The sequence below is a fragment of the Diadema antillarum genome, unplaced genomic scaffold (assembly GCF_040938485.1).
Source record: "Diadema antillarum isolate AM-2024a unplaced genomic scaffold, OU_Dant_1.0 seq00000810_RagTag, whole genome shotgun sequence".
Lineage (NCBI taxonomy): Eukaryota > Metazoa > Echinodermata > Echinoidea > Diadematoida > Diadematidae > Diadema > Diadema antillarum.
In genome coordinates this window covers 336,990-573,861 of record NW_027271690.1, presented here as the reverse complement: position 1 = coordinate 573,861, position 236,872 = coordinate 336,990, and the positions used below count along the sequence as shown (strand labels likewise).

The window sequence follows — 236,872 nt, the reverse complement described above, 5'->3', positions numbered from 1 at the left end:
AATTTGAGAAATCAATTCAAAATTCTACCATTTTTTGTTGATATTGCTTCTTCCGTCATTTCATTTGAATTTAGATTTTACAGAATATTCTTCATTTACCTCCTTTGTTTCTAGCCTTTATTGATATCTTGGGCTTCAAAGATCATTATAGAGATCATAGGTTAATTTTTACAACTTAATCCATGTTATTTGCTGTGTTAGATATGTCCTTTGTTCTTACTGTTACATTGAAGAGCATTTACGCATGAATGACAACTTGGTCATTTCTGCAATTTTTACTTTTGTGCTTTGGAAGAGAAAAACAAAGGTGTTCACTCATGCGAAAAGTTTCCCTTTTTATTGACTTACTAAGTTGATAGCCAATTAGATTAACTTTCGTTAATACGTTAACATTTCGCCAAAAATTCTATGAGAAATATAAACTTGAAAAAGTGTTTACTTTCTTTTTTTGTTGAGTGTATTTCATGCAATCATTGTTGCAAAATATTGAGTTCAAAGTTGTTGAGTTTGTAACATGTAACCATATATTAAGATAATGCTAACGACAGTCACTGTGGCGATGACAAAAACACCAATAATGACAATGTAGATACAGGGTAATAATAACTTCAAGTGAGTAATCCTAATACAAAAATCTTAAGTAGAAGCTATTAGGCAACAACAAAATTATCATGGCATGTTTTCTGGGCTCACCGAGGTATTCGGCTCATGACTTTGCTCTTTGGCAATGTTTAGAAGAACATCGCTCTTATACTAAAAGGTTCCACAGAAAGTTCATCTTCTCATAACTTTAAAAAGTAATGAATGACATTCACTCAAGCTTCATGACATACTCCATTTACCATCCTATAGTTTGAAATGAGGATTGATACCCTTGTTCATTCTTTTTGCACCACGCAGTACAATTATTACACCTTTTTAAAAGAAATAGAAGAAGAAAGAAAGATAACTTCGCCTCATCAATCATGGAAATTCATGATATTGCAAGTATACCCAAATGCTAAGTTAAGGTAAAATCTTAAACAACTTACCTCAACTGCAAAAACTTCGTCCACTCTTTTCTGGAACAAATCCTCGAAAGATATTCAGCCAGATCGACACGAAGTCATCCGGACTCCCAGGGAGGCTAATTGCGAGTGCGATGAATTAGAAGAACTTCACCTCATCGCAAAAGTTTGCCGAGGGTTTGTGTGTCATTAGCATAACCTTCCAAGGTCAGCCGCGCGGTCTGTACCCACAACCCGACCAAACTACGCACAATGGAGTTAAACTTGAACCCACTGCGCATGACTAGATTGGAAAATGGGCTGGTGGGCTGACTAAAGAAAACAACATTTTACATATTACGGAAATACCCAAAACAAAAACAGCTTGCTGCCGACGGAACTCTGCTTTGTTGCCACGGCTTCTACGTCTATAAAATAAGACATTAACGAAATAAGATTGTAAGGCAACGTGTTGTTAACATTTCGCTGGTTGTTACTGTTTCTTACGAGAAAAATAATTATTGAAAACTAGCTTACTCTCTTTTGTAAGCCCTCGCCCCCACACCCACCACAAACATTTCGACAATGTTTCATCGGAAATTGCAAGGATACATACAGCTCCAGCGGTATTTCATGTTCACGTCCTGTCTGACATAATAGCAGTACGAAACATACGTGTGGAACATGCGGAATTGATACCTTCTCTATACCTCGTTTGATTAAAAGCGTTTGGCCTTCGTTAAAATAGATGAGGTAAAATGATCGATTGCCTTCGTTTAGCACGGTGATTTTTTGTTTTTGTTTCAAACAATATTTTATTTCGATTCCATCATCCATCGTTGATTACAATTCAACATTTAGTTGTGTTGCTTGCTGCGTGACATTTCAAACGTATATCATAATACACTGTATTACAAAATAATTCTTAGGACTGTCATTGTGTCAATTTCTGATTATTCTACTATATTATTAGTGGAAAAGTGAGCAAAGAAAATGGGATTCCATCGGGATTCGAACCCGAGACCTCCGGATTGCTAGACCGGTGCTCTACCGACTGAGCTATAGAAAGCCCTAGTACAGTGTTCGTCCCAGAAACCCTTAATTCTCAATGCTCGAATGGTCAGAAGCTATAGCAGTGTGTTTGTGTGTAACACACACGCACACACTTGAACCTGGCATAAACCCGACCACCACGGGTTTATGCCAGGTTCAAGTGTGTGCGTGTGTGTTACACACAAACACACTGCTATAGCTTCTGACCATTCGAGCATTGAGAATTAAGGGTTTCTGGGACGAATACTGTACTAGGGCTTTCTATAGCTCAGTCGGTAGAGCACCGGTCTAGCAATCCGGAGGTCTCGGGTTCGAATCCCGATGGAATCCCATTTTCTTTGCTCACTTTTCCACTAATAATTTATATTCTTTCTGGTCAGTTTATTCTGTCTTTATTTATTCTACTATATAACACACAGTAACTGCTTCACAAATATAATCATCCCGCAATAATTGTAAGATCAATTTTTAATAATGCTTAATGGGTCAGCAAAACCAATATGTATGTACAATACACATTACAAAATATACCCATTGACTGCGTCCGTATACTCGTCACAGCAGTAATTATTAGATAATGAAATCAAATATTGTTAAGGGGTCAAACAAAAGGCCTGCATACCTATGTATCAGGGGTCAACAAAAAGCCTGCATACCTATGTACACACATACATACAAAAGCTCTACAAATCTACATGATCAATGTCTGTACATAATCCATACCTATAAAACATTACCCCTTCATCGCTCACCCGTATAACCTCATTAACACTTCCCCCTCTATAGATCATACCGGTTATGCGGATATTGCGTGAGACGCAACGATCTAATGTTTGTTCTGCAGCCTTCCAATTTTTTCAAAATAAAGACTAGGAAATATGACGACTTTTGGGATAAGAGATCGGACAGATCATTCCAAGAAAAGGACCCCTTTCCAAGCCTTCCTCCACAAAGTGAGCTTGTAAGGACTCTATAGGAGTAGAATATATGGACCCAATAGGTCGACCGCGTTCAAGATCATTGATATTTCGCACTAATATAGTAACGAGCTGTCCAGTCCGTGTATATATATCCATTAAATGCGTGGAAGTTGCGGTGCTCAGGCCAAGGTTGGAATTAATAAATCTGAATAGATTGCTAAGTTTCAATCCAAATGATGCTGTTGTCAAGAACTATCTTTGTTGTGAGGGTTATATGCATTCAGTAAATAGGTCTATTAGGCGTCGTGCGCCTATGCATTACGCAAGAATGCAAGTGCCAATGAGAAGACAAGATTCAGTTCCTCGCCCTTCTCGGGCACTTTCGGGTGCCGAAAAGGCGAGATCGTGTGAGATCGGAGATCTCTTCTTTTCAACTTCTCGGGTCCTAGTAGGCGAGGAGGCGGGTCGTGAGATCTCGCCTTCTCGACATTTTGGCCTCGAGAAAGCGAAAAAGAGAGATGTGAGATTTCGTCTTCTCTTACTCGAGAATCCGAGAAGACGAAATCTTACGACCCGCCTCGATCGTGATGGCAGATGTGTTCTTCTCGACTCTAAGACCAGAAAAGTTGAGAAGACTTCAGTCGAGAATTTTGTTAATTACTTGCATATATTATCATGTTATGCTGGTATATTCACTTTTGAGCTGTCATGTGCGTACTCCGCATCCTTGCTGTAAAATAATAGCTGCTCAGCTGCAGAGAGCCTGCTTTTTACCGTGGATAGATAAAAACACAAAAACGAACAAACAAACAAATGAGATCTCACCTTCCCGGGCCCAAAAAGGTGAGGATTTTTTTTTTCATCTTCTCGATGGCACTTATGAGCTTCCGTACTCGTCACACTATATTGTGGTTTCCCAGTCATTCCTGCTCACTGTATAATGAATGATGTGGACACCTACTCGACTCATCAATGTCATTTCCTGCCCGATTTTTACGATATTCTGTGAGTTGACTCATAGACAGGTATTCTCTCATTTTTTATGGGTGACATTACTCTGCTCCTTCCTACCTTCACTCGGTGTATCCTGCTATCTCTGTATCTATGAATTTTACTTCCCATCTATCTACAGTTTTATTTCATTTCATTTCATTTCATTTATTAGGTTTCCACACAAATCATACAGTGTTGTGTTTACTACATCCGTCAATGACAATGTAAAGTGACACACAAATTATAAGTTATAAGTTCAGTATAATCGCATTTACATTAAAATTACACTTCTTTACCAGTTATCAAACCATTTACTTACATACTGTCTTTATGTTGATATTTCCCCTTTATCTGTGGGTACACCAATATACTTGGATGTTTTTTTTTTTAATCTATTATGTGTTGCAATAAATCCATATTTTATTTGCCTAAACCAATCCACGCATCTGTGTATCTTTTCATCTATGTCTGTCCGTATATCTATTCATTCATTCAAGATGTTTTCATTTAATTATCTATAAGTTAACACAAACAACTACTGCAATAAACAAACAAAGCACCCCCTAATATACACATTTGATTAACTTCCTGTATCGCATGCACTTTGCGGTGTATAAGCAATTCTCGCAGGACTTATAAAAGCTGCGCTCGCAGGACTTATAAAAGCGCCATAAATGATCAACCAAGTCAACCGCTCCCATGATGCCCAACGCCCAGTTTAACTCGGACAGCAGTGATTTTGATATCATGATAACCATCCGAGGTATCCCCCCCCCCCCCCGCTAATATACATTGGCACAATTCTCCCGCAGAAATTGCAAACTGTGTATGATTTTCGTATTATGGCCAGTGTTCCTTGAACGGAAGGGCAGGAAAAGGGCCGAAGGGATAATCATAATCACTATGTCGCTTTGACTCCTTCAAGATGTTTTTTTTTTTTTTTTTTTTTTGGGGGGGGGGGGGAGGGGATTATATAATGATCCTAGCTGGGCGTTAACATCTTAAGCAGCCGCATGCAAATTCATGACGGCGTGGTTTGTTTGTTTCAATTGAAGTTATTGTATTTCATCAATCTTTTTCAGAGTTGACCCTCGCTGTCTTGAATGTAGGTCTATATTAAAGGCATCATACAGTGAAACACTTGTCTTCTCTCTGTGTGTGTTGTAGCTTGACATGAGTGTTCATGCAATGAATAATGACAACAAGCCTAGTTCGGGAGCACAGTGTTTTAGTCGATTGATGAATCACACCGTTAGCAACTTGAATATTGTTTGATTTTGCCTGAAATTGTATTTTCTCTACGTCCAAATAATAAATGTTTATAATGATGGTGTACTGTATATTTATCTATTATGGTTTGAGTGATCCATGTATTACAAGCCTTGCTTTTTAGTGGACCAATCTATTTCCATACCTACTTTTTTGTTATCCTTCAAAGCATGCAGAGGTGTTCTTAGTTATTCTACTTATATCATATCTTATTATAGGCTTTGCGATTCACATTATGTTATGTATTTCTTTTTTCCTTGATTGAAATTAATCAAGCAATGTGATTGCTTTACGCATGCTTTATATTATGAAATAAAAAACTGAATTGTACTGAATTGAATTGAATTGAATTGAATTGAATTGAACTGAGTTAGTCTACTGACAAACACCACATAATTACGAGTTCACAGAAATGAAAAAAAAATCGTAACACCAAGGAAGTATTATATCTTCTTGACCACAGATTTCTTCTTTGAGCTATCGAAATCTTTGGTGCATTGGAATCCGAAACGTGACTTAAAAAAAGAAACCACACACACACACACACACACACACAAAACAAAACAAAACAAAACAAAACAATCCTCGTGCATATGGACCTGAGAGCAAAATCAGACAGCTTGAAAAAGAGGGGCATGACCTGTCTCGAAGTGCCTGAAACATTGCTAAAGTTTGGGCTACTTCCAGAAACAAGAGCAACGATCGACGAAAAATGATCGTTGATCGTTCAATCATATGCAAATTAACCAACATTAACTTAACGCTTTGATTGAGCAAAAGTGACTCCAATCATGATGTATTCTTCTGTTCTATTCATTCAGGCAAACAGACCAGAGACCATGCAAGATCATGATGATTTTTCTCTCTATAAACAAGAAGGTCCTATACCATGCTAATCTCTTCCTTCCTTTGATTAAATCATGAAATTGAAAAAAAAATCACCTTTCAGAGATTTTAATGCTCCATCTTTTCATGTGATTCTTATCATTCAAGTTATTTCATAAGGTAGAATACAAACCTCTCTATTTGAGCCCGGTTTGGGGCAACAGAATGTGCAAAATACAAAGGAATAAAAAAAGGAAAAGAAAAGGTAGGACGATACAGTTGTAAATGTTGAATTCCTTGCAGTTAAGTTGAGGCAAAATCTGTCTGTGAGAAATTTACAAAATGATGTGCCAGTATTAAAACTATTCAGAGGTTATGCATAGTCTACATGAAGGAGAAGCAAAAGAAGAATAACCAGATGAAAGAGATGGAAGAGGAGAGGAAAGATCAGAAGAAGAAAAAAAAAAGGAAAAGAAGAAAAAAGAAGAAGAAGAAGAGGAGGAGGAGGAAGAGGAGGAGTCAAGGTTCAATTATTTGTTGCCATGGTTGCCGAAGACCTTCCCTTTTTCTGTGGCCTGGGAAGACCACGAATCTAGCTGATAATTATGACTTTGAACACTCATCACTGCCAGCAAACGCCGGGCATTAAACCGCGGATTAGAAGCATCGCGGGTGAGTCAGTGAATCTACTGGAGGCATAATACCCTGGGGACATGATTTGTTCCTGACCATCTAGCTGTATTCCGACAGTAAAAAATGCCTCTTGAGAAATAAGAATCGGACAAAGAGAAATCGAGCAGACTTGACCGTGTCCCCGTCTCCTGATAAGCCAAGTGGACAATAAGCCAGACGAGTGTATAGTCACGCACGTCCGAATGCTACACAGAAAAGACAGGCGGTATTCCGATAGGTATGGGCATGAAGCTATTGCTCCATGGTATGGAGACAAAACTCAGAACAGAGAGGAAAAAGAGGAATATTTAAAGAGATAGTATGATAATAATTGGCTGAGATGAGAATTCAGCTTTTAACTTTTTGCAAGATACTTAAAAACCACTTTATGAAATGTTAGGGCATACAAGTTTGAGAGGAATTCAAAGTTTATTTGATGAGAATCGGTTTTGAAATGGCTGAGATATCTAAAAACAAAGTGAAAAAGGTAAAGGGTGGGTCCCACCTTTTCTTAATAGAATAGCCTTGGATTGATTTTCATCAAATAAACGTTGAATTCCTCTTAGAATTATAATTATGTTTGTTTGTCATATTTCATAAGAGGTTTCTCATTATAAAAAAAAAAGTCATTATCAAAAAAAAAAAACACTGGAAACCTGAAGCCTCATCTAAACCGAAACTATACCATCCGTTTAAAGGTGATATAAAGATACGGAGAAGAGGAATAGGACAATAATTCTATGCAAGAGAAAGTGGTAAGCACGAGGTAGGGAGGACTGGAAGAACAAAAACTTTGGAGTAAATGAAAGAAATATAATACAAGACGAAAAAAATATGATGATACAGTAGAAGACATCACTGAAATCCATTTGTCAAAGAATATCATCTATAAAGCATTTCTCTTTTACAAAATGAAGATGTGTATGTTGTTTACTTCGGGAGTATCTTTGTCTTCTTTTTTTAAAATAATTTTCCACCTGTCGCTTCCACTAAGTGGCGATTCTCCATTAACATTGATGTCAATACATAACTCACTCAAATCAATGATTACTCAAAGTGAGTAACATGATAAATGTTGACTAAACCTCTAACCCCCTTTCGATTTAAATAGAATGATTACTTAAAGTTATTAGAGACATTAAATCAGGAGATAAATGTGCGGGAACTAGAAGGAGAAAAAATGAAAGAAAAAGAACACGAGAAAAAAATACGAAATGTTTTCATCCATATGTCACAATTTCAAGGCTGGGAAGATTAACATACCAGCATTCCTGTCTAACCACATCTTAACCCCTAAAACAGTCATTTAAAAAGATCCATGACAAAGACAGGAACAACAACAGCGAAAGAGGGCAAAGTTCGTCATGAATGGTGAATGTAGAAGGACCGACTCATCCTTACTCCCCTACTTACTCGCGTTTCCTGCCCGACAAATAACTGTCAGAACCAATATCTTATCCTGCCTATGATGCTTCGGAGCTCAACTTCAGCCCGAGATAAGTTCTACAACTATGGTTCCCCCTGGCGAACGGAAATGGTAAGGCGACCAATTTCACACCGGTGGAGACATCAGTTTGTTTCGTCAGTTAATCGTCTCAACTTCTCAAACGACTGAAGAACCTTGTATGATCAAGGAAATAGTGTTTTTTTTTTCTGAGACCACCTTTCTTTCCGAACGCCAAATTTCGTCTAAAACTCTGCCATCGCAAGCGACGAAACGTTTGGACACAATGTTGATGGCGTGTTTAAAAGATGGTCTTGAGATGGTTAACCAAAAAAAAAAAAAAAAAAAGGCATCATAAAGCAGGACGTGGTCTCAAAGTTCTGGCATAGAAGAGTTACAAAGTTCATTTGCTCAACTTATGACAGATGCGAAACTTCACGCTAAATATAGAGATAAAAGTATAAAAGTACAACTTAGAAAAAACAACAACAACACGTGATAATATTGAATTGGTGATCTCGAGTTCTTATGTGTGTTATAAGAGCTGTATTGCCGTAAATCATCTTCAGCAAAATCATTGCAATTCTGGGAAATGGAATAGAACTATTTCGTGGTATCACAAAGAGTCATGTAGGAGGCGTACCTGGCATCTACAGGGGTAAAAGACATTTACATGGGAACTTAAACTTTTGTGGTGTTTTGGTAATTGTAATTGAAACTAGTTGATCTTCATGTTATTCAATAATTACCTTATGTTCAAGTAACTATATTTTCGATTCGCTAGAGTTGTCCTGTACGCCAAATAGGACAAGGAACATTTCAAAAGACACAGTATACAGTGGACTCCTGTTATAACGAAGTCCTCATGACCCGCAGTTTCCTGTCGTTATAATTATGGAAATTTCATTCTAACCGAACAAATAAACAATGAGTGGACAATGTTGCGGACTAAATTTGGACTTCGTTGTAACAGGAATTTTGTTATAATCGTGTTCATTATAACGGGACTGCACTGAACAAGAAGAAGTAGAAGGCAAAGAAGAAGAAGATGATGATAATGAAGAAGAAGAAGAAGAAATAAAGAAAGAAAGAAAAAGAGGAAGAAAAGAGAACCCCTTGAATTACTCGACTTTTATGATGTGACTCTCCGTTTTTCTTTCTGGCATTCTTTCGTTTGGCTCGTATATCACACATGTTTGCAATTCAATCATGTCAATCCCTGTCAGCTCCATTTTCAAAAAAGAAAAAGAAAAACAGAATGGCACTGAGTGCGAAAATTGACTGTTCCGGTATCAGGAACCCCCGAAATAGCAGTGGATTATATGCATCATTCAAGCACACGATGCTTCTCCGGCCATTAACATTGGTCTGCAACTAAAAAAAAATGTCAACTAAAACTGCTTCGTCAACATCTCTGCCCACGGCTAAATAGCCGTCATCGTTCTTAACCTTGGGATGGCGACTCAATTCTATCATAATTATCATTACTGTTAATATGATTATATATATCATTGCTGTAATTCTGAGTGACTCCAGCTTACATCAAGGCCTGGACCGGCGTGAGTGGTGCATGAATTCAAACACACTTTAATTAATTTAAACGCAGAAAGTAGATTATTAAAGGGGACATTCCCACGATTTTCATAATTTCACATCATAATTATTGTACATAAATCGACAGCTCCATGTATAGATTTTTTTAGTTTATTGTGGTCCTTGAGCATAGAAACAATACTCTAAAAATTTTTAAACAAACTATACTGAACAGTGTTGATGACATAGAGCCTCACATATTGCAAAAATGTAGCAGTGTAATTCCATTACAATACCACTTGCTTAAAAAGTTCACCTGTGTAGAATGTATGCATCCCATCTTCTTTTGTTCTGCTTCCTTGAGCCCAACTTATGCATACACATCGAAGCTGCTATGTCATCATCCTTGTTCATTGCAATTTGTTGTAAATTTTGAAAACATTCTCATTCCTCAACCCAGTCACTGCAAATTCAGAAACTCTGCACTCAATTTAACTAATTTATAGTTGTTCAAAATTTAATGTAAAGGTCTGAAAATCAGCCGGAGGTCTCCTTTAAGCATTGTATCATGGGCTGGAAAAACCGGTTTCCACTACTTGTCTTTTCATCGATTTCATTACTTCATGCAGGACGCCATCGAAACATCAAGTCCAGCAGATTCCTGCAAGTTATCAGAAATTATTGGAATGACCCTGACCTACAGAATGTCACCTGTTGATGCTACTCGACGGTCCCTGAGGGCGGTTCGGGATCATCATCGCTGTCTGGAGGATTGGGTAGCAACTGCCACAGCGATGGTCTAAATGCCACATCAGGTGTCATCTGCCGTGTCTAACCAGGTGACATCCACACCCAAAACTGGGAAAAATCAAGGGGTTCACTTCCTACCCCTTTCTTTTTCCCCTTTTCACCAACCACTCCTTTATTGTTGACTAATGTAATTGTCCTTCAGAACCTTGAAGTATTTCCCCTTCTGTTTCGGCTCTGAAAGGTGTTGGTCGAACACAGATTTGGTAAAACGGCTGGTAGGTATACATCACGACGTTCAATGATAATTTCTCTAGTGGCTGGTAGAGATAGTGTTTAGACGAAACTTTTTTTTTGGGTCGTTACTAACTTCGAATAAGGGGAGAAGGAAGAGAGTGGGGAGAGACAGTGAGAGGCGAAGAAAGAAACACAACACGTAAGGTACATTATAAAACTAAAGTGAAAAAAAGAACCAAACAACTATGGAAACATTCCCATATCTTGATTTCTGTTGAAGTCAGTTCGGGCATGATGCTGGCGAATTGAAATTTTGTGCAATTAAAGTACGGATATTTGAGAAGCATATGACTCAAAAGCTACCATAAATCTTCGAAATCGGAAGAAGAAGAAGAAGAAGGAATATAAAGCAGCTTTGTGATAGTGAGAGAGACCCTGTCATTTTGCGGTTGGTCGATACCATACGTGACATCTGGCCGTATTGTGATGTCTCATTAGTCTGATGTAAGTGTGTGTCATTGGCCGTGACTTTTACGACATTGCTAGTCGATTTGACCTTACGTGACCGGAATTTGTGAATTTGTGAATCATGCACTTTCAAATTTGAAATGCAAATGAATAGATGAATCAAAACGACTTTGGAGTCTGGCGGACACCATTAAATGAAGAAAAAGACAAACTGAAGAAAATTCACAGCTGACCCTTCACCCCTCTGCTTAATATTTCCTTGCTTTCATGATGCTTTGTCCGTCTTGGACTACTTAACAAAACAATGTCGGAATTTTGGAGCTAGGGTATATTGTTCCAAGTTCATTGTGTCACTGCCAGCAACCGGGGATAGCCTGGTGGTAGTGTCGCTGCCCGGAAAGCAGTAGATGACAGGCTCGAGTCCCATGGTTCCTTTCTTCCGACATGTTTGTTGAATTATAAATCAGCGCTTGCAATCTTACAAATTTCGTTTGTTAGGTGGAGACAAATTGCAGAAAATTCACAGCTGAATCTTCACCCCTCTGCTTAACAATTCCTTGCTACCATCAAATGTAGTCGAAAATATGGCATTGTACAACCGCCGGCAGAGGCAACGTAATTTTGAGCCATATGGCATGTACGAAGGTATGAAAAAAAAATCTTTGTCCCACATGCGCCATTAAGATCGGCCCCTAAAATCTACCACTGGAAATATCATCACGGGTCGTGGAGACCAAATGAAGAGGTTGCAAGAACATAACAAAGGAGACTTTCGTTACAGAGTCAGTTGTGGAAAACACGAGCCCCTTGCCAGCAAGGAAGATCTCAATGACCAATCCATCATCCATCATGAAGGAACTCGGAAAACTCCTGGAAACGGGATAACCCCCCCCCCCCCCGTCATCAAAGCAGATGCAAAGGAATGAACTGTACCTCAGGAAATACGTGATGCCAACATCACCACGCTCTACAAGACCAATTCAAAGGCGATTGCAGTGAATGTAGTCCGATGTAACTACTATTGTGAATATCCCCCCCCCCCCCCCAAAGCATTTCGGGAAGACATTCATCCGCGTCTTTCTGAACAGATTGTAGTCACTTGCAGAACGGGTCTACCTAGTAGCGCAGTACGGCTTTGGAACAAAGAGATGAACGATTCGCGGTAGCCTACATGTATATTCAACAAAAGGCAGCTGCAAGTTGTAAGTGCAGCTAGCGGAGATTCCCACTGTACAGCGCCTTCATAGACCTGACCGAAGAGGTCTACTTGGTCAGCAGGACAAATCTGTTCACAATCCTGCAAGGAATCGGACGTCCCCTCCCCCACCCCAACAATGAGGCTCCTGAGGATGATCACATTCTTTCATGGTGCATGTGAAATGAGCCATTCAGTTCGGTGGATCCTCCTCGGACTCCTTCCACATCAGACGCAGAGTCAAATAGGGTTGTGTCGGTCCTGGTCCTGAGAGCTTCACTTTTCGGTATATTGTTCCTTCCTGTTGCTGGGCTACGCTTTCGAACAATCCGAACAGGGTGCCTGCCTCCACGACAGGAGTATATACTTACGGCTTCCTTCTCAACCTTGGATTCTACCTGCAAAGACGAAGATGCGAAAGTCCTCATTTGAGAAATGCTGTGAGTTGACGCGCCGCTCTGTGCACATGGTGCACGCCGAAGCTGGTCTTCAAGCTCTCAGCTGTTTCGCTCAACCCTACAATAAAGAGCTTTGCTTCGTGATCAGTGTAAAAAGAATTACGTCCTGGGCCAGGATGTAAGCTCGGCCCCCTGCATCTCTATCGGTAACTGCAACCCTTGACGTGGTGGAAGACTTCATATAGCTTGGTTACACCATCCCCAGCAGTCTCATCCTGGACACTGAGCTGATCTCATGGATCGGCAAGGCATCAGCAGCAGTGGCCCACCTGTCACAGAGAGCGTGGGGAAAACACATGCAGCAGACAATCAAGACAAAGACCAAAGTGTGCCAAGTGCGAGCTATATGGAAGCAAGACCTGGACTCCATACTCCCGTCAAGAATGCAGGCTCAATACCTGCTACCTATGCTGTCTCAGAAGGATTCTTGGCATTTTATGGCACCATGTAATCAACAAGGACGTCCGAATACGGACAGACACTCTCAGCATATTTGTCTTGCTTACAAAGAGACGCTTGCGCTGCTTGGCCACATTACCTGCATGCAAGATGGCCGGATCTTACCTAATGACATTTTGAACGGTGAGCTTGCCACTGGCTCCATACCAACAGAAAAGCCCAAAACCCGCGGAGAGATGTGTGTTAAATGGTTCCTCAAGGCGGGTGGCATTGCATCAGGGGGCTTTGAAGCGGTAGCAACAGACCTCAGTGCCTCAGCTTGCAACTTACCGTCGAATCAAGACATCAGAGCAGGCAGAGGAGAGAGGAACAGTGGGAAGAAAAAGAAGCACTAAGACTACGGAGACCATGGTCAGCGCCTTCGGACGGCACTGGGCGTCTTCGTTGGCATCAAGACCTGCCGTTCGACGATCTGGCTCCACAGTCACAGTAGACGCCGCAGTTCCACCACAGACTGACTTCCATGGCGCAATCTTCTTTGTCCCCGTGACAGAGTGATGCCAGCAACAACAACAATATGTGTAGCAGCAGCTAGCAGCAGCAGCAGCAGCATGAGTTTCATTTTGAAGAGACCATGATATTTGTAACAACTTTGTTGTTAGGAATTTACTTAGACCTATAAAATCCTAATCCTCCTATCAACATATTTCCCTCCTCAATCAACAAACAAACAAACAGACAACAAACACACGTACACACAATAACATGAATAAGGAAATCACAATTGGAACTTGCAAAGAAGAACAAGGGAAATTGTATTTTTTTTTTTGCTCTAGAGGCGTCAACTTCGAAATTAAACAATCGAAAGCATTATCACTTTGTTTTAATCAATTTTTCTCACACGTCCAAATGTAACGCCCCCTGCAAATTCATAATCATCATTCGACTTCTTAACCTTTAACCCAGACATTTTAAGTTGCTGTGGTTTTTACACTCTTAATAATCAATCTATGGCGAATGTACAACCTCTCTCTCTCTCTCCCCCTCTCTCTCTCTCTTTCTCTCTCTCTCTCTCCCTCTTCCTGAGGCTCCACTATCTATTCGTCTCCCTGACATCTAATCAACCATCCTTTTACCTTCATTCTATCTTTATATCTTTCAACCAAGCTTTGAAATCTTCCCTGTGTATGACTTTCCCTTTATCTATTTTCGCATCTTTTCTTTTTCCCAGTCTCTGTATCAAGCAATCTCTCCAAGCGATTCCTTTGCTAAGTTTGGTGCAGCTATAATAGCCCCTCGATCTTTATCGCAAGAAACTTGCAGCGTGACGCACGTGGGTGAGTAACGACCATTGGTATAGGAGAGCCTTGTTGAATTTGTGACTAAATCTCGACAGGCGCAACCTGAAGGATGCTTCCTATGCCGCATTGCCACTGGTGTCATACGTGACAGGGCCTTTAAGAATACAGTGTGAGCAGGGAGGTGGGAAGAGACCTCTTCCCAACTCCCTGGTGTGAGGAACCCTTTGAACCTCGGCAAGAATCTCAGGCCGTACAGGAGGTTTTGGATGAGAAATGTGGAAAGAAAAAGGCAAAGGATTTAAACTGATACCCCTTTTACGCTTCATAAGGGATGGGTATAGTTTTGATTGAGATGGAGATTCAAGCTTTAACTTTTTGCGAGATAATTAGAAACTACTTATATGAAATATTAAAGAGCATAGAATTATAAGTGGAATTCAAAGTTTCCTTGATGAAAATCACTTTTGAAATGGCTGAGATATCCAAAAACAAAGCAAAAAACAAAAAACAAAAACAAAATGGTCCCAATAAGCGCTGGGTCCACCTTTTAGAAAGACCTTTTTGTTTTTGGATATCTCAGCCATTTCAAAGTAATCTAGAACTAAGGTGGAGTTTTATAGATGACAGCAACGAACGTAAGATTTGCTAGAAAGTGGTGCCAACTTTATATTGGATTTGGTGTATCAGCCGTAGGTGAATGTTGGTACATTAATCTTTTGAGTGTGAGAACTAGAGCTATGTAAATATAATATGACTACCAACGTTTATCTAAAGTCTGCTAGTGTATATTCCTGACACCTCACCATGTCGTCTGTGAATAATGATAATAATAACAACAACAACAACAACAAAAATGACAAAATTTCCTTAAAGGAGAAATTTCTCCACATATACATATGGATAGAGTGAGTGCAAAAATATCAGTAAAACATATCAGCGAAGTTTGAGAAAAATCGGACAATCCATTCAAATTATTTTTATGACGTCACTGTATAAGAACGGTATACTAAAGAAAATATAAAGAGACTTCGACAAAACTTCATTTCTTATGAAAAGTACACATTCCTTTGATGTGTTACTGACATATTTTGAAGGCAATATCATTCTCTCTGCTTTCTAAATGAGGCAAGTCAATCATTCTCTTTCGTTTTAAATACATGTAACAGAAAATTTGAATTTTGCTAAATTTTCCTTCTGTTTTCGTTATATTGTTGTTTTGTCGTGATGTCACGAACTGCCGTAGTCTTCTCATCCAGGGCTGGCGGCACCGAAACTTTACAAATTCTTGACATATGAACAAATTATCCGATTTTCCTACAAACTTTACTGATGTGCTCTACTATTACTGCATTTACTCAATCCACGTTACATATTTTGGGAAACTTCCGATTTGATATCTTAACGGGTGCATGGACTTTCTTCTTTGACACTTTCCTATGTATTATATATTGTATATATCATGTTCCTATATATTATCGATTCCAGACTGAACTTGGTCCAAGAGGCCGAAGAACGTGTACTTCAAGCAAGAGAAACAAAACATAACAACAACAACCACAAAAAAATCGTACGAGGGGATGGTTTGATCACACTGGCGTGTTCGTAACAGTGGCGTGACTTTGAACTCGGTTGACACAGAGTTTGCTTATTCATCGAACGCTTGTTCCTTCGCATCGGCAGGAAGAAAAAAACAATTTTGAGGGGAAACAGAAACGCAAGTGACAACAGCAACAACGGCAATTATCATGATTTCTGAGCGGTTTGTTGAAGAGCGGAGCAGCTGGCTTTGATAGACAGGAGATAAATGGAAGACATGAACATTGTCACGTGACCGCTTTGTTTAAAACAAAAACTATATCAGTTGACATTTTTTGTTGTTGTTAAGTAAAAGTTCATGGGCGAAGATATTGTGGTATTGTGGTCTTATCTGGGCACGACGTTAATTCGTTAAAGGGGAATTCCGGACAAGTCAGAAATTAGTCTGAAAACAAGGAGCACAACGGTGAAAATTTGATCAGAATTGGATAAAAAAGAAGGAAGTTATGAGATTGTGAAGTTTCACCAATTTTCACAATATATTTCTTGAAAAGTCAACGTTATATGCAAATGAGTGAGTTGATGATGTCATCGCCTCACAACTTGTCATACAGTTTGTACACAAAAACTTGAAATTCCCAGCTTTTTTTTTTCGAATGCAAATATGTGTCAGTCTCAAATCTTATATACATTTGACTTATCATCGTTTTAATAGTTAGTCATCCAGGAATAACATGTTTTACACAGTACAACTGTAATAGAACGGTTTTGCAGAAATTAGCGAAACTTCATAATGTCATATAGCTTTCCTAATTTCTATTCGATTTGACCAAACTTTACTCTTTCTTATTAGACTAACTCATAACTTGCCTGACATTCAGTTTTGAAATATCTAGTCTATTCTATCTGAAAGTAACCCTATGCGCGACGTTAAGTCTGTGAGAGTGGATAACAAAGAGATTGTAAAATACATCCTGTATTAAATAAGATATTGTTTCTCTGAAAACAAAGACTAGACTGATGTGTGTATCCCTACGCTGAGATGGAATTAAAGGAGAGATAGTGTATTCATAGCTAAATGTTGACTTTCATAACGTAGTCCTAGACAGATTGTGTCCATCACAGAAAATGGAAACACGTACACGCATGCGCACACGTATTAAATTACGACTGTACCAATTACTCCACCGTTAACGTCTGCCCATTATGAGTATCTTTCTTGCAGAAAACTTGACACAGTATAGATAAAGGTAAAGACTTAAATAGACCCACCTTTACTTCAAAAAAAAAAAGGTTTCAAAATATGTATTATAGTATCTGGACTGAAGATGCAGAGGTACATTTTTGATACATTCACCAAACGGTATTACTCAGGACGTTATCTCAATCGAGATGGCTGCACACGATGGAAGTGACTTCAGAACCAATGATTGCATTCGTCACAGGACAAACAAAAACACCAGCAGGCACGAATACTTTTGTCACTGTTCGTTAGAAGAGGAAACAGCCACATGAATGAATGCACTCTTCACACAGCATTGGATCAACGTCTGCACACGTTAATTTACACCCAGACACATACATTATATACACAAGGATACAAAAGAAACCCAGATTCTACAACTCTCTCCTGTTTTTAAACCATATTTTTCCCGCTCCAGCTGTGTGTCTCCAACTTTATATTTATTTTGAATATTATTCATTTCATATTCAAGCTTGCGGAATCACATTCTCTAGCTTGCTATTGATTCCAAGAGGAAGAGTCTTATGCTATAAGGAGATGCTTAGGATTGGAGTGTCTGAAGGAATGCAAACATTCGTCTGGGAGAATCGACTCAAGATGTATCAACAGAAATAGAATGTATTTGCAAGGGATTAATTAATTTTCTTTGTTATTAAGTAGAAGAAAATGTACCATTTTATCCTTTTTTTAAATTGTTGTGCAAGACGTATTTGTGTTGTTCTGTTCGTCTTTTTTTTTTTCTTTACTTCTTCCATTATATTTTTTCGGGGGGGGGGGGTGAATGCTTATGACTAGACGATACCTTTCAAAGATGTCCATAACACCTGCTATCTATAGGGTAGGTGTCACACAACAGCATGCGGTATTGATCACATGTCATATTCGTTTAGTAGATTGTCCATGATGGTTCCCTTGACACCCCGGGTGAAAGTGTTCCATGGAGCGGCGCTTACTATGCCTTCTTATTTCGCTTTGTGTATGTTTAGTAGTCCACTACTCATTGCTGAGTCATTACGATGAAGACAAATTTTAGAACATACGAAAACAAAGCACTTCATTATTAGATTTTATTTGAATGGATTTTGAAGTATTTTACATCTATGTCCTCACTCTCTTTCCGTCTTTTGTTATTCCCTTTCTTTACGTTTTTCTTATGATAAAACGAATATTTCTTTATACGTTTTGTTCGTTATAAGTGACAAAACACCATAAGTTATATCAAACCATCCGAGGTGAATATTTTTCTGTAATTGTAATGTTTGCTATTTTCATGTTGAACTCCGTGTATACAAATTTTTCGTTGAGAAAGGGCGGCGAGACGCTCGAAAATTTGTGTGAAGAAATAAACCTTTGGTGAATACAGCATGAACTTTGTTGCAGTTTTGTTACTTATCTTTTTATCTTGCCAACACGTGGACTACCTTATCAACATATATATATATATATATATATATATATATATATATATACATATATCAATATATGAAGAGCTTGCTTCCAAAGGACCTAAATCCATTGAAAAATGATGGATTTAGTGCCTTTTGGAAGCAGGAATACACACACACACACACACACACACACACACACACACATATATATATATATATATATATATATATATACACTGTATATATATATATGTAGAGAGAGAGAGAGAGAGATACATAATATTTGTTTGTATATCCCACGAAAGTAAATGTATACTTCTTTCACACACATCTGCAACCTGATGTTCCCGTAATTGATATCACACTGAGTCTTCATTCTTTACTTACAGTTTGCCATGTCATTACATTATGATAAAACAAATCAAAGATGATTAATATAGTACTATCAGAGCTTACGATGCATTAAATAGTCTTATTCATATTGTCTCGTTGGCAAACATCGTCCGTTGTTCTGTTTCGAGTTTTTCGACGGAAAATCTCTTTCTGATGATTAAACATAGACTTACAGTCTATTTCAATTGTCATTTTTGCTGATTCTAATGATATCACCCTATAACTTTATTTCACAACTCTGCATTGCTGAAATGGAATTACACTTGTGGTTGCAATAAAGGACATTTGTCAAACGAGTATCGAACTGTAATATTGTCGATGCAATTGATATACTCTCTAGGGATTCACCGAATGAAGAGATAGGCAAGCCTTCTCCAAAATACATCAAGAAAAAAAAAAACAATCCGTAAGAGTAATAAAAGTAAAAGTACATGTAAACATGGTAAAAGTCGAAAGTGACGATCCTTGAAGAGGAGGAGGAGGAGAATAATAATAATAATAATAATAATAATAATAATAATAATTGATATGATTTATATAGCGCCAAATCCACTCTGCAGAGTGCTCTAGGCGCGGAAGGAAGAGAAAGTGAAGGAGATAAAGGACATACAAATATCAAGTACATGTAATGAGTAGTCAAATTGAGGCTTTAAACAAGTGAGTTTTTAGACTGCTTTTAAAGGAGTCTGATGAAGAACAATTTTTTACGGCTGAAGGTAAGAGAAGAAGAAGAAGAAGAAGAAGAAGAAGACAATAATGAATACAAATGATTATGTAGGCATATATAACCATGTTTTGATACATAGATATTACGCTATATATATACATACTGTCACAGTGATATTAAATATCGTCGTACGGTATCTACATTACAGTTAACAGAAACCCTTTACTCGACCTGTGTTCATCATGACCGTTGATGGCAGCATTGAAGAATCACTGGGCAGTGCCATTAATCTTTAACCAGCATGTGCAAAAAGAAAGACTTGACCCGATCCTACAGCCGACAGTTACTTTGGCAGCACATACACAAGTGGCACTTAGACAATGAAGAATGTTAAAATATTTCCAAGACAGTAGTCATTCCTGTCTCTTGGAGTATATATTGAACACTTCACGAACCGAATGTAATACCTAAAAGTGTAGTTGGGGGTTTCGCTTATCAAATTTAACATTCAAGGTACGATTTGCAGCATCCGAGAGTTTGGGACAGAAATGCAGTATTAAAGTAATATCGTGGGAACCCTGACCTGGTCCATGCACCGCCAAGACTGCTCCCCTCGAACATAAGCGACGTTTAAATCAACCTTTCCACCTCCTTCAAGTTCAAATTTAAATTTTGGCACTTCGAGAAAGACAGATTCACCATGTTTTCACATTTATCGAGGTGTTTCTTCGTCAGCAGATAAAAGCAAGTGCTTCTAACTGGAGACGTTTGAATGTATTAAATGTACATGCATTTTATGGCATGTTAGAGATGAGACTAGATGTTATTATCTTGTTCTTTTTCTTCTTCTTTTTTCGTCGTTGTCAGACAAACCTTAAACGTACCCGAAGTCGTGACGTGAGGCGTCTGTAAAATAGTAACAGTTCATATTTAAAATTTGAATACGACGCTTATGTCACTTGGTAGATATCAGTGGTGATGTTAAGGCCAAGGTTTTAACAATGTTTAAGATGATTATTGTATTAGAAAAAGTCAGCACAAAAATAACTCCGGTAAACCATATTTACGATTGTTTCGGCACACGTTAGCGAAACATGCATGTACGTACATTGATCAAGGAATCAATTCGCATGGAACCCAACAGTACCCAAGCACAATCACACTTTGAGACAAACAAGGTTTTACACCCTTTAGGCCAAAGGTACGATAATGCAAAGTTTCTTTGATCTTAAGATTTGTGGACGTTTTCCGTTACAAAAACATTTGCCCAAGATTACATTACGTTACATTTTTTTCGCCCATACGGTATTAATGGCAAGTAATCCTTGGTTAACAGTTTGTTTTCGTTTTGTTTTGTTTTGTTGTGTTTTTTCGTCTTTGATGAAATTCATCTCATTCACCCTCTCTAGATTAGATGACCCGGAAATATTCATGTGGTATAAAAAGAGGAAGATGCAAATAGCTTTAAAGAAGGAAACCGGAAATAGCGATCCTTTCCAATGTACTTTATCTACACGGCATCTTCGTCAGAAACAATTTTCTCATCTTTCTCCTCCTTTTCGTTGTCATGGGGATGACAGCGCTCGTACAACTTGTAGATGGCCGTGATGCCGAATCCCATGAAGATGCTGAGCGGACCGAACAGGGCGGGAAAGGTTAGCATGCGGATGAAAAGAGGCGTGCCCTTGAAAGCAAATGAGATGATGGCGTAGCAGAGTCCGACGTTCTGGACGCCGGTCTCGAAGCCGACAGTGCGGCACTGCGAGTGGCTCTGGCGGCACAGGAGGCTGAGGAGGTAGCCGGCAGCGAAGCCGCACCACGAGAGGGCCATCGCGCCGATCCAGATGGTCCAGTGGGAGCTGTAGAGGCGCGGGTTCATCACGCTGATGATCGCGATGCTGCAGATAATGCCGATGAACCCCACCAGACTGCACGGCTGTCGGGAATCAGAGCAGTGGGAGTACAGTAAAATAACTAGCTTTGATTTTTATTTTGATTTGACTCGATTTTATTTTTCCACATCTCAAACACAAATAACATGATACAATCGATTGAACATAAGACTAGACATAGCGTCGTAATTAAAAAGAAGACAAGAGAAGACAATTTTACGAACATGAAATGTGGGGGACCCACTAAAAGGCAGAGCTTATAATGTATAGGTCCCTTGGTGAAAATGTTGGTCTTGTTAAACAAGTCTTGTTAGCTGTGATGAGAAATGACGTCGTGTTAACTGACTTACCATTCTTCAAGTGGTCGAAAACTATTTTTTCTTTGTACATACCTTTTCCTTCTTTCATTCTGTAGTTAAATATCATTATGTACAATCTCCTTCGGTCTGTTTATTTTATTCATTTGCAATAAGTGTCAATTTGAAGGGTTTAATTATAATGCTTTTTGTTCGTTCGTTTGTTTGTTTGTTTGTTTGTTTCCTTATTGAAAAAAACTTCCTTTATTCTCCATATTATGCGTCCTTCCTTTTTCAACGAACTTTCTGTATCTGTCCCATTAGTTTGCAATATGACGACATTGAGAATGAAATAAAACAACATGAAAGGGCATTTTGGATGTAGTTTGAACAGGCAAGAATAATAAGGTAAAATATTCAATAGCTCAGCACAGAATGTACATGAAACATGGCGTCAGGAGCATGATGTCGGGGGTTTGATATTTAGCATCGTGTCATAAACTAGTTCGGTGTTAGCTTATGTGTACAATGGTACAATTTACCTTTCTTTTTTTTCTCAGTTGGTTAGGCACTTCACCCGTTTTTAAAGCGACAAAATGCATAACCTTGCCCAACGTAGCATGGAATTCATTAATACTGTTTAAACAAAGAATGATCGAGCCTGCGTAGACCAGGTGACTAGAATGGTCCGTCAATTAATTCTTGGGGGAGCACTCATTGTATTATTTTGCATTAAATGTTTAACATCCCGGTACTCTTTCTATTAATATTGCCAAATGCAGAATTGCCGTACCATCTATAAGAATACCAGGCACAGTCATTATGATCATGTGATATAATGAAGTTAAAATCCAACATGCCCTTTTGGTACAAATAACCTTCTATCTGCTCATGCGCAAAGTGGAACTCCGAACTGGTTTATTGTTGGACCCTAAGTGTAGGCCTGCCATCCTTATGGATCTCGTATGATTGAACCTTGCATCTATTTGTATCCATTAATTCTTTACTTTCATTCATTAAATCATTCGCATATTCATTTATCCATTAATATTATGCATTCATATCGAGACTTGTCTCGCAATCGCCTATAAGTTCTAATGACTGATTACCGCAAAGTATGTAAGTGAAAATCTTTGTTGCTGGTATCAAAATGTATACGCCTTTCAGATTAATGTACTCGTCCTTGTGTGTATCATTATAATTATAAAAGTTCATGTCCAGCTATTTCCTGCCCCCCCCCCCCTCTCTCTCTTTCTCTCTTTGGCAACCCCTCTTCTTCTCCGTATGTTTGTCTGTCTGTATCTACCATGTCTTTGTCAATGTCCTTGACATCTATAATTCTTTTTTTTTTTAAGATACGTGCTGTCATGTCTCCCTCTCGTGTCTAGATATCTTTCTATTCATTTTCCTCTTAAAATCATATTCTGCAAACCTACCCTGTCAGCACTATCGTTTCACATTTCAAACTATAGGTATTATAACCACAGCTAAGGCACTGTCAAAGTTCGACGTCAACTCAGCGTTTGGTACGTTCACTCATTTCACTCCACGTATCTCCATCTGCACACGACCTTTGGCTGTTTGGCAGGACATGCAGAGGGAATGATGATTTTATGTTTTGTTACTAAAGCCACAAGAAATGCTCCGGAAATCGACGATCAGTTAGATCCTTTTAGAATCTACATTTTATTTTCAACTAAAGTTGAATGGGGGGGGGGGGGGGGAGGTGATCGCACGGATAGTGACTTTGTCTAAACTTACAACGTCTTGAAGTAACCTCCCTGCATGGTGATTCTTTTTATTTCTTTCTCTTTTTACCGTTTTGATTCAAAAAGTCAGTTTATCTCATAAATTTTGATTTTGGTTTATTGTTCATTACCAAAGATCACGCGATGGGTGGGAGAGACTATAGCAAGACAACAAAATGACAGAAGGCAAAACAGGAAGGAAAAATAAAGAGCGAGAAAATGTGCTGGTATTAGCTCTTGCTGGTAGTGAAGACACGCTTTAGACATATCGACAATCAACGATGTTGAGAGTGACGGCGATATCAAGCGTATAGGCTGAATCTTTTACAGTGTGCATGTGCTCAACATGATGGTCCGCGTTATTGACTTGAATAAGAATTATGAGTACACCAGTATTACAGCAACACTTGTATATAGTTCTTAAGACAGTGCTAAATACCGCGCCCAAAACAGTGTTACAAAAATGGTATAGTAGTGGTGCCCGACAGTGCCTGATGGTTGCACGCACACGACCAAGAATAAACTCCAGTTAGGCCTCGGTATATATAGGTGATATATCATTAAACAGTGCAGAAAAAGGAAATCAAAAAAAAAAAAGAGAAAATACGAAGAGAAGAAGGGGAAAAAAACCCCAATGAATAACAACATCATATTCAACAACAACAGCAGCAACAACAACAACAACAACGACGGCGACGACGACAACAACAACAACAAAACAAGAGCAAGAAGAAAGAAGTGAGAGGAGGAAGATGACAAGGACATTATAGTATTTCATAATTCGAAGCATTCAATACATAGTGCTAGAATGAAGAGTAGCATTTCTTGAAAGTTGTCACCACAATCTGGCACTTTATCTGCAAGTGCTTGTTCGTTCTTCGGTTTCTACATAGAAAGAATTGTCTATGAGTTACGCTAGGAATTTCGACAGCATAGAAAGCGTGGTTCACAAAAGGGACAGCTATTACCAATGATTAAGGAGAGAAGATGTTATTTTTCGCAATCGGAATATGGTTTTGTGGGTTCAGCTCCTTCAGACCATGCAGTTTGTGAGAAATTATGCAGATTTGCACTTAGGACTTGAAGTGGAATGCCACCCTAGATCTTATGTAACGTTTGACAGTAAGTGATAGTGTAACACGAGTCACTATAAACTTATACAAGTCAGACAAGGTGATTAGTTAGCAATGATTCTTGAAGGGAAACGTAGCTACATTGAAGCATCAACCAAAAACATCCTTTTCCTAATTGATAATGCCATTTCGAATGGCATTGTAAAATTTTCGGACTGTCGTCTCTTTAAGCTGTATTTTTTAAATTCATGACAGCCTTCTGCATTTCTATCCCACCTCTAAATTCTACCATGATTAAGTCAGATCACCATTTATTTATCCTTCCTGGATAGCTCAAAACTAACGTGTATTTTCATTTTGTTATCAGACTATTGTACTATATTGTATTATAATAGTTATTTACATGTACCGATTATATGTCTTGTTGTTTTGTGCTTTTTTAAATTTGAAAAAAAAAACTATTTTATTTGTGATAAGTTCAATGCAGAAAACTCTAAATAAATCTGACTTTGAATTTGGATTTAAATGATTTGTTGGGGGAGTCGTGAAGCAACCCCGCCGTCGCCTCATTGATTTTGCAGAGAGTGGTTATCACGCATATCTCATTTCGTGAATAAAATATGTGAAAACTTAAAATTCCCTGTCTGTAGCATTTTCATGTAGGAGTTTAATCAGGTTTCTACCATTCTGTTTAATATTGTACCGTGATCATCAAACTGAAAATTGAACATGGAATGACATCTACATTTCATGGTGGCATCAATGCGTTAGAAAGTGACAACGTCTGAAGGGGCCTTGTCCGAATAAATCTACTTATCGTCATTGCAATGTTAAAAACATGAACATGAACAAAATGATTGCACATCAACGAACTAAGCAATGAACATTACAATTATAACAAGGCGTGCATTGTTATCATAATACGGGGAACGTTTTACCCCTATCGATGTGCCATGATAATGTACTTTACAAGCGAGAGGGGGGGGGGGGCTGTCATTCAAAGCGTATTAGTCGCCAGCTTGGACAACACATTAGGCCTATGCTCTGTTCGGAGCACACCAGTAATTATCACAAAATCTCTGCGTCATCTTTACCTTGATGATGACCATGGCCCAGCGCTCCTTCAGTCGTCGAAGAACCATCCCGATGCCGACGGGGACGACGATCAGCACGAGGGAGATGAAGATGTCGAGGTAAGGGATGGGTGTTCCAGCGGCCGTCCACCGGCGCGAGTAGATGAGCAGGTTAAGCGGCATCATCCCAATGGCGAGAAGAGTGGACAGCGTTGTCATGGTAATACTAAAAGTAGTAAAAGGTAGAGTTAACAAGAACGGAGATGTAAACTTTGTTGTGCGTTGAATTCCTAGGTGAAATTGACTTGTATTATACAGTCATGTAAGTATAACTATGTTATGTTTTTTATTAAAAGTTATAGCGATTATTTACGTGATTTATATAAATTATCAAAATGATACTGATAGGCTTAACAACGATAACAACACATTACTTTTGCAGTATGTTAAATATGCCGCTTACAAGTCGCAAATTAAGATTACGTATGAATAGCAATCATATAATGTGTAGGTGCCCCCTAGAAATAGATAAGCTACTTATTGCCTATATTCTGAGAATTTGTTGGGGATCAGGATGAAAATATTTGTACAATTAGTTTGGCCGAGATGGACTCGGTTTAGTGTTTAATATTCAAATTCATAATGCAATTGATGTCGTTACTGCTTTTTTTTTTTGGGGGGGGGGGAGATTAGAAGGAAACTTGGATTTGGATTGAAAAATTCACGTCGTAAATTGTCCAGGACAGTCAAAGCCTTTGAAATGTTTGCGATAAAATTTAAATTTTCAACGTCATTTTAATTTACCTTTACTTCGTCTTGGTTGAGTATCAGAATCAAGATCCAGTATTCGTAGGTATACTGCCATGTTCAGAACACAACGCAGCAATGCAAGGAAACTTTCATTCATTTTCCCTAAGAAAAATGGCAAAGTGTTTTGCTTGCTCGATACTAGATCCTTCGAAAAAAAAAACTGTTCGGGACGGGAATTTGAATATGTCCATTAGCAACCTGCCATATCAAATTAAGTTGAATTGAATTAAACTTTACTGAAATGTATTTACTTGAACTAACCCTTTTGATTTATAGATTTGTATTGATCTGGGTTGATTTATGATTCTTTCTACTTGGAGCTGGATTTACTTGAATTGTTCCAGCCTTCGAATAAGATCTGGATTGAACAGAGCTGATTTCAAATGAATTATTTTACCCTCCAGCCGACCTGTGGAATAAAAATCAAACTGAATTGATTTTACTTGATTTTTTTGCTGCCCTCCTTGATGGAACTGAAATGATTTGAATCAAATTCGTGCTTAACCCTTGTTTGCTAACTTTAGCCGCCTGACCTGAGGCACACGTCTCCGTTCGTCCAGAAGGTGTAGAGGTTGGACAGACTGCCCCCAGGGCTACAGGCAAGGATGAGACAGCCCAGAGCGATCGGGCCATCGAGGTTAGTTACCCTGGCGTAGCCGTAGGCGAGGAGGGGTAGGATGACAAATTGTGAGATGAACCCGACAACTACCCCGACGGGACGGCGGAGCTAGGCGACAGGGTTATTGATGAAGTGTAAGTCTCAGTCACATATACATATACCTTATTTTAAGTTCACGCAAGAAATTGAATACGTTAACTAAATTATTGTACATGGAAAACCATTCTGCAATATTTGTAAATACATTTCGAATAACAGCAGTATACTATTATGAATGGTGATCTCTATTTAATAAATTTGTTTGCAATAGACGGGACAACAGTGATTCTGAGATGGAAAAGCTATATGATAGACATTCAAAATCTTTTTCAGCTTCAAGTTTAATGTTCTTTGGCTTTACCTTCTTATGTGTGTAAATCACGGATTGTCTCTTTTGTTGTTAAAAAAAAATCCACACCAATGTATTGTTTCATCTGAAAAGCAAGCAAATAACCAGTAAATATAGACTAATAAGTTAATGTTTGATATTTCAGAACTATATCTGAAGTACTTGGATAGATGAGCTACATTTGTCGATTTTGGCGGCGTAATAACATCAAGAGCTTTTTGATCAAACAAGAAATAATTGGAAGGAATATGTATAATAATAATAATATAAAAAAAACCCGCTGGATGTGAGTCAGAATATGATCAGTAGATATCTTAAAGTTCATAAACCTACCACAATCTTGAAGTCCTTCAGCACGACCGACGCTCCCATGGCAATCAGCACGATGAAGAAGGTGATGCCGAGAACGACCTGGTTGGCCAGCTTCAGTCGCTGTACGTACGCCGATGGTTTCGGCGGGCCTCTGGCCGCCTCTGTGGTGGCGTTCATGAAGTCCGTCACCATATCCATGTATGGCGAAGGTTCGTATTCCGTAGTTTCCATTGTGTATTGTCTCTTACCTCTCCTCCCTAGAAAGGAAATTCAGAGGATGTTAGTCATGCCGTGACTGTCGGCCTTTATATCGTTTCAAAATCATCCTTGTAACGTTATACGTAGAAATATGACTTCCGCTTTCGATTTGACAAGGGTATTTCACTTTCTTTCTTTTCTTTCTTTTTAGATAATTATCATTGATATTCATAATAAGCATGTGATAATAGTGTTGAACTTTGCCCCGATGAGTTAAGAAAATAATCATACCAAATTGTGACACATGATATCTGGCTAATAAGTAGCACATATCATAGTACACTCTGTTGAAATTAGCAAAACAGATGGTATTTTTTTTAATGAGGGGACAGTCCCACAGATGCGAGCAGTCAGAATAATATGTCAAGGTGTGTATATAATTTCTTTGCGTCTCTAATGCTAGAATTTTAAGAGTCTGTACTTATCGTGACAATGAGCGAGTATGAAGGACGTAAGAGAGTGCTACATGTATCAATCAATCAATCAATCAATCAATCAATCAACCAACCAACCAATTAACAATTGATCAATCAATCAATCAATCAATCAACCAATTAATCAACAATCAATCAATCAATCAATCAATCAATCAATCAATCAATCAATCAATCAATCAATAGTATATCTATATTATTCTTTTACCGTCCAAATGTTTCACAGACTAATATACCACGTCATGTCCGGACGAAATCCTATACAATGTAGAAAAACGCGGGGAAACCCAAGCTGGTCGCGCTACCTAGAAGCTGAACCGTTAAGCAGACTGTCAACACGCCAACCGCAAGCAGGATTGACCCACAATTCAACCAAACAAGCATCCACAAATGATGATAATGAAGATAATACGAGTAAGAATGATAAAAAAATACATGATGAAAACAAAAGTTACGGAAGAGAAAGGGAAGGAATAATCAACGGAAGAAATAATAATGAAAAGAAGAGTGATTACAACCAGAGCAAGGGAAAGGAGGGTCATCAAGGAAAGATAGAACATGAATCATGAATTGTATGAAGAATAGAAGCCATTTACATCAACATTTTATATGTTTTTTGTAAGTATAAAACCTTATCTTTCAGGGTCGATAACATGGAAAACAATTGAAATGTGGTAATGAATAGAAAATCAGCACTAAGAACAAACATCATACGGATAGGTAAAACTGATAATCAATTAAGGATAGAATGATGATTTGAAAGAAATAGAGAGGTAATCTTCTAAATAAATGTATAAACATAATCATAAATGGATGTGAAGATTCGATCTTCACAGTTAAGTCACGTTGACGTTACTTACGCCGACGGGAAAGGCAAGACGGCTATAGAAGCCAGTACGTGTATCAGACAGAGCAATCGCCGTTACTTTTATTATTCAATCGAGTTTGCCAACGAAGAGTTGCATGGAAGAATTCGGCGCCGGCCAGCCAGGGAGAGAGAGGGGCATCGAGTGCGGCGAAACAAACTGATGGCCAAGCTCAACAATGAGGAAATTCGTTAGGATGTGATATGCTTCCGATTGCCACTGAATTTGACCGGGACGTAACAGTATGCGAAAAATCGATGAAATCATGCACCAGCTAGCCTATATGGAGAGCTCCAAACCCGGTGGTGGGTATAGACAAATAATGCCTGTTTTTTTCAGCACCCTATACCTACCCTTATTTTGACCCTGAGTAGATCATTAAAACAGTCTTTCTAATGCGTTCCCTGTATGTAGTTACTTTCATTTTTAACCCGCATAATACCCAGCAGTATAATTCGTGCAGCAAGCACACATAACCTTCATGGCACTCAGAATAACCTCTATAGATACCATAAATCGAGACATTCCTAAATCTGACTTATAGATAAGGGTATAAACGGTTTCACTTGCATCATAGATATTTCGATTAAAGCAGTAAAGTAAAAGCGTGAACGTTTCATCGGAGCAGGCAACTCCCTTTTGCTTTCTTTCTTTCTTTCTTATTTGATTTTAAAGATATCAGACATGCCTTCCTTCTTCAATCAAAGGTCATTATCTGGCCATGTGACTTTGCTTTGATCGCAACCCATGCAGATGAACGATGATACTTCCATAAAACACTTAATAGATTTTTTGGGGTAATAATTTATTCATTTACATCAGCGCTTCTCAATCTTTGTTCTAATCCTAGGCCCCTTTGGCTCTCACGAAGTTTTTAGAGGCCCAGTTACGTTTGCAGATCGAATACGAATCTTTTCTTATTTCCATCATGGGAAGACTTGAAGACTGAGAGATCTTCGCGGCCCACTGATTGAGAAGCACTAATAATTTCACATGATCTTATATAGTTTATATGCTTATTTACTGCTATCTGCCTTGTATATATTTTAGTAGGCCTAAATACAACTTTGCAACATCATGACGGATAATGTTGGGTGCGATAGGACAAAGTAGATAAGATATAATGACATTTCAACCATTTAGGGTATGGTACAAACGAAAATCAGGCCTGAATATTATTTAGTGCCCAGCAGGAGTTCGACAGCGTGATTCTAGGTAAAAGGCCCTATTTTCTTTTTTTTTTCAATATTGTCCCTATAACTCGCAATGTGTCATGCAAGGTTGTCGTTTCTGCTGTTGTAATCGATATCGAAATAGATGGAAGATGTCAGGGTAATGATGATTGTAGACGATTAATTGAAGTCAGGGAAACTATAATAAAACATGTATCTGCGGTTTGTTTTCACATAACCTTGAATGTCTGAACCTTGTAATTGTCTACAGCGAGTGATGTACAATCAGGAGTAAATTCCGTAGTTTTTCCCACCTGTATTTCTGGATGTTTGTTTGTTGTAATTGTTTTAAAACACATCATGTAGGGACTTTTTACTATGACGTACCTTCAAAGCACTTGAACTCTGTTCAGTGCAGACTGCAATGTGATATCATGACGTGCTTATTGTATTAACTAAAGTAATAGCAGATGTGATGAATTGTATCATTAAAAAAATATATATCATCACAAAAATATATTTCTCGGATGTTATACTCCCTTGAAGAAACATTATACGATATCTTAAACACATCATCATGTGACTCTGTATCATATTACGAACAATGAATTTTATATGATAATATAGTATATTACGTTTTTATTCGTTTTTGACTGCATGGGTCAATGTTTTAATGGGACCAAGAAAAGGGGTAATTTGAAAAACAAAATATATTACTTTCTTCAGAAAATCGCCTGAATTTCTGTCATAGTTGAGTAGAATGCATTCATAAATCTTCCTTCTGATGTGTGTAAGTATGATTACCGCCAGCAACCCGCATGCAACACAATCAAAGCAGCACTGGATCTAGTCCGAATTGAAATGGCAAAGGTGTGCTATAGCTATACACAAACAATGACATAGGGTCTAGGCCGTGTTCCCTCCATCTAATACGACAGAACGGCATCATAGTACGATATTTGTCATCATGTAATAAGACACCATGTTTATTCATGCGTATCAACACATTCAACAGATGGTGACTCTTATTTTTTTTTCATCTGTGAAGAAAATAATTTGTAAGCCATGCTTACAATGACTCTTGTGAAAGCAAGAAAAGCGAAACAAGTACGACAAAACTTGGGTTGTTTTTTTTTTTTGGATTTGGAAATTCTGTTTCTGGATTCACGGGGACATCTGTACATTTCCTACCGGACAAGTTATATCTTAACCATTGCGATGCGATGTCCCTTGCTCTGTATGTTTTTTAGTTGATGTACAAAATGCACAAGACACGTTTGAATGTAATAAGAAAGTTATACAATCTCAAACATTTGCAAGTTATCCAGAATGAGCATTTGATAATAACTTACAAAAAAAAAACACACATCATGTCAAGTTATCAAATTATAACTTGCTGTTAAGAATATACAGTAATTGTTGTTTACATTGGGTAAATTTCAACAAATTTCTGGTGAGGGTCAAAAGAGGTTTGTGAGCTCATAACTGCACAAACTCTTCATCTATAGTTTGCTCATTTTGTACTGCTTTGTTCTGTAAACACAAACAGAACCTCAAAACCCTATACACAACTTACTTTAATCTCAAGTTTAATGAGACTTCCGAGACTGTTCCAAGAGGAATGAAAATAACCTCGCACTCTGATATATGATGACAAATCATAAGACAGTAATGAAATTCTACATTCAGATATTTTATTTTTCTTGGCGAAACTTTAACAATGGTTGCATTCGCGTAGGGTGAGGCATGATTATGAGAAGCTACGTCTCTCACATTGGTATACGATACATCTAAGCATATCAAGAAAAAAAAATCAATCATTTAAGGCTCTATGATCTCCTAAAACTTGTGGTATCAACATTTCAAAATCGTTGCTGCTCGAAAGATATTATTTCTATCTATTGAATTCATGTAAAAATGGGACTTCCTGAAAGAAGTTTTGTTACAACTTTTGTTACAACTTTCGTTTGGTGAAAATTGAATTAAATTTGGGGGAAAAAAAGATTTGTGCGTAAGCCCGTCTTGAACTGACGTGACCTATGATCTTCTCCTCGTAATCATGTAGAAAAAATGATATGATTAATCTAACATGACTATGAATCTCCATAACGTCATGATATTTAGTCTGATGTTGAAGAAAACTTCACTGTTCTATTTATTTGACTGTATTCTACTCGTCAAACGTGGAGTGAAGTTTCGTTTTAACCCCCTTTGAAGCACGATTGGTAGGGGAGGGGGAGGAGAGGTTCACTTTTTACCCCATAAGGCTTTCCAGACTGGAAGGAAGGCTAGAGAGACACGTGATATTCAGCCATCATAGGAAGCGGGAGTGACACTCCACAGGTATGGAGAGCGTGTTACCTGATCGAAATGTGATATACCAGACGAAGGGACACAAGTTTTTTTTTTGCCTTGTTTTGTTTCTTAATATGAACTGTATTATCGGTAGATTAATCTCACTTGTGGATGGCCTGACTAGGGTCTAAATTAATGAAATCCTTCCGCTCCAGAGGGAGGGGGGGGGGGGATTTATTTCACATTTAATTCTAAACTCGGTCATTTTATTTCGAGATGTTTGAGTGGCTTTTTAGTACCGCCTCGTTCTGAGCTTGTTCAACAATCCCTTCCTTAAGAATACAACCCCCACTCAAAAAAAAAAAAAAAATGCTTGAAGAGGGGGAGGAAAGGTTTTATTTTGTCGCTTTATTCGAGATAGCAATCACCAGGCCAGTCGTTCACCTGCAGAACTTTGGCGACATCCTTCCAATCTCGACAGCACGATTCGAAATAAATTCGTCACGGGCGTCTAGTGTTCCTCCTGTCGCTTCCGCGGTCGGATGCTACTGAGAGCTGTGACGTCACATTCCGGCAGTTTCTAGGTTTCCTGGGAAGGATGATGAAGATAAGCTCAATAACTCCACCCTAGACATTAAGAATGCAAGCAAAAATAAAAAAAAAAAACAAATCTTCCTAATATTGCTCCTAATCAACAATCAGGTGAGATGTCTTATTAAAAGAGGAAGATTTCAAATACACATTCAATTCAAATTCAGATCAAATCGTATTTCCAATGTAACAATTTCTTTCCAATCCCAGAATTACAACAAATCAGCTTCATACAAATAGCTCTTTGCAAACATACATCTTAAAGCGAAAAAGAAAAAAAAATGTAAGTGCATAAACCTATACAAACTATTGGTGCAAAATTGTATTATTGAAAAGGGAGGCCCGTGTGAAAGACAAGCTTGTAGAGATGTAGGTCATTCAAGAGGAGGTACAAAAGAAAAGAAAAAGAAGTAAAGTAATGTGTGCACATAGAAGCACACACACACTCACACACATACACACACATACACGAGCACAAGCGTACAAACAATCGAGGAAACAGAAGAGGAGGAGGAGGAGGAGATAAAAGGACGAAGAGGAGGAGGAGGAGGAAGAAGAGGAGGAGGAGGAGGAGGAGAAGGAGGAGGAAGAAGAGGAAAAGCATAAGCAACTAGAATATTGAATATAACATTTATTTATGTGTTCAAGTTCAGTTCATTTTCAGCTTCAGTTTGTTTTGTGTCCACTTGTACAAATATTAGAAAACCACGTAATAGATCAAAGACCAAGTTAGTCTGATATGTCAAAACAGTGATAACTTGATCTACTCGTAACATATCTATATGATACATGAAAAATAATAACATATAAGGCCTACGTGAATTATGATTATTATTTGTATATTTTGAGGCACCAGTGGAGGAAACCGTCATCAATGAGCAGTTTGCTTGACTGGGATGATGGCCTCCGCGTATTTTTCCTTTCCTGTGGATATATCCAAAAGAAAGGAAATTCGTCAGCTTGAAAGCTGTTTGAGAGATATTAAGAAACGATTTTCAATGAGGAAGTTGAATTTAGGTAAATATGAGGGTTGTGAATATTAAGTCTAGTTTTAAGGGTGTGTCTCTGACATACCCGAAATTGGCGTAGCTTGTTATCCAGTTCCATTTCTTTTTTTCTTTTTTTTTTTCGCAGAGTGTATAAATACGATTGTACATGTTGAATGCCTCTTTCTTGTACTGGTCACATAGACATGAATATGAATATATTGTTATCTCTGGCGGGTTATGTATATTTTCAACGACACGCATATTAAATTTCACATAATATTATTTCTTTCTACATTCTGTTGAAAAAATTGAAAATAAAGTTTGAATTGAATTTGAATTTGAATTAATTCTTCTTTAGTTGTTGAGAGTAGATTTTACGTGACCCTGTCATGCCAATCTCCCCTTTTTTCTTTTAGTCGGAAATGATTATGCTTTCACAATATTTTTCTGATGTGATAAAAACCTACAATGGCATTAAAACGCTTTATCCTTTTAATGCATATTATATATATATATATATATATATATATATATATATATATATATATATATGTGTGTGTGTGTGTGTGTGTGTGTGTGTGTGTGTGCGTGTGTGCGTGTGTGTTGTGTGAATGTCAATGTCAATGTCAAAGACTTATCTGTTTGTAGTATGTGCTTAAAAAGTGCTTCATCATTTCCTGCTGCCGTGCATTCAGGAGATTTTTGTTTGGCATGAATTGAAGTTCATGGGCAACATGCAAAGAGACTGCACGGTGCAATACGCATCGACATAATTAACATCACATTCATTGTAATCATTATTAACACATTTAGTGAAGTGCCACCTTGTGGTCATGATAGATTTAACAAATGAATACAGTAGAATTGCTGTTATTGATTTACAAAATTTCATGTGTGTGTTTTTTTTAAACAATGATATTAGATATTTTGCTTTCTCAGTCACATCATTATGGTTTTCGAGGTACTGCCCATAGTTGGTTTTCTAGTTACTTAAAAGATCGTTATCAATGTACTAAATATAATTCTGTTGTCTCACAGCTCAGTAAAGTTCAGTGTGGCGTTCCTCAGGGTTCAATACTTGGCCCCTTCTTTATATATTATATATAAATGATATAGACATCGTTTCTGATAAGCTTTCTTTTATATTATACGCCGACGATACAAATATTTTTTCATGTGGCAAAAACTTGGATGTCCAGTGTAATGAAGTTAATAGTGAACTTAAAAATGTATGTGTTTGGTTTCAAGCTAATAGGTAATCTTTGAATGGCAAAAAAATGTAATTATATTCTTTTTAATAATAGGAAAAAGATGATGGTAGAAATGTTAATATTTACTTAAACAATGATGCAATCCCTAAAGTTGATAAAACAAAGTTTTTAGGTGTATTCATTGATTCTCTCGGGGCCTGGTGACGAGTTATTTTAGTAACCTGTACATTATAATGGCACTTCAATACTTTGAATCCACTTTGCATACACTAGTTGTTGCTGTGTCGGACAGGCCTCGTGCGAGCTTTCAGGTAGCCAGGAACAACTTTTGTTAAAAAATGACATGCATAAGACTTGAATATATCGAATCGGTAAAGGGGTCTATTCACGATCCAGTTGGAGACAGTGCATTTCATTCTTTGTCTTGTTTACATCTGTGCAGAGGTTTCACATTTCTAGCACTTATAATATGTAACGTTTAACTTTGATATATGCAACTTTTGTTCGGCTGTAGCTCGTCACTTTCATACTTACTCTAGCCCCTCTGTTAGACTGTAATATTTCTCTTTGAGGAATATCTCATCTTAATATTGCCATGGGAACTATTAAATTGTGTTTTTGTTGTTTCTTGTGTTTGTGATGTAATGTATTTTTGTTAGGCAGCTCACCACAAGTTCTGCTTTTTTGAGGTTCTGCCTTCCTTGTACAACCGTATGTATGTGATTTACAACATGAAAAAGATGTAAAATAAATGTTTTACAAACTTGAACTTGAACTTGATATAATCACATTACGAAGACAAAATTACAGTATCAGTATAAGAAAGGGTAATGATACCACCTCACAGGTGTCCTATCCATCTGTATTAAAATTTTCTCCAAAAATCTTTTTAAGGTTAAGAATTTGTCACTGCTCACTCTGTGATCAAAACATTTTAGTAGATATTTTCAATACTTTTATTTGCTCATTCCTTCATCTATCTATTCATTCACTCATTTATTTTTATAAGCCGATATCCAGAAATGTTAGTCCACAAACCGTGGTCTCGTCAAAATTTGCCTCCGAAACGTAAAATTTAACGCAAATATTGAGGTAAAACGCAAATTTTGATATTCCATAACTGCAATACCTAAAGTATGATTTCAATCTAACGTCCATGATTTTGTTTGTTAAATTTTACCCTGTATACGAAGGTTAACTTAATCATGGAGCATACCATTTCACTTTAATTCTGCAGCTATATACCGTGACTACATGATGAACTACTTTTCAGGTAAACTTCCCATCCTTGCGGGCTGCCATCCGGTATGCGATGTTTCCCTGTATGTCTATACTCGTGTCAGAAAGAAATAGCAACAAGAAATTCCGCTTTGTATTTTGTTGACTGTGTTTATCGTAGGGACTTTCACTTTTGGTTTAATAGGTAAACGGTTAACTGGAACGATGTAGAATCCAAGAGAAGAGCGTTATGGAGACTTGTATTATAGGATTATAATACACGAAATTCTTTTCCCTAAAACAATGCTCAACACCAGACTCTGTTCAAATGATTTATTCTAGGGTTATAATCTATGACGGGCTGATCATAACCTTCTGCATATTCTAAAATTGATCATCTAAACATGAAGGGAAGAGGAATGAAAGAAAACTGTATTAATTGTTTTTTTGTTTTCAGTATCTTTGTGAATGCCTGAGCCAGGCAATATGAACAATTCCAATTCCGTTCTAATAACTGATTTTACCGTTTATATGTATGTATGTATGTATGTATAGATAGATAGATAGATAGATAGATAGATAGATAGATAGATAAATAGAAAGATAGATAGATAGATAGATAGATAGATAAATAGATAGAGATAGGTAGATAGATAGATAGATAGATGGATAGATAGAGATAGGTAGATAGATAGATAGATGGATAGATAGATAGATAGATAGATAGATAGATAGATAGATAGAGATATATAAACTCTGCTCCGTCATAAACTTTACAGAAAAGTGCCCGATATGAATTACAAGTATATAGGATAAGATAGCAAGAGAGGAGGTATTCTGGTAGTACTTGAGTGTACTGGGTCACTTTTCGTTGTTTTGGGAACGCAACGGGGAATTAAAACTATATATTGCAACAGCAGTGACAAAGATATCATCATATTTGTTATAAAAGCAGCTTTTGACTGCTTTGAAACTTTTACTTAAGTTTTTCATGCACACTTTCATATAGTTCGTGTGGAAAATGAAGAACCAACTTGAGGCAGATGTAAAAGGGATCTAAAATACTCTTACTTCATTTTATGTTTCCAACTTTGGATTTAAATCGGAAATGCCGTGTTTCTGTCAGGAATTAGACAATTCAAGGGTCAAAATGAGCTGTCCTGAGATAATTTCATATGTTTTTGTCTTCATCTTGCCCATTTACAACGATTAATCATACCCAAAAGTCGTCAGCAACTTACTATACTTATGATTGTACTGTAAACGAGTTGTGATGACCGCTAATGTTATCTGCCGCCCTCTGTCGTATAAGACCATACATCGCCTCAGCGTTTTATCATGACACCACTTCTTATCTCTGATACTCCGTCTCCGGCGAACCCCGGGGACGTCTACAAAGATTCCTATCCTTTCCTCCATTCCGCCTTTTTGCTGAATTTTATCTTTTAATCACCATTACGAGGCATTTTTCAGCATTGCATTCGTTCGACAATTATCAGAATTTGCCTTGTCTGAATTCAATGTGAAAAAGACAAAAATAATGACAGCTGATTAATATGCGAAACAACTGTGTGTGTACCTGCTCTACAAAGCTACAGACATGATGTACAAAGTTTGTTAGATGGCGGAAGGAACAGAAAAAAAAAAGAGAGACTGAAACAAGCTTTTTTAGATTAAAGAAATTAGGATATGACTGTCTCTCTTTAAGGGTTGAAGCAAACCGCCAATCGTGTGTAATTACATTTCTTTATAATGCATCTTTGACGTTTCTTGTATATAAAGAGTTTGAATGGAAAAACAGATAAACGCTATTTTTCATTTTTGTAAGACCATCACCAAACAGAGAAATATTTAGTCTTTTCAATGATAATGCATTTGTTACACAAGAAAAAGATAACTTTAAAATTACCATCTATTATGTTCATTTTTTCCTTGTTTTTCAGCAGCTTTTTGTTTAAAAAATATCAAATTGATAGAAATGGATATATGTCTATGCATTTGAACATAAGATTTTCATATACATGTACTGAATTATACATTTGTTGCATCCGCAATCAAAATGAGAAATAAAAAAAATACCAAAAAAAAATTGACGATTGATAATAGACAATGATTAGACCCAATTGTGAAGGCTAAGAATTGAAGAGCGGTTACAAAAATATCTTTGCTTACCAGTGCTCCGTGTTCTATCCATTAATCAAAAATGAAAAATAAGATAGAGGCGAGGAGATTCGACTTTAAGCCTGAAATGCTGAAGTGTAGTAGTTCTCTTTGTCTTTCAGTGTTGTTTCAGTCACAATCTTGAGTGTAATGCTCTTGCTAGAGTCACACACGGCCGGATTTCGTACCGGGTCCATAAGGAATTAAATCCGTATCGAGCCGGTTCGAGCCGTAGAGACCCGCATTGACCCGCATCGTAACGCGTGTCAATTCCTGATGGATTCCGGGGGGCTACGATACGGCGGTGAAAATTTTTTGGTCATGTTCAAAATTTTCTCACGGATTTCAATTCCGTATTGATATCCGAATTGACCCGGTTCGAACCGCATTGACTCCCATCGACCCGCTGCAACCCGCAGCGTAAAAACGTATGGACCCTTGCCGTATACCGCATTGCCTTCATGCAACGGATGATGACAAGGTTTACATCCGGGTCGGTACAGGTCGAAGCGGGTTGACACGGGTTGATAGGGGTCGAAAAGGATTCAGTTAAGGATTTTAAAGCGGATTTTAATACGGTTCGATACGGGTCAATACGGGTTAATACGGTTAATACGAAATCCGGCCGTGTGTGACTGTATAAATTGCCCTCCTTTCCGGGACTAATCCGGCTCATTTTCACCCGGATCAAATCCGTTTTGTGACCCGGCCGTGTGTGACTCTAGCATTAGTAATGTGTTCACATATTGTACTGCATATGACGTAATAGACTGCTTATATATGTATATTAGGAAAAAAAAAAAGATTGTACACAAAAATCAATGTTAAGATTTTACTCCCTTTGGTCCAATGTCCAAACATAAGCCTTCCGCCAAGAGGTTGTCCATTATATAAACTCTTGACAACACACACACACGCATGCACGCACACACAAACACACATACACACACACACACACACATATAATATTAATAGTGAACCATCTTCTGTGGGTTAACATCATTATCAAAGTCAGTGGACACCATTTCTGCCCTATCTTTAAACTTTCTCCCGCAAATAAAAAAAAACGCGGTCTCACCCGCCCTCTCAAGGAGTGGTCGCAAGGTACTGTAACTAAAGGGACAGGGAAGAACAAGGAAAAAAAAGGAAAGCCCCTCCCCCCAAAAAAAAAACAAAAACAAAAACAAAAACAAAACAAAAAACAAAACAAAACGAAACAAAACAACCCCCCCCCCAAAAAAAAAAAAAAAAAAACGCGAAGTTTCTTTTGTGTGTCTATATTTGTGTACGTGTACTACGTAAAACACAGAAGACACACACACACACACACACACACACACACACACACACGCACACACACACACACACACACACCTTTTTTTTTCAATAGTACAATGTAATCATTCATTACCGTTCAAGCAATACAAAGTATACTGCTGCATGCGCGAGCGGAATCTCTCTCGGAGAGATATGTAATAAAATAACATTATTTGGACACAAGTAACAAACTAAATTAACAGACACACACAAACACACACACACACACACATGTCAAAGAAGGAATACAAAAGGCATGACACAGGATAATAAGAGGAAGATGGAGAGTGACAATCTGACAGAAAAAGTGAGAGAGAGAAATAAATAGACAGAGGAGGACAGAGAGTTAAAGGGCTGGTGAAGTTATGGTTGAGATGGGGAATTCATATTTTAACTTTTTGCAATAATTAGAAACCCGAGATGTGAATTTTTTTTCAATTTGTCTCACTATAAGAAATGAAATTTGCCCGGAAAGCATTAGATGACAGGCTCGAGTCCCGTGGTTCCTTTTACCGACATGTTTGTTAAATTACAGATCAGCAGATGGGATCTTACAAATTTAATTTGTTAGAGGGAGACAAATTGAAAAAAATTCACACCTCAACCTTCACCCCTTGACTTAAACATTCCCTTGCTTTAATTAGAAACCTCTAATGGATATGAAAGAGCATACAATTCAGTTTTATTTTATGAAAAACGGTTTTAAAATGGTCGGACATAAAAAAACCCCCAAACATAACAAATAAAGCAAAACAAAGTGGTCCTAATAAAATGGGACTCACAATTTATTAGGACCTCTTTGATTTTGGATATCTAAGCCATTTCAAAACCATTTTACATCAAGTAAAGTTTCAATTCCTCTTAGAATCGTATGCTTATTAATATTTCATGTAAATGGCTTCTAATCATCTCGCAAAAAGTTAAAACCTGAACCCCCATCTCAACCACAACTATATCATTCCTTTAACATGAGAGAGAGGGAGATAGAAAGAGAGAGAAAGAGAGGGAAGGTGAGAGATAATGCGTTACGAAGAGATTGAGAGTGACGAAGAATATAAGAAAATATTCCGCGCGAGAGGTGTCAGCGGAATAAAATAGAGAGTGACATGTGACACATACAAACATCTCTAAAATCGCTCTCATCGTTTGATCACGCTCACAGAACAACACGAGAAAGAAATTTCTTTACGGAACTTTGAAAGGCGAAAAGAAATTCGTGTGTCGCCCGGGAAAAGAATGGCAAAATCCTCGTGAGGACTGAATCTTTGTGGAAGGCGAAAGAAAAGCATCGTGAAATAAGATTGGGGAAGCGTGGCGAGGAAATCGGGAGAGAATAGCCAGAGAGACACATAGGATGAAAGAGAAAAGGAGCTAGAGATGCCTCGCGCCAGCGATTACAATAATAATATTAATAACTATGGGCAGAATAATGATAGAACGTGTTAGTGGAGACGGCGGAGTGATAAACGCGCCATTCAAATGACGCTCACGATTTACCGCCTGCCGACATTCAAACTTACGCACGCATCACACTTCACGGCGAAATCTGCGATTGTTCACTTTCAACGACACATGAAAAATATCACTGACGGCTCGGCAATCTATAAAGAAAGAAAAAAAAAGATTGAATAAAAAAAAATAATAAAAGCATCAGCCTACAATATTCGTAAAGTTAGGTATAGTCATTTCCCAGGTGATATTTACGTGGTTTTCTCCCTCATTCACATCAAATTTTCATTGCTGATAGTTATACTCATAGTAAACACAGTGGGGACAATTTTTCTTCTTTCTACCATCAGACTTTTAATCGAATGATTGTCAGAACGCTCTCTTTCACAATACATAAGATCGTGTTTGGAGCAGGATCGTGGCATGACAACTGGACATTATAGGACATAACATAATCAGGCAGAGAACATTATGATAAATGTAACTTTACGACATCACTTGGCAGCAAGAATTTCGTGCTTGATTACGATACACATGCTAAGATACGTGTGATGATAGTGTGGATCTATTCGTATATACTACGGATGCTAGTTCATCAGCCATTCATCTGGCGATGAAAACGTCACCTCTTCTCTTTGTTTTTGCTCTCTTCCCACCTCATCTGGGAAACAACTAAGCAGTGTAATGTCACATGATTGTGTCATCCCACATGAATGGAGCATTTTTGTGGCATACTTTTTTGGGGCGAGGGGGTGGAGATGGGTCTATTTGTCCAAAATACTGACAAAATAGCTGCACGGAGAAGTGTGGATAATGTGCGAAGGTATCAACCACATTTCAGATTTCATCTTCTTAGGGTAACGTACAATTCGCATTTCATCACCATGTCAGAGACGGGCTTTAAGTTCCGGAACCAAAAATTTAAGTGCGTGTATAAAAACAACCAATAACAACTACATTTACTGAGTTGTTCTATGTTAAAAAACAACAACAACAAACAAACCACAAAACAAAAACAAAAAAAAAAAAACCTTTGAAATATGCGTCTATATGTTTTCACGGTCAACTTGGTCACAATGAATCAATGGCAAGCAGACTGCCTGGAATAATGGAAATGTCAAAATGACAAAACCGGATAAACTGATGCCTCCTTGTATTTTTTTTTTTACAAGCATAGTATTTTCTAACATTTTCATGAAAATAGAATGATGTAGTTTGTGGCTTGACATTGTTATAAAACCCAGGATGTGGTATGGATCCCCATCTCCATGATCTAACACTATTGGTAATCAGTTTCTCACTGATTAATGACGAAATCTCTTTTCAAAATTTCATCTAATAATGTCATACGATGTACTGAGGTGTGAATTTTCTTCAATTTGTCTCCCTCTACAAGTGAAATTTGTAAGATCGCAAGTGCTGATCTATATTACAAACATGTGGGGAAAAAAGGAACCACGGGACTCGAACCTGTCATACCTGTTCTGATGATTAAGCTGTTGCCATTTTATAAATTTTCTTCAACTGTTTTGTACAGTTACGTAGTCTCACATACGATGGCAAATGGGGAAAGTAAGTTGGTGATATGATGACGTACAATATTCAAACTGTTTACGAATGTCTTGACTTTCTCTTAAAACTTTGAACTACGGCAAAATGTACACAAATATATACACAAAGGCATCAAGAAATAAATTTGTACATCTATATTAAAATCGATAAGGAAAGGCAACATTACACTGATGAAATAATCTTCTATATCTCAATATATTCTCCAGGTAGCCGAGTTGATGAAGTACATCCTAATAGACATCATTTTTTTTTTATTTTTGGAATGCTGTAAAAGAATACTATGATGCATAAAAATGACCGACCAAGCCACCTCGCAATGCTGTAAAAGGAGAACCTGACTTTGCCTCAATAGCGCCACACTAAATCGAGCAAACCTGCTCTTTCATTCACATTTCCCAATGAGCGCAGAGTCATCACCAAATCAAGGTGCACAATGCATCCCAAAGATCAGAAGACATGCTCCGCCCCTTCTATTATTCTTCCATCTCATTGGTCACATGGATAACTTAATTTTCCATGGGGTGGCAGTTGGTCATAAAGGGAGGGGGCAAGTGCTATTTACATAAACGACTGAAAATAAAACTGGGAGGTAATTACTCATGAAATGAAAAGAAATGCATATAAATACTGTCCTAAAAATATTTGTTCCTCCTAGAATACGAATACTACTTCACATGATGTACACATCTATAACATACAAAATACTGACCGTACATTCTACAAGGATGGGGAAAATAAAGGTGATGGAACAAAATTTTCTACACGACTTGTTCTTCACAATTCCACTAAAATTGGAAAATTGTATAAAAGCTTTGATAGTTTTATTTTTCCCCTCAAAGGTGCCATTGAAAGGTTATGTCACATGTAAACTGTATTCATAAATCTCTGAATTGATATTGTCAACAATGGCAAAATTCCACATAATAATCGAGAAGACAGGGAGAACACAAATCTCTCAGATTGCAAACAAAACTCAGGGACACAAACCTCATTCAAAGTGAGCTACACCTTTTCTTACTTATCAAAGTAGGCCTACATGGGTTTGGCAATGGCAAGGAGGTTGGAAAATTTATCTGTATCAATGAGGAGATAACTTTTTGCTGTCAAGCACATGAGATACAATAGATGGTGCTAAAGGAGAACAGATTTCTTTTTCTCTTCTACAACTATAATGACGCAACTACACAATCTGCTACAGCAAGGCAAAGTAAATGCTATCTATTAATACCCTAGAAATCTGGAATGTTTAAGCAATCTAAAAACCTTGAGTTGTCCAATAGTAAGAACACAATATGAGTATTTCAAGTCATTTAGTTTCGTCTGAATTTGTACAAAGCACATCATGTAGAAACCTTGTTTTAAGCAAAGCACAAAAAGTTGGTTTTCTCTTTTTTTTGTATACATTTTCTCTAGTGTGTTGCTAAAATTGCTAAATCTCTACTAGATATGTACAGAATTTTATGGCAAAAACAGTAAGAGCAACCACAAATATGACGAAGCACAAAAAATGACAAGTCATCGACAAGGCATATGAAAATGAAAAATAAATATGAGCAAATGCGACATAAAAATATCATTATCATCAGTAACGGTACATTAAATAAGTATATTCTCACACAAAACATTCTTCCTCAACTTATATTACACATTATCTTGAATATTCAGTTTTTTTTCTTTACTGTGGAATAGTTAGCATGTGACCCTTCTTAAAATTCTGCATCCCTCAATATGTCCTATTCATGCCACACTTTGGAAATAAGTTTTATTTTGTTACCTCAATCAAGAGCATGAAACACAAGATCTCGGTATCATGATGAATTGAATATGTGAGGAAAGCCTTATCTATTTCTATGTATTCCCCAAATCAGGGATAGGATACATACAGAATGATTCATACATCCATGGAATTCACAAACAATTTTGTTTTGTCCAATAAATGTAAGCATGAATTCATTATGAATACAACTATACTCCTGTCTTCCTATGAGGATGTTTCAAACATTTGGTATCACAATTCAAATACCATCTGAGCAAATATATATTTTTCTACACAGGGTAACAAATTCCATTGGTGGAAAAATCTCCACAACAACAATTTCATTAGATGGTAAGTGGATACCATGGAAACAGCAACATGCTTTTGCAAAAGAAAAACATCCTGTGGTAGTGTTCCAACTGTGTATGCAAAAGAACAATTCCCAATTACATCAGGCAATCTACCTTAATGTGTTTCTGTCACTTCCAAGGAGAATTTCCTTTCATTCTCCTTCAGTGATACCACAACAACAAGAATGGCAAGAAGTAGAACGACAGGCTTCAAAACCACTCTCTACAACGCCTCCAAAGACAACCACACCCATTAAGTTAAAAGTTGGGCATCCCAAGAAAATAACTTGTACATCTCCTCTTCACACTTTTATCTGTGTTTTGAATTCACATACTTGTCCATTGGCATATAATGAATAGATCTGCTGCTAGTTTCAAATTACAAGGCACTTTTTGAGCTAATCTACACAAGAGCACTTCTGAATACAACATTTTTCATTACTTTAATTCTCCAGCTTGTACCAGTTGTCAAAGCGTTCGGCGACAGTGACAACTTTGAAATATGTCTGAATTCTTCAACCATGGCTGACCAAGGAAACAAAATGTGGTGAATACACATTGAAAGTTATTTAAAACAAGTATGCTCACATCAGGTGGGTATTTGGACAAATTTCTGAATTTGGCACGAAGTTCATTTCAGTCATTTATAATCATAATCTCATTTGAATACACTGTATTTAATCTGGCCCAAACATGCTGGCCATGCAAATGTTCACTTAATAAATAGTAAAAAGACAAATACGTATATACGATTTATCATCACAAACATTGTTAAAATATTACGCTACACACATATTATTTATATATTACACATAAAATTGAAGGAAATCTCCACTGTCTTGATTAATGATTGATGATTGACAGAATGTGTACAATATCTCAGCCAGAATATAAGATAATCTTTTTCAATCTGGTACAGATTTCTTTTAGAGATTGCCACTTGCAACATTAGTACAGGGTGATCAGTTTCAATATACAATGTTTCCTTTTCCGATTCGGTATTTCATGAGCTTGTTCAGCCTACCAAGGTTGTCTCATGTTGAGTATTGCTTTTGAAATTTCAGTGTTTCATTCAGCCCAAAATGAAAAGAAAATTTTTCACATATTTTGAACATGTTTCCCCTGAAGATCAACAATAATAAAGCAAATTGATGCCTGTAATAATGAACAGACACAATCACCACCAGTCTTGGTGATGTGACTGATCCGTTTAATGGCAGTAGATAGAAAAAAGGGCATCAGTGAACGAAAACATGCACATATCACATCTGTGGTGATTAAAAAATATACTGAAACAACATATGAGCAAGGGATTGAAGAAAATATGGAGAATGAAGTAACCCTGAACTCAAGACTAAATAAAGAGTAAAATGTGTTTCACCTTTTTTGTCTCGTAATAGATATTCTACATATCTAATATGTGACTGCCCCCATATAAATTGCATGACTAATGCCTTTAAAAGTTAATCCTTATATGCTCAGAATAAAGAAAGAGTAAAATATCGCAGAGTTATGGCATGCAGATATGGATTGGCTTTGTGATGTAGCTGTTCCTTCTCAAACAACTGTAGTTGTGTGCTGTGTTGTTCTCATCAGAGGCTGACCTTTTGATAACACACTCTTGTTGTGGTCTTCCTCCGAGAGGGTCATCATGATGGAGTATGCCTGGAGTTTTGGGTGACGTCCATTGAGTCGGGTGTGGTCGGCATCCCCAGGGTCCTCGTCCCCTCCCAAGCTGTCGGGATGGGCGGTGGAAGAGGCATCGTCATCCTTATCATCCTCTTCCTGGTACTCCGAGACAGACATGGCATCCTCCGACTGCATGTCTCCCTCAGAGTCCGGGGTGTCCAGTAGGCTGCCAGCATCCTGGTAGTGGTCCATCTCCATGATAGACTTTGGCACCTCGGTCAGTTTCTCTGTCTCTACCTCCATGAGGTTGGCCTCCTTGGAGAGAGGGAGCTTCAGCTTGAAATTCATCCCCCCTGCCAGAGCCTCCTCCATTCGTGCCCCATCATCACGACTGGCATCCTTATCCATCTCGTTGGCCATTTCCTCTTTCTCCCCATCCTCCTTCATCCGATCGATGGACATCCGCTCTTCCTCCCTCAGAAGCAGATCCCGCCTGGCTTGCATCTCAGCACCTCCGATGAAGTTCTTTATCTCTGCGAAGTAAGCCTCATCTTTTTCGCTGAGGTCGTCGGACCAATCATCCATCTTCTTCAGTGGCAATGGTTTTTCAACTCCGTTGACTTTCTCTGGGGTCTCTGCATCCCCGGAGTAGTCTTCGTTCTCATGCTTCTTCAGGTGGCGGTCGAGGTTGGTTTGCTGTCCAAAACAGCGGTCACACAGTGGGCACTTGAAGGGCTTCTCCTTGTTGTGGATGTTGCGTACATGGCGTTGCAGATTGGATGATATACTGAAGGACCTGTCACAGTACTTGCAGGAGTAAGGCTGCTCCCCTGTGTGTGTTCTCAGATGCCTGGTGAGGTTGGCAGAGCGTGGGAAGAGCTTCCCACAAAACTTGCACGTGTAACGGTCTTTGCTTCGAATCACCATCTTGTCGGAAGGACTCGAGCCAGAATACATCATAGTGCTGTTAAGGGCATAGGCCTGTTGCCCAGGAAGGCCACGGAACTTCATCAGACTCTTGTTGGCAGCATAGAAATCCATTTTGGGTAGAGGTGGAAAGTGAGGTAGAGGGACTGGAACAGGTATCTTATCTCCATTCTCCATACGCTGGTACTTGTCTGCAGGAGGACCACTTCCAGGATGTACCCTGTACATGGGATCCATCGTCACAGGTATCCCTCCTGGATAGGAAAAGGCCATGCTGACTGGAATCTCTCCTGTCTTGCCAAGCAAGGTGGTAGGTATGCCAAAGATGTGTGGTCTCTTTGTTTGTATGTCTTCTTTGCTGATTGGATCACTCACTTTCTTGGGTCTAGGTAGACTCAAGTCTAGGGGTTGATCATCTTCTTTTCTTCGTTCTTCCCTCTCTTGCAGTTTCTGTGACACATCAAAGGGGTTTTCCACTTTCTTCACAGGGCTTTCAACACCTTTAAATGTTGGTGGTGACTGACTATTGCCAAGTCTCACCAGTGGGTCAATCTTGAGCAGTCCATACCCAGCTGAATTGCTGCTGAAATATCTGTCTGCAATGGAGGCAATGGCTTTGATGGGTTCATTGCTTCCATTCCGAACACTGTACATCCCGAGGGGTCTGGGAGACACTCTCCCACTCCTTCTAAAGGTGTCTTCATCTGGTTTTTCTTTCTTTATGTGATCTGAAAACTTCCTCGCTTTGCTGACTTCCATGTCAGCTTCGCTTTCAACATCGCTATATGAGCTGCAGTCAAGTTCACTTCCACTTGGTGTGCTGACAGACGCCTCACTCCCTTCACTGTCTTCCCTCTCAACCTTGATGCGCCTGGACGATTCTTTGCCTTCAGCACCACTACCGACTCCAAGGGTATAGTGCTTAAGCCATTCCTCTGTTGATATTGCCTTGCCATTCTTGTTGGACCCATCTGCTGATGATGAAAGAGCTGCAGGATTCAGATTACCAGCTAAAAGGGAGGGGTGAGCTGCCAGTGGTGGGTACCCCAAGGGGTAGGGACCTCTGATGACACCGTTGGAACTTCCGGAACCAGGTAGGAGGTTGTTCTGCATCATGGCCTGTTGAGACAACTGTAGGTTGGCATTCCACATCTGGGCCAGTCCAGCTTGATAGAGAGAGCTACTAGCAGGCATACCAAGGAGGGGTGCATTACCACGTAGCAGCACTCCAGAATTGGGGACATTGTGGGGGGCATTGACTGGGGTGTTGAGCTGGCTGTTGAATACTTGGGCATTATGGCAAAATCGGCGGTGTTTGTTCAGGGAAGTCACTGTCGAGAACGTCTGACCACATGTTGCACATTTGAGCTGCGTCCTGCAGTTGGCATGCATGCGCTTGTGCCGGCACAAGTTGGAGAACTGCGTGTAGGACTTGAGGCAGACTTCGCAAGTGAATGGCTTGATGCTACTGTGGATATGGGTGTGCTGCTTCAGGCCACTCGACGTTGCGAAGGTCTTCCCACACTCGGGGCAGGGGTGACTGCGGGCGCCTTCGTGCTGTGAGCGAATATGGCGATGGAGGTTGCTGGGGTCTGAGAAGCACTTGCCGCAGTTCTCGCAGGGGTACATTCTGTCACCGTAGTGCAGTGTCTGGTGCTTGATCAGGTCGGACTTCCAGTGGAATGTACGACTGCACTCATTACAGCTGAACTCCTCACTCTTGCTGTACTCACTACCTAGATCTTTGTTTTGTTCATCAGACTCTGCAGCCCCTGGATTACTCTGAGTATCGTCACTTCCAGCCCTGTTATCCATGATGGGATTTGTCCCTTGAACTGCGAAGGAAGAAGAATTTCATACAGAACATTTGAGTAATTTCATCCACTAAAAATTTGTGTTTTAGTTTGGAAAGACAATTATCAAATTCTTCCATTACAAATGTCATAAGATCCTCTGATATGCATGGTATGAATAAAGGGAAGCAAAGGGGGCTCTTAATTTCTAACCAGCATTTAACTCATATTCAAGCAGAGCAAACATTTGTTTGATTTTTTGTCTGCGAGGCATGTATGCAGGGCAAGGAAATGAGAAGGTGCAGCACGTGTCCTGGGTCTACAAGAAAATATGGACCCCACTGCTCGGCCTTTCTTTGTTTTACGGAAAACGCGCCGTCAAGATTTTCTGCTGCAAACGTGATAAACTGGGGGGCTTGGTCCGCTGTGTCAACACATTGTGTAAGCCTTGACACCTCCTCTCAGTCAAGGAGCTCATATCTGTTTGCTCTGAGGAGTGTGTTTGTTCTAGAAATACAATATTTGGATGGTAGGCAGATGATCCGCGTTCTGTGCAGACAGGGAACAGGAAACGCAGATCTGCCGATGGAACCGAGGGAGGACCTTCTAAAATAGGCATGATTGTCATCATTTTATTCATCCGTATTCACGTATGAAATCATGAATGGACTAAGACTTGGTGACAATGAAATAGAAAGATATACTTGTAAAAATATCAATAGATGCAGGCTGTCATTGCTATTCCTGTTTTACAATATTGGTGGTCGTCTTAAACAAGATATGGCACTTAAAAATGACTGTGTTAACTTTATAACTTCAGTGTGTATTCCGAGAAAAGATCTATATGATTCAATCAAGACAGAACTGGTCTGAAACATATGTCAGAACCTGGACTCACCTTTGAACTCTTGGTTGAGCGTGGAGAAAATGGCGTTGACATTGTTGCAAGCATACTTCTGGTGTCTTCTCAGGGCAACTTTGGACCGGAACGAATTGTGACATTCTTCACAATCATACTGCTTCTCTTCTGGACATTGAGAAAAACAAGCAATAAATTGAAATGATGTCAGAAGGCCTGTATCTTCTACAGATTTGAACCTGCAGGAACAAACCTGTTAATCGCTCAATTCTACGCTTCAACTGTTAAACTTTCACCAGGTATTGCAGTATAGCTCTTGTTTCAATAAGAAATGCAACATGTGAGCAGCTACTTTAAAGCAAGATATTTTCTTGGCACGAAATTTTCGCCAAGTGGAGCCGATGGCCTTTTTAGCAGGATGACATTTTTGCGAATTGCCCCTGGCATTCAGTACATGTAATGTAGACAAGAACTTTCACATGTATTTGAATTTTGTGGAATCTTAGCTCTTGCAAAATTTGTGAAATTAAAATGCGTATGAACATTTCGTTTTTTTAAGCATATGGTACGTCAAAATTCATATAAATATGAGAGAACTGTAATACCTCCTTCATTCATGGTGATAAGGTTGTCTCACAAGCCACAAGAGAAAGCCCTTTGAACTTTGGATAGAGATTTTTTGTTTGTTTGTTTGTTTTTTCCTTAGGGTTAAAAAAAAATCACAGGTCAGAGCTTCATGCTTGAACATTAAAGCCCATGTTTGTTTATCACATGATATATGCTCAAGAGCAAATTTTGTTGTGCAAAGTACTCGTGGCTAGTCAAACACATTTGAAAACAGTATCAATATATCCACTACTTATTATTTAAGGGTTTGTAACAAATATAGCACAGCTTCCACTGGCAGAAATTTTCTCTGCCCAGACCATGTTTTTGTTGTTTTTCCTATGTCTTTATTTGAGTTCCTTCAAATGATGCTTAACCTAAACCGTACCCCAATCACTGAGAAACACACACATCCACATACACTTTCTATACCAAAACACACACTTTAGCTAACACTCCCCAGCCTCACCCATAATGCACTGATGTTTGTTTTCCAAACTATTCTACAGCAATAGTTTTGTTTTATTTTTGCTTGTTTCGTTTTGTTTTGGCATGGTTTCATTTCATTTCTGTATTTTTTAATCTCCAAGTACAGTGACAAAACAATACAAATTGATACAAAGTATGCAAAAAAGTAAACCATACAAATCAATATAGGAATTGTCACTCTTTAACCACACTGTCTCTGATAACACATGAATACAGCAACATTACAATGCATATCGTAATTGTGCATGTATGAGGGAGAAATCAATATCACTGACAGTCACCATAGGCAGATCCTTTGACATGGATGAGGCCCTATCATATACATTTACATTACTATACCATCAAACCTACAAATATATGGTTACCAGTTTTACCATATGTTTTCCTACAGAAAAGTGACAAAATGGTTGAATGACAATTTCTTGCCTAGGTGGGTACGTAAGACTGTATGTGTGTCTTTTAAAACTTACCAACAATCTGTATGGGGTTTCCATCTTGGTCTGGAAAAGCTGCATCCTTCAGAACCAGCAGCTCCTCGCCCGCCCCGATGTTATGGATGGCTTTGTAAAACACCTGGATAATACATGTAACCAAGTGAAACAAGTAGATATATAAACATATATTCATTCATTCATTCATTTGTTCTTTCATTCATTATTTTTCCTAAGTTTCCCATAGAAAAATATAGATATAACTTTTTACAGAAAATAAGTGCATACATTAACATCAAAAGTACAATAACCAAAATTTATAAAGCTTGCAGATCATTTTGAGTATATCAAAATGCTGGAAACAGGGAGATTCCAACACTACATATTATGATACATAATCATATTTAAAAAAAATTGATACCATATGCCTCAGATTATTGATCTGCATCATCAGACACTTGGGAATGGGATAAATGTTCACTAGAAAACCACTTGACTTGTCAATTCTAAGTTTGTATTATGCAGGGGTCAGACTGAACATAGCGATATACTCCTTTTAACCTTATAGCTAATATTCAACTGCCTTGTAGAAACGTAACAGTTTCCAATGTGACTAAGGCTGAGACTACTACCGAAATGTTTGCTGATGTATAAATTGTTTCAAGTTCGTCAATTGGAAGGCTGTCACATATTTGTGTGCAGACATGTGTAATCAATAAATTTGGATAGATGATTGTAAGACGAACATGAATTTCATATACAAATCAGGGGCCTACATTGTATCTAACTAAGAATAATACACCAAAAATATGAGTGTTAACACAAGGAAATTATAAAATTCAGGATGTATTCATACACAAACACTCAAAACATAGGCCTATCATATATGACAGAGATTTATCGAAAGATAAAGAGGGCCAGAGATAGAAACATCTGTAGAAATAAAACAAGTTGCAAAAATATATGAGTCCTTATAGGCCTAAATATAATATCTTGTTATTCTATCATTTCCCCTTTAATACAAAATTGTATATGCTCCATATCACACTATGAATATGCACAAGTATTTCATGAAAAAAAAAATGGGACTGTAAACTCTACGAAAGACTTATAATTCTGGATGAGTAATAATATTGTAGACATCACTTTCCTCTTCTACTTTTTTTTTCACTGCCATGCATTAGAGGAAGTCTTCTCATTCATTTCTTGCATGCTTGATTTTTATGAGCATTAAATTGATTTGATTAGAGAAGACATGAGGAGAATGGGCTTTATGTGATGAGCCTTATAGATGCCTCATAATACTGGCTGCATACAGAGCAATCAAGTGCTCACTTTGCACAATCCATTATTTCTTCTGAGGGGTTTGAACAATGAAGAATCTATTCTATTCTCAAAATGAATTATCTCCAGGGGGGAAGAGAGAATGGCAAATCCATTTATTGGTATCAACCATCCTGCCGCGCAATAAAATGCATTTCAGGCACAAATCAAATTCTTGGCTTGCACAAGTCAAACGTCACGATTACGACACCACTCATTCTCATGATGTCTGAAAGAGAGAGCTTGTAATATCATTAGATTGTATCATTGGATTTATAGCTTTTATGGTCTTCGCAACAAACAGCTGTTGTATTGAAGGGCACTGTTGCACTGTAATAGGACAGAGCTTTGTCTTCCCCTCCCCTGCCACAACTGAATTGATCACAGAGAAGTAGACGATTCTACAATTGGATGTCGCAACCAAATCCAACATAACAACACTTGATATATCAAAACCTTCACACACTGATTTTATTTCGTCCAAAATGCCTTAAAGGACAAGTCCACCTTCATATACATAAGAATTGAGAGAATGCAGCAATATTAGTAGAACACATCAGTGAAAGTTTGAGGAAAATTGGACAATCCGTTCAAAAGTTACGAATACACATGTTTAAGTATCTGCACAGTCACTGCTGGAAGAGAAGACTACTACAGTGTATGATGGCACATATGTACAACTATACAAGGAAAATAAAAATAGAATTTCACAAAACTTTACTTTTTGAATAAAGCGCACATTTCTTCGACTTGCTACTGACGTATGTTAAGGGTAATATTATTCCCCCTGCCTTCTGAAAGAGAGAAGTCGAGTGTTCTTTTGTTATGCGAGAAAAATGGAAATATGTTGCATTTTCTTTATTCTTTCTTTATATCGTTGTACTCATGTGACATCACAAGCTATAGTAGTCTTTTTATCCAGCCGTGACTGAGCAGAAACTTCAAAAATTCATAACTTTTTAACGGATTGTCCGATTTTGCTCAAACTCTCACTGATGTGTTCTACTGATATTGCTGCATTCACTCAACCCACATGTCTATGAAGGTGAACTTGTCCTTTAAAAGTGACCTGCAAACTAGCATTGTACTATCCACTTGCAATTCATACACATCAACAGGTTATCTCAACTTGAATTTGTGCATCAAATTTTCATTAGTAGTGTGGTACTTTCATATCAAACACCTGCACATGTATTCTTTAATTTTTTTTCCCTCAGAAAGCATCACAAATGTACAATGTATATTAAAACTACTCCTACACAGAACACAGCTTTTTAAGAGTGAGACTATTGAAAGGTCCTTTGCTCACAAAGAAAGAAATAGGCATCATCTAAACAGATAAAAATGAATGTTCTGTAACTACACAAATGAAGGAGAAAAACAACAGATGGAATATGAAAGCCTACAAATAAAAAGATTATACATACATGTGTATATGTGGGGGATTTTTGTTGTCTGTATACGTGTGTCTCGTGTGTGTGTGTGTGTGTGTGTGTGTGTGTGTGTGTGTGTGTGTGCATTCATATACAAAGAGTGTGAAGACTAATGAATTAACCCGTTGAAGATGGACTGATCTTGCTACAACACACATTTCCCATACACTCCTGCCCGAGTATACTCGGTACTCACCTTGCCATCAACTTGAACTGGTACCATGTTCTGGTTCTCCAGCTTGGGGGCGCTGCGCACGTACTTCATCCAGTTTCCTGACCCCGGCTCACTGGCATCGATCCAGCACTTGACCTTCCCAAACTCATCAACAATCTGAAAACAAACAGAAGAGAACAAAAAGGAAAAAATTAGTCAATGGTATCATCAAAAATAAACTTCCATAATCAGGACAACCTCACTTTGAACAGGGCAGCAGCCACCTGAAAAAAAACCCAACAACAACAATACAATACAAAACACAAAACAAAACAAAACAAAACAAAAAACAAAGCCCTACCTATAAGACAAGTCAGAATAACAACACAGAACTATATGCCAATGGTTGATGCCATGATAGAAATACTTTCAATGTGTGTTTATTCACTTGTATGAAGTTCTCTTTGACCAGAGAAGAAAACTGATATATCTATAATCAATGCAGAAGATTTTTTCATTGACTTGTCAGAAATAAGTGTTATAAAAGGGTGTAATAGGAGAAAATATGCAGCATTGAAAAAGGAGTCAGTTGCCTCATGAGTATCTCAAAAGCACAGTACAGAGCTGGAGAAATTATGACATTTAGCCACAAATTATTCCCCAAATTGGCATCCAGTGACCAAACGACGACAAAGAGGTATGACAAAACAGAAACGGCTCTCTAGAATCTGTGTTAATATTTGTGTTATCTCATTGAGCAAAAATATTTGCGCTAAATATTTTCTTGGTCTGGCAACACATCCTCCCACCTTTCTCCCTCCTGTCCCCTGATCAGACCAGATAAGCCCTAGGTCTCCCCCTGACTGGCGATAACTTCCTCCCCTGGGTCCCCTGTTCGACATGCCCCACCCTCCCTCGGGTCTCGTAAGATGCTTTCCTGTCATAGCAGTCCCATGGGTGAACTTGATGGTGGGGCATGGGGGGGGGGGAAGAAGTGAGGGGGTTATCATTACCCTTCAACAGACCTCACTTGACTTAAGTTCTAAATTGATCGAAGAAAAGATCATGGCACCATTAAAAGTTTTCTTTAATCATAAAATAAGTTCCCCCATCCAGACTTCTCATACTGAAACAAAGCAACAATACACAAAGAAATAATTCTAATATCAAGTGCTCTCAATCTTAGATGTGGCTATCTCCCCCCCCCCCCCCCCCTCTCTCTCTCTCTACCAAAAAACTCATGTTTGTAAGTGGAATAATTCAATTAATATCTCCACTTGTTCTACCTATACATGCATAATACATTGAAGTATGACATGACTTAGCTGTGGTGGTTTAATCTCATAAAAGATGCAACATTTTGTAACAGTTACAAATCATACATAACTTGCGTGCATTGCTCTTTATAGGCATACTTGTTGACATTCACAATTGTTATCTTTGTCAACTCCTATATAAAAGCATACATGAAGACATGTTTTTCTCATCCCTACATTGTTAACAATTTAGTGAAACACAATCTTCCAATATTATGACACTGACACATGATACTAGAGTTGCATTACATGCAATTTCCTTCTCTTTTTGAATATTAATCAGAGAGAAAACCTCCCCCGGTGTAACATCGTGAGGCAAATCTTACGGTGTTTGATCTTGCAATAACTCCTTTGTATGCCTACAGAATAGCACGATGCGTATAGCAGCACCAAAAAAAAAAAAAAAAAAAAAAAAAAAAAACAGAAAAAGAAAAAGAGAGAGAAAGAAAAAATATTGGCAAAACATGTGAAAGGACTGCCCCAATTAAATGGCTCTGTTTCACCCGTTGCTGCTCTTGCCCGTATCACGTCCCGCTATGTCAGTTTATTACATTTAATCGTAAGAACATGGGGCAGGATCGCCGTCAAGTGATATCAGCAATTGTCACGGTACTTTGCGAGTGGGGAGGAGAGAAAAAAAAAAGCGCGCTAGGAAATATCTGCAGGGAATTAAGCCCAGTTTGCACACTTGGCGTATAAAGTGTCGCTCTGTGTGTTCAAGGCGTGAAGCACTCTTCCCAATTTGAGTCTATGGGCACGTCTGCTTTTGTTGCTTAAACACACCAACTCTTCCATACGCAAACTCAGTGATAGTTTACCAATTGCATCTCTCCCCTCACCCCCACGCCACCAGGTAAGTTTTTTTTTCTCTCCCCCACATGGCACAAGCCAGAAGAAAAACAAAAGAGACCAAAAAAAAAAAAAAAGGAAGGTAAAAAGGCTAACATACATTCAGTAATGTCAATTCTGAAATTGATCATTATTAAACTTGTTCTCCTGAAATGAAAAGCTGAGGTGAACAACATTACTTCTGTGGTGAAGTATCATCAAGTTTCCTCCAACTTAAGACAGGTTCTCTGTCTTGACGCTTCTACACATGAAATAGTGTGAGTTTCGAAAAATATGTTTTTTAATTACCTCATTTGACACTTTGATATCAAATAATGAAATAATTGACTTTATTTACCTCTTCATCACATACAATAAAGAATAATCTTATCAACCTTTATAGCTACATTCTCATTTTCTTTTTGAAAGTGTGTGTGAGTGTGTGTGTGTGTACCAAACATTTGTTGTTTAACTGGTGTTCTGGAGCCTTTTTATTCTGTTCTACATAGCATATCTAGAAAGAATTTTCATTAACAAAGAATTTGGAATTTCATATCATATTTTGGACATACTAACCGAAGTAACACTTTAGACATACTTTCTCATACTGTCATACTACCACGATTTACTATGAGATTGGATAACACAACAGGAAAGGTAAGAAATGGCAAGTAATCAACTTGTAGGACCATCCAAGTTAACATTCTTGACTATTGTATTTCTATTTCTGGGAATGAGATATCATGATAGTTTTTAGCCATGATCAAATGCCTGCTAGCTGGATTGTCAATATTTGTGTGATAAGCGTGAGTTCGGGTGTCATCAGCAACATCTGCCGTCCCATTCACGCAAGTCAAGATGGTGCAATATTCTGCGGCGACAATCATGCGCCACGGTGGCGAGCGTTTACTTAGAGCGCTCGCGACAGCCCATTAGTTGCTCGATGCCAGGACCGTTGTAGCAGGGGAAGAGAGAGAAGGAGGGTAGGGGGAAAGGAGACAGCCCCTTCGTGGTCAGTTTGCCCCTAGCAGATGCCCTCCGTTGGAGCAGCGTCAAGTGTAGAGCAAATACCCAGAAAGAGAGGGGGGGGGGGCAGAAAAAAGAGAGAGAGGGGCAGAGACAGAGAAAGGGACGATTATAAAATTGCAAATACACTTGGCCCAGTAACATTTTTATTGCTCATCACAGCTGCACAATACGTATTGAGCACTCCGCTTCTCTCATAACACGGCGAGGGGAGACAGGGAGAAAAAAAAAATGCTAAAACACACACACACTCGCTTAACAAAATGTTCACAGAGAAATTAAAGCAAACAAGTGGTCCAAAGAGAGATGGTACAGGCTTGGCATTTGTGGAGAGAAGAGAGATGAGGAATGAGAGGGGATAGGAGAGGAAAATGCAGAACGAAGAGTAAATTTCGAAAGGTTAAGAAAACATTTATTCAAAAGATATGACAATGATCCTGTTATCACAATATCCACAAGTTTTGTTCACAGAAAATTGGCAAACGTCTCTTTTGCAGATTATCAACAGATCGAGAAATCAGCAGAGCTGCACACTTGAAATGTGTATGCATATTTGAACTATGAAACGCAACATGGCAAGAGCATTTACAAAAATTAGTGGACCAAGCTGGAATTTCTAACAGACACGATTGACATACCATTGATGCGACGCACGAAGAAGTTCTTTAGAAGAAGTCACCACGTATTCTGCGATGTTACTTCACGATTCTTGGAACATCAGAGGATGATGTAGTCATTAATAGGGGAGAACAGCCTTATTCAACCAAGCAAACACCAGCTAATAACCTTTTTTAAACCTTTAGTGAGTCTGCTGGAAGGACAAAAAAAAAATTTACACACCTCTACTGACACTCGGCCACAATGCGAATGACCCCGAGCGAGTGGAACCTAACACCGAAATGAAATCATATTTTTCACACAGACTGATATGCACATGCCTCAAGTCCAGAACCATAGTAAAACTGCCCCCCAAAATCTCCTGTCTGTAATTATAATTACTTCCTGCTCTGCCTTCCCTTGCTGAGGACGAAAAAAAAATTGCACTAGCCTGCCATACTTTTTTTTCACCCTTTTCTTTGGCTGCTGCTTTAGCCGTGTCCAGCTGATCACTGGTGACCTGGCTCCCTCTCCCCCCCTCTCTCTCCATACCCCTCCTTCTTTCTTTATTTCTCCATCTTTCTCTCTATTTCCCAAAGCTTTTCTCTGTCATTTCTCTCTTTTTTTCAGCTCTTTCTCTGCGGACCAACCACCAATCACTCTGACTGGCCGAGCAGCCAATGAAACGCCAGCGTGTGACCACAAAAATGCCTCCGATGCACACTGGGTCCATTCTCCGTACAATCAGATGTAACAAAAAGCACAAAAAAGTTCCAAGTAACAAGTTATCATATGTTTGTGATTACCTCTGCAGACCTTATGTAAATCATCACTGTTCACTGTTCGTATCACCATATGATATTTTCAAGCTACTTTATACGTCATTCCCCATGTTTCACACTGTGGAATGAAGGAATAACATTTTGAGTTCCTGTGATTGAACTATGTCAAACTCTTACCATGACCTAGCTAACTGGCTTTTATAGATTCCAAAACAAAAATGTTTCCCCCATTCACTGACTGTCATTGTTCACTATCTATCACATACTGGTCACAAACAATGTTTTTTTTTTTCTGACCAGGACTTTTCTCGGTCTTAATCCAAGGTTCCTCATTATTAATCTAGAAATGTGATGATGGTCCAAAACCAGCAATGGAAGGCTCGAATCCAAGACATCGTCAACATATCACAACATCACAATCGGGTAATCAAAATCTTTTGTCAGATATCTGAGGTTTACACCTATTAAATCTATTTCATACAGAAGGAAATGAAAAAACTGAATTGATAGTAACAGCTATCAGAAAAAGAAAAGGTTGATGCCATCACTTGATGTCATAAGTGGTTGTTGTGATTGATTTGCTCTACCAAGATATCATGAAAAGTTAAACTGTTCAAAAGATAGCGAGCCTCATTATACTGCAATATTACAGCCCACGTTGAATTGTCAGGACAAGGAGATAATTATAAGTTATTCATTTTGATGTAATTCACTTCCATGGCCTCACAAGGATGGATCGATTAAACTAGATAAAAAACAGGAATAACAGAATAAAAAGAGGTGTATTAAATGGTTTATCTGGGGCACTGGTTATTGACGACACAAAGGGAGCATATCAGTTTCCTAGAGCATTAGAAAGAGTTCACTCTAGCAGCAGTTTTCTCTTTTGTGTTTTCTCCTTATTTTTTCTTCATTGCCTTTGGTGGTCTCTGTCAAAGGATTAGCACCTGTATTGTCAGAGAAGATTAGGGCTAATTTACCCATCTTTTGATGAGTGTGGAAAAGGTGGGGGGAAGAAGGGTTAGGGAAGGTCAAAACAGCGGTGTAAGTTCAACTCAGGTCAAATATTGACCAAAAACGCTGCACTTTCTTCAGAATCATCACACTGAGAGTCATTGTGTGTCAGTAGTTTGATTAATCTGTTTTAGATAGGAGATGTAGTTTACTTCCATTATCAAATCATCTTACAGTATAGTCAATCATATGCATTGATGCCACAAACTAATCATTTAACAAGTTCAGTTACACTTTGTCAAAGACCATGCGCATTTCACGCAGAAACCACAGCGCACACGTGATAATTATTGAATAGGCAAAAGAGAGAGAAGTGTACATCGGGAAGGCAAGCACAGTGTAATATCGTTCAAATATAGTTGGTTTAGATATGAGCCTTTATCAAACCTCAAGTCTCACAAAGGAGAACAATTCTATTTGGCCAATCGAGACACATTTATATCAACTCATCAAATGTAATTATAATATCATATTTCAGCCCATTGTTTTCAAAGGTTTAATAGAGTGCCTTCCCTATTCATGACATACATTATGTCTAGAATATTCTAACTGTATACTCCTTTATATTCCTAGTGCAAATAATGATACTTTAAGGAAAACTTATCTCCAGTCTTACTCTTTATGATTCTTTTTTTTTTTAATTCTACCTGATTCCAATGAATTTGTAACTGGTCAGTTTGTTAGATGTTCTTTCATGACAAGCAATGTAAACATGGTTTGGAGTTTCTTATTAAACAAGTTAACCCGTTCTATACTGAATTCTGAAATCCCCATAGACTTAATACACAAGTCACCAGGTTCCCGTAGGAAAAGGGTTAAGGACGAGCTGATTTTGCTAAAACACACATTTCACATAGACACCTGTCGAAGCATACTTTGGACTAGTCTCCAATGGGTTAATTTTGATTTCAGGAGACATAAAAAGCAAGGTGGTGATTTGTTTCACCAAGAGAAAGACAAAATGATGGAAAGATGAAAAATGAAAACCTTTTAAGAGCATGCACTTAATCTAATAATCTAATGTCTGGATTGATGATAGTAGATGTGCAATAAGGTAAAGTGAGGAGTCATGTTGCACTAGTGCAAAATTCTTTGCCTAAGACCTAATCTAGTATATTTGAATTGAGACATATTTGGTGATACTGATATGGATCTCAAAAACCACAACCATATATAAAGATATCTTATCAAGATATATATTTATGAGACAGAGAAATATATATCATAAATATACAGCAAGGAAATACATGATTATTCATCTCCTTTTTTTCTCTCTCTCTCTTTCACACACATACATACACACAATTTTCCTTGCCTCTTTCCTGATGGTTGCAAGAGAGGTTTGTGGTGGAATTTGAAGGAAAGTAAGGGGTTCCTGAAACAAAAGGCGTACAACCGTGAGGTTGCAAGATTTTGGTATCCCAAGGGTCGAAGGAGCGTAGAAAGAACATCCCCCTCTTGCCTCAGAACTCCTACCTCTTTCCTTCTCTCTTAATCTCGGTCCCCTTGCACACCGAAAATTTAATGGATGATTTGATTGCCTAAGAATACCTAACCTCTAATCCAGTACTATATTACTTTTCTTCCTGCATTTCATTTCTATTTTCCACAATCTCTCTTTAAAAAAAAAAATTCTACTATGTGTGCATTGTCGTTACATGATATGGTGGTGTGTCATCACATTACCTGTATAAAGTCAGGGATCATAAAAGGAAGAACATGCACATAAAGTTGACTTTTGCAATAGAACCTGGATACAGTTTTCTAACTTTGAGTTAGTTTTTTATTTTTTTTATTTTATGCATCAAAGTAGACCAATTATATAGGGCCTATCCACTTAACGCTCAGCATCTGGAAAATTCATACCTGCCAAAAACAGAAATATCATTTTTCCCAACATTATACGGCTTTTGTGGTGACATATCATAAATACACAAGCAAGAATAGAAATAAATCTAATCATAAATTCACTGAGATCTAAAGAGAAAACCATCACTGCATTCTGAATCTTTCTGTAGACATCTAACTAAGTTACTTTTATAACAAGAAAAATGACAGCATGCAGTGATTTGTTTGATTATGTGTCATGCCTCTATTGCAAATTATCTATCTCCATATTTTACAATTTTCTACTTGGCACCAATACAAATCTATGCAATGTTGCGGGCTTATCAAATGTTGTCAATTCTATTCCCAGATCTTTCCTGCAACCGGCAGAAAGAACAAGGGAGCCGCCGTTTGAGAGATCTGCGGCAAAAAGCAATTAATTCCAATGCTGTGAACGCTTCCGGGAACAAATAAGAGCTAAAACGCTTCATCAAACAGAAAAGGAAACAAAGCATATGAGGCGATACTCAAGTGGTGTCACATAAATCAAACACCACCATGAGCCGCTGCTTAAATAGTTTCTTTTCATAATTTAAAGGTTAGATGTTAAGTGGGTATATCTCCTCAGCCTCTGATTCATTTAATCCAAATTTGCACAGCCAATATCAACAGAGCGAAGAAGATATTTTTCTAGGTTAGGCATGTCTGTGTCTACAATCACTGCCAGATATGATAAATTATCCCAATGCAAGCCATGAACAATCAACACAGACAATGTTTGACAGGGAAAAAAAATATGACAAAAATTAATCAACATTCCTCAGATTGGAGTCAAGATTCTGTGGGTTGGTTAAATAATAGGTCTCCTCAAGATCAAAAGCAATTTTGGTCCATCAACACACAGTTGTTTGAAGAAGTCCTAACTTCAGATTCAGAGTAAATATTGAGCACGGATTATTCACAGAAATGCCCTTGGATGAGGTTTAATCCCTTTTTTTGACGATACAAACAAAAAAATTCCGTTTACAGAAGCTAGCATAGTTGACATCACGGGTATACAAGTACAAGTTACTGAACACACACGGATGTATCAAACCATCTGCCGAAGATTTTCAAATTCGAAAAATATTTGCCTTCCCCTAAATTCCAATCTCCCATGAACTATAGATGTGCATACATCAACCAGAAGATTAATACACATCACACATTGCAGATATATCATAGCCAGTATCTGAGCAGACTCAAAATAAATGTACTTTTAAATTGGTGTCTGTCATCTTAGGTCAAGTGCTTTATTTACTAATTTTTTGGTCTTTTTTTTCTCATCCAGCTATGTCTGTCATGAAAAAAGAGAGAAAAAGATATTGCAATCTATTATGCAATTGTACCTTATACACAGAGTAACTTTCTGTGCTAATCTCCAAACTAATATTGTGCCTCATATCTTCATAAAAAATCTGCACTTGCATTCAACTCCTCATTCCAATTCAGAAATCTGCATCATTAATGACATTTTTTTCAGAACATGTCAATGTGTTCATCCCCTTATTCCCAGGGTGCTTTCTAATCAGATTTAAATACATTGTATCTATTGCAGAAAACTATGCCCCACTCAGTGTCTTGTTGTATCTCACATATCTGTTTCTTTTGGTTTATTTTTGTGTCTTTGCATTAAAGCAATAAAACTGTACAATAACCAATGAATGTTGGGTAACAACTGTAACAAAAAGCACATTGATTATCCAGCACTTTGCTGCCATCCCCTGTAAATCATACGATGAAGGCTTCTTTTCACAGATAGCAAAATAAAGAGCACAACATGTACATCACAGACCCATAGCATTGGTAAAAACACAAACATACGGACAGACAAACGGGCTAATCACATCTGCAATCAGGACTTTCATTAAAAAGTGATGGACACCAAGGAAAAAAGATATCTGAACAAGAGAATGATTACTTTCCTTGTTACAAGGCAATATTTTCAAGCAAGAGGTGCCCTACATTGTATCTTTTGTGATTTTTATTCTACACATGTGTTTTACACAGTCCTCACACAGTGAGAGCTTAGTTATTTTTGAATGACAACAAATATGTCATTCAGTTTTGTTTTGACTGCTTTTTTTTCTGCCAATCAATGATCATATCAGAGTGTCATCCGTCAAACTTTGCTGAATTTTTCTACTTACTGTTGCAGGAAATGCAAAAAAGGAAGGTGCATGGTCGTGATACATGCCGTATGACAAGCTGTCTAGCAAGTTTATAGAATCACTTCGGCTCCACCACCAAGTTTTGAGCTCCGCTTCACGAGAAAGAGGCAGTGCATCTACTGGCACAGATGTCTGACCTATTCCTAAGTAGAATATATATGCAAATTCAAATTTCTACTTCCGCGCGGATGTGGGAGGGATTCTCGTGCAGAGGAAGAAATGAGCAGAAGCAAAAAAATGAGGGCACCACAGAGTATCGACGACATCCCACATGCATTCTGCTTGGTGTGAATCACTGAAACAATTAGTGCATCCAGTCGCGTAACTCTCACTTTACACCCAGTGGCAATTGATTTTTTGTTTCATGTTTGACTGCCTGGATTCGCTCTCGTTTTCCCTTCATCATCCATGGATGATTTTAGGTGTGAGATTGGGATGGTTCCCAACACGGGAGCGTTATTTTTAATTACAGAAAGACAAGCTTATACTAGACCTTTTTCCCCTTCCCGCTTGGTACTCCTTTTGCAACAGCTGACACCAACCTGTAGCTAACAAGCTTTTTCCCTTCTAGTTTTTCGCTCTTAGAGACATACGAGTATTTTAAAATGGTGGTGAGCACATAGCTTTTGTCACAAACTGGAATATAGGAGTAAAGACTCAGAGGTTTTGATACAAATACAGAGTATTCTGTGGATGATTTTTATAATTGTATCAAGAAACATCATGTTTCTATACATATTGACCTACAAATTTGCCAATGTTAAGCATCCAAATAATTCTCAGTGAATGAGCTGGGAGGAAATCTGGTGTGTACTTTCTTTTTGCCAATAGCGAACGAAGCTGTTGGCTATCTGTACCGTTGGACATTTTTCCCCTCTAAACATAATTTAGTATTTTGTCAATATGTATGTATATCTCTATTTGTTAATTTTCGCTTTGCACATTCTAATGTATATATGCTTATGATGTAATTCCTGATTTATTCTGTGTTATGTTTTGTTGGAAGGAAAATGAGAATGAAAATGAATGAATTGAATTGAACTGAATTGATTGCAAATATTCTTACATCAGTATAAAAGAAAAGAAAAAAGAAAGAAAAGAAATGAGTTTCTCGACAGACAGCTGCACTGGTTAATAGAATAAAAAGATATTCTACAACTCAAGATCTTGCTCTTAGGTGCTTGGAGGTAGCATAAACATACGTATATTACTTTTTACTGCTTGATTTCAGAGACATGACTGAGGTATTCAAGTATTTGGAATTGGCATGAATTCTATTGGGTAGATAAAACTACAATCAATCACGATGTGATCCAAATTTAAAACGGTGGAAATATCTCTAAATTTTCATCATTCAAGCTCGAGTAGTTCTGGCCAGCACAAATCTTCTCATAACAGTAGAAGCAGAACAATAATGTATTTTGTAACTGGGAAATTAAATTTGAGGTTACTACAACCTAATTCTGTTTTGAAAATGCAAAATGATAAAGAAAATTGAGCAGTTATCAATCCATATCCTACAAACCTTTGACAATTATCCAGCATGTTTGTTTTTTGTATTGCATTGTATTGTATTGTATAGTATTGTATTGCATTGTATTGTTTTATTTCAGTCACTGTTGTTTCCTGTTGTCTATAATTAATGTATTGTTAATCCTATAGTCCTCTGAATTTAGTTCTATTCTAAGGTACATTTTGACATGTTTTATTCGAAACTGTGATTGTAAACTGCATTGTAAAGGAAATCTCCCATTTCAAGCCCCAGGCTTTTGCATGATTTCCTCCTTTGACTCACACATCTCTGTAGATATTTTTAATGTGATTTTATGAAATGAATAAAATTGAATTGATTGAAATTAAAAATTGTTATGAACATGGTTTTTGGTTGAGATGCCCCCCCCCCCAAAAAAAAAAAAATGAATAAATAAAAATTAAATATAGACATCTCTGTCAGATCAGGGAGAGATATGATAGGTGGGATGTACAGAAAAAGAGAAAGGAATAAAAAAAAAACCTACGAGACTGACTGGCAGACAGACAGACAGAGAGATACACTTCCATGCTAATGATAGCAGGGGAGGAGACACAGACATTGATCTGCGACCACCCCTCCCCGCCACCGCTCCGCGCCATCTGTGTGCCTCGGCTAAGTGCCGGTGACATGTGCGGGGCAAAACGGCTCTTTTACCGCCCCCCGATCAATAGGGCAGTCATATCGACGACGATGATGATGGAATCGGTTTTGCCGCCTCCGGGTGATAGCACTTGTCGCGAGTGGTGTTGATGGGTTGTGATACCCCGGATCAATCGAAGCCACTCGGGGTTCACAAGCTCACAGGCTTTGCACGTACTCTACACATCCACTGAACTTGAGGGGTGGGGGGAAATTGGAGGGGATAGCAAAATGGATTAATGATAATTGAGTGCTTATTATTTTCAACGAGGGGGGTTGGATGACATTTTCATCTCAGATAAGCATGGCTAAGGGAAGATAGACAGACTAAGAAACTGATGAGGACATTGAGAAAGAGTTGTTCTATGTAAAACTGTAAGCAAACATCATGCAATTATCTGACTTATGACTACCTATTGATCTCACTGAATTTCTACAGATAGCATTAGCTCAGTTGATTACACTGTGACATAATGATCTCTTTAATGAATTTGCTTATCAAATATCTTCTAGTTCTTTTTAAAAAAATCATGCCGTAATCTTCTATATCTCCTAAAAATTGAATGACTAAGGACAAGTACTGGAGGAAAAACCCTAAGGAATTGTTGAAGAAATTATTGAAAGCAAATTTTCATCACAATTCTGACACATCTGTGGAGGTAATTAAAACCCACTCAAGAAAACAAAAGCATAATATGATGTTAGCAACAAAATAGAATAACCAGAAATTCTGTCTGTTCATCTCACTTTTAGTTCTTCTCTCTCTCTCTTTCTCTCCCCTCCTATCTTCATATGTCAAAGTGGCTTATTGCAGACTTTGACATATTTGGATTTATGAAAAAAAAAATCACAGCTCAGTATAACTTTAACCTGTCTTCTATCAAAGAAAAATAAATTTTCCCAATGAAAATCAAAAAACAATCAAATATTAGCCATCAAACATGCATAAACAGGTTTTCAATCTTCCAGTTTACTTGACAAGTAAGTGATGGAAAGTAAAAGATATGATATACTTTTTCCCCTCCAGAAGAGGATGGTAACACCGCATCATGACATTTGCATTTTCTCTTCTTTTTTTTTCTGTGTTTGATAGAATTGTTTATGCAACTGCACTTCAGACTCATAAGATATTCTGTAAAATCCATAGATAATGCAACAAAACACATGTAACAAGCATTAAAAAAAAATGCCTCAGTCATTTTCTTTTTTCATTTTACCATGGGGGAAAAATAATAACACATCAATCACCAGGATGAATGGTACCATGCAGAACTACCGACTGTAAAACCCAGCTTCCGTCTTCTCTGATGTGATCTTACTGAATCTTATAAGTCAAATGGAGAGAGGATTTCTAAATTAATAATACAAAAAATTGGAGGGTGTTTTTTCTTATAAGATCAGCAGCTTTCAACCTACTTTTGTATCACTCTGGACTTATTTCCAGTTTTGTAGCTGCGCAGGCAGCCACTCGAAGGCAGAATCGGAGTAACACAGTGCATGCTTTCGGGCAAACACTAGCCTGTGAATGAATGGCGTGATGTATTATTCACAGATTTAAAGATGTCTGGAAAAATGATCTACCAGATTGTGGTCAGCCTGCCACCGCTTCATCTTTTCTCTCCCAGCATCTCAAGGAGGATTTCTTTCTTTCCTCTTCTTTTTTATATCTCTCTCTTTCTCTTTTCTCTCTTTTTTTTTCGTTCTCGTCTTCCATTCATTGGGTTGCCTGTCCTTTTTCAGGAGATAGATCTATGAAAACGGTACACGCATGAAATATGTATCGCCGGGTTTCCAATCGGATCAATACGTATTAACCAAGGCGTCATAATGGGAGCGTACAAAGGGAAGCAGTGCTAGGGAAGGAGAATTATAGCACTGACAAACAGTGCGTCGACACTTGTACTTTTTTCTTTTCTAATTAAGCGAAAAGTGCAGTGAGAATCATATCAATTTTTACGTCCATGTGTTCCTCACTTACATATCCCATCATGCGCTTCTGGTTTATATTCACCTTTTTTTTTCTTTTCTTTTTGTTTTGCTGCAGCCTTATTCTAATGCATTGCACTCCAAAAGAATGTGCAAATATCAATTAAAGGGTTCGGATACAGACGCAAAAAGATACATAAAGTTCACAATCATTGATTCAATAGACTTGACTTTAATTCTCAATATCACTGATATTTCATTCTAATTCGAGTTGATTTGAAAGAGAGCACAAAGTCATAATCTATGATATGATACTATCATTTGTAATAATGAATCAGCACAAGCACATAAACGTGAAATATATTTTGTACAACTTTCTCAATTTTTGCCAGAAATATGTGTATGGTGCAAGCAACTGCGGGTTATTGGTGGTATGACTAATTTAACAAAAAATCTGTTGGACTGTTTGTTGGTTTTAATTTTTGTTGTTGTTGTTGTTGATGGAAATAAGCACAGAACACTATGAATTAGCTTGAAATAATTTACGATGTAATTCAATGCAATTCAATGCTAACATCACTAAATTTCAAGAAGCTCAGAGAAAGTTCTACATTTCCATTCCTAACTCTCCACATCACTACTTTCCATGACAATATCTAATTTGATCAGTGATTTTTAGATCACTTCATCTACTACAGTGCTTTGTCCCAACATGGGCTGTCCCAACATGGGCTGACCCACCTTAAACAAAATTTTCATCAGTTATCAATAATTTTGAGATGCTAACACTGAGGTGTTTTTTTTTTCATTCATAAGAGGACTGGACATGAGACTAGTCACTCATCGAGCCATCGCATATTTACACTATCTGTCTGAAACGTCTGCTTTTCTCATGCTTATTTCTTTGATGTACATTGATGACATTACTCATTCAATAACCTACGAGGAGGGAGAAAATGACCCATAAAACTGATGCACTTGATGCCTGTGCAAACAGCTTTCTGACAATATTCACTCCACAGCAACTCGGGCAGTGGTCTCTCAAAAGAGACGCCGTAAAGCCATCTGTGACATCAGAAATTACTTCATTATCTTATGAGATCCCCCCTTTCATATGTCTCTGCATCTGTCTCCCCTATTCTCCATATACCATAATATTCCTGTCTCTCTGTGTATTTCTAGAAACATATCTTTCACAGCTATATCATATCTTTCAGTATATCTATCTCTCTCTTTCTATTGTTATCATACAAGTATATGGTAACAAAACAAACTCCAACTACAGATATGACTCAGTGAAGACATGAAATATGACAAATCTGATAAGCTAAAAAAAAAAAGACAATTACAAAGGTACTCCCTTTTTTGTGTGATGATTACTGAGCGACTCTCTTAACTTCAAACATAATATGATAAGAAATCATGGCAAAAGAATGCTAGAATGAAAGCAAAAATTTAGCATATCATTCGATATCAGTTCATATAGCAGGGGTCTTGGGCAAGAGACTACCTTGAACATCATTGTCCCAGAGGATGTGATGAGCATGTCATCATATTACAGAACAAATGGAGGGAGTCGGCAATCATTGATCGGTCAAACAAGAGGCTGATGATTTTTTTTTTTAATATGACACTAAAATTGGGGTGGGGGGGCGGATGAGGGAGTCGATAATTGTTGAAATGGAAAGAGTAATTGCAGCAATGGAGAGGAAGGGTGAACACAAGGAAATAAAAACTTTGGGATAGTCAATGGTCTTTGATAATGGAAACAGTGATGACGGTCATGCTCTTAGTAGTGATGCACTGGTAAGTGATTGCATATGAAGCGGTTGCCGTAGCAACAAGATAATGCCAGGTTGATAATGCAATGTAGTTGATGGAGATTAAACAAACTTTCTGGCAGAGAGGCACCTGGCATAAATGCAGCGCTGTCAGTAACAACAGCTTAAACAATGAGGCATGGGGACTGAGGGAGGAATATTTGAGTGATTATGAAATTATGAATCTCCAGAAGAAAGCATGGGTCCATGGAGATAATGAACATTCTCCTCAGGGAGAATAAAATTAATTATGTGTTTTTCTTTGCTGTGATAATAAAAGTGATTATCAAGATGGTAACATTCAAAATCATCATACTATTGATGGTTGTTCCATATCACACAAAAAAGTGAAACAAACTTGGAATCCTTTCAATTTATATCCTAATGTTTGATATCATTCTAGCAATCAGAAAATTATCTTTTTCACTTGTCATCCATTTAAGAGTCAGGCATAATATTCATATTTGAGAAGGCAGAAGTACAATATGCACTCTTCAGATGCAAGCAAGCACAACCACAAGAAGGAAAAAAAATCTTCCTGAGACTCTCTCACCGACCTCTTAGAAAGCAAGATATTACTTCCATAACAGTGTATTTCATATAATTAGAACAGGATCTGCAAATACATTTTCACAGTCAACGTTTATTTAGCCCTATTTCACCTCAAAAAGGGTTTGCGATGGGTGACTTGGGCAATGCCCCAGTACCTAACTTTGGCAAAGAAAAAAAAATGCACATGCACCCCTTCTTCGACATCCAGCCAAAATGAAGTGTGCCATAAATGGGCAAACACTCATATACACACAAAAAAGGGAGGAAAAAGACCAGTTACGAACACAAAGGGGCATTTTTGTGGCTATAGTGTTTGCAAACTAATTTCCCCCATCCACTCTGTACCCCTCCAATACACACACCTACATTTCATTCTAACCAGTCGTTACAAAGGCAAAATATTCCTTTATGTGACTGAGAACTCATCTAGAACTAATTGGCTTGCAAAAAGCTTTCTCAGATTTTTTTTCCAAAGTTGTTATTCTTTCAATTCATTTCCTCTATATGTTTAGACAAGAAATATAATCCTCTTTATGCCATCCATTTATGCTTCTGCTTCTTGCGGCTGTTTCAAACCAAATCTAAACAGGAAGTGGGGAGATACAGGAGAAAAGAAAAAGAAAGAAAGAAAAAAAAAAGATACTTTAGCCACACTTGCGTGAATCGCAACAATTGATTAATTTGTCCCTTTCATTGTAACATCTGTTGTGACTTGTATCAAAGCTTGATATTCATAAGCAGCCATATGCGGTGAGGTGTTAATTGCGCATGAGATGGGAGTATTCTGTGGTCTCTCCCTACCACTGGCTATTACACTGTACACAGATTTCCACAGTATTTTGGAAACACTGGCTTTGAGAGGGTTAAGAGAGTAAGGGGACCTGATGTCCCTACACCTGCATCAAATGCTCAAGTTCTTAGTTTGCAGGGAAGGGATAGTCTAATCCCAGGAAGAAAATATTACAACTTTCAAGCATTTCCAGCGATACCAGTGTTAACTACCATGAGACAGGATAGGAGGACCAAGGTTCAACTCAACAGCACATCCTATCTGACCATCTTCTTACAAGTTCTCAAGAAAACAATTCTGATTGCTGCAAACAAAGCTGGGATGGTGGCAGGGAGTTGGTGTGGAAAGGGAGAGGGCAATAGGCCGAGAAGGTCTACTGGTCCCTATCCCCAAAGATGCTTGGTTCCCCCCCCCCCCCCATCTCTGTTGCCATGGCGATCTCTCCAGAGACCACGCCTTGCCATTGTTATACGCTAACAATTGGCGAGGGAAGAGTGAAAATATTGCCAAGGATATTGGACAAAAGTGCATATGCACTTCTCAGGGAACTGACAGTGGCTTTATTTGAGGTCTAGTGGGCCGTAAGTAACGGGATTCCTTTTCGGCTCGCATCAAGTTCTCATCTTACATCAGAGGGAAAGCATCATCTGGGGGAAGAAAATATTATGTGATGGTAAAAAAGAAAAGATGAAGGAGAAGAAAAAAAGATTGGAGGAAAATAGAAAGCAACTCCTTTTGATAACAGGAGAAAAATATCAGAGGTGGACAGCTGAAAAGAAACTTGGGGTGAATGACGCTCCGCAACAAAAAAGATTCGCAATCCTGCACGCAAAGGGATGTTTGGATTAGATGCTGATGTTGAATAGCCCGAGTGTCGGATGAATACGTTTCATCTATCCATTATGTCGCGAAAATTCCTTGTACGAGGCGTGAATGACCCGACGACAAAGGCAAGAGGGTCTCTTTAATTATAAATAAATTTGGCTCAATGGCCATGTAAAACATCGCCCAGAGCTACAATTATCCGCGCATTCACTGCAGGAGTACCATCGTTCTTTTAATTCACACTTCTTGAGAAAAGAGATGAAAGCAGTCAGGCACAACTGACAAGCCCATAAAAAACATATGGATAGTTTGCAAGGCGATACCCTGCCTCGAGATAATCGATAGACAAGCCTCAGATGTGGAGGTTATTAATTTGTGGATGAGACAATATTTGATGGGAGTAAATGGGAAGACGGGTGGGCAACTATACTGTTGGGCAGCTTACTGCAGAAGTGCTCACATGTGCCATCATTTCAAGCAGAGTAACGTAGAGCATTGATATTCTGTTTCTGTCACTTTTGAGGTAGGCACCACTCTAGTAGAGCTACACGAACCTCATTCTAAGGTTTCTATTTTTTTTTTTTTTCATGGGGCATCTCAGTAAGTAAGCTAGGCACCTAGGCAGATTCGGATAAACAAAAATGTATTACTGTGACAAGTTAGAATGAACTTGGAGCATCAAGAATGACTATTTTTGCGCTAGGCGGATCAGCTAAGCGTTCTATTGGCTGCTGCAAGTCCTGACACACCACTGAAAAAGGCTTTCCAATATCTCTTGACACGTCGCATAAAAGCTCTACTCACCGTGCATGATGACATATCAATAGCCATTCTGACGGTGCGTTCGTCTGTGCTGCGAAAAAATCGCTACCGAAAGGAGAGGGGGGAAACGCAGGGAGAAAGTCAAAAGGAAAGAAGGAGAGAAAAGCGCGGGTGCGCCAGGCACTGGCTCTGAGGAACAGACAAATGGGATTCCACCCTGGATGATAAGGGAGAGACGGGGAGACAGCGGGAGAGGAAAAGTACGCATTACCTTGCTCATGAAAGGAGTTTGTCGGTTGAAACGTGTGGGCTGCGACAAAAGGTTGCACACAGCGAGCTCCCTCCTGTACGCTGGACCCCTGAGGGGAGGAACAAGCCTACAGCCTAGACCAGACCTCATGCAATATTTTCCCTTGCCTTTTCATCTCTTTCTTCAAGTCATTAAGAAAAGGAGGGAGACGCAACAAAACATCTAAGAGTTTTAGAGTAGCGAATGACAGGCTGTCACCTTGCTTGCCCACCGAGGCATACACTAAACCGAGATGGCGAATCTCATGAGCACGTCTTCAGCGGCCATGATCATGTAAAAAAGGCCTTAACCCCGCACCAAAATGCTCCTTTAAAGCCAGCACGGACAAAAAAAAAAAAAAAATCACTCTTTCTTCTTCAAATCAAATTTTGCCAGCTTGCATCTCTCTTTCCATCTGAAGTAAACAGAATGGAATGAAATGCATGAACACACATCTGAGATTCATTGTTTAAGTGTCACGGTGAAACCCACTAAGGAGACACCCGCTTCAGTCGTACCGAGATGTATGAAGACTTGCCTAAATAGATGAGTGGTCTGTCTAATATGATTTGAAAACAAAATCACAGATCAACATTATTTTACTTCCAGTTCACTTGAAAATGTAATGGAATTCAGGATTATATTGGATTTACCCATCTCCAAGGTTAAGCCCACACCAGCCAGTAGGGTTATACATCCATGAACAATCGCAGAAGAGGTGTGGACTCCTTTTGAACTGTGGCTATACATATACATCTTCGGAGTTATTATTTATGGGGTTTTTTTTTTTACATATACAGAGTCCTATGGACTTGCTGAACAACGATGAATAACTGTGGAATATGATATGAATCATCTTATAAGTCAACCTAGCGTAATTATACTTTCTCATACCTTTTAGTTTGAACAAATAATTAACTATTTCTGTATTTCTGTAGAGCATTTCCATGTAGAATTGAGCTTTTTTTTTTCAAATGTATTTGCTCCCTACCAAGCACAGAGAGATTACACAACCTTAACTTTAAGACATTTTTGATAAGAGAATACAGAAAGCATAGCAGACATATAATGCAGGCTTACATGTAAAATATTCAGGTGTGAGTTTCTTACATTTGTCTCCCTCTGCAAATTAAATTGTTAAGATTGTTTTTTCCGACATATTTGTTAATTTACAGATAAGCAGTTGCGATCTGAACAATTTAATTTGTAGAGGGAGACAAATTGAAGAAACTCACACCTGAACCTTCACCCCTCTGAATAATATCTTTCTTTCAGGTAAAATACTACAACATAATTGCCAGACCAGACCTAGCTAATGTGAAAAGGGTGTGGTTCACCTGTTACACAAAAACACCACAGTCGGATCGCAGAAATATTGTATCATCAACTCTGGAAAACCTGCAAGATGTTTCAGCGCAAAAAATTATCTTAATGACACTAATGTGTTTACCCAGGAAGATACAGAGTCACAACCGAAAAGTTCCCGATGATCCGACTTCGCACCATGTTATCTGATAATCATCACGGAACCGTGTATGCCATTAATCTTCCTCCCCTCCGCCAACACTTTGACGACAGATAAGGAAGAATGTACAACTCATTGTCGATGAATTCTCCTGATTAAGAGTCTCATTAAGGAGTGCATTCAGGGTGACAGGTGCGAGAAATGAGTTAAATTCATTCAGCAAGACGTGACAACACACACGGAGTAGCCTTCTGGTTTCAAGGCCTGAATACGTTGCACGAATCATATCTCTTCGAGCAACAACAGCAGATGATTGTACATGAAAACTCTCATTCGACATCTTCAGAGTGAGAATATGAGCTTTATATCTTCATCGCTTTATTCATTTCTAGTTTCTATCGAAAAGTGTGCACTGTTTTCCGGATATATGATTATCCTTACATATTTTGCAGTATATTTCATGATTTGCATTTTTTTAAAACCCGTTTAAGGACAGGCTGATTTTGCTGCAACACGCATTTCTCATAGACACTTGCCCAAGTATACTCGGAACTCGTTCTCAACGGGTTAAATTGCTCTATAACATGAATTAACAAATAGGGTGCCTACATACTTTGTTTAATGTATTATTTTTTGTGGATGGAAATAAATTGAATTGAATGTGTGAGCTTATACTTGAGATACTGCAAAGCAAAACCTACCTAACATGAGAAGGGTGTGGTTCACCTGTTACACAAAAACATCAATGGTTGGCTGAATATTGGCTGAAAATGATACAAATTAAAATATCACTCTTGTGATGTATAATGTCAATAAATGATTCAGTCATAGCTTAACACTGCTTTCAGTTGAGCAACAGAAGGATATAACTACCAAATCCTTTGCCAACTGCCAACGCCTGTTTAGTTCCTAACCCACGGTAATTACTGCCAGAGTAAGAAAGTTCACACAGATTAACAAAACAAATTTCAAAGATTTCCCTTCTAAAACTTTAACAAATGAAATGGTAATGTTCGAACTTCAACTGTTCTCATGAATCTGACTGAGTTATGACAAACATCTTCAAAAAATATGATACTATTTCCTGCTTTTCTGACACCAAGGTAAAGCACGTTGGTAAATTCTACTGTCTCATACTTCAATTATCTTTATGACAATTGACAATGCCCTGAAGAGGATTTAATTTTTCCAAACTATTTGGAGAAAAAACCACTATCAATCACAGCAAATTTTTGAATGCTACACAAAGCTTTTAATTATAATCATATTTTCAAATTTGTTAAATTTCTGAGATTACCTCTTTGCTTGGAACACTAATAAACTTCCCCCAACATGTTGGTATCTCGCTTGAGTGCTTCCCAAACCTAGACTAATATTACACGTCTAGATCTTGTTCTTCTTTCCTTTTTTTTTTTTTTTTTTTTTGGTGTGTGGGGGAGGTGAGATGATCTAAGATGGAGGAGGAACTCCATTGAATCTCCATCATGGTGGGACTCTTTCTCACATGCCCATGAGGTAAAAGTTTGAGGAGAGCGGCAGATCCACAACCCCCCATTTCCTCACCCAAATTGACAGATTCTTTAGGGTCCACCTTTGTTATTTTCCCTTCCCTACTTCTCAAAGGCTTCTTACTATTTGCCCTCCTCTCTTTTGAAAGAAAGAAGAAGAAAAAAAGACATGAAATTCTACTACTCCTTTACACCCCAGAACAGTTCTGTTCCACTAACAAATGCCTGATGTTCAGGGAGTGCAGAGTGTTGAGGCTTAATCCCATTTTACAGGACTCTGAAGAGGTGCCAGACAGTCTCTCCATTTTTTTGGAGGGGATGGATTAGTGAGACCGCATCTCTCAAAAAGTACTGATAGATGCCGGGTTCATTGGCACACATCACCTGACGTGATTGAAAATGAAGTGCAAAGGAAATGACAAAGAGAAAGTTTTCTCTCCTCTCTCCTCATTTTTTTTCTTCCCCTCCTCTTTCTGTTTGGAGGGATCAAAAGAGCATGGCTTGTTTGCAAGATGTTTTCATTCCTTGCATCTGGTAGTCCTTCGACGACCGACCAAACAGTAGCCAATTTTGTGGCAGCGGATTGGATTACTGAGGCCGAGGGGATGAGTTCTTCAGTTCCCTGAGGATTGTATTTCAAACTTGTCTTCTTCCCTTGATGGTTCAATTCATCACCCCTTCGATCGTCTTCTGATGGGACATTTATCGCAGAACAACACACCCCCAAAAATATATCAAAAGGGCCACGCTCAAATTCCTAGCTCCTTCACGATTCCAGACAACCAAGACGAAGGTTAGAAAAAAAAAGAGGAACTGTGAGAGATGGAGAAAAAAAAATAAGAGGTGCAAAAATATAAATCAAGTCTATAGAATCATCAGGCTGAACTGAATGACGATTTCTTTGGAACTTTTCCCTCTGGCAATGTGGAAATCACCTTTGGAAAAATCCTTGGAGACAGGCAGGTGAAATCAGACCCCCTATCACCAGCAAACCTCGATCCCCTCGCTAGTTTGCAAGAGGCGTGGTCATCTTCTCTCAGAATGCAGACCTTGTCCAAGCAACTGTCATACGAGGTACAGGACACCATTACTACTTGCCAGATACTTTGAGGTACTCATTATAAACTGGACAACCAATCTGAAGATCACTGTAGAGCTCTATTCCTGGTTCCAGATTCACCTTCACTTCCATCCAGATGCTCGAAAACTTCAGGGGAAGCCTGCGCGTCAAGACTACAGATGAAGTGCGCATGTCAAACGCTTCGGTGCCATCCCGCTACCATCAAAATTATTTTAGCCAAGGTGCGTCTTATCACGGGCATACACTGTGGCTTACTCGTCTCTCAAGTCGTCCCATCCATATCATTTCTCCCCTCTCTCTCACTCTTTGCCTCTGTTTGTTTATTAAATGTTCTGAACTTCACTGAGCATTTATCTGAGCCACGTGACTAAGGGGATGATGTAAAACTGCCTTCAGCAGTGGGGACATCTGATTGACAAGGTGTCGAAACAATATCTAAACCTGGGGGGAAAAATATGACAGAACACACTAGAAGGCGAGCAAAAGAAAGGTGGCTCAATGGAATGTCTTCTGACAATCTTTGCCACCCCACCCCCACAACCTCATGACAAGAAATCCAATTCAAATCCTACACCTTGTCTTGCTGGAAGAGCCCAAGATTTAATGCATACTTGTCTCAGGTAGCAAGCCAACGACAGAGTCTCTACACTGCATCACAGAGTCTGACTAATTTTATACAAAATCAACCATGCACACACCAATATGAGTTATTGCACAGGAGCAAGAGAGATAGAGAGTGAGAGAGAGAGAGAAAGAGAGGGAGAAGAAGAAGAGAGACAAATGGAGAGAGAAAGAGAGAAGGGAGGAGGAGGAGAAGAAGAGATCATTTCCATTCACGCGTATCATTCTGGCATATTGCAGTGTGTTCTTTTCCTTTTCTCTCGGGCAGATAGAAGCCAATAACTGTTTAAAGAACATATATCTACGAATCACCGGCTTAACCAGGTGAAAATTATGGCTACTCAAGACAGCAGTGGGCTGAAAAAAATTTCCACGCATCAAAAAAAAAAACCCAGCTGTTAATTTATTCATGATGTTTTGCACTTGAATATGGCAGGCGGCTGGTCGACAGCTTCACGTCATCTCTGGAGAGGCGCTCTTTGTGGTTTTTTTGGGCACAGCCAACCAAAATATGATGACTTTGTCACTTGCTACTCCACGATGTCATGTGACAGTTATCTCTCTTTTTATGATCGAGTTTTTCATGCATCTCATGTCATTTTCAAACATTTCTGCTCGGTTTCTTTCTTCTTCATTTTGTTTGTGTGTCTTAACACAAACAGTACTCCAACATCAACTTGCCAGATAAGACTAAACTAAGATCTGCAAGAGAGAGAGAGAAACATGACAAACAACTTCACTTGATTTCACAAGATGTCACAAAAATACCACTTGATTATAGTACACTGACAATACTGCCATGATAGATTCCTTGGCACAGCCGTGTGCACGCCTTTGTTTTGAAAAAGGGTCCTGTCACAAATCTGTCACAAAGCGGTTTCCATAAACTTTGATATTTGATAATGAAAAGTACAAGTGTTAATTGAAAACTAACTCATGAAGTATATCTAAGACTTTCATGCATGTCTCTAGCACTGCACATTCTTTTTTGAAATGTTACATACTGTAAAAGTGGTTTCTTTCGCATACAGATACTTTCGCGGTTTCCATCGGTGCCGACTTTTTCGCGTGTGTTTAAATTCGCGGTCGGCAAAATCTGTGAATTCAGAGTCGGCAAAAACTGTTTTATTTTGCACATGAAAACCCAAACTATAATCCAATTATTCTTTTATTCATTAAATAGAAATTAAAATTAAATGCAGGTTTACCTGAAATCCCGTCTCTCGAGTACTTTATAACATGCTTGTACCTACACTGCGCGGTATCGCTGTGTGTGTGTTGACCATCAATACACTCAATGCGCGGAACCTTCGCATGTGCATGTGCACAATAGCGTTGTAACAAGCGGTGAGTTCAAAACATTTCCTTGCGTGGTTAATTTTGCGCGACTTTTCAAAACATTTTCGCGTGATGTTAAATTCGCAGTTCAACCTCAAAGCGCAAAAAGCGCGAAAATAAAACCACCGCGAAAGAAAACACTTTTACAGTATTTTGGCTTCTTTACCTTTTCTACTTACTTCAAACTTTAGAAAATTATAAGTATTTCTATCTTAGTATTTTTAAAGGTCCTGTTTACCTTTGGGAGGAGTGATTTAAAAATTTTTCAAGATATCACATTTGATGCATATGCGTAGGTCTGTTGTATCACAAAGCATCCTACCATATCAAATTTTTGCAATAAAGCCTAAAATATATGGAGATATCAGTATTTTTCTCAATAAACCATAACTGTAGACGGCTTAGTCTGGAAACATTTTTATTATTTACTATTGTTCACATTTTGTATATCTAACAATACCTATCATCGATTATACGGATTTAAATTTTTACAGTGGTAGTATCTATTCCTCACTCACATTTTAGAACTATTTCAAAGCTCTAATGCTGAGTTTTTGTTTCATCTGCAAATGGTAAATTATGCCATTAATAGTTCCTGAAAACCCCCACTTTTTCTGTCTGAATGTGGCTTTTTGGTTTCCATCCATAAGTTATATGAAAATGTGCTTGAAAATCATACTGAAAAAGAAAAATGAAATGATTAATATCCATGCAACAGGAAAATATCTCAATTAAGAAAAATCCAGTAAGGGATTTTGGGTCTATCTGTCACCTACAAGTAGATTGGATAAAGAAGTGATACATTTAACTTGGCTGATATCAAATGCCATTTTTACATTAGATTCACTGGACACGACAAGACATGCAATAAGAGAACTGGAACATCAAAACTTGTATCACAGGATGTCTTCAAGTTCTCAGCCATTTCCGTCGGGATGATGTTTGACAGATATTGTAACGGGGAAGACATCCGTGGAATCATAAACAACGCATTGCTGCAGGCACTTCCCAATGAGAGTCGGCATTCAAAAATTCTGCCCGTCATCAATGTCATCAATAGAGGGGGTGGGGGTGCGCCTCATGTAAGGTGGCTGGAGATTGGTTCCAGTAACCACCGCTTGTCTTCATACCTTTTTGTTATCCAGTATCTTTTTGGAAGAGTTTTTTTGTTTTTATTGTCTTGCATCTTATCTTACACAGCTTATCATAACTGGACATTCAAAAAATCATTCCACGCTTCTCCAGGTGTAAACTTACCAGTGGTGGTATGTTAATGCATATGAATAGTTATATATGAACATAACCATGTTAACATTTTATTTTGTTTTATATCGGTTTGTGGCTTAATTCATTATTTGCTGTCTTGTGTAATTTCTGAGGGTCCCATATCGTACAAGCTTTGCTTCTTAGTAGGACCCTCTATTTCCATCCCCGTCCTTAGTTAATTTGTATTACGCATATGTATAAATAAAAAAAAAATACAATTGTGTTTTCTTCATCTGTTACTCATTTTCATATGCACTTTGTTAAATCACATTCTGCAATTATTACAAATATCCTCTGCATATTCATTGTATATAATTTCTCTGTTTGTTTGATGGAAATAAAAATAAATTTGAATCTTGATTCTTGAATCCTGAACAGTAAAATGTCCCAGAAATATAATGTATTTATTTCATGGAATTATACTTTATAAAAACACATGAAGGAGCTCTGATAGTGAAATGACGTAAAGTTATCAAGTAGTCATCAAAAGAATTGGTCAACTGTGATTTCTGCAATCAAACACAAGTTGTGAGCCTGCATGTACTAGCTCCATCTTCTCTTAGGTAGTTGATCTGAGCTGAGATTCATCATAAATGAAACATAATAATATTACACTAGATAATGAGAGGAAGATCATAACCATAATTTTGCTTCACCATAACCCCACTTTATCTTGAATTATCAATATTGTAAACTTACAGCAGCTACACTTCCCCCCTGAATATTCTTTTGTATTGCATCTCAGTGATGATTATTCTCCGAGGATTATTCAGATGTCTAGGATTTTTTTATTACTTTCCTATATCAATCTATAGAAGATGCAAGGACAGGAAATGTTTCGTCTTTTTTTTTTTTTTTTTTTGCTTTTACAGCGTTTTGAGAAAGTGTAAATTTCAAAAGCAGCTTTTACACAAGTTAAAGATAATATAAAGTTTTGGTACCTCAAAAGTTTCCCTGAGTTTCCTTGTCTTAGTTTGTGTTTCAGGTTAAAGTACCTTTCATATAACTAACACTGTGAGACTCACTCGGCCCAAAGGGCTCTCATGTCTTAGTAATCATGCAATAATGGTTTCGTACAATACGTGTATATTGATTGTCGGGTACCGCGTCGAGTCAAACTAACGGCTCGTTCGAATTTTTCAGAGCCCGCTCTGCTCTGGTACGAAACCATTATTGCATGATTACGAAGACATTACAGCACTTTGGGGCGAGTAAGTCTCACAGTGTTAGTTATATGAAAGGTACTTTAACCTGAAACACAAACTAAGACAAGGAAACTCAGGAACTTTTGAGGTACCAAAACTTTATATTATCTTTAACCACAAAGCTCTTGAGTATTTTGGACAAAATTAATCCACCATGTACAGTGTCCATAAGATGGACTTGTCACTCATTTCTGGAATTACATCTGTATACTGCAAATTTAAAAAGGACAGTTTCAGAAAGTTACACGGCTAATGTACATCACAGATGGTGGAGAATATCTTATAGTGCATATTTAACTTGAACTGCCAAATCTGCCAAGAATGATCCAATTTTTCCAGAGGGCAATCAATAACTATTTGCTTATTTTAAAAAAAAATGATTGGGATGGTGGGGAAAAATAAAATCTCTCTCTCTCTCTCTAAAAAAAAACTTACATCAACAACAACCAAAAAAAAACCCCAGATCATCATGTCTAAAGATCACGTCTAAAGATCATCATGTCTAAAGATCAGAAAATTCTATCCCTCCGTAACTATTCTGGATTTAGTACACCATACCTTTTGATTATGTACATTAATAGAGTTATATCCACATGTAGATAGATAGAAAGGCAGACAAATAACGGGAAATACAGCCAATAATATAGATATTTCATAAGTGATGTTCCATTTATGACAGACTTGAGTGTTATGTGCACCATGTCACAGCAACGTGACCTTCAGAATTCTTTTTGTCAATTTTTGATGCCATATTACACACGGAGAGAAAATTGATCATTCTTTCCATAATCATCTTCATATTTCATTATTAAATCTGTAGATTCGTTTCTGTCATTGGTGTTTGACTTTAAAAAATACATTAAAAAGTCTCTCCCTGGAATAAGTTCGCTCTTTCTGAAGTGCAGAGCCTCTCCAGAGCTGTCATCAAAGTCGACATATTTATTCTGTTAAACACTCTTCACTATTCATTACTTTCTTCTCCCCCCCCCCTTTTTTTTTTTGCCTCACACACAATTCAAGATTGACAATATGAAGTACTGATTATATAGTGGAGGTAATACAGAGAGATAAAACACATGTTAGGAGTTGAAGGGGTTTGGTTGTTGCTGGATTTTTTTTCCAACAACTCCTCGGCAATGATGTCTTAATACTCAACAGACATCTCAAACAAAGAAATCATACATGACAACACCAAGAGTTAAAGCAGGAGGAGGGAAAAGGGTAGGGGAAAAAAATGGAAGAAAAGAAGTGCTAAAATGGGCAAGATGTCATATCCTGACTTCATTCAAGCACATCACCATCCAGAGACTTTTTACGTGCCAATTGCTTTCGCTGATACACTTGAGGTCTCCCCCCTTTATGAATTAAACAAACACGTCTGTCGTGATGTGTGAAGACCCACTGACAGACGAGAGAGGAGACTGCCACTCTTACGCATCGACCTGACAGGTTTTCTTCTGGCTGCGTGGCTCCAGTCTCACTTGATGTCAGGTATAATGGCAATATCATCCCTCATCGTCGTCGTAGCGACACTTTCACCGAATCAAACACACACAGATACTTGATTAGACCATAAGGATTAATCATGGAAAACAATAAAGAAAACAAGAAAGAAACTATGTTCAAGGAGAGGGCATCGGGAGTCAGCAGCTGAAGATGGATAGAAGTTAGATGAGAGCCAAGAAGTACTATCAAATGACACCATTCTCTTCCCAACAATAGACAAGCACAATGGCTTTTTCATGAAAATCCCAACAGATGGGTTATTGCTTCTTAAAGCGATGGGCAAATCGGGGCGAATAGTATAGCTTGCCTTTTGTGCCAAAAGTGTCTGTCAAGTGGGGTAATGAAGATAATTGAGAAAGCAGTGCTTGCTCAGTGAGGACCACACTCACACTAGAAAAAAAAAAGCATTAAAAAAACATACTGCGTCAAATAGAAATCAGCTAAATAACATTTGCTTGGCCTAAAAAGCAAACAGTAAATACACTATTATAAAGACAACAATACATGGTAGTCGGCACCAAAGAAAAAAAATACGAAAGGGGAACTAAGGGTTATGCCATGTTAAGTTTTTCCCTCTGATTGTTACTTCACAAAAAAAAGTTTTTCCTTCATCACTGTCTGTTTTCCCCATTCTGCTCTCTATTACTTCTTCAGTTACTGACACTTTTAGAATATTACCTTATCTTTTCTTTTTTTGCCACTGTGTATACTGTCATATCATTATATTCGTCACCTTCTAGAAATGGCCTATATCTGAGTCAACAGGTTGGGGTGGAGTCAGATATTTCTCCCAGGAAAAGTGTTCAAACCATGATAAATTATTTCTCGGCTTCATACAACAACACTCCACAGATGAAGAGAGACAAATAAAGACAAAAAGCAACAACTATGGAATGAAATTCTAAACAAGCCTTCTAGTCTCTATTGGCAAATAAAATCCTCTTTGTTTATTTCAAGTCCTTTTGAATTTTTATCACGCCTACAAATTCGATAATATCCAAAAAGAACATTTCGTTGCATGGTGACTGAACAAACTCACCTGACAAAATAGCCACAATAACAACCTGTTACCTAGCAAAAATCTTTAGAGACAGTGCGTATCCTCGACATCAGAGCATCAGATGACGTCAGCGAGGTATCATCGCGGCAGGGCCACCGTCAGCCAAGCACGAGGTCACATGACCTACATTTCATTCACTGAGTGTCATATGCACCTCATCTGTCAGAGGTATTGCGTGGCCGCAGAGGAATGAGTGGGAGGAGGAGAAGAAGGAGGAGGGGATGGAGGAGGAGGACAGTGGAGGAGGAGTTCAGAGATGGGGAGAATTACGGAGCTGGAGAAAATAACACATGCAGGACCTTTTGCCTTGACTTTGGCGGTTCATTGACATTCCTGCCTTGCACAGCCACATGTGAAGAGTTTCTTACTGATGTTCTTGTACTTCGCAATATGGTCTTGTATCTCACAAGATGTTCTTGCAAGCTGCTCTTGTACCTCACATCCTGAGCCATCCTCAGCAGTACATGATAATATGCTAATGGTATTTCTTCTCTGCACATAAATGTTCCTTGTTACCATGGCTACCAATCTCTTTCTCTGTTATATGACCTTTTCTACTTCCAAATTTTTTGCTCTGCCTTTTGCATAAACTAAATTTTAGTAATTATTTTTGTGCCATTCTCTCCCTCTTGCTCTCTCTCTCTCCCTCTTTACCTATCTCTCTTAATTTCTCTTTCTTTGGACAACTTTCTTATGGAGTTTAATAGCATGGGAATTGCCAAAGGAAGTTTTTAGTTTGAATTGAATTGAATTGCATTGAACTGAATTGAATTGGATTGAATTGAAATGAAATTAATTGGATTGAAATGAATTGAAATGAATTGGACTGAATTGAATTGAAAAGAATAGAATAGAATAGAATTGGATTGAATTGAATTGGAATGAATTGGATTGAATTGAATTGGATTGGATTGAATTAGACTGAATTGAATTGAATTGGATTGAATTGAAATGAATTGGACTAAATTGAATTATATTGGATTAAATTGAACTGAACTGGATTGAATTGGGTTGCAATGAATTGAATTGAATTGAAATGAATTGGACTGAATTGAATTGAACTGAATAGAATTAAATTGAATTGGATTGAATTGAATTAAAATGAATTGGACTGAATTAAATTGAACTGAAATGAATAGAATTGAATTGAATTGAAATACTTACTTTCTATTTTATTGGTGGGACAAAACTTCTTGTGTGCATATTTTTTATATTTCTGTTTCTTTGTCCAGAGTTGCAAGACAGCAGGTTCCCCAAAACCAAACAGGTCTTTAAAGGACAAGTTCACCTTCATAAACATAAGGATTGAGAAAATGCAACAATATTAGTAGAACACATCAGTGAAAGTTTGAGGAAAATTTGACAATCGATGCAAAAGTTATGAATTTTTTAAATTTTTGTGTTGGAACCGCTGGATGAGGAGACTACTACAGCGTGTGAGTCATATGCGTACAACAGTATAAAGAACATGTAAAAGAAAATTCAACATATTTTCACTTTTTTCACATAATAAAAGAGCACTTGACTTGACTCTTTCTAAAGGCAGGGGGAATAATATTACCCATAGCATTTGTCGGTAACGAGTCAGGGGAATGTGTACTTTTTTCAAAAGATGGAATTTTGTGAAATTCTCTTTATATTTTCCTTATATTGTTGTACGCATGTGACATCTAAGTTATTCATACACTGCAGTAGTCTTCTCATCCAGCGGGTACTGCACAAAAACTTCAAAAATTCATAACTTTTGAACGGATTGTCTGATTTTCCTCAAACTTTCAATGATGTGTTCTACTAATATTGCTACATTTTCTCAATCCTTATGTTTATGAAGGTGAACTTGTCCTTTAAGAGTAAAGAAGTCATTTTCTCCCTAAAGTCGCCATGGAGGTGCAATCATATATCACCGGAATGACTCAGCTGCCTGTACTACTATTCAAAGTCAGAGTTAAACAAATTTTCACATAATTGTTTACTTAAAGAGACTGTGAGCAGGGTTGTTCCTTTAACATTTTGAAGACTAGTTCCGGGTATACTTGGGCAGGTGTCTATGGAAAATGCGTGTTATAGCAAAATCAGTCCATCCTCAACATGTTAAAGAGAGAATGCACACACTCCAAAGATGTTTGACTCCAATACATTTCTACACAAATTTTCAAAAAGTCAACCATATTGTTATTGATCATAGACAATTAATTGATAAGTTATGATTATGGCCATTAAATATTAATTTCCACAGTCTTTGTGATTATTTCTGTTTGTCATTTTAATATACCATGTTAGTAAGCAGACTGAGTGTACGTATCTCTACTTGTATCTCAAAGAGTACCAGCTAACTTGTTCTAGAATTTTCCTCTTACACCAATGAAAACAGAAAAATTGCCTCAGCATCCCTTGGGGAGGAAGCACTAAATATGGATTGTTTGTTGTACACATCTAAGAATATCGATCAAAAAGCTTACTTCAACGTTTGCTTGGTTTATGCAGTTTCACAAGGGAATATTGCCTGAAAAGAAATTGTGCATACGGAAATACCATCATATCAACCCCATAACATTTGTACTCTGGTTCCTTTATCCATACGCACACACACACACACACACACACACAAAGGATTACTTAAAGGGACTGTACAGTACTGGTTGAGGTAGGGATTCATGTTTTGAACATTCCTAAGTGAGATAATGAAAAGCCTCGTATGAAATATGAAAGAGCATGTAATTTTAAGAAGGATTCAACATTTATTTGATGAAAATTAGCTTTCAAATGGCTGAGATATCCAAAAAAGTGCTAAGAATAAAAGGCGACATGCCCCAACTTTATTAGTATCTCTTTGCTTCACCTTGTTTTTGGATATCTCAGCCATTTCAAAACCGATTTTCATCGAATAAACTTTTGATACCCCTTAGAACCGCATGCTCTTTGACATCTCATAGAGTGGTTTCTGAATATCTCACAAAACGTTAAAAGCTAAATCTTCACCTCGACCAGAACTGTACACACCCTTTAATGCTGTTTTCCCTCTAAATTACTTGCCTTGCAAGTTCTCTGCATTGACGCTCAACTTCCAAATTCTAAACTCCTCTGCTAAACTGAGAAATTAGTGACAGCTTGGCCAAATAACAAAAACACCACTATAACATTAAGATGACAGTTTTTCAGTGTGCCCGTAATTGAAGAAACAAAGAAATCAGCTAAGCTGTGAATATTTTCAATAAACTTACAGACATTGAAATGTTTTAGTAATCTATTTTTCTTTTCTAAACACTTCTCCAGGGATTAGGAATCTCAAAGTAGAGTGCTACCCATGCAGCGACCCATCCCTCTGGTTTCAAACAGGAATCTATGATTAATGGCTGGACAATGAGCGAGAGATGCTGCGAGGAGATGGAGAAGCTAAAAATAATCATGTTTCTTTCAAATCCCGGACAGTCTGCACCGAATCACAGTCCCCAGCAACTCTGCTGATGGGGCAGGGGAAGCTCTACAGGCTCAGATTATCTTCAGACCGAGTTTCTCAAATGTCGCTTACCGGGTTTCCAACAAGAAATGGAAATGCGTACTACTTCGGGGTGACAGAGCCGCAGAGAAAGCTTATCATTTGGGGACAAGTCTCTACCCAGGCCGGGCTCTGGGAATATCATCGTTTGCACCTTTCCTTCTAATCGCAGGTGAAGCAATATTCCTGACAAGTGTCAAAAGAATTAGACCTGCTATTCTCAACTTTATTTCGGAACAAACAAAATAATAACATTGTCACTTCCTCGAAAAAATGGAAACTATGACTTAGTGGTTTTATCGGGCAGACATTCCAAGGAAGTCGTGAAGGGTGGGGGGGGGGGGCGGTGAGGGAAGAGCCAGGTAAGTGTAGATGGTTTTCGTGTCGCATGATTTTGATAGAAATTGCATAGGATATTTTCTCTTAAATAGGACTTAACGATCAGCTGATACTGGAAACATGGGAGTCTGGGACTAAGGGGTGCGAGGGTGCATGTAGGTATAATTAATATGATTAGGAATAAGGGGGTCCCGAGGGGTGCAGGTCAGTGAGGGAGAAAGACATTTTGGTATAAACATGAGAGGAGACTGCAAAAGTGGTGGCCAGCGGAAATGGAGGAGGAAAACACCTTTTGGGACATGACATGATGCTGCATTTTGTCAGAAACAGAGTAAGAGAAAGCGTCTGTAAAATGTTGCAGGTAGAATAATTCTTTGTGTTCCAGTCTTTCCTCTCAGTCTCCCAAATACAGAAATTTAGTTGTAACATGAATACTCACTGGAGGAAGTAATGGTGATTTTTTTTTAGTACCACAGATATGGGTCATTCTACTGAAGCTTTCATTGATAAAAAAAAGGGAGATAAAAGAGTGGCTGTCGATTAAGTGTACTGGTGATTAGCTGCTATGATTTTATGCCTCAATAGTTATGTTCACACAACATTTCCCAATCTGTAAAGATTAGCTCGAAATTTTAAGCTTTCATGATTAGCTCAAAGTTTAGCCCTTTACATGAAGACGCATTCAACAGTTATCAATCTGAAAGATTAGTTCGCGGGCCTACTGTTTGCAGATCACCTGTGGCACATTGCATGAAGGGGTTACAACACTTAAGTTTCTCTTCGCATACCATCCACCCACACTGCTCAGGGCAATTAATCCCAACGTTTTCAAAAAATATGAAGCGGGATCAATTTTTGCATTATGATACGGATCCAAAAATTCTTATCTTTTTTTAGAGTCTACACACACAAATGTAAAGTTTTTTGCATCGCAATGCAAAACTAAAGTTTCAAAAAGCACAGATTCTGGCATGTGTGAACAGCTCTAGGGACTGGTCAATGTTATGTCAGTGTGCACAATGCCATCTTTCTGGGGAAATAAATTGAGAGACAAAGTGTTTCTTGAGTGACAGATTTGATGGATGGTGGCAGAAAAGCACCTCTCATCTTCAAGTTTTCTTTTCTCGTCTCCACATGAGTGTCAGTCTTTTCAGACAGCATCTTCCTCTCTCGGTGGATTTCTTAATAGAATTACAGTAACGTAGATTTTTCTTTTCACATTTTTTTTTCTTCTTCTTCTTCTCATCATTGCACCCGAGTTTCATTTGGCGGGGACAAATTCCTTTCTGGTGACAATGGGATTGCGGAATCCGGTGCCGGTTTTTCGTAGAAGGCGTAATCAAGTTACCTTTTGTGTAGGGGATATCAGATGACACGAGATTATCAATCAACTTCCATTAGGGTGACAAACAACCCAGCCGCCGTCGTCGTCATGTTTGACAGCCTGATCAGAGCTCAGGTGTGAATTGGGTGCCATCAAAGGGCCATTTGTAGCAGCCAAGGGCTGCAGTTCAATTCACCACTGGTCGCCAGCATTGTCGCATCTAATGCTCACGAGTGTCTTGCTGGCGTACCACGCGGTGATCTCTTCCTTTCTTCAACCTCTTCAAATGTAATAACAGAGGGTTCTTGCGAGTCAATTGCATTACTGCACATCAGGTCAGGATCTAACTAAGAGCAAATTTCTACATTCAACTCTTCCTGCAAGGCCTACATGGAATTGTACCATGACAGACATAAAACTGAAGAGCCATGCAACTAATGAGAACCAGAAGGTCATAACTCCAACATTTTCTTCTTCTTTTTTTTTTTTTTGGGGGGGGGGGGGGGGGGTAGGGGCAGACAATTAAGATTACAGGAGAGGGTCATGTAGTTTTCAATGTAACTTTATTCTCTGCTTAATGAATAAATAAAAAAATGCTGGGCATACCTACTACTAACCAGTTGAGGACAAGCTGATTTTGCACTAACACACATTTAACATCAACAAATGATCACGTATACTCAGGAATAGTCTAACAACGGGTTTAACATTAATTCAATAACCACAAAGACATTTACTAGATAAGACTCGAGATATTTTATTATTTTTTTTTTTTGCATAAACCATACTGGTGGTAAATATGCATTTGTCAGATGTTAGCATGTGGTTTCTCTAAAGTCTTCTGGATATGAAAATAATATTTCACTCCAAAGAAGAAGAAATCTCAAACAGAAATCAGTGAATGGAACTTTGAGCAGGATAGCCAAATATTAATTGATTAACCTGCTGAAGATGAGTCCTGAGTATACTCGGGCAGGTGTCTATGGGAAATGCGTGTTAGAGTAAAATCAGTCCGTCCTCAATGGTTTAATTGATGAATATGCATATCATTACACAGCATGGAACAATGAATTACAAGAATATTAATTTTTGTTGTTTGCACCCATTAGACCTGGCAAACATAGTGGGACCTCAGAAGATCACTAACACCCCCCCCTCCAAAAAAAACCAAACAAACAAACAAACAAACAAACAGAGTAAAACAATCAAACAATAGAATCATCCCTTTCTAAATAAGATATCTATGAATAATTAAGAAATACACAACAAAACGGTACCATCTGCATCAAAATAAAATGTAAAAATAACAGAGCAGAGCATATAAGAAGTGAAGAATATCAGAATTTCACTTTACATTAAATTTAAGAATATAATTTTCTATGATGCAACATTCTGTAGAAGTGAAAATTTTCACATGATTAATTTTCTGCCCTCAGTCGCATAAATTAGATTTCATGTGTTTCTAATTCTGCAGAATCTAAGAGATAAAATATTCTTTCATTTTAAAAACAAAAATAATCGCACACTTTTTTGTGCTTGTTTCATATCATGTGAAATGTGAAAAAATTTCCATATCGCAAAAAGAAGAAGACAAAAATCCACTTTTGGAGTCACAGCGGAAGAATTCTACGAAGGGTTGTCAAAACTCCCTTTGAGAAGTAAACATTTAATTCCATTACTTCTACAATTCTTTTCAACACACATGAAGACACAACACAACTGGTACACAAAATAATATGTATTAAAACAGAAGAACTGTGAAAGCTTACAAATGACAGCTTAATTCCAGACATAAAGAAGCAAAGAAAGAAAAAAAGCTACTTGTTTGACTGACAATAAATAAAGGAAAAAAAAATTACTCACTTGAAAGCAAAACCCAACAGTTTCCTTTTTGATTGTCTGTTGCTCCATTCTTGTTTTTTTGTCTCCTGGCTTCTGGACAAGTTACAAATCTTTCTTTCTTTATTTCTTTTTTCCAACACAGACACCTGAGCCCACAAGATTCACAGGAAAAAAAAAGCAACCCTCTTCCTCCACAGCCAAGTCACCTTCTGCGAGAGAAACTCGTGCCCTGAACAGTTTAAAATCAAGCACGAATTCAATTCCCATCCAGGGGTTTGAACAGATCTCTGGTGCAGTGAGGAACAAGATAAGACATCAGCATTATATGAACTTTGCCCACTATTAAGTTATTAAAAAGAGCATGCACAGACAAGAGAACTTTGCAGACTGCCTGTGAAAAGCCCAGGTTTAGCCCAGCTGACAATCTGCATTTCTTAATTTGATCATTTCAAAAAGTCTGCTTCCTACAAATTCCCAGCGATCTGCTTTTTTTTTTTTCTGAATCAGCCCCTTCCTCTCCATCAACCCACCACCATCCCACCCCAACCCCCCCCCCCCCAATAAAAAAAAGACACCTCGTAGAAAATAGTTCAATGCTTTATATGTAGAATACAAAAGTCTCAGCTCTTTATCCCTTGGGATTAATAAATCATGGCTTGATTTGAAAACGGAAAACTGAAAAAAGCTTCTCAATTTTGTTTTCTGATGATCCCTTGTGACAGCTGAGAGACAAGAATGACCAAGTGAAATGCAGGCACAGACAGAAAGAGATAAAAAGGGAAATAAATATATAGGGAGAAATACACAGCAATAGATAGATGGACAGAGAGAGAGAGCGAGAGAGAGAAAGAGAAGGAGATAAAAAATAGGACATTTGAGGAGGAGGATGAGCGAGGACATTGGACAAGACGAGTCAAGTTTTGACTTCCAATGGGCCACCTCGGCTGGTCCTTGAGCTTGACCAGTGGCCAGAATGGACCTAAACCCCATCAGAGCAGCACGCCAGTGCATCACTCAGAGCCTATCCTCCTCACCCAGCGACAGTGTCAAGGAAATTACATCAAATTAGGTGATTTCCCAATTACTTCCTGTAAGCGGTATCCAGCCCCCTCGGCCTGACAGTTAAAGCAGAACCCTGCGATCCTTTTAAAAAAAACCTCCGCCTCCAACAATCAAAAGACCCACTGATACAGAAGAATAATGCAATACACATAAGACAACAAAATACCATGACCGATTTCCCTGTAATTGATTTCAATTTTTCTCTTTTTTTTTTCTCTCTATCTCTTATTAATGAATGGAAAATAGAAAAGGTGGGTTCTGTCACGTCTGGAAAATGAAAGCCTGTATCTCTGCTTCAGCTGCTTTACTTGCCTACATATTCTTGAAAGATTCTGATGATATTTAATCAGGTTATTACCACCCACGGAACTCCCTTGAGACCAAAAATAAAGTGCTTTCTCATCGTGGCCCGACAACTTCAACTTGTATCTTCCTGACCAGGGTCCGCGCAAACCCCCCCAAAAAAGAAGAAAAATATCACCCATACAAAGAAATAGTGCAAGACTTTTTTTCTCTCTGAACGGGCATCCCAGACAAGCAACCTTCCGCTTTGTCTCATGCTCAAGTCTATTCAGGAGGGTTTGTATGAAGAGAAGAAAAAGCCGCCAAGAAGTTTTGTAATTGAAGCCACCTTAGTGATAAGAGAGGCACGCTTCCTTGAAACAATTTGCATCACCTTTCCTGCAATTATCACACAGACTGATCAGGAGGCGATAATGCACTCGCGGCACTTGCTCCTGCGCGTCCCTTTGGACTTCAGTACTTGAAAGGATGACTATTCAGAAACTGTTTTTTGATGGACATCCTATTTCAAGGAAACACAAATGCAGGGGCAGTAATCAGGGAGTAAGTTTTATGTGATGTGCAGCTAAATCATTTGCTGACACATATCCACCTACACATTTTTTTTTTATTTTTTTTTTTTTTGCCTGGAGTAAACCTTGATACAATCAATTTGACACAATTGTGTGATGGGCCAGGAAGTATTTCTAATTTGCATAGCACAAAAATTGTTTCTAACTTTTTTTCTAATCATTTTCTCTTTTTTTTTCAGTTAATTGCCATGGTAGTAGGACAAGCAACAAACTACAGATTCAGCAAATTGTGATACCTGACTGCAAGAAGGTAGTAACTGCTGCTGCATGAGAACGTCGTAAGTGCTGTGTGATAATTTGTGCAAATGCTAATATACTCTCGGCACAGATACTAGTACGAACATACTGTAAAACGAGGAATATTCGCATGCATTTTAAATTCGCAAATTTCGCGAGTGCGAAGATTCGCGCAATTGAAATGCACGCAAAAGTTCTTGTCTACACTATAAGCATTGAATGCCAGTGGCAGTTCGCGAACATTTCATGCCGCAAAAAAGGCCGTTGGCTCCAATTCGCGAAAAATTCATGCCGCGAATATATCGTGTTTTACAGTAGATGCAAATACTTAACTACACCAAAAACACCAAGTGCATTGCTATAATTTTTACGGACCAAAAGTTAAGAAGACCTCAAGAAATTCCAGTTTTCCCCTCTATATTTGAATGGATTTATTCAACCAATGCATGTGCCACATGAATTTTGCTATAAAACAAAGAACAGAATAAGAAGTCAGTTTTTTGTTTTGTTTCAATGACTACTGATGGTATAAGCACATTGCTCTCACAATGCACTCAAACACAACCAACTAAAATCCCCCTAAGTATGTCTTTCACAGCTGTACAAACTTACAATGAGAGACCGTAAAGTATTTCCCAGATTTTCCTTTCTCACTCAGGAATATATGACTGCTTTCACACGCACCGAGTATGTAATTTGAATCATGATTCTAATGACGCATCGCTACAATCATGATTCAGATTACACATTTTGGCTGTGTGTATGCAAACTGGAATTGCGGAGGGTGATTTAAACTGTAATTCCAATAGTGACTCAAATAACGATTCCCCAGAATTATGGAACGAAACAGTCACGTGTACAAGTTGACGTCCAATTTGTGTTTTTGGGGTGGAGCTTATTGTAACCTTTCAAGGTCTGCAGAAAAACCTCCTCAAATGATCACACTGAAAAGTCCAAGCCTGTGCTATTTACTGCTCACAAATGATTACGGGAACTTGAAAAGAAGCCACACGTCCCCTCCTTGCTCAATCCACAAAGCCTTCCCCAGTCGTGTGTATGGATGATAATTGTAATCGTAACTGTAATCATAACTGTAATTTAGCGCTGCAATTACATTTCTTGACCAGTGTGAAAATGGTCCAAAACACACTGCATTTACATGCACCAAAGTAAAAACTTCCTTCCATTATCAACACCTACTCCACATGTCATGATTTATCTCCAATCATATTTTTCTCACGTCATTAAAAAAAAAGTTCTGTAGGGTCAGTCACCTTTTTTAACAGATGTGACAGATGACAGAAGTGGTTAAAAAAAAAAGACCCAAGATTGGGAAGTGTGTGTCTGTTTGTGTGTTTGTACGTGTCTTTTTGTGTGTGAGTGAGTGAAAGAGAGAGAGAGAGAGAGACAGGGAGGGAGAGAACAAATACATGTATTATCATTTGGAAAAGAAATAATAATTCATTTTTCCTTCACAATTGCAGCAGATTTGCTACACACTAGAACTCTAATGGAGCAAACAGACAAATGTGAACTCTGCAAGAAATAGGCCTATGTTACACAGCTTCAGGGTCAAAGAAAGCAACAATTATCATAACAAAAATTTTAAGTCGTGAATCCCACTACACAGATACTGATCCCAGTACACTTAAAGTGCAGTGTTCTGTGTACAAGAAGTATGTGTAAGTTTTTGAAAATGAAAAAAAAAATGAATAGAAAAGTTTCTAAAGGAATGAGATAGAGCATGATTAAAAGGAATTATACCTGAAAGGAAAAAGAAGTATTCATGCAAATATAATTTTTTTGTTAATTCATTTTATTGTTGATATTCATGAGTACACTTTCTGGTTCATTTATCTTTATTTCATCATGGAAAGTTCTTTATCAAAACATAATACAAGCTTTGTTGTTGATTAAGGACCAGTGGGTTCATGAGATCAGTGATGGCTTTTATGCGAATTCTGGGGTTCAAAGCTTTCCTGCATACTGCAATTATTTTGTCATTGTGGAAATATCAAAATACCCAAAATTTCATTCTTCTGCAGCATCAATTTGTTACACACAAATATTTAACATGTGAAGATTCTTTTTGGAAATGGCTGAGATATCCAAAAACAAAGTAAAATAAAAGGATCCTAGAAAAAGGTGGGTCCCATCTTATATTAGGATCGCTCTCTTTTGGATATTTCAGCCATTTCAAGACAAATTTTCATCAAATAAACTTTGAATTCCTCTTAGAATTACACACACTTTTGTACGTCAAAGAGCTTTCTCATTATCTTGCAAGAAAAAAGAAACAAAGTTGGAAAACTGAAGCCCCATTTCAACCAAAACTATATCATCCCTTTAAGTGTTAATGCTTCACACCCTTTGGTATAATGCTGGAATGGCCCAACAGCAGGTGGCCATAGTGTACCTTTAACTCATCCCCCCTAGAAACATGTACATCATCGGTGGAGAAGACGAAATCAGATGCTCGGTAAGGTATGCCATGTCACGGTCACAGGACCTGGTGGTTCTGAGGAGCCGCGAGGAGATTACCACAGTTCAATCTTGTGAGCCGACAAAACTATTAAAGGCGTGAAACCATATACATATGTACATACTCATACATTATATTGACAACTCTATATCAGAACATGTCATGTCTTCAGAATGGTGAAAGATTTCAATTTCATTTTCATATTTCTCATGAAAATGATACAGAAAAAAAGTACAATTATTCAACATCAAGAATTACAAAATAGAAATTAGGTGAAAGTTCACTTGAATGCATAACAGTCTGCTTCAATATAAAACACAAAGGTCTGTTAACAGTGTTAACAGAAGTGTTGGGCTATGTTCAAAGTACAAGAAATATGAATGGGGTCTATGTAAAAACAAGATGCCAGCAAGATGGACAATGTGAAGAGAAAATATATATGTACTCCACAAGATCATGTGAATTCAATATTTTGCTAGTGTAGATAGAATTTGAATTCAGCACTTGAATCTCAGCACTTATTATTTTTCCCCTAAAAACTTGTCCGTCACATTTGCTGGAAGTGATATCAATTTCTAATTGTCTTGGTCTTATTTGTTCTGTTTGCTGCTTTGACCAAAAAAAAAAGGAGAAAGAAACAAATATATGGACTTTATCCTGCATATCTTGGAAGAGGTTTGATGCTTCTTTCACTGAAGCTAAAAATGAAAACTTTCCCCATTCTCATTATGCAATATTGGACTAATATGCTCAAATCTTCGAATAAAACGAGACGATATATCATATCCTTTTCGTGGAAAAGCAACAAGTAGTGACCCTGCCCATTTAAACGCTCTGTGGAAATAGTAGACCGGCTGACCTTCTTTTGCTTATCTGTGCTATCAAATATCCAAGTCATTGCATTTCTGCTTTCATATCTTAAACAATTTAGTAACAGCCTATTAGAATTGATGCTCAATTACTAACAAGTCCCTGCGGTAAATCATAGCTTTAAGCGGGAGAGGAAACTAATACAGACTGTAAATGAGAAGCAAACGGAAAAAAAAATAATAAAAAATTGGAGGGATGACAGGAGGATGGAATAAGAGCGAGCGCACAAGTATGCCCTCCCCGGTACTATCTTATCTCGGCCAAACCGGAGGAGAGCTTTTCTGCAAATGGTTGGGAGATTAAGGCAGACGGTATTCTTTGGGGAGTTGTAGTGGGGGTAACTGGCGAGGCTTTGCTGGGGTAGATAAGGGATGGTTAAAAATACCAGGTAGTGACAGTTGTTTTGGGGGGATCTTCCTGAGCTCGCATCCTGCCCCGCTATACTTGACCTGTTCTGAGATTCTGTGACCCCTACCGGCTAGCGCGCGGCCAGCAATCTCCCCCCACCTGCTTGGGGCAGAGGGAGGAGAGGAGAGGTAGGAGAAGCTCATGCTAGTCTTGAGACAAACAGACAGACAGACAGACAGACAGACAGACAGACAGTGGAAAGGAAAGAGCAAGGAGAGTTATAAAAGAGGAAGAAGAAAGAGAGGGAGGAGGGGGCAACACATGCAGAGGGGAAGAGAGAGAGAGTGATGGAGAGAGAAAATATGAAAAGGTTGTGAGATACGGATTTTAATGTCACTGTGGCCATGGGGAGGGCATTGAACAAACAGGTACGATTCCATTTTATAAAAAGTTTGGAGATTGATCAATGAAAGTCAGTCAAACATTTTTAATGCATTGATATCCACATTTTAGGGTGCAAACAGGTAAGAAAATGATTTTCCAGACTGAAATATTTGTCTAATTTACTATGACAATGAAGTGATAGCTCCAAAGGCAGAAGATGGTGCACATTAAGACTATAGCACGCAGTGCATAAGAGTGTAGGTTCGTGAGAGATATTGACATATGAAGAAAAAGTGGTGGGATGGATGCTCAAGGTTAAAAAATACTCAAATGAGAGAGAAAATATTACAAATTCAGACAAATTACTAAAAAAAGGAAACAAATGGAGAGCTATAGTATTATTGACAGGTGAAAGAGAGAGAGAGAGAGAGAGAGACAGAGAGAGAAGGGGATATGAAAGGGAGAGCGAGAAAATGAGGATGATGGTGCCAAGTATCTCCCAACTCCTCATCCCCTTATCCCCCCTTCCACCTCTGGCACCCCATCTGTCTGCATATGCCCCCCTGTAGTCCCTATGATGTTACCCGCCATGCACCCCCTGACCAGCTAAATCACCATCTAGGGACCCACAATTGGGGATAAAGGATGCTACCAACAGGTTGAGAGGGGCAATCCACAGGCAAGGCCTTCCTCATGTATGACAAGTCCAGATTCTTCACAAAGAATTCAGCATTCCAACTAGGGCATTTAGCCGACTCTTTCTGCTCCTGTGAAAATTAATGACCCAATGCAGGGAAGATCAAAATGTAAGTGTGAAATTCAACCACTGAATCCTCTCTATTCCTTCTCTGCAGTGAAACAGATAGTTAGTTGCATTCACAAAGACAAAAAAGCGGGATAATGATCGCAATCAAAACACTGGTATATTTTGCACTCATTCAGATGGACAGAAATATCCTGCTAATTGCCAATCGCAATGATTTGTCGACCAAACTGCGCATGCCCGTAATCTACTGAAATGGTGACGTTTACCCCCGTGTTCGTGTGCTGTCAGGATATGAGTTTTGAATGACATGACAAAAACTCTTGCTCACACGCTCATCGCAGTGTGAATTGTCACAGATAAAATTGTTTAATAGGTTAATAAATGAATGGACACATGCATTGATGAACTAATAGAAGATGCATTCATCCTTCCATAAGTAGGATATAGAAGTCAGATTATGAAATAAAAGAGTTGTACATATTGAGCACCTGTAATCTTCCTGGAGAAGACCATCTGAGGGATGGACACTTGGCATTATCCCTCTTTGCATCTGTCCTGTCCTTCATCCCATTGCCATGGCAACAGTGATATATGGTCAACTCTCACTGCCCCTTCAGATCACCTCCATGACAGTAGCAAGGACAATGTGAGACTTCGCCTTGGATTTTCTTTTCCTCTGGACCAAACTGCTCACTAAACAAAAATGTCTCTTGGAATGTCCACCAGATATTTCACTTTTTGATTTCCTTTTTCAGCATCTTCAGGCTTTATTCTAATAAGAGATGAGGCTCAACTCCCTGATTTGAAGACATCAATCAGAGTGTCCATGAACATTACAACATACAGATAAAGTAGAGGGGGAATAGCATCTGTCAACTGCAGTACAGCACTATCAACCACCAAATTGGAGCACAATTTTTATTCATTTTGAAAAAAACAAACCCCAGACTTCAGCAATTTTTTTACAGTCAGCAGATCTTTACTGTTTAACCATAGAGCTATCATGGACTATTGGTTAAAATATTTCATTATTCATCATTACTATAACGGCACACTTACAAAATGTGGGGGGGGGGGGGGTGGGGGTTGAATCTCTAAGATACTCCACCAAAACTTCACAAAAAAGACAACAACAACTTGGAAGACAGAATCTAAAAGCATCCTATGGACTCGTAAACCAGAATACCGAGGGCCAGTTCAAAGTTGCTGTTCACATTTTCATCATTGAGGCAGGGACTGTCATGATTGATAGTTTAGTGGACAGAATTGGGGGCAGCCATGGGGGCTATTAAGAGAAGAAAAGGGTCAGTAAAAAAGGTGACAACTACAGCTGGTATAGAGGTAGAATGAGCATAAAAAAATCTGGTTTATGTTAACTCCCCTCTGTCTCCTCTTGTCAATGAAATGTGCTAAGAAAGTGGAATTACATCTCCTCATATCAAAGAAATTACAAAATCACTTGCAAACCCAAGCAACTGGGAATTTTAAGGAAGGTAATAACATCCTAGTTTAGATGCACTCAATTTTGATGTATGTTATTGCCTAGTGAAATCGTACAGTCTCGCTTTACGCACACACACTTACAGTTACGGTTACATATAGGTATGAAGCCATGCATGTAGGCCTACATTGTATGTATGCATTTATCTATGTATAAATATGTGTTGTATGTGTATAGTCATATAATGTATACATAAATAAATGATGACTGTAGGCATCACATGTAGGCCTATATCTATAGACCTATATAAACTGTATGTGCATGCCTACATATGTATTCATTCTAAGTCTGTGTGCATACATTGATGTGCTAGTCTGGGTGTATTATATAATATGCTACACACGGATATTGGAAGTGTGTGCAATATGTTTGCAGCAGGGAAGGAATTACATGATATCGTGATGTACTCAGTGCAAACGGGAATTCTGGCCTAATTACTGTTGGGAGTCTCCCAAAGAGTTAGCCAAAATATTCATCATAAACAAGGTCATCCCATATTATCTGTCCCCACATGTAACACCTAATTCTGTTAGGAGAGGTTGCAACTTCATCAAGTGCCACAAGGGAGTATGAATATCAGGCATCAATATTTAGCCCTTGATGATATATCACCCCTAAATTTCTTAACTCCTCTTTTTCCCCCCTCGAAACCCCCTGTCCTGTCCCATTTTTTTTTTCTTTCTCATATTTCCCTTGAAGGCAGCTGGGGAGAAAATGCACTGATTGGATGGAAATATTCACGAGAAGTCAATTTACAGACTGGCTAAGTTGGTTATTGGCTCTGGAAGTTTTGAGGTTGGAGCCAAATTTGAGAGGAACGAGAGCAGAGAAGGCTCTGTGATATCAGACGTCTTAATTCATGTCATGAATCAGGTTCAACTCCAGGCTGTGGGTTACTTTCTAAACATATCTAGCACTTGTCTCATGAACAACAACAAAAAAAGAGTTTGTATACAAAAAGTTAAGTAATACTTACATCCTGGGAGAAAAGACACCATACTTAATCAATGAAAATTTGTTAATTTCCACATGCAAGAGGGTGCATTTAATCATGATTTAACTAAGACAGATTGATGTGCAGACATTTTCTTCAGAAAAGATATCTTATTGCACCTACCTACATGAAATGATGCTGGGTGAGCTGGCCTGCTAACTTACATGGTGCTAGACTTGGGGTGCATTTATGCTTTAACTTTTTCGACGAAGCAGATATTTTCGCTCAAGTAATTATTCAAGATCAGCTGGGTAAGATGAATTTTGCTGGTTTTTAATTCTGTGGAATCAAGACATTCATTAGTGGAACATAAGAAGTGTAAAAAAAAATGATTGTTTTTGTTTTTATGGTTTCTGGTCGCGCGCTATACACAAAAATTTCCACACCCCAAAAATTTCCACACCGCGAAAATGTCCACTTTTACAGTACATGCCATCTGAAATGGCAATTTAAAATGCACAGAAAGGTGCACTGACAATCAGCGATTCTCTCTGATCATGTCTACTAGGGAAGCATAAATGCAAATCACACATGCTGAACAGCGCGCTACAATACAGGTTTATAGTTAATTGAATAATTAATGCACAGTGCATGTTTGCAAACTCAGTTCTTTCTCGAGCTTGAGAAAATTTAGCATAAACAGTACCCTCATGAACAGCATCTTTTTCAAATCAATTTAAATAAAATTTCATTTCCGATAACATGTTTGTTAAAAGATTCAAAGAAATCTGATCTTGGATCAGGATTTCAAAATGCTGATTCTGCCTTCGCAAATAGGGCATAAACGCACCCTAGTCAGGTTGTTAGTTTAGATCTGTAGGCCGTACATTGGAATGTGTTGCTGTCTTTTTACGTTGTTTTTAAATACCTGTTTCATCTTTTGAACTGTGTTATATTCCCCGAGTTCAGGTTTGCTTGTTTTGCTCTGTTCTCATCCAGACATATCTACAGGCAGCTGCAAAGGTGTGCAAACTTGACTTCCAATGACTTGATGCATCCCTCACAAGGGAGCAATGAATGATGCTTTAAACGAAGTAAAGATGTAACACAATATTCTGTAGGCTTCCAGTCTCCCTATCCACTGGGTCTGATAGGAAGATGTTTTTCTTTTTCTTTTCCTTTGATGGAGCTCTGCCCAGAGCCTTAGTGGGCAATTTGCTCCAGAAAAAAACAACAACTTCCCTTTGTTGTTTTAGGTAAACTATGCTTCTAAAAATATTGTATTTATAAACTCACTATTATCTATATTTAGATTAGCTGTTCAAAAACCAAGCGGCTTCAGAAAAATAAAGTGGATCTAGGTTTAAAGGTAAACAGATGTCACCTGCCTACTCCTGCACCGACAGGATGAAATTGAGCACATCATTTTTAAAATGGTTGGAAAGAGTTCTATTTGTATGTCAGTGAGCTGTGAGCAAGGCATTCTTACACTTGCTATCAATAAATGACTCTTTTCACTATTTTACCAATCTGGGCTTCCTAACACATGGAATTAGGACTGAAGAAAAAACCTGCCAAGTTTATTGAATTTTCCTCTCCAATGTTAAAAAAAAAAATCCATTTCAGGAACCAAGAACCAATATATGAGGTTACTATCATTGAATCATGAGTGCCACTTACCCAAACAACCCCTGGAAGCAGCTACAGTGACCATTTTACCCTTACGACAGGTGGCTAGAATAGAAAAGTTTCTTTGTACAAAATCTCTAATGGAACAGCTCTCTGCATGACCACTGTTTTAAGACTGCAACTAACAGGTGGCTGCCCTAAACAGGTGGAAACAGTGAGGGGTTTTCACACTTACAAAAAATATGTACTTATGAACATGTTAAGAAACATATTTCATACCAGTACAGTCATACCTGTAAGTCTGAAAGTAAACTAAATCATGTTTCTCTAAATGCATAATTTCTGAAATCATGTATGAATGATTATACTTTTGTATTGTGTTTTTTTTTTTCTTCATTATTAAAGATTTGTCAGTCTCTGGGTATAGATTTGACCTCTGTAACAGGACTGAGGAGGAGCATACGGTATATGTTTGCCCTTGAATTCACTTCTGCTTAGGCAACTGGGCAGATGGATGTAGGCCTATATGCCGAATGTTAGCATAAGAGGATATTACTTCTTTTGAAAGTATGAGATACCATTGTAATAGATTGGTCACTGTATTCTATAAACTGCAACCAATACTTGTATCATACTTCTCATGATCACTGAAAATCAGCTTGGTCTACCAACTGAAAACTTGTGGGAAGAAAACTTTAGATTTTGTACCATGACCATGCTCTCAGCTCATAAATAAAATAGGAATATGTATAAACTAACCTCTGATTGACATCACAAACACTACTTGTTCTAAACATCTGGTGATGAACATGATCTTGAATGAACTAAAATATTTACAAGAAGACCATGTTTGAGACCATACAGCACAGTGAATTCAAGATGCAGAAAAAATATATATGAAATTTGTTTAATGCAAGTTTTTATTTGGCATTTATCATACAATTTATTGAAAGACTGAACATCATATCAAAGTTTGAACTAATAGGGAAATTGTTATCTACTTGTAAGGTGTAGAACTTTAGATTTGAACAGTCTCTAAGCTGGATGCTAGACTAAAAAGAAAGAGGTGCTTGTTTCATCGCAGCGCATTGCTACACATACGTACAGTCGATAGCAAACACAAATCTCCTTGCTGCTGTCCAGTTGTCGTGTCGGAATGAAATAGCTCTCATTGACTGACATTTCCACCTCAGTACAGGCAATCAGGACCGACCAAGAAGGTAACTCCTTGGTACAACCCTCTGGGATATTTATGCTCACTAATTCACCCTCTGCAGATCTTTCTTCTGCCTCCCTCATCTCCCGTCACACAGAGAGGAAGTATTTTCTTGCATTTCAGGAAGTAGGCTAGGCCAGAATATGAAAACTCTTTTTGCCCCATCGATGCACAGGCTTGTATTCTCTCCTCATCCCCCCTTTTTAAAAATCTTTCTAATTCTCTTACTTTTCCCCTTCTTATCCTCCTTTTCTTTTCAATCCTTAAATTCTTCTCAGATGGAAAAAAAAATTATTCTTTCTTGAAAATGATGCATTTCTGACTCTTGTTTTGTCTTTGATGACTCATTAGTGCAGGAATAAATGAAATAAAATGGTACACTATACTTTACCTCCTCTATTCATGAATTATTTTCATATATTGCACTATGAAATATAAAATTCAATGTTTCTTTTTCCTATTACTCCATCTCTATTTTCTTTTCTTCCTTTTTCTTTTTGTTGTCTCTTTCTCTCCCTCCAATTCATAATGCTCCTCTGCTCCTCTGCTCCTTTCCACAGACTGGCTTGTACATCTCTCCCTCCAGAACTGCCTATTCTTGCCCCCCTCTCACTTACCAGTCTCTCCCTCCTCGCACTTACCATCCCCCCCCCCCCCCCCCACCCCCTTAAAAAAAAGGTCTTGCAATCAGCATCTCAGCTTCAGGTGTAGGAGTTTGTTGGATGAGTGAGCTAGACAGCTCACAGGAAACGCAGCCCCTGTCGATAAGTTGTACTTCAACAGCCCGAGTAAATAGTTGTCAGCTATCATGAACATCCTGAGACACAGGTAGACTGAATACAGGTCGAGTGGCTGAGGCACGTGCGCCACAAATTACCTGCTCCTCCCCCTCCCCCTCCCCAAAATAAATTGCCTTCCACTCTCACTAAACTCATGTGTGAAATACTGTCTTGGGCATTTAGAAGTATACTCAGACAAGATAAAAGAAAGCAAAAGTGATTTTGCTTGCGACTGCTTGTGAGTACAAATCGCTAACAAAGTACTGATCTTAGAATACAAATTTTTGACAGACATGCTAAACAAGACACAACTTTGACATCATGCTCCTGTACATTTGCCATAAAAGAAAAGTGTTTAATATGAGAAATAAAAAATTGTCATTTTGCATGCATCCCTAGCGAGGAAGTTCTAAACAAGGTCATGGTAACAATACTCAAACGATAAAAAATGATGATGTTTCAAATACTACATACTGACATTGACGTGAAAGTAATGTGCTCACCATCAAATCATTCATATTTCACATGTATCTGCTGCTGATAATATGTCACTGTTTTCATTCAAAACATTTTTCCTCTTCCAGGTAAATACTCCTGGAAAGGGGTGGGGGAGACATGAAATCTGAATCCAGACAGCTATTCAAGGCAGTCTTCCAGATATTGCTTCCGTTTTCAAGGACCCATCTCTGCCATCCCTAATACTTGACAGATGCCTCCCATCTTTTTTAGCAGAGACAAAAACAATTTCTACTCCTTCCTCTTCCCTTCTCTCTCTCTCTTTTTTCCCCTCTTTTTCTCTTTTCTCCCTCTTTACACTTCATCTTTCTCTCTCAATCTCTGCAGTTCTGTCTCGTATTCTCCTAAAGTGACAGCCTTCCTCTTAGCCCATCCTGCCACGACCCAGGAGGTGATAGGATCATCTCCACTAAACCAGTCAAGAATGTCTTGTTTTGAAGCCAGCCTTGGATATTTCACATTCATGCAAAATCTCCACATGCAACAGCTTTGGAATCAAAGGAGTAAAATGGATATGAAAGGGACAGATGGGATCACTACTATTAAATTTTTTTCCTTGAATTTTCCTTATGCTTTCCTTCACATAAAGTTCAATGCTAGTTTTGCTTATAATATAATATTGTTTCAAGAAATATCAACCAATTCTTCTTCCGTTTCTGTTAAGATTCTACACAATGAAATCAGTGAAATAATGCAAAAGGTGTATTATAATTAATTTTTTTTCAGTTGCACTTTCTACATAGAATGGTTCACCTACCTTGTGATGAATGATCATGAATTGAACCTTCTCAATTCTGTAAGTTATGTGACAACCTGTGTTGTTGACTTAGGCCTATTTACTTACTGAGTTAATGTATATCTTAGAGAGTATAACACATTTATCAGCTATCCTCAGACTATAGCACAATCAAATACCACTGTGTCCCTGTCTTTCGTCCACTGTTGATTTGCATACTGTATAACAGATATGTACAGGATGCTGAAAGTAGCATCAGTCAGCCGTCACATTACAGTTACACGAACTGAACTCAAGTGTGAACTCCTCGTGCACCCCACCCCCTCCCAAACATGTCCCTGATGTCTTCAGAGGATCCTTGGGCAGGGACATCACCTGTCTCTGGTAGAGTGGTGATAGCATCTCACCAGGGACATCCCCTACACTAGTCTAGCCATTCAGACTCTATTATCCATCGTCTCAACACTGACTGACCACCTGTGGAATGCATAATGATTCAGTGATTTTCTATTTCTTTCTATAGGCCTACTACCTGTGTGACTTTTTTTTCTATAAATGATGACTATACATAAGTTTATGTGCTCTGCATTTTTTGACAAGAACATCTTTGGACATTCCAATAAAAATGATCAGTCCTGCAATTCTTGCAGAAAACCAAAAAGTATGAGGGAGAATGCTATTTCAAGTCTGGTTCTGAAGGAAAGGGATAAGTGAACTCAGCAAACTTTAGTAGACTTAATACATACTACTGGCACAGGTGCTATATCCAGTCTCCCATATACCAAGGTTTAAGAGCAATCGTCAAAAGTTTGACAAGAATCCATGTTTGTTTTCTACCAACCATAAATCACTTACTGGTGTCCTTGCATAAATCTTAGGTTCTACCTCTCTCATAAAGTGGCTCTATTGTTGCTGGCATTGTCCTCTCTAGCCCCATTCACACATGCCTAAAATTAATGGTTTTTGCAAATTGATAAGAAATTAGAAGTGATCAAGAACACACTGGGAAACTAGATGAGGTGACAATGTTACCTCACACGTCTGACCTCCTCTGGGGTTTTTTTTTTCAGGATTTTAAGAAATATCATTTCATTTTAATTTTATTTCACACTAACTTTACATTACAGTCAACAGGAATACGGAGTTAGTATCCCTTTGCTGGATTTCTAGACACTGTGGAGAAAAGTGATGATAGTAATTTAGTGCCAATAGGCACTACATACACAGCCTACTTTGTTTGTACAATAATATATGACCACTGACACTGACCACTATCTGTAAGAAAAGTGGGTCTGTATTATAAGACTAGCACACAGAAGACAGTCCAGCGGAAGAGGAATAACAGATTCATCAACTTGATTTGATTCATAAATCATGCCCCACTTCAAACAGCCACCTGACCTTATAAGTGATTTTCGTTAAAGAAAAATCCAAACTTAACAATTCTCCTTGGTAGGCCCATCTAAATTTTCATCAAATTTCATTACAGAATGACAGGCTTACAGTATAGAATAGGGCATTTTTTTTCTCCCTAAAGTGTTCCCCTATCTTTGAGTATGTATGATTTCCTACATATAGACTGTGGACTCCAACTGAAAATCGTTATGATGATTGGAATCAGAGTCCAACTGAAAGTCATTGTGATGACCCATGAGCTGACTACAGATGCATCGTTACCAAATGTGTTGTCTTTTCCCATTAGAACAGCATTCATATAACTCAAAAGGCTCTCACCTTTAGAGTAGATTATCTATTTGTCTTTTCCTGCAATAAAAAATCACTGCAACTTTCATCTCAGTTTCTGCATTTATGAGATGATTGATAGGTTCTCTCTTCTCCATTACTTCATGTACAGACGACAAAATGTGACCCGCTACAACAAAAGGATCCGAAAGTCGGGGGAGGACGATTTTCTGAAAATGACATGAAATTATTTCCTTACTCTTCCACTTTAATTTCACATATAACATGACTCATAAAAGTACTCGGTTGCAGAGATATCCGTGATTTTATTAGCACATGTCGAGTGGTTTAGGAAATCAGCATTTCGAGAAAACCTCCTTCAAAGTTTTCCTTCCGACGCTATCATGATCAAGGGGAAGCAAGACAGTTTTCACCTCTTGACAATAGATGGTATGCTCCTAGCAACCTCCGCGATGTTCATTCAAGCTTAGCACCAGCGGTCTATGTACGACCAATCAGTAACCAGGATGCAAAGCACTGACCAATAAGATCACTCCCTCGCTGCTAGGGGCGGAGTCTATATGCGGGGCTAATTCCAAATCTTCGGACACATTTCTGTTCTGTTGATTTGAAAAATCATGGCCCAGAAAAATGCTAATTTCTTGCCTTTCCTTTAGATAATTTCTTCAAAATTTTGGCAGATGATAGACGATACACTAGACTACTACATTATTCCCAAAACAGAAATATGATTGTTTTGACCGATTTTAATAATCTGACTTCAAACTTGATTTTCTCGGCTCAGCCGTCAGTGACTTTAGGACCCTTTTGTTGTAGCGGGTCACAAATGCTTCCCATTTGTAAACATGCTTGTGGGTGTGATTAATGTTTAGCTAAATATCTTTTGCACATGCATCTTTATATAACATTACATCTTCTTGAACAATTCTTAAAAAAAAAACAATTCTTGAAAAAATGCAAAGAACAAGAAGAAAATGGATTATAATGTGTTGTGAATGTTTCTATCATGCTTGCTTTTATTTGGTTCAGTCTTCCAAATGCAGGCCCATATGAGTACCCATTTTCAAAACTCCAATTTTCTTCACTCTTGCCATAATTAAAAGTTGTATAGGCAAATATCATCTTTCATTTGTTTGATGGTTTGTTTTTAAATGAAATTCAGTTCTCTGATTTCAAATGTTTGCTTGAATTAATCTTGTTGCTTCATGATATGTCCACATGCCTTACTTCACAAGTCTGGTTCAGTTCTTGGCTTTTTCTCTGACATTTACATTATATAATTTTCTAAGCAATGTTTACATTGATCATGGGGAAAAAAAGATAAGGAAATAAATCCATCATCCCAGCTGATTTCCAACAAGACCATAATCTGACTGACCTTTAAGATATGACTTGCTTTACACTGGATTAAAAGAAATGCTTTCACTGTGGAGTGGACATCTTTTTGATCTCTATGATGTCCATTACACTCAGCACGATGAACTGTCTTCGCCGACTTTCGAAGGGAAAGTTTTGTCCTCGTGACTTCATTCTTCCTGCTAATGCTTTCTGGAGCACTTGTCAGATCTCACTCCACTCTGAATGTCGCTTTGCTGCAGTACCCTGTAAAGAACTTGTCAGGCGATTTCAATCTCGGCGCAGAAATAATATTTTGCCGCTCTCCCTTTGTGGAAGGAACAAAAATCGCATTATCAACTCTGCCCAATGATGCAAGCGAGAAATATCCCCATTTATCTTTCACAGCTTGAACACCAAAGAGAGGGAAGGAACACATCTTGGTATTAAGTACAGCGAATAAAAAATGATGAAGATATAGAGAGAGCAAGATATGACAAAAGTGCATTAATGCATAATATACACAGGAATACTGGGGGAAATTCCATCAAAAAACGTGACGATGAAGAAATGCCCAGAGGAAGAAATAAAACAGAGCATATTATTGCAAGATATATAATAGATATGTTGAGATGCATGCAGTGAGGCTCATTGTCTGTTATTACCACTACCGTCAAATCAGATGAACCGTGTCATAATTATGATATAACTAACGCTCTCCATGATTGTCACTGCCATGGCTGTTGTGGATGTTGTTACTTTTTTTTTCTTTCTTTTTTTTGCCAATGATCATAACCAATGCCACCTGTGAGAATTCCCAAACAAACACACTGGCATAATTTGATCTGGTGAAAGAGCTCTATTAAGTGTTACTAACGAAATAAACAATGCGAAGGAGGAGAGTGGGGGGGGGGGGGGGGGGTCGAAGGGAGTGGATGAGATTGGAGAAGAAGTCTATTCAGTGCAATATTATTCCCTCTCAATGTTTATTCCATCCCAAGATACGGCAACTTGTACCAGTCACAATGTCTCTCTAATTGATAAGTCATGAATATAACCACACTGAGGAATACATTCAATACACTGATTTTCCTCCCTATATCCCTTGAGTTGTAAGCTTATGTCCTCTCAGCCAGCAAAACAAAGGCAGCTCCCTTCCTACACATATCAACCCTTCATAATCCAGCTCTTACTAATCATACTGACATACTCCTCTAAAATGATTTACTCACAACAGTCGGATTCACACTGATATAACTTAGTGAGATATTGCATCGCTATCCAAATCTTAACCCGTTTCATACTGAATTCTGAAATGCCCATAAACTTAATAAGCAGGCAACCAGGTTCCTGTACAGAATGGGTTAAGATTTTTGCCTGTGTGGACATAAAAATCCCACTAAATGGCACAATTTGCATCACAATCCAAATTTCATGAAATCTTGCAATTATTTCAGAATTATCTCAATAATTTGAGAAACAGCATAAAACTTTGCAATGCAGTGTGCATGTGTGAATGCTGGAGCAAAATATCTCAAGAGTTTTTGTCTGGTCATTCAAAACATGCACGACTGAACAGCGCACAAACACAAGGGCAAGGGTCACTATTTCAGCAGATTGCAGGCATGGCCATTTTAAGCCACGTTTGAAGGAACACTAATGGTAAATAGTAGAACTGAAAACAATGAAAATTCATAATTTTGTGCATCAAGTTGTCAGTGGCTGTTTTAATTTCTTGGAAGGAGATGGCCAGGTACAGTTTTTATTTGTAATAATTTTTTTTCTTCATATTTACACTTATGGACATGTGTTCTGTATATCTATAGTACATTCCTCTGAGGAAATTAAAACACAAAAATATATCCAAATGTATATTCATAACAATATGACCAGTTTTCAGGCATCCTCTGAAATTCAAAAGATGAATTCCTTTAGGTGCTAATTTTTCGTTTGTGACCATGGTAGCCAAACTGTGGCAAAGATCACAGACATTGACAAAATAGAATAACTGGCATTTCTCTTTTCATATCGGAAATGCAATCCCTTATCAAATTTCTCGCACGAGTGGAACTGTAAGCATTCAGACAGGGCAACCCAGCCAAATTGGACAGCTGACCACAGGAAATTAAAATCATCTAACGGTTGTCACAAAAATTTTGCATTCAGACTGCCGGTGTCTTGTATCTGTTAACGGCCTGTCAAACACGCAAACACAAAAAGTAGCGGTCTGCCGGGCCGACCCGCTAGAACTTCTTAACTCAAAATCACACGACTTTAAGGAAAGACGCGAGGAAACCATCAAAAACTTCCAGCTAGGAAGGTGCTACAGTGACGGCAAACCGTCTGCGGTGTCAAGTTTCGTGCAATAAACTCGGGGATTGTCTCCAAAAACTGTGCATTAATCCGTCTTGCCCCGATTTGGAGTGTTCTGTGCCCTACAACCATGTATGGATTAAAGCCACCCCTAACAGGAAGTGGTGAACAGACAGATTGTCTCCCTCCCCTCGCACCTCGGCACTAAGAAAATTTAACTCCAACCTCGGTCAACGAATTAAATTCTCTCTATTCCTCCTCTTCTCCCCCTTTTTAAAGAAGCTGACCTTTGTGAAAATGTTCATTCGCATGAAGGCAGGAGGCTGTAGCTACCTCATGCATCTCTTGTTTTGTGTGTGTCTGACAATGCTTCAGAGGTCAGTCTTTCATGTCCACAATAATTTCAACTTCCTTCCCACATTCCCCCTTGTTTCTTTTTCAATACTTGTTCATCTTCTCCAACTGCTACTCTGCCATGATCTTTCTTTCTCTTCTTTCTTGTGCCTCTCAATAATGATGCTCAACCATTTGGAGCATGATTATTGCCTCCAATCTCAAATCACAAAGAACAGATTTATCTTAACACATTTATAAGAAATGATCTCATATAATAAATGGGAGGAATGTGCGTGCCTCATACGTTCACTGCAGTAGTCTCAATAAAATATAATCGATCAAATCATCCCATCAAACACACCAGTACGACTTGGGCTAAACATCACAAAGCCCAGATGTTACTGCCATATTCTGCGTAAGAGACCAACTATCGTGTGCCACTCATCTTGACACAGTGGTTGGATTACCTTAACTGACAAAAACTAAAGTTCTCTCCAAAACAAAAACTCAAAAAATGTCACAGAATTGACACATACATACTTGCAAATTTCATGACAACAGGGCTTACTCCAAGAGTCCCTCTCCAGCGATGATCTAAGTGACTCTTTCACTGTTTTAGGAATGCCAAAACAGGAGCGAGGGGGGAAAAGAGGAACCCTCCTCGGCGGTAACAGACACCAACAGACATAACCAAAGGAGAATGGGAGATTTATGGTCAATTATTGCACTGGGAGTGATGATATTTTGCCCCCTACAGCTTCCTGCAGAGAGGAAAAAATGGGGTGACAGAGTGACACAAACATATTTTTATGACATATCTCTCTCTGATCATCTATGGAGAACTTGGGGGTGGGAGGAGGGTTGGCTACTGTGAGATGTCCTGATGTTCGGAAATCCATTCGCCGACTTGCAAATGGATTCTGAAGGCACAACATTCCTGAATTTCTGATGGTACATTTGGGATAAAAAAAAAGTTTGAAATAATGATAATATGTGAAACAACGTATTGTGAGGCAGTCACATGCACACCATCTGACAACAAGATTCAGCTTGGGTCATAGGCGATCAAAACACCACAACTGGATTACTCAACACAACTTGGATTATAAGAATTTTATCAAACTAGTTTTGCAATATATCAGCCAATAGATCAATTACAAAATCATTAATAATCATTAAATGCCACATACACACTTAAAGCTAAGGATGTACGGATTAACTGTACTAGTTTTGAGTATTTGGCTTACACTGATTATCACATATTTTGTTTATTTTTGGTATAAAAAGAAGTTTCTATTAATGTAGGACTTTTCCTGATATTATGAATATCAAATGCTTGACTTTGTTTATGAATATTGATTAAAAAATCAAGCGTTTTTCACTGAACACTATGGTTCCAAGGAAAAATGTATGATGCATCAATTCGTCTCAAAGAATCCATGACATTAAAAATGTCATGTTTTTTTAATTTTCAAACTGGTTTATAACATAACCTAATTTGCTCTTGGTTGTTTTATATAATAAAAAGGCATCTGTTCTGCTTAATAGCTTCATGATGATTGCTATGGAAATATTACAGCAGTGCTCCTCATGTATGATTTCATTACTTCAAATCATTTCATTACAGAAAATGGTATCTAATATACAGGCAAACTGCACAACATGTCTGAATTTAAGACTACTTTAAACTATGCCATAGTATCACTGAACTGTCAGCAAATAGCAAGCAAGGGTTCGAGAGCACTAGTCTGCAAAAATAGACCCTAGCAACACATGAATACATGACAGGTCAGTTATAAAGAAGTTGTGAAGGAAATAGAAAATTAATTTCTCCCAATATCATGGAATTATGTGGGTTGCTCACATTTAGTAAGCTCTTTTGACTGATGGAACATTACTGATTCACTTACAAATAGACGTTTTGTATTTGGATGACAAAGTATTCAGACAAGGACAGGGACAAAATAGAACTTCAGTTTTGACACACTAACTCAAGACACCTAGAACACATGCAGCAAAAGAAGACAAGCTATGAAATCTTTTGGTACTAACTTGCTTGGGTAATACCTTTCCTTTGCATAAATCTACAGGAGGCAATCTGCCTATATTAACTTTTGAATGCACTATTTACACTTTTCCATATTAAAAATCTAAGCTGCATGGAACTCTAATAGTGTATAAAAGTTAAGCTATTGAAAAGAAGAGCAGTGGTATCACAATGATGATTACATGCTTCACAGCGGTCAAAACCTCGGAGTAACTGCATTCACACTACTCAATTTTTCCACAGATAGCAGTGTTAGAATGCACTATTTAGGTATAAAATGTACAAGCACGGTGACATCTTTTCACTGATAACTTCATAGAGGGAGAGCATACATTTTGTATGTTAGAGTGCATTTCCATCTGTTTGAATATCAGTACACTTTGTCAACTGAGATCAGCAATCTCTGAACAGAGCAATCATGATGGTGGCTTCCCTAGAAGAAACAATACCACTATTCATTCTGTCACTTGCTTACCCTTCATTCCCTGCATTATGTATATATTTTTTTTCTCTTCTAACCTTAGCTGACCATTCTTTCTCTCTTTATTTCCCCATTTATTTGAAATAAAAGAAGAGAATCTTGGAAGAGGGCAAGGCCTCTGATCAAATGGCTCACTTACAAGAGGGGAATGATCATCCAACCCAAAACCAATTTGAGATGTGCAACCGAGCCACATTCAAACGGCAAGATCCCCCCTTCCTCCTCCCAGTACCGTGAAACAGAATCACCACGGCAACAGCATCCACCCAAAACGTGAGATGCTCCGTACTCGAAACAGCTGATCAGCGATGCCCGGTGCAGACGCGGGGCAATTCACCATCGACAGTGTTCGACGAGAGCTCCCACTCCGCTTATTTGAACATCCAACTGATTACAGGGTCGGGTTTCACCTCCTCGCCTGAGGCCAATTTCACGGATTCACCACCTCCTTGTCAATTAAAGCAGGCACGTACTTGACAGGCACTGTCTCTATTACGCTCAACGCATGACATCTTACGCTTCCAAGCAGGTAAGGACTTTTGAACTCGATCGCGACGAATCATGTCATGGAGACGGCGTGTTAAGGGCTTTAAACAAGCCACGAGAAGTGCGTGGCGGAAAAGATGATACTTGCGCATGCAGCTTCAGTAGGCGAATTGACAGTTTACCCCATATTCTTCTCCTCACGTGAAGACGGGTACCAGTGCATTCACTTCGCCCAAACCTCACATCAACTTGGGAGGAGTAACATCCTCAAAGGAATAAGACTACTTATCCTGGAAAAAACTCAAAGCAAACAATAAAACACAAAGGGACAAGACATGTTCTCAATGGTATAATTGACTTACACCTCCTAAAATACCTTCCAAGAATCTTCTATGTCATTCACATGCATGAATTCCACAACAACTAATTATTGTAAATAAACAATACTCACTCTTAGCGATCAAACATCACGCATACTTCTTCATCCAATGTTAAAATAAGGAGTAATTATATGATATATTCTATGAGCAGAATCTTTCTGATTGGGATACACAAATCACCTGTATTTTCTATTATTCATTTTGTATACATTCGTGTTTTTGTGTGTGTTTGTATGCCTATGTGTGAATTTGATAAAGATTCTTGTGTCAATCAAGCGGAAACAATAGGTTCATATCAAAGCATCCACTGTGTGCAGACTGATTAAGAAATTCCATGTGGCAAAGCTTAATTACGTGTACTATTAAAAGCAAGCTTTATCCCTTTGCAATCAGCATAAGATACTTGGAGTGATGATGTAGAAAATGTAGCACTGACTTGGGCACTTTATGAAGGTATTCTGAGATTAATTTTGCAGTTGTATGATAATATGGAAAGGGGAAGATTCCCTTTTTGGAAAAGGAAAAGATAAAGCTATTATACAGTAACAAAAAAAGTTCAGAGTTATGCATATTGTGTCACATAATGTGAAAGAATATCTCATCCAGCAAACCACCTGATGCTAGATTACTAATTCCTCTGCAACTCAACCCTAAACTTCAATTTTGAATCATGCGATGCTTCAAAACATTTTCAAACATGTCAATTGATTACATTCCTGGAAATCAAAGCTATCATCTCAGCTTAGCAGCTCAAAAATATTTATGAAACTGCTTTTTCATGTCATGAAATAATTTCAGTGCTGTGGCTCTGAATGAGTAATTCCTCGAACACCCCCCTGCGCTTTCTATCCCATCATCTTTGAAGAAGTTGATCCACTTTCTTGCGAGCAGCTGTTTTTGGACAGAGATAAATTGTGCATCGTGTAGATGCGACAAGTGAAAGAGTGAGTGAATCCAGCGGCCAAGAAATGAAGAAAGATGCATCTATCTCCAACTGCCTTTTTTTTTTTTCTACCGGACCTGGGGGTTGAGGAGGTGGTAGTGGGGGGGGGGGGGGGGGGGGGGGGGGGGGGGTAGAAGGGGAGGAGAGGAGGGGGAGTGGAGGGGAAGGAGGAGAAAATTAGGACACGACATCAACAGGTGGGAAGACATGAGAGTACCTCCCGTAGACTCTGTGTTGATCCCACAAGATTTGCTTTGTACCACCAAATATTCTTCCGTCTATCTCTGCATCTCCTTCTCTGTATTTCTCTCCATATTGTCTATGTACGGATGTAAAATAAATTGCAGGAGAGACAAATCGCCAGTCACCACATGATTGTGACTACTAGAATTCAATGCTTGGAATATCAAACATCCTTTGATATTTCCATCTTTGCAAATCAAAAACAGAAAGAATATTAAAGGTTTTCATAAATCATGTGAAATGCCCCTAAATGTTATGCATTTATTAAAGGTTTAAAATAAGTGATAATGTAGTAGGTCTGTGGTTCAAGCCTGGACACTTAATAGTTTCTCCAAAACCTTTAGTGTGTGGCTACACAAGACACTAATTTTGCTTGATCTTCCCCGATCCATAAGCAACATGTCCAAATGTCAACTTTTTTCCCAACTTTTCTTTGCCTCAACACTTCACAGGGTTGAAGCACAGCCACCTGGTGTCTTCACTGTTGAATGATTACTTGAAGACAGCAAGATCACTCATCGGGAGGAGGTGTCTGAATACTAGATCATTCTCCAAGACAGATTTCGAACATTTCAAATGAACAATCTCTGCTAGTTACGGCATATCCTCCGAGAGGCCTACGGTTTCACCTATTTTCATTTGAAAGGAAATGCCACTTTATATCCAAGTTGACTGTGATAAATACAGACAAAAAATACCAAATGGACTACTTTAAATAATAGACAAAAGATAACACAGTTATGGAATGTAAATCTCTCATACCTTTGTATGAAATGGTTTTATAATTCCATGCATTTCTTAGCTCAATGTCATGTCATCATATTACAAGTCTCCCATTGACCAACCGGGATAAAAGATTGAATCATATCTAAGTATTGTAAAGTTTTCTTTTGAAAAGATGATTTTCAAGTTATGGGAAGGCATGGCAGTTGCTTATTCATCCATTAAGAACTTATCTAAAAACTTTTTTACAATCCTAAAATAAAGTTTTAAGAAGAGAAAACATTGGCTTATCTTATTTGCAAATGTGGTGACATTACTGACAGAATGTGCTTCTATATAATAAAAACAAATGAAAAAATAAGAATTTCTGAAGTTTCCTACCTTTTGCCTTAGAACTCATGACAATTAAAACATTCTATTTGATTTATTCTACTCTATTTATGGTTATAAATTTGGGAAACCTCTGCTGCAGAACGATTTTTCAACAAAGTGGTAAAATCCCTTTCAAATTTGTCATTTTGATCACTAAATTTGTCAATTTTTCATGGAGTACACTTTTCACATACTTCTCTCTTCTATCACCCCTTCCCACTCTTTCTCTGCAATGCATTTCAATGGGGTCAAGTTCTTTAAAGTGGCATATTACAACCTAATAAACATTCACAAATGATTTAGCTACATTTTATTGATGCATTTGAATGAAGTGGGAGACACAGTATTTATGAAATTGATGCCAATTGAAGCAACAGGCTCTAACTTGATATTTGTAAGGATGAGTTCTGAATAGTCATGAATAGTCAAAACCACCAAATTTATTTCTGTGAGTTGCCTCAAGCAATGTGACTAATACTCATGCCTGCATGCCCACACAAAGGCAAAGAACGCAATTCAGGAATATACTCCACAACCACACAATTAAGTGTATGTCAAATCATTTAAGCCAGGCCACAGAAAATTTAGAACGTTTTCTCAAAATTTTAACTCCCAAGTGCGTGCCCTGTAGCTGTACGCATGTTGAGGAGAATCATGATAGAATTGGTGTCTTCTACAAATGTGAATGAAATCTGAGTAAAAGTGTAATTGAATGCAAATCCAAAACTCATATGGTATTGTGATATGACCTAAGTGAGATTTTCCTTCTGCATCCCGTCCACCCCCCCCCCCCCACTTTGTACGAAGGATATCATTCTCTCTCTCTTATTAACATTGACATTCTATCTTTTAAAATGCAGTCATTAAGGTCACTTTTCTACTTTTTTAACGTTCTATTCTTCTCAAGGGGAGTTCAAACAAATGAATTTTTCCTCATTTTGACACTCTTCATCACCACCACCACCACCCCTTCCGCGATGGGTTTTAATTTCTCCTGCTCCGATGGTTTTAAACAGAATTTTGATGGGCCATCTCTGGTCGGAGGGGTGAACAAAAGATGTTGTGGGCACAGTGGGAGAAAGAGAGAGAGAACAGGAAAAGCAGCTGCTTGAGAAAAGCATGAATACCTCCTAGCTACCAAGAAACCATCCCATCTGCCTTTGTGCTCTTTAGACACCTCTGTTTTTATAGGGTGAAAGAGTGGAGGGGGGGGGGGGGGAGAAGGGGAGGGGATGAGGGAAAAAACTGCCATACCTTACCAGATTTTCTTCATTCAATATTCTCCCCCCTCTTGGGCAGGGAAAGGTTCATTTTCTTCATAGGCAAAGATGTCAAATCATCCTGACATGTGTTAAGTAACTTTGATTTTGGGATGGGGGTGGATCAGAAGAAATTTTAAAAAAAGAGTGAAAGCAGTCAACAAGAGAAGCAGATGAAACTTTTGGTGACGGGTAGCGGTTGGTCCGACTGATGTAAGAATTACATGGTAGTTAATCCACGGACAAAGGGAGCAGGGGGGGAAAAAGTGGACTTGACAATGGAAGACTCCAACATGGAGCGACCGTAGGCTGGGAGTGCTCCTCCATTCCTCCTTCCCTTTCTGCTCTCCCGCTCTCTCTCTCTCTCCTCCGCTCTCCATCTCTCCCTCCTCCTACTTTGGGATGCTTGCAGGCCCCCCTCATCTTTTGTGGAAGGAGGAGAAGATTGATCGCTGCTTGGAGACGCTGCAGCATTTTCTCATGATCTCTAAGTTTGTCTTGCCTGGAGGAGTTTCAGAATTCTGTTCCTTCTTCTTTTCTCCTCTCGTCCTTTCAGGATTTCATTTTTTTTTTCCCGGCAATTCTTCTCACACACACAAACAACCTTCTTCCCCCTAGCTCCTCTTTGGGTTATGTCCGACTCCTGTGAATACATAAAGTCTCCTCATCCCAACAGAACTTCTTTCTCCTATTCCACGATCTATCAGAGCAACTTTTTTTCCCCCACTTCTTCTTCTTCTTTTGGCGTGAGGTGAAAAGAGGATGTTGGTGATGCAAATCTCAGTGAGAGAGCTCCAAAAGAAAATATGATTGAAAGGGTCTTTGATGGAAACGGCCATTGAGATTCGACAATGAGAAAGCGTCAATGTGTTGCACTTTGCATTGTGGAGAAGTTAACGGGAGAAGAAAACAGCAAACTGAATAGGATATTACAGACAAATGTGCTTACAAAGGCTTTGCAATAGAGGTCTCTACAGGATAGGTGAAAAAAGCTGAGAAATCAGACCACAGACCGGCGGATGGCTCATGGGGTTTAGGTAAGTTTTTCCCAACAACAAAAAAGGGGTCCCTCTCTCCCCCTCTCTTATCTCCCCTGCTCTTTTTTTTTCTTTTCTCCCTTGTCATTGATTCAATGTTAGTCCGTCCCAGTTTATAGCATATTTAATATATTGTGCCACGGCTATAAAGAGATGAATGCTGTACAATAACCCAATAAATCCAGGTGCGGAGAACAACCTAGTAATAGATGGGTAGATAATTGATATGATAGCTGCACAATGTATTTCTCTTCACAAATGATACTGATGATGCCCATGGCAAATCCACAAAAATCAATTTGATAAATTTGCCATCACTTTTGAATATTTCACACAAGTAAGAATTATCTTATCAATCTTTGTACCCCCCCCCCCTTCCATTCCTTGCACCTTCACAAAATGGGGCAGAGAGCAACATTTGGTGTTGATTGCCTATCCAGAAACATAAACACTGTCATGTACAAAGAACAAAACTAAGGTTACTTGAGGGTATCTACACATCACATCTGAGGATAACCCTTAGCCATTTGGGGGAAAAAAGTTTAACAATAGGAATTTCTTGCCATCTATCCCAGTTTGCACTTCACATTCTGTATCAAACTCCACATTCTAAAAAAAAACTGTATAGCTGCAACTTATTTTGACTTTTCTCTTTCTGCTTTCTTCTGATAGCAATCAGGATTATAGATGTCTGCAAATTTTGCATCAATGCTCGTGGAAATATTCAATCTCCTTTTCAAACACTTCGGACCAATATCTGGGACAGAAACTTTGTGAGAAAATTGATTTCTATCATTGACGACTTGACAGCGGGATGTGTTTGTGTTTTCTGTCACAAAGAGATTGGATGAATTGCAGATTTAGTGCCATACAATATACGCCGTGGCAGAAAACAGTCATTTATCATGCTATCCTATCACAACAAATCTGCAGGAAGTTTTAGCTTGCAAGGTATCTTGGGAAGTGGGCCACACAGACAAAAGGGAGTATGTACAGCAAAATGATTTTTAACACCTTTTCTAGAAAATCCATTGCTACATTGTGATTCATAAATACACTTCCTATTTCTCTACCTCTGCTCTTCAGATACCTAAATTATCCTAAAAGATTTAGCTTATCAACAAAGTAATAATGATTAAAATTATGATGAAATAATTCTTGCTGACTGAAATTGTGTTTAAATTAACAAACTAAATTAAAGAATAAAAGCCTAACTAGCCCCAAACATCACCCTGAACAAACTGCAACATTAAGTCCCTATATCATGCAGAAAAGAAGAAGAAGAAGAAGAAAGGCAAGGCAAAAAAAAAAATCTGATTACATGAAGTGAAAGTGAAAAAGGTCTAGGGGTTTAAATGAGTCAATGGAAGAACTTTTTTTTTCAGCAGAAGTCCCTAAAACAAGAGTTTGCTTGATATCATCTGAACAGACTGATGCAACAATTCATCCTCTCATATCACAATCGTATAAGGGGAAAATTAGTTGACAATTATATTAGAGCTGGGGTAACAATCAATTTAAAGGGATGATTTAGTTTTGGTTGAGATGGGGACTTAGGTTTTAACTTTTTGCAAGGTAATTAGAAACCACTTATATGAAATATTAAAGGGCATACAATTCTAAGAGGAAATAAAAGTTTACTCGACGAAAATTGGTTTTCAAATGGCTGAGATATTCACAAACAAAGTAAAACAAAGAAGTCCTAATAAACGGTGGGTCCCACCTTTATTAGGACCACTTTTTCCTTCCTCCTCTTCTTCTTCTTCCACTGCCCAAAGTCATGAGCTCTGACTGACATTACAAGAGGCGTTTACGAACATTACCATCCTTAACCGATTGAAGATGGTTTGATATTGCTACAACACGCATTTCCCATAGATGCTTGCCCGAGTACACTCAGGACTCGTCCTCAACGGGTTAACTGCCCGCCACGATGGCAATATGGTAAAGAGATTTAGCACAGGCCTCGATGGCACAAAATACATCCCCACCTATGAATGAAATTGTAATAGAGCTGAAATGGAATGGAATTGCATAGAAAAATCATTAAATTTTGTGGCAGAAACCCCTGCTCAAAAAAAAAAATGTCATATTGAGATTTAACAGGTTAAGTTCTTGTGCACTTAAAAATAATGACATCTGGATTGGTAAACATATCATGCAACTTTCCATTTTTGGTTAACATTAACAATGCATATTTCCAAGGTAATGTAGATGTTTTTCACTAAATGCATTCAGAGGAGGATATGAAGTGACAAGAAGATACATAGGGCAATTCTACACAAAATAGTATGCAATAATATTAAAATAAATGAATTTCTGACTGAACAAACGCAAACAGAAGAAAACTAACTCATTTTTCCACTGTTTGTTTCCACTTTTTGACTGTTAAAGTTCTTAGTTTTAGACAGAAGTCCACTATTTTCATATGAATAATGATTCCCATTGCAAGAATCCTTTTGACAGATAGGCTGGGAATGCATGCATGAGAGGACTAATTAATTCATAGTTCAATCGCCACATAAAACGTTTCCATCATGCCCTCTGATATGACATGACATGACATGACATGGCATGGCATGACATGACACAACATGACTCGACATCACTGTTCACATTGACTTTGGAGATGGGGTGATGGATACAACACTTTCTTCACCAAGAACAGTTTGTTTTTACACTATCATATTCTCTGTCATTACCTTTTGTTACTAACCCTCTAGCCATTAGCAAAATTATGTACAGCTATGATATTTCTCTAGATTAGCTATACCAAAAACAATATGGGCCTGATACTATTGATGAACATATTTAGCCAGTATAGGGATATAGCCCATAAACACTAAAACAGCTTGGATGATCCTCTGATGGCAAGAAAATATTTTTACCATGGAGAGACCATCTTCATCATCTGTGATCACATCAAGAACATCACACATGATTATACAAGGACATTCTCCAGCACATAAGACTACTAATAGTGATATATCACACAGGATAAGCATTCATATCTGCTCTTTGGGGTCAATGACTTCTACTGCTGGTTAGCCCCTTTGGGCAGAGATACATGCACTTATAGGTACTCTTGCTGTACAGCCATTAATTGTTCTCTCCTCTTCCCATCTCCTTTCTCAGTCCCCCCCCCCCCCTTCCCCATCCCCCCTCTCTCTCCCCCACATCTTCCCCTCTTTCCCTCTCTTCTTCTCCTCTCTTTTAAATCTCTCTCTTGTCTTCACATTCATTTTCTTTTTCTGTCTGGCCTTCTAGATTTTTTACTTTCTTTTTCAATTAATGTACCATCTGCAAAGCATGACATTCTTGTTTTCTTTTATCTGGGTTTACATCCTGTACTGGAATCTGCAATATATTGAATTATCATCTATATACGACGTTTTAGCCGCGCATTAAAAACGTGTATTGTTGTCCGCGCAATTCTTACCATTCAATATCAGAGCATATTGAACGAAACGCATAGGTCAACGTATTAATTCCCCATAGGCTACCGTTGTTAGTATGTTACTGGCCGTTCAAGATCACACCATATTCTCGTCTGTTGCGCGAGCGCTTCCTGAGTGCGCGAACGCTTGCTACTAGTGCGCGTCATTTTGTTACAAATCACGCGCGTGCAAACATCTTGCACTATGCAGTTTTAGGGGCTTCCCCTTTTCAGCGCTGGGATGTGAGTGCCGATAACTTCAAAGACGAGTAGAAGCCCAGTATTTTTTTTGCAGTTTATGCTTGCTCTACTTGATTGTAGAGGATAACAATTATATTGGATGGCATTAATTCATGGAACACCAGAGAATATTGCACTTGTTAGGGCCAATATTGCACTCCTCTTCGATTCGTGCAATATCGGCCCTAACTCGTGCAATATTCCCTGGTATCCCATTCATAGCCATCCAATATAATATAAATATTGCTCATGACCTACCATTATATCATTTAGACCATATAGAGTTTGAAAATGCACTTCTATTACTCTGCAGAGCTGCTGAAAAAGAGTGCAAATATCTCTGTAAATTTGCTTGGTATGGAACTCTAGACTGATGTCTCCAGAACTACATACAAACAAGAAGGGTCTGCAGAGTAGACGTAGATCCATCATGTTTTCAGGTTGAATCATAACAAATTGATACCTTCATGGTATATGGGTAACTGATTTCCAGATATCACACAATACCTGATAAAAAAAAATCCCTTTTATGTAAATGAAACTTAAGACTCGTGCAAGAAATATTCAAAGGTAAGGTTGAAACAGATATTTCTGAAAACAACTAATACAGCTGTAGCAATAGTACCCGAAGATCTGAAAGAATATTTTACAGGGAAAAAAAATCCTCCTAAATATGTTGTCCAATATACCCATATCCATGACCATAACTTTCAGAGTGCACAATTCTATAAAATGTTGACATACTTTCTGCCTTCATATCACTCATCCACTAATTTCCATATGTTCACAGGGATTTAGATTTGAAGAATCAATCAATCAGATCGGAGACCTTTCACTTGCAAGTTTCAAACACTACACAGTAATAAAAAGAAAGTTATATACAGGTATTTGCAAATCAAACTAACAAAGAAAAATAATAAAACAGAAAAATGAAATAAAATTTTTCCTTTCCTGCACCACCTTTTCCTAATCATCTTCAGACATTTACTATTAAAACCTCCTTAGGGATCATAGGGTAACCTAGGCACCAGGCACACTGGTTCTCCTACAATGTGATTAGTAGACCATTTATATACAAGAAGCTAGAGAGTAAACCTCATCTATCAAATACTACTCTCTTGACAAAAAGAGGAGCTTGTTCCGGGGAGGATGCTCAACTGGTTAGAGAAGAGCTGGAAAGTGATTCCGGTTACAATGAGGGCTACCTAATTGAAGCTAGGGAGGATTGATGTGAGGATTGAGAGAGGGGTGCATTCCAACTTTGACAAATTTAATCAGTGGATTGCGTTTCACTTGCTTCGGGGGTCTGGGTGATGCACGGAAGAGAAGGAACTCCGAGAGTATGTCAGGGAGTTATTTTATAAATCATTTTAACATTTCTCCCCTCTGAAAAGAATTCATGTCTAATACTCTTGTTTAACAGTTGTTAAAAAAAAAAGGATCATGAAATACTAGCACTTGAAATACATATATTGAATTACCTGGTGGGAGACAGCAAATGAATGGCAATTTGGCGGTGATGGAAGAGTGAGCAAATTGAGATGCCACGTTACGCTAACCCCTGCGAATGTGATTGGATGGGAGCAAGTCATTGACCCTACCGGATTTCGTGCCAACCCGCGTGGTGGTGGTACGTGGGCAAAAGAAGGGGGACGCCGGCGGACACCAGACAGGGGTGATGCAGCGTGGAGCTCTTTTTGGGGGGAAGATAACGGAAGCAAGACAAACGACGACCTCATCACCGGCACCTCTGCAGAATCACTCACTCTTCCAGCCATTGTTGTTTGGGACGGACTGAAAATCATTTAATGCGGCCAAAAATGCATGCTCCCCTCAACTACACGTAGCCCTCCACAGCTTTTGACCTGACGGCTTCATCAGTGAAGTCCGTGTTTTTGGTTTATTTGCTTTTTCACTCCTTCTTTTTCTGTTACACCAATGTCTCCCTTCCAGAGACAGGGGGTCAATGACCTTGCCGAACACGCTAGACAGAATCTCGCTCTGAAGTAGGGAAGACCCACAAATGGCTGGAAGCAGTTAATTGCTGACACAACAGATAGGCACATGGGCTGGGAGATAAATTGAAGAATGTAACTGTAACTAGCAAAGCGGAGTAAAGAGAAGAAGTTAAAAAGCAGGATGGCCAAATACTCGTGCAAGAAGATTCAATAAAATGAATAAACCGATATTTGGCGCATGTCTAATATTTCATTGTTTCATTGTTTGGGGGGTTTAAGTTAAGATTTGAGGCTGACAAGAAGATGACTGCTGACAGGAGACAATTGAAGATCAAACAAAAAATGTGAAATATCATGTTGCTTAATGAGACAAAAAGAGGTGTGTGCTGAGCTGCTCCTAACTTAGATTTGCATGTCGTATGATAAAAAGATGGCAGAATAGTTGCGTTGCCAGAGCACGACTTGGTTTTATCAGCACACAAAAAGAGACAGGAAAGATGAGATCTAGAAGAGCAGTGTCTACAGACAGGAAGGCAAAATTTACTGCTCACAAAATCTGATGAAATAGTCAAAGATTTTATGGACTAATATAAATCTGGGAAAGTAATACGAGCCCAAGAGAGTGCCAGCTAAGGCAGGGCTGTGTAGAAGAGACAGGGACAGAGAACTGACAAACCAAAATCTTCAGGGGGTCATTGGCCCCAAAAGCACTATTTAACAGCCGCCCAGAGTTATCATCAGATCTATGCAAACACATCCCCACAAAAGTGTTTGACCTGAGTCTGAGGACAAACACCCAGCACACTCAGAAATAAAACATCCACCTCACCCTCTCAACAAAGACAGAGGGGGAGGACGGAAAAAAAAAGGAGTCACAAAGAAGCCCAACACAATCCACTGATTCTACGACAAAGAACCCCTCCCTCCCCCCCCCCTTCCCTCTATTTCTTTCTCTCTTCTTCTTCTTCTGTTCTTTAATTGGAACCATCTTAAACGTTTTTAACCCTGGGACAGGTCCAAGAGGGGTCAATTAGCACCTCCTTATTATCTTCAGGGATGGGGTGGTTTTCCTCCACTGGTGGGATGCCCCCATAAAAACCTCTCCAGTCGCCATGGTCGCCATAGGGCCAACCCGCTGGGTGTCTGGTAGAGGCAGGGTCTCTGGCGTCTTCCCGAAATTGAGAAACTTTCATAAGTTTTATTACAATATTTTTTGTATCCTCTCTGTAATGGCATATATATCTCCAAGTGCCCCCTCCCCCCCCCCCCACCCTCCTCCTCCCCCACATCATACTCATCAGCCAAGTTAACAAAGTTGTTGATATCAAGGAACTTGGAATGTACATTCAAATACATCCTCTGGTGAAAGGGTCAAATATCACAAAATGGCAGTTGAAATCTTCAGTCCCGTCCTGTCATTCAAGATTAACATGTGATCAAAAAAAAAAAATGTATAAAAAACATCCTCTAATCTTGAATGTTCATAATGATAATAATAATAGTAATAATAATAATAATAATAATAATAATAATAATAATAATAATAATAATAATAATAATAATAATACCTTCCTTAAAAAGTGCATGATGTAAACGTTTCTATGCACGGTAAATTCATCATACAATACACCACTCTCAAATAGACAAGAAAACTGATAATGACATAAGAGAGAAATTAATTACATGGACATTATTACAAAAAAATAATTTACTTGGAAAGTACAAGTGTAGGCCTTTTGTGGAGATTTACATATGTATGCAAAAACAGATAATGGTCTGATGTTGGTAGAATTTTCTATGAATTTGTTCAATTTGAGTTCATTAAAAAAAAATAGCGGAATGCACTGATAATGACCAAATTATGCCTGGAAACACCACCAAGACAAATGCATCATGCAGACTAATTGCATTACAGTAGTTGTGGCCACCAAGAACTTGAGAAAGATTGAAAGACGGCCATTAGCAGGGGGAGAAAATGTTGGGTGTAACAAATGATTTCCTGTGGCATTCTGTCATTTAAGATTAGAATGAGAACTGATGTCTGGAGACAGCTTTTGTTGTTGTTGTTTTTTTTTTTCTTGTTTTAGTAGGAGCAAATTCACCTGTGGTATGAAGAAGCTCTGACATTGATTTTTGTTTTCTTTTTACTCATGATTTTATTGATTTTCAAGATTCACATGCGAACAGCATTTAACAATTTATGTGTGACAATATTGGATTAGACTTTTATGTAACTTACAGTGCATTCTACACACTGAAAGATTCCAAAGTTGTATGCCATCACCTGATGACATACCAGTGGTTAGCTTAGCACTTCCACTATCTTACATTTACATCTGCTATTAAAACAAACAAACAAACATACAACCACTTTATGTCCACATATGGGCTTCAAGTGTTAAGGTATTCTCAATGAGATCTCAATCATACACTTCTCATCTACACCCCTTCTGTGTGTGTTGTGTTACCTTTATACACTGTGTACAGACCTCCTAAAGAGAAAACAAGTCAATTAAGAAGGATCAAACAATCTACCAAATCCCCATTGTATCATAATGGCTTTCAAGTAGGACTAACTAAAAGCATTGTTCTGCTTGAGCAAGTTTGTTTAATTGACATCACAGCCAAGGTTGGGAGGGGAAGGATTTAACAAATGTCAATAAGATAGCATGTCCAAGTAGGCCTACACCTGTGTGGATATCAACATATGAGGACTGTTTGTGGTCACACACACACTACACTGAGAAGAATTCAGCATGCTGTGTTTGTTATGTTTCACATAGTGAACTAAAATGAAATTTGAATGAGAAAATCAATTGCACATATATTAAAGGTCATAATGAGTTCTGGTAAAATTGGGATATACCTACAGTTGTAGTTTAGACTGGTACTTATACAGTGTGCAGTTGTATGTTACATTGAATAAAGTCCCATAACATAGAAAACTTATTGGTATTGCTGTAAAAACAAAAAAATTTCCCCATGCATTTCAATTTTGCAAGAATGCCAAAGCCAAGATTCATGAAATTTAAATGCACATGAAAGTTCTCGTCGACACTAAATGCATTGAATGCCAGTAGCCATTCACAAACCTTTCATGCTGTAAATAATGAACTGGTTTTATGCCAATAGTCCCGTTTACCACTTACTTCTCATCAAAATTATCATCATTACTACTTCAGCCACATATACCATGTATTTTGAATTATCTCTATTCATGTCTATACATCTAAACAGACTGATAGGACAAAAAGACAGATAGACCCATAAATCCAGTCCAAAAAATTCCATATATCACAAATAAGCTGTCAAGAGGACACAGCTTTAACCAATCTTCTTAAGTCCAAATTCGTGATGACATGATGGTTTTGTCAGATGAGATCCCCACATCACTCTTGTTCCAATTCTTGCACAAACCATTTTTTCCCTCCTTTCTATATTTTCTTCTCATATATGCATCTTGACCGCAAGGACCGGACACTGGGGGTTTTGATGTTCGGATTCTATTTCTGGTCAAGACTGCCCATCACCTTGACCCAGACTGACTTGAGTACTCAACAATTCTGATAAGGAAATCTATTTTGTTTTCCCTGCGACTAACAGACAAAGTGTTTCTAAACCAGCAATGGGCAGTAGGGCTTGATCAAACATTTCAAGAAGGGGATTAGCGGAGGTATTTCGGTAGGGGGCACTGCCCTCATAAACTTTTTTATATCATCTTATACATATGGAAGAGATGGATTTGGGGGGAAGGGTTCCCCCATCCCCCCCCCCCCCCATTTCATTTAAAATAGAGAGGAACAATAGAAAAATAGGATGAGATGCCAGATGGAAAAACAAGTTCATTATTACAATAATGTATAAAACAAAATGCATGAACTGAAGGCAATAGAGATAAGAAATACAAATGCATCTGCATGCTACTTGTGCACAATGCAAAATATTATTCTTCAACAATTTGTGTGTGGGTGTGTGTGTGGGTGTGTGTAAGAGATGGAGAGAGAGAAAATGACAAAAAGGGACAATTGAAAAGAAAGGAATTTTTAAAAAGGCAGGGAGTTCTAAGATAAAATGGGCAAATTGTCCTCCATTATCCACAAGTACACCAGCAGAAAGGTATTGGTTCAAAATCATGATTTGCAAATAAGCTCAGATTCCTGGCTAATTATTAAATATTCACATTCAAACTTTGAATGATGTCATTATTACGATTTTCCTACAATCTTCATCAATTCAGTTTACCCCCTGCCTATGAAAAACCCTGTGGCTTCTGCAAAAAAAAAAACAATAATAATAATAATTTTTTTTTAAAAATGGGGGGATTTTCAAAATCTCACTTGGAACCAGCTAAAATCTTTAGAAACCCTGAGACCATTCATATTACTGGAAACAAAAAATAAGAAATTATCTGATTCATCAAAGTTAAGCTCATGTTATTCTGGCAGTCACAGTTAAATTCTGAAGAGCCTAGAATGGAAGAAAAAATGCTGAATCAATAAGAATTCTGAAGGGAGAAGAGATACATTTTACTTATTTCTCACATGTAGTAACAGTACTGTTGGAAGTAGAGGTAGTGCGGGCATGGCAGCAGACTATGAAATAGATTAGGAATAGACAGTACCAGGCTGTACTGTCCATCGGAGTCGCATCAGATTCAAGCAAAGGAAATGTGGGACAAAGCTAAAAATGCTGCCCTCAACAAATGCTGAAAGTTGAATACAAAGCCTCCATGGCAGTGCTGGCCAAGACATTAAAACAGCATTTACAAATCAACAGTTGTGGAATGGAGACTTCTATTTGAAGGCATGTTCACACAATACATTGATGATATCTACCTATGGTGATTGGAGAAATTGCTCCTCTAACAATATGCTTCTTCACCTATTGCTTATCACCGACGATGAGGCTTGCGTGATGGATACCGCCTAATCATATAAGTCAAAAGTTAAAGGGCATGGCTTGTGAGGAGTTTGAATTCGTGCTGAGCACATTTGATTCTTTATCTTAAAGCATGCAGCACTAAATATTACAAGCATAACCGAAGATGATGCCAATAGGATATTTTTTGTAGGCTGTTGGTTCCAATTTGCAAATTTTCATACCACAAATGTTTCTGGTTTTACGGTATCTAAACTTGATTTGAGGTCACACAAAGTGAAGTACAAGAGTGTTCACATAGACCATAATTTCAAACTTAACTCGCCTGTGGCATCCCAATCTACAAAGTTAGCTACCGTAACAGCAAGTTAACATGAATTTCAGCAGATCAGTGGCGCAAACCTCACTGTGGAGTTCTCTTTGACATCTGTCTATTGACATGATGCACTTCAAACAAATCCCTTGGGATGACTGATGCATATTTCAGACTTATTGTCATCATTCCTGGAGGAGAAAAAAAGTACTGCATGAGTCCAGCAGTAACACATAGGGAAAGATCAAACATCTAAGACTGCTAACATGGTTTGCCTATAATTTAACATGAGACTGGTGATTTAGAACATCTGAAAATATGCATCTTGGTAAAAAGAATGTGATCTATGGTGAAGAATTCCCTTGTAGTATCGAACAAAGACTAACCAAAACTTAAATGTCTCATCCATAGGGGGAAAAAATGGCTTACATATAAACATAATATCAATTCTAAACTGCAGTTATAGCTCCCAGGTTACCATCTCCATAACAACATCGATAAAGATGAAGAATTCACTTGAAGCCTCTTTTCCTTTAGTTTTATTATACCTTTGCGTAATAATATTTGATGATTCGAGGTCTTGTTACACTTGCTTTGTGGTTTATTTCAGTACTGCTTGCTAGCTGTGATTATCCATTATCATGTTAGTTCAGCAACACTAATTATAACACCTATTAATAAAGTTGGCAAAGAGAGTCTACCAACTATGCCTATAATACCAGAAAAAGACCAATTCAAAAACAAAATTATTTATAAGTCTAAAGAGAGGAAATTCCTTGGATAGAGCAGAAAAAAATAGATAAAAAATCATACATTTTTTTTTTTTGGTGGTATGCCTTGACCCCTAGAATAACAATGGTGAGATTCAATCCCCCAAAGGTACCTAGTGTATCTAGAAAGAATAAAAGACAGGTTTATGTTTGCAGAGGTTCCTATTCTTTATCACAATTGGGCAATCACAATAAAGGTTTGTATTAAGTGTAGTCTGTGGCACAGGCACATTTAAGGTACTTTTAGTTTTACAGAACAACAACTTTTACAGAACCATCTATTAAACCAGACAGAGCAAATTAACAGCAAACTGCAGTGCTACTTGAATAGACAACATCAGTGAAAATTCAACAATTCTGTAGTCCAAAATGAGAACTGATCATTAAAAATTAAGTTACAATGGGAAATCACAATTGTTTGTGTCAATGAATTCAAGTTAATCTGGGGAAAAACATTGAAAGGGACAAAGGAAATTTAGGAAGGGTCTGACTTCTAAGACTATTATTCTCAGTCTGATCTGACACTGGAGCCGCTGACCTCATAATGATGACATGTCCAGATAAGTCAATGACCTTGACCTAAGGCAGCAGACCCAAAGCTATGCAGTGAGGTGCTGAGTAGCCTCTTGCCCCATTCGAATAGCCCCACCCTGATAGCCCTAATCATTTTTTCCCCCTTTCAACCCTTATCATATTGCGTTTCCATTCCTATACAGCATCACTTCACTGACCTGCCCTAAGAATCATTCTGTTTTTCATTCCGTTCAACCGCAGGGGGAAGTCCCCATAGAATGGTCCCAGAAATTCCTATGCCATGATGCACTGTCTATCTGTCACTATGTGATTAGGCTCATCGGGGGGGGGGGGGGGGGGGGGGGGGGGGGGATACAATATTTAAGAATATTCCTGGCTTATAAGTACCATGTAAAGAGCTGTACAAGAGGTTTCTTATTATCTCACAAAACTGTTGGAAACCTGAAGCCCCATCTCAATCAAAACTATACCATCCCCAAACCCTTTACATGTTTTGAGTGCTGATTAACACAAAAAAACTCCATGGTGATATACAACTGTCTATAGTCCCTGGCACGGAGAGCTTTGCATGCTTTGAGTGCGGATTGGCACAGAAACCCCATAGTGCTGTATAGCCTACACTTAACAAAGTCCCTGATACAGAAAGGGTTAATTAAAGTCAATACACAGCTCCATCATCACATTCTTTGGAAATATTCATGGGAATCACTTAGGTTGCCTTAAAAGCTTACTGCAAACAATGCATCCCTCCCCCCTCCAGATTTTAGAGGAAATACATATAAGTCAAAAGTTAGTAGGTGAAGAAAGAGTAAGATGTTGTTAGCACAACAGTGAAAATTTGATCAAAATTTAATAAAAATTACGGATGTAATTTAATTTTTATATTTTACCAATATTTGCAAAACAATTCTTGACTTGTTGATATGAAAATGCCAATGAGTGAGCTGATGATGTCATCACATCACAATTTTTCATGCACTGTATACAAAAATCTGATGAAAATTATCTTTGTGTCTTGTTTTGTTTTTAGCCATGTAGGTGCAAAACATAATGTCAATTCTTTCTGAGTACGTTGAAATATAATGATCACTGAGATACATATGGGCTTTCAGACTGGGCATAATTGCACTTGACAAAAAAAAAAAAAAAAACTGGAAATTTCAAATACAGCAGAACTTGAAATTTCACCATCAATGAGAATGCACCTATAGAGACAATGGGTTACCATGAAGAATAATGTCAGCATGTATAAAATGATGTGACATCTTTGACCATATGAACAGCTAGTAACAAACAGTGAACTCACCTCTCTTCAAGGAGAAAAAAAAAATACCGATATTAAAAGTTATTAAAATTGCATGACCCCTTACACAGAAATGTTACTGTCACTCTGTGTTACTCTTTTGTGAAGGTAGGAATAACATCAAACTCTATGCCTTTAACTATGTACATCTGTCAAAATTGAGCTGGTGACATCTCCAAAGTTTGTGGAAATTGGCACATCTCTGGTTTACAATCTAGCCAGGGAGGAAAGGATCGGACGAAACGGAAAGTGCACACAAGTACACCTGTATACCGGTGGGATGTTAATCAGGGTTGAAAACTAGACAGCTTTTTTTTCCTCTTTCTCTTTATCTAATTCTCTCCCCCTCCACTTTTCCAAAATTCAGAGAGACAATTTTCCACTTTTTTTTTCTTCCGCCCAAAACCAGAGTGGATATATGAATGTGACTCCAATTTCCATTAGCACAGCATCAATCATTCCGTCGTCTCAGAGGATTTTGATTAAGAAAGGCTGACTAGTGCCTAATTTTCTGTGTCACATATCTGGTTACTGGCTCCATCATACCTGGTGCCAACTGAAATTTGGATCAAAACCCTGCATGCCTAACACTCTTCTCTAGCCATCACTCCTGGGGCTCTCAAGAAAGAACTAAGCCTAATTTTACAGCAAAAAGAAATAAAATCATCAGACATGAGTGTGATGTTTTTTTAACCATGAGTTATTTTTCATCAGAGTGTATTTGTTGCATTGGACGTGGCACAGAAATCGTGCTATGATCAATGCCATTGCAGCTCCAGACGAACTGCACAAAGCCGACTGGTTTGATCAATTTGACCAATTCAAAGAGAAATATCATGGAACGATCTCCCAAATGAATAAGAGATGTTCATACACGTCTCAATGAACAAGTTCAATGAAATTGGCACAATTCAGAGTCTTGAAAAGCCAGGTTAGAGCTGCAACTGTGGACGTGACATTTATTGCAAAGTGTAGAATGGACTCTTAATTACCTACCACTGCAGAAGAAAAAAATAAAATGCAATATACCACATTGTCACAATTCACAAAAATTTTGCATTCTTCGATTGCTCCTCTTCAGAAATGAATGACTGGATGTCTCTTCAAAGATACGGAATAGAAGAAAAAAAAATTGAGAAAGATCTTCAATTACATCTCAAGCAATGTAAACGATGACGATATTATTGGCAGAGCAATCCAAGCCAGGAAGCTCGGCTCTCGCAACGCAGCTTTTTCGCCCCGCAGTCCCTTTTCTCGCAGAGGCCAAGAGCGTCCACACATTAATGCAAACATCCTAAGCCAATAAGCACTCGGTTTAATTCAGGCATGCAGCCATGCAGGCACTTGTAATCGGTGATCACACCAGCATTGAAACGACAACGATGCTGCAAGCTGGAGACAATTTTTTCCCCTCACTATCTCCTCGCCGAGTCCCACTTAATAAGAGAGAGAGAGGAGAAAACTGACCGAATAATACAAAGAACGTCAAAATTACACGAAGCCCCGAGTCGAGCTAGTTGTTCCCTTCTTCTCATTTCTCTGCAATCAATCGATAAGGCGTGCAAGTTTAAAGGGAAATTAAGTAAAATTGGTGACTTGCTTGGAATGAAGTACATGAAATCATAGCAATAGATAAATGCAAAACTTTGAGCGAAATTCTACAAGTGAAGGTAAAGTTACAAAGCCTTGAATATCAGTCTGTCATCTGACATAGTGTCGTAAGTGCAGCAAAAAGGTAGCTGTCTACCAACACTAATATTTGAAATAACAGCATCTTTGTAAACAGGTTTGGAAACATGCTCTGAAGGTGTTTTTTAATTGAGTTTTGCTCAGTTCTGAGCTTGCATTTGCAATCTAACAGTTTGACCAGTAAACATATTTGAAGAGAGGAAGCTAAATTTGACCTTGAATGCACTTGGAACTGTCATCTAACGTGCATATCTCTGCACATTTCCTGCCTGTAAGCGCAAATGACATTTGTACACCTGATTGACAGGCAATGGACTTTGTGACACAGATGTTTTTGACAACATAATTTGTGGGTGAGGAGTAGGCTCATTTTAGTGTCTGAACACTCCACAATTCTAAACCTGTTTTTAACCCGTTGAGGATGAGTCCTGAGTATACTCGGGCAAGCGTCTATGGGAAATGCATGTTGTTGCAAAATCAAACTGTCCTCAATGGGTTACGATGCATTTTTGAAATACATTCATAAACGAGTTCCTTCGTGAGTGTGAAATGCCCCTTTCTCAGAGAAATAATATGGTAACCCTTGAGGAGAAATCTTTCAACCTCCCCTCGCGCAAAATATGACTCTTCAAATTTGAATAAAGGAATCACCTTTCTCTATCAGTAGGCATAAAGAGCAATTAGTACATCCCTCATACATGAAATCAAAGATATCTGTCAAATATCAGTATAGAGTCTCCTATGCAACACCTCCCTTTTTCAAATTTACAATCATCTCTTGATGCAAGTAATGTACGCCCAATCACCTCTTTATAAAGTCTACAAACTGTTTGATTTGATGAGAAAGAAAACTGTCGCCAGCGGCCTCTGTGGAATTGATCGAATTGACATTCTCCATATTGTGGGGAGAATTAACTTTTATTTGACCCTGTCATATTTTCTGTTTCTTTTGCCTGGGATACTCAGCTAGTAGTTTGCAGCAGTTTGAAACAGTTTGACTCCGTGAAGACAAGAGGAAGTTTACATTACTGGAAGGAAAGTTGGTACAGCTCACGACAGCACCAGCACTCTCCACGAGATTATTTTCTTTCTTGTCTTATTATTTTCTGCAAAGTGCACACACATGCACACATTTTGATAGACTTTCCCCAATGGAGTCTAGCCCAAGGAAAAGGAGCAGACACAACACAAAAACATTGCCCGCGGTGAGGAAACAGCTGGATGTTGAGGCTAGCCTGTTTAGGCAAGATGGCTACCAACCACTTCCCACACAGACGCAGGTAGACATAGCCAAGTGTGCAGAGAGCCACCAGAGGGTAATAACTGTCACAAAGAGAAAGTCATCTACTCCCCACATTTTTATGTCAGGCCTAATCGCTTCAAATATGAATTAATTTTTAGGTGCCAACTTTTACCAAAAGGACTTGTTGCCATTTCATACATTGAATCAATACATCACACAGACATCAATTTAATTCTTTTTCTCTCAGATTCTGTTAACCCTTTTTCTACCACCTGACTTTCCATCCCTGACTTTCCATCCCTGACTGGTAAGTTCATCTAACTTCTCAAATTAAGTTCTACCATCAATATACTCTTCTATCTATTCATTCTTTTCGTTACACTCCTTTCTCATATTCCGTAAGTCTTAAAGAGATGGTATAGTTTTGGTTGAAATGGGGATTCAGGTTTTAAGTTTTTGTGACATAATTAGAAACCACATAACTTTTTTTCAATTTTGAAATGGCTGAGATATTCTAGTAGGCCTACAAAGCAAAACCACTGGTCCTAACAAAAGGTGGGTCCCACCTTCATGAGGACCACTTTGTTTTACCTTGTGGGTTTTTTTGTTGTTATGATATCTCAGCTATTTAAAAACCAATTTTCATCAAATAAACTTTGAATTCCTCTTAGAATTGTATGCTCTTCAATATTTCATATAAGTGGCTTCAAATTATCATGCAAAAGGATAAAACCTGAATCCCCATCTCAACCAACACTATACCATTCCTTTAACCTTCTCTGTTTCTCACTCCTCCCCCCCCCCCTCTCTCTCTCTCTCTCTCTCTCTCTTTCTCTGTCTCCCAATTATTCTTTTTTCCTCTGCCCTTTACAATAACCTTTCTATAACTCTCAAACCCCTGTATCATCATATATCATCAATATTGTGTCATGCCCTGGGGGTGGAATGCATTTATGAACATCATTTCCAACCAATCCAACTTTCAAGCTATGGCATCATTTCCCATCCTTGCTTTGATGATAGGAAGAGAGAGATGATGGTAAGGTCACTCAATTTTTTTTTTTTTTGCAGAAAATTCCTTTCTAAGCTACTTTCAAGTTTGAAGACACCATCTCCATTATATCAGTTGAATCTCTTCAAATTCTGATCATTTTAACAAAACCCAAACACAACAAATCAGATATGATTACATCAATTCATAGAGTATGGAAAACATAATGTAACTTAAAAGCAGACTGATAAAACATAATCATCATGGCAAATAAGACATACAAATACATTTCACAATCACCACCTATATCATGCACTGATTAAATGGGGTTAAAATGACAGTTTAAGAAGTCTTTGTAAAATCTAACCTTTTAATCACCCTATAGCCACACTGATCCTCTACCCATCATTAAAGTCATTGTAATCATGTTGATGATATAATGATTGTATATTTGTCTTTATCTCAGTTCACTTTTAACTCATTATTTAAAAAAGAAAAGAAGCTATTTCAGGATTTGTGTTATTAGCAAGTCACAGGTTGCATCTTGTTACAAAAATAAAAAGATCTCAATGAGAACGAGTATCTGTTATCAATCAAAACAACATTGTATCACAACAAGATATTGCAATATCATATATTTGTAGCAACTTTGCTTTAATATACAGATATTGTGAAGACTTTCTTCTCTTATTTGTTGAAGTAGAAAGATTGCAGAGCAATATGTGTTTTACTCTCGACTGAGAAAGAACCAGGTACTTTTTAAAATTGTATAAAAATACTTGTACAAAGAGGTTGCATCATACAGACATAGTCATATGGGAACCCATAGGGATGATGAATATATTAAAGACATGATGTAATACTGTAAAATATGATATATTCGCAGCATGAATTTTTCGCAAATTGGAGCCGACGGCCTTTTTTGCGGCATGAAATTTTCGCAAACTGCCACTGGCATTCAATGCATATAGTGTAGGCAAGAACTTTCGCGTGCATTTTAATTTTGCGAATCTTCTCGCTCGCGAAATTCACGAAATTAAAATGCACACGAACATTCCTCATTTTACAGTATACAAGATTTTTAATATTGATAAATTTACCAAAAAAAAGTAACATGACAAATACACTGGGTAAGGTATGATGAATGTAGAGAGTACTGTCACTAGAAATTTTCTCCCTCTCTCCCTCCTCCTCTCTCTCCCTCTCTCTCTCCCTCTCTCTGCTAACACCCCACCCTGGCTCCTATTCTGTTTTTCCCCTCGTACAATTTCAATTCGATATTTTTGAATTGACAGACAAGATTGCCAATTAGAGGATGAACCTAGATCAAGGCCGTAGCACCCCAAGCCGAGATTTGATCGACACATAACACGCCTTAACAATAACACGGCGAGCTATTCCCCACAGAAGGGAGACGGGACTGCCTGAAGGAAGGTGAAGATGTTCCGGAGAAGAGCGGGAGAGCGAGGGAGATGGACTGAGCACTGATCAGTGGAGGAGGAGAGAGAGGGAGAGCAGGCATGTGAGAAAAAGATCGAGAATGACAAAGAAGAAAAGAAGGTATATTCAAACACTTCTTTTATCATATAAATGACACAGAGAAGAAGAAAAGTGATAAAACATGAGATGAAGATGGTGTGCAGTAGGATACAACCGACAGAAATCAGGATTCTGTAAAAATGAGAGGAAGTTTTCTTCCCAATATTGTAATATTACGTGAGAGATGAATAAAGGAAAAGAAACAGATGTAATGAGGAATTGGAAAAAGTACAGGAAAATCAGAAGATACGGGAAGATATAAAGAGAAACATAAAGAAAGTAGAGGCAGAGTGCCGTATGTTACAAAGAAGATGGTGAGAGCAAAAAGGAGGTAGAGAGTGCGAGAGAGAGTCAGAGAGGTGTTAAAACTTGTGTTGTGCTTGAGGGGAGAGAGAGGAGAAGATCAGAAGAGATGAATATTTTGTCGCAGATTCCAATTCCAATATTCGCCTCCCTTGGAGAAATGCAATCCGACAGCAATCTGGATCCGGCATTCAAGTGCTGGTGCATTCCTTTCTATCACTACGATTCCCCCGACACTTGTTACAATGCGCTCTCTTCTGATTCGCTCGCGACTGGCCTAGTCAGGAGATGAAAGTAACACCAGGAGAAAGAAAAAATTCCTCCCAAACAATTTGTCATGGTTTCAAAACACTCTTCATATCTCTCTCATTCCTGTTTCCTAACATTTTGTAGTTAGTTTTTTTTTTCTCCCTAGCAATTTTCTTGTGCTTTTCCCCCTTACAACAAAATTGTTTCTTTTGCTTAAACATTCTTGCCAATTTCCGAGTAAGCAGATCTGAGCATAACACTCAGATGACATCAAGAAGAATATTTTGTCTGCAGGCGATCCATTTTGTTCAAGAGTACAAGTAACAGGAATCACTCCCTCAAAACTAGGAGGCACGCGTTTTTTGCTTCAAGAGAAAATTAGTTTCAATAAGAACAAGTATCTGAGCCTCCACAGAAAAATAACTGCTTGTGTCATATTACATTTCTTTTATGTATTTTTTTTTTTCTGTTCTGACAACCCTTCAAAGTTATACAAACTTTGTTCACATAACAAGAGTGTCATGGTGACATCTATATACTTTCTTCTTTCTTTTTTTAAAATAAAAGTTCAGAATTTGTAGTGGGTTGGAAAGGTGAGTGTACTCAATCATGCAGGACATTGAAGTCAATTGAGTTATTTAGTTTCTCCATCTCAATTATTCAACCCTCATACGGTTTTTCTTCTTCTTGTTTTTTTATATTATTGAGGCTGTTATTGCAGAACTTCATCATTACCTTTATGGATTTTTTCTTATTTTGTCATCAGTTGAAACAATTTTATTCCATATGAGAGTTTAAAAAAAGTGAAATGACAAATGCCTTCAATAATCTGGAAGTAAATTATTGATCTTGTTTATTTAACTTCTAGTGCTGTGTCTGAAATGAAAACTGATATGTTTTTCTGTATTGTTGGATTAAAAAAAAAAACATCGTCAGCTAAGAATGCCTGAAAGGCTGCACAATTTCCCATGCACTCCTCAAAACTCCAGTACAGTGTTGGGAAGAAAAAAATTCAGTGAATGCAACTGCAAACTAAATACTGCTCTGTGTAATTATAAATTCAAATTTCTTTTGGGCATACAATTTTGTTGATTAGCCCAAAATGGATATGTCCCCGAAACAGCTTACAGGAATATTATTTCTATAGGACAACATAACAGCAGAATGTTCTCCTACTATGGAAAATAGGAAATATTCATATGCATCAGATTTCTAGAACTGGGGCTTCACGAGATATTTGCATCCACCATTCTTTGACATAAGCTACATGATATCCACTTAAAGGCAACTGTGAAACAGGATAAAAGCTCAATGTTACAGGAATGGTTTCACCAAACAGATTCTAATCCATGCATAGCGAGCCATCATCCAAAGACCATCTGACAAAGGAACAAACATCATCAGTGGTTTTACAAAGAACATGCATAAAGCCCATGATCAAGCCAAAGATATTGTGGTTTTTCTGATCAGGCTCAGACTCATTAGTGCCTTCTGCCTTGACTCCATATTTTATTTTTCTTTATTTTTTTTTATTTGGAGATGAAAAAGTATATGCATATTTACACACCTGCAATCTAAAAACCACCAGCGAATTTCTGCTTTAGCTACAAATGCCTTTTCAATATTTTGTCCTATGATTAGGACCCCACATTTGAGTTAGGATCACAAATCATATGAACCCCTCCCCCTTCCTGCCCTATCAAAAGAGAAAGACTGTTCAAACAAAGGACTTTCTGGGGAGTGAATTGGCTGGATATCTGGGCAGCAGACCACGACTGGGGGGTGAAATTATCGACCTACCGTTAAATTGGTAGAAACATCCCCAAACAATCAAACAATAATTGTTGGTATTATTTTCTATTTTTGTGAGAGATGCCACGACTCATTTCAGTTCACACCCGGCACAGGATATCAACTCAATTTGCGATATTTCAGCTTTTTTTTAAACCACATTTATCTGTCATCTCATCAGGGGCTCGTAGAGCACATCTGGACATCTCATTTGTGGAACACTCCTGCGCACAAAACAACCATTTGAATCCGGATAGAGAATGAGCACAAATGACAGCACATCAGTCAAATGGTTGATGATTTGAGGGTTTTGTGAGAGAAACGATGCAGAATATGATCCAACAAGTAAGAGGTGATGAAAAGTGTATATGCGTGTATATGTGTGTGTGTGTGCATGCCTATGTGGGTCTGTATGTATGTTGAGGAGTACAAATTATCAGAAATTATTACTTTTCCATGAGGATAGTACTTCAACTTAGAATATGACGGCCTACTTGTATACATATTTCTATTTACGTTGTACCCTGTTATTATATGAGCACTTGGTCCCGATTGCCCATGATCAAGCTGAGTTCGATTCAATTGTAACCCACTGAGGACGGACTGATTTTTATATAATGTGCGTTTCCCATCAACAGCTGCCCAAGTGTACTCAGAAGTAGTCTTCAAAGGGTTAATTTGTTTTTCCCCACAGTAGTCGTCTTTGTATGAATCCGTAGAATTCAGTTTAGTGCAGGTGCGCCCTTCAGACAAGAGTGACTTCTGGTCAGATTGAAGAGAATCATCAAGTCCATTCGCGAAGAACTGGAGCGTTACAGCGCAAGGTTACATAAAACAATCGTGTTTACGTCTGTTTGCCACCATCCCTGCCACATGTGACATTAAAAGTGTGAGAATCCTGATGCACACTGTTCAGTAATTACGTGGGATGAAATGCATCGGACATGCTCTGGTTGCTTCCACTGGTAGATGACACTACATGACAAATGTGGATGACTTGTTTAATGGACACTTGGCTCTCTTTTTTTTTCTATTCATCTTTTCAAATCTATGCAAACTATCTTTCTCTCTCCTCTCTCTTTCTCTCTTTCTATCTCTCTGTAGACATATAGATGTGCAAATATCGTCTGTTGAGAATGATAAGGGAGTTAAGTTGTCACAAAATCCATAGCGTTCCAGACAACTTAACGCCCTTCTCATTCTCAACAGACGATATTATCTACTCATTCATTCAGTCATATCTTATTCATTTGTTCATTTACTTATTCATTCATTCATTCATTCATTCATTCATTCATTCATTCATTCATTTATTCATTTCTGTCTTCATACGTCTGTTTCTCCCTAACTCCCTTCTTGTATAAGAAGGTACACTGTAGTCTATGTCTGCAAAATACACCATCTTCAGCAGTTAAAAGAGTGAAATGGCAATATGTGTGATCACTGTGAGGAGATGTAAGAGATGGGTGTCACTGAAATCACAGCATCAACTAATAATGACATAATTGATGGTAAGGGTTCGAAATTCAAATATTTCTTTAAGAAGTGAAAACATTAAGTTCTTAACAATATGTTCCTGATTGACCATACTATTTTCCTGGAGCATTGAAGGGGATTATAACCTACCTCCCAGGCATACTGCGTGTCTTTTACAGAGGACCGCTCAACTCCAGTGAATGGTCCAAACTTCCGTCCCTGCGGGATGTCCACAAGGGAGAAGACACCAAGCCCCGCCTCTTGGATGCAGCTCTCTTGCAGCTCAAACTCCGGTGGCAGGATGACATCTTCTGGTATGTAGACCGGTGGATGGGCGTGGCCAGGCGACGTCCTCGGTCGCTCCCGCATCACCTGCTGTCGCGTCTCCGTGATCATGTGTCGGTGGTTCTCGCTCATCAGGACTTGGCTGCTCTCTCGCACGGCTGGCAGGTTCTCCCCCAACATCGACGGCTGCTTCTCATGGATGCGCGGGAGGTGGTGGCTAAGAGGGAGGAGCGGAGGGGACTGATGCTGGAGGGGGACTGGGAGAAGAGGCAGTGGTCGGGTGGTGTCTGGTTGTCGGGCATGGTTGGGATGATGCTCTTTGGGTGGAGCTGGCGATGGAGGAGAAGACGATGATGACGATGCACCACTGTCAGACTCATAGGCTCCATCTTCCTCTGTATGACTCATTGGGTCAGTGTCTGAATGAACATCAAGAGAAAAATAAATAAATAATGCACTTCCACGCACTACTCAGTGATAATGTGAAAAAAAAATCTGTGTAGATTTACATGAATGTTTCAATTCCACCAACTTCTGATAAACAATATAAGAAAACTTTAGAAGTATGGCATCTGATTTTATCTTTACATTGATTCTAGGTGTGCGTTCGAGCGCTCTAAAGCGAACAAAAGCGAACTGAATTAAAGCGTACCGTACCGAACTGTGCCAGTTTTGGAGCGTTCGAGCACTCTGTTGAGAAAGCGTACCTCACGAGCTGTTTTTAGAAAAGGTCACGCTTGTTTACAGCAAGAATGTCATTCACCTTGCGCTTGACCTACTTACAGCTGTCTCGAACAAAGAGAATGATGTCTTTGCATTGTGACGTATGCGCATGATACGCGCATGCTTTACAACGAACTTTTGGTACGCTTTGGTACGCTTTTGGAGCACATCGGGAAGTGGTCCACTTTTGGCTCGGTACAGTACGGTACGGTACACTTTAGGAGCGTTCGAGCGCTCCTCTGGGGCGGGTACGGTACAGTACAGTTCGCTTTAGGAGAGCGCTCGAACGCACCCTAAGTCATCACTCATTTAGCACTAAAACACTACATGTTACAATCAATGATAAAAGAAGTGTGAGAGAATTTTTAGCTTCATCAATCCCAACCTTACTTTACTAGCATCCATTCTTACCTGAGCAAGCATTCTCCAACTGAAGACATTAGACTTGCCATTTCTATGAATACTACCATAATCAAGTGACAATTCAAAGTTATCTCATGACAATCTAAAATCTCCATTCCACATCTATGATGACTTAAAGTGTGTTAACATTCCTGGTAACATACACCACCAACAGAATTTGCACAAAAAAGAAGTGAATCTATTATCACATATAACCATTTACAATAATGGCCGCATGCAGGCATAAAAATCACGTACAACACAAGGTTCTTGCCACCACCGAGGAACACATAGAGCCGTGAAAAGTGTGGACCCAATTAAATGAGCTTCATTCACAAATCAAGACACATAGTGGAAATGAATTCTGACAGCCACAAGTCAAGATCGCGCTGGTTTTTGGGCGGGGTCACTGGCCTCAAAGTTGGGGCCATTGACCTCCGATGGCATCATTGCGGTCTTCATCCTTGGTGCCTGTTGTGACCTCTTTCTTTGTCTGTCTTGCATCCATGAATGCTGCAGCAAAAAATCACTTGAACAAATCCCTGTCAAAGTCTGAAATTATTTTTATATGTAAAAGTAAATGTACCAGGTATGACAGGTTTATACCAAGTGTATCAGTTCATGAATGGGTCAGCTTATTTACTTTGATACCAAATAAAGAACCAATTTCTTTTAGTATATGGCATCATGTTACATTTCTTTCACATTGCTGTCTTTTTTATGGAAACATGATTTATCTCAAGATGGAGATATGTGACCTTTAACCCGTTGAGGACGAGTCCAGAGTATACTCGGGCAGGGGTCTATGGGAAATGGGTGTTGTAGCAAAATCAGCTCGTCCTCATAGGGTTAAGATAAAATGTACATGTATTGATACAGCATATCTTTTTTGACATCTCAAATGAAGTTCCCATGGCAAATATAATGAAATGTGTTGTCAAATTGGTCCTTTGCATTCCAACTAAAAAAATATATGTAGCAGTTAAGTCCTCAAACTTTCAGAGCAAAGCAAAGGGTGTACACTTTAATAATGCACAGTAAGTCAATCATTAATCATCCATATAAAATAAACAGACTCACTGGATTTTTCCATTTTAAATTACTTGAAATCAAAATCTATTTGATACAATTGGTAATGCATATACTCAAAAAGTTTTTGCCGCCATACATCAAGTGATTTTACTCTCTCCACGACTTTTTTATGTTTCATCTCTTCTTTTACCTTGGATTGCATATTTTATATGAATCAACTGACGGAGGGAAAAATCCCTTTCTGGGAAAACAATGGAGACTGCATAATAATGGTAGGTTTAAATGACGTGTGACATATATCAAAGCTTATCCATCAACAGAGTCCCAGTCTTTTCATTGTCATCTAGGCTAATCAAATCACTCAACTCATCAATTAAAAGTTAAATCAAATTATCTCATCAATCCATGAAAGCAATTTTGTCTCTTTTTCCGAATTATGAAAAATGGCAAATTACACCACCATCTATCTCTGCACTAGTCTATGAGCCATAGACCTTTCCAAGAACTTTGGTGGTTGCTTTTTTTCCCCCTTCCAGTCAGAGCATTAAAGGAAGTATCGAAACAGAGGCATATACAATTTGCAGTTGATGTATGACTAAAGCATATGCATATTATCAACAAATGTATTGCACCTCACTCCTACATTATACTATAAACAGTTGCTGCGACAGTTCTGTAATTATATGTTATGATTATCCTACAATGTGAAACATTGATTGACTGAAGATAAGGGAAAGCACTTGAACATTTGCAGAAACATAAATGAAAGCAATTTTGTCTCTCTTTTTCTTATTTGTCAAATCATAAACAAAATTGTGAATTAAACTACCATCTACCTCTAACTAATTTAAGATTAAATTAAGCTAATCTAATTATATATTTGCATGTCATCATTCTGTTTTACCACAGTATCGACAAAGTTAAAAAAAAAACACCAGAATAATAAAGGGATGAATTAATGCAACACTAGATAAGACCTAAATCATCCACAACTTGTAATATTTTAATCAACACACAAACTAAGCAATTTAGCTTCTTCTGTTTTTGTATTTATAGAAAACTGTAATATCTCTGAAGTAATAGAGTAGATAATCAATACTACATAGACATTCAAATCTTGCCAATTAATCCTTTCATGCACTAGATAATTTTCTGATGATTTTATCAAAATAAAAGCCCTTGCATACATTGTGACATTCTTAGCTTATTTCTTATCAAAGTAATTTCTTCCAAAAAAAATTCATATGGAAACTGAATTTTAGAATACTACATTTACATGATCTTTTTACTTTCTACATCTTCTCATAGAAAGCCCAATATAAAACAGCTTTGGATAATGAATACTCAATTACACTACAGTGGAGACTACAAAATGACACTGGCCATCAATATGCCAAATAAAGTCTGTTGAAGAAGACTACAAAGGGAAATCAAAGTTTTGTTCCAACACCAACCTCAATACTTCACAGTTCATCCAGCTATTTCAAACCAGTTAGTACCAGTCATGTCTATTATCAGTCTCTTGGTCTCACACCTTTATGGCTCGTTCACATTTGACACAAAAAGCAAACTTGACATCATGGTCTCAACATTACTCTTAGGATTATGATCCACATCTTACCATTTAACAATGTGTGCCTACTCAAAGGTTAAACAATAGTGATTTAAGCATATTTGTGACACCCAGCTTAAAACCCACAAAAAGTCACAGATTAGGATTCTCTGTAGTGGACCAAAATATGTCATTTGGGATGATTTGTCTCATTTCTTATCATTCCATACCCTATGTATATTTCCCAATCCCCCTTTTTCATTCCCATTCCCTTTCTTGCTTCTTCCCTCCCCTTCTCCTTTTATCTCTCTAATTTTGTACCTATTTTTCATCATCTCTCTCTCTCTCTTCCTCCTTTTTTTTTTTTACCTAAGTGGGGTGTCGTAATCTCGGATCCACAGGGTCAAGTTTGATACTTTTCTTCTCTTTTATGCCCCAAGAGTGGACATCATTACCAATGGAAGCAGACACCCCTGCCAATTATAAATTTTGTTGTTGATGCAAGAAACAAAATCTCATTTCCTTTTCTTTCAATCCATTAATTCAAACTCCAACCCCACTTTTTTTTTTCAGTCATTCTCTTCCAGCCCAACCACCTACCTACCCCTCCCCCACCCCCTCTTCTCCCAGACCAGATCCAAGAGCTACAGATGTGAACTTGTTGACAAGTTGAATGCCATCAATTAAGTAATAGAGCACCTGTTGGTAGGCAGGCATCTGAAGAAGTCTCAACATCATCCGGAAATGAGAGGTCAGGTTGTTTACAGCCAGGGGGCAATGGGATGGTTGCTGTCTGATGTTAAATGACCTCAAATCATACCCACACATTGAAATGATCAGTTTCATTAATTCTTATATCTTAAAAAGAAAAATGAACAGAAATTTGGCTGACAAATAACACAGTAGGATCTCACCCCTCCCCCATATATACATACATACATACATACATATAAACACTGAAATGTGACTGAAATTTTAGTAAGAAATATCAATTCCATAAGTACCTGGCCTATATTTTTGCATTTGTGTTCTTTTCTTGATAGATTGAAGTCCCGCAAACATTAGGCAACATTTCAATATACCAAACACTGTCAGTTGTTGTTGTTTTTTACAATTCCCTTTTTATCTCATGAGATGTACAAGCAGCAATGTTATTATTGAGATATGATGACTCAAGGCTTTTATGATTACCTATCCTGAAGATTTAGAAAACTATTCTGCTAAAACAGCAATATGAGTAGATAGTAAGAAAAAGAGTATCTCCATACTGTTGTTTTTCTTGCTCCAGTCTGACCAACATAGTCTCATAGGATTACAATGGGAGTCTTCAACAAATTGAAAACACATCAAAAATGAGAGTCTGATGGATGAAAAAAAAAAAGATATCTAGATGCAAAAAGACATGTTGTGAACTCCTGCATTCCCCCAGTTCTGCCCTCCCACTTCCAGACGTGCCCTGGCAGACGCCTCTGCTGAGAACAGAGGCAAGACGTCATCGTTCCATCATGTCAGTTTCTCTATGATCCCCTCCCCACCACCATCACCACCACCACTATCAACATCCTCCCTCCATCCTACCCCCTCCCTTTTGCCCCCCCCCCCTTCTCTATCTTGTTCTATTGCTCACTTTCTTTCTTTTCTCATCCTCTCTTACCAGAAGACAGGACCAAGATTGAGCGTGTCCTGCTGGGAGTAAATTATAGCCATCAGCAGAACCACACCTCCTCCCCCACCCCCAAAAAGAAGATCTCTCCTTAGCAACAGGCTCCTCATCCACAGGCATCTGGCCCCCAATGCGATGCAAGGAGGTTCACATGTGTTCAACAGATAGCATTTCCGTCGGACGCCTCCTTCCTGCCTCCGTCCCGCCTCCCCGCGTGGCTTTTACCGAGAAAATCTCTGGCCGCTCCTTCTTAATTACCTTTCAGTGAATTTTCTCCCGATCCTTCCAATCATCAATCAGTATTTCATTATCACTCACTTTCCCTCCCCTCCCCCTCTATCTCTCACTACTATTCCTGTATCATTCAGTCAATTTCTCCCTATTCAGCACTATGCTATTTAACCATCATATCTGTCCCCACCCCCATTAACTAATTTCTTCTGTCTTTGCTTCATTCTCTCTAGATATTTCTCTTACCAAGGCTCGACACTATCGTGTTCTTTTTATCTATCCCCAGAAAGTGGCTGCCCATCATCTATTTCTGGTGGCCCAAGCCACCAGGCCACCAGGCCACCAGGCCACCAGCCAGGCCACCAGGCCACCACTACTGTCCAGTCCTGCTTCCTTTCCATGGTCTGCCTGTTAATGAATAATAAATTAAGAAACAACACCTTTCTTTTTTGTTCAACCAACCATTACACAGATCTGTACTTACATCTGCCATTTTATTAGACATTTAACCAGACTATTTTCATGATGTATCCAAATCTCACAATACTTTATCAACAGAGGTTCATAGCCCCACAACTACCCTACTACCAACAACTCTGTGGCTTGCCAGAGACTGTCTATGCGTAGCATGTTTTCAACAATCCATTCAGACAAAAGAACCATGGCAGAGCGCAACATGTGAGCATAAAACTTTGTGAAGATTGCAGTTAGAATATATACTGCCCTCACATTGGTTCTCTGTGCTTACAAGCATGATCTAAAAAATTAGGAAGATTCTCATATTTCTTTGTCTTCTGGCTCAACAGGTTCCTGCACAGAGAGAGAGAGAGAATGCCCACAAGAAAGGGGGGGGGGGGGGGGGGGGGGGGGAAGGAGGGGGAGAGAATTCCTTCATGAACTGTGAACCCCGGACATGACAAAACATGATCCCTGAGCATACAAAGCCGATAAGGGGATTCAGACCACGCTTCCTGGTACTTCAAAACTCAAACCAGACAAATCTCATCCAGTGATTGCTGTCATCAGTCCAACAGCTGATAGGAACCCATCTCAGTAAACAGCCCGTCTTCTCTCCCTCTCCCTCTACCACCACAACGGGAGAGGGATGGCAGGGGGTAGAGACCGGTCCAGGGGAAGGGAGTCGCCCGCCCTATCTGGTATCCGGTTTCTTGTCTTGTGGGGAGGATGAGGCCCAAAGATTAATCCTTCCTGAACCTACCCCCCCCCCCCCACCTCATTTTCTTCCCTCTACTTACAGTACATTATCAGAATGCACTCTCATACATCTGAATATCCAGACATTGGACAGACTACAATAATACCTCTGCAGCAAAGATCAAAAGAAAAATATGACTCATGAAATGATTTTTCATATCAACAATACAGACAGTGATGCATTCTGCAATCCTGATATAGAAAAATAACTACCAATTTGCAGGAAAACTGTAACTCATTATGTCTCCCTCTATCTACTCAACTACAAATAGACACATTGAGCTTGTCTTTGACAATGGATATCAGCACAATTACCACAGCCAGATATGACAAAAAATCTCCTCTACAAAATAAATAGGAAATAAGACATGTCAGCTTGCATTGGCTGTAGTTAAAGATCTAACATTATTCGAGATACTGAATATTATGATGGCAATTGTGATTAGTGATCACAGTGACAATGATGACAGAGGTGATAACAATCCAAAACTAGGGGCCCGTTGCATAAAAGTTACAATTATGGTAACTTTGCCATCCAATGGTAACTTCCATGGAATTCTTGATTTTGATTGGCTGTTGAGTATTGTTGCCATGGTAGTTACCATTGGATGGCAAAGTTACCATAATAGTAACTTTTATGCAACGGGCCCCTGATGTTCAGATACCGGTACTGATACTTGTAAAGATGGTTATGTTAGTGATGGGGACAATGACAGTGCTGCGGCTAATCCATAATGATTATTGTTGGCTAAAACACAACAGTGATGATTATGGTGGTAGTGATGATGATGATGATGATGATGATGATGACATGATATGATGATAATGATGATGATAATGACAATAATTATGTCCTAGGACAAGACTTGAGATCATCTCACTCTTAATTCCACATTTGCAGGTTAAAATCACACTGAAGTGAAAACATTTTCTTACAAGTTGAAAAGCCGTGGTAACACAGATTTGCCCTTGGTTCCCCCAGCTCTCCTCCCTTCACCATCAAACAAATGGAACCTCTCATCACTCACACAGCTGAGGATGGAACGCGTCTCCTTTGCCCGGTAGGAGGGGGTCACTCTGGCGCCTCTTTCAAGCCGTACAGGTGCGACGACCTGGCGGACAGGAAGCTCAGCATCCGCCCAGCCCGGGCAAGATTGAGCTGTAGGCATCACTTGGAGGCATGAACTTTTCTCTATTACTATTCCCAACCCCAGAGCAGGAAGTTTTGATTGATAGATTTCCTTCTGTGCATGAAACAGTATCAAGTTCACTAACAAAGCACGGCCATGTTGTTCCACACATGACACCAGGGAACAAAGTGAGTGGTTTTTCTTTTGGACAGTCATGATGATAGAGGTGGTGGTAGTGGTAGTGGTGATAGTTCTTGCTGCTGCTGGTAGTGGTGGTAGTTCATGGGGAGATGAAGAAGATAAGTTCCCTCACCACACGAAGCTTGATAAATATGAACTTCATTCATTCTAATGATGTCATTAATTGTAGATATGGTTGCAGCTCTGAGTCTCTTCACAGAGAAGAAGTTTTGCAGTAGGCCTACATGTATGTTGCATAAAACATCACAAATGAATGTGATCACTCATAATGCATCATGCACCAGGACCTTGATGATTTTTTTTTATACAGTGATAACATCCCAATACTTTACACCTTGTCCCATATTATCTAAAAAATTTCTTGAGCAAGTATCTTCAATCTTATACAAGCTATTTCATACTGATGCACCTTACTACAGCTCTTTCACTTCCATTTTTCACTGCCTCTGTTCATACATTCTTTTTTTTTTCTTTTGCACTTAACTTGTCAGTTACATAATGTTTGATTTACAGATGAGGATAGTTGATAAGAGGCCAATTGCTATCTGGAAATACTATGACATCAAAGTTGGGGATGTTTTAGCTGTCTATTTACACTGAAACAAAAAATTATAACATTATGGCACTTCAGAGAAATGGTTTTATGCTACCATAATGCGGATGTATGAATTCCTCAGCAGTTTGGTGCACACATATCAAGGGCTATAAATGTAACAAAGGGTATGGACAGCTCATTCAAAGACTATTTTAATTGATTGAATGGAAGTTTGCAATAGCGGGGAGTCATACAGTAAATCTTGATGGCAAACTTGACATCAAGTTAGGAAAAATCATACCTCAGTGTGTCACACTTCATTGATTTTTTTTTTCCTGTTCTGTGTGAATTTTCACAGTTGCATGTGAACAGTCCTTGGATGGAACTTGTCTTTTGTTCTTCCTATTCAGTCCACTATTTTTGTTCATGAATACTGATTAATCATTAACATATTCATGAATCTCATATAGCATCGAACCACATGCCTTCAATTCAGTGTAACAAAAAAAGTAATTAACAGATTTATTTGCAACACTTGCTGTTAGATCCTTGTAAATGATAGCAGCATATCATTTTTGTGTGTCTATCAATTATTACCGCATATTTTGATAAAACACTTCCCATGAATCCACACAAAATAGCACAAGAAAAAAAAAGAGACAAGACAGGTGCTAAGTATCCAAATACTGTGGTGGCAACAGAAAATCTCTCTGGGGGATAAAATAAGTCAAAAGTTCATTCTATAGGAGAGTTAATCATTTACCGACAATCAACATAAAAGTGAGAATTTACACGAGACACAGCCCAGATATCCTACAAATTTGAACTTGTGATCATAACTCTCCTTTTTTTTTCCAATTTAACAGACAGTTGGAATACACATGTGCTGAAGATCAAATGATAGCGCAAAGTGTTCTTTGTTTGTTAAATCTGCTGAGAACTGCAGAAAAATGTTAAATATTAATCTACCATAAAGTCATTGTCTGAGCAATTTCCTACTCTCTTTTCTTGATTTGTTTATTTACCAGATGTTCTAGCCCTGGGAATTTCAAACGGGAACAGGACAATGATATTCCATTATATGTAAGAATAGTGGAAACAACAGAATTAGCCAATATGGATGAATGATTTTGTCTGAACCCATTGAAGACGGGCTGATTTTGCTACAAAACGCATTTCCAATAGACACCTGCCCGAGTATTCTCAGGACTCGTCCTCAAAGGGTTAACTGGTACACCAAGATCTCAATCACATCAATGAATGAATCATTAACTACAGAATTAAGGTGCATTTTCATCTCATTTCTGAATATTTGTACAATTTTTATCATGTTAGGAATCTAGGCCAACACAGGTATGCAATAATTTGTTAGTTCTTTTGTTGTTGTTTTTTGACAGGATAAATATTTTGCACATAGACCCTATGCTTTTACTTGAAGAATGTTTGGTGCAAAGATTTAGTGCCATTCACTTTATTTTCTTAGCACGATGTGCTGCTGGCAAATAAAAAACAGGTGATTACAAGGCATTAACATCATTAAGAATTCCCCCTTGGCTAATTCAGCTCTTTGTTGCCTTTATCAATAACCTTTTTTTCTCTTTATTTTTTCCTTTGCCAAAAGCCTTCAACACTCAGAAAACTCTAAAGATGGGGAATTCAAGTCAACAAATGCTTTTGTCCTGAGAATCCACACAAAACAATTAGAACAGCTAGCTCTGAAAGGGGAGCATTTGATTCAACAAGGATCAATCTAATGAGATAATTGGTCTGGGGCTGAGAGGTCCTTCTGTAAATCTGGGTAAGAATCAATTACTTTGTTGGTCCCCTATTCATGGAGATGAGAATAGGAGATTGACCCCTTTTGATAGGGAGCAAGTGCTGGTAGTGTCCCAGCCGTTGATGGGCACAATGTTCAACCTCATTCAAGCACAATATATCTTCTCTAGTCCCTCCTTTGATTCTCTACCTCCTCTCCTCCACAAAGTAGAAGGTTGGGGATTAGTCACATACTGGTAGGGTGGCTGGGACAGGATTACCTCACTGCTCAACGGTGTCCTCATTAGGGTCAAAAAATCTCCCCACCTGACCACAGAGAGGGGTGACAAGTCATCTGGCAATGGACTCCAGAAAACAGAAACCACAGAAGTGAGCAGGGTTTGCAAAGTGCACCTCTGGGTCAGTAAGATGGCGGTCCTGAGGGGCGCTACTCTCTAACAAAATGCTCCATTACCACCGGCGACCTGTTGGTGTACAATGTCTATTTCCCACCTCCCTGGCCAGAGCTTTTTCTTTGGGGACCTGTGCACGCTGCTAGAATCTTTAAACCTGAAATTTTGGTGGCCTGAAAAGGAAATGTAGTGGCCCAATATAAACAGAAACAAAACAATCCATTTCAAATATCAAGTACCCAATATCTAACTGGACCAAAAAATGGAAATTTGGTGGCCCAACATCGGTGCGTAGTGGCCGTGGGCCACTGGGCCACTTTTTATGTCGACCCTGCATATTGGAATGGTGGTCTTGGGCTGGTTAATCAATTGAAGACCAGTCCACAGTATGGTATGCTCAGGCAGGTGTTTACAGAAAATGTATCTCTCAAAATATGTATGCTTTATTAACACCAGAAACCTGTTGGTGTCCAAATGTCTGTGCCATTTTGTAATGGTGGACTTGAAAGGGTTAGCCCATTGAAGACCAGTCTTGAGTATACTCTGGTAGGTGTCCATGGAAAATGAGTGTTATGGCAAAATCAGCTTGTTTAAAGAGATGGTATAGCTTTGGTTGAAAAGGGGGAATTAAATTGATTTGATAAAAATCTGTTTTGAAATGGCTGAGATATCTCAAAACAAGAAAAAACAAAGTGGTCCTAATAAAAGGTGGGTCCCACCTTTCATTTGGCTTCTTTGCTTTTTGGACATCTTAGCCATTTCAGAGCCAGTTTTCATCAAATAAAGTTTGAATTCCTCTTAGAATTGTATGCTCTTTCTTCATATTTCTTAACACGTTATTCATTATCTCACAAAAAAGTTGGAAACCTGAAGCCCCATCTCAACCAAAGCTGTACCATCCCTTTAACATATCAACCTTTTCTGCCTCAACCAATGAGACAATATGTCAGACTACATACGTATGGCATTCATAGAGTGGTCCATCGAGATTGCTCAAGTGAAATATCTTTCTTTTTTACCCCTTTTATACTGCGCACGATTTTTAGCTCGCTTCTGAAGCGAGCTAACTTTAGCTCGGGCTAAGTCGTTTTATACTGCCATTCTCGACCACCCAAGGTTGCGTGCGAGACCAGACCTACTGCCCCCCCCCCCCCATTAGTCCTTCCCACGAGCGTGAAAATTCAGTGACAGTTTTCATACTTACTTACGAGTACGAATTCAGTTCCGTTGTTATACATTTCTCGCGAAATTCAACCAATCATCGGCATATTACGTAATGCGCCGGTCTATTTTTTTTTTCTCACGAATCATGTCATTTTTTTTACAGCGAACAGTGACAGCATAAAATACTATTAATACCAGTGCATGCGATGTGTAATACACAGCGCGCCGGTGTCAACAGTACAGCAATAATGGTACATATTGGCAACCCGGAAGCACCATACACGCTTTCCGGTCACGGGTCAGTGAATTTAGCCCAAGCTATACTCGCGTACTGTACCTTCTATACTGAAGTTAGCTCGGACGTGAAGCTGACCTGATCCATCCCCCTAGAGCGGACTAACTTTAGCTCGGGCTAACTATTTTTCGACCTTTTATACTGAGAATTAGCTCGCTTCAGGTCCGCACCTGAAGCGAGTTAATGCCCAGTATGAAAGGGGTATACGTGATGCCTCATTGTGGTCAAGGTGGTAGGCATCATGATGTGATACATGTGTCATTCTTTAGAAGACAATTTATGGAACAAATGAAGAGTTTGTTCGCAAAAACCGATAAGTCCATTTTTTGAAGATTTTGAAGTACGGTCTCTGTCATAAAGTACAAAATAATACCTTTTAAATGATATATTGGTCACTACATATAAAGGTACATTTTTGAAGTTATGGTCAAAAGAAGCAAAAATTTTATTATTCTCTTTACTTTTCTTGACCTTTAATCGCAAATATCTCCATTTGGCAAATATGGACTTATCGGTTTTTGCGAACAAACTCTTCAAATTTTATTCAAAGCCTATCTCTATCTGTGTAAATCAGCTACATATGTGGAGGAAAAAAATAGAGATCAAATCATGGCATAAATACTTACATCCTTTCAAGTACGAAATAATTTCAAGTTCTGTATTGCTACCTTTTCTTAAGGAAAATGATTCACTATTTATTTCTCTGCCCTTCCTACTACAACTAAGTTAGTGACAAGCTCTTTTTCCTTATGCCTCTGCTACCTTGAGTAATATGACTAGAATCCTAAGACCGGTCCATCTAGAACTTAGACATTTTCAGTTCATAGCATTATCACAGAATCACAACTACAACATGCCCTATCAAAAAAAAAAATGAAATGAAATGCACTTTTGACAACAACACTTTCAATAAAACAGAGAACCCATAGCATGCATGATTTGTTCATCTCAACTTCAGCAAATATTCATTGTCCATTTCTTTGACCATAGACATGTCTCTTCATTTCTTTCTTCTCTGCAAATATTTTGTTTTTTATTTCACAGAAGAATGCAGCAAGTTCCAGATGTCTACTTTTGTTGCAGCTCATTCATGAAACCTGGCAATGCAAAAAACAACAACAAAACATTCACTTTACTGTGTGATTCACATCTTATCAGCCAGTTGATTAGCCATGAAAGTATATAAAATGGAATCAAACAAATTATAGCCCTTGTATTCATATGGAGGACACCTGTACCTAATTGGACATTTGCTACGTACCTGTCATACCCAAATCCCTTAATGACAGTGGTTACCAACAACAACAACAACACATGCTGCATTTCCAAAACTTTGCTTTCCCAAACAAATTTTGATGATCATAATCTTTCTAAGCCCAAACCAATGGCTTGGTATCCTGCATGGATAGCTCATGCAACTATATCTTAATATAGAAACTTGAGGTCTGGTTGACCATAAATTTGACTCAAAACCAACTATTCCTTCCCAGGATTCCCTGCACAAATGTTATTTTAGGACACTGACTCATCACTTGCTTGGTTATGTACAAAGAATATCTGTCATTTAAAAAAAAAAAAATCATGACGCTATGTGACATCACTGACTGATACCTACATAAAATTCTAAACTTGATGACAGTAACTACAGAAAAAAATAAATCATTTCTTCAGAAAATGCTGACAGTGGTCTCTGATATTGGTTCACAGTGATTTTAAGGAGATGTGATACACAAATATGCAAAGATTGGATCTAGGCAAACCTGCCAAGTACCACCATTTTAGTGGTAAGCCTGCAGTATATCTTTTTGGTATCTATTGTAGCATATTGTAGTCAAGTGTCAATTGACTGGTCCTATATGTTCACATCTGAGAAGTATATTTCAGAATGCAAGGTCCTTTGCAACTTTTCTGCATCGATAAGTCTATACTTTCCACTGGTCCATTTTAGCAAGTGCTTTATAGAGACAAATATCTAGAGAATAATGCATCATTCTCAATGACTCTTTGGATTTTTTTCAAATCTTTAAAAATGTTTTTATTGAAGAAAACGCATAATGTACCACAGGTCTGGGTTAGTATAGAATCCCATGCCATTCAATAAAATCAGTAAGTAAACTTCTCAAACTGTCATATCTTCCTTTATCATACAGTGAATGAACAGAAAATTTTAACATTATTAACTTTTTTCTCCAATTAACACAACTCAAAACATGGAATAGGTTTAAATTCCCACATATTTGATTAACTGCTGACTGGACAGCAAAATAGATCTGGTGCCGACAATTTTAACTGGCATGCCCCTTTGTCAATATAACTTTACGTGACACGTTGCTATGGCAGCAAAGTTCTTTCTATCACACCATATCCAAAAAACTGTATTGCAACTCATCACATATTTCAATCAACTTGCCTGATAGACAGAGAGAGTAAGGAAAACAGAGGGAATTTTCCCCCCAAAAGTGCAAGATACCCCACTGTTATGAAGCCATGGGACTGAGGGGAAGTCTGACCACATCCAGACAACATAATTTTCTTCGCGATGAGCTGACATGGGTGGACGCTGTAGCATGTGCATGACACATGTTTGCATTAGGCTCGTCAATTCTCTCGTCACAGAATGGTGAGACATTTTTGATGGGTGACAACTATTGCAAACAAAATTATTTTTATGGCCCAGTCAATATAAATGGGCTCTGACACATACTCATTGGAGATGTTCATATATAATTGTGTAAAAGATAGAGGATACACATTTGTTTTCTTTTTTTATTATCATTTTTTATGGCCCAGTCACATATGGGCTCTGACACATACTCATTTGAGATGTTCATACATAATTGTGTAAAAGACAGAAATATACATTTTGTTTCTCTTTTGTGTCCTTTCTTGAGGGGGGGGGGGGTGGCTGCAGAATGACAAACCAAAGATTTTGGGGTTCCATGTACTTTTCAATCTTTGCATCTAGAGCAATGATAATACACTATCAACATTGGCAAAGGGGAGAAGATATAGATATTGTTTAGAATGAATACTTTTTCCTTACTGTTGTTCGAAAGAGAGAGACAGGGAGAGAGCAAAGCCATTCTCAGAACAATCCATGGAAGTATTCTATCTACCGTGATATCATCCTTGTGATAGAAATTGAATCAGAGATGTCTCCCTTTCTACTACAAACACCAAACCGTCTCTTTCACGCACCATCGTCACAGTCGATGATCACGCACAATCAGAAGCAATATTCGTTTCAGACTCTGGCAAGCATGAAATTTCACAGATTGGAATCACCAAATAACGAAAATGAGAAAAAAAAAATGGGAAAAAGAGAGGAGGAAAAAGCCGACCAAACAGTCAAAACCACAATGGGCTGAAAGAGGAAATAGCAACAATAGTTTTGATGCTTTTGTGAGAATATTTCAAAAGGGGTAACTGTCACAATGAGAAAGATCCCCACTTCAATCCACACAGAATCCCAATTGAACGCGACACCTCATGATTATTAGAGAGATATGGTTACTATTGTTCACCAACAGTTAATATCTTTCCTCCACCCCTGAAGCTACAGAGTGAGGTGATTTATGATTAAGACAGGCCATATTCAATGGCGTACACAGACTCTGCAGCAGAGGAAACGTCAAAAGCATGATATCAAAGCAGAAGATATTATCAACTGCGAATTTGTTTTCGTCAGTCCAAACTTAGCAAGATCACATGCATGGAGTATTCAGAATCCACAGACTTTCAGCAAAGACAATCTAAAGAAGTTTTAAACACTGCTACTAAGCCACCTCAAGTATACATCCTTGTATTTCACCAGTTGAAAATGAGTCTTCTTGTTTGTGAGAATACATTTCAAATTTTCTTCTTGCGCTCCTCAGTTTCTATTAGACAATATCCCCCTAAACAATGTTAACCGTACATTCTGAAGACAGACATTCACTTTAGGAACTTCTTCTTCTTCTCCTTCTTCTACTTCTCCTTCTCCTCCTCCTCCTTCTTTTTCTCCTTCTGCTTCTTCTTCTCCTTCTTCTCCTTCTCCTCCTCCTCCTCCTCCTCCTCCTCCTCCTCCTTCTTCTTTTTCTTCTTTTTACATGATATTTTCAATCTTTTTTGCACTACTGCAATGTGCCTTGAGCATTGAGCACTTAATCATAATTGAAAATGGTGTTACAGAAATTATGTATTACTATTATTAACCATACTCAGATCACTGCTAATTCACAGAGGCTTGTGCATATTAAAGCCTGAATATTTCACAAAGCAGACAGGATTATCAGTAATTATGTTAAAAGACCTAACTTGACATTTAAGAACATAACAGTTCAGATGGGCCATTATGAGCAGTTGAAAACACCTCTGGTCCTTTTAACGGGGGTGACCACCAACTTACCCATGGAGTGCAGCTTCTATGCAGCTCTTCTGACTGGAGATTATGACTGATACTGAGTTACTTCAAACTTTCCTCTACATTCAAATAGCGCCTACTGACTCAACAAGCAAGCCTTGGACTACAGTTAGCTGCCCTGCAAAATTAGCCCCAAACTGGGACCACCCTTCATCACCAATTTGCTGGTGATGTCACGCACCGTCTTGCACGAGAGAGAGAGAGGAGAAAACGACGAAGCATCACATCGTCTTGGGCAAGTCTAAAGTAGTTCTCATGCTATATCTTTTAAGTGAGTTGGCCAAAGTTTCTTCTCTCCATCCTTGCTTTCTTTCGTTCTTTCTTTTTTTCTCTCAAATCTCAGGCAAATTAGCTTGTGCTAGACACTATTAGTTACATGCTGGGCTGGTTCGGTAGCGAATCCCGATCCTTTACACCAACTACCCGCTCCTTAGACACCCTTCAAGATCTCCCAGTGGAATTCGGCCTTCTCCCACTGTCACCTATTAGATCGGACCACTAAACAGCAACATTTAAAAATCCTCTTCTTCTTCATTTCCCATTTTGTATCACGCCAGCATCTGATCAAGTGGCACTGCCCAATCTAATCACTTCTTGAACTGTTTATAATTTACCCAATTTTCGTCGCCACTTGATGTTCTTTCACGATGCCCCCGTTCCCCTTAAGGAGAGGTTGTTTATTTAACGTGTTTGGAATTCCACATCGGGCACATCCCTGCGATTCCCGAATTATCACTGATTGGTGGTGATTAGGAACATTTAGTATCTCTACGTGAATCTCGTTCGTATCTCAACACCCCTTGAACGTGACTTCTTCAGGAGAAGTGTGCACTGGCTCGAAGCTTGATATATCACCACAATAAAACAAATAAAAAATATAGGAACCTACCCTTAAACCTAACCTCTGAATTTTTGTGTTCCATGCTAAAAACTTTTTTCGAGTTAAATCAAGTATCAAAAAAACATGTTATACAGTTGTACTTTTGCAACAGGACTCTCACCCACAGATCTTCATTATTATCAACATCAATTACCAAGCTGCTACGATGGGAGGAATATATTTGTCATGGGTGTTTCAATGGGATTACTTGAAAAATTCTCCAAAACTCCACCTGAGCTAGTTTTATAAGAGAATATGTGACTCCTGTTTATTTTTCTTCAAATCTACTCTGAAATGATTACACAAATAATATCTCTATGATTCAGAGACTTTCAAATAGGCAATAAATGCACAAAGTTTATGACTAACATGACCCCCTCCCCCCCCCCCCAAAAAAAAATGATTTTAACCCTAAACATATGTCATTCCGATATTGAATATTCTCTGATAAAACTTTTGAGAAAACCAAGTTTCTCACAACTACAAATGGTTGAGGTAAACTGTCTACAGGGTGTATGACAACAAGTGGGGACTCGCCACGACTCAATGTTTGTGCGCTATCTGTATGATCTCTTCCTCGGGTTGTAAAGTTCAAGTGTAAAATTTTCACACCATGAGCGCATCCACACATGTCCTAATCTATGGAAAAAAAAAAAAAACTTTAAAAGATTTAAACCAAAAGATAATATTAAAACCTTAGCCCCTACTCTGATATCAGATGACATCCTCAGATGTAACTTTGGTGTAAGATTAGGAGCAAATAAGGAATTGTGACTTGAAGCTGGTGTAATTTCATTCTCTTCTTGGGGAAAGAAATGGAAGGACTATGTTCAAAGTGATATTCAACTTCCAGCCTGTCAGGTTGACTTTAAAAAGATGGAGAGTGAAATCATATGCACAGATCAATCATAGTTTTTGAAAAAGAATGAACAGAATAAGGAAAGCAATAGAAAAGCATTTTCATTTTCTCCCGTTCAGAAATATTAGTAATAATGAATGTAAAATTGATAATGCAATATCAGGTCATCACAAGTCTTTCATTTGTTTATAAATATTTGCTTACAAATCTTCATGTAATGTTATAGTTTGAATTGGAGTCCAATTGTTATAGAGGTGTAAAAAGTTAGCAACAATGACTTCGTAAAGAAGAAGAGGGTTTTGTGGCTAAATGATAAATACAAAGTTTATAGCACAAACCAATTGGTGAGTTGAGAGGCAATGATATAATAAGGCCTTGCCCAATTGCAGGGAATAAGTTTCAAGCTTTAATTTTATGAGCAAATTTCACCTGGGCTCTGTTCCATAAAAATTGAGATCAAACATAAATCAGAAAATCAAACATAAGTCTCTGAATACTCAACTGTAATTGGCTGATGCCTGACTTATGTTTAATTTTATGACTTATGTTTAATTTTATGACTTACGTTTAATTTTATGACTTATGTTTGATTTTCTGACCTATGTTTGATTTATCTTTTTATGCAACAGGGCCCTGATAAAAAAATTTAAAATGGTATTCCATATTGTATACTTCTATGGAAGAAAACTGCAACACGAAAGATTGTGTAGCAGTGATATATTAAAGTTTAAGTGATATATTTTTTAAAAATGCATAGCAAATTGCTATTAGATATCAGGAAAATTATTCCCTGCATTGCACACAATAAGATTTTCACCGATATAACATGTTTAGCTTTAGTGAAACTCTTATTATTTCGTGTAGCTAACTTTAATCTTCATATCAAAGTCCACTGAAAGACAAAGTGGAGTTTCATTTCAAGGGTCATTATCAAGTGTAGCACTTGGGGTGCCACTTACTTTTCAGCATTCTATGATCTATTCCCTCTTCTAGCAGCAGGTATTCCATTACAGAAAATAATGTCCACTTCTGACCCCATCAACCTGCTGTCATGCCCGACAGGAGCTCTCCACGGCAGTACATTTATTTCATTACAACCCTTCTCTTTCTATATATCCCTTATTCTTCTCCTTCTCTCTCACTCTCTTATCCTGCTTTGTTCACCTCTGATCTAATCTTAAGCCTCAATTTTATGATATCTAGGCAAATTTGCATCTTTTAAAAATGTACTTGTTGCATTTGAAGCAAAGGAAACACAGAGTTTGAAAGCAAAAACAAATAAATGCCATTTTCTGAGTTCTTTCAGGTAATGCCATCTGCAAAACAAAGAAAATTATCTTTTCAATGACACTGTGCTCAGTACTGACTCTTTCTGAAAATATCATTAAAATATTTGTGAATTTCAATCATTTTCCTTGTTTTCATCAGCTTTGATCTCAAATATCTCAAGTTCATAAAAATGGATATGATTTTGCATTTAAACTCTTAAAATGATAATATTATATCAATGTGGATTTATCAACCCTGATATATATCATCGTACTACTTAGTTCAACTCTTTTTTTATGGAAATCCAATAATAAAACAAGCTAAGAAGCATCATGAGTGTATTTGACAAGCCTGTGCTTCTTGTAAGAGGTTCATACACAGTATTTGGTTCATTTCATACTGTTTCATACTGTTGCTCAATGCAAAAGATTTATGTTCATTGTAATGTATGATACTGGTCTATTGAAGACCTATTTAAACATTCTGACTCTTTTTATTATCGAAAAGTGAAACAAACATGATGGACTGTCCCTATATAGACTTATAAAGAGTTATATTATCTTTTTTTCTAATCTGTTAAAACAAATAAGTTAATGAGGCAGCATCATAGCTTCAGACATCAAAAAATAAAAACATATTTCTACACAGAAAATATACAGATATGCCTACAAGAATGGAAAAATAACTATTTGTATTATTCAAAATTTGATGTGACATTATCATTAGTACCACTTTAGCAAAAGAAAAAAATAGACAGGCAGGTGTAACAATTATAAACAAGTATTGACTGGTGCAAGAAGGAGGTAACAAACACCAAGTAACATCATGCCTAGTTGGATGAATAAACATTGATTACAGACAGTCTGTCAAACTACCGCAACGGAAGAAAGAAATACACAGAGGGAAGGATATTCAAAAAGTTTCGAGACAGATGTTATGATGACCCCACAATAAGACGGAAAGTACACTTTTCTTGGAGTGTTGTGTTTTTATCAAAACAAACATATTTTTAACAAATAACGGTAGAACATCACCACAGGCATCTTGTGTGTCGACAAATATGACCTTGGAAGTTGCATAGACATCAGGAATGGAGGACTACAGTTCTTTGGGTACATAAAATACATTTAATTCATGAATTGTGTCTTTCTCAATTTGAGGGAAAAACTGAAATGAATTGAATGGGTGCAGAGCAGCGTGCATTGTATTTCTGCTCACTAGCTTTGCACAAAAGTTCATACCACGCACAAAGTTTTAACAGATACTCAGGATTTTCCATCATAGTGAGTCTTGAGAGTTTGCTCTATTCATGATGGCGATAGAATATGATTCTAATCATCCAATGACCTTGTGTCTATGAACTGTCTAAACAGGCGTGTGCTTTAATCTCCGCTTATTCTCACACCCTCACACCAAGTGAGGGCTCCCTAATGTGATTGCATGCTTGGTGGGGTACGGACAGAAGATTCCCCTCTGCTACATCAATAGAATTATCATCTCCCAAATGCAGGCATGGGGAGAAAGGGAGGGCTAGGAAACAAAAACACAAGATTTCAATGGTAAATTAGCCCGCTCCACAAGATCCATACTCATCCACAACAAGCGGGCTTGAGCATCAGAGAAAACATAAGGCAGCATGTGTCGTCTATTGAGGGGTTCCGGAGAGGGTGCCAGTACGTGATTTCCATTGATTCGTGTGGGTTTTTTCAGGGGAACGGTCCAAGAACAGAAGCTGTTTCTTGCATGTTTGAACCCATTAAAAGATGGCCTGCATTTGAAAGGGCTCCCTCGTCCAGACGCTCCCAGAGAACACCCCTGCATGGTAGCTTGCTTGACACCTTGTGAAAATGGTAAAGTGCACCTCACCTAATACTTATCTTGCTCGGCTTTGTCTTGGGCAATGCCATTCCCCCTGATACCAGACAAGGTTATGCCATTGTGGCCAATCGACAAAGAATTTACAGCCCTATTGTTCGGCTGGTGTACTCTTCTGCACATTAGGAGCAATAGTCGCCGTGACTTCGTGCCCGCAACCAAGGACGAAGGCCACTTCATCTGCCGATGGCAGAGGACTCTCTCATAATGACGACACACGGAGATAGAGAAAAGCACCGCTGTCCACTGTCCCTATCCGCATGTAAAACTATCCTCTCTCCAAGTGAAGTTCAGAAACTCTCTCGCCCTTTTTATCGACTACTGGTAAAAATATCAAAGCTGCTTTATGAGAAAATTTAATTATTCAAAGCAGAGATGAAAAGGAATTTTATATCTATCAATCTAAAGACTTGTCTGCAAGAGCAGTCATGAATCATATCATTTAAAACATCTGCTTAGACATTTCTTTTTTTTTTAACAAGTATAGCAACAACAAACACTCTTTCAACCAAATTTCTTTACAGGAAAGACAATTTGATAGAGATATGTCAGAGAACATGTAACTCATTTTCATATTAAGAAAATTTTATAAAAGCAAGGAGCTACTGCAGCTCCATGATTAAAGTTACATTTAGTAGATCAGAGATGAACTAAAATCTATATAGATGATAAAAAACACTGATGAAGGGCAATTTGTCAGTCAGTTGCAACACTGATGATGATGTAGGAATTTGTTGAATGGAAATTCAGAAAATGAGGACAATGTGGAATACAAGAAGTCAGAAAAAAATAATGCTCCATAATCTTATTTCAAGAGAAGCCTTACCTACCTAAGAAAAAGACTGAAGAAAAACAAAAGACTGTGTTACTTTTTTTTTAACCCACACATAAGTAACAAGTAGCGTCTTATATGTGAAACAATAAAAATATGGTTAGTGGTAACAATTTTCTTGCTCAGATAACTAAAGCTTGACTATCAGAGTACACCATCAATATCTGCATCATAATCTATCAATCACCACAACTTCTGGACAGTTTTTTATCTCTTTTTTTCTTTTCTGATGTAGTAGATAATATATTGTCACTACTACATCAACACAGTCATTGGTAAACTTTCCATCATTAATTTGGTTTAGAAACAGATGCACCAACCATGCTAACGAACTTCATACTGTTTTGTTTTGCTTTTCTGAGTTTGGAACAATTCATCTCACACCCATGGAATGTCAGAATGGGGGACTAATTAGTAAAAAACTTCTGGCAGCCACATCTAACACACAAAGGTCACCCAAAAAAAAAAATTAAAGAAAAGAGGGATATGATAACTTCATAGTCAATGGAGACACATCGGGAGGGATCAAATTCATGCAAATTGATAGAGTTATGTCTTCAGATGAGGTTCATTCATCATTTAATCCTCTCCATCGGTGGCCCATGACTGAGCGATGTTTACGCATCATTGTTTGCCAAGAGACAGCTGACACTTGATGGGCAAATAGAGCCACAAAAGGCCAGCGACCAAATTGGTAGGATCTCCAGAAGAAGGGGGGGGGGATCAGTTAGGGGATGAGGGGGAAAAATGCTTTGCTGCTGGATTCATCAGGACATACAAAGCAAGACAAATTCACACCGCTACTAAATCAACTAATTTGACCTTAGTGCAAAATGGCGCTAGAGAACCAGATCATATTTAAAAATGAACATTGGAATACAAACATTCAGGAGTGATGGACACATCAATTGTAATATTGGATGCTGTTATGGAAGTGAGGGGAAATTACCAGTTTAGAACTAATCGTGAGCAATTAGAGCTAGTTGAAAGATAAGAACATTGATAATTTAACACATCTTTTTCTTTTGACATGAAGTATTATCACATGTCAGACCCTAAATCTATAAAGAACAGTTACTATCACTGTCATTAACTATATCAGGTAGGCTTGCATATCATTTAAAGGTATTTTGTGCTAATGTGAAGACAATTCATCATTTATGATTTGCATTTGTGACGTGTGATGCTATAACTATGACTAAGGTATGACATCTATCCCTGAAATTATCCATAAACAATGGTGAATTCATCCTCTTTATCAAACCTTCACCACAATTATAATAATCGTGTTTTGTATACAAAGTAGGCCTAATCATAATAAAATCGTGAAGTCTTAATACAATGCAATTAATGATGACAATGAATGAAATGTAAAAGGGATATTGACTGCACATATTTTATAAAAGTCTGACCAAAAAAAAAAAATAATAATAATAATGCCCTTCTGCACCAAAGAAAAACATGACACATTTCAACCTGTCTACATGGTTGTCTCTAATGAAAACTTGCCTATGTGGCCTTGTTGCTATAATATTGTCAAAATCTACTTATATCTGTGACTTCATTCTCTTATGAATTCCTCTGCCAGAGTTCAGAGTCAAACCAAACTCGGCTTGAGCAAACACGAACAGCGATGTCACTTGGGTTAAGAATAATGAAAAAAAGATGATTAAGCATATGAACCTACACTTGAATTGATCACTATCAAGTGTTTGCGTTTGGGTGTATAAACATGCCACATGACGTTGTTTGTCTGGCATCTTAGCATCCTCTTCTTTCTACAGTCTTTCCATCCTTCTGCATTCAGTAATGGCGCTCATCCCAATATTTTTGTCTCCCTTTTTTTTTTCTTCTGCTTCCATCAGCCAAAAATATTGATTTTTCTCTGGGATTCCAAAGTAACAGCTGCACACATTCCACAATACCTATCTAATTCCAGTGGAGACACCACTGTGTACTCTCCCTTTCATCAAAAATTAACTTCTCAGTCAGATGAGCGCAAAAAGGACATTAATTGCCCAGACTTCACACAATGTTCAAGATCTTAATTACTTGACATTGTGATTATACTACGAGTAAGCTATTTTTTTTAGAAGTGCAATGTATTGTGCCATAATGTTTAATGATATCAAATGCATTCTTGTGTGTGATTAGAATTATTATTATATAATTATTCATACAATGAAAAAGTATTGCAATTACATTTTCTGCAGGGAATCAGTTATTCCAGAATGCATGTGTACATATGTGAGTATATAATCATGGTGAAGTCAGTTACAACTCATTTGTGATTCAGAGTGTATTTTTATAATAGGATTTTGTCAAGGCAATATAACTTGTAATTATATCTCTGATTATGATAAAGATAACTTCTAGAATGAAACATAGTAACATGACAAATGCTAATGTCATTTATACTAGAACTATTATCAATAGCAACTATAATACTTATTACTTTTATTACCAATGCTATTGTCCTCCCATGACCATTCTATCCTCATCACAAGGAAAAGGATGCGGATATTTTATTTTTTGGTTGGAATCTGGCTTTTCTTCTTCAAGATATTATGCACATCAACTTCCCTCAAAAGACCCCATCTGCCACAATATGGTTCTAAACAATCTATTTATATGTGCTGGTACTATCTCCCTAAAATCTAGTCAAATCGAAATGTCATAAATGTCTAGAGATTTGCTGAAATTAAATGGGAGTGGTCATATAAATGTCAAAACTAAAGGATGTGCAGATATTAAATGTAAACTTCAGTGATGGATTAGTATCAACAGAATAATGATGCACAGAACCTTGATACTATTACTATATTCATTTTAGATGAATACGTGCAAATTCTGGTCTGCCCATCGATACATAAAAATATGGGTGCGGATGTGCACAGATACTATTATTGACACAAAAAGAATTACAACACTCTAGTTTTCTAGCAATGACAAAAGAAAACTTTTGCAAATATGCATAGCAATGAATCATCCAGCAGTTTTCAGAAAATAAGGGCGGAAACTTTATATTGGTTTGTTTTTAAATGTCACCTCACTTCCCTTCCTTATCAGTTCTCATGTGTGAACAATTAACTGTTAAATAAACAATGAGAACACACAGAGAAGATATATAAGCTTATCCTGATGTCACACACTAGATCAACATTAGGCCCATTTACACTTGCTTGGAAAAATCGCGATTTTTCTAAAATCGCGACATTTGGGTGTAAGTTGCTAAGCAACTACACCCAAACGCCCTCGAAACATCGCCAGAAAAATCGCCAGCCGGAGTGCGATTTTTTGAAACTTCGCGAAGTTTGAGGCGAAGTTAGCGAGTGTAAACCCAAGCCGCAGAAATATCGCGATTTTTCATCACGTGACTTTCGGTATCGGATTGCACCAGGAGTTTACGCGCGCTCCCCTCTTTGGAACGTGTAGAGAGTACGTCGGTCACTGGCCAGAGTACTACACACACGGTATAGACAGCTGTGTACAGGTCTAAACGGCCGATCCTCGATCGGCTCGTGGTCTCTCACCTCCCTCTCCCTGATGAAACTATGTACGTGAAAACTACTACATAACAAACTTGAAGTTCTCCAACCACGTATCATCACCCCACGACGAGTTAACAAAATTATGTTCTCCCAGAAAATGCGTTGATTCAGATTGTGGGAGTGCCCGTACTGCTCTCGATATACATTGTTTGTGGAATACAGGAGTACGTAACAAGTGTGAGTTCTTGCTGTCGCCTGATAAAATACCAGTCCTAACTTCCAAGTCCTACTTCTCACTTTCGTCATATCGGCAAAATTTCATGATCCTCCTGAATGCTGCTGTAGATGAAGTTTTACACACCTACTACGTATGTGATCTAATATAGCAAGCTCTATAGTTTTACCGTAAGTAACAGTCGCGAGAAGCACAAATTTATGTGTGCATTGTACTGATAAAAAGCCCTGCTCAACATTCCAACCAGCTGGCTGTGATCAAAATACGTGTATACTGTATACTGCACTGCAGTGAAAACGAACAGAATAGCGCGCGCTTCCACTCAGCTGCCGTGTTGAAAAGGTAAGCACTATCTGGGCACCCGTCCCGCTTCATCATGAATATTCATCATCTACATGTATCCGTAATACCGTTGAAATACATATTTTTTTCATTTCCCGGCAGCGTTTTTACATTTCTCGGCAAAACTGAACATTTTCCCATCTCCCGGCGAGACGTTTTAACATTCCCCGTTGATGCAATTTTTCGAGATTTTTACATTTCCCGGCCATACGTTTTGCACGTATCCAGCGTTCTGCCATTTACTAGTACAGTATCTTATTGCCTGATGAATATTCATGATGAAGCGGGACGGGTGCCCAAATAGTGCTTACCTGTTGAAAAGAGGTAAATTACGCATGCGCACTACCGACCAAAAAATCGCGATGTTTCGTGTGAAGCTCAAACTTCGCATGCTTTTGCGCAAGTGTAAACGGTGGACCAAAATATCGCGATTTTAAAAATCGCGATGTTAGTAAGTGTAAATGCGGCTATTGAGCTATCATAATGCAACATAGGGGCCAGGAGGGTTTTAAGACATACTGTACGAGCTAAAATTTTCGCGTGACTGTACAGATATTTTTGTGAATTGCTACTTGGAGGACATTTTCGCGTGTTGTTAATTTCGCGATTGCGAGGGTCTAACTGAACTTACTTCTTTGAGCGTTGCTATTTTCGCGAGTTGTTATTTTCGCGATTCAAAGGTGATTCGCGAAATTCGAGAAAATAAAACCACTGCGAAAATTTCAGCTAGTACAGTATCATTACCTTCCAGTAAGTCAGGTGATATTCAACCTTGTGTGGATACAACCCCAAAACATGATCCATTCAGTATAAAGATTGAAGAATGCATTTATGTATTCAAACTGTCAATCAAAATGTATAAATTATCATGATAACTATATCTCCATGATGTATACCAATTCGACATTCAAAATAATAAAGGTAAACATGTACCGAAAAAGCAGAGTCTGTAAACTCAAGCTTCCACATGGGATGTATACTATGTCTTCATCCATTGTGACCATACATGTCTTCACACATACTCATTATATTGCTACTACTCAACCATAATTCACATATATACAAACACACATAAACAGGTTGCTTTAAAAATAGAAGCACAGCAGCTCTGTGACAGCTGTTCAAAATCAATACTTGAATAATCAAAACTGTTCAAAAATGTGTGAAACATTTATGTGCTTATTTTCATTTTTTTTTCATTCTCAAATCTGATCATCACTTTTGCATTTCATTAAAGAGTGCATTTCCACAAGCAAGTTCTGTAAAAGCAATTGCCAAATTGTCTAGGGCAAGTAATTCTGCTATTGGAGGGTTCGTCAATTAACCCGTTCCTTACGGGAACCTGGTTTACCAGGTTCCCGTGGGAGCAACTGATATACGGGAACCTGGTTTACCAGGTTCCCAAAATGAAGACAAGGGTGCCTGCTTCAGTGGCCTAAATTCATGTTTCTTTGTGTTAAAATGCTCAGAAAAATGGGTTTGATAAAAAGATCAGAGTTTATTCTATCAGGATTTGTTCTCCTGCTGTTTAAAAAAAAGGGGGTTTTACAGTATTATGTACCTTTTCCTGATTTAGTTTATTGCTTGTTCTGCTGTAAACTCGTACGAACATGTACATAATGATCAAGGCTGAGATCCGTTAGAAATGCGGGTTCGCTGACCCCAGTCACCTCATTCAGGTACCTGGTTTTGTGTAGAACTAAAGATTCTGAGAGCTCATCAGCGCACGCTCTATTCATACCTCGCATCCGATCGATATTTCCATTGTTCACGGGCACATGTAGTTGACCGTAGAAAGGGGGACACAATGAACCGCTTGACTGCCTTCACACAGCTGGATTACCAACCTGTGTGCCTCTCTGTCGACGGGCGAAAAGAATCTCGTTTGGGGGCATTAAAGGCACTCAGAGAATTGCGGAAGCAACGGGTTAAGAATAGAAATTATTCAAAGTTGCCAGTCCAAGGTGAACCCACAAATGAGTTTTAAAATGTGCATGTACTATGTGACACACCATTACAGTTATACTCAATAAATGTTCACACGTGAGACATCAAATCTTACAGCTTAGAGTAGAACTAAAACAGCAAATGATAATTACGTTACTATGAAACTGATGACATACATGATCTTTTTAACAGCTAGTACAATGGAAGATTGCAAGCAAAAAAATATTGTTTGAACATGAACAAGAGATACTCATTAATTGGCTCAAGAGCCATCCCCACCCATTTTTCTGCTGTATTAGAGGTATGAATGATATTCTCTACACACACAGTAAGCAAATTTCCTCATTTCGCTTTTATTTGTTCTTGAACAACATGACATAAACTCTTGCAGTGGCTATGAAAACCTATCGATGTCATGTGTGACGTGTGTGTCATGATACCGAATATAATGTTTCATCTGTACCGAGGAAAAGGTAAATAAATGCTAACTCTAGCTTCTACATTCAATCACCTGTTCCTTCATCCAGAATATCCCATAATGCACCACTCACATGATAATTTTTTTTTTTTCACAAAATACATGAGCACTGCCTGGCCCCGCGAGTGGTACCCCATTTTCTTTTTCTTGTCATGTCAAACAATTCATTAGGATCTACCCATCATTTATTCTGATGGAAAACACCTAGAGCGGTGCTTCATATTTCCTCTTCAAAACCAAACAAGCCAATATTTACCGACTGATAAAGGCTGTGCCACAGCAGAGCGACAGTCACGATCTTGACAACGTAAAGTCATCCCCTCTCTCTTCTCTTCCCTTCCCTTCATTTCGCAGCTTTACCCTCGTCTCCGTCTTTGACCCCGAGTGAATGATGAGATTACAAATATCAGATAAATACAAACAATTTGATTGATTAGGCAGATAACAGGCATGATATTAACTTATCAGTCTAGATTTTCTCGAGTGGGGGAGAACAGTCGAACCCGAACATCATCCCCAATATCCCAGCAGCGATGATTGGCGTTAACCGTAGACTAATTTAACACTGGGTAAGCTGAAAAGAAATGGCAAGGATCTGTTCTTGAGATGATAATCATGTTCCATCTCTCTTTTTCTAACTCCCTCTCCACTTCTCTTGGAAGATGACTGTTCTTCATATTTTCCACACATTATTATTTTTTCTCTCTCCTTTTTTGGGGTGGTATTCTCATTCATGGTGAAGAAGAAGTTGGGTCATACAATTACCAGCAAATCAGCTCAATATTTGCACTCTGGTAATGAATTTGCTCAGTGCGGTGATAGGCACAAGGCCTGGAGGGTAGGGAGAGACATTGTAACCCAATCTGGGCAGCTAAATCTACCATGCCAAGAATTAACCCTTCCAATTCAGGTCAAGTGCATTTCCATTTCTTTATGGCTTCAGCTGCTAAAGAAAGTACAAGAGCTATTGTATGTATGACATATCACCTCCAAAGATATTACAGAACATAGGTTTTGAATATATTTGGAAATATATATCAGTATCACTAAGACCCATTTAATATGACATTTAGTAATTGAATAGGGAATCATTATCGTGAAATAATAATATTCCACCATTCTGCAGGATGGATCATCTTCATGCTTTAATAAACGCTTCTACAACTGAAGAGTTTTATTGCAAAATGAACTGAGCGTCACTTTTAAACATTTCAAAGTAAATCCACCATCAGATAGAGCAAAATTAAACCTTTCCATTGATACCTCACTTGTAACATACATGTAACAAGGAATATTCTAGAAGTTATGATTGAAAATATCCTCTATTTTCTTATTATTTTCTTGGTTTTTTAACAGCTTTAATCACAAATATCTTAACTTAACAAGAATGGAGTTAGCTCATTTTGCGATAAAACTCTTCAACTTTTCATACCTCTGTCATTATATCACTGGTGGATCGCTCAGAAACCTGGATGCTCATCATTGTGTCAACACAGATGGGCATAAGTGGGACTGAAACTAGACAATGTTATTTCCTCGATTCGCACATCACAATATCTCCAATGTTTACTATCTCGAACTCTGCAAATTTGGGATAAATTTGAGTTCATCAATTTTATGACACAAACCAAACATGAGTATTTCCTCTCTCATATATCACACAGACAGATCCTGTTGCATAAAATTCTATGCGCAATCAAACATTACTGATACCAAGCATAAAGCTCATACATAACGTATGATCAATCACAAGTCATGGGATGCTATGAAAGCTGCGATGGAAAATAGATTATGTTTGACAATCAATGGCCACACACAAAAAAAAAAAATGGATAGAGAAATTATAAGCATGGATGAGCCTGGTACAATAAAAACACTAGTGGTTTCTTACCTTACCCTAGCTTAAAAAGGGTTGGAGGCCAAAATGCTGCATCACCATGTATGCTGGGTATGTTGTCCAATTAACAATAAGAAAAACTGATTGAATATGAAGTGGAACTCAAACTTGTGTTCAAGCTGATTTTGATCAATATAGAAAACTATAAAATAAAAGAATATAAAAGCTTTATTAATCTCAAATATAGAATAAGAAAGATGATTATTTACTTGCAAGTTACACCTGTTTTGCAAAACAATATTATGTTGTTCACAAACACATAACCAAGTTCTATGTCATTAACATCTCTAAAGTTCCCCATTGAGCTGCTCACATCTTGAAAAAAAAAATCCTTCACATTGATTTAGTGTAGAGTTGTAATAACTCGGAACTGATATATTTTCATAGCAATATATGAATTGGCTTTCTAAATGATCAACTGAAGATATATTTCATTTTTTCATATGAATTGTAAAATTATGACATCCTTAGCATATCTAATCTGTATGCAGTTGAAACTAAAAGGACTTATTTGTAAGGGGGGGGGGGGTATATGCACCTCATCAAACACCGAAACAACCTTATTCTTGGTTTGATTTCTATCATTCTGTTTGTCTGAATCACTATGAACTTACATATATGTTAAAATCATGTGTTGGCATATCACTTTAGACACACAAAACTGGTCTGTGTAAGCATCACCTTTGGTACTCACACTTACCATCATCTATAATGTCACCTTGTTCATAATGATAGCGAAATTTAAATCAATAAATGATATTATGAGTAAATATATAGGCCTCATGCTTCCTTATAAACTGTTTTTAATACTTTTTATAAACTGTTTTTTATACTTTTCTGTGTTATTCTAAGTATCAAATAAATTAAGTCTGTAAATCAAAAACTGCCACTATTAAGAGTTCCAGCAATCAGGTGTAATATCACACAATATTTTTCGCAGCAACATTTGAGCATTACTTAGGCCAACATGGAACCATACATTGAATCCTATGTCACAAGCAGGTACATTTCCCTTAACTCATACATCAGCAACAGGAAGTCATATGTGGTTAACACTATTATGTTTGATGTTCACTTCTCATTTCAATTAAAATACTTTGTCAGAGTAATGAGGTTTAATTTTGATTTGCAAAGTTATGTTTGATTAGCACTTGTGTTTGATTTTCTGAGTCTAATGTTTTGACTTGGTCCTGTCATGCAGAGCAAATGTTGACAGTTATAAATCTGAATTTGAAGAGTACTAGATTGAAACTCACTAAACCCTTTGATATGATGAAAATTTACAGTTTAACATGGCACCAAGACTCCTCTCAAAGATGTCTGTAAAAGATATTTGAAAAAAATTTATTAAGTTTGATACTGAGACAAAACATAGAGGCATTATGAATCATCAAACAAAATTTGAGTAATTTTTCTGCACTTTTAACATTTCATCAATCTGAATAGAAATTGAGAATGCCACATACTGTCCTGTGGTGTTTTGTGCTGGTTTCATCAGAATTTACATACTGATTGAAGGCAAGAAATCCCACAATGATCACGACTCAAATTGGTATTTTGTTTGCCAAATACCAGAGGAGATATCTCCTGTATGTCAATACCAAGATCTTGACAAAGCAAAATACTGTTTGAACATTCTTTACACTTTGTCTGCACAAGCTAAATGAGTAGATTATGATCAATGCATATCAGCACTGCAACATGAATCATTCTCACATAACATGTTTTGATTAGATAGCACATACTTTGATCCCTTTTCCTTCTACCCTGGAAAATCATATTTTGGATTTTTTTTTCCTTTAATACAGGCATTGATTGCCTTTATCTGTTACAAACTGGGTATGCTGGTCTTAAAAGGTTCTGTTTACCTTTGGGAACAGTGATTTAAAAAAATTTCAAGAAATGACATTTAATGCATAGATGTGTAGGTCTGTTGTGCCACAAAACCATTATATCATATAAAATTTTCACGACAAAGCTTAAAATATAAGGAGATGTCTATATTTCTCTCAATAAATCGTAACTGTAGATGGTTTAGTCTGGAAGCATTTTTATTATAACTATTTTCACATTTTATCTAACAATACTTAACATTGATTTTACCAATTCAAATTTTAACAGTGGTTGTTTCTATCAGTAACTCACATTTTAGAACTATTTTAAAGCACTAATGCTGGGTTTTTGTTTCATCTGCAAATGGTAAATTATGGTGTAAATTATGGTGTAAATTATGTATTGCATTTTTATATTCATTAAAGACTATAGCAACACTTCTCAGAAGGGGATAGAACAGTTATAAGATAGGATGCACAAAGGAGCAAATGATATGGGATGCACACTGAAGTGAATATGGAGTTGCACAGTACATCTTTTGTCCTACCTCAGTGTTTGTTTGGAAGAAAGATATAGCAATCACAGGAGCAACGAAGAACAAATAAATCCTGTTCCTTTCGTTAAAGGCAAAGGCATACCATATTACATTGCAATGCACTATATAGCTCCTACTGTATATCATGAATAAGATTAATAACACTGGTTTAGATGACAACATTTAAGTAATTAAACAAATGAAATATGTTATTTCAAAGATACATGTCAAATTAAAAAAAAAAATTTCATTAAACTCATAATATTACTTGAACTATTCCATATAGATGGCACTACAAACTTAACCATATCTTATATAAAATGTGCCAACTGCAACAGAACAGCCAGTATAGAGATCTTGTTGTGACAACATATTTTAACATAAATCCTCTAGAGCAAGACATGCACCATGTGTATTGATCAAGAAGGACCAAATTGCAAGAAACAAGTGTCTAACATTGTCAACACAGAATAAAATGTGATACGTCCATATATTCTGCAGCTATTCCTGTCAAAAATTATGCCACATCACTGGCCTATAAATCAAAACCATGCCAAATCAACCAGCATCTAACAATAGATGCATTATCTAGGTCCTGGCATCAATCATTTGAGATACATCGTCAAAGAACAGGCTCTCTTGCAAAGACAAAGCCCTCCTTTTAATTATGCATCCAGCTTTAGTTTCATCACAAGAGGGCAGCAAACAAGATCAGGTTGCAGACCACTTATGCAATAGAGCAGAACTTTAGCTACCTTGCAAGATACATAACCCTACTATTTAAGTATCTTAGTAACTTTTTGCAGTACCTTACCAGTTCAGTGCTCTAGACCAACCACTAAGTATACTAAACACAGCTACAGAAATACAGAACAAACAACTTCACAAGATATCCTTTTAGAAGAAGCAATAGGTTAATCAAACAAACCTTTACAATGTTGTCTCAGTAAAGATCGATGATTGTAATGCTTTTCCTTCAGTCACACACATTTCTAACCAAATATGCAAAACACATGTTTGAATGCCTTTCCTAGACAAAACCAAATTACTCCAAACATCAGATAAGTTACAACAAGAGAGCGACTCATATGATTTGCTCTCTGTATGAGATTAAGTTGAAAGAACAACAGGGTTTACCACTTAGTTCAGTGTTAAACTACATGTATGTAGAAGATGAAGAAAGACATTTCAGTACAGGTTTACGTCTTATTGCAGGTGTTTTCATATCACTAAAAAATATGTAATGTGATGTGATATTACTAGGTACTTGGCTACAGAGCTTAAATGATTAGTGTGTAAGATATTAGATTCTATTGGGATTTGTCATTCAAAGTCTTATGTAAAAAAAAAATCTTTAGCAAAGGGGTGTGAGCCTTTGTTAAACTCAATCACAGAGCAGAAACATTTTTTTTTCATTAAGTTCCTGTCCCATCTCCTTGTTTCTAGGATACGTTAAAGAAGTGTTTGCACCAAACAACAATCTAAACTGTTTTCTTTCATGTCTTACTTTCACTTTACACAGCTTACTGTTGGTTTATCTCTTAGTGGCTATTTAAGATGAACCAAGAAAGAATGTGGGTGTCACCAGCTCTATCACTCTCCTCTGACTACCACTACCAACCCTTCTTCCTCTACCAACACCTCTTCTTCTACCTGTTTCAATTCCTCTTTGCCTCATTCTAGGATGAGACTCCTCCCCCCCCAAAAAAAAACAAACAAACAAACAAACAAAAAAAAAACCAAAGACATTAAGCCATCATCTTCCACATTCCTTGTGAATAATACCCAAAGGTACTCTTGTGGCTAAAATGTAGGTTCGCAGACATACACTCTTGTCATTACTGGGTGACTCTGCGTCTTCTACAGATCAAACACTCCAGTAAAGAAGAAAAAGAGTTAAGAAGAGAAAACGCCTTCATTTCGGTATTGGCGAGGAAGCGGCTGGGAGTAAACACATCCACTTCTGGAGTCAAAGTGCCGAAGAAACAGTGCAGATAGTGTCTATTGTGCTCTAGAACAAACAACTGTCTTGTCTGTTTTCACTGGGTCCAATTCTGGACCCCTGTTAGGCAGCCCACAAGGGGAGGAATCCGCAAGGACTACTTTACTTTCTTAACATACACCACCACCCTAAATTGAAGACAGGAAGAGACAAATGGATAGGCGGTTTAAGCCTAGTGTTTATATTTGCCTGAACTATTAAGTGGGAGGAATCCCTGCATTGAAAAGAGGTTGCTATCTTCGATCCTTTGTGCTGACATCCGCATGAATGGGTAAGACAACAGCTAAGGAGGAAATCTTTGGCTACCTTGGGTTTAGGGCAATGAAACAGATTATTTGAAGGGAGGTAGATCAAATCTGGCAACAGATTATATACACTGGCTCTCTGGGGCACTGCCTGCAAGTAATTTATTGAAAGTCAGAGTAAATTTGTATGAAGATTTTAAGCAAAAGCTTATCAGTTTTAGCTCTATGAAAGAATAGGAATGAGCTGTGACCAGAAAGAAGAGATAGCTAGTACCCACTGTACATACTTCCTGTATGGTGTGTGTAATGTTCCGAAGAGAGAAAAAGGTGTGCGGGGCCTTTAGTTCACAGGTAATTTCTTTGTTGGAGAGCAAAGGCAAAGACCAATGACTGGTAGAATTATTCATGAATAGATTGAGATGGAACACTTGAATGCCTTTTCAGTTCAGGCTTTGTCCCATTTTGATAGCCACGTTATGACATCAAAAGGTGGGAGATAGCCGCGAGATAGTGCAGCAGCACCAGAAAAACAGGAAGATGCCATTGTGCACCGCATCAAAGATTTTCAAAGCGAGATTAATTTGTCCATTTTACTTTTTCATGCCGCGATTGTGAGGATGGGGTATACCACGGCCACAAAATGGAGCTCTGTATCGGAGAATGTGATGATTCATATTATGAATGCCGAACAATCGTCCCCCCATCCTTCACTCGCTGAAAACACAGCTGATTCGGGTTCTTTCTCTTTCTTTCCCTCCTATGCAAAGGAGGGGCTGAAGATGAGGAGCACAAGATAAACTAGTTCTTGTGCTAAGTGCCTAAACTTTACTCAATGCCGATTTCCCCTCTCCCCAGCCACCTTAGTTTTCCCTTGATGCTTCTTTTCTCCAACAAAAACTCTTGCTCATTTTTTTTCTCTCTCCCTTCCCCTCTTCTTCCTTCCTTGGCTTTCTCGCTAGGGGCATCGGAGGCCACGGCCCAGCAACAGTCGTTAAACACCAGCCAATGCCCACTTAATCAGCCAGCTCAGCATGGAGAGTGCCTTACATATGAAATGGAACACAGAAGAGCATACAGTATGTAGAAATGTCTGCCTTTATATTTTTTTCCTGTCATGCCATATAAAAAAAAAGAAGAGAGGAGAGAAAGCTCCCCTCTGAACTGCCTACTATTTTTCAAGTACAGTTGCTCAGTTCAGGAAGGTGCACCTCCCTGACTCACTTCAACTGCAGCAGAAATAGTTATGTGCAGGTTGATCACCATGAAATCTATGTGCAACGGCATCTCCACAAAACTTTAATAACAATACCTCTTTATCGGTTCAGAAACAAGAAATAGTTATACTCATTAAAACAACATAATGGATTGACATGCATAGTACTGAGTTGGTAGATTTCCATTGAATAAAGTCATCCCCCATCCCCACCCCTTTAAAAGTAAAAAATGAAATCTAAAGAAATAAGGTAAAGTTCTTTGTCTGCTTTATTTTCAGTTTATACCAAGATCTTATGATTCTATCCCTTTAAATCAGACCTAACCATGATAAAATCATACAAGAAGTGTTCAGAGGTTTTCTTTAAAACCAGTGACACACTCAAGGTATGTTGCCTCTTCAAAGAATTTATTCTAATATAGGAGGTATTTTTAATGAAAGCATTTCATCAAACTAATGAAAATGTGATCAATATCAGAAAAATGTAAATGCCATGACCATCTCAATTTCACAAGGTAGTCTAACATCCACTGTCCATGGGTAGACTTGAAGAGCAATATGTAGGAACTAGTAGTAGTATAGAAGTATTCGGTTCATTTGAAGAAAAAAAAACACTTTCTTTTGAAAGACTGTTGTAGAAACCTAATTTCTAATCATTCTGATGTAAGTGATGATATGATGAAGTATCAAGAATGCCTTTACCTATAGGCTTGTGTAAGTTAACTCTTTGGGTGCCATGTTCGCACACCCAACTCAGATGATGGCTTGCCAACTTCGCATATTTTGCTCAAACACACAACAACTAACAAGCAAATAAAGCGATCGATAAATCGCAATATGCCACAGTACTTTGAAAGTGTCATGAGCAAGTCCATTCCTCACATTTATTTTCATCATAGAAAAGCCGGCAAGTTTTCTCTACAACTTTGCTATACTGCATGTCTATGTCTTTAAAAAGTTACATGGCTTAAAAAAAACCAAGAGTGCTCATGCTTTGCAGTCTCAGAATAATGATGCACACATGGGGTTTAATTATGCCATGGTACACAAAGAATTAATTTGTGACATTCATGTTTTATCCAATGCAGTATTACCTACTGACATTAATCAACATGAGGTAGATTTCTCAACTTTGCATGATCAATGATGATGCTGCTCTAGTAGCAATTTTTTTCTTTTTTTTTGAATATGATCTTTGCTTTTTTTTTTCTCTGTGGCAGCATCCCACCAGATGATGACCTATGTCAGACTGGGACTCAGGGGATTAAATAACAAGCACTGTGTAATCTTTGTGTCTCTATTCATCAAGACTTAGAAAAACAGCAAGTTTTCTTTGTGCCATGGGTGTGAGGTACTCAGCGGAGGTTAAGTTAAGAAGTCAGCTGCTTGCAACGGTTGGAGGGTGGTGCTGGCAGCCAAGTGGTGGGGAAGCTCTGGTAGGGGCATCTCTCAGGAAAGAGACAAAACAGAGACAGGTGATTCGCTGGGTATTTAGGCCTGCTAACTAGGTCTCCAGTCTTTTGTCCTAATCTCTGACTGGTCCCTGTGTGTCATGTTTTCTCAGCAAACACGGGAGAAGCTCGTTCGTTGACAGTTTGAAGTACTAAATGTCGGCAGGCTCCCCCCTTTCCTTGCCATGGTTCTTCCCCCAAATCCCCCAGTGCTTCTCAGGCTATTGGTGCAGGCGCATCGGCCCATACTCTCGGGCAGTGCGACAGGCAGTGTGTTGCTGCGTGTGCCTGCCGCCTCCCCCACATGTCAACATCACAAGTTATTCATAGTTTGAATTTTTCACATACAAACCCTGTCCACCCGGAATTGTCGAAAGAGAATAACTGCTCGTTTCTGGCCACTTCGCAGACCCAGTTTTCTTGCACACACAAAAAAGTGCTATTGTGCAATTCCACTTGTACTTTTAATGCAAGCTGCACTTGTTCTAAATATACAAGTGTAAAAATCTGTCATTTGCTTGTACAGCCTGATGTTGCGTTCTGTCAGTAAAACTGTAAAGAGAGTTGTCAAGTGCTTGATAGAATTTAATGGCTGTGCAAAGTCCACAACCAGGATGTTTTATTGCTATTGTTTGTTTGTTTGTTTTTCTGCAAAAAGTGGCATTACACACATTTATCTATCGTTGAAATGGAATATTATGCTTCCTTATATGAAACTACATATCCAGAAGCACTTTACAGAGTTTCAGTTTTGGCTAAAGATATAAAAGAATGTGTCATAATACCTAGCTCGAAGCAAAGCCAAATTTTGGAAATCTAATTGTTTAATGACTTCTTAACATGTGGCACTATTCTATGTCATATATAGTGGCCATTAACATTATTATGCACATTTATTCACAAGTAATCACAAGTACCTTCTTTGAGAATGTGAAACAGACTTCAGTTACACTATTATCCTGGACATTTTGGATGCAAGGTAACATATTCATTAGGCCCTATATGCGATCCTACTTTGATACATCCATGAAGTGCTGTCAGACTTTTGCTGCATTATAGAAGTTTATCCTCTACACTGTACAATTTAATGACTACAGAGAAAAAAAAAAACATACATCATACATACATTTGAAATTTCTGCTTGTGGTTTTTGTTTTTTAAGATGAAAGAAACTCTTATTTTCATGACATATCATATGACTCAAATCTTTACACAAGCATACTATTATCTGGAAAAATTTTGCTGCTTAGTCATTGTGAAAGTAATATACTTGACACAGCAACAGAAAGTAAACTTCCTCAAAATTAATCGTACAAGAAACAATACTTGAAATAAATACTCAACCTGAATTTCAGTTAGGGGTTTCACATACAGTGCACTTCTTTAGGAGGTTGTTTTGGCTCTTATTCCAATAATTCCACTCCAAACTACATCCAATCATATAAATAAGCATAATATCATTTGACACTTTTCCTTATACATCAGAAACTTCTTCTTTTTTTTGGGGGGGGGGGGGGGGGTAATGATTGGAATGGAAATACCATTTTCTCTGTAGATGTTACAAGGAAAAGTCAATTCCTTCCAATACATTACACATAAAGACTGCAAACTAATGTTTCTTCAACTTACAAATGGTACACTATCCACATCTGTTTTGAAGACAGAGGCGTATACCTCCTTGGGAAGACGGACTTTGATTTACATACTTGTGTAAAGATCCTTGCACTTTCCAATATGATAAATTTCCCAGAAAAGGAGAGAGAAATTCCATTGGAAAATAGCAAAAAAAAAAGGCACTTCTCTCCCGATAATCTGTTCTTGACCTCTGACCCTTCGCGGAGATGAACAGTTGGCAGATGATCTCATTTTGCACCCGGGGTTCATTACATGTCGTGTCAAATGCCAGTCGGTGAGGGACCTCCGTAGTGACAATAACTGTCATCTCACAGGTGTCTGAATTTTGCACCCCCTCCCAAACTACCATTCCCCCATTTATTCAAGAAGAAGACACTTGAAAACATCATAACTGATGGGTAGAGGGGAGGGAGCCTACTGTCATCCTACCATAAGATACCAGGAACTCCCACAGGGGTTTATAAACTTTGTTGTTCAGCAATTCTGGTCTGGAATGCATTGGTCATTCTTGTAGGGAATCTAACAAACAACATGATAATTGTTCTTGTATGTTGCATATGAATGTGCATTTGCATACATGGTCTTTGCTCATTTTCAATTAGAGTTTCAGAAAAAAACAATGCAGTAGATGTATGCATAGTGCGTATGTGTTGAGGCTTGCTTTTTAACAATGTGCTTTTTAGCAATGAGCTTTGTAGAAATGTGCTCTTTAGCAATGTGCTTTTTTTAGCAATGTGCTTTCTTAGCAATATGCTTTTTAGCAATATGCAGTTTCAGTGATGTGCTTTTTGACAATGTGTTTTTTTGTTTTGTTTTGTTTTTTTGCAATGTGCTCTTAGAGGGACATGTATCAATCCCAGACACATGGCACTGATGACCTACCAATGTCATTCAAGGCATACTTTGGGTATGCCTCACCATCAGCACAGTAAATATTGCAGATGATATATCTCGCCTAATCACTCAACAAAAAGAGATAAATTGCTAAGATATGAACAGTTGACACTGTGGACGCAAATGTGCGGATGTGAGGTGAGTACATCCATCGGTGGAGGAGTAGATTTATATGCCACTAGCATATTCATATTCCTAATCTCACCAGGCATGGCATATATTCAATGCACACTTATAGAAATGCAGTAATAGGCCCTATCTCCTTTTTTTCACCTTGTTCTCTTTCTCTCTTACCCCTCCCCCTCTCTGTCTGTATTATTTTACATAGCATAAAATATCGGTCTACATATTTGCATATCTTGCAATATATACTTCTCATTCATTTATATACCAACTTAAAATCATATATCAACAAATCTCTTTTCTCTGGACTTCCTATCCAGCTGAGTGTTAATTAATGCAATGCTGTCCCATGTGGATCTTTGTCTGGGCTTTTTCTGCACAGACTAAGCACTTACAATGTAAATATTATATGGAAATAAAGTAATCACCATCATTTTAACATGTTTTTTTCAGAGAGAAAAAAAAATAAGGGAAGCATTCCAATATTGTCTATTCAACTCAATATCACAAAACCTTTGTGTGTGTGTGTGTGTGTGTGTGTGTGTGTGTGTGTGTGTGTGACAGCAGCACAAATTGCCCATAATGTACACAATCCTAATGAATACCTACCTCTTTTGAAAACAAATTGTTCATAACTACTTGTCACAACATGACAGATTATTCACATGCATTTTATGAGCTTTAATGTGGAGGCTTTTCTATTCTTCTTCTTCTTTTCTTGTAGACTTCGGTACGCATAGAGATAAATGTCATTATGGGCTCCCTCATGGAGATGCTTCATTAGCCAAAAGGTTTAAACAATAATACTTTTTTTATCTGTTTATATCACTGTTTGAATTGATATCAATACTGGCTGGGGCAAATCATTTTCAACATTGCCCCATTTTTTTTTTCATGAACAACAACAGTAACAACAACATGACCCTGTGCACTAAAGATATAAGGCCTACTGTCCTAAGCTGTCTTTCCCTGCCAAAAGAGGAGAAATCCTCATCATGCATTATGCTACTATGATACCTATTTATCACGTCAATTACAGGTGCTCTAAATGTGCATCTTGAAATACTACACCCGACAAGAGGCACGATTTTGCACGTAATATCTCAAATAATTTACTTCTTCCCTGACAATACATGGCATTTTGTTTTGTTTGTCATCCAATATTCCTTCCACAATACCAATGTCTATTGACATAGGGAAGCTTCCATGGTGTCTGTAAGGGGGGTCACGCCTTATCTCCCTACCAGTGTTCAAATATCAAAAACAAGTAATCGTTCTGTTTGAATCGTGGCTATATTTATGATGGAATTCCACCAACACCCAACACAGAATAGTCACTGATGAATACAAATTCCAGAAATTGCAACGCCTAAATTTTGTTTCGAATCATATTAATTTCATGGAATCCCTTTGATAGGATCAAGTAAGTAAAATGTTTGGAGGAGATTAAACATTTGGACAGCTGCCTTGATATATGCCTTGCTAAGGATACAATGTACATTCAACAGCATTTGTTTCATTCCACTTTAATAGTCTCATACTAGTTTGTTCAATGGCCAGTTTAATGCACAAGATTAAAATGATTGTTACAGCTACTAATTCTACCAGTGACTCAATGAAAATTACAAAATATACAAAATATGCTGTATATCCTGGAATCCTTATCAAAATATTACCTAGATTTTTCACTCAGGTATTTAGGCCTACCTTGAGGAAAAAGAGACTACAAATAATGCTCAATTGCAGTTGCATTAGCATCTACTAATTTTGATTATATATGCCATTTCTCCAAAATGGTTATGTGCTTAAATGCTTTTTGTGTACTCTTGATTTTCTTGATGAGCTAAATCAAGCCAACAACTTCAAATCACCCATACAAAGAGAGCTATGTAGCATGATTAGTACACATTAATGTTTTGAACAGGGACGATGTGTTATAAATTCCATGGTCAATCAAACTCAATTATCTCACTTTTCAGTCTACACCCACCAAACAGGTATTAGGTGCCTATATCCTTCCATGTGATTGTAAAAAGACAGAAAGAAAATAAACTTTCAATGGTTTATCTTTTTTTTTCCCACGTGGAAGTATGCCTGCTACCATAGCTTTAAATCTGAACTGCATCAGCTAAAATTCCCCTTGCCTTGGATGTCAGTTCATGCTCTGGTTGCACAATAATGGTCTGGAGTAACCAGCGAATGACCAGACACTCAGGGTCATCTACCAAACTTAGGGTTTTTCTCTCTCAAGAGAAACAGAATTAAAATATTAACAACAGTATTCCAAAAAAAAAGATAATAATAACAACAAAGGAATTGATTTTAAAAAATGAATCAAAGAAGACCAGCTGAAATAAAACAATACCAGTGCTGGACAAATTTACTGTTAAATGAAGTAGCGAAACTTAAAATACCATTACCATATCTCAATCCTTGGACAAAAGGGATGTCTATATTATTTTATGAGTAGGTAATCAGAGTACCATGAGGCTATTTCAATAAGCAGATTTGGTGAAGATATATGTATTATAAGTCTACTGATATTTGCTTTCAACAAATGGCACAATATACTACAGAAACATGAGCTAAAATGCATAAAGATAGTTTATGGTAGTTCAGCCAAGTTTGTCCTTTGACAAGCTTTCTGAAATTAAATTCATGATAATCCCTCCTATGAGAAATGATAGCTATATTAAAGAGAATGACTAATAAAATCCACAAAATGTAAAACTGGGTATATCCTGATTATATACACTAACAATCACTTCTTTTTTTTTTTGTTAGTTCATGTGATCAGATGTAAAATCATATAAAGGTTGAATGGACTATCTAATAACTGCAATTAATGTCATACAGCAAACTAATAATGCCTATGGCACTACACAAAATGCCAGTGGTGACCCCTTTCAGCTATGTTCCACATACAGTGCCACATGACATTTATCACAGGCTGGTGAGTAGGACTGGGGGCAGAAATAGGGATGTACTCAAGACGTCAAGTTATGTAACTCTCTTCTAGGTGAGAGCATGATGGAAAACCTCTAAATAGCTCTCAAACTTGCAAGATTTCCATAAAATTATGCTAAAAATCTTGCCAATCCTTTTTGGACTTTGTTTCAACAACACTATCTCATTTACTGTTTATGTATATTAATCAGAATATAAAGCATATTGATATTCCCCACTGCAATACATCTTCTGTTATCAACATTCATTACCCTTTCCATAGAGGTAAAGAAATACACTTTAGAACATGATATATCATTTCAAACTATTGAGCACACAACAGCATCTCTGTGTACTATTTAGTATTCTTCAAGTTTTGAGAAGCAGTGGCTTCATTTTAGCCATGTAAAAAACATACATTTTTTCAATATTAAAAGGAAAACCAGATGATTGAAAAGGACCTCTATGCCTCACTAATCTAAATCAGCCCATGATTTCAGGACATTCATTTATAGCATCATTGCAATGAAGATAGTCACTTATTTCTATGTCCTAATCCTAAGAACTGCCAGTGTTCAAACGTGAAAGTGTAACACTTGTCTTACCACATTCAAGACGTGTGTAACAACAGTGCTACACTACCACGAGTTTTCGAAGTGATAAAACGTCATCTCATACAGTGGAACTGGCGCGCAGTACCGGTGCTTGGTTAAACAAGCACGGGGGAGCAACGGCCTGGATATGATGGCTCAATGACCTTGGAGCGAGAAATCCTCGCTGACAAAACATTTCTACATTCTTGCGGATCACTGACACAGATTTGGGGCAACAAAAACAAACTTCATGCACAAATAATGGTAAAATATTAGAGAATACTCCTAGGACTACTGTAAACTCCAGTTGTGCGTAAAAGAAAACAAAGTTTCTACACTTCAGATGCGTCACATAACGCACCACCAACGAGCGGTGATCCAGACGCTCGAAACATTATCACCCTTCACCAGCGGGCTACGGATTAGAAGGGAGTAGGGTATCATATACCCGCTTCACAAACTTCTTCTCACCTGTGTTTGTTAATTTCCTCGCTTTAGCTTTGGATCGCATGATCACTCTCGGATCCCTGACTGTGTCCGAACCACATGAGTCAAAACGTCCAGCCGCCGACAATTTTTCCTCCGCGTTCTGTGGTCCCGAAGATTCCCAACCTTTGGTCCCGTTCATCCAGGCCCTTCCTAAGTTTTCACAGCTTTCCAGGAACACCGATAACACACGGTTTTTCCTTCGCGGATCGAACCGTATACAAATCAAGTCAACGTGAATGACTGGCAGCAGACAGCCGACACCTCGTGCGCTCCAAGCTTTGAATCGATCGTAAACTTTATTGCCAAGAAGGCAAATTTGCATAAACCACCTGTACGCTTGCGCAGTCTGCGGAGTTTCTTCGCCAATCAAATCCAGAGGCGGGGTTAAACTGTTTCTCCGCACGCCGAGGCTCCTCTTCGTGGTATACTAATCTTCAGTTTTGGCGTCGAATATCGGCCTTTTTCCCCCGATCTTGGACAATCATCTTCATCTTTAGTCGCCCATTTTAATGGTCGTATGACTTGAACTTTCCACTTGGTCTCTTGCACTACCGTAACAAAGCCCCCAGACACCCCGGGGTTGGCGAATTATTGGTCATTTATGGATGGCGTGAAAATGCGTTTGGGGCCCCCCAATCTGCAGTCACAAAAGTGGCTCAATGGGTTTTTACAGAGCATCGAATTGGATCTATGGGCTCCTTCTAGACGTGTTTTGTCTACGAGGAGAGCTACTTTGTAGCAACGACAAATGAGGAAGTCTTGCTTTTTTCACGCTTCATGACTACACCGACCCTAAATTTTTCATGACGTTCATTTTTTGGTTTTGTTTTTTGTCATTGGTGCCACGTCTTATACCTCTGATGATATTAAGTTTCACCAATCTGTAATAAAGCCGGAATAGAGAGCCCGTACCAAGAAGTCAACAATAATTATGTGTGAAACAGTTTCTTCTCTCTTCGTTTCACTTCATGCCAAGACATGCTCATGTCAGCAATATCAGGATTTTCTTAAAGTCATGATTTATATTTATCATGTTTCTAGTGATGAATTTCAACTTAGAGTACATACAGGTAGCTGCGATAACTTTCGAAAGATAGTGCTACAAGAAAATGATAAATTCAGAGATAATTAGTCCACTATGATTTTATAATGATAAGGGTGAATATATTATCACTTAGAATAATGATTATGTTTCTGTTGATGACAAAAGTATAGTAACAACACAAATCCATCCACAATAATACTATAGCAATATTTTGTTATCATTATCAATATGATCATTAATTGGAATTATTTTGTTATAATATACTATGAGCGCTAGAAGTAACAGTAATCGAAAGGGTAGAATCAAAATTAGTTTTTCATCGCCATCACCGGCATTGCTTTGATATCAATGTTATTAGTTGTTATTACCGGTATTGATATCCTTATGATTATCTTTTACATCAAATCATTCGTAAAAGGAGTCAGACATTCAGATTCGAGCTAGCAACCTTAAGATTATTTACACAAATGCTTTGCAGAAACATGATGACATGAAAATAGTCATGCACTAATTCACAAGTTTCAAAGTTAAGTGCGATTTCTCTTCATGCCCAAGTTGTTGTTTTTTGATAAATATGTGGAGATAAAGTGAAACAAATAGAATTGGAGACAGATTTCGTCAACATCAACACTGATGAAGGAAGTCTTTTTGTTTTGTTTGTTTTTTTACTTAAAGGCTTGGTTTGGTTTGCTTTTATGAAACAGTCGTTATGGTTGTAACTACAAAAATAGATTGGACGTTGTGATGCTGACGTGGATTCAAATGTCTTCCATTTACCTACAAAGAAATCGTCGCGAAAATTCTCCTTTTCTTATGTAAAATCCAAAAGAGATCAAAACGTATACGGTCTTTCTCATCAAATTGTGTTTAGTTGCAACAGCCTGATCATCAGCCAAAAACAAACATTCTCAGCCAAAACATAATTTGGATGAAAAACATGGGAACAGTTGTGAGTTGATGAGGTCATTGGCTCAGCTACTAGTATTTTGCAATGGTGGCAGCGACCAATATCATTATTCAGCGAAAACATGTAAAACTTTGAAATCCCAAAAACTCCCTCAATGTATGAAAGAATTTGAAGAAGAAATTCTTTTTTCTTCCTTTGATGTTGTTATCCAAGGCATCCAGAACATGAAGAGCAATTGGATTTGATACGTGCATTATACTTATTCTGAGGTCTTAGTTTTTGGATCTTTCTTCGTCTGCGGATTTTTTAGTTTGTTTTAGACGCTATGAGTGGGTGCCCTCTTCCGTGAGAAAGTTACGGCAGGATATTAACACACGTCTTATAATCCCCTTTCTCTCTCTCTCTCTCTCTCTCTCTTCTTTTTCTTTTTTTAAAGTAAATTCCACACTTTACACCCTCGACTCATCTTTGAATCCAACCATTTCTCGTAGAGCATAGAATTAAATGAAAAGTTACATGGAATTTAACTGACCTGTATATATATATATATATGTATATATATATAAACGCTCAAAGTTGTCACTATATATATATATATATATATATATATATATATATATATAATATTATATTTGCGAGCCCAATGATTTCGATTTCAAGTTTAGCTGGAACATTGAATAAATTGAGTTGGTTGAATTCTTTATCTGGATTAAATGATTGCTGTTATTGCTGTCGTCATTCGGGAGAATAAAATAATGGATAAAGGTGTCACACAAATCAACTTTTTGTTCTGATATCCCTTTCTTTCATGCTGTCCTTAGAATACGATGTATATATATATATATATATTTTTTAAGTCAAATCTATAAAGGAAAGCAAGAGAATATCAATCAGATGGTTGAAGGTTGAGGTGTGAATTTTCTTCAATCTACATGTGACTTTGATTTTTTGGACCAACGGAAAGAGAAATGCATAACTGTATGTATTTGTAGATATATTAATTTGTGCTGTGATATCTTTTAAAGTTACTTGTATCAAAGCATGCATATACGTGTAAGCTCTTTGAAAGGGCGGGGAGGGGGGTGATGATAAAGAGTTTTCTTTTGGGAGTCAACTGGTCTCATGTCCTCGACATCACAGTTGATAAGCGTTTGGATTCTGCCCAATTTTTGCCTCCATTTTAATGGAACCCCCTTTGAAAAGAAAAATAAATAAATAAATAACAAATGAAGAACAAAGTTAGGAACAAACGTAAGAAAAGATTGACGAATACACGCTCAGCGGAACCCACGCTGGTCCCGGAATTCACCTGCAATTACAAAGACAATTATCTGCAGTTAGCAGCGCCATTTGACACGAGTTAAGCCGTGTCAAACGCACTTCGCTCAAATTGAATAATGCAATAAGCTGTTGACTTCTGTACCTCGCAGTAGCATTGTAGTGACATTCTTCAAACGTGTCACTGTGAAGGTTAGTCGAGTTGCTCCACGGAAATGGAGAGAAGAATTTTTCTTTCATAACAAAAAAAGGAAAAGAGAAAGAAAAAGACTGAAAGAACTTCTATCTTCATGGTACAAAGTCGGAGTTATAGGCGGGCGCAATTTCGGGTAATTAAGCAGAATTATTTGGTACACCTCAGCAAAACGCGAGAGAGAGAGAGAAAGAAGAACAGAATAAGGTTCACGCACCATTCATGTAAGGAGAATTGATGTATTGCTGAAGACATCACATCTGTGTATTGCACAGTCACAATCGAATGACATAAGGGTGACACAATGACGTAAATACACTATATACTTGCACCCTGTAGAGCTGAAAAAATATAACCCCCAACCTCTCCACTTTTCCCTGTGAAAGAGTCTAACAAAGACTGAGGGCATCTTAGTACAATATTTATATGAAGAGTTTATTGTTCAGGCACGTCAGAAGTCACTCATTGCATCCGAAAAAACATCTCAGTTTAGTCAAGAGTCCAGGCTTCTTGGACTTATCCATTAGTCATTAGTCACGATTTATCAGAACTTCGTATACCTGCCATAGAAAAGGTATAGAGTGATGTACAGTCGTGTATTAATGGATTTCCCCTGAAGTTGATCTAACAGTTTTACAATACGTTGTTAAACTTCGAATGATAAACCTACCTTTTGGTGTAACAATTAAGTTACACCAATACATCAATCAATACATTTATAAATATAATTGATACAATTATAATCTATGTCATCACCAATATGGACACATGTACATGTATATCGTCTATATTAGCCCTATAGTTGGCAGTTGGCAGTGACGCCTTTCAGCATGCCAAACAAATTTCATCCAAAGTCTGTGGAAAAAGGGGAAAAAGACACATGGTTATTCTACACCTCGTTTTTTATTTCAGACTTCATTCTATATTTGAATTCATTTGTTTTTCTTAGCTTCTGGGAATCACGCAATCAATACAAGCAGTGATTCTATGTAGTTTCCTCGTATTTCACATGTATTCATTTTCATATTTGTTTGCATTCGACAATTTGTGAATTCAGTTCTTGATGTGTTTATAATTTACTTGTAAAATGTGGAATGTGAAACAACAAGAAACAAAAACAAACAAACCTCAAACATCAGTTACACCAACTGCAGGGAAAAAAAAATCTGATCCAAGGGTTTGATTTTCACTTTGAAGTCGCTCTGGTGGTTACATGAGTATACCTTGCACGCGAAATTTTCCTTGGACACGATATATTGAATGTACACACACACACACACACACACACACACACACACACAAACACACACACACACTGGAGGTTTTCCAATATTTTTATTAAGTTACATTCAATTAATTACTCTCCACATATCTCTTACAATCCGACATTGCAGAAATAAATTATTCATTAAGTTTCTATTTCTTGATTATAAAAAGAACAAACAAATCATTTATGTAAGTTATTATCAAGAAATTTGGGTGTTATACAGAAGCTTAAGCATGTTTTCCCCACATATATATTACGTACCTTATATTCGACTTTGTTATTGCCGTATCTTCATTATAGCATACTGGCCTGGGGGAATTGTTCCAAAATACGCCTGGAGTCTATCTTTAGAATACAAAAGCGAGCTGTAAGGATTATCAATTGTACCAATTATGTAGCACCGACAAGCCCTCTGTTCAAAAGTAATAACCTCTTAAAGATTTTTGATATATATTCTTACTCCCTTGGGATATTTATGTACCAGTTAACTAAAGACGAATTACCTTATGCTTTCACTCCCATGTTTGTAAAAAATAAAGTTATACATTCCTACCCTACAAGACAGGAAAATTCATTTCACTTTTCTCCCGTGAGAACTGCATTTGCTCTTAAAACAATAGTACATACAGGTCCAACATTCTAGAATAGCCTTGACTCCGACATTATTGAATCGTTGTCATTGAACTGTTTTAAACGTAAACTAAAAAAATCCCTTGTGCAGGCTTATATCTAATAATACAACATGCAATTTTATTTGAACTCCCTCTTCTTTATCAGATTCGTTGTTTATCATATGTATTCCATGGTTGCCTTTTTTTTTTTTTTTTTTTTACTGAGTCATTTATGTCAAGGCTATTCCTGAATTAATGAATCATTATGTATCATGTGCGTTTTTGCGCATTCTTACAGTTACGTAACTGTGTTGCTCGGGTGACAAGGAGTCTTGTTAACGCGTTACAGGTGGCTACTTTGTATTTCGCTATGCTTTCGTATATTTTATTCCTTTCCTTTGCTCTTTTTGCTCTCTTTTCTTTTACGTCCCTTTCCTTCCTTTCATAGTTTTCGTTTCTAGGTTGTTTAAGAAGACCAACACTTTCATATATACAGGGACCTATACATTACAAGCTTTGCTTTTTAGTAGGTCCCCACATTTCATGTTTGTTAAATTGTCTTCTCTTGTATTTTTTGTAATTTACGACGCTATGTTCAATCTTATGTTCAATCGATCGTATCATGTTTGATGTTTTGAAATGTGGAACAATAAAATCAATCAAAAATCAAACACAAGTTATTTGCTACAGAACCAAAAAAATTTTAAAAGTTGATCTTTAATGTAAACCACTCCGTGTAATAACTTAAATTGAAATTTTCTGCGTTTACTTGGAAGCGCTGTGGATTTTGGTTTAACAAATATTTCTTTCCTTTTTTTTTCCCAGTATATACTCAAAACTATTATGGCCATCTTTTGTCTTTAAATCATGCACTTTCTGCAAATTATTAATAGAGAAGTCATAACATTTCCGCGAATTTTATATCTCTTAATTTTAGTTTGTGTACTGAAATCTTCATTCTAAATCAAACGTCACCACACTATATGCTGAAATCTGGTAATCATCCTCTCATTCTTGAAATAATTTGTTAATAATTTTATATCATAATGAATGTCAATGGTTGTTAACAACAAATAAATACTGTTCATACCTAGATTTAAAAAATCTTGAACCGGCTTATCATGACTTTTTTCCAATATAATATGGTCAATTCTGTACATTTCTTTTTCATATAAATTTTTGATTGAAAAAAAAAACAAACTTCCCTTTCAAACATATATTTCTATTATTGAAAATAAACGGGTTTTCAAACTCTCAATCCATTATATTCCTACACTCACTAATCTCTTACCACACTTTCAAAATAACCGTATAAAATTGAGGAATTTTCAATTTTAATCCCATTATTAATTACAAAGAAATATAAATCCACCTCCTACTGACCTACAACAATAATCAAAATACACAATATCCAACTCATATTCTTATTTCCATATGATAACGTTTCAACCAAATTATCCGCTGCGCCTGAACATATATATATATATATATATATATATATATATATAATTTGTAATTTTGACCCAATTGTTATAATCTTGACACATAATATTTCTTTTAATTTTTATCTTTTCCATTCCATAAACATTCAAATATAATTTTTTCAACCTCTATCATTACACAATTTGGAACTGCTGTAGTAGAAGAAACATAATTCAACTTTGATAAAGCATTAGTTCCTTAAGGTACACTTTGCCCGTAAGAGTCAAATCCCTTTGCTTCAACCACCCTAACAATCTTCTTATGGTGCTTAATGTCTCCTTATAACTCATTTACCCCCTTAATTTAAAATCCAAATAAAAATAGATTCCTACAATCTTTACTTCTCGTACTAACTTCCAAAATGAAAATATTTTTGGTTTATCATATTCCTTTCGTATCCAAACAAAGTGTGTTTTCTCTTTATTTATTCTGAGACAACTTATTTTGTATATTGTAACCTTTTCATCTACAAAAAGTGTTAGACCTTGATCATCTGCATAAAAACTTGTTTCACTTCATGTTTCCCAAATGTAAAACCTTTAACACAATCCTCTTCTCCCACTACACATGCTAAAATGTCTATAGCCAATAAAAATGAATACGCACGCACGCACACACACGCACACACACACACACACACACACACACACACACACACACACACATACACACCCCAGTGTCGAAATGACGTTGAAGCGAAAGTGTAGACGTCATCCTTCATTTATGACGTAAACACCTGTCCCTTTGCTAGCATCCTTTGTGTGGGCTTTGCGTATCTTCCACAAATTAGCCTACACTTTAAGTCCTACTCACTCAGTCGATACATGAACTTCCAAAACATCGCGGAAACTACTTTCAAACTGTCAAAGCAGAGATTACTTTTCCAACGAATACTACTACCCGAGAGGTGTCAACGGAGGAAGTCTGTGGAGTTAATGATGCGCGTTTTGTGATATTTTCATTTCGTTGTCGTTTTCTGCTCTTGACGGGCGAGAGAAGCATCCATGAGTTTGATTACATTGAGCTGGCCATTGCTGTAAATAAACATTTATTTTTAGCCAATGGAAATATAACTGCCAATGGTTAAAGTTTGGTCTGCAAGCCCATGTTAATTTCTACATGATTTATGACAGAGTTGACCTAGTCAGAGGGTGATGTTTAAGAATTCGCTCAAGAAGCTCAGAGCAGGGGGATTTTGACCCCAAAGCAAAAGGATTTTGTCATGAATATAGGAGGTCATGTGTCTTGGTTCGTGGTTCTCCTAAATACACGCGCGCTAACTTGCGCAACGGGAGACGTGCTCCCGCGCGATCAGCGTCGCAGTCCAGTGCGCGCGGGAAAGCGATTTTCTTCCACTTCTTCGTCGTTATTATGCGCCCGCACGTGCTCGGTCATAACACGGGTGACGCCGCCTGTCTGTATGCGCAAAGTATTACCACGTTTTTCCGCTAGCGCCATCAAGTTCACGGGAGGAGGAAGGCCGCTGTGACATTCTCTGTTCTGTTTTTTTTTTCTTCCCCATTTCTCTTGAGTTTCATCGAAATGAATCTTCAAATGCTGTTTCCTTAATCTTCTAGACCGTCAACGTTTGGCAGAAAAAGAAGAATGTGTTTGTGATGTGTTTTGAGGTTGTATTTTCATATACCTTGTTTCATTCGACGAGTAAGTTTGAGACATAAGACTTGGGTAATAGGCGAATCTTTGGCTACGTGAAGAATCGACAGAATTGTCACGTTTATCCCTTTGTTGTGAAGAAGCTGATCTCGCTCTCGGAGACACTTTGGCGGCAGTCTCTATATTTAAAGGGGTTTTGTTCCAAACTCCCCTCCACCCTCCCCCTCCCCTTACCGCCATGGTGCCGTGTAAAATTTTGTCGTCAGTGGTATCGCTTGTTTAAAAAAAAAAGTTTCCTCCTATGCGTCAGAGACATAAATGATTATGAGCAACCACAGACATGCCGATGTAGACTTGAATCACTGCCATTGTTTGTCTCTCGAATCGAATCTCCTCTAAACTCATAAAGCTCGTCAGAAAAAGCACAGCCATTCGTAGTTCCTATTGAACTTCTGTTCAGATAGGCTGTACCCGTCCGGGGAAGACAAAGATTTTTTTTTTCCGGCTTGATTCTCGGGACCAGGGATTAGTCCCGCCCGGCGGGAATGCGATATCATCCCCGAAATCAGTTCCTCGTCATGCAAGGTAAATGGGTTCGAGAAAAGGTTGGTGCTTGTCATCTTGTTTACAAAAATACTGACTCCCTTTTTCCACCCCTGATACAAGGCCTGAAGGTTGCGACCTTGTTTAAACATATCCTCCCCAATTATCATGGAAAATATGTCGATAAAGAAGAAAAAAGATATGAAGAACCTATCATTATGACAGCGTGTGTCGAATGTGATATGTCTACTGGAAAAACGATAAAGAAAAAACAACAACACAGCAACAACCTTCATCCAACCTCCCCCCCCCCCCCATATTCCTCTAAATTTCTTCCTAAAATGTGATAAGCGTGGAACTTTAAAGCAAAACTGCGTGTGGAATGTTCAGTTCAAGTCATGCCTGAAATAATCGTTGAAATTTTTGTCATGTCAATCGTCATTACATTCGTAACAGTTACAAAAAAAAATAATTTCTGTATTTATTGAAATAGGCCTAACAGTCGTATAATTAAAGTAAATATTGTCATTATCATTATTATCATTATTTTCATCAGTATAAGTACCATCACCATTACAATTACGACTATAATCAATATCCCCAAACAAGCCGATAGAGTTATACATTGTCGGTATAGCAAGGGATATTATTATCATTCCAGCGATCTATTTATAATTTCATATTATTTATGTGTTAATATAGCAAGGGGTATTATCATTATCTTTCCCGTGATTTATTCATAATTTCCCATCATTTATGTGTTAATTGTGGTAATCTTTTTCCTTGTCATTTAATACATCTTATGACGTCACGAAACTGTTCACATCAACGAACATGGATACACAAGTAATAGGCAATAGTCACCTATACCCGACGCTCGGGTGGAAGGTCAAACTAGTATCTTCCCTCCCAGGGAGAGAGCACTAGTGACCTTTCCTATGATACTGCACGCGGAGGCAAATCTTTTCAATGATACCACCATCCCCTGTCATCCACCCCATCCTCTACCCCACCTCTACCCCGTCCCCCTCCTCACGTAATCCCGACACCCTCATTTCGGACGCGGGGTGAAAGCATCTTTACCTGCCCTTGCAGCAGACACGACACGCCAATTTCCCGTCTTCGGGGTAAGGTTTCGCGCGACCCCGTACGGCCCGGGCCTCCTCTCCGCTCGGAATGCCCTCCCGCGTCACAAAACAGCGAAAGAAGATCGCCCCGTCGCATTATCCCCCCTCGAAATCGCTCCTGGCGGGACGCAGGAATTTTGCCGCCAAGATTATCTCCGCAATCACCTGGTAGCGATTGGAGCGAGGTGATATCGGGTGCATCTGTTTATCACTTGGTGTCTTCGGTCTGCGACATCTACGAGGTGACAGTTTGTTTCTTCCCCCCATTCCACATTCGACGTTTTCCCGGAGGGTCGCCGTCGCATCTTGAAAAATTTTTCTGCCAAGCCGTTGTCGTGTCCAACGCCGCAACGCGATGTCAGATTGGGTTAAATAGGGTCACTCAAGGAAACGAACAAAATGTCACTCCCGGTCTCGGAACTTTCCCACCCCCTCCCCCCGTTTTTTTCCTCTTTTGTCGTATAAAAGATGAAAGAGGAGGAAAACTTAAAAAGAAGCTTATCAAAACAACCTCTCTTTCTTTTCTTTTTTCGTCTTCGGAGAAAGAGGAGAAGAAATTGACATTTCGATGGAAGTTGATTTGCATATACGAAACGTCAAGTTATGTTTTGTTTTAATGTTATAGGTGTCATTGCAATTCGAATTTTCTATTTTACCTTTACCCCCAGATTGAGGTAAGTGCATATGAAAATCTCAATCTCAAAGGAACAACTAACTACATGTTTTCTTACTAAAGAATCATGCATCTCTGTTCCTGTTACGTACAAATCCCCAACCCTATCTTGCATTCGCCTCCATCTGTAAGTCATTGTAGCCACTGAGTTCTAAATTCGTGGTTACACTCCCTACTTTGTTAGATTTATCTCTGATTTGACTCGCTCATTTATTGAGTTCAGGTGCTCGACTGTAAGTAATGTTTGTTGAAGCAGATGATCATCAAAACGCTTCCCCGTTTTTCTTTAGACTGTGAGCTGCTCGTTTTTGCTTGATTATGCACCGTCCAGTATACTATACCAAACATCGATTTTCACTAAACTTTATGCTTGATATTCATTCATTCATTTTTCTATCTCCAACAAAACATGTAAAGACGATTATTTTTTACATAAGATGTAAGTGCATATATCGACATTACAAAATATAATGTTTCGTCACACAAGTGTGCTAATGAACAGAAGTAAGTTTACTTCTGTTCATTACTTCAGCGCGACAGGAGGACTTTAAAAAAGGCTAACGAAGCGTGTTCTTTTAGCGCTGTTGTTTGTGAAAGATGGGTTATTATGAATATTAAAGGAATGGTATAGTTTTGGTTGAGATGGAGATTCAGATTTTTTTTCTTTTTACGAGATGATTATGAACTCTTTATATGAAACATTAAAGAGCATACAATTCTATATAAGAAGAATTGACAGTTTATTTGATTAAAAAATTGGTTTTAAATGACTGAGATATCCAAAAACAAAATAAAACAATTTGGTCCTAATAAAAGGTGGCTCCCACTTTTTACTAGACCCTCCAGGTCTTTCGATATCTCAGCCATTTGAAAACCAATTTTCATCAAATAAACTTTCATATGCTCTTTCATATTTCATAAGAGGATCCTCATTATCTCACAAAAAAGTCGGAAACCTGAAGCCTCATCTCAACCAAAATTATACCATTCCTTTAACCTGTTGATTCATTCCTATCCTGTATAAGAGAATAATAATTTTAATAGGGAAGGTGAGAAGGGAATGAACACAGTGAAGGAAATTTGTCGTCGTTTGTGTTACGGAGGAAATGATGCTCTCATCTCCACTAGTTTCTTCTCCCAGGTTTGGTTCGCTTGGTTGATGAGGTGTTTTTATGATTCTGAAATTTGTATGACACAAAACCTGTTCGTATAGAAAATGGCCCTGTAAATTTCCACGCTTTAGGCGAAAAGTATGAAAAATTCAGCCAATACTCTGTTATAAACATAGACTATAAACATAGACTACTTTGCAATCCAATCTGTTTCTTCGCATTCAATTGCGATATCTATATTTCCTCCTCTTCTTCCTCCTCCTCCTCCACCTCCTCCTCCTCCTCCTCCTCCTAACTTGCTTGTCTTGCTCTTCATCCCTTTCGCCTATTTCTGTTGTTTGATTTGATTTGATGCTTCATTCATTATGTCATTCTTTCATTCCGTCTACCTTCTTCTTTGGCAATATAGTTTCCACCTTACCATCACTGCTGATACCACTTCCACTATTACTTCTATGCTATTGTATCATTTACTTCTTCTTCCTCACGGCCTTCGTCGTTATTGTGTGGCCACATTTTTCTCTCCTACTAATTCTTCTTTCACTTTGCCCATCCTCTCAACTACGGATTCAATTTAGAACACTTTTTCCCCTCCGAAGAGACAAATATCCCCCGCAGCGGGGCTTGGATGCAAAAGGAGGGGAGGCAAAGAACATCGACTGGTATAGAGGGACATAGATACCACCGATGATATGTCGCGGACCAGAAGCGAGAAGATACCAGAACGACCCACACGAAGGTAGCCAACTAGTCCGAGGACGAGATGGATTTCAGATCAGATTCAATGGATCCACCGCGATGGGTAGCAATACCCTCTCATCTCCACTTACACGCTCAAGGTTTCACCGACCGTGCAAAGGGGGATACGCTGTGGTGCAGAGACAGAAAGACAAAACAAAGCGATGTGTTCTTCCGTATAGCTCCCTCTCCCTCTCCCTCCCTCTTCCTCTTCACGCACCGCTCCCCTTTTGTTTTTCAGAGGCGACGGACGCTTGCGTTGCTATGACACCCAGACGCCGAGACGAGATTCCAAGGAGAGTGGGATACAGGCTCTAATAAGAACGAGATATCTATTTGGCATTGCCGCCTGTATTTGGTTGCGCATTTCTAAACATTTGTGTATCCCTGTGATAGATCAAAGGGACCCTCTTCGGCGTATCGCCTATCTAGCGGAAGAAAAATAAAGTGATCTATTGAGCAGAATGTCAGTGTATGATTACCCCTATATTGATTGAATCTGCTTTCGGAGCTATTAATGGATACCTATCATTGACGAGATAGGAAGAATGTGAAATAAATCTCATTTTCTTCTTCGTCTCATTCTTCTTCTTCGTCGTCTTCTTCTTCTTCTTCTTCTTCTTCTTCTTCTTCTTCTTCTTCTTCTTCTTCTTCTTTTTCTTTTTCTTCTTCTCCTTCTCCTTCTCCTCCATGTAATCCCTTCACTCTTCCTGTATACTTTCTATACAGTATGATGATATCATTCTACTCTTACCACTTCGAAATTGTTATTTCTATGCTATTTGAGATTTCTATACAATCTGTCACGTTGTTTGTTTCGTATGTCTTGAAAACTAAACTGAATTTGAATCTAAAATGCGGTTGAATATGAGGTGTTTGAATCACTAGATTTAGAAATTATGCTTGCCAGTTCAGACGATTACGGACTTGATGCTTTGCACTCTATTGTTGCCACGTGAATCTCGAGCGTAAACTAACTGAGATTTAAGGGAAAATGGCGGTAATTTATTTTTTTTTCGGTGATTTCCACAATATCTCATATGGTGGTAGCTATCGATACTTGAGAGTTTTGATTGTTGCGCCGCAGAATTTTGTTTTTCATTCCAAGGTATTCTACAGGTGCGATTCATTTCATCTCCCTTTACGCACTGCCTGATGTCAAGCATGATATTGACAATATTAGGAAGTGCATATTTATTTATTTATTTATTCAATCTTCTTTAAAAACAGGGTAGTCTTTTCAGAGCCAAAAGGCCTGCTTTTAAAAAGAGCCCTGTTAACATAGATATAACAATTACACATCGAAACATATTTGCATAAGTGTAAAAAAAAAAAGTAATTACATCAAAACCAAAATATACCAAGTCAAAACACAATAACAACTAAACAGGAAAAAACAAACAAACGAAACAGAAACCATTAAACTAAGCTCATAACAGAACAATATGCTACATAACAAGACAGGGTAACCAACCTGCCACATAACAGTTGTGGCTACAGTTAGTGCGCAAAACTGTAAGAACTGCATATATCACAAGTAATTAAACTACGGATAACGCATAACTGTTTTTTTTTTCAGATTCATAAGATTTCATAAGAAATGATAAAGATTAAGAAATAATGAAGGTACAAATCATTACCATCACCATCATCATCATCATCCACTGTCTTTGATATTGCTATTATTATTATTATTGTCATCACTATCATAGGAATTATTATCAATATTGTCAAGAGTATTATGGTAAGCCTAACTACTTTGCTTCTCAATTGACATAGAAAGATGTATTATTATGAAGCAAATATTCATTACACCTATATCATTACTGCCCTCATCTACACCATAAAGTTGCCGTTCTTTTTCATTTTCTCTCCTACGCCTCCCCTTGAACATCTTTCGCATTGCATATACCACTTAGTCACGAGGTGACACGGCGGGAAATGAGCGCGAATTATCGGGGCAGCGCTGGCAGGAAAAGTCAGCCGGCTGCTCCGCCTTCGCCGCTAATTAGCCAAGAACTCGCGTCTCACTCACAGTCACCCATCGCGCCTTGATACGAGACAAATGACTCTGGCATCTTGAATCGCCTGCATCCAGCCAGATATTTCCGATACTCCTCCATCTTCTGCCTCATGAAGGAGGAAAATTTAAAGAAAAAAATGCTAAAAAAGACTTGAGCGCAATTTTTCTCAGGAAATTTTCCTCAATTTCATTGAGTAATGTAACCTCGGTAATGAGGATTTCATCTTTTGGGGGGAGGTTTTTGTGGTTGTTTTTTTTTTTCAGAAAATGCTGATAGACGAGATAAAATGGTGAAATAATTTGTGATAATGCAGGTCATATACGACAACTGTGATTTCGGATGTGCTTTTACAAATGTATAAGAGAAAGAGGTAAGTTGGCATTGGAATTTGCTTCTTTTGATTACTTTGATTATGACTTCAAATTTTCAAGACACTTTGCTTATCTTGTAAAGGAGAAGATTTTATCTTCACAATCTACAAAGAGTTATGCTATCGATTGCGAAAAAGAATGGTTCTGTCATTTGGCATTATTTGCCCATTTCTCACGGCAAGAAAAAGTTCTTAGATTGAAGAACACAGCAAGATGTTCTGCCCATGATTCGGTGAACATAACAAAAATTAATATTCCACCATCATGTAATCATGTTCACCAGATTGCTGACTCGCATATGATGAACCGGTATAGCACAATCTACTGTCTATGTCTGTGTGATAGACACGTTAGGTATATACATTTCTTCGAAAAAAAAAACACACACAGCAAAACACAACAAAATAAAACAAAAAAAGAATATTGTTTCTATGTCGGTGTTTTGATATACATTATTTAAAGCTAGCTTTCAAGACTAGCAGATGACGAACTGAAAAAATAAACGAAAAGCAAAAATTAATCATACTGATCGATTAAAAGATATCACTTCCTGCTCAGCAGGTGAGAAAGATGCGGCGACAGTTTCCAATAGCAACACACCTACATTCCAATTCTCGCTACCTCTGCTACGTGCGTATGTAGGTTCGGTTCATGTATTGACAGTGTGACATCATAATTCAAATTATCGTTCGCCATGTCGGGTGAAATGCTGAGGCAAGCCAAGGAGCTACCCTCCGCTTGCCCTCTTTAAAGGGATGGTATAGTTTTGGTTGAGATGGTGAATCAGATTCTAACTGTTTGAGCGATAATTGGAAACCACTTATGAAATATTAAAGAGCATTCAATTCTCCAAGGCATTCAAAGCTTATTTGATGAAAATCGGTTTAAGATGGCTGACACATCAAAAAACAAAGTAAAACAAAGTGGTCTAATGAAAGATGGGTCTCACCTTTCATTATGATCTTTCATTGTTTGTAGATATCTCAGCCATTTTAAAGCCAATACATTTTATCTAATAAACTTTGAATTCCTCTTCGAATTGCACGCCCTTTAATATTTCAGAAGTGGTTTCTAATTATCTCACAAAAAGGTTGTAAACCTGACGCCTCCTCTCAACCAAAACGATATCATCCCTTTAACATAAGACCCCTCTGTTTCAAAATTATATGACTATAATGCACTGGAAGACTTGGCTTTTAGCTGTGAAAGGTCTAAAACTATTCGGCCGCGCTGTTGTCATTATTATACGTCCGCCGTCGAAAAATTTCTGTCCCTCGTTTGCGGTTCGTGCCTGCAGGCAATGGATCGCACATTAGAGTAATATCATGATCTCTGATTGACACCTAGTTCTGAAACAAAAAGAAACAAGAGGCATCAGTTACAAAGTTTGTTTAGGGGAGAGCGTTCATCCGTGATCATAATCCCAGACCCTCTTAGGGTTTTACATCATTTTCCTCCTTGGATCTTGGATGATTAATGATCTTGGTAAATTCATATTGTAGACCACGTGCAGATATTCGAATTCATCTCAGCAGTTTGTTTAACTATGGTTTTATTGCAATTGTTGTTGATGGCGTTGTAGTTTGAGCTTTCTTTGTTCTCTTTTTTTTTTAATCTCACGTCATTTCGAATTTCTTCATGAACACGCAAAGTTCAGTATAAAAACAAGATAATAGTTTGAATACAAAGTCTTCACCGCTGGCGTTGATGTGCAATATCCGAGGATTCTCCATTCCCCCCCCCCCCTCCCCCCCCCCCCCCCCCCCACACACACACCATGAGGAGGGGGCGATATTGGTTTTGGTCATGCTAGTATCTAGTCAATTGTTGTTTTCGTTTTAGAAGGCCATTGTTTATGGTATCTTTAACAGTTACCCTCATCTATACAATCAGCAGTGAATTATTTCGGACAACTAAATTTTCATTACGTAGAAGAAGAACAAAAAAGAAGATGACTCAGCAAGTCAAGTGAGCTAAAACCAGATTCACGGTCAGAGTTTGACACTGAAACGAAAACAAATTGTCAACTTTCATATGCATTTTAATTGGTAAATTATAACATCTTTTTGTTCTCAAGGTGATTTTTGGAATAGCCTGATGAAACCCATAACAATGATAAAATACAAATGACGGCGACTTGTTAATCTCTCACACCTAACAATGGCTATAAGAGTCACTTTAGCTTAACGGGGAGAGGGGCGTCATCGAACCACAAGACGTTATTCAACGACAAGAGAGAAGGGGAAGAGAGAGAAAGTTGAAGTAATAATTCAACATAATAATTTGAAGAAGAAGGAGGAGGAAAAGCAGGCATAGACAGAAGAAGAAAACAGGTGAGAGGGGAAAGTCATAATAGTGATGATTAGTAATGATGACGATCACCATGATAATCTATCCATCGTCATCATGTTTTATGATGATGATGATGATAATGATGATTATGAAAATGATGATGATGATGATGATGATGATGGTGATGATGATGATGATAATGACGGTGATGAGATAATGATGGTGATGATGATGGTGATGATGAGATGATGATGATAATGATGATGATGCTGATGAGGTGATGATGATGATGATGATGATGTTGATGATGATGCTGATGATAATGCTGATGATGATGTTAATGATGATGATGATGAAGATGGTGATGATGATGATGGAGACGATGATGATGATGATGATGATGATGATGAAGATGAAAATGATGATGATGATGATGATGATGATGATGAGATGATGCCCATGATGATGATGATGATGATGATAATAATCTATCCATCGTCATCATGTTTTATGATGATGATGATGATAATGATGATTATGAAAATGATGATGATGATGATGATGATGATGATGATGATGATGATGAAGATAATGATGATGAGATGATGCCCATGATGATGATGATGATGAAGATGAAGATAGTGATGATGATGGTGATGAAGATAATGATAATGGTGATGGTGGTGGTGGTGATAATGATGAGATGATGCTAATGATGATGATGATGAAGATGATGAAGATGAAGATGGTGATGATGATGATGATGAGAGGATGATGAGAGGATGATGAACTGATGATAGTGATGATGATGATGATGATGATAGTGATGATGATGATGATAATGATGATAATGATGATAAGAAGTTCTGTTTGTCGGTATATGTTTACCTATTACCTTCATAAGTATTATTTGTGCATGCATCTCAGACGTGCAATCATTGAATAGTTACGCACAAGGTGAGAAGGAGTATCGCTTTACAGCTCAACTGTCAGTCAGTTTCCATAGCAATTCTTCGCTTAATGCCGTCATTCCACACGCACGGATTCGTGTTGGTTCATTTATTGTGTGGTGGGAAGTTGTTTTAATTCATCCTCAACGTATTGTCAAGCTCAATTTCTCATAGTGGAAAGTGAGAGGTGTATGTAACAAAACAATCGGGCGAGTTGTTCACAGGAGTCCATGTTTTCTCCAATCATTCGCTGCCGTGGCTCTTCAAGGAAGTGGCACCATCCGATAGGGGAGGCAAGGCTGCGCCCTTCGCTCCGCTCATATAACTTTTCCCTTGCGAGCGCCATCAGGGAGAAAAACAGAACATCTCCACAAATTCGCGCAAATTAGCCAAAAACCATCGCGTTGTCAATTTAATTAGCATGACAACAAACAACAGCTCACGCTTACAAAAATAAAAGTAATAACCGTGTAGAATGAGATTTCCCCACAGCGTGTCCTCTGTGCTTCTTCTTTCTTTAACCCCGCCGAAAATCCTCCAAGTAAATTGACCGCAGGTATTGCTCGTATCCCCCTGTCCGTGACCGTTGAGTGTCGGATCGGGTGAGTCTGATGAACATTTCCATGACCGTCTCTCCGCCAAATGCATACTGAACATAAACATGATAAAGTGTCTAACAAATAGTAAATACACTGTACATCAATTGGTGTAGCATCAACCTTGAAATGACCATATCGATCTGTTTCTGTTGGGTTTCTGAAGTATAGCATTAATGTTATGTCTATATTATATTTGTATATCCTTGATTGTTGGTTGTACAGCGCTAGAGTGAAAAAAGCTTTATCAATAATACTAATATTATGTTATAATCAAATCATTTCGTTATGTCATGTTATGGATTTGATTTGATTTGAATTTATCTCTGCATTCCTTTTCATACAAGATTATATCACAATGTCAATTGAACAAAGTTATTGAGCAATGTTTTAATTTAACTGTGAAAATACTTGGAAACAGGTAAATCATTGACTTCAAATTAATGTACAACATTATCTGTTCTTGACAATACAAAGTGAGAACTAGCAGGTATCATTTTGTGCGTATTACAAAGTCAATATTTTACGTATGTCATGCTAGATAGTGCATGGCTTGGGTAGAATTATAGTGTCAAACCTTTCATATCAACACGAAGTTGAAGTTATTATTATAATTATTATCATTGTCATCATTATTATCATTATCATTATTATCATTTTCATTCATTTATTTATCTATCTATCTATTTATTTATGTATGTATTTATTTATTTATTTATCTATTTATTTATTTATTTATTTATTTATTTATTTATTTATTTATTTATTTGGCTATACAAATACAGAATAACATACATACAGGGGTACACAGGTATAAAATGTAAGAGAGTGACACATGGGCCAGGGCTCACAAAAGGGCTCACTATTACCCGGCGGCATAAAATGAGCCCTAATGTGTCACTCCATATCACTATTATAAAGATGTTTATAATATCAAATTTGATTCATCATAATTATCAATAAAATAAAAAGCAAAAAAAAAATCGTTCAAACACATCATTCATGTCATGATAACTACTATGAACAAGATTTGCAATTGAATATTTAATGTGAATAATTAATGATGTCACCACACTCAATATTTATCACACATCTTCATGTATGTGTGAGATATAAATGCATAATAAAACGAGAATGCTCCAGACTTCATCTGGAGACAGCTCTCCTCGAAGAAATTTTGCTTTTCAGAAACTTAATGATGTCATCATTCTCACGAACCGACTAGAACCGCTCGCGAATTGTACATGACATGTGGAAATCTAATTCGGATAGGGGTGGATACGCCAGGTTACTGTCAATCAATGTAGGGTGTCAACAACATGAAAACACGACCGCTATACTACACAGCCGCCACAACGTATTCTGAGCCAGATATACATCGCGATGAAATAGCTGTGGGGAAGGCAGTATGACTTCAGCAAGAAAGGTATAGACTACACAACCTTTTAGACACACAGAGGAACAATTCATGTGAAACTCCTCTTCATATCAACCCCAGATGATTCAATAAGACAACAAATCAAAACATATCATATCTTACAAAACATGAGATAAGTATGCAATGAAAATGTAAGTTTCCGATGTTTTCATCAAACCATGGTATCGGATGTAACCATCTTATATTAAAAATATGCAAATTAGCTAATGCTAATGCTGATGTCATCCCCCTCACAACTTTCTGGCTACAACCGTTCGTGGGTTTATCGCGATCACTGATCTCGTGCACATGGTGAGAGTTATGACAGAATCTGGACTAATTTCTCGGTGGTTCGTGCAACCAAATATTGATCACAACATTTAATGAATAAACAAATCAATAATGAATCAATAAATGACTGACTGACTGAATGAATGAATGAATGAATGAATGAATGAATGAACACTTATATTTGTTGATATTTTATAACTGCAACCCTCTCCCCTGTATTTCAATTAGGCAATATTGGACAGGTAACGATGATGTGATTGTTTCAAAGAGCAATATACTATTTTTTGAACTTCCTTCTATTTTCTTCTTATCCCCCTGTCCTTTATTCGTATTTTCTTCTGCTTCTCTTTTCTCTTCATGATTGTAAATGTATGTTATACATGTATATCATATATATATCATGTCGTCCTTCCATTCCTCTTCCCTCTTGTCTTTCTATTTTTTTCCTTCCCTTAATCTCTTCAACAGCTTCCTGTTCCATACTATTCCCTTATCCCTCTTCCCAGCCTACTCCTTCTCCACCCTTTAGGAAAAGAATGTATGGAATATGATTGATTTAACATGCATGATTATGTTAATTTTTGTGTAAAATATGCAACTCAAACTTTAAGTCTGCTCTGCAATGAAGTCTCTTACTGCACGTATCTTGCCTTCTTATCTCCTCTCTTTTGTCTGTGCTTTCTCCTCTTTTCCCTTTTCCCTATTCGTCTTCTTCTTGTTTCTTTATCTTCTTCTTTCTCCTCCTCCTCCTTCTTCTTCCTTTCCCCTTTTGTTTCATATTCTTCCCCTCATCAACCCTTTTTTTGCTGTCTTTTTATTTCATTTCATACCTTTATGCATAACCTTCTTCCGCACTGTGATTTTCCTAACTTGCAGCAAATAGCTCTCTTTATAACAGCCTTAGCACAGACTTTTTCCGATCTCCGTTTTTTTCCCAAACCAACACACAAACATGTATGTACCAAATAGCTGCATCATGAATATGACAAAGTTGCGCACATCAGTTTGTTAGGCGCCTATAATGAGGAGTCCGTGAATATTAATATCAGTTACTTATCACCCCAGAGCAGGGGCATGACGACCCTAAGATTTTTGTTTCATTTTATTCTGTGGAATCATTTGCCGCCAAAATCAGGACCTCTCCAGAGGCCTGTGCGCAGACGGTGTTTGGGCGGGAAGTGGGGCTGGGGGGGGGGGGGGCGGAAGCAAGGCCGCATGCACTATTTGTGACTTAAGAAAAGGGAGGGGGAGTAGAGACATATATGTTGTTTTTTGTAGAAGAATCTTGGTGATAGCGGTTGAGTTCGTAACAATCGTCATGATAAAAATGTATATGTATCGATTTTAGATGGACGGAGTTGTGTTGCATCCATACTCACGACCAGAGGGGGCTGTGTGATCTCTCGATACCAATGCGAAGTCCAGTCTGACACGAGATGGCAGCAGACAGTATTTCTGGTCACGTTCTTCAGTTGGCCTTCGGCCGACACTCGGTCTGCCTCGTCAACAGCAACTCTTGCTGCTATGCTATTAGCGAAAATGTGTAATTGGAGATGATATGATATTTCTGTTTGACATATGTCACTCCATGGCACCTGCAATACATCATCAATACTGCTTGATTAACATGTCAGTGTTTGATTTCGGTGACTTGGAAAGGGGTGCAGCGTTTTATTCTAGTTTTGAAAGCTTACGAGAGTATCATGTGAACGGCATTACGCAGACAAGCCATAGTTTACATTCGTCGAATAGATATGAGGAATGAACGTATATAGTAAAATATACAATGTACATTATTTTATTCAATCTATTTATTTATCTATTTTCTCAAACATTCGCATTATATAGCCCATGCTTTACACCTATCCATCTCTCCGTCACTCCGATTCCATCAGAGAGTATCGACAGTAATTGCAACCTTCGGAGCGTGTTCTCCAAGGAAAGGGTGTGAGACCGTCACCCATCGCTACCCGATGATCGTGGCTTCGTGACATAATGAAATCACTTTGCGAATTTCCCGTAATCATGTTAGGATTACAAGCCCTGTCACGTCGCGGGAATTTTCATTTTCAGGTGTTTATGTCATTTTTTTCCTCCCTTCTTCTTAATTCTTGTTCTATATCGCGACTTGCAGCTCAATTTTATTCACTTTTTCTTAATTTTCTTATCATCAGTGAGGTAAGAAGTTAAAGTGAGGAATGAACAAAATAGAAGGCATTTTCCAAAGTCTATGCCAAAGAAGAGAAACACGCTCAGCGCGCTGAAATGAACGAACAAGGGCTTTTTACTATTCCAGAGTCTAGTTGCTTCTTGCGATAGTAACAAATTCAATAATACGCAGTGAAGTGGTGGAAACAGTATTAGTTTAACTGTAACTGCAGATCTAGAAGTAAAAGCAGTAATGACTAGTTGTAGAAGTGGCAGTAAAGGGTTTAAGTGGTAATGGTTTTTAGGGGAATGCATACTATATTACAGCTCTGCTCTTTAGCTTCCCATCCGATTTCAACATTTTAAACATTATTGAGTAAATATCATGCATCTACGCTTCATAATCTCCTGTGTCTATATCATATTTTAATATATTATGTAGAATTTTTTTATGCTGCATGGGTGATATGTTTTGTACACTTATGTTCTTAGTTGAAAACGAAAATAATTAAAAATGAAACGGCAAAAGTGATTGCAACAGAAGCAGTTACTGTGACCTTGATTATTGTTGTTTTTATAGATTATATCGAAAAAAATGATACAATAATCTTAATGGTATCAATTTCTCACGATACGCGTTTTTTTTTTCTCTCTCTCTCACTCCCTCTCTCTCTCATTCTTTGTGGGTGTGGGTGTGTTTGTGCGTGTGTTTATGAGTGTGTTTTGGATGTACATAACGTATCCCCAGTGACACCAGCAAGATATGGCTTGTAATAAACTAACTTTCTTCCCTTTTTTACGAACTTTTTCGTTTAAGTGCATGCCATCAATTAAAATGCTAAGAGGATATGGCCCAGTAAAAAGTTAACTGATGTTATTCTTACATTTTTCTTTTTTTGAGTGAATCCAATCTTCAATAACTCAGGGCGAGCTCAGATCCGTTGACTACCCCATCTTTTTGTTTTATAATGAAGATTATTGTAAGTTTATACATGGAAATAAAATCATTTTGAAAAAAGTTTTTGATTTCTTCAGTGAGAACATTCCGTCAAGACATCCTCCCCAACTCCAAGAAAGTTGGAGTCTCGTAATACATTATGTTGATTACACGTTACGTGTTGGTTGCTTGTCCATCCGAATTAAATCCCGCATAATCACGTTCAAAATAAACTCAATCAGCTTCGTGGTGGCGAAAGTTATTTTAGAATACCTCGTCCCAGCGTTAATCAGCAAAATAAGACCATCCGGATTTTAAAGGTAAAAATCGTCGTTTGCAAAATGTGTCTGAGTAGAGAACAGAAAGAAACGCTAACTATTCAAGCTTTAAATCATCATTTATCCCAACGTTCAATCTATGGTCCTCATTTAACATCAACCTTACAAAAGGCGACTTTTCAAAGTGTGATTGAAAAATGAAATCAAATGCATAACCGAAAGAAAGAGAGAGAACAAAAAAGAGAAGAGACTCAAGACAGACGAAAGGAAAATAAGGAAAGTGTTCGAATTATCACAGAAGACGTTATCTGGAGTCAACAATTACTAGTTTTACTTGAAACTAGTTTTAAAATCGCCATGACACTATGTGTCTGCAAATTGGGTATCTTTGTTTTCACATCTGATTACTGTCTTTGCATACTTTAAAGATATTATGGAGTAACTGCTTTAGGTGCATTTCACATAGTGAAACCACGATTCAAGTATCTTGATATAACTAATAATTTGGTTGAAGCTTAATGATCCCAACTACACACACACACACACACACACACACACACTCACACACACAATCAGATATCATTTAACTCTTCTCACATATTTAGCTATTGGTAAAGACCGAATTTGATTTGATAATGACCCCACCGCCTTAGGAGTTTTTAAACTGGTGTTTGATAATATTTGAACGAAACCATAAACGCGCTTCCTGTTTACAACAATCAGATATGTGTTTTGTTTGCTTGCTTTTGTTTCACTTTGTGTTGCTTGGTTTATTTCGTGTAGATTCGATTTTTTTGGGGGGTGGTTTGGTTTGGTTTGGTTTGGTTTTGGTTTTGGTTTGATTTGATTTGATTTGATTTGGATTGGATTAGTTCGACTTGGTTTGGTTTGATTTGGTTTCGATTGGATTAGTTTGATTTGGTTTGGTTTGGTTTGGTTTGGCTATATTTGGTCTGGATTGGATTGGTTTTGGTTTGGTTTGTACCTGTTTCATTAACCAGTTAGTGGAACGGATGTTCTCATATCTGCCTGGCGCAGTTTGTCACGTATTTCCATCCACCTACGTTGGGGTTAGCCCTTTAAGCTGTCCCATACTTCGAAATAATTGTTTAATGACACGACGTCTTAATCCAAACTTTGCAGCTCCCCCGGTCTCTCGATACAGTCTCCCGTAGACATCTTAATAACTCTTGGGAATAGACTGACTTTGACAGCCAAGTGATATCGACACATCGGAGCGCAGCTCCGCTAGTTAGAAACTTTGAACCCCTCCCATACCCCCACTCCTATACAAAAATCCCCCATCACCCCTGTCTTCTTTAAACCAGTGCATGTACCAATACTGTATGGATGTTTTTGCCATGTCCAGTTTTAGACCTGTCTAACGTCTTGTCATTTTACAGTAATCGTACATTTTTTCTTCAGCGCCCCTCCCCATCACATCTGTACCTTATTGTTTACATCTCTTTCTTTGTTGGTTTGTTTGTTACTTCTTGTATGTTCTTTATGTTCGTTCACCCTTCTGGAGAAAAAAAAAACATTCAGAGTTCATATTTCAAAACACACGCATACACATATTAATTTATCGTCAAAGATTACCATGCTAATTATGATAATGACGATTTTGGTGACTACACCATGTCGACAATGGCCACTACAATGACCATCGTGATTATCATTTTGACCAGCCTGATGACATGGAAAATCTATAAATGCTGAACATGCTGTACTGAATGTTAAACGCAAACATACACGCACGAGTTAGAAACAAGTGTTGATTTAGGATATCGTTTTATCTATATTTGATAACTGAATTTGAGCGAAGCAAACACAGCAAATCAAATACAAAGATTATGACAGTGCGGAATCACCAAGTTTAGCGATTGAACACGTTTCCTTATAGTATTTTTTTTTCTCATCAAAACGTTCATTCTCTTCCATCAATACAGAAAACAGGCATATTCATTTGTCTCCTTTCTATAACCAACGTGATGTTCGTATATACTTCGCCTCTATAATCATTACATTTGATGGGGACACTGACATCTGATTTACATGTGACGTAGTATTTTCTTTTTTTAACGAAATAAAATGTCTTAAATCGTTCTTGAAAAAGGATATTGAAACTATAGCTATCGATATCACAGCCTTGACGATCGATCGATTCGATCGAGGGTTTCGACTGTGGCTGTTGCATGACGACATCAAGACAGTGCATTCCGTTGTTCGACATTCCTGAATAAACAGTACAAGCAATCCATACATGCTACTCTTGTCTGTGATACACAAAATCAACCATAAGCTGTCTCGATACTCATAAGATGGTAAAATATATATACATACTAGACTAAAGCAAGATATGAAAATCAACCATATAAGCTGCCTCGATACTTGTAAGATGGTGAATTATCTATATACTAGACTAAAGCAAGATATGAATTGTGCCATAAATATGAAATAAAACATACATAAGACACCTAGAATAAGGCACTTACTTGCACATACGTGCAAATTTTGCAACGTACTGCATGTATTCAAGTCTCATGATGATCAATTTTGACAATGTGAATTTCAGTGTGGATCTAAGAACCAGCGATATTCATGATTGCAGTGTATTCAAGACAACGCAACGGATGAAAATGTGGGACACAATTCTATTTGTTTATTCAGTGAAAACTGACAAACATTAAGTTCCTTCTAAACCGATGTAGGCCTATATAGAATAAACAAGATCGGCAAAGTGTGTCACATTTTTTTTTTAGATTTAAAACATATTATGAAATTGAAAATAATTGGATATGGAAAGATATGCAAGATGCTCCTTGTACAATGATATGTTTACTTAATTGGATACTCGAAGATAATGACAAGTATACCCTTGGAATTGTTTTGTAACAATATTCAATACAATTCAATTCAATTCAAATGAAAGTTTGTTTCCATTAACACATGTTCGCTATCGATACAGATTCAAAGAAAACTATAATACATGCAAACTCCTACTTCCTACCGCGTGCTATACGAAGAAAATTGATATTGATATTTTCTATTTTTATTCTTCGAGCACATCACTCAACAACGCCAAGAGCTTACGACACAGCCGAGAAAATGTTTATCGCTGCGCGTACTTACAAGGAGAAAAAATGTGAATCTAGGAGAAAAGGAAGGTAAACAAGAAAAACAACAACAGCAGCAACGAAGGAGAAGGAAAAAATAAGACGAAGACGATGGTGAAGACAGGAAGCGGAAGACATGCACGATAACGACAATGGCCACGAAAAATACGGAAGAAAAATCGAAGAACAATAAGAAGAACTTCTATTTCTGTCACGTCTTGGTTTTCCACGTCTTGATTCAGTATTTCCACACAAATTCCCAATTCTTCCACATCGAACATTGCACACAAGAAAAACTCAACCATAAGACAGTGCTTATGATAAATACAAAGTTACAATGACTGTTGATTGCGGAGTTACTTCGGGGTATATTCGTACTCTGATAACCAGACCAGACAGGGTGATAACACAAATCCATGAGCTGACATACCGTCACCACCCCACCAACGTCAACATTTAGCAAGTTTCACATCTCAGTCAGAAGCCTGTAACTTGTACCTCAGGTTTAACCAAATAAGGTAATCAATAGATAGTTGAAATAAAACACTACGGACATTTTCAAGTGTTGATACACAAAAAATGTCTGTAATATTAGACCACCTTCACAATATACATGTTACATGATTGTCATCACACTGAATGACTTATTGTATGGTTGAATATTATTTCAAGAATGCTTTTATCGCGTTGTCTTATTTTTCAAGGAAAGTTGCATTTAGTACGGGGGAGCTGTAGATGGATTAGACTGACACAATACGGCGAATGTGGCTTTTTCAAAAATAGCACAACGCGGAGTAGTAGTTATTACGTTGGGGCTGGAGCACCACTCACAATTCAAGATATATGTGGACTACAAATCTAGAGGTATCGTCGCCTGCACTGCTGCGCTTTCCCGTGTTATGAATGAGTGAGAATTTGGTATCGGAAAAGAACATTTTGAAAAGTATTGATCCTCTGGGAGTAATGATTGTGCGTATTGTACGTTTTTACTGACTCTATCGCAATCTCTTTCAATAATAGGGACTACGATAACGTTTAGTATACCCCTTAACTCCACATTTTGTCTCTTTGTCTCACACGTCCGCACTATTCTTATCTGCCCTCAACCCATTCCCTGTAAAGGAGATTTTAAAATCTTAATCTGTTAATAGACTTTGTGCATGTTCCAGCAGCCAATGGCTTAACTATATACCCAACATAAAACCCCCAAATATGAGCGTTTGGCTGTCTGTTTGTTTGTTTGTTTGGGGTTTTTTTTAGATGACATGGGCCAGAGACTGTTTATCAGAGCTGTCAGCAATGCATGCTGCCTTTTCACTGCATTATAAGCCAGTTAGGGGAAAAAAAAGGTAAATTGTAGCAACACTACGGGACATGTTGATTTTTGAATTCGCTAATATAAGCATCTGTGATGTAGTGATTATTCAAGACATCCTTATAAAATGGTGCTTGCCAGCACATCCACCTGATAGCAAAAGTGGTATTTGGCAATATCAACAGAAAAGGATCGTTATAATACATTCAGTGCCAAATAATGAAATGGATACTTTCCAAAGTGTTAATTGATGGACCATTCTGATCACCTGATTCCTCCAGTTCATCCTTTGAACATGACTGATGAATTTCATAACTTGTTACGTCGGGAAAGCTTACGTATTAAGTCGCGTTGAAAACGAGTGAAGTGCCTCGTAGCCAACTGAGAAAAAGAATGGTCATTTTTACCAACATGCACATGAGCTAACTCCGAGCTGGCTTCTTCGCACTGACTTTTTGGTGGTTTTTTTTTTTTCCAAACAGGCGTTTCGTGGATTTCCGCGTCATTCATCGGTCTGTCGCCCTCTCTAGATACCAATAGAGTTAGGCACTTCCCGCGGATGGATGAATTCGCTTCTCTCCTCTCTGGCGTCATTGCGTTCATCGATCACTTGCGCTATCGCCTGCAAATCGGCTCGGAACCTGTGTTAACAATCGTCAACATAGTTAACAGTATTTGTAGTAGAAAACTCTCGTAACGTAGAGCTGAAATAATGTTTATGTTTGTCATAATTATTTATACGAGTACGGCAACATTTTAAAGAATGAATCATTCAGGATATGACACATCATTTTCTTGTAGAACAAATTGTTGGGAGTTTTGCCATCTCACCTTGTAGTCTTTTGTCGTGAATAAAGGGTATGTATATATATATGTATGTATATATATATATATATATATATATATATATATATATACATGTATATACATATGCAAATTAATGTTTGCATGACGTGTTCCGAGAAACCCAAGAGGATGGAAAGTTCTTAAGGAAAATGAAATTGCAAACTTGGCGCTCGAGGAATAAAGTCAGTTCTTGTCGTTTCCCTCAACGTTTGATGGTGACGTGGTAGTGCTCAGTGTCACAGAAAATGATTTGTGTGTTACCAGGGAGGTGGGTCCCACCCCCCTGGTGTTACTGAGGGTCACCATCTCCTCTTCGAGGTTGTAATAATACGTACCTAAAATAATAATAACAACAATAACCATATTAACGATAATGATAATATCATGTGAGTGCCTCTATTTGATGGGAGATAAAGCTCTGGATTTTCCCAACAGAGGGACCTGGCTTTAACACAGTACATGTATATGTATATCATGCGCTAACCCTACATTTGGAAATCACACTATCTTGGAAACGGCGGCGGATTTAATACTGAAGTTAACAATGCCAAAGAAAATTTAAGCTCACCGCTGAATCGCAGTCTGGGCTTCAGGATCAAACATGTAGCAGATTTCGAAATCTCCGAGTGACTTCGTGGCCCTGGTGCTGAGAATCTTGGTCACCGTCATCAAATCCAGGGTCTCCTCCTTGTCTGGAAGTTGGTCAATGAGGTCGTCTGCCGTAAGGGGCGTCTAAGGGAATCCCGGGGGTTAAAAGATTGCAGGGGATTGCATGGGAGGGAATAGTAGAAGGAAATTCGAGGTTACATCATAGAGGTGGGTGCAATCGTTTTGAGATTAAGATTTTGAAACATAATATTATCATGTACCATTATCTAAACAGTTAATCTATCAACAGGACAGGAGAATACACAGACAGATGAGCAATATTGCTAGACAGACGTAGTCATCGACATATCACCCACAGGCCTATACAGAGCGTATAGATTGTACAATACACACAGAGAAATTACGGTTCTAATTTGCACCCTACAGGGTGCATATCGTTGTAACACCAGCGGCTCCATTTAGGGTTCTATTTTTGGGGGTGCTTATTTAGCACCCTATATTTAACACCATATATGGTGCATATTTGCACCCCTCCATTGGGTTCCCTTTCTGCACCCAATAGGGTTCATATCGTTGTAACACCAGCGGCTCCATTTAGGGTTCTATTTTTGGGGGTGCTTATTTAGCACCCTATATTCAACACCATATCTGGTGCATATTTGCACCCCTACATTGGGTTCCCTTTCTGCACCCCATATGGTGAACAAAAATTCAGGTGCAAATTTGCTCCCTTTCTGGTTCATATCGTTGTAACACCAGCGGCTCCATTTAGGGTTCTATTTTGGGGGGTTCTTATTTAGCACCCTATATTCAACACCCTATAAGGTGCAAATATGGACCTCTATACAGGGTTCCCTTTCTGCACCTCATACCTGCACCCATTATGGTTCATATTGTTATTGTTGTAATTTTGCACCCTATGGGGTGATAAAGTCACCGCAATATAGGATGCAATACAATTTGCACACGTCTCTATAAAGGGTTACCTTTCTGCACCCCATATGGTGAAAATTATAACCTTTTTTTTTTAACCAAAATAATTATATACTGGATGCCTTCACTGACTTCACAAACAATTACCTAATGTCTACTGGATGCCTTCACTGACTTCACAAACAATTACCTAAGGCAACACTCCAGACATGACGCAAAATAGCATGCATAGATTTACACACAGTTTCTCAGTCAATTAAATCCACAATCTTTCGAAAAATGAAGCCAGAGACTTCAATTCAACAACAAATAGAACATAAACATGATGAATACAGTGCATACTTACATATAAATTATTAACATTTTAATATATGTCTAATGGAAGAGGGACAAGTTAACAGCGATTTTCTTTTTCATGGTTTACTTTAAAGTGAACATCAAATATACATTGTATTTCTACAAATTCTAATACGAGATGCATATTTTGTCATAAAAAGGACAATGTAAATCAAAAATGTATGAAATTTGGTCAGTACATTGAAAAAGAAAAAAATATTTGTTCTTTCCATCAAATGATTACTTTTTCTTCTTTTAAAGGAAGTTACCACATTGACAAAAAGCACTAATTCTTTTTATTTAAAAAAATCCCTGAAGCTTGTGCAGAGTAATAGTAAACTATGTGACAAATATCTTTCACATTGTCCTTCTACTTCTAGAATGGATCATAGATATGTACCTTGAATTTACCGGTACATCTTAAGCACCTTTATGTGTAATCAAAAGCACCTTTATGACGCTCTTAGACATTAACAGCGATATGTCAACTCTGATTTCTCGTACACAAGTTATTGCCAAAACAATGAAGGGTATGGCAAAGTTCTGTCATATATATTTGAAACTCACTACTTGTACTGACATATTCCATCCAATTCCAAACTTGAGAGCTAGCGAATGTGCGCCATTATACAATTAGTATACTTCACATTTTGTTTTTCATATACAATTACACCAATGATAAGAAAGGTGAAAAAAATCAAAAAATGAAGAATGCACATCTAAATTTGGTTACTTTTTTATGCACACAGCTAAAGATATGTCCCAGTTATAAATCTTGGGCAGAATAGCACATCTGAAAACACTTTTCATTGCATCAAATTAACATTAACAATTCCACAGAAAATGTAACCTCAGAAAGGGAAAATAAAGTTAACCAATCAGTGGCATGACAAACTGGACATAAAGAGGAAGGAATATGTCTTGTGAGACAAGTTTAAAAACAATTTTTTTGATACATTGTTGTTGTTTTTTCAAGCGATGGAAACAAGAAGCACATTGTACTCAGTAGACCATAAATATAATTACACAATGTATGCAGTTTAGCCCCAATATTCAAAATATTGTAAAGAGCAGTCGATTTTTCACATTCATATAGCAGGTATTGGTATTGGCACCATCACAAGCATAATGATCAGAAGCAAAATATATTATTATTACTATCATCATCATTATTATTACTATTATTATTATTATTATTATCATTATCATTATTACTACATGTATTACCATCAATATTTTACAGAGATTTATGATCATGCATGAGAAATACCTCAAGTGTTGATGTTACAGTCTCACAACTCTTCCAATCATTTTAACACTTAATTTTCACCAAACCTTACACAAATATATCAGCACTTTATACAACCTACTTAAAGAAAGCTTAAAATTATAATCAGAGTTAGAGGGCAAGTCCACCTTCATATAGACCTACATGTGGATTGAGTGAATGCGCAGCAATAAGCCAGTCCGGAGATAGCTCATGTGCACATAGGTACAACTGACCTTTCATTTTTCTCAGTTGGTTAGGCACTTCACTCAATTCAAAGTGACATAATGCAGCAGCTTGCCCACCATAGCCATTTATGGAACTCATATTCAAACAAAGAATGAACCTAACCAGTGTAGATGAAGTGACCAGTATGGTTCGTCAATCAACACTTAGGGAACCATCTATTTTATTAAGTGCTGTTTTGAATATGTTAACAAACTTTTTTGTGTGTTAACATTGCCAAATACCAGGCTTGCTGTCAAGTGGATGTACTGGCAGGCAATATTTATAAGGATTCCATGAATAATCCTAGCATTACAGATGCTTATCTCAGTGAAATTAAAAAACCAACCTGTCTCTCGGTACAAATAACCTTTTTCCGCACATGCTCAAACTGGTACTCCGAACTCGCTTATACTATTAGAACACATCAGTAAAAAAAGTGAAAAGCGGACATTCAGTTCAAAAGTTAATAATCTTTAAATCATTTGTGCAGTCGCAGCAGAGTGAGAAGAGTTTATGATGTCACATGCGTAGAACAATTCAAGGAAAACCTAAAGAGAATTTCACTTTTTTTTTTCTTTTAGGTAAAACATGCACATTTCCTCAACAAGTCACTGACGTATGTAAGGGCAATGATAATACATGTAGTTTCTGCCTTCTTAAAGAGTGAAGTCCAGTGTTCTTTTATATGCAAAAAAGTAGATATGATATGTTGAGTTTTCTCAGGTTTTGGAACAAACTCTATTTTTCAATCCTTATATACATAAAGGGTTTGTGAGAAAATCATGCTTCTGTCAAGTGTCACAAAGCTACTCCACTTATGACATTGCATTGCCAGAGATTGCCCAAAATTGACATACATTGGGTGGCTGTCTACTACAAAAAAACAGCAGGCGACTTATTTTTTTTTTGTTCCCTACTTAAACAATCAATTCAAAGTGTGCATGTGTTATTGAAGCACTGAGGCTATCGATGGTGAAGAAATATCTAATATATGAACAATACAAACTAACCCCATCTAGTATGAAATATAATGGAAAGCATAATTTGAGTATTTCATATCCATTAGCAGATTCATATTTTCATCCATAATCCACCCCCCCCCCCCCAAAAAAAAAAAAGAAAAAAAGATAAAAGTGAATAGAAGTCAAGTTCTCTTTAGGTTGTGTTTAAATTTGTAATTTGCCAGTTCGTTCTCTTGTATTTTTCTATTATATATTTCTTTAGAGTATTCTTGTAAATATTCAAGCCCAGTGCATTCTAAAGAAAGGGAATAACCTGACAACAGTTTAGAAGACAGAATAAATAGTTATCGTTATCTATGAAATTAGACATTTTCACATATATTTTGCAAAAAAAAAAAATGCTAATCTTCATTTCATGGAGTGGCTTCATGCTCACCCTCGGCTAAAAACAGGGAGGTGATTACTTTCTGGATTAAAATGGAAAGATGTTTCTAGAGCCGTGGTGTTTAGCAATTCTAATGGGGGGGGGGGGATTCAATGTGACCCGTCTCAAATTTTATATGGTTTAAACATACATGACATAGCCTATGACATAGGAGTCTCATTATTATGCCTCTGCCCTGAATGGTGCCGGAGGCATATGTTTTCAGGTTGCCTGTCTGTCTCCCGGTCTGTGCGGATGTATCTACGGAAAAATTGATGGGCTTTCATCAAACCTGGTTCAGGGATACTACATGATGCTGATGATCTTATTGGCTTTTGGACTATATCTGCTAAAAGTCAAAGAAAATTTGAAAATAACGTTTTTGCTACTTCTCTAGTCAGGGAAATCGGTGTACTCGTGTGTACTGGTTGGTTGGCGCATTCAGTTGGGTACAGCAAGGTTTCATCCTCTGCTTTCACAGGAAAGCCGACTCCCAACTTCTTGTTCTCGTAGTCAAGGTATATCTGATCCTCTGCTTCAGCAACCTGCAGCTTGGTCTTCATAGCTAATCTCATCTTACGCTGCATAAGTCGAAACTCCTCGAGCTCTAGTTTTTGATGCGTTTCTATAGCACCTGCTTCAGCTGCCAAATAGTATGCCCTTCTGGCCATCACTCTCAGAAGGACTGGCATGGCTTCCACACTGACTCAACGAGGAACCAGGATTGACATCCTGAACATCTTCCATCTCCAGCTCTGGCATCCTATATGGCTCACCAGTCTCTCGAGGTTGACCTGCATCACTCATCCTGAAGACCATTATTGAACTTGATGCATAGTGAACTCGATGATGAATAATCACAGGTCCCTTTGGCCCAGTATGAGACCAAGCTAACACCATGCATCAGCATGGATCAGCATGGCTCAACCTGTAATTGAATAAAACAAAGTTCAACATACAATCAATATTGGAATATCTACCTGCTAAAGTATGGGATCAAGTAGTTGTACTTCTGAAGTGATTTACCGTTTACATACCTTGTTTGTGTGACTTATTTTATGTCATGTCTAGCACATGCAACTTCTCCAGTAGATATTATCTAAATTCACATATCGTGTATCATTGCTTATGCTCTGTGACTATGGCATTGCTAATTTATAACACACATTCTATTTTCATTGATAGACAACAAGGAGTCAAGGCCAACCTAAATTTTCTGACTTCAATCTTCATACATGTCTTAAATTCTCCTAAATGAACCAGGAACGCTATTTTTCTTCATTAGGCACATCATACATGCCTACATCGTTCTTCGTGTCAACTTCACAGAAACCAATATCCAACTGAGCCTCAACTCGGCTCAAACGTAACAATTCCTATTAACGAATATGATGCGACTATATCCGGTCACCTATTTACGTACGTACCTTGGTAACTGCGTCCAGCAGCCCCATACGCATAGCGTAATTACGCTATGGCTATGCGTATGGGGCTGTTGGTCGTAGTTAGTACCTTGGTTGAGGCTTTCCGTATTACCGTGCACTTTCATTGACTTATTCGCTATGCTTTACTGTATGTACCTGATATGTGTGATCGCACTTCTGACATGTTAGTACACATGTACCTCGATGCAACTCTTTCGCATCAGTTTTCACCACTCAGCATTCGATTAGCATAATTCACACATATCATCATCGATTACTGTGAAATATTTTCAACGGAATTATAGTACAACTATCTACTCACAACGTTTGGCTCATCAAAAAGATTAATTCATCATCCCAACCTCACGGTCGTCTGTCCATTTCAAACGAGGAACGTCAGTAGTATGCACGTACGTACGTATACCGCGCGACCAACGGCGTGGCGTGCGCATGCGATTTTAGCTTTGCCATTGACCAAGTGCTGAACGGTCCACGCGTGCACGCATAATACGTGTACTCTATGATAACGTCATTGAAATGATATTCTTGATCCCGGTGCGAGAAGAAAAAACAAATGTTTAATTCAAGTAGTAATTTTTTTAGTACAGTATTACTGATGACACTGTAACTCTTTAACAACGTGTAGTTATATTTTCAAATAAAAATATACGATAATATCCAAAAATAGTGTGGCATTTCAAGCAAACACCATTCAACACCCACATGTCAGCTTTCGGGAAAGACTATGGAATGGTTCCAAATTCGAACCCTTAAGACTTGGCTCCCTTTAGGGTTCGGATTTGCACCCCTACACCCATCCCGAACCCTATAAGGTGCCTTTTAGTTAGATATGCTCGTAGGGTGAAAATATGAACCCTAATAGAACCCTAATTTCTCTGTGTGTAGTCTCATACATATAGTTAGTTTCTCTAATACGGCCCTGTGGCATAGTGGATAAGACTCCTGATTTCAGTCGGAGGACCTGAATGTGAATCCAGTCCAGGGCTTACATCCTTGGATAATTTTTACCCGTACCATGTCCTCTCGACCCAGCGTACCTGGCAACAAAAGGGTAAAAAGTATCAGGGCCCTCTGGTAGAACAGTGTCAACTTTGAAGAGGCTACCCTGGATAATGAAGACTGCATTATTATTATTATTATTATTATCATTATTATTATTATTATTATTATTGGTATTGTTATTATAGTTATTGTTATTATTATCATTATCATCTTCATCCTCAGCATCATTATTATTACCATCATCGTCGTCGTCGTCATTATCATAACTTTTTCCTGTATGCCTACCTTGTCCCGAGGTGGTTCTCCGTGAAGCCATGCCGGGTAATTCGGGGGAAAGGCGTATTGATCGTACTGACCGAAGTTTGCCGCCGCGTGGCCGACACTACAAATGAAGATGAAGTTTGTCAGCGTGTCGGCGACTTCGAAGGTCGTCTTGAAGTGACCGTCATTGGGCAAACCCTGCGTCAAAAAAGAGACAAATCACTAAGAAAGAGGCAAATCACTGATTGATTGATCGATTGATTGATTGATTGATTCAGTGAGTGAGTGACTGAGCTCTGAGTGAGTGAGTGAGTGATTGATTGACTGATTGATTGATTGAGTGAGTGATTGATTGATTAAATCATTGATTGCTTGAGTGAGTGAGTGAATAATGATTGATTGAGTGAATGAGTGATTGATTGGTTGATTAGTGATTGAGTGAGTGATTGACTGAGTGATTGATTGCTGATTGATTGATTGATTGAGTGATTAAATTGATTGATCGATTGATTGATTGACTGAGTGATCGATTGTTTGAGTGAGTGATTAATTGATTGATTAATTGATTGAATGGGTGAGTGATTAATATTGATTGAGTGAGTGAGTGAGTGATTGATTGTCTGATTGACTGATTGACAGAAAGATGGAAAGGTCTGAGAGATAAAGTATAGATAGATTGTGAGAGAAGGGGAAAGTGAGGGAGGAAGGGCAAAAAGACTTAAAGGCGGATTCGACCCCGTTTACAGTGCAGGGCCGGGCCGAGCCCAGCATCAATGGCGGTACTCGGCCCCGCAATTTTGTCCGTTTATAGTGCCGGGCTCGGCTCGGGCTTTTAATGTAAACCTTTCAATATTTTGTCGTAGTGGCGCTCTGCTTGTAAACAAACACTTTTACTGGGAGGGCGCCGGTGATATAGTCTGGTTTTCAGACCCTTTGCCAACTGGACTCTGCGTGGCGCCCAGCGACAAAGTGGCGCCTTTGCCGAAGGCAAAGACCTCTGCAGGACAAAACCACCTTAAACCATATACTAGTTTTCGACGTTGAGGGCGTTAATATCCCGAATAGCGAAAAAGTACGGGCAGAGGGTCTGGAAGCCAGACTAGATTTGGTACCGCATTTGGCCCAGTTTGCGTTTACGGTGAGAAAAGGCCGGGCTCGGCCGCGGCCGAGCCGCGACCAAGACTACCTCCAGAGCTTGGCCAAATGCGCGGCCGATTTTGGTACCGCATTTGGCCTTTTGCGCGTTTACAGTGAAATGAAGCCCGGGCTCGGCCGCGACCGAGCCCGGCCTTGTCACTCACTGTAAACGGGGCCTTAGTCAAGAATGTATATCACAACTTCATGTTTTCTTGTAACCCCCTTTCCTTCTCTGACTTTCTTCTTTGGTTTCATTATTTTTCTTTCGGTTATTTTTCCTCTTCGTCTTCGTCCTCTTCTTGCTTCCTACTCCTTTTCTCCCTCTCGCCCTTATTTTCTTCTTATCATTCTTATCCTTGTATTCTTCTCCTCACTATCATTAGTCTCTCCCTCCTCCTTCTCTTCTATCTTCCTTTTCTGCTTCTTCTTCTTTTCCTTGACACAAAATTACTTTGAATTTATAGAAACCATGTCCAAGCCAGTGTTGGGTGAATCGATCAAAACAATTTTCAAAGTCGGATTGAATAGTGACCACTTACTCGCATGTACAACAACAACGTCCTAGCGTTCCTAAAATGTATAACCAAAGATATTAGAAGGTGATTTTGCTGTGGTGTGATCGATAATGACTATCCTACTCAGGAAATAATTTCATTCTACCCAATAACAACAACGTGTATATGATGTTGTATTTCCAGAATAGGACGATTAGTTATATATATATTATTGAAAGATTCAAATCTATTTTTCATTTCGATCAATAAACAGAGAAAATCATATACAATGAATAAGTAAAACATATTTGTAATAATTGCAAAACACCCGTGAATTAACAAAGTACATGTGAAAATGAGTAACAAATAAAAAAAAAACACAATTGTATATTTTTCTAACGATATATACATATGCATATAGTACATGTTAATTAAGAATGCAATGGAAATGGAGGGTCACACTAAAAAGCAAAGTTTGTACGATATGGGACCCTCAGAAAATACATAGGACAGCGAATAATGAATTAAGCTACAAACTGATATAAAACAAAACGAAACGAAATATATATATATATATATATATATATATATATATATGCGTCTGAAGTATAGATGGAGCTATAGATGGAATTTGCCCACATCTACTTGGACCCTTGTGATTTTATGTCACAAATCAGTTAGTGTGTGAACACACGAAGATCTCTGTCACAGCAAGATGTGACGATTCAGGTTTCTTCGAAGCAGTCTTCATTAATCTAGGTGCCAATAATGGATATAATTGGAGAATGTTTGCCCTACTTTTCCCCATCAAGTGGAGCCCGTTGCTTCCGATTGTGTGGTTCAATTAAATACCTTCATCCCGACGACCGCTTCGTTTTCGTTAACGGGATTCCCGCCAAGAAATCGACCCCACTCTTGTAGTTCGTGGTCCTCCTCTATTTTCTCAGGGCTGTCTGTGAGGAATTGTCAAAAGATATAATGGGTTGTAAATTCCCTTACCACTCAGGCTGCCATGGACTTATGATAGAAATCAACTTTATAATCAATTATAACTCTTCATAAAACATGGACCAGTACGTCTATGTAGGCCCTACATCATGCACAACCCTCTGCTACTTGTAACTTGTATGTGACTGCTGCTTGCTAACACTTAGCGTAAAACAAGGTATTGATGGAAAGCTTTTTGATGAGATAGTATCTATCTCACTATGATATACTGTAAAAAAAATTTAGCCTAATGTCTACTCGAAACATTTTCATGTGCAACACAGTTTTCAACACTTCCCAGTAGCAATCAGTGCACACGCGTAAGAGGTTGAATCTGAATTTTTACCATGCTTGATATCTCTTGATATTTGATAAATTTGTCAACTCAAAATGGTAAAATAGCACATGCCTTTTAGCGCATAGATTTTTAAGAGTGATTACATCCCTCTGCTTCTGTCTGAGCATGCTAAGTGGAATTCAAGAAATTCGTCATCAATTGAAGAGAAGCATACCTTGATAAGAAATTTAGATTTTAGTTTGCTTTATAGCAAACAAATAATAATAATCAAACAAACCAAACAACCCCAAAACAGCAGGTCTTTGAAATTGTGAACAAAGTCAAAAGACGAAAAATATAACTTCTATATATCCACGAGTTCATATGAAAGCTTGTTATTACTTAGTAGCTTGTTGTGCGGCATAATCAAACAGTCTTCATTTGCACTATTACGAGGATATTGGGCGACAAAGTGCACCCCCCCCCCCCAGAATGCAGATGGATATTATTTACGTGATTAATATGACAACATGTTCATATGACACCGTCTCACCGTAAACATAATCAATGACACGCTTCACGTAATCGAAAATGGCGACACGCATGAGCAACGCGTCGTCGCGGTAGTGGTAATTTGGAAGTACTTCCGGGTCAGCCACTCCTCTCTCTTCGAGGTCACCGATAAGGGAGCCCTGCACGTCGAGTCTCCAAGTGGCCCACGTTCGCTTGATGATTTCAAACAGTCCGATTCTCCCTATCGCCATGGCCCTGTCTACCCAGCCACCCTCGTTCGTTAAGGTTTCCACTGCGAATCTTGAAAGAAGGGGGGGGGGGGGGATCAGAAAACAGCTTGTTTATTTGTTGTTGTTGTTGTTGTTTGTGTTTTTTTTGGCAGAGCATTCAGATAGTTACGGAGGCAAACGGCAGATAAACGTAGTCAATGGCAGAAACGTAGTCAAACACACATTACCAAGTAACATCGACGCATGTTATGCCCACATAGAAACACACATGAATATATAACAAAGATATAGAACTAGAAAGCATGAGAATTCATTTCTTGAAAACCCACTTGTTGATTGCGATCAGATACAGGAAGTGCGGGGCGAGGAGGCGGTAAACCGGATGGGACGGAGAGAGGCATCGCTTGGTTGCCACGACAACGGATTCTCCGCACAGATGAGTGAATCCGAGATGGTTTGCCGACTCGTGCACCGAAGCATCGGCATTGTTGAAGTAGCACTTTGCAAGTAGCCACGTGTACTCGGGGTCGGATGGATAGAATACCTGTGCAAATGTACAGCGAGTGTAAGTGCGAAAGAGGGTGACATTCTAGAGTGCGTATGGGATGCGCTTTCTTTTTTCCGTAACCACGCGAGAGATTTTCTCATGAATATTCATTGGGCAGAACAGCAAAAGGCTCGATTTTCTTGAAGTACCGTATACGCATGAAAGTTCTGCGCCGTATTGTATTGTTTGTGTGTGTTCACACAGAGATGCTGTGTGTTGTGTGTTTGTGTGCCAACACCCAACACCCATCACCCAACACCCCACACCGACACCAACACCCAACACCCAACACCCAACACCCAACCCCAACCCCCAACTCCTAACCCCCAATCCCCAACCCCCATCCCCAAACCCGCAACCGCAACCCTCAACCCCCAACCTCCAACCCCCATCAATGTACCTCCTCCATGGAGCTATTTCCTTCGTAGAACTGATGATAGTATACTAGAAACATGTCTAAATAATGACGAATTACAAGATCAAAATTGGGAAATAAATAACAACTCCGCGGTCTGCTTTAAAAAACAAAAACAATAACAACAACAAACAAACAACCCAGTATACACAGTGCCTTGTCCGTCTTGGACTTTTGAAAGGTATGATCACTCACCGGATTATCCGGGGCTGGATCCGGGAAGAGCTGAATGGCTACGGGTAGGAGGTTTTTGTCCATGTTGACGAAGAAGAGAGCCATCGGCGCGCAGATCTGCAAGAATGGAATCGGATACACGAGACAATCCGAAAATCAGTTTGTTCTCAGAGTCTCAGTCACATCAATGTCTACAATTACGTGATGAAACATTACCAGCAGTAAGTACTGCTTATTCTACACTTTTTTTTTTCGTTCTACGGCGATATTATGATCGTCGCAGCTATTATAGGGTTTGAAAACATGTACGTCACATTCTACTATTGATTCGCAGAACTATACAGCTTAAGTATATTTTATCGTTCTAACTGTCAGAGTTTTGTTTGTTTGTTTTTTCATTTTCTCCTCTTCTTTACGTCTTTTAAAGATAAAAACGAAGAGAGAGAGGGGGTTATAACCATTGAAATTGTGATTTAAATGTGCATCATAGGATCAGCATATTTCTGAACAGGGGTGTCATCATCATGGTTGTTGAGGGGCTCTCCCCTCCAAAGCCAGCGCAGTGCTGTATCTCATTATTTAGCCTCGATGACAATGTTGATTCTTACCGATCTGTTGTCCGTGCAGGGCAAGTCTCTGAGGAATCCGTAGTCGACGATGAAGAGACGCTTCTTCGATGTCGCCTCGACGATGGTCATGCCTTCAAGAAGTGGCCGTAGATCGCTCTCTGTCACGGCGAAACTGCGATACAAAATAACTAGATGGCAATTCAATGATTATACATAAAAACAACTACATTATATCGACTGTCGTAACATCAGAAGTGCTTGGTATGAGGTACAACTTCCTGTAAATACAGAGTTTCTGTACTATTATTATGTACTTCCATTATACGTCAACAATAGATCCTCTTTGTCAAAGACGTGTGACTGGAAACGGTCTCCATGAATCCATTTCTCAACCATTTCGAAGTTAACATTGACTACCTGTTAGACAGAGACTTGTGCAAAGACTTTTAAATGTTCGTTGCAGAAAAAAAAAGAAAAAGAAATGTCAGTATCACTTTGCCCTTTATAGTATTTACGGAAGCTTCCCAAAGAATATCATCCATCTCTCAGCAGTGGTTCTGAACATTTAAAGGTGATAATCCTAATTCTGAAGGTTCGTTGATCTGAAAATGAAATAAGTTTCGTTATTCTGAGGTCCATTATTCCGAAACATAAGGTATTCCCCATACCTATTGATGTTTGTTAATCAGAAAATGAAAATAAGAAATCATTAATCAGAGCATTAATCTTGGCATTTTTTCGAAGTTTCGTTATTTCCAAGGTTCGTAACTCCACAATTGAAATAAGGTTCGATATTCCGAAGGTTTGTTAACCCAAAAATGAAATAAGGTTCGTTATTTTGAAGGTAAGCAAATCCGAAAATGAATAAGCTTTGTTATTCCGATCATTGAAATGAGGTTCTTTAACGAGAAAATAGAAAGAAGGCACGACCTAACAACCTTCGGAATTACGAACCTTATTTCGTTTTCGGATTAACCAACCTTCTGAATAACAACCCTTATTTTATTGTCGGGTTAACGAACCTCTAGAATAATAAACTTTAACCCATTTTGATAACTTCACTTTGTCTTCGCAGAAAATCCTGTAATCCTCGAAATTTTCAGAAAATTGGATAGCATTTTATCCCTCGAATCCCATATTGGAAGTGGCTGTGCAGCAGTGAAAGTGTCAATAGCTGCTAAATCATGATTTCAGTGATGTCTGAGATGTTAGAGATATGGGACGATGTCATCATCACTGTATATCTTATCTACCTGACTGCATATTCACTACTGGAAAGAACACAGTTTCCCATAGTGTGTTCACAGTGTGTTCACATAGTCGACTCTGTGAAAACGTTCGCATATAACAGTGTGAAGATGATTTCAAACTGGTGTGGTTTTCACAGATATAGTAATGCTTTGTTTCACACTGTAAATTCATGACTCACAATGTGTTCACACTGTTAAAAAGCTCGAATTTAACAGTGTGGAGAGATTTCACGCTGTGTTCAAACTGTTGTTGCGACTGACATCACTGTAGTGTGTAACTATGTGAAATTTTAACATCTTCCACTCTGTGTGTTTGATTTTTTTCTTTTTATCAAAGTCAACTTGAACGCGGTGTTGAATTGCTCTTCAAAAAGCAAAACTGATAGAAAACAAAATATTAACGAAACAAGTTGACTAACATACTTGTCTGGAATCTTGGTACAAAGTCGGATCTGTGTGGGATTGACGCCTTTGAGACGCTGGTATCCAAATTCCTTGTCCGATCTCCAGTTATGCATACCCTGCAAGAAAGGGAGGAACACAAAATTTGACGTCTCCTCAGAATGAATTTAGAAGCCAAATGCCTCTAGCTCCCACATACGCCAGTTCGTAGTTCCACTGTGTGCATGAGCAGAAAAGGGGTCACTAACTTTGTTGTACCAAAGTGCTTGTGTTTAAATTCATTAAGAGAAGCATCCTTGATGTGATGTTTATGCTAGAGTCACACATGGCCGGATTTCGTACCGGGTCCATAAGGAATTAAAACCGTATCGACCCGGTTCGAGCCGTAGAGACCCGCATTGACCCGCATCGTAACCCGTGTCAATTACTGATGGATTCCGGGGGCTACGATACGGCGGTGAAAAATTTTTGATCATGTTCAAAATTTTCTCACGGATTTCAATTCCGTATTGATATCCGAATTGACCCGGTTCGAACCGCATTGATTCGCATCGACCCGCTGCAACCCGCAGCGTAAAACCGTATGGACCCTCGTCGTATACCGCATTGCCTTCATGCAACGGATGATGACAAGGTTTACATCCTGGTCGGTACGGGTCGAAGCGGCTTGACAAGGGTCGATAAGGTTGAAAAGGATTCAGTTAAGGATTTAAAGCGGATTTTTATACGGTTCGATAAGGGTCAATAAGGGTCTCTACGGCTCAAACCGGGACGATACGGTTTTAATTCCTTATGGACCTGGTTCGAAATCCGGCCATGTGTGACCGTAGCATAAATTGCCCTTCATTCCGGGGCTAATCCGGCTCATTTTCACCCGTATCAAATCCGTTTTGTGATCCGGCCGTGTGTGACTCTAGCATGAGCTATCATAAAATTGTAATCCTTTTGTTCATTAAATTATCTATAAAAACCTTGTTTTTGGCAATATCAATAAAAAAAGATTTGTTTATGCATTCAGTGCAAAGAAAGAAAAAGAAAAAAGAAATGGATGCTTTCCCAACTTGTTCAAGTGTGATTTGACAAACCATTCTGGCCACCACTGAGCTATGCAAGTTGATTTTCCGTTTGAACATGAATCCGTATACGGTGCATTGTTACATCAGGAAAGCTTATGCGTTATGTCGCTTTGAAAATGAGTCAAGTACCTATATAAACAAACTGAGAAAATGAAGGACCATTGTTGTACAGATGTGTACATGAGCTAATTACGAACTGGCTCATAGAGCTACGGGAACACCGTGGAAAAGGCTTTGGGGGTTTAAAGGGATCGTATAGTTTTGGTTGAGACCTAATTTCAGGTTTCTAGCACTTTTTGGTGAGATAATGAGAAACCTCTATGAAATATGAAAGAGCATGTTATTCCATGAGGAATTCAACGTTTATTTTACGACAATTGGTTTTGAAAGGGCTGATATATCCAAAACAGAGCGATTCTAATGAAGTGTGGGACTCACCTTTTATTACGATCGCTTTATTTTACTTTGTTTTTGGATGTTTCAGTCATTCCAAACCCGATTTTCATCACATAAACTTTGAATTCCTCTTAAAATGGTATGCTCTGTACTATTTAATAAGTGTTTTCTTGGTATCTGGCCAAAAGTCAAAAGCCTAACTCTCATCTCCACCAATACTGTACTATCTCTTTAAGACTAAAGGGTCCTGGGTTTGAACCGCGAGTCCTGTGTGTGTTCATCTTTGTAAAAGCTTGTTTGCCCACACCGGCACTATGACCCTCTTGAAACAGGTCTATAATTATCATTACAATTATTTTTAGTGGGGTTTGGAACGTGACTATGATCATCGCCGGGTATAGATGAGGGAAAAAAATCGTTTTATTTAGGTTGAGATATTTGCGATTATAGTTACCAAAACAAAGACCATATCAAGAAAATATGGGATATTTGTACCATAACATCAAGGATATTCCTTGTTATGTTTCATGTGATTTATCACTGGAAAGGTTTTATTTTGCTTTATACTAGTACAACTGTATCTGATTATTGACTGAAAACTAGTACTTCAAAATCTTTAGAAATGGCGTTTAAAGGTCCTGTTTACCTTTGGGAACAGTGATTTAAAAAAATTTCAAGACAGGACATTTAATGCATATGTTTATTGTACCACAAAACATCCTATCATATAAGATTTTCGCGATAAAGCCTAAAATATAAATGAATATCAGTATTTTTCTCAATAAACCGTAACTGTAGACGGTTTAGTCTGGAAACATTTTTATTATAAATGTTGTTTACATTTTGTATGTATATCTAACAATACTTAACATCGATTTTACCGAATAAAAATTTTACAGTGGTTGTTTTTATCCTTATCTCACATTTTAGAACTATTTTAAAGCACAAATGCTGGGTTTTTGTTTCATCTGCAAATGGTAAATTGTGCCTTTATTATCGAACCCTTCAAATTCAAGTCATTTTACCATCCGTTTTGTTGCATCTGCTACTGTTACTATTGTTCTCGTTCCTACTGCTTCACAAGCCCCAGTAAAAGTACGACTCTACTGCTCAACGAACTCACCGTGGGAACGGGTAGGAGAGGCGGACGATAGATGCTCTTGACGTCTTCAAGAGACGTGAAACAATCTGTGGTGATATCTATCAGATTAGTGGCCACTTTGAGCTTCACGACATTACTCGCGAAGTTCAGCTGTTGATAAGATCGGGAAACAAAAGTATACTGTGAGAGGCGAAGTTTTACCTTTTACCCCCTTCCTTACATCCCTACTTTCCAATAGCGGTTGCGTCACATTGTCCCGAAATTGGCACAAGATGGCAATACGAATGTGGAATTTTCAAATTTGTGCGAAGCTGACTCCGAACTTTGTCAAAAGCCAATCAATGGCAGAAGCAATTAATACGATGCCTACAGAAGGGCGTACGATGCCACCCAAACTACACAAGAAGACCACATAAAGACGCGAATCTTTATCAAGAACTTTAACTGAAGGAAACACGATGGCAACACGGAGTTGCCGGAGCCTGAGAAGCTGCAACACAGCGGTCATACGATGGCTTAAAGAGATCGCATAGTTTTGGTTGAGACCTAACTTCAGGTTTGTAACATTTTTAGGTGAGATCATGAGAAATTTCTTATAAGATATGTAAGAGCACGTAATTCCAAGAGGGGTTCAACGTTTATTTGACAAAAAATGCTTTTGAAATGGCTGGGATATCTAATACAAAGCAATCGTAATAAAAAGTGGGACCCACCTTTTATTAGGATCGCTTTGTTTTACTTTGTTTTTGGATGTCTCAGCTATTCCAAAACCAATTTTCATCTAATAAACTTTGAATTCCTCTTAGAATGGTATGCTTTGTATTATTTCCTGAGTGGTTTTTTGATATCTCAAAAAAAAAAAACAGTTGAAAGCCCTAATCCTCATCTCCATCAATGCTCTCACGAATGACCCGATGTCTATGCGATCAGAGGTATTCCCTTTGTCGCATGTCCAAGCATCGGTGCTCAATTTCGGTATAGTGTGACGCCTGCATATCTGGACATGACTGAGGGGCCCGGCTAATGTGGTTAAAAAAGTGTCCGATTCTCAATGACCAAACAGTCGCACACACCCTCTTTAATGAACCTCAATCCTGATGAGGAGTTCCATTCCATTGTGATGATTTGCCACAATGGTGATGTCCAGTGGTCATACATTCAAATATGTGCTGGAAGTGGACATTGCTTCGGTGAGGTTTTGATCATTCAAATGTGTGAAACATTGATGGACCGTGCTGTGACTGACTATTTCGCTTGCCACTCTTTTTTCCCTCTTCATGAATGATGAACAAAAAAAAAAAAAAACTTATGCTGCCACAAACAAGGACTACGTGCTGCAGCAACCACCATGTTTTGAAGGTGACGAATGAGCAGAACAGTTATAGAGGGCCCACAAGCTCGACACTGAGCAAAAACAACGCACATGTCCGACATTATATCACGGGGCTTTATGTGTCGGTCTCGTGGGCCTCGTTGGCATAGTGTCGAATTCGTGGGCCTTGTTTGCTTAATGTCGAACTCGTGGGCCTTGATTGCCTAGTGTCGGACTCATGGGCCCTATTTGCTAAGTGTCAAACTTTGTGTCAAGCTGTATGACTCATGGGCTGCATGAACCGTGGGCTGTATGATTCGTGGGTGTCGAACTCGTGACGTGCACCCGGTTGAGTATAATTACGTCGTGCCATCATACATTAGAATGACAGTAGCTTTACTTGGTCCATGTACTATAGTAATACTAGAACTGTACTGCTTTATTTGTTTTTGTTGTTGTGATCATCAGTACTATGCCGCAGGTTATTACTATTCTGAGCATTATTAGCATAATTGTCATGACAAAGATCGTTCCGGCATTTATACTTGCCATAACAAGCAGCCTCAACATTTAACATTATGAATAGCATGAATGATAAATAATGCGGAAAACCTGGTTTCAACACAATTTCTCCACACATGACTTGTTTAGCAATAGCAATAGCAAAAGAAAGACAGACAGAAAGAAAGAAAGATTATTCTTAGACAGTTTTTGAACATGTGGACGTACCTTGTGGTGGGTGGAGAACGTGTCATCAGCAGGCAGTTCTTTACACTATAAAGAATTGATGATGGCATTAAAAACTAGAAATGTCGCTATGGCGACTGATGCCTCCGCCATAATGCATGATTCTCCCAATAGGGGTATAGTACAATGTCTTCACAATGTGTGATCCAAGACAGTTTCACATAACTGGCAAAAAAATAAAAATATGACAGGTTTGTCAGAAATGACTTGAATGTTCACTTTCCTTGAACTGGGTTTGCTATAATTGTCGAAGAGTGCAGGTACACATATTTGGGGAATTGAATTCTGACAGACCCTTTTATAAGTTTAATGCATTAAGTAATTTCCAAGGTACAAATGTATGAAGAAAGAGTGTAATTAGAGTACAAAATAGATTTTTTTTTTTTTTGGGGGGGGGGGCATTGAAACCTGGCCTTTGACCCTTAACCTTTGACCTTTGACATTCTGGCTGGAAATTTCCTGGAGAATCTCCATTAGGTAATGCATGTAGATATTAAGTTAGAAAACTAATAATAAAATGCAAGCATTTCATATACTAGTGTATGAGGGAAATAATAAAATATTGAAGAGTTGACCTTGACCTTTGACCCTATGACTATTGACCTATGACCCCTAAATTCCCTAGATAATCTCTGCAAGTCAGTACATGCGTATGTACCAAGTTCCATGAAGATACATTGAACCATTTGTGAGAAAAGTGATATTACAACATTTTCACCTAACCTTTGACCTTTTGACCTTTGACCTTATGACATGAAACTCTCTGGAGAATCTTTATGCAGTAGTACATGTCTACACCAAGTTTCAAGAAAATACCTTCTAAGGGCAT

General features: G+C 38.1%; 3 protein-coding genes across 3 annotated transcripts in view; all 3 read right to left on the bottom strand.

Moving 5' to 3' along the window:
• Window positions 1-21,237: 21,237 nt before the first annotated feature.
• LOC139739669 (ileal sodium/bile acid cotransporter-like) lies at window positions 21,238-28,136 on the bottom strand. The gene is made up of 4 exons (XM_071650280.1): window positions 27,960-28,136; window positions 27,153-27,346; window positions 25,831-26,035; window positions 21,238-21,663 (listed from the first exon to the last, which is right to left on the bottom strand). Exons 1-4 carry the CDS (start codon window positions 28,134-28,136, stop codon window positions 21,238-21,240), a joined length of 1,002 nt encoding a protein of 333 aa, XP_071506381.1.
• An 18,873-nt stretch (window positions 28,137-47,009) lies between these two features.
• LOC139739649 (histone-lysine N-methyltransferase MECOM-like) lies at window positions 47,010-188,040 on the bottom strand. The gene is made up of 6 exons (XM_071650259.1): window positions 187,760-188,040; window positions 142,866-143,419; window positions 55,263-55,397; window positions 52,350-52,452; window positions 50,824-50,952; window positions 47,010-49,967 (listed from the first exon to the last, which is right to left on the bottom strand). Exons 1-6 carry the CDS (start codon window positions 187,914-187,916, stop codon window positions 47,134-47,136), a joined length of 3,912 nt encoding a protein of 1,303 aa, XP_071506360.1. The 5' UTR covers window positions 187,917-188,040; the 3' UTR covers window positions 47,010-47,133.
• Window positions 188,041-216,628: 28,588 nt separating this feature from the next.
• LOC139739697 (polyunsaturated fatty acid 5-lipoxygenase-like) overlaps window positions 216,629-236,872 on the bottom strand; it is a 22,587-nt gene continuing 2,343 nt past the window's right edge. Inside the window, exons 2-12 of the mRNA XM_071650307.1 lie at window positions 236,026-236,070; window positions 234,006-234,134; window positions 231,432-231,529; window positions 229,798-229,930; window positions 229,211-229,306; window positions 228,383-228,597; window positions 227,864-228,123; window positions 226,899-226,999; window positions 224,440-224,613; window positions 217,517-217,680; window positions 216,629-216,743 (exon numbers count right to left, since the gene is read on the bottom strand). Coding sequence (XP_071506408.1) covers window positions 216,629-216,743; window positions 217,517-217,680; window positions 224,440-224,613; window positions 226,899-226,999; window positions 227,864-228,123; window positions 228,383-228,597; window positions 229,211-229,306; window positions 229,798-229,930; window positions 231,432-231,529; window positions 234,006-234,134; window positions 236,026-236,070 — 1,530 coding nt within the window. The remainder of the gene's footprint in view (window positions 216,744-217,516; window positions 217,681-224,439; window positions 224,614-226,898; window positions 227,000-227,863; window positions 228,124-228,382; window positions 228,598-229,210; window positions 229,307-229,797; window positions 229,931-231,431; window positions 231,530-234,005; window positions 234,135-236,025; window positions 236,071-236,872) is intronic.

What these genes read in the sequence shown, in the direction of transcription:
- LOC139739669 (XM_071650280.1), bottom strand. Translation starts at nt 28,136, where the DNA reads ATGGATATGGTGACGGACTTCATGAACGCCACCACAGAGGCGGCCAGA. An exon ending in TGAAGGACTTCAAGATTGTG is followed by an intron (nt 27,347 to 27,959) that starts GTAGGTTTATGA and finishes CCTGTCGCCTAG; the next exon opens with CTCCGCCGTCCCGTCGGGGT. An exon ending in AACGGAGACGTGTGCCTCAG is followed by an intron (nt 26,036 to 27,152) that starts GTCAGGCGGCTA and finishes TACTACTTTTAG; the next exon opens with TATTACCATGACAACGCTGT.
- LOC139739649 (XM_071650259.1), bottom strand. Translation starts at nt 187,916, where the DNA reads ATGAACGGGACCAAAGGTTGGGAATCTTCGGGACCACAGAACGCGGAG. An exon ending in AAACCCCATACAGATTGTTG is followed by an intron (nt 50,953 to 52,349) that starts GTAAGTTTTAAA and finishes CTCAATGTCCAG; the next exon opens with AAGAGAAGCAGTATGATTGT. An exon ending in GCTCAACCAAGAGTTCAAAG is followed by an intron (nt 49,968 to 50,823) that starts GTGAGTCCAGGT and finishes CTTCCTTCGCAG; the next exon opens with TTCAAGGGACAAATCCCATC.